The sequence below is a fragment of the Fusarium fujikuroi genome, chromosome FFUJ_chr06, assembly GCF_900079805.1.
Source record: "Fusarium fujikuroi IMI 58289 draft genome, chromosome FFUJ_chr06".
NCBI classification, from domain to species: domain Eukaryota; kingdom Fungi; phylum Ascomycota; class Sordariomycetes; order Hypocreales; family Nectriaceae; genus Fusarium; species Fusarium fujikuroi.
Genome location: NC_036627.1, coordinates 3,562,351 through 3,806,143, shown reverse-complemented (window position 1 = coordinate 3,806,143; position 243,793 = coordinate 3,562,351). Strand labels below are relative to the sequence as shown.

The 243,793-nt window shown below is 45.5% G+C and overlaps 89 protein-coding genes and 3 non-coding genes; 52 read left to right on the top strand and 40 right to left on the bottom strand.

Annotated features, from left to right (window-relative positions):
• Positions 1-492: 492 nt before the first annotated feature.
• Positions 493-3,879, bottom strand: FFUJ_06527 (probable calcium P-type ATPase NCA-3 (Ca2+-transporting ATPase); the record flags this gene model as incomplete). XM_023579862.1 has 5 exons in its annotated part: positions 493-1,101; positions 1,150-1,263; positions 1,311-1,412; positions 1,458-2,495; positions 2,539-3,879. 5 exons carry the CDS (start codon positions 3,877-3,879, stop codon positions 493-495), a joined length of 3,204 nt encoding a protein of 1,067 aa, XP_023432796.1.
• Positions 3,880-4,896: 1,017 nt separating this feature from the next.
• Positions 4,897-6,987, top strand: FFUJ_06526 (uncharacterized protein; the record flags this gene model as incomplete). XM_023579860.1 has 4 exons in its annotated part: positions 4,897-4,938; positions 5,012-5,115; positions 5,199-5,919; positions 5,971-6,987. 4 exons carry the CDS (start codon positions 4,897-4,899, stop codon positions 6,985-6,987), a joined length of 1,884 nt encoding a protein of 627 aa, XP_023432626.1.
• A 345-nt stretch (positions 6,988-7,332) lies between these two features.
• Positions 7,333-7,782, bottom strand: FFUJ_06525 (uncharacterized protein; the record flags this gene model as incomplete). The annotated part of the gene is made up of 1 exon (XM_023579859.1): positions 7,333-7,782. The coding sequence occupies one exon, from the start codon at positions 7,780-7,782 to the stop codon at positions 7,333-7,335; it is 450 nt and encodes a 149-aa protein (XP_023432625.1).
• A 3,283-nt stretch (positions 7,783-11,065) lies between these two features.
• Positions 11,066-13,112, bottom strand: FFUJ_06524 (uncharacterized protein; the record flags this gene model as incomplete). XM_023579858.1 has 2 exons in its annotated part: positions 11,066-12,912; positions 13,019-13,112. The coding sequence occupies 2 exons, from the start codon at positions 13,110-13,112 to the stop codon at positions 11,066-11,068; spliced, it is 1,941 nt and encodes a 646-aa protein (XP_023432624.1).
• An 883-nt stretch (positions 13,113-13,995) lies between these two features.
• On the top strand, positions 13,996-14,574 carry FFUJ_06523 (uncharacterized protein; the record flags this gene model as incomplete). Its single annotated transcript, XM_023579857.1, has 1 exon — positions 13,996-14,574. The coding sequence occupies one exon, from the start codon at positions 13,996-13,998 to the stop codon at positions 14,572-14,574; it is 579 nt and encodes a 192-aa protein (XP_023432623.1).
• Positions 14,575-17,172: 2,598 nt separating this feature from the next.
• On the bottom strand, positions 17,173-19,490 carry FFUJ_06522 (ARG81-Transcription factor involved in arginine metabolism; the record flags this gene model as incomplete). XM_023579856.1 has 3 exons in its annotated part: positions 17,173-18,108; positions 18,178-19,157; positions 19,223-19,490. The coding sequence occupies 3 exons, from the start codon at positions 19,488-19,490 to the stop codon at positions 17,173-17,175; spliced, it is 2,184 nt and encodes a 727-aa protein (XP_023432622.1).
• Positions 19,491-20,313: 823 nt separating this feature from the next.
• FFUJ_06521 (related to general amidase) lies at positions 20,314-22,220 on the top strand (the record flags this gene model as incomplete). XM_023579855.1 has 5 exons in its annotated part: positions 20,314-20,601; positions 20,672-21,055; positions 21,121-21,188; positions 21,246-21,747; positions 21,822-22,220. The coding sequence occupies 5 exons, from the start codon at positions 20,314-20,316 to the stop codon at positions 22,218-22,220; spliced, it is 1,641 nt and encodes a 546-aa protein (XP_023432621.1).
• A 1,240-nt stretch (positions 22,221-23,460) lies between these two features.
• Positions 23,461-25,317, top strand: FFUJ_06520 (related to transporter protein HOL1; the record flags this gene model as incomplete). XM_023579854.1 has 4 exons in its annotated part: positions 23,461-23,793; positions 23,853-24,523; positions 24,591-24,731; positions 24,804-25,317. The coding sequence occupies 4 exons, from the start codon at positions 23,461-23,463 to the stop codon at positions 25,315-25,317; spliced, it is 1,659 nt and encodes a 552-aa protein (XP_023432620.1).
• Positions 25,318-25,782: 465 nt separating this feature from the next.
• FFUJ_06519 (probable L-lactate dehydrogenase (cytochrome)) lies at positions 25,783-27,140 on the bottom strand (the record flags this gene model as incomplete). XM_023579853.1 has 3 exons in its annotated part: positions 25,783-26,495; positions 26,558-26,892; positions 26,995-27,140. 3 exons carry the CDS (start codon positions 27,138-27,140, stop codon positions 25,783-25,785), a joined length of 1,194 nt encoding a protein of 397 aa, XP_023432619.1.
• A 1,064-nt stretch (positions 27,141-28,204) lies between these two features.
• On the top strand, positions 28,205-30,101 carry FFUJ_06518 (related to amine oxidase; the record flags this gene model as incomplete). XM_023579852.1 has 2 exons in its annotated part: positions 28,205-28,951; positions 29,025-30,101. The coding sequence occupies 2 exons, from the start codon at positions 28,205-28,207 to the stop codon at positions 30,099-30,101; spliced, it is 1,824 nt and encodes a 607-aa protein (XP_023432618.1).
• Positions 30,102-30,529: 428 nt separating this feature from the next.
• FFUJ_06517 (related to novobiocin biosynthesis protein novR) lies at positions 30,530-31,582 on the bottom strand (the record flags this gene model as incomplete). XM_023579851.1 has 3 exons in its annotated part: positions 30,530-30,622; positions 30,695-31,211; positions 31,284-31,582. 3 exons carry the CDS (start codon positions 31,580-31,582, stop codon positions 30,530-30,532), a joined length of 909 nt encoding a protein of 302 aa, XP_023432617.1.
• A 772-nt stretch (positions 31,583-32,354) lies between these two features.
• FFUJ_06516 (probable UGA2-succinate semialdehyde dehydrogenase) lies at positions 32,355-34,178 on the top strand (the record flags this gene model as incomplete). XM_023579849.1 has 5 exons in its annotated part: positions 32,355-32,463; positions 32,550-32,919; positions 33,010-33,594; positions 33,661-33,984; positions 34,055-34,178. The coding sequence occupies 5 exons, from the start codon at positions 32,355-32,357 to the stop codon at positions 34,176-34,178; spliced, it is 1,512 nt and encodes a 503-aa protein (XP_023432616.1).
• Positions 34,179-35,653: 1,475 nt separating this feature from the next.
• Positions 35,654-36,877, bottom strand: FFUJ_06515 (related to salicylate hydroxylase; the record flags this gene model as incomplete). Its single annotated transcript, XM_023579848.1, has 1 exon — positions 35,654-36,877. One exon carries the CDS (start codon positions 36,875-36,877, stop codon positions 35,654-35,656), a length of 1,224 nt encoding a protein of 407 aa, XP_023432615.1.
• Positions 36,878-37,701: 824 nt separating this feature from the next.
• On the top strand, positions 37,702-38,379 carry FFUJ_06514 (uncharacterized protein; the record flags this gene model as incomplete). The annotated part of the gene is made up of 1 exon (XM_023579847.1): positions 37,702-38,379. The coding sequence occupies one exon, from the start codon at positions 37,702-37,704 to the stop codon at positions 38,377-38,379; it is 678 nt and encodes a 225-aa protein (XP_023432614.1).
• A 342-nt stretch (positions 38,380-38,721) lies between these two features.
• On the bottom strand, positions 38,722-40,023 carry FFUJ_06513 (uncharacterized protein; the record flags this gene model as incomplete). Its single annotated transcript, XM_023579846.1, has 1 exon — positions 38,722-40,023. One exon carries the CDS (start codon positions 40,021-40,023, stop codon positions 38,722-38,724), a length of 1,302 nt encoding a protein of 433 aa, XP_023432613.1.
• A 510-nt stretch (positions 40,024-40,533) lies between these two features.
• Positions 40,534-41,802, top strand: FFUJ_06512 (uncharacterized protein; the record flags this gene model as incomplete). XM_023579845.1 has 2 exons in its annotated part: positions 40,534-40,558; positions 40,628-41,802. The coding sequence occupies 2 exons, from the start codon at positions 40,534-40,536 to the stop codon at positions 41,800-41,802; spliced, it is 1,200 nt and encodes a 399-aa protein (XP_023432612.1).
• A 204-nt stretch (positions 41,803-42,006) lies between these two features.
• On the bottom strand, positions 42,007-42,865 carry FFUJ_06511 (related to RTM1 protein; the record flags this gene model as incomplete). XM_023579844.1 has 2 exons in its annotated part: positions 42,007-42,668; positions 42,718-42,865. 2 exons carry the CDS (start codon positions 42,863-42,865, stop codon positions 42,007-42,009), a joined length of 810 nt encoding a protein of 269 aa, XP_023432611.1.
• Positions 42,866-44,099: 1,234 nt separating this feature from the next.
• Positions 44,100-47,248, top strand: FFUJ_06510 (related to ankyrin 3; the record flags this gene model as incomplete). XM_023579843.1 has 3 exons in its annotated part: positions 44,100-45,120; positions 45,208-45,810; positions 45,867-47,248. The coding sequence occupies 3 exons, from the start codon at positions 44,100-44,102 to the stop codon at positions 47,246-47,248; spliced, it is 3,006 nt and encodes a 1,001-aa protein (XP_023432610.1).
• Positions 47,249-49,943: 2,695 nt separating this feature from the next.
• FFUJ_06509 (uncharacterized protein) lies at positions 49,944-50,849 on the top strand (the record flags this gene model as incomplete). The annotated part of the gene is made up of 1 exon (XM_023579842.1): positions 49,944-50,849. The coding sequence occupies one exon, from the start codon at positions 49,944-49,946 to the stop codon at positions 50,847-50,849; it is 906 nt and encodes a 301-aa protein (XP_023432609.1).
• Positions 50,850-51,091: 242 nt separating this feature from the next.
• FFUJ_06508 (uncharacterized protein) lies at positions 51,092-52,055 on the bottom strand (the record flags this gene model as incomplete). XM_023579841.1 has 2 exons in its annotated part: positions 51,092-51,170; positions 51,226-52,055. 2 exons carry the CDS (start codon positions 52,053-52,055, stop codon positions 51,092-51,094), a joined length of 909 nt encoding a protein of 302 aa, XP_023432608.1.
• A 306-nt stretch (positions 52,056-52,361) lies between these two features.
• FFUJ_06507 (related to HETEROKARYON incompatibility protein) lies at positions 52,362-55,878 on the bottom strand (the record flags this gene model as incomplete). XM_023579840.1 has 2 exons in its annotated part: positions 52,362-55,307; positions 55,363-55,878. 2 exons carry the CDS (start codon positions 55,876-55,878, stop codon positions 52,362-52,364), a joined length of 3,462 nt encoding a protein of 1,153 aa, XP_023432607.1.
• Positions 55,879-57,463: 1,585 nt separating this feature from the next.
• On the top strand, positions 57,464-58,415 carry FFUJ_06506 (related to 2`-hydroxyisoflavone reductase; the record flags this gene model as incomplete). XM_023579838.1 has 2 exons in its annotated part: positions 57,464-57,496; positions 57,552-58,415. The coding sequence occupies 2 exons, from the start codon at positions 57,464-57,466 to the stop codon at positions 58,413-58,415; spliced, it is 897 nt and encodes a 298-aa protein (XP_023432606.1).
• Positions 58,416-58,715: 300 nt separating this feature from the next.
• FFUJ_06505 (uncharacterized protein) lies at positions 58,716-59,455 on the bottom strand (the record flags this gene model as incomplete). XM_023579837.1 has 2 exons in its annotated part: positions 58,716-58,872; positions 58,965-59,455. The coding sequence occupies 2 exons, from the start codon at positions 59,453-59,455 to the stop codon at positions 58,716-58,718; spliced, it is 648 nt and encodes a 215-aa protein (XP_023432605.1).
• Positions 59,456-61,383: 1,928 nt separating this feature from the next.
• FFUJ_06504 (probable potassium transporter hak-1) lies at positions 61,384-63,750 on the top strand (the record flags this gene model as incomplete). XM_023579836.1 has 4 exons in its annotated part: positions 61,384-61,501; positions 61,564-62,732; positions 62,782-62,833; positions 62,882-63,750. The coding sequence occupies 4 exons, from the start codon at positions 61,384-61,386 to the stop codon at positions 63,748-63,750; spliced, it is 2,208 nt and encodes a 735-aa protein (XP_023432604.1).
• Positions 63,751-64,618: 868 nt separating this feature from the next.
• On the top strand, positions 64,619-66,199 carry FFUJ_06503 (uncharacterized protein; the record flags this gene model as incomplete). XM_023579835.1 has 2 exons in its annotated part: positions 64,619-66,067; positions 66,116-66,199. 2 exons carry the CDS (start codon positions 64,619-64,621, stop codon positions 66,197-66,199), a joined length of 1,533 nt encoding a protein of 510 aa, XP_023432603.1.
• Positions 66,200-67,073: 874 nt separating this feature from the next.
• On the bottom strand, positions 67,074-69,940 carry FFUJ_06502 (related to BRE4-protein involved in endocytosis; the record flags this gene model as incomplete). XM_023579834.1 has 2 exons in its annotated part: positions 67,074-68,278; positions 68,332-69,940. 2 exons carry the CDS (start codon positions 69,938-69,940, stop codon positions 67,074-67,076), a joined length of 2,814 nt encoding a protein of 937 aa, XP_023432602.1.
• A 1,039-nt stretch (positions 69,941-70,979) lies between these two features.
• On the top strand, positions 70,980-72,517 carry FFUJ_06501 (related to monocarboxylate transporter 2; the record flags this gene model as incomplete). XM_023579833.1 has 3 exons in its annotated part: positions 70,980-71,232; positions 71,306-72,277; positions 72,327-72,517. 3 exons carry the CDS (start codon positions 70,980-70,982, stop codon positions 72,515-72,517), a joined length of 1,416 nt encoding a protein of 471 aa, XP_023432601.1.
• Positions 72,518-73,493: 976 nt separating this feature from the next.
• On the top strand, positions 73,494-75,343 carry FFUJ_06500 (flavin depend monooxygenase that catalyses the oxidation of rubrofusarin to 9-hydroxyrubrofusarin; the record flags this gene model as incomplete). XM_023579832.1 has 6 exons in its annotated part: positions 73,494-73,533; positions 73,582-73,710; positions 73,761-73,789; positions 73,845-74,155; positions 74,208-74,334; positions 74,384-75,343. The coding sequence occupies 6 exons, from the start codon at positions 73,494-73,496 to the stop codon at positions 75,341-75,343; spliced, it is 1,596 nt and encodes a 531-aa protein (XP_023432600.1).
• A 525-nt stretch (positions 75,344-75,868) lies between these two features.
• Positions 75,869-76,353, top strand: FFUJ_06499 (related to L-PSP endoribonuclease family protein; the record flags this gene model as incomplete). XM_023579831.1 has 2 exons in its annotated part: positions 75,869-75,980; positions 76,037-76,353. 2 exons carry the CDS (start codon positions 75,869-75,871, stop codon positions 76,351-76,353), a joined length of 429 nt encoding a protein of 142 aa, XP_023432599.1.
• A 333-nt stretch (positions 76,354-76,686) lies between these two features.
• Positions 76,687-78,902, top strand: FFUJ_06498 (related to DNA-directed DNA polymerase; the record flags this gene model as incomplete). XM_023579830.1 has 3 exons in its annotated part: positions 76,687-77,750; positions 77,847-78,564; positions 78,615-78,902. 3 exons carry the CDS (start codon positions 76,687-76,689, stop codon positions 78,900-78,902), a joined length of 2,070 nt encoding a protein of 689 aa, XP_023432598.1.
• A 2,210-nt stretch (positions 78,903-81,112) lies between these two features.
• Positions 81,113-82,566, top strand: FFUJ_06497 (related to transmembrane transporter Liz1p; the record flags this gene model as incomplete). XM_023579829.1 has 5 exons in its annotated part: positions 81,113-81,151; positions 81,203-81,276; positions 81,327-81,536; positions 81,586-81,927; positions 81,978-82,566. 5 exons carry the CDS (start codon positions 81,113-81,115, stop codon positions 82,564-82,566), a joined length of 1,254 nt encoding a protein of 417 aa, XP_023432597.1.
• A 338-nt stretch (positions 82,567-82,904) lies between these two features.
• FFUJ_06496 (uncharacterized protein) lies at positions 82,905-84,438 on the bottom strand (the record flags this gene model as incomplete). XM_023579827.1 has 3 exons in its annotated part: positions 82,905-83,489; positions 83,558-84,156; positions 84,210-84,438. The coding sequence occupies 3 exons, from the start codon at positions 84,436-84,438 to the stop codon at positions 82,905-82,907; spliced, it is 1,413 nt and encodes a 470-aa protein (XP_023432596.1).
• A 677-nt stretch (positions 84,439-85,115) lies between these two features.
• On the top strand, positions 85,116-85,202 carry tRNA. The gene has a single exon. It is a non-coding gene (tRNA).
• Positions 85,203-85,393: 191 nt separating this feature from the next.
• Positions 85,394-86,675, bottom strand: FFUJ_06495 (related to high-affinity iron permease; the record flags this gene model as incomplete). XM_023579826.1 has 4 exons in its annotated part: positions 85,394-85,898; positions 85,956-86,404; positions 86,454-86,578; positions 86,648-86,675. 4 exons carry the CDS (start codon positions 86,673-86,675, stop codon positions 85,394-85,396), a joined length of 1,107 nt encoding a protein of 368 aa, XP_023432595.1.
• Positions 86,676-87,363: 688 nt separating this feature from the next.
• Positions 87,364-89,382, top strand: FFUJ_06494 (related to cell surface ferroxidase; the record flags this gene model as incomplete). XM_023579825.1 has 6 exons in its annotated part: positions 87,364-87,708; positions 87,758-88,252; positions 88,311-88,531; positions 88,597-88,949; positions 88,999-89,299; positions 89,352-89,382. The coding sequence occupies 6 exons, from the start codon at positions 87,364-87,366 to the stop codon at positions 89,380-89,382; spliced, it is 1,746 nt and encodes a 581-aa protein (XP_023432594.1).
• A 944-nt stretch (positions 89,383-90,326) lies between these two features.
• On the bottom strand, positions 90,327-92,273 carry FFUJ_06493 (uncharacterized protein; the record flags this gene model as incomplete). XM_023579824.1 has 3 exons in its annotated part: positions 90,327-91,253; positions 91,305-91,491; positions 91,546-92,273. The coding sequence occupies 3 exons, from the start codon at positions 92,271-92,273 to the stop codon at positions 90,327-90,329; spliced, it is 1,842 nt and encodes a 613-aa protein (XP_023432593.1).
• Positions 92,274-97,497: 5,224 nt separating this feature from the next.
• FFUJ_06492 (uncharacterized protein) lies at positions 97,498-98,196 on the top strand (the record flags this gene model as incomplete). Its single annotated transcript, XM_023579823.1, has 1 exon — positions 97,498-98,196. One exon carries the CDS (start codon positions 97,498-97,500, stop codon positions 98,194-98,196), a length of 699 nt encoding a protein of 232 aa, XP_023432592.1.
• Positions 98,197-99,166: 970 nt separating this feature from the next.
• Positions 99,167-99,552, top strand: FFUJ_06491 (uncharacterized protein; the record flags this gene model as incomplete). XM_023579822.1 has 2 exons in its annotated part: positions 99,167-99,450; positions 99,498-99,552. 2 exons carry the CDS (start codon positions 99,167-99,169, stop codon positions 99,550-99,552), a joined length of 339 nt encoding a protein of 112 aa, XP_023432591.1.
• Positions 99,553-99,802: 250 nt separating this feature from the next.
• Positions 99,803-100,861, top strand: FFUJ_06490 (uncharacterized protein; the record flags this gene model as incomplete). XM_023579821.1 has 2 exons in its annotated part: positions 99,803-99,898; positions 99,956-100,861. 2 exons carry the CDS (start codon positions 99,803-99,805, stop codon positions 100,859-100,861), a joined length of 1,002 nt encoding a protein of 333 aa, XP_023432590.1.
• A 69-nt stretch (positions 100,862-100,930) lies between these two features.
• FFUJ_06489 (uncharacterized protein) lies at positions 100,931-102,502 on the bottom strand (the record flags this gene model as incomplete). The annotated part of the gene is made up of 1 exon (XM_023579820.1): positions 100,931-102,502. One exon carries the CDS (start codon positions 102,500-102,502, stop codon positions 100,931-100,933), a length of 1,572 nt encoding a protein of 523 aa, XP_023432589.1.
• Positions 102,503-103,184: 682 nt separating this feature from the next.
• FFUJ_06488 (uncharacterized protein) lies at positions 103,185-104,192 on the bottom strand (the record flags this gene model as incomplete). XM_023579819.1 has 3 exons in its annotated part: positions 103,185-103,600; positions 103,655-103,928; positions 104,079-104,192. 3 exons carry the CDS (start codon positions 104,190-104,192, stop codon positions 103,185-103,187), a joined length of 804 nt encoding a protein of 267 aa, XP_023432588.1.
• Positions 104,193-104,557: 365 nt separating this feature from the next.
• On the bottom strand, positions 104,558-104,673 carry FFUJ_r3. Its single transcript, XR_002792819.1, has one exon. It is a non-coding gene; the product is annotated as a ribosomal RNA (ribosomal RNA).
• Positions 104,674-104,985: 312 nt separating this feature from the next.
• FFUJ_06487 (probable histidine--tRNA ligase, mitochondrial) lies at positions 104,986-106,479 on the top strand (the record flags this gene model as incomplete). XM_023579818.1 has 2 exons in its annotated part: positions 104,986-105,092; positions 105,162-106,479. 2 exons carry the CDS (start codon positions 104,986-104,988, stop codon positions 106,477-106,479), a joined length of 1,425 nt encoding a protein of 474 aa, XP_023432587.1.
• Positions 106,480-107,285: 806 nt separating this feature from the next.
• FFUJ_06486 (uncharacterized protein) lies at positions 107,286-109,445 on the bottom strand (the record flags this gene model as incomplete). XM_023579816.1 has 4 exons in its annotated part: positions 107,286-107,570; positions 107,627-109,006; positions 109,072-109,340; positions 109,394-109,445. 4 exons carry the CDS (start codon positions 109,443-109,445, stop codon positions 107,286-107,288), a joined length of 1,986 nt encoding a protein of 661 aa, XP_023432586.1.
• A 380-nt stretch (positions 109,446-109,825) lies between these two features.
• Positions 109,826-111,538, top strand: FFUJ_06485 (related to aldehyde dehydrogenase; the record flags this gene model as incomplete). XM_023579815.1 has 4 exons in its annotated part: positions 109,826-110,846; positions 110,897-110,981; positions 111,034-111,092; positions 111,144-111,538. 4 exons carry the CDS (start codon positions 109,826-109,828, stop codon positions 111,536-111,538), a joined length of 1,560 nt encoding a protein of 519 aa, XP_023432585.1.
• Positions 111,539-112,160: 622 nt separating this feature from the next.
• Positions 112,161-113,307, top strand: FFUJ_06484 (related to a retinal short-chain dehydrogenase/reductase; the record flags this gene model as incomplete). XM_023579814.1 has 4 exons in its annotated part: positions 112,161-112,488; positions 112,539-112,614; positions 112,667-112,756; positions 112,809-113,307. 4 exons carry the CDS (start codon positions 112,161-112,163, stop codon positions 113,305-113,307), a joined length of 993 nt encoding a protein of 330 aa, XP_023432584.1.
• Positions 113,308-113,913: 606 nt separating this feature from the next.
• Positions 113,914-116,461, bottom strand: FFUJ_06483 (related to P-type ATPase; the record flags this gene model as incomplete). XM_023579813.1 has 3 exons in its annotated part: positions 113,914-113,983; positions 114,036-115,050; positions 115,105-116,461. 3 exons carry the CDS (start codon positions 116,459-116,461, stop codon positions 113,914-113,916), a joined length of 2,442 nt encoding a protein of 813 aa, XP_023432583.1.
• Positions 116,462-116,708: 247 nt separating this feature from the next.
• Positions 116,709-118,308, bottom strand: FFUJ_06482 (uncharacterized protein; the record flags this gene model as incomplete). XM_023579812.1 has 4 exons in its annotated part: positions 116,709-116,758; positions 116,814-117,402; positions 117,455-117,954; positions 118,011-118,308. 4 exons carry the CDS (start codon positions 118,306-118,308, stop codon positions 116,709-116,711), a joined length of 1,437 nt encoding a protein of 478 aa, XP_023432582.1.
• Positions 118,309-118,677: 369 nt separating this feature from the next.
• FFUJ_06481 (uncharacterized protein) lies at positions 118,678-119,601 on the bottom strand (the record flags this gene model as incomplete). The annotated part of the gene is made up of 1 exon (XM_023579811.1): positions 118,678-119,601. The coding sequence occupies one exon, from the start codon at positions 119,599-119,601 to the stop codon at positions 118,678-118,680; it is 924 nt and encodes a 307-aa protein (XP_023432581.1).
• Positions 119,602-120,115: 514 nt separating this feature from the next.
• On the top strand, positions 120,116-121,857 carry FFUJ_06480 (related to negative acting factor; the record flags this gene model as incomplete). XM_023579810.1 is given in 4 exon segments in its annotated part: positions 120,116-120,128; positions 120,139-120,175; positions 120,278-121,001; positions 121,054-121,857. 4 exon segments carry the CDS (start codon positions 120,116-120,118, stop codon positions 121,855-121,857), a joined length of 1,578 nt encoding a protein of 525 aa, XP_023432891.1.
• A 3,540-nt stretch (positions 121,858-125,397) lies between these two features.
• FFUJ_06479 (uncharacterized protein) lies at positions 125,398-125,805 on the top strand (the record flags this gene model as incomplete). XM_023579809.1 has 2 exons in its annotated part: positions 125,398-125,520; positions 125,572-125,805. 2 exons carry the CDS (start codon positions 125,398-125,400, stop codon positions 125,803-125,805), a joined length of 357 nt encoding a protein of 118 aa, XP_023432580.1.
• A 2,061-nt stretch (positions 125,806-127,866) lies between these two features.
• On the top strand, positions 127,867-128,865 carry FFUJ_06478 (uncharacterized protein; the record flags this gene model as incomplete). Its single annotated transcript, XM_023579808.1, has 1 exon — positions 127,867-128,865. One exon carries the CDS (start codon positions 127,867-127,869, stop codon positions 128,863-128,865), a length of 999 nt encoding a protein of 332 aa, XP_023432579.1.
• A 317-nt stretch (positions 128,866-129,182) lies between these two features.
• FFUJ_06477 (uncharacterized protein) lies at positions 129,183-129,450 on the bottom strand (the record flags this gene model as incomplete). XM_023579807.1 has 2 exons in its annotated part: positions 129,183-129,214; positions 129,264-129,450. The coding sequence occupies 2 exons, from the start codon at positions 129,448-129,450 to the stop codon at positions 129,183-129,185; spliced, it is 219 nt and encodes a 72-aa protein (XP_023432578.1).
• A 31,782-nt stretch (positions 129,451-161,232) lies between these two features.
• Positions 161,233-162,240, top strand: FFUJ_06476 (related to Golgi integral membrane protein; the record flags this gene model as incomplete). XM_023579805.1 has 2 exons in its annotated part: positions 161,233-161,583; positions 161,632-162,240. 2 exons carry the CDS (start codon positions 161,233-161,235, stop codon positions 162,238-162,240), a joined length of 960 nt encoding a protein of 319 aa, XP_023432577.1.
• A 517-nt stretch (positions 162,241-162,757) lies between these two features.
• FFUJ_06475 (related to GDP/GTP exchange factor for Gsp1p/Gsp2p) lies at positions 162,758-164,565 on the bottom strand (the record flags this gene model as incomplete). XM_023579804.1 has 2 exons in its annotated part: positions 162,758-163,023; positions 163,074-164,565. 2 exons carry the CDS (start codon positions 164,563-164,565, stop codon positions 162,758-162,760), a joined length of 1,758 nt encoding a protein of 585 aa, XP_023432576.1.
• Positions 164,566-165,464: 899 nt separating this feature from the next.
• Positions 165,465-165,911, bottom strand: FFUJ_06474 (related to Cu-binding metallothionein; the record flags this gene model as incomplete). XM_023579803.1 has 3 exons in its annotated part: positions 165,465-165,541; positions 165,596-165,793; positions 165,851-165,911. 3 exons carry the CDS (start codon positions 165,909-165,911, stop codon positions 165,465-165,467), a joined length of 336 nt encoding a protein of 111 aa, XP_023432575.1.
• Positions 165,912-167,008: 1,097 nt separating this feature from the next.
• Positions 167,009-167,094, top strand: tRNA. The gene has a single exon. It is a non-coding gene (tRNA).
• A 450-nt stretch (positions 167,095-167,544) lies between these two features.
• Positions 167,545-168,772, top strand: FFUJ_06473 (related to D-amino acid oxidase; the record flags this gene model as incomplete). XM_023579802.1 has 3 exons in its annotated part: positions 167,545-167,597; positions 167,652-168,268; positions 168,315-168,772. The coding sequence occupies 3 exons, from the start codon at positions 167,545-167,547 to the stop codon at positions 168,770-168,772; spliced, it is 1,128 nt and encodes a 375-aa protein (XP_023432574.1).
• A 186-nt stretch (positions 168,773-168,958) lies between these two features.
• Positions 168,959-170,095, bottom strand: FFUJ_06472 (uncharacterized protein; the record flags this gene model as incomplete). XM_023579801.1 has 3 exons in its annotated part: positions 168,959-169,015; positions 169,084-169,644; positions 169,706-170,095. 3 exons carry the CDS (start codon positions 170,093-170,095, stop codon positions 168,959-168,961), a joined length of 1,008 nt encoding a protein of 335 aa, XP_023432573.1.
• A 1,563-nt stretch (positions 170,096-171,658) lies between these two features.
• On the top strand, positions 171,659-172,348 carry FFUJ_06471 (uncharacterized protein; the record flags this gene model as incomplete). The annotated part of the gene is made up of 1 exon (XM_023579800.1): positions 171,659-172,348. The coding sequence occupies one exon, from the start codon at positions 171,659-171,661 to the stop codon at positions 172,346-172,348; it is 690 nt and encodes a 229-aa protein (XP_023432572.1).
• Positions 172,349-173,467: 1,119 nt separating this feature from the next.
• FFUJ_06470 (uncharacterized protein) lies at positions 173,468-174,011 on the top strand (the record flags this gene model as incomplete). XM_023579799.1 has 2 exons in its annotated part: positions 173,468-173,896; positions 173,958-174,011. The coding sequence occupies 2 exons, from the start codon at positions 173,468-173,470 to the stop codon at positions 174,009-174,011; spliced, it is 483 nt and encodes a 160-aa protein (XP_023432571.1).
• Positions 174,012-174,778: 767 nt separating this feature from the next.
• FFUJ_06469 (related to Ras guanine-nucleotide exchange protein Cdc25p) lies at positions 174,779-176,263 on the bottom strand (the record flags this gene model as incomplete). Its single annotated transcript, XM_023579798.1, has 1 exon — positions 174,779-176,263. One exon carries the CDS (start codon positions 176,261-176,263, stop codon positions 174,779-174,781), a length of 1,485 nt encoding a protein of 494 aa, XP_023432570.1.
• A 2,393-nt stretch (positions 176,264-178,656) lies between these two features.
• FFUJ_06468 (uncharacterized protein) lies at positions 178,657-179,625 on the bottom strand (the record flags this gene model as incomplete). Its single annotated transcript, XM_023579797.1, has 1 exon — positions 178,657-179,625. One exon carries the CDS (start codon positions 179,623-179,625, stop codon positions 178,657-178,659), a length of 969 nt encoding a protein of 322 aa, XP_023432569.1.
• Positions 179,626-180,734: 1,109 nt separating this feature from the next.
• On the top strand, positions 180,735-181,109 carry FFUJ_06467 (uncharacterized protein; the record flags this gene model as incomplete). The annotated part of the gene is made up of 1 exon (XM_023579796.1): positions 180,735-181,109. One exon carries the CDS (start codon positions 180,735-180,737, stop codon positions 181,107-181,109), a length of 375 nt encoding a protein of 124 aa, XP_023432568.1.
• Positions 181,110-181,368: 259 nt separating this feature from the next.
• FFUJ_06466 (uncharacterized protein) lies at positions 181,369-182,905 on the bottom strand (the record flags this gene model as incomplete). XM_023579794.1 has 3 exons in its annotated part: positions 181,369-181,913; positions 181,975-182,249; positions 182,301-182,905. 3 exons carry the CDS (start codon positions 182,903-182,905, stop codon positions 181,369-181,371), a joined length of 1,425 nt encoding a protein of 474 aa, XP_023432567.1.
• A 1,314-nt stretch (positions 182,906-184,219) lies between these two features.
• FFUJ_06465 (related to C4-dicarboxylate transport protein mae1) lies at positions 184,220-185,377 on the top strand (the record flags this gene model as incomplete). Its single annotated transcript, XM_023579793.1, has 1 exon — positions 184,220-185,377. The coding sequence occupies one exon, from the start codon at positions 184,220-184,222 to the stop codon at positions 185,375-185,377; it is 1,158 nt and encodes a 385-aa protein (XP_023432566.1).
• A 552-nt stretch (positions 185,378-185,929) lies between these two features.
• On the bottom strand, positions 185,930-187,021 carry FFUJ_06464 (uncharacterized protein; the record flags this gene model as incomplete). The annotated part of the gene is made up of 1 exon (XM_023579792.1): positions 185,930-187,021. One exon carries the CDS (start codon positions 187,019-187,021, stop codon positions 185,930-185,932), a length of 1,092 nt encoding a protein of 363 aa, XP_023432565.1.
• A 1,981-nt stretch (positions 187,022-189,002) lies between these two features.
• Positions 189,003-191,039, top strand: FFUJ_06463 (monooxygenase-like protein; the record flags this gene model as incomplete). XM_023579791.1 has 7 exons in its annotated part: positions 189,003-189,251; positions 189,305-189,570; positions 189,620-189,688; positions 189,740-189,997; positions 190,044-190,489; positions 190,537-190,633; positions 190,682-191,039. 7 exons carry the CDS (start codon positions 189,003-189,005, stop codon positions 191,037-191,039), a joined length of 1,743 nt encoding a protein of 580 aa, XP_023432564.1.
• A 447-nt stretch (positions 191,040-191,486) lies between these two features.
• On the top strand, positions 191,487-192,492 carry FFUJ_06462 (related to aldo-keto reductase YPR1; the record flags this gene model as incomplete). XM_023579790.1 has 3 exons in its annotated part: positions 191,487-191,555; positions 191,607-191,730; positions 191,783-192,492. The coding sequence occupies 3 exons, from the start codon at positions 191,487-191,489 to the stop codon at positions 192,490-192,492; spliced, it is 903 nt and encodes a 300-aa protein (XP_023432563.1).
• Positions 192,493-194,412: 1,920 nt separating this feature from the next.
• Positions 194,413-195,698, top strand: FFUJ_06461 (related to pyridoxine 4-dehydrogenase; the record flags this gene model as incomplete). XM_023579789.1 has 6 exons in its annotated part: positions 194,413-194,571; positions 194,633-194,711; positions 194,778-194,918; positions 194,973-195,086; positions 195,141-195,335; positions 195,403-195,698. 6 exons carry the CDS (start codon positions 194,413-194,415, stop codon positions 195,696-195,698), a joined length of 984 nt encoding a protein of 327 aa, XP_023432562.1.
• Positions 195,699-195,929: 231 nt separating this feature from the next.
• On the bottom strand, positions 195,930-196,799 carry FFUJ_06460 (uncharacterized protein; the record flags this gene model as incomplete). XM_023579788.1 has 2 exons in its annotated part: positions 195,930-196,597; positions 196,664-196,799. 2 exons carry the CDS (start codon positions 196,797-196,799, stop codon positions 195,930-195,932), a joined length of 804 nt encoding a protein of 267 aa, XP_023432561.1.
• Positions 196,800-197,233: 434 nt separating this feature from the next.
• On the top strand, positions 197,234-198,975 carry FFUJ_06459 (related to 6-hydroxy-d-nicotine oxidase; the record flags this gene model as incomplete). XM_023579787.1 has 5 exons in its annotated part: positions 197,234-197,353; positions 197,404-197,874; positions 197,931-198,361; positions 198,415-198,620; positions 198,701-198,975. The coding sequence occupies 5 exons, from the start codon at positions 197,234-197,236 to the stop codon at positions 198,973-198,975; spliced, it is 1,503 nt and encodes a 500-aa protein (XP_023432560.1).
• A 982-nt stretch (positions 198,976-199,957) lies between these two features.
• On the bottom strand, positions 199,958-201,226 carry FFUJ_06458 (uncharacterized protein; the record flags this gene model as incomplete). The annotated part of the gene is made up of 1 exon (XM_023579786.1): positions 199,958-201,226. One exon carries the CDS (start codon positions 201,224-201,226, stop codon positions 199,958-199,960), a length of 1,269 nt encoding a protein of 422 aa, XP_023432559.1.
• A 476-nt stretch (positions 201,227-201,702) lies between these two features.
• On the top strand, positions 201,703-204,124 carry FFUJ_06457 (uncharacterized protein; the record flags this gene model as incomplete). XM_023579785.1 has 7 exons in its annotated part: positions 201,703-202,127; positions 202,689-202,839; positions 202,890-203,155; positions 203,219-203,592; positions 203,644-203,685; positions 203,731-203,888; positions 203,942-204,124. The coding sequence occupies 7 exons, from the start codon at positions 201,703-201,705 to the stop codon at positions 204,122-204,124; spliced, it is 1,599 nt and encodes a 532-aa protein (XP_023432558.1).
• Positions 204,125-204,738: 614 nt separating this feature from the next.
• Positions 204,739-208,813, top strand: FFUJ_06456 (uncharacterized protein; the record flags this gene model as incomplete). XM_023579782.1 has 8 exons in its annotated part: positions 204,739-205,107; positions 205,161-205,353; positions 205,403-205,651; positions 205,702-205,875; positions 205,931-205,955; positions 206,013-206,612; positions 206,672-208,697; positions 208,781-208,813. The coding sequence occupies 8 exons, from the start codon at positions 204,739-204,741 to the stop codon at positions 208,811-208,813; spliced, it is 3,669 nt and encodes a 1,222-aa protein (XP_023432557.1).
• A 95-nt stretch (positions 208,814-208,908) lies between these two features.
• Positions 208,909-209,286, bottom strand: FFUJ_06455 (uncharacterized protein; the record flags this gene model as incomplete). Its single annotated transcript, XM_023579781.1, has 1 exon — positions 208,909-209,286. One exon carries the CDS (start codon positions 209,284-209,286, stop codon positions 208,909-208,911), a length of 378 nt encoding a protein of 125 aa, XP_023432556.1.
• Positions 209,287-210,047: 761 nt separating this feature from the next.
• FFUJ_06454 (uncharacterized protein) lies at positions 210,048-211,259 on the top strand (the record flags this gene model as incomplete). Its single annotated transcript, XM_023579780.1, has 1 exon — positions 210,048-211,259. One exon carries the CDS (start codon positions 210,048-210,050, stop codon positions 211,257-211,259), a length of 1,212 nt encoding a protein of 403 aa, XP_023432555.1.
• Positions 211,260-212,510: 1,251 nt separating this feature from the next.
• FFUJ_06453 (uncharacterized protein) lies at positions 212,511-213,374 on the top strand (the record flags this gene model as incomplete). The annotated part of the gene is made up of 1 exon (XM_023579779.1): positions 212,511-213,374. One exon carries the CDS (start codon positions 212,511-212,513, stop codon positions 213,372-213,374), a length of 864 nt encoding a protein of 287 aa, XP_023432554.1.
• Positions 213,375-213,635: 261 nt separating this feature from the next.
• On the bottom strand, positions 213,636-214,367 carry FFUJ_06452 (uncharacterized protein; the record flags this gene model as incomplete). Its single annotated transcript, XM_023579778.1, has 1 exon — positions 213,636-214,367. One exon carries the CDS (start codon positions 214,365-214,367, stop codon positions 213,636-213,638), a length of 732 nt encoding a protein of 243 aa, XP_023432553.1.
• Positions 214,368-215,595: 1,228 nt separating this feature from the next.
• On the top strand, positions 215,596-217,359 carry FFUJ_06451 (uncharacterized protein; the record flags this gene model as incomplete). XM_023579777.1 has 4 exons in its annotated part: positions 215,596-215,889; positions 215,941-216,261; positions 216,342-216,961; positions 217,008-217,359. The coding sequence occupies 4 exons, from the start codon at positions 215,596-215,598 to the stop codon at positions 217,357-217,359; spliced, it is 1,587 nt and encodes a 528-aa protein (XP_023432552.1).
• An 882-nt stretch (positions 217,360-218,241) lies between these two features.
• FFUJ_06450 (uncharacterized protein) lies at positions 218,242-218,846 on the top strand (the record flags this gene model as incomplete). XM_023579776.1 has 2 exons in its annotated part: positions 218,242-218,532; positions 218,583-218,846. 2 exons carry the CDS (start codon positions 218,242-218,244, stop codon positions 218,844-218,846), a joined length of 555 nt encoding a protein of 184 aa, XP_023432551.1.
• Positions 218,847-219,031: 185 nt separating this feature from the next.
• FFUJ_06449 (related to lipase/esterase) lies at positions 219,032-220,143 on the bottom strand (the record flags this gene model as incomplete). XM_023579775.1 has 2 exons in its annotated part: positions 219,032-219,197; positions 219,248-220,143. The coding sequence occupies 2 exons, from the start codon at positions 220,141-220,143 to the stop codon at positions 219,032-219,034; spliced, it is 1,062 nt and encodes a 353-aa protein (XP_023432550.1).
• Positions 220,144-220,818: 675 nt separating this feature from the next.
• On the top strand, positions 220,819-222,795 carry FFUJ_06448 (uncharacterized protein; the record flags this gene model as incomplete). XM_023579774.1 has 9 exons in its annotated part: positions 220,819-221,040; positions 221,094-221,231; positions 221,281-221,288; positions 221,339-221,475; positions 221,531-221,577; positions 221,639-221,667; positions 221,729-221,762; positions 221,813-221,900; positions 221,951-222,795. 9 exons carry the CDS (start codon positions 220,819-220,821, stop codon positions 222,793-222,795), a joined length of 1,548 nt encoding a protein of 515 aa, XP_023432862.1.
• Positions 222,796-223,556: 761 nt separating this feature from the next.
• On the top strand, positions 223,557-224,041 carry FFUJ_06447 (uncharacterized protein; the record flags this gene model as incomplete). XM_023579773.1 has 3 exons in its annotated part: positions 223,557-223,829; positions 223,881-223,891; positions 223,936-224,041. The coding sequence occupies 3 exons, from the start codon at positions 223,557-223,559 to the stop codon at positions 224,039-224,041; spliced, it is 390 nt and encodes a 129-aa protein (XP_023432861.1).
• Positions 224,042-225,017: 976 nt separating this feature from the next.
• Positions 225,018-226,947, top strand: FFUJ_06446 (uncharacterized protein; the record flags this gene model as incomplete). XM_023579771.1 has 2 exons in its annotated part: positions 225,018-226,163; positions 226,222-226,947. The coding sequence occupies 2 exons, from the start codon at positions 225,018-225,020 to the stop codon at positions 226,945-226,947; spliced, it is 1,872 nt and encodes a 623-aa protein (XP_023432549.1).
• Positions 226,948-227,124: 177 nt separating this feature from the next.
• On the bottom strand, positions 227,125-228,494 carry FFUJ_06445 (uncharacterized protein; the record flags this gene model as incomplete). XM_023579770.1 has 6 exons in its annotated part: positions 227,125-227,516; positions 227,565-227,723; positions 227,786-227,874; positions 227,924-228,129; positions 228,209-228,421; positions 228,471-228,494. The coding sequence occupies 6 exons, from the start codon at positions 228,492-228,494 to the stop codon at positions 227,125-227,127; spliced, it is 1,083 nt and encodes a 360-aa protein (XP_023432548.1).
• A 2,152-nt stretch (positions 228,495-230,646) lies between these two features.
• FFUJ_06444 (probable DHA14-like major facilitator; ABC transporter) lies at positions 230,647-232,720 on the top strand (the record flags this gene model as incomplete). XM_023579769.1 has 9 exons in its annotated part: positions 230,647-230,775; positions 230,839-231,267; positions 231,321-231,362; positions 231,417-231,797; positions 231,845-231,886; positions 231,935-232,094; positions 232,139-232,279; positions 232,351-232,619; positions 232,673-232,720. The coding sequence occupies 9 exons, from the start codon at positions 230,647-230,649 to the stop codon at positions 232,718-232,720; spliced, it is 1,641 nt and encodes a 546-aa protein (XP_023432547.1).
• A 947-nt stretch (positions 232,721-233,667) lies between these two features.
• Positions 233,668-234,316, bottom strand: FFUJ_06443 (uncharacterized protein; the record flags this gene model as incomplete). XM_023579768.1 has 3 exons in its annotated part: positions 233,668-233,808; positions 234,022-234,239; positions 234,292-234,316. 3 exons carry the CDS (start codon positions 234,314-234,316, stop codon positions 233,668-233,670), a joined length of 384 nt encoding a protein of 127 aa, XP_023432546.1.
• A 774-nt stretch (positions 234,317-235,090) lies between these two features.
• On the bottom strand, positions 235,091-236,098 carry FFUJ_06442 (uncharacterized protein; the record flags this gene model as incomplete). XM_023579767.1 has 3 exons in its annotated part: positions 235,091-235,721; positions 235,778-235,860; positions 235,952-236,098. 3 exons carry the CDS (start codon positions 236,096-236,098, stop codon positions 235,091-235,093), a joined length of 861 nt encoding a protein of 286 aa, XP_023432545.1.
• A 788-nt stretch (positions 236,099-236,886) lies between these two features.
• Positions 236,887-239,922, bottom strand: FFUJ_06441 (uncharacterized protein; the record flags this gene model as incomplete). XM_023579766.1 has 7 exons in its annotated part: positions 236,887-237,235; positions 237,281-237,420; positions 237,472-237,512; positions 237,563-237,691; positions 237,743-237,807; positions 237,860-239,603; positions 239,655-239,922. The coding sequence occupies 7 exons, from the start codon at positions 239,920-239,922 to the stop codon at positions 236,887-236,889; spliced, it is 2,736 nt and encodes a 911-aa protein (XP_023432544.1).
• Positions 239,923-240,287: 365 nt separating this feature from the next.
• On the top strand, positions 240,288-242,061 carry FFUJ_06440 (uncharacterized protein; the record flags this gene model as incomplete). XM_023579765.1 has 2 exons in its annotated part: positions 240,288-240,671; positions 240,730-242,061. The coding sequence occupies 2 exons, from the start codon at positions 240,288-240,290 to the stop codon at positions 242,059-242,061; spliced, it is 1,716 nt and encodes a 571-aa protein (XP_023432543.1).
• A 754-nt stretch (positions 242,062-242,815) lies between these two features.
• FFUJ_06439 (related to calcium-independent phospholipase A2) overlaps positions 242,816-243,793 on the top strand; it is a gene marked incomplete at both ends in the record, with an annotated part of 4,301 nt that continues 3,323 nt past the window's right edge. The window contains 3 exons of the mRNA XM_023579764.1: positions 242,816-242,997; positions 243,045-243,661; positions 243,716-243,793. The exon at positions 243,716-243,793 is cut by the window's right edge and continues 301 nt beyond it. Of these exons, the coding sequence (XP_023432542.1) occupies positions 242,816-242,997; positions 243,045-243,661; positions 243,716-243,793 (877 nt within the window).

Genomic DNA, 243,793 nt, shown 5'->3' with positions numbered 1-243,793 from the left:
GGCAGAGGGACTCGGCTTTTTAATTGTTTCAAGCTACTCCGTCTGAGTCAGAGGGCGATGAAACTACATAGGCACCTATGATGCTTGCGTAGTATCTTTTGATGTAACAGTCATGAGGCTCTAACTGATCCTCAGAGGCGAAAGAAAACTCAGGACCTCGATCCTAATTGACAAAAAGACTTGGGTAATTTAGCCTAAGCTTAGGTAAATCTTTACTAAGTTTATTTTGACATCCTTTTCAAAGTCTGTTTTCTTGCCTGCAACCCATGGGTGTTTCTGTCTCAATGACCTGTGGACTGAATAAAGTCATGATGCAATTGAAGCTTGAAAGTTTGTCAATGGAAGTGCTATCGCTATTTGTTCCTCTAATCAACGCCAGACCATCGCCACGAAATTTTCAACATATTGTACCAGGCCTATCCTTTCCTTTTGTTCTTCCCAGTTATCCAATTTTGCCAACCATTCACACAATCTTGCCAACTATCTGCTAACTTAGTTCCTAGGCTCAACAATCATGGGCCCGACGACAGAAGACTTCTCCTTACTCTCCCTCCCCTCCAAAGAACTACTATCCTCCTCATCATCGGCCTTCTTACTCTTCCTAAACAACCTCATAAACCTCGCCCAACCCCTACCCATCCATTTATAAGCCCACACAAAAGGCGGCGCAAAGAAGTAAACAACCTTTGCAAACCACTCATCAGGGAAGATCCTAACTAGCACACCCCACGGCAGACTAAACGCCGCGATGAGGATAGAAATCGCCCACTGCACACCATTCAGACCATCGGTGTCGATGTCAAAGACGCGGCCTCCAATGAAGATAATTCCGATCTGCAGGCCGATCATGATGGCGTTGATGAGGATGAAGAACAGGTTGCGGTGGATGCCGACAAAGACGTTGAACTTGTTGTCGAGACGACGGCAGTTGAGCTCGTTGAAGATCTGCATCCAGACGAACATGTTGAAGATGATGGTGTCGAGCTGGAGCTTTTCGGCGGCGATGGAGGTGTTGTAGCCGAGGATGGAGTCGCCGGCAAAGTAGAGAACCAGGACGACGACGACTTGGAAGATGGACTGGCCGATGATCATTTTCCACATCTGGGGTTGTTAGAGGTGAAGGTGAATGGAAGGTGAGAGGTGACTTACGTTCAGGGTGATGAGGGGGGCGGACTTGGGTTGGGGAGGTCGATCGAGGATGGAGTCAGTGGGAGGGTCGGTGGCTAAGGCGAGAGCAGCCATGGTGTCCATGATGAGGTTGATCTACATAGGTCAGTACAACGAACGACATCTCAGATGGAGTAACTTACCCAGAGAAGCTGAACGGCCTTAAGAATAGGCTCCATCTTATCGTCATACATGGATGTGACAAAGGAAAGCAGAACGGCGGTGATGTTGACGGTGATTTGGAACTTCGCAAGTCAGTACGTATCAAAACTCAAACACATCAAACATACCTGGAGAAACTTCTGCACTGCATCGTTGACAGCTCGTCCCCACTTCAGCGCAGTAATGATGGAAGCAAAGTTATCATCCATAAGAATAATCTCAGACGCCTCCTTCGCAACCTCCGTCCCAGAAATACCCATCGAGAACCCGATATCAGCTGCCTTGAGAGCAGGCGCATCATTAGTACCATCACCAGTCACAGCGACTGTTTCGCCCAAGACCTTGAGGCGCGTGACGAGAACACGCTTGTCGTCGGGTGACGAACGAGCTAGGACCTGAAGACGAGGGATAACCTTGTCAAGCTCCTCCTCGGACAGTTTTCGGAAGTCTGGACCCTCCATGACGATGCCGTCGGTGAAGATACCGCACTCTGTCGCGATGGCTCGTGCTGTGACGAGGTTATCACCCGTGACCATACGTGTTACAACACCAGCGCGTCTGGCATTCTGCACAGCTTGCGGGACACCTTCTCGAACAGGATCTTGAATACCGACGATACCAAGAAGCGTCAGGTCACCCAGGTTCTCAAGATCAGGCATCTCCTCGAAGTCCTTGTACACCAACCCAATAGTACGCAGCGACTTCCTCGCGAAAGCCATGATCGCATCATCAGCAGCCTTGCGATCCAAAGCTTCAACAGCACCAGTAGATGGGTTAACCTCAGTGGAGCAGAAGCTAACCATGATCTCCGAAGCACCCTTGATGAGAACCCTGTATCCAGCTTGGACCTTGATCACGGCCAGCATGTACTTCTTGACAGAGTTGAAGGGCTCGATGAGGACGATTTGTTCGTTCGCTCGTGCTTCGGAGAGGGATTGCATGCCGAGGTGGTCTTTGGCGAGCTGGAGCAGTGCGGTTTCGGTCTTGGAGCCGATGAACGCGGCGTCGCCTTCGTTGGTGCCCTCGAAAGCGGTGGAGTTCACGGCGACGGATTGGGTGATGAGTTTGCGGGTTTCGGGGGGGAGGGTGGTGGCCCAAGTGGGAATGTCGGAGGTGAAGCTCGAGGAACCGAAGCGGCCGGCCGTGACTGTCATTTTATTCGTGGTCTACGATGTTAGTCAAGGTCACAGTCAGGCTAATTGAACTTACCAAAGTTCCTGTCTTGTCGGAGCAGATACAAGTCGCGTTACCCATAGTCTCGCACGCTCTGAGGACACGAACAAGGTTGTTCTCCTTCAAGAGACGTGTCGTCGCAAACGCAAGCGCAAGAGTGACGGCAAGAGGTAAACCCTCGGGCACAGCGACAGCAATGATTGCAATAGCCACGACGAGAAGATCAACAAAAGTAGAAGCCTTCTCCTCAGCTGGTCTATCATCACCAGGAAGAGAAGCACAGAAGCGGAAGAGCAGAATGAAGAACATGAGGAGAGAAGCACCACCACCAAGCTTAGCGATAGCGACGGCAAGACCTTCGAGCTTCTTCTGCAGAGGTGTAGACTCGATGTCTGTTCGGACGGACATCATGATCTTGCCGAAACTACTGTTCACACCGACGGAGGTAACGATAAAAGTGCCCATGCCTTCGAGGACACGAGATCCAGAGATGATGAAAGGGTCAGGTTCCTTAGTGCGCATAGGATCGTCGACAAAGCACTTGGCACCGGGAGTCTTCTTCAATGCATCAGATTCACCGGTGACAGTGGACTCGTCGCACTTGACGTTATGGCCATCGATGAAGATACCATCAGCTGGGATCAAATCACCAGGCTCAAGATTCATAACATCGCCAACAACAACATCAGCGACGTTGACAAGCATCGACTTGCCCGATCTGATAACCTTGACCTCACGATCATCCTTCTTGGTGTTGAGCTTAACAAACGCCTTTTCCTTCTGCCAATCGTTATGCGAAGCAACAACCACAACAATGACAACAGCGCCGAGAATCGCAACACCCTCAACCCAATCAACAGGCGTAGGATCACCAGGTTGATGCGACACACCAAAAGTCTCGTACAGCCCAAGCGCAAGAGAAATAGTACCAGCAACAGTCAGCATGATGAGCACCGCTTCCTGGAACGTAATCCATGCCAATCGCCAGATTGACTTTGGTTTCTTGGCAGGAAGTTGATTGCGACCAAAGACTTTGATGCGAGGACAGTTCTGGTTGTTAAGCTCATCAACGCTAAGACCTGCTTTCAGATCGACGTTGAGGCTACGCGCCAAGCCCGGCAGCCCGCCGAGACCCTTGAGGACATCGAGGGATTTGGGGTCAAGCAATTGGTTCAAGACCTCAGGGCTGTGATTGAAAGGGTTGTTGGGATCGTGGGGGAAGCGCTTCTCGTTGCCAGCATCGAGATATTGGGGGATTTCAGCGGTGTTGATGCTAGGAACAACGGTGGTGTCTCCGGCGGAGGATATGGTGCCTACTTCGCTGATGGAGCGCTGGCGAGGATCCAGTAGGGCTTTTGGGTCAAGATGGCCAGACATGGTAGCTTAGTCCTAGGCCCTTGGCAAATAGTATGATAGAGGAATGAGTGAGCTCCAAACCAGTGAGCTGCGATGGGTGAGTCATGGTGCTTGAGTCCGTGGGGTTTTTCACTTTATATCTAATGTCCATCACCCAGCTAACATCATTTTCCCGCGTCTACGTTTAAAAGCTTAGTTTGAGAAGCTACAGGGGAGCTGTTGTCGGTACCAACAAGAGGTGTACAGTCCCACCAATGGATCAACTCTAAAAGATCTGATAAACGAAACAAGTGCTTATATCATCGGACAACGGAAGTCCGAGATCTTAATGAAGCTAGGATCTGCGCCGGTGAGCAGGGGAGCTCTTTTCCTCAGCCAATGAAACTCAGTGACGCTCGAGGGTGGTGCGTTATGTAATCGGAGACGGAAATCAGAGATTGGAGCTCTGACCACAGCTTGATCTTGTTTCTGCCGCATCTGCACAGCCTCCCTCGACGATACCGCCCAATCAAGCTTATTTAGTGACGGGTATGTGTTGTAATTATCAGATCCCCCCCGCAATATCAGAAATGTCGCTTATTTTTCAGCATTACGTTAAGGAATTGGAAGCGCTGATCCGATCGAACCCAGGTCCAAGGTTTGCCCTTAGGTTACAGCACTTTATGCTACCCTGTAGCTTGGGAGGCCTGCTTTGACAGATCGAGATTTAGGGATTGGGATGAAACGTCGACTCGTCTGGACACTTCAAGCTTATTCTGTCCTTTTCAACCACTTTTGCACTTTCAATTCAGAGACAAGGAGGAAAAGTTCCCCTCTCCGGCCTCAGCGGTAAATGCGCCAGACAATCACTAATGATTTGATCTTGATCCCTGTCTCGCTAACACTGTACTTCACCAGATCCACGTGCCAGCACTAGAACACGTCTAGCACCAACACATCACATTACACTACGTTTTCTGCCCCACGGAAACCCGCCTCTCCGTCAATCTTTCCCCCGTCTCACTTCCGTCTCTCCGATTACATTGCATCCCCCTCGCAATGCCTCCCCGACGAGCCTGCGACACATGCTATAAGCGAAAGGTAATAAAAACATGTTTTGTTTCCCTTACTTCTCTACAATGACATCAGCACTTATAATAACCCTTTGCTATAGATTCAATGCCTGATCAAAACACAAGGTGATCCATGTGACTGGTGCGACAGCCAGGGGCTCACATGCACCTTTGATAGAGTGATTCAGAAGGACCCAAACAAAAGGTGAGCTTGTTTTTTTTTATTACTTACTGTGACAGCCAAGGCTGAACCGTTCCATTGGGTGCTTCAGACTGACCCGCTTTCAGAACTACGTCCGATGTCGTCCAGGAACTATCACGCCGCGTGGAAACGCTCGAGGAGGCGCTTCAAACGGCATTGACGAATAGCACAAGCATGTCCGTTGGAGGCCCCTCACCATGGTCTGAACCAACAAGCCTTCGCTTCGCTTCCTCCCCTATCACTCGCCAGCCGGTGATAAGTCCGATTGGCGTATCGCCTTCAACACGCCCCAAGGCCGTTTACAAACTATGTCGCTGCCACATCGGCACAAACTGGTATTTCAAAGGAATAGGCATTCTATCAGATCGCGGCTGGCAGTGGATCTCGGACGGTGCAGGGGAGCGTGTATTTCTTGAGAACTTTGGCATTTTCGGTAATCCTGCGCCGTCGCTTGGCTCTGTTTCATTTTCTGAAACACCGAGGGTTCTGCCCCCTAGAGCTATCTGCGCGCATGTCGTTGAGTTATTTTTCAAGTCTAAAACAGCCGTCATCTTTCCGTTTTTGGAGAGAGGCCTCTTCGAAGGGACGATGGGGAGGGCTTTTGACGAGGGGGTTGTTGATTTGGGGAGGAGGGCGCCCGCTGAGGCTTGTCTTTGGGCTATGATTGCTCTTGTTGTTAGAACGACTGATGCTCAGCATTTGGGGTTTTCTTTTGAGCCGAGGGATTGTGTGAGTGAGGCGTCGAGATTGTTGGGTATCGTGAGTGGTATTACCAGCTTGGATAGCTTGCAGGGAACTCTTCTTCTGGTAAGTGATGCGATAACGACCAAGTATCGTGAGAGAGGCTGACAAAATCAGTGGGCAAGCTATAAGACACGAGGGTATTGCCGTGAAGCAGCTGTCAGTTTCGCTAGCGCCTGTCGCATGGTATGCGATCTTGGCGGCCATTTCCCTCTATCACGACCAGCAATCTTCCCCCAACACATTCCAACATTCGACGGCCAAACACGGCTTCACATCAGAAGGTTATTCTGGATTTGTTACTGCTACGACAAGGACATGTCTCTCCGAACAGATAAACCGCCACTGCTCACTTCAGATCACTGCGATATAAGTGATGCTGAAGATCAGACGCTATGGTACCACAGCCTTCCGCGGGATACAAACCTCGCGAGAATCAAGGAAAACGCAAGCAACATTCTATGTTCTCCACGAGCGTTCAAGTACACGGAGGGTGAACTTCTCGCGCATGTTCGACAGCTTGACGATGAGCTTGAAGAATGGCGCTTATCAATCAGTGCAAGCTATCGACCGCGGTTATCCATCTCATCAGATTTGGTGTTTGGACTCCCTGCATCTTTGAATGAGAGAGATCGGATGAAAGAAAGGACATATTTCATAAACCTGCAGCTCGACTACCTCTTCACCATCATCAACATCCATACACTGGTTCGAAAATGCGGCGATTTGGAGGAGAATCTTCCAGATGATCTCCACAGCGTAGTCCATTCCAGCGCTGATCTTTCCATCGAAGCAAGTCGGTCCATCTTCCGAATCCTGGATCAGATAGTGGAACTCTGGGAAGAAGACGCATTGTGGATAGTATCGCACTATGCACCCATGGCTGCGATGCCACTCTTCATGAACATCCTGATTCACCCGCTTGGTTCTTCCGCAGATAACGATTTGCATATCTTATCGTCGATAAGCAAGATCACGCGCAAAATTCCTTCTGACAGGCTTCCGATGGAGGAGATTGAGCATATCCAGGAGATTAGTGAGTATGTTATGGAGCTTGTACGATTAAGTCATAGTGCGGCATGGAAAGTCAAACGGGGCGAGAGAGAGCATGATCTTGATATCATTCATACATAGTAGCACAAACAAAGAATACACGATTGAGAAGGTGCTCGATTTTAAGCTGGTACTTGGGATGATTGCCTCACGAACTAGGGCACGTCTTTCACTTGCCTTTATATCAAGCACAAGCGGGTAAGTTTCAGTTTTTAAGTCATATATTCGTGTGATACTATCTGTGATTGCACCTTAAACTAGTTCTTGCCAAGGCCCCAGTATTTCATAGGTGGATTTAACTGATGATCGACCGGATGGTTCCAGCTTGGCAATAACAAATGGGTCTAAGAATGTGTCAGGCTCTGAACAAAGCTTATCCAGAGAAGACGATACTTACTCGACGCTATGTCTCCATTCCACAGGAGCTTACTCCTCACCCATAAGGTGCGACAAGTCCCGAGGACACTTACGTCCACTGCAAATCCACTCCCCAGCAACCTTCTTACAAGAACACTGCCTCTTCTCCAGCCCGCTCTCCTCAGCCGGCAGACTTCTCGGACACTTGGGACCGCCACACAACCACTCATCTCCAACCTTGTGGCACGAACACTGTCTCTTCTCAAGCTTGTTCTCCTCGGGAAGATCGCGGGGACACTTGGGGCCGCCGCAGAGCCACTCGTCGCCGACCTTGTGGCACGAGCACTGGCGAGGGACGAGGTCGCGCTTCACCTTGTCGTAGCACTTTGTGCCGGTGCAGATCCAGTCGTCGCCGACTTTCTTGCAGACGCATGAGCGGGCTTGGATGTCGCTGGGTGAGGAGGGGGCGGCGACGGTGAGGGTTGCGAAGAGGGCGACTGCGAGAGGGAGGAACTTCATTTTTGCGGTTGAAGAGTTGCTCAAGGACAGGATTTTCGTTATTGGTTTGATTGATTGATTCTGAGTTGAGTGGAACTGTATTCAAAGGCTAGAGTCTTGTTCTTTTATACTCGAATCTTCACGATCGACAACACGATATTCCAACTTCCACAGTCAAGGCGATAGCCCGATCAAAAGATCCTAGCAAGATGTATCCAAAATAAGCTTCTTTACACATTTTCGGAAGTCGGTCCAGTGATAAGTCTGGCACTTTTGCTCCCCGAGCTCCTTTCGCCTAGCGTCTAGTCCCAAAATGGCAGGTGAAGCAACGTCAACCCGCCTCTGAATTCACTGTTACCATAGCATTGGCTCTGCAGTTGCTCGTAACCATGGTATTGGAGATGCTCAGCGTCGTATTCAATAAGTATCGACTGATCGAGACTAAGTTGGGGGCTAAATGTGAGGTTATTCATAAGGTTCTTTGTGGTGGGTTGATGGGATTTATGTTGCCAAGGAATCCTTCAGCGGGAAGAGAATGGGGACTAGACGAAAAACTACAGAAGTTCTTCTGCTGACCAAGACTTTGGTTTGAGTCAATTGAGAAGGTAGTATTTGCATCTGACACCTATCAGGTCTGGATGACAGTACGGGGGCAATTTGATCCTCAGCGGCAGATAAGTTCGGACATCAAGTTAAATACTCACAAGTCAAGTAGCAAGCCATCAGTCAATCCAAATAAGATCATGCTCGAGAGGTGATTAGCAATGGACATAACAGTACCTATAAATCTATAGACAAGACTGCTTTCAGAGGTTGAATAATGCGTAAATGCCATAAGCTTTGACTATCAATCAAATGATACACCTAAAGACAAGCTTGATACGCATCTCTATCTACGCGCACGATCCGCATCGTAATACAACCTGCCATACCAAATACGGAAAAGGGTCGATTCGGAAACGCACAACAGTTTCCGCTGACTGACAGGGTTCACAGTGGCGATTGGTTGATTGGCAAAACAGAACGGGCCCTCGGGCTAATACTGATGATCCTGCAGATTGAGAGACAGGGCTTATATCTTTGATACCTTGCAGTCGGCCGCTCCTGTACTGAGCAATGCCGATATCTCTAGATCAGATGACCCTTTTGCCATGTTGTTGAGAGTTGATTCTGATACAAAACAGGGAGGCAATATTGTCGATTAAACATAAGTATCGTGTAATATTGAGGATAGGGGAGGCAAGAAAACTCTAACCCTTGATCCTAAAGGACAAAGAGACTTGGGCATGGCAGAAGCCAATTCCTATCCTCTCACAAATTCAAATTTAAGTTCTCTAATGTGAAGTCTAATATTTACTACTCCTCAAATGAATATCCTCCTGAATACACTGTTCGTTTGTCTAGATGGCCGGCCAAAGAGTCATCATCTAGGCTTTCCTCTTATCAGCCTTATGCTGTAGCAATTGGTCAGACACCTTGCTATAATGTCTAAGTTGTGAGCTAGAAGTGTTATTTGTCGCTGAGACCTGTGGTACTCCGGCCGAGAGAAGATAGTCCTTTTGTCAAGAAATTCCCGCCTCTAATTAGAGCTGTTAGCCACAAGTCCTGAATGCAAGTCATACTAATAATAAAGAGAATGTTTAAACTAACATGTTGTCGACCGTTGATTGCAAACCTTTCGATAGGCTGTATCCACTGCATTTGTGGCATTTACCTGCTGGGCACCTCCCAGGGCCAGGAAGTGGCAGAAAGAATGCATTAAGCCGACAGTTACAGTCCTCACATATCTTTTGCGTGTCTATGGCCTTCCACGGGTCGTCTTCTGGTGGTTCTTGACTGGCACTGAAGGTTGGAGTATAGCGGCGACGGCTAAAGCCGCTAACGCTATTGTCGTCTCTGCTGTCGAGGGGGGAGACATCTAGCATTTCGTTTGCCATCGGTGCAGCTATGGTTACGCTCACCATAGTAGCGAACCAAATTTGTAAGAATCTCATAGTGGGATTTTGTGTAGAATATTTATTAAAGATAGAAAGGGTAGCTTAAGGAGAATATTATAAGAAGGTAGTAATATACCTTTAGATCCTTTTTATATATTACAGCAATTTTAATGCAAATTATTTCCTATTACTGGAAATTATTTAATAATATTAGTAGAAGCAGCCTGTTACGTCATACAGTTTTAAAGTAATAGCATTAATAACGCCGATATCTATATCACTAAGTGGCGACTTGTTAATTCAATGAGTACGGATGGCAAGATGGCGTCTTTCTGGAATTGAAATAAGTCTATAGCAGAGACAAATTCCATCGTACATACCAGAAACTACGGTTGGGTTCCCACCTATTCCTAGACATATGTTACCCATTTGTAAGGAATTTACCTGCCGTCTTAAGATCTATTTATTTCCTATTAATTTACTGTAATCAGCCTAATTAATTAGTTTCACTCTATGCACAACATCACTACAGTCAAGGAAGATTTTACAATCGAGGCATCATATTATTGATTACCGCCTCGGTGAGGGAGTCACTGATAAGCCTGGCCGACCTCAGGCGCTTTTTCTAGCAAGACATTTGTCACCATGCACCATTCGTTGTTGACCACAATATCAACCAAAAGCTCTACCTACAGTTAGCTTTCCAAAGCCCGCCTCAGAGCCTTGATGTGGTTCATGAAGCTCCAACAGAAGGGGCGATTAAGAAAATGGTTCAAAGCTGCACAAATTGAGTCATAATTCATAAGTCACCGAGAGGGTGTCCCAATGGTGAACTTATCGCAAGGGAAATGGCGGAGGAAAGGGGCAGGCTGAAACCTGTAAGGAACTTGTGTGCCGTCGAGCTGCCGGTGTCTCAGGGACAGGCCCACATTGCCGTCTCCCAACGGGTTCGCGACGATTCTGAGAAGTTGGTTGCGCACGTCAATGGGGCTTTGCGATTATGCGATTAGACCCGGTGGTAGGATGCTATCCATAGTCTGAACGCCAAGGGGGGATCTCGGCTTTGCTCGTCGGGGAGCAGGCTTGATAATTTCCGGTATCGGTCCATCCCTGCCTTTCGATCAGGAGCTCAGAACACCAGTCTAATGTTTCCATACTCGCAGAGTCGAGGTAGCTGGTCTTTTCTACTTAACTGGTTGCTATATGAGAAGACGTTTCTTGACCATGGAAATGAATACTGCAACTCTGATATCTTGCGATACTATGGAGGGACGTCATGCTAGCTCCTAGATAGATTAATTATTACCTCTATGGATGAATTATGCTATACTGCTATTTTGTCACTCTATACAAACTCTGTATTCTCATCATAGCTGGCCACTACTCGTGAAAGCATCTCCACTGCTGGTATCAATCTCGACGTAAGAGTTTTCTGGCATCCTCACACCATATGAATACTGCGAGTAAGAGTCGCCAGCTTGCAAACCAACAGTTGGACCATCATCAGCGTCAGTGCTATAGTACACGAACCTTACCAACCCCGGATGATCCTTATACAGGCTAACCGTGAAATGAACGGGCTCAAGATACGCATCATAGTAAGGAACCGTGTTGTACTCGATAGTCAGCGTCTGTCCCCTGGAAGTCTCGAGAACCTCGTATGAGATGCCTGTGTTACAAATGTCGGATATGGTATACATGTCCAGCCAGTATGGGAAGATGGAAACCGGCGGGTAGTACGAAAAGGGCAGCTCGTAATTGCCATTGTAGTAGGTCGTTGGGGCTTCGAGGACTGATAACCAGCCTCCCACACTGACATATAATGTGTCTGAGAAGGAGTCATATATGCCGACTTGGAAAGGGAGTTGAATAGTGTCGTATTCATCACTGTGAAAATCTCCTGAGGGGAATAGAGGTGTAGGGTTTGCGAGGACGGTACTTGGAGGAGGACAGCTAGTGGTGGTGGTGTCCGCTGGGGTCGTTGTGACTGCAGTCGTGGTAGTAACCTCATCAATCGTTGTTGTGCCCTCCTTAGCTGTTGCGCTACTCTCTGTAGAGGCCGCCGTACTTTGTTCAGCCGTTGTAGTAATCTCATCAGTTGTTGTTATGCTTTCTTTGGCTGTTGTAATACTTTCTACAGAAGTCGTAGTGCTGCCCTCGGCAGCACCAGTTGTAGTAGTTGTTGCACCAGTTGTTGCAGTGTTGTCCTCTGATGGAGTAACGATGGCGGTAGTGGTGTCGTCAGATGACGTTGTGAGAGTGGCAGTGCTTTCTTCGGGCGTTGTTGTGCGTAGTCCAGATGTCTCTGTACTACTACCCTCTGATGAAGTAGTCATGATAGTTGTGCTATCCTTGGTCGCCGTACTGCTGTCTTCGGATGAAGCCGTGGCAGAGAGGGAAGTCCCATCAGTCGCTGTAGTGCTATATTCCAATGAACTCCTAGTAGTTATAGCGACGTCGTCAGACTTTGTAGTAGTAGTGACTTCGGATGAAGCTGTAATGGTAGCGGTGCTGTCATCAGAGGTTACAACGCTACTTTCGACCAGGGTAGTAGTATCTTGTATTGTTGTCTTGCTTTCAGAAGAGGTGGTGCTATCGGTAGTCGTTGAAACCCCGTTAGTGGTCGTTGTGCTATCCACAGAGACGGACGAAGCTGTATCCTCAGTCATGGTTGTTTCAACATCCTCAGATGTTAATACCGTGCTCTCCTTGGGGGCAACTGTTGTGCCATCTGTCGATGCAGATGATGTTTCAGCTGAGGTAGTAGTTGCACCAACTGCACTAGTCGTAATTTCAGTCCCAGTTTTTGTCTTTGCGGTAGTTTCAGTGGTGTCGATGGCAGTTGAAGTTCCAGTGGTTTCCTCAACCTTGGTTGTTTGGGTGGTGTCCGCGCTTTCAGTAGTTGAGGAGATAGTAATAGCCGTGGTGCCATCAGCCATAGAACTACTGCCCTCAGCCGCAGTCGTAGCCTCCGTGGCGAGAGTACTTGTTTCGATCACACTTAAAGAAGCGTCAATCTCTATAGATGTCTTGGTGCCGGAAGTGGCCGTGTCAATGGTAATCGCAGTGGTTGTAGCAGGACTTGCGACATTTGTCTCCGAGATAGCCTCGCTCTCTGTCGACGTTGTTTCCAAGACAATCGTCTCAGAGCCTGTAGAGAACGGTGTGGAGATAGATGTTATGAACCCTGTAGTAGTAGCCAAGACACTTGAGCCTAATTGCAATTAGTAAGACAAGTAGTCACCCGACAATGAAGTTATTCCCAGTGGCTTGGCACTACTTGAGTAGTTCAGCCCAGCTCAATATTGGCTTGAACTTACTGGCACGGGAGGGAACCGGTTTACACGGGCTTGCAACGGCTAACTGCGCCACCAACAAGCTCAAAGCCACGAAAGAGATTCCCTTGGAGTGCATGGTGTTTAACGAGAGACTTATAACGAGCGACACTTGTAAAGACCGAGGGGAAATGTATGAAGCACCAGCTTAAAAGCAGATGAAAAAGGAAGAGAAAATAAAGAACAAGACGAGAAGCATCTTCATAGCAATAGAATCCTCACCCTCGCCTGTAATTCTCAGCTCATGATTCTTTTTTTAAATGAGAATCGATAGTCTGTTCAATAGCTTAGAACTAGTGAGTTTAAACTGCTAGAAGCGAGAAAGCAATCTTAAAAGTTAAGCGAGAGACAAGCTTAAATTTTGACAACGTCAAAGTTAGTATATTATTATCTGCAGTGCAGAGGATAGTTCGTGCCGAATCAATCTGCTAAATTTTAATATCGATAAATGAAAAGTATCACGAAATTCATAGGAGCGTGAAGCATCCTTTGATGCTATGAGAAAGCGATCCGTATAGACTGTGGATCTCTTTGACCCCCTGTCAGCGCCGTGCTGGGATCAAGTCGTTTACCTTGTGGCTAGGCGAATCTTTTAAGGGTCCAATATCTTTGGCGGTTCCGACGATACCGAAGTGGACCTCGGAGTAAGAAAAGTCAAGGCAAAAAAGTTGGCTCCTATGTATCTCAAATTACTTGTGCTCCGTAGCTGACCCGGGTTGTTATGCGACGAAGGTTGAGCCCCTACCTTTACCTCATGCTGGGCGGGCTGGGAGTTGATTGGATAGTTAGGTGCCTGAGGCATAAACTGGAACTCCTCAACCTTCGAACTTCCTAAGCGTCTGTAACGTCCTTCACGCCGCATCGATTAGACATCTCTATGTCGAAAGAATATCCTGGACCTTCTAAAAATACTCTGAAGCAAACATCTGGCATCTTTCGATATCACGTTACTATTGCGCAATATGTATGATGGACTCGTTTTCAATGCTCACAACATCGGGTTCATGAGCAGCTATTTCTCAGCAGAGAAAGCCGTCAACATACAACCTATCCAGATTCTTTGGACCACTATCTTAAGCACTTGGTTTCCAGCCCTGGGCGAGAAGGCGTATAAGATTGCCCATAAAGCGCTCGGTTCACCTGATAAGAAAGAAACCGACGCCATCCTTGTAAAAGTTCAGTATGTCTGGGGTGAACCCTCAGGCGGATTTCAAGAGCACGAAATCTTCGTTACTGAATGCAAGAGCTGGGAACACGATACCGATGAGGGCTGGACATTAGCTGCCGATCAACTGAAGGACTACCTGCGGGATAATGATCCCCACGGATCATGGACGATGTTTGGGGCTGTCGCTATCGGAACCAAAGTTCAAATCTATGAATGGAGGGGCGAAAAAACAACAACATCTTTGACGCCAATATACTGGCAATTAGACCTTGGTAGTGCTACGGATCGGTGCACATTTGAGAAAGCTATGGAGAGAGCCAGATCTGGTGGGTGGGATTATGCGCAAATGCATAAACAATTCACTGTAGGTTGATTATGGGGTGGTACAGCTTACATGCCCTTGGCTTGCTTTCGCGATAATACGCGATTCCGAGGCTGGTCAAATAGCTCCTTTAGAAATGGTTTCTACTAGCGTCTATCTTCTTTATCATTGACCCTCGGCTCTTGAGATAGTCATAGGACCAGCCCAGCCGTATGGACAAGATTCACACTACCAGGTCTTCACGTCATCGCGACCCAGAACTCAAAGGAAAGACAAGCAATATTATCAAGCCCCCTTATCCACCCAGAAAGACCTATTAACACACCTATACGTTATATACCGGCTAGCATAACCGAAGTAAAGCAACTGTTACCATACTAAAAACTAGCAGGCATATTATATATTATATCTTAACTATCAAAGAAACTAAGTGAGCTATATTTTTCTGTATCATTATGTTACCAAAGCTCATAAGAGGGTAGGAACTATAGAATCTCTGCTATATACGTACTGTATGCTAAGCAATTAGATAGCCCCTAAACTTGGCTGCAAGATTACAAAGTGATCAGCTGTTTGCATGCAAAGAAAACTAAATGAAAATCGGCGTTTACCTCAACCCTAGCAAGTATCGCTGGGATGGGCATCACAGTTGGTTAGAAGACGGTATGCCGGGAGAACTTCTCTTCGTCTTCTCCTGGCGGAGTCATCTTTCGAAATTCCATGGTTCGGTTATAGCTCATGTTGCATTATAACCCTCCTTAGCGGCTCGATGAGAAGCAAGAAATCCGCGATCAGTGAAGGTTCGTGTGAGCCTTATTCCTGTCGTTCCAGATGCTTACTCTGTCGCAGTATCATCTCATGGAGGATTGTCAACAGTAACACTCACTGGTGTTGGCTATTTCGATGCAAGTTCTTTTTTGGCGAGCAGCGACCATACTATATCATACATTAGCCAAGAATATTATTTGGCATGGCATTGTCTCAACTATTCACCATCGACTGGGACATAGACATTTGCTTTTCACGAATCCTGCTGGCAGCTGTTACTCCGAAAGATTTCCTTGTTAAATTATAGCCAGACTGAGCGGAAACATATCGCAGAACTTCTATTCCAACTTCTATTGTCTGCCGTATGACCGCTTCAAAGTCCTCTACCCAAACCATGACTTTGGTGGTGCCCTGAAATTTTGCAAGTCACCCTTGATTCTGCCTGAGTCCTGGAACCTTATAATGGCCAATCCTAGCACGCTCACCCCTGGTTCCGCAACCCATGCAATCACAGATGTTTCCAAACTGCCTTACGCTATATCTGACTTTCAGGTTTCTGACGATATATTCGCGATGCTTTCACCTGAAATCGTGTATTTAGTAATCGCCATGGCGGAACCAACAGACCTTTACAACTTGCGAAAATCATCAAAGTTTGTATCTAAGTTGATCCTCTTATCAGCTTCATGCTGTAGCAATTGGTCAGGCATTTTGATATAATGTCTAAGTTGCGAGCTAGAAGTGTTATTTACCGCTGAGACATGGGGCTAAGAGCTTGAACCAGCCGAGAGAGCCTAGTATCTAAGCTGACCAGTCCTGACCGTCTCCAGAAGGACTTCTACGAAAGGCATTTTTCAGTCAAGAGAGAGATGGGTTTATTTCCATTCGATCACGAGTTTTGCCTACAATCCAACCCTGAGCTTGGGCAGTTTGTACGGAACCCAACAATAAGAAATTCTCATGGTTATTGTCCCAGTGAGATGTGTGCACAGTCTTTTGGGTATCAATACATCATCTTCGGTCCGAGGAATCTAGGAATTAGGTGGAGGATATCCGTATCGGGCATACGGTTTGACGGGATATATTACATATCCGGTATGAGAGTCTCTGAACAGAGTAACGAGAGCAGCTTGAAAAAGATCTCTCGTGTTGGTCACATCATAACTTGTTCAGAAGTTCAACTACATTTTGGTCCAACCGATCGCTCAACTAAGATAGCGTATGATCGCCCGATGTCCATCGGTTGGTCCCATTTTCTGGATCTCCGCTGGCACTGCAATGTAGCAACTGAAGCAGGGTTCAGGATGTAATTTAGACATCCTTCGATAGATGCCTGCTGTAGGGTGAGAGTGACGTCCCCAGACTGCGGAAAATTCTTTGTTGATCAATCTCGAGCCTTGCCGGGCTGTCACTAGGTATGCCTTACACTAGATGCTGTTATCTGTGAGTATGTCTTGCTTGTCTGGGTAGCACTGGCGTCAATCATTTTCACACTTTAGAGATTCTCGATATGAACTTTTAGAATGCAAAGAAGATGAAAATTGTAGCTGGCCAGTTGGAGCCATCAACGAATTGTTTTCCGCTTTTGGTCTTATGCACCACTTGACAGAAAGCCCCTGACACCTAACTAGTAACCTATGATCTCAGTCTGTCTGATTTCGAAGCAGTCAGGAAGATAGTCGGATATACGGAATCGTTGTCTCACTTTTCCAGCTCGGTTGGCCCAGGAAGCTTTGATGCAGTGTAAATCTAGAATCTCAAAGCGGCGGGCTCCACGCCTGGCGTGGAGCGAGATTACACCGGATAGGTAACTTTTTTCTTGTATTGAGCCACTCAATCGTAGTGCCGCTGCTTGTTCGGAAAACCAATGATCATGTATGGTCAGCTTAGCATCAGCCTCACGCCAGTCTCCTGCACCACCCTCCTCCAATGACTCGTCCCCTTCCCTCCTCCTGGCCCCCTCTTCCAGACCTCTCTCAAAACATCAATCCCACTCCTCACGCTTGCTAATCTATACCCCTCGACCTTCCAATACCACCCTCTGAACCTATCCTGCAGACCCTTCTCGAACGCCTCACTCCCCGCTATAAACGCTGGCCAGTACAAAGGGGCAGAGAAGATGTTCTTCTCGGACTTGATGGCCTCAATGGCTTCTATGGAGGACAGGACGAGGAGGATGTGGGTACGAAGGTAGTTGTGGTGCAGGTGGCGGATGTGTTGCGCAAAGTAGATTATGAGGGCGGAGTGGAAGGCGAGGGTGGTTTTTTGGATGATGAGTGCGCTAGGAGTTGTGTCTAAGTCCGAGGTAGAGGACGAGGCGGGTTCCCAGTCGATGATTTCGGATTCGAGCTGGTCGCATTGGTCGGAAAAGTCAGTTGATGGGCTGTTCGGTTGTTGTTGGCGGGACGTGGTGACTTGGTCGATGAGCTCGGTTGTTCGTGCTAGGAGGATGAGAAGGGCCTGAGGAACACCGTAGACGCATTCATACTCGCCTACTTGCTGGGCCTTTGGGGCAGTGACGTGGTTCAGCACTGACTTGGACTTCCCCGAACCTACGCCTTCATCTTCGACTTTGTCCAGCAGACTGACGGATAGGGCGGTGCCAAAGTCGGCTTCGGGAGAGGGTGGAGATCCATCGTTGTAGTCGCAAGAGTTCCTGCAGGCTGTACTGTCGTAGATGACGCGGAGGTAGAAGTATATGCGGTGGAGGGAGCGAGCTTTGGAGGAATACGTGGACTTGGTGGCTTTGACGTGGTTCATGAAGCGGAAGGCGCCGTCTAAATGGATGCCACAGGTGCTCGTGTCTCCAGACATGACCTATGCCCCCTTGACATTAGTACATGTGACAACATGATTCAGTTCACCCAGCGCGCAAAGGCAACTCACATTGATGGTGATTTGTGACAGCATCGTAGCCAGCAGCTCCTTATACTTGGGCCTCGACTGTGGTGTCGACCCCTCCACCGTTTCCTTCAACAACTTGATCGCCCTGCCCCTAAACCTCACCGCATCCTCCTCCCACCTATCCCCTTCGTTCTCACACCCTCTCTCGCGGTTATCATTCGCCAGGTAGAACGCGCTGATGCTCAGCAGCGCGTTTCGCAACGCCTCTCTGACCTTTGTCGTGGAGCCGTGCAGACTCAGCTGGCCGGCGGACTGTAGGACGCGAGGGAGATGGATTGTCTTCCAGGGTGATTTCTCGTAGGAGATGACGCAGAAGAGGTGGACGACGCGGTGGACGTAGTGGTTTAGGAGGAAGCGTTCGAGGGTGGGCAGGGGGAGGGGCGAGGGGTTGTGGATGATGGTGTTGGAGGTGTCTTTCCACCAAAGTGCGCGGTCGTCTTGTTGTTGAGAATGCTGGGAGGGTGAGGTGTAGTAGTTGAATCTCTCAGGAGGCGCTGTTCTTACTGAAGTAGCGGGACTCTCGGGTGGCCGATCTCCAAGGATCACAGCTGTGTTATCTAGAATGCTATCTTCAAGAGTGATGGCTGAGCTCTCTTGATCTGACGTGAGGATCGCGGAGGCCTCATGTGCATGAAGAAGGGCCCCAAAACCAGTCAGGTTGAATCCAGGGATCGATGCATGTGGAAGATACTCCTCATGACTTGAGTCCGGCTCCCAAGAGTCAGCGAAAGAACTGCTAGATAAAGACGGCAGAGTATCCTCCGAAGGCGGTACCGTAGCGTAGAACGGCAATGTGCCGTCTTCATGGTAGCCTTTTTCAGTATAGGATGGGTCAAAAACGCCGAAGCTGGACAAGAAGAGCTGGTTGTGATGTGACTGATCCTTTTGGCTCTGGAAGCTGTCGATCTGGCTAAAGATATCATCGAGTTCTGATAGCTGAAGGGGAGATTCTGCATTCTCATCTTTGCATCAACAATGGTCAGCCTTCATGATGAAATGTACTCTGTAGACTACCATAGTCGCGTACCGCAAATGACAAGACTTCGCTGAAATCTTTGCTGGCCATGTTCCAAGTCATCCTCAGATCGCCTGCTCCCATCATCACGATATCCATGAGATACAGCTTCCAAAGGCATCCATCGCAGCCTGACCTCGTAGCCCTCACAGCAAAGCTGCTTGAGGCTGCACTGCACACAGCTCGGCCTGGTCTCATCACACTTGACTTTTCGCGCGCGACATGTCCAGCACCCCGCGAAACTCTTGTGACGTCTTTTGCGCAGGGATCCTTGATCCATCGCTCTCCACTCCAGCCTCTCTGGTTCAGACTGCCTGTTACCGAATGGCGAAAGTGCTGCCGACAAGGATATGGATAGTCTCTGTGGATGCTGGCGATGAGCAGACGGGGGGAACTTGAGAGAGGAAGTTCAAGGCGATGGGTTATTGCGGAGTAGAGTAATTGAGAACCACTCCACTGGGGCCCTCCCTACTCAATATGTAGAGGACAAGGTGATAAGCCGACAAGACCCAGAGGCTTCTCCGCATTCATTAACTTAGAATGGATGGACCGCCCTTATCGTCAAATGTTCTCCAGATTGGCTGCTACTGTAATGCAGACGCTTATCGTTAGAAAGAGGGAATTCTGGGGCGCGAGTCAGACTTGCGCTGATAAGTTGTGGAGAACAACGCAGCCCGAAGTTGGGGTGATCTGCCCCCAATCATCCACTGCACTACCTAAGCTACTAAGCCTTCACCAGTAAATCAAGGAAACTATACGAACCAATGAGTACCTATCCGCTATCTACTTCCCGTTACGAGTGGAGGCCGTTGGCCACGATTAGCTCATTCTAGAGCTCTGAAATGGATCCGTATCTGTGGTGATGGGCGCCATCGCATACCCACGGACCATTTAGGTGATGGAGCCAACTGAACTCAATCAACGACAATGATGTGTCCTTCTTGATATTTTGACTTGCATCGTGGCTCAAGACTTTCTTCCTGCTTCTTCTCCTTATTCCTGAATGATAACAAAGATAACGACGACGAGGTCTCCAATCCGCATTAAATACAGGCGCAGCCAATCGTACAATACCACAGCTCAAAGAATAACCCAACTCAATCATGGCTGTTAAGGGGATTCCATTATGGCAGCAAAAGGCCGCCGAGGCAAGAGCCCATCGCGATGCCTCTCTCGCCAAGGTCGAGCCGCCGTTGGAGGGTGTACCAGCTGTCGAACAGCTGCCAAATAACTCTCTGGAGCTGGTGCCTCATGTTCTCACACTGCGGGAGATTGAGATCACAGAGAGCTACACCGTCACCGAGCTGCTCCAGGTTCTTCGGGAGAGGAAGATCTCGGTTGAAGAAGTCACGCGAGCTTTCTTGAGAAGAGCAGCGCTGGCCCAGGCTACGGTATGTTCTGCCAAATCGAAAGTCTATACGAGAATAATGTTATGGAAGCTGACGACGGGGGGAACTCCAGACAAACTGCGTTACTGAGCTCCTCTGGGATCAAGCTATCGCCCGCGCCAAACACCTGGACTCTTTACCCTCCCCCCAAGGTGCCCTCTTTGGCCTGCCTATCTCGACAAAGGAACACCTTGGTATGATAGGCGAAAATGTCACGTCTAACGCCTCCTTCGCTGCCTGGGTCAGTAAGCCCCACGGCTCAAACCTCCTGTTCGACAGCCTGTGGGCCGAGGGCTGCGTCTTCTTCGCCAGGACGACACAGCCGCAGGCAATCATGCATCTAGAGACTGAAAGTAACGTATATGGAAGGACGGTGCACCCGTTCAACAGGGAGTTGACACCTGGAGGAAGTTCGGGAGGAGAGTCGGCGTTACTGGGTATGAGGGGAAGTTTGTTGGTGAGTGAGCTGGCTTTTCGAAGAATCCTTGCCCTTGCATTGTCGTGAGGCTGACTCTCTGGGAGGGTATTGGTGGTGATATTGGTGGCAGCATCCGACTCCCTGCTTCCAATACTGGCATCTACGGGTTCAAGTAAGTCACCTTCCAAATCTGCCTTACTAGGACACCCCCACGGCTGACCATGCCCAGACCTTCAACGAAGAGAATCTCAACTTCTGGCCTTCGAGCCGCCTACCTGGGCCGTGATACCATCGCTGGCTGCCCTGGCCCCATGACAGTAAGCCGCGACGGCCTCGCGCTCCTCATGCGCGTCGCCCTGGCCGCGAAACCCTGGCGTGTAGATCCCCTCCTCACCTTCAAAGACTGGACACCCTACAAGTTCACAGCCCCACCCAAGGTCGCCGTGCAGTGGTGGGATGGCGTGGTGATGCCGCATCCGCCTATGACGAGGGCGCTGAGGGAGGTCGCGGCCGCGTGTAGGAAGGCAGGGATGGAGGTCGTGGATTGGAACTGCGAGGGGTTGGATCACGGCAAGGCTTGGGAGATTGTGTCGGCTTTATATTGGCCGGACGGGGGTAAGGAGATGCTTGATATCTTGGAAGAGACGGGAGAGCCGGCGTTGCCACTCACCAAGCATATTCTCCACGAGCAAGCGTCAGCAAAGAACCGGACATGTACGGAGATGATGGAGGTAAGTGATGCAGTTTCCGCAGAGCGTTGGTTGCTCAGCTGGTCTCTCAGACTAACATTTTGATTTTCACACAGCTTAACCGCGAGCGAGACTCCTACCGCGCCATGTACTGCAAAGCATGGTCCGCCACCGCCACGCCCACCTCCCGCGAGGTCGACGTGATCCTCTGCCCTCCGTCCTTTGGCAGCGCGCCTCCCCACGAGCAATCGCGCTACTGGGGCTACACCTCACAGTGGAACCTCCTGGACTACCCAGGCGCCGTGTTCCCCGTGACCAAGGTTGACCCTGCCGTTGATGTCAAGGACGAGGGGTACCTGCCCAAGAACGACATGGACAGGTTCGTGTGGGAGATGTACGATGGGGAGAAGATGAAGGGGAGCCCGGTGAACTTGCAGGTTGTTGGGAGGAGACAGGAGGAGGAGAAGGTGTTGGCTGCGCTGGAGGAGATTGAGCGTGCTATGGGGCGGAAGTGATGCGAATGGACGAAGGGGGAAAGCATATTGGTAGACTTGGAATTATTTGATCTGTCCTTGGGTATATTTGAGCCGATAACATTGCTGTCGATGGCTACTCGAACTTTGTATTCACAATGCATCTGTCTGACTCGTGCGTAGTGTCTCTCTATGCTAGATCTCTTATCAAGTCGATGGCCAATGGTAGTATCAGTCAAAGAGAACGAATTCATCCATCCATCTCGCCAAGTTCTACAAGTAAGTCCTTTTTGGGTATTGTGCTGTGTCCCGATACGATAAATGCTCCTTGATACCCAAGGTAAGCCGACGCAGGGCCTCTGATCGCGGGATCAGCATCCATGCATCCGTCCAGCGTGCTATCTTTAGGCCCACCACCCCCAGAAATCAGTCAAGCCCTCGGGCTGTTCCGTATCAATTTGATCCAATAAACCCTTCTCCAGAGCCAATAAAACCAATTGCATTATCATCATCTCCCAATGCACCCCGGACTCAACTATACTGGCGCCGCATCCACAGCCATGCGTGGCCCCGGGGAGCAAGAAAACACCAGACCTCGAGATAGGGTGTCAAAATAAACTTAGCAAAGGCTATCCTAAACTTAGGCTAAACATGGGCTAATTTCCCTAAGTCTTTTTGTCACCTAGGACTAGGTCCTGAGTGTTCTTTCCTCCCCTAGCGTGGTTCCTCCGCCCCTGTCAGCCTTTACCAATTGAAGCAAAGCGCCTCTGCTCCTTTTTGCCATTTCCGAAACTACTCTTCGCCAACTTTTACTCCATCCTGTAGACGCGATATACTAGCGCGAAAGCCCCTCATTGCCTTATCCCTGCGATACCGATTGCTGGGCTGATAGGCACTACCATAAGATAGAGAGCGATTAGCTGGCGCCCAGAACTTGCGGGGCAAGACTTGCCCTGAGTCTGGATTGCACTCAAGATACACGGTTGCATGCATACCTGGATAAAGCCTTTCGTAAAGCATATTGCCTATCATTTGGCGGGTGTTTGGTGTGTTCAAGATTCCATTCATGACTTTATCAGCCACATGGAAGTCCACCGCGTAGCCAGTCAACTACATAAACATCCATGAGAGGCCATACTCCTGTCACTTTCAATTGGAGACTGTCTTTGCATCTGGCCTCTCCAGACTCTTTCTCTCACTCTCTCTCACTACCTCACCTCTCTTTTCCTTTCGTACTCTGAGTTAGCAGCTCCTATCAAGTCTGCTCAACGAGTCCGTCACTATGACTGTTGTCCAAGCTGAAAACAGCGCCGATTCGGCTGGCGATAGACTTCCTCCCGGCACCTTCAGGCTCATCGACATAGATGGCAACATGAGAGGCCAGCACGCTGACGGCGAGGGTGAGGATGACATTATCCTGATGCCTCAGCCGTCGCTGGATCCTGAAGATCCCCTCAACTGGACTTTCAGGCGCAAGGTCATACAGACTAGCTGTGTTGTCCTTTACACCATCGTCATCGCCATCCCTTCGAGTGCCGTCTACTCTATCGTTACGCCTCTCAGGAAGGAAACTGATCTGTCGCTTCAGGACATCAACAATGGAACCGGCATCATGGTCAGAATCCCCTGATGAAATCCCTGGCGTCATGAATTCAAACTAACAGACGTGAACAGTTCCTCTTCTACGGCTGGGGTTGTATCTTCTGGCAAGCCATGGCCCTTCAATATGGCAAACGACCCATCTACCTCTTCTCCCTCCTTGCCACCATCGTCATCCTGGCCACGGCCCCCTTGTGCAAGGAGCCAGGTCCCTATCTCGCCAACCGTATCATCCTCGGCTTCTTTGGCTCCCCCGTTGAATCCCTTTGTGAGATTTCCATCGCCGACATCTGGTTCACCCACCAGCGCGGCAAATACATGGCCTGGTACGGCTGGTCGCTCGCCCTCTGCGGCAAGCTCGCGCCCATGTTGAGTGGTTTCATCAACGTTGGTCAGGGCTGGAAGTGGACGCTGTACTGGTGTGCTATCTGGAACGCCATGGGATTCATATACTGCTTCTTCTTGATGGAGGAGACCAATTACGATAGGAAACATGATGAGCTGCCACCCCAGCGGGTTGCTCCTGTAAGCCAGGCATCTACAAAGGAGGGTGACGGTGACGGGGAGAAGACGATGACGCTGGACACGACCTCCTCTGACCTCGGTGAATCTGCTGAGATTCAGTGGCCGCGCAAGACGTACCTCCAAAAGCTCAGCATCAAGGACAACCCTCGTCCCAACCGCATCGTCCAAATCATGATCGCGCCGTTCAAGGGCTTCACTTATCCGGCAGTGGTATACGCTGGGTACGTTACTGCATATACCACGAGTTATCATGTCATGAAAGTGAACTAACAAGAACTCTCTCTCCAGTCTCATGTATGGAGCAAACAGTCTTGTGTGGCAAGGCTTCCAGAATGCCACCATTGGCACCATCTACACCCTTGAGTACGGTTTCTCAACTGCCGGCGTCGCCGCAGCATACTCTGGTGGTGTCATCGGTACTATTGTTGGGTAAGTCTTATACTATGCCGTCTTTCATCTTCGCTCCCTATCTTCATCAGCGCTAACAGACCTTTGCTCCAGTGGCTACTATTGTGGCAAGATTGGTCCTATGCTTACTGTCCGCTTGGCGCGGCGCAACGGCGGCATCTCCGAGCCTGAGCACACCCTCTACCTATTCATCGCGTCCATCTTCCTCGTTCCCGCCGCCATGATCCTCTACGGTCTCGGTGTGACATACAAATGGCACTGGATGGTGCTGGTAATCACACAAGTTTTCATGGCTATGAACGCCGCGCTCTGTGTAGCTGGAGCGCTGAACTACGCCATCGGCAGCTATATGGAGCTGTCCGGCTCCATGGTGACGACGTGTGTGTTGATCCGGAACACCATGTCGTTTGCGACCAACTTTGGAGTCACGCCGTGGTTGAAGGCGACCAATTACATGGTAGTGTACCTTACGGTCGCTGGTATCGGCTTGTTGTGGAATGCGAGCCTGTTCATCATGACGAGGTATGGCAAGGCGATGCGGGAGTGGACGGCGCAGAGGTACTGGAGAGATGTTGAGCGTGCCAGGGCCAAGGGCCTGGGTCACTGAGACTGTGCTGTCTCTGTCAGTGATATGGATGAGGGGTTGTTAGTTTGCATATTATTTCCTCTTAGACGTACTGCTTCGGGGCGTTGTTCGTACTGCCCAAGTAGCAGGAACTTTTCTTTCGCTGAGGCTGCTGGACTTTGAAACAAAGCGTACGGTGTGATTGAATAGATTCCTGTTTGTCAAATAATATTGAAGCATGTTTATGTTAGTGGAGCAGTTGTGACATATCCTCACCTAGTGCTAGTTTGAATATTTGAACCGAGCTCGACGTGATTCGATATTAATGTGGATATAGAGATAACTTTGAATGATGGACAGGTCTGATATCCTTCAGACGTGACTGCCATCCCATCATAAGTTTGCTTAAGTCTCATAGTGTAAGCGAGTTTTAGTATTGAAACCTATTTATCGCCCATTCATTTCATATACTCCGGCATCGTTTCCTTACAGCACCCTCATCTTTCATTACAGCTTTGCAAACCCAAATCCGTCCCTTGCCACAACTCCAAGCCTATCCCTCTTGATGTCCGCCACCTTATTTACCCCAGCCAAAGCCATCGTTCGGCTAAACTCCCTCTCTAGGATGTGTAGTACAGACTCCACACCGTTTTGCCCGGCATAGGCGAGCCCCCAGAGCACCGGTCGACCAATCGACACAAAATCCGCCCCTAATGCCAGCGCCTTAAAGACATCTGCCCCAGTCCTGGTCCCCCCATCCAGAATGACTGGTATTCGGCCTTTGACGGCGTCGACGATTTCAGGTAGAGCCTCGATCGTGGCGCAGGTATTGCTCAGCTGACGTCCGCCATGGTTTGAAACGATGATGGCATCAGCGCCATGCTCGACTGCCAGCGCTGCGTCTTCCCCCGTCATGATGCCCTTGAGGATGATCTTCATCTTGGTCACCCCTCGGAGGAATGACATGGTTTTTGCCCAGGTGAGGCTGGAGCTATGCATCCTAGAGCCAGCGCTAGCAATGAGGTCTGCCGCTTCGGTGGCGGTCCTGGCGTTCATGAGGAGGCGGTTGACGCTGGGGAGTTTCGAGTTGGGATTGGATGGGGTTTCGGTGTTGGGGAGGCTCATGCCTGGGGGGAGGACGACGGCGGTTCGTCGCTCAGCGAGTCTATTGCCTAGGACAGGAGTGTCGACAGTGAGGACCAGGGCTTCGTATGAAGCGGCTTCGCAAGGCGTTAGTCTAAACATCTCATATTTAGGGGGAATACTAGGCAGATTTGATTACCTTCGGCTCGCCTAATCAGATTGACGCTCTTCTTGACGTCCTCGTACAGGTACAACTGCATCCACGGTGGCGGTGCTTGACGCCCAGCATCTCTCATGACTTTTTGCCTGGTGGCCTGGACATCCTCGAGAGAAACGGTCGATTGTGATGACAAGGTCACATTGACGCCCATAGAGGCCGCAGCCCTGGCCACATCAAGCTCTCCCTGGCCACCAGCCAGCTTCTGCATGGCACTAGGAGCTATACTGATGGGAATTGGCGAAGACCAACCGAACAATTTGGTGGCCGTATCGACGCGGGAGACATCGATGAGGACGCGTGGTCTGATCAACAATCTGTAAGGAGTTTAAAAACTTTTTGTTAGCTGAATGTGACTTTGATACGAATGGAACTTCTTTGGTGAGAGCTACGTCTGGTGGTTTAGTGGGTTACCATACCGACTGAATGCATCAACATTGCGACGCAGCGCTTTCTCATCATCCGAGCCAGAAGCATAGAATTCGTATATATGCTGCGGTAGCTTGGCTTTGGCTGCAAGCTCGACTTCGTGGAGTGTCAAAGGTGGTGATGAGGTCGTTGCCATGGCGTCAAGCTGGCTCGACGATACTACAGTACAATGCCTGATGCGTGGGATGAATTCTTCTATAGGCAAGAGGAACGACGCTCAAAAAAGAATATCATCGATTAATTTGTTATTCCAGTCCTAGGTTCGCGACCATCATACGAGCCGAACGAAATCAGGCGAAGGAGATACAGGAGAGAAACGGGAAAGGCCTGGGCAACATGTCCGATGTCGGCTTCCGAACCCGCAGCAGGGACTGGAGTTAGACCGAACGACTCCGACGCATGTCTTCCTATGTTGGTGGGCTGGATTTTCCAATGGCAAGATTAATTGAGCCCAGATTCATTATCATCGCTTCATTGAAAGCTGAATTCTTGAAGCATGCAGATATGAGACCCGCTGGATCTACTAAGGTGTCGTCATTGCTTCGTTGTATCCACCCACATTGGGGAGCCCGGTGCCATTCCTTCGTCCTGATAGCGCCCCGGCGCTGCTTGGAGCAAGAGTTGGCGCCCTTCAAGCACAATGTAGACCTGGTAGGTTAAAGTTGCAGATCTCTATTCCGTATAGGTCCACTCAATACTTCCATAAGGCAGGACCTGGCGATGGGCCACATGTCACCCACACGTACCTGATCCGCAGGCTTGGCTAGGGGAGGAAAGAAAACTCAGGACCTTAGTCCCAAATGACAGAAATACTTAGGTAAACTAGCCTAAGGTTAGGATAACTTTTGCTGAGTTTATTTTGATACCCTATATTGAGGTCCGGTGTTTTCTTGCTCCCCGAGGCTTAGACATATGCAAGCCAAGACCGTCGCCTGGGGCTTCCTTATCGAGAATTGACAGGGGTTCCCTTATCTTGATCCAGTAGATTCTGTGACGCGAAGCTGGTGATATGGATAGCGAGATGGCATGCCGTGCTCACCATCAGAGACACATCCGATGCTCGGCTGGAAACGGACATTCTAGACGAGGCTCTTGATGCGCTCGGTATCCAATATCAGGGCTCGGCACGGCATGCTCAAGTAAACTCATCTCAAGCAAAGCAGACTGTCTGTTCTTCACTCCATGCTATACACCAGAACCATGGGCAACGTCAAGACAGTCGACCTGGAGAACACCTCCGGCGCCTACTTCGCTCCTGGTACTCTCTCCTCAGCTTCGAGAACTCTCCAAGTCTCCGGCCAGGTCGGCAGTGCCAAAGACGGCACCGTCCCAGCCGACTACGAATCCCAGATTCATCTTGCACTCCTCAATCTGCGTAAGATCCTCATCGCAGCAGGCGCGCGCGTCGAGAACATCACCAAGCTTACCGTCTATGTCGTGAACTATGATGCGGCCAACAGGAAGCACACGCGGCACATGCAGAAGTTCCTGAGGGGCCATAGGCCGGCCATGACTCTGGTGCCGGTCGATAAACTGGCTATGCCGCAGTGGCTGTTTGAGATCGATGCGACTGTCGCTCTGCCGCCGGCCGAAGCGTTATCTCGCGCTCCTGCCCTTGCAGCACCCTCGGAAAAGCACGACGTGGTCATCGTGGGAGCCGGTCTTGCGGGCTTGACGGCCGCTCATGAGCTCATCCGCGCTGGCCTCTCGTGTGTCGTTCTGGAAGCTCGTGATCGCGTCGGAGGCAAGACATGGAGCCAGGAGCTTCCCTCTGGCGGTGTCATTGATCTCGGCGCTGCTTGGATTAATGATACGAACCAGAGCAGAATCATTGCCTTGGCCAGGAGATATGGCGCCAATCTCATTGAGCAGAACACCGACGGGTACTGCGTACTTCAGAATGACAAGGCAGAGGTCTCCCTATTTCCTTATGGAGAGATTCCCAAGGTATGCATTCTCCATCCTTTCACTAGAGGTGTACTATATAACAGCCTGCTGACGAGGGTGTCTTTTCTTCAAGTTCGATGAAGAATCACGAAAGAACATCGAGATCATCCGAGACATGGCCGAAAGGGACTGCCAGGCTCTGGATACATGGAACCCGAGAGACACGTCCCTCGATTCCATGACCTTCGAGGCCTATCTTCGGTCCCGAGGAGCCAGCGAAGCGGCACTGGCTACGGGAACGGTTTGGACGCGTGCGATGTTGGGCCAGGACCCCAAAGACATTTCGGCTCTGTACTTTCTCAACTACTGCAAGTCTGGAGGTGGCCTGCTGCAGATGCGGTCTGATCGCAAACATGGCGGGCAGTACTTGCGTGTAAGACAGGGAACACAGCTGTTCGCCAAGGGCCTTGCTTCAAGTCTCCCAGTTGATACGGTGCGTCTCTCAACGCCGGTCAAGTCCATCGTCCAGAACAGCGAGGCTGGCTCCATTCTCGTGCACACCTCGTCAGGAAAAGTCATCTCAGCTCGCAAGGTCATCACGACTGTGCCGGGGCCTGCCCTCAGATCCATCTCCTTCTACCCCGAGCTGCCCCCCGTCAAGCAGCTGTGGGCCGAGTCATTGTCCTACGGATACTACACCAAAGCAATGATGGAGTTCAAGTCGCCGTTCTGGATCGAAGCCGGAATGTGCGGCCTCATCAACTCCTTCAAAGGCCCTGCGGCAGTCGTTCGCGATACTTCGGATCCGCAGAGCAACAAGCATGTCCTCACCTGCTTCATGGCAGCAGACCACGGCCGCGCGTGGGGTGCCCTCCCGAGCCAAGCTGAGAAAGAGGCTGCGCTGCTCAAACAGCTCAAGAGTCTCTACGGCGTCAACAACATCGAGGACTTGTTCGTCTCGCTGACGTACTACGAATGGAGCGGAGATGAGTGGTCTGGCTTTGGATGCCCTTGCACAGCTCTGCCGCCTGGTCTTCTTGACACAGTGGGCGGAGATAGCCTCAGGCAGCCAGCTGGAGACCTGCATTTTGCTGGCACAGAGACGGCTGGCGAGTGGAAGGGGTACATGGAGGGCGCGGTGCGTAGTGGTGAGCGGGCGGCAGGTGAGGTTGTGAAAGACTTGAAGGCAGGTATTGTGTGCCGCCTGTAGAAACCCTCGAATTTAATAAGACTGCGATGGTTTGAAGACGAGACTTGCTCTGTCCTCGGGCCGACTTCTTGCTTACTAACATGAGATTTGGGATAGAGATTGCGAAATCAGAGTGCGGATTGCGATGCCGACGTTGAGGGTTGTGTATTGGATCATGGAGGGGTTGCAGGGAAGGTCTTGGAGGAGAAGCAAATGTGGGCGCTCAAGTTCGATGAAGACGACCCCTATAGATGGATAATATCATAATACAATGGATAAAATCTTCAATATCTAACTTCTTCTAAGCCTTACGCGTTCCCTGACATCGCAGTGTTGCCAGTGCCAGCATAGAGATATATATCTTAGCTGTGATTACAGATCCGGGACGTTATAGATTGACGTGCAAGGCCGCATGTGTGTGTTAAGTTATCTGCCTATCTTATCCTCAATTATGCACAGAATTGTTCTCCCTTGCTCAACTCGCCCCTGGACTTCCAAATCTCATATTCAAAGTCAGGCTGGAACTCGGTGTACAGTGTTTCCTATGGCATATCGTTAGCTTAAATACACTCAATAAAAGTCACGTTCTCTTCAGAATCTGGAACCAAACTTACAGGATCAGCATTCACCCTATGGGTAAACTCGGCCGCCTCATCGCTCACAGTCTTCTTCTCTAACCCGGCCGCCTCGACCATGAGCTGCACCTCGCAGGTCCTCTCCAACGCGGTGAACAAGTATGCAGCCTCATCTACCGTCCCGCCGGTTGTCAGCAGTCCGTGGTTTTGGAGGAAGATGACCCTGCCCTTGTCCCCCAATGACTCGATCAACTTTTTCCCTTCGTCCTTGCTGATCACAACTCCGCCAAAGTCGTCGTAAACTGCTTGAATGCCGTAGAAGAGACAGGCATCCTGGTTGATGATGTCGACAGGTTTTCCAAACACAGACCACGCCTTTCCGAAGCGAGAGTGCATATGACAGGCGGCATGGACGTCAGGGCGGGCTTTGTGGATGGCGCTGTGGATGACAAAGCCCGCGGCATTGACTGCGACTCTGTTGCCGCCAATGACCTGACCCTCTTCGTTGATCCGAACCATGTCGCTGGCCTTAAGCATGCCAAAGTGCTTGCCAAGGCTAATTTGCTCGTATCAGCAAGCTTGAACACCTTCACTAGAAACAACAAGAGTTTGCATGTATTTGACTTACGGGTTGATCCAAAAGGTGTCCGGTTCGATAGGGTCACGGACAGAGATGTGTCCAGCTGTGCCTTCTGTGAACCCCTTTCGGGCAAACACCCTGAATGCGCCGGCCATGTGTTCGAGCTGCCATTGGCGCTTCTTGTACAGGTCGGTGAACTTGGGAATGCCAGGGAACTCGTATCCGCCAGTGGCTAGGGACGCCGGGATAGTACCCGATGTCGCTGTAGTCGCCGAATGCTGAGTCGGAAACAAGGAGACCGCAGCGTCGAGCTTTCGCTCTTCAGTTTGTGTTATGCTTGTAGACATGGCGTTGGCTATTTTGTGCGTATGTCTGTATGTAGGCGAGTGTGTGCCAGGTTTAGGAAAGTAGAGTTGTGCAATGTCTAAGTTCCTCGGCAGAAAGGGCAATATTTTGATGGGGAGAACAAAGATCTCCCTCCCAGAGATGGCGTATCAATATAGTTTCGGCAGCTCTTCAATCACAAAGTCCATCACGGACTTTTACGGAGAGGTCGGAGGGGATGGTACGTATCATGCACAGCATGGATGCGGATACTTGATGATCTTCAATGCCTCTCTCTTTCTAGTAACCACTGGCGGCGCAATGTTTTGTTCCCTACGGGCGGAGATCGAGAGGCTCCGTCCGTAACCCCCTAAACAAATAGGGTTGTTGTTTGCAGCGATCTTTGGCATGTGCTTCCCATTCTCAAGTACGATAAGGGTGGAGTCGGAGGTCTGAGTCGCATTTCCAGGAATCTGACGATTACCTATGATCCCCCACATTTAGAGTTTGGAGAGAGGCAATGGAAGGCGAGGCGTGGATTTCCTATTTCAGCTCCGGGGACCGGAGACCCACTTGAACATTTCGGCAGCGGGGCCTAGGTCCAGAGTCGGCGGGTAATTGGAAGCCAGCCCAATGTACCCAGATATCTCAGGCGCGTGCGTATAGGCCAGATTTCATGGCGACGAGATCCTTCTACGAAGATGATAGTTGTCTCTGTATCTCGTCACTTCTTCTTGAGTCGGTCTCGGAAATTCGAAAGCTCTGGGAATCTCATCGCAACACAGTCCTGTCAATATGGCCAACGCAGTACCCCAGCTGAGAGATCCTTCTCTCTTCATTCAGAAGAACTTCATCAACAATGAGTGGGTAGACTCCATCTCAGGCAAGACTTTCAAGGTTTATGGTACGCAATTATATCCATCGTAACTGTGTTCCTTGTCCCAGGTTGAAAAGCTGTTTTCCCACGGACTGACTGACATCTGACCCCAGACCCTGCGACGGGCTCGACCATCGGCTCATGTCCTGAGTCAACCTCTGAAGATGCGGAGAGGGCCATTCAAGCCGCCTCAGTCGCTCTTCCAGTCTGGAGATCAGCTACAGGACGAGATCGCTCAAGGATTCTGCGACAATGGTACGAGTTGGTTCTGGAGAACAAGGACGACCTGGCGACGCTCATTACGTTGGAGAACGGCAAGTCCAAGGCCGATGCAGCTGGTGAGGTTCTCTTCGCGGCGAGCTTCATCGAGTGGTTTGCCGAGGAGGCGCCACGGATTTATGGCGATGTCATCTCCCACAGCCAGTCGAGCTTCAGGGTCTCTACCTTGAAAGAGCCCATTGGCGTATGCGGCCTCATCACACCGTAGGTTGCCTTTGGTCCCTAATCTCAATCATGGTGTTTCGAACACCAACACATCCTCTCTCCAATCAAGTTACTGACGCTATCGTCTAGATGGAACTTCCCAGCCGCAATGGTTGCTCGGAAACTCGCCCCAGCCCTCGCCGCCGGCTGCACCTCGATTCTAAAACCCGCCTTCGAAACACCCTTCACGGCCAATGCGCTCCTCTCTCTTCTCTCCCGCACCTCACTTCCAGCCGGCGTCGTCAACTCCATCACCGCAGATACTAACACCCCCTCGATCGGCCAAACCCTCTGCTCCTCCGATATTGTTCGCAAAATCTCCTTTACAGGCTCCACCCGCGTAGGCAAGCTTCTCATGAGCCAATCTAGCGGGAACCTAAAGAAGATGAGTCTGGAGCTAGGTGGCAATGCACCCTTTATAGTGTTCGACGATGCAGATCTTGACGTTGCTGTGAAAGCAGCCGTGACGAGCAAGTTCAAGTCTTCGGGTCAGACTTGCGTGTGCTCGAACCGCATCTTTGTACAGAAGGGGGTGTATGATGAGTTTTTGAGGAGGCTGAGGGAGGAAGTCGGGAAGTTCAAGGTTGGGTCTGGGTTTGATGCCAGGACAACGCATGGACCTCTCATCTCTGCGGCGGCCGTTCAAAGACTTGAAGGTCTCGTGAACGAGGCGGTGTAGGGAGGTGCGAAGGTCGAATGTGGCGGTTCGGCTCTCCAGGATCAAGGTAAGATACATCACAGTCGCGCCCACTTTGCTGTTGCTCTCAACATCAGGTTCACTGACCTTATCTGTATCGCAATAGGCTCCAATTTCTTCGCCCCAACGATTCTCAGCAACGTGAAAACCTCCATGCGCGTTGTAGACGAGGAGATCTTCGGCCCCGTAGCCCCAGTCTTCAGCTTCGATGAAGAAGAAGCCATCATCCAGGTCGCCAACAAATGTGATGTCGGCCTGGCCTCTTACATCTTCACACAAGATCTCAACCGAGCAACGAGAGTCACCGAAAAGCTTCAATTCGGCATGGTCGCAGTGAATAGTGGCGTTGTATCTGACGCTGCTGCTCCGTAAGTTACCCATTCCTCTGATCGTCCTCTAGGCGCTGGAATTGAGCAGGAAGCTAATATTATGGTTCAGCTTCGGCGGAGTCAAACATTCTGGTCTTGGTCGTGAGGGAAGCAAGTACGGCATCGAGGATTACCTACAGATCAAGACGGTGGTGCTGGGCAACGTCAATGTGCAGCACCGCGCCCTCTTGTAGGGAATCATGGGCCGTATCACCATGTATCCTGGTAAACATATAGAGAAATCCACAAAGCAATGAAGCTCGGATTCGAAAAGGATCTTCCTATCCTTTTACATGAGTTGTACACATATGCCTTCCAACTCCGGATATCATCTTGCAGCCTTGATCGTAGTATACAGTGCCACCACTCGCAGGCCTTCATCAGCCCACACCGACCAGCCAAATATGGATTGGAATTCCAGTTGCAAACGTCAATAAAATACACTGAAGCACTGCATAAATAATAATCATTCATTGACAGATTGAAACTAAGTTTTGTACAGGGAGTGAGTTGGGATGTCTCTGTAAAGAACTCTGGAGGAAATTGATTATGTTATTGGATCTCAATTCGATGTTACCCTAGTCATTAGCGTTGAAGAGCTAAATTTGGAATGATGATATGCTTTGGAAGTTTTGTAAAAGAATGCTGTATCTTGCAGGGTCCTCTAGCTATTCTCGAGAGCTCTGAAAGCTCTGGGTAATGGATGATGGTGATGATATGTCAACGGCAGTGAAGTTGAGCAACTAACTTAGGGCCATAAAGTAGGCGGGTATATTGATGCCATCTAGCTTTATGGGAGGCTTTGTAAGTTAGTAAAGTGATGTGTAGGTTGTGTGATTATTGAACTTACTGAAGTATCCTTAACACTAACTTTACTGTAGTTTGAAGGAGAAACGATTACAGTTGCCTAATGAGTATTGAATGCCGCATTTATAGCTATGTTCTGGACGGGCGTGAGTTGCGCTATATGCATCCGGAGCGGTCCCATTAGTGAAAACAAAAACACTTATAATAGATTAGAAAAGTCCCCGCAGAGCGAAAAGATTATCCCACTAGCACGAAGTGAGTCAGATTCCCTTTTGTCATGTGTAACGTAAAGACGAGTACCTATAATAGTGTCTGTCTTTACATAGACGTCTCATTCAATGTCCTTGAAGTCCGTATCTTCTGCTTAAGTAAGCTCTAATCAGATAGAGGTGGCGTTATTGATATTGACCATTAGGTGAGCCCCCATATCCCACAGGAAGCCATCGGGCTACCATAGAGAGCCCTCGTTGAGTAAATATGATATGAAGTTTTACTTTTGGCAGCTTTGGGCTTCAATAAGGGTCGGAGCCAGTGAGTTGGTAACCAAAGCGTAAACCGCAGCATGATAGCTGTAAGGAAGGGCATTGTAGGGATACTCTGGTGCAAGCGAACGAATGAATTTAGGAATGGTTAGACCAATGAGCCATGAGAAGGCCTATACGGTAATTGAGGAGAGATTACTTGGTTTATAAGTTTTTGAAAGAATGGGAAAATGTTATAGCTCTAGGATAATATCGAAGTGTAGTAATATTTGCCGTTCAATTACCAGCCTAAAGCTCGCCTTGACCTCAGTTCACAGCAGCAGCCTTTCCATAACACTAATTTGGTCCGATACGCACATCTCCCTCTAAATCACCTCACTTTAATTACCACCAACAAAGCCTCGTACCATCTCATCGAGATCAACCGAATACAGCCAGTCAATATCAAACGGCTTAGTCTCAACATCACCCTGCTTAGGCATCCTCCTCTTGTTGATTTCATTATTCAACTCAATGATCTTATCAACACGATCCTGTCTCCCCTTCTGCCACCTTCCAAGAGCATCACTAAGGCCCTCACTGTTCTTCTCCTTCAACAGGCCAAGAACTCCAGCGAATGTGTATACATCCTCAAAAGCCTGGTTCACACCTTGGCCGGCGGTGGGAGGAATAGCGTGCGCTGCGTCACCGAGAATAGCGACGCGGCCGTGCTTGGCGCTGGAAGCCCATGTCTCAAGCTTGGGGAGGAGATAAAATGGCCACAGATTGACTCTGTTGGGAGAAATCTCTGAGGTTGAGTTTGCGACGATGGCGGGAAAGTCCTCGTTGCCTTCGCGGAGAAAGTCAACGCACCACGTCTTATCAGAATTCATAGCCTTCCAAGCATCACGGCCTGGATCTTCACCAACAAAGACCTTTTGCTTGCCGATGAGAACTTCCGAGCCATCAGCCAACTGCGGTGCAATGACGAAGGCGCCGCGCTTGTCATGCATGAAGGTAGCAGGCAGCTTGTACTCATTGTTCTCCAACTTGAGTTGCTTGGCGGGGACGGCAGCTGTGACGCCGATCATGTTGGTGAACTTTGGTTCGAGGTCTGGATGGAGATACTTCCTCACACGGGAGTGAATACCATCCGCGCCAACAAGAAGACTGGCGGTTTCTTCACACCCATCCGTAAAGCGCCACGTGACGCTATCCTCAGTCTCACTCACTATACTCTCAAACTTTCTCCCATACTCAACCTTGATACCAGCTTCTTTAACAAGATCAAGAAGAATATTAATGAGTTCGAATCGGTAAACGCGAATACCAGAGTATCCGTATTTCTCCTGATTGCCAAACTCAAAGACGTCAACGAGTTTATCATCTTGGGAGTAAAAGTATAAGTCCTGGAATTTGTAGGACTTGGGGAGCATGCGTTCAAAGACACCTAGCTTGTCTAAGGCGCGGAGGGAGTTGGGAGATAGCATGATTGCGCCGCCGATGTCGAGGGGTGCGCTTTGTTGCTCGTAGGCAGTGGCTTGTATGCCTTGTTGGTGCAGAGCGAGGGCTAGGGCGAGACCCGAGAGGCCTGCTCCGATGATCGCGACTTGTGAGGATGACATATTGGTATTGGATAAGGGAAGAAGGTAGACTTGGAGTTGAAGATGTATATAAGATAGTGTTGCTTTGGCTTTCTAAGAGCAGGTAAAGATGGGATGTGAAGCTTGGTATGATTGATGAGTTTCTGATGCATCACCACCTCGCCCATGACCTCCTATATATACACAAGCCCTCAGCCACCCTTCCTCCCAATCCTCCCACCATCCTCTGACCAACTCACCCTCATGCTGCGGTAATTTCCTGGCGGCGTCGGTCTTTTGCCAAAAATCCCTTCATTCTCACACATTCGTGCCGCTCACATCCGTCTCAACCAATCATGGTGACCAAAACCCCTCTTCTATCGGCCGAGTCAATCCATCCGGCCGATATCCTTTCCTTCTCGGCCGGCGAACAGTCAGCACTGCCTCTGCCTTAGGCTAGAACACTCTCTGAATCATTTTCTATAGGCTAGGTCGCTTATTTATGCGCCCGCTGTAATGCTCGGACTCGTTAGTGCTGATTTCTAAGCTGCGGCGCAGTTTTCGCATAGCCGTAATCAACCGCCCGGGCGAGATGTCGGCACCGAAACTCTCGGCCGGGAGGGATGGGAGGGGGATTTGCTATAAAGACTGAGGATGCGACGCGCTATAGGATTTACTCATCGTTCACTCACATACACAATCAACTCCTCCAGCAACTTCCTCAAGCATCTTAAATACATTCAGCATCAGCATCAGGTCTGATACTTCAATCGCCTTCTCACCCTTACTCGCTTGGCATCTGTGATCTACGCAGATTTACCCCACCCAACACCAACTACCGCTTCTCCACCAAAACCACCTTCATAATGCATTTCCTCTTCATTGGCGGAACAGGCCGGAACGGCTCTTTAGCTGTTCAAGAGGCTCTATCCCGTGGTCACACAGTCACTGCCCTCGTCCGCAACACAAATTCCGCTAAACTCCCCTCGCACTCTAAACTCACCCTCGTTCAGGGTACGCCAACTTCAGAATCTGACATTAGCAAGGCTCTTACAACACCTCAACCGCCGCAAGTAGTCATCTCAGCTCTTGCACAGGTCAGAGTCACAGGGTCGCCTTTCGCAGCTCTTCACCCTGATACTACGCCTGATTTTCTAGCTGTGAGCATGCGTGCTCTCCTCGCTGCAATTTCTCAAGCCAATATCTCCCCCAAGATCGTGGTCAATTCAGCTCAAGGCGCTGGATCATCCTGGCGCTCTATGAATCTCCCTGGGAAAATGATCTTCAGCCACGGAAGCATGGGTATTGGTCTGAAGGATCACAACGAGGTTGACCGTCTGGTCAGAGAGAGTGGGCTAAACTTTGTTCTTTCTCGACCTGTTATGCTTGGGGAGGGTGAAGCCCAGCCTGTCAAGGTTTGGCCTGATGATGGAAAGGGCTGTGCTTGGATGCCCAAGATTACTAGGGGGAGTGTTGGGAAGTGGCTTGTTGATGCAGCTGAAAGCAGCGAGTGGGACGGACAATCTCCTGTTCTTAGCAACTAGGACATTTCGAGATGGAAGCTCAAGGTGAATTGGTCGGTTAGACGTTGCTTCTTCATTTTGGGTATATTTCATAACTGGTTTCATGGACCGTTCTTACTCCCAATTTTAGACACTTTATTTTGGCCCTGAAGGCTTTGTCACTTAGTAAATCCACATTATGAAAGTATCCGTCAGGAAGTCAGAGAAATCCAGATCGTGTCAAAATAATTATGAAGATAAACTTAGCAAAAGTATCCTAAACTGAGCAAAGGCATCCTAAAATTTGCCAAGGGTATCTAAACTTAGTCTAAGTCACCTAAGTCTTTTTGTCATTTATTATCAAGGGCATTTAGTACACAATAATTACTCTTCTTTTTCCCTGAAAATCTGTCCTCGGTGATAGCGACTTGGCCTGGTAAACCCAGGCGGCGTCTTCTCCACCAGGCAGACCTCTTCATAGCCCTCACGTTCCTCTGCATCTATAAGCCTCATCCCGGCAAGCTCCTCATTCTTCAGCAACATGGGCCCTTCCCCTATTTTCGCTTTCTCCCACTCTTTCCAGGTCTTGATCTTAAGCTTCTCGTCCGCCACCCAGTCTACATTACAGGATGCAGGTAACCTCGCGTCTGTCTTTGATATCCTCCATGGCCGCCCGGCAGCTAACGCGTAGATCCACTTTTTGTCAGTCATGTACGTCTCGCCATTCAGACGTATATAGACGAGCCTCAACTTCCAATATCGACCTTGCGTGGCCCCCTCAACTACGTATGGGGTAGTGGGGAACGCCCAAGTCGTAGTTCGTCCCTTTCTTATTTGACAGCGTAAGAGTGTCGTGTATATGTGCAGCTTGTAGGAGCTCAACGGCGCCACTGAGTCCAAGACGGTGATATCTGCGTCAGCGGTATCTGGCAGCTCAACTACCAGCTGCAGGGCCCTGATAATCGATTTCCAGATTGACCACTGATCCTGCTGATGTCTTTCTGAACACGCTGACTTCAACTGCGCACCCACGCAAGGAACGTGGAGGCGCTGTATATTCGGAAGAGCAATGGGATGAAAGCAGTTATCCGAGCCCCAAGTGCCAAACATTGCATCGCACAAACAGCTCATATCGACATGCGCGTGCTGCATTCGGGGCAATAGGCGACGCAAATCCTCGCAAAGGTGAGGTTTAGGTCCGTCGAGATCGAAATTGACGTTATCCGAGGTACCCAACGCCAGCTCCAGGCTTGTGCATTTCGGCGGAATACTTCTCAGAAGGGCTGGAACAATCTGCGTTTGGATGGAAGAGAACGAGTCTCGATAATGCCGCGCGAGAGAGAAGGATCCGAGATTGCTCATGCGAGGAATCACAGCCGCCGCTAGCTGAAGGAACGGATCGTGAGTATCACAGTCGAAGCCTCCGGTTATTTCAGGTGGGCAATTTATGTAAAGAGTCAGAGACCGCGTTAGGGAAGAAATAGCCCATCGGTCGTGGCATGCTATGAAAAGATCCAGTTGAGGACCGATAAAGAACACGAGGTCCTTGTAGAGCAAGCGAAGTGCAGCATAGTACAATTCTTTGTTGACGAGCAGACAAGAATGAACGGTAGATCTCTGATTGTCGCATGAACTGATGTTCTCAAACACTTTGGTGAGAAGTTCAGGCGGGAGGGTATTGGCCATTGGATGCGGGTTTATTGTCAGTCATTAGAGTCAAAGACGAAATTGTGGTGTTGAAGTGAAGAAGAATGACAGGATGGGGACTCGGAGGGATTAGTCGTGGAGGATGTGCTGAGCATTCAGGCATCCTCCATTTGTCGCTGTGCTATTGGCAGGAGCGGATGATGGCCCAATCAACAAGGAGTCATATCCACACAGTCAGCTATGCGATTAGAGTCACGTGCCAATATAGGCTTTTTTAAGTTGAATCTACATAATTAAGATCATTGACTGAGTTATCTCTTTAATTATATCTATAACATTAATAAGAATTTTTAGATTCTTATTTTATAATTAAACTTTATTTATATATCCCTTGGCTTACTATTTGCATACCTAAGCTACTTACTAAGCCTTAAAGTACGTCGTGCATTTTGACCTCAAGACTAACTTGGATTAGAATAAATATTTTTAAACCCCTAAACACATATACCTACGTCGCAGCACAACAGACAATTCAGTCGAGTTTCTGCGATGGCGCATGCTATACGCTTCCATCGTAAGTCTCGAACTGGCTGCGCTGGATGTAAGCTACGGCGGGTCAAGGCAAGCTGAATCATCGCCCCAGCCCTGACTGAGAGTCTAAGACTAACATGGCATCATATCAAGTGTGATGAGGCCAAGCCTCAATGTACCGGCTGCGCCCGGCGAGGAGAGGAGTGCTTATATGCCTCTTCGAGCCGCCCAGCGACGGCCCAGAGGCGAGATAGTCCTGCTTCAGATATTACCGCTGCCGTTTCCGAAACGCAAGGGGCCGCTGAGCTACTGTTGGCCACACCGTCTATCGATGAAACGGCCGCAGGGTCTAACTATGGCGCAAAGCATCTTCTCGATCTCCGCATGATGCACCATTATTGCGTCTCCACAGCCGAGAGCTTTGCCGCCGAATTCTCACGGGATGTCGCCTCAATATTGAAGGTCGAGCTTCCACGCCTTGCCTACCAGCATGAGTTTCTCATGGACGCCATCCTCCTCGTGGCCATGGTCCATCTCGGCTGCACGGAACCAGAACTCCTTCAGACCCTTCCCATCTACCTCTACCGAGACCAAGCATTACGCACACTGCGCCAAGCCATTGGCAGCATGACCGACTCAAGCATCGCGGCGGTGAGAGGCGCGTCAGTCTTGCTTGCGACCGTATCTTTCGCCACAGACCGAGTATCTCAGCAGTCCGGTCTATGGCTGACTAATTGGTTAACGCTTGCCCACGGGCGACGGAATATCCAACTACAGCCAATCGTCACAGAGGGCCAGGCGAGGAAGCTACCTGGGGCCAGCTTATACGGGTCCTTCACTGATGTGCCAGAATCAGATCGCATTGCCAGCGGCATTTTACGCGCGATCCAGAGGGATCGAAGCATCCATGGCGACGAGATGTGCCTTGACAATCTCCACAGAGCCGCGACAGAGGTGAGCCGGCTCATCGCAGCATTGGAGTCTCCCCGCGATCAGCTATGGCTTGCAAAGCAGCTCAAAGCGTGGGCCTTCGATGTTGTGGAGCCCAGATTTTTGGAATTGGTCCGGCAAGAGAGGCCATGTGCGTTGGTAATCCTCTCGCACTACTTAGCCGAGTTCAGCCTGCTGCCTCGTACATGGGTGTATGATGGACTTGTCAGCCACGACATGGAGATCATAGCCGAAAAACTGGGCCCGGAGTGGGAGGACTGCATAGTATTGCCAAAGATGGTTTTGTATGTTCAAGGTCGTGAGGCGTTGACCGAGCTGTTGCTGAGCTGTCTATAATGTTTCGCGTGTTGTATTAATGCTTGATCAGTAATAAGTCTATGGAAATAAACGAAAAGGAAAGACAAAAGAAAAACAAAAGAAAAAGCCTTAGACGCTTCCCCTCCCAGCGCATCTCCCTTGACCTGATATTTTAAAAAGTCTATCATGAGCATATGCAGTCTCGCACCCTGTCGCTTTCACCGTTTTGTCTCCAGTTGCCTCTTACATTTCCTCTCCCTCCAGCGAGTTCATATCCTTGGGGGCCCGGATGTATTCTGACGGGTGAAGATAAAGCAGAGCCGCCATGACACCAACCATCAAGAGAGAGTCGCAGATGTAGATATAAGCTTCGCTAGTCATCATGGGCGAGTCGTGATCTCCTGTGAACTCGACGAAGCGGAAAACGGACCGGATGAAGATCAAGGCGCTGGTCAAGAACAGGACGTGCATCACTCCTCTCCATCCTCCTTTGCTGCTACACGCATCTAGCCGAAAGATTGTCGGTGTCGGGTTCGCGTCGAGTCGTCGGTAGAAGAGGGCGGCGGAAACAACGAACAGGCCGAAGAAGATGAGCTGTATGGCCAAGCCGACCAGGATGATGGCCTTGCCCAAGCTAAAGTTGCTCGACAACATGCCCGAACCGGCAATCTGGATAATAAAGGACAAGATGTCTCCGCCGACAAAGATCTTTGTCAGCCAAGTTGGCCGCACCGGAAGGTAGGTCTCCGCGTGAACGAGGACCACCAGTCGGCCTAAGACCATGTATATAGACGCTGCCAAAAGAGCGGGTGCGACGAGGATAGCGAGGGTCTGAATGATGAAGAACGTGAGGTTTTCGAGGTCTCTGCTGCCTAGATAGCGTGTTACATAGCCGACAATCTCGACTGTTGAAATGGTTAGCGGAAGAAGCGAGTGCAGAGGGAGGGGACATACGGGCACCACCAATCACAAGGGGAATAAAGTACCAGGTTCTTCGAGTAAAAAGAAGAACCGCATGCCAAAGAGTAGCAACGGTGAAGAGAAGGAGAAAAATGATGGCAGCCGCAGGGCTAGGGTCGTAAGTCCAGGGGTTGTTGGCCATTGTGAAGAGGTTGAGGGAGGATTGCGCTGCAAAGGGAGAGTTGGGGACGAAAGGCCAAGAAAAGATAGATGAGAATAGAAAAGAAAAAGAAAACTAATCGAACTGTCTGCCTTAAGTATTCAAGCCATTAGGGCAACGGGGGGATATTATATGGATGGTAGAATCGGTGCGACAGGATCTGACTCGCACCTCGCACTCCGCTTATCGTACTTCGCATCTCGCATTTCGCATAGGTGGGTCCAAGAACCACTTATACTGTTAGCCCAGCCTCGGAGGGATCGCACAAGTGGATCTCGGGTAAAAGCGAGGGGCGATCAGTGAAGCGCCAACCCTAGAGGCATAAGTTTCACCTATGGTGGATATCTGTATTACGGGTGGCTATTAATAGGGAGTTTTCGGTTATGAAGATACGAAATGGAAAAGAGGAGACGTTTTAGAAAGATGCCGCTCTGGAAATACCAAAGGCCGCAAGAGACCAAGTTCCGGATTTTAAGTTCACTCTAAAAAACAACGCCCAACTTAGCTCTCATCAGTACCACGCTAAAGGTTCAATCGACGCTCATATAATGTTGAGTTTGGTACTGAGCTCACTAAACGAGACGCCTTTCACCTTCTTATCCTTGTCTTCCCTCCATTTAACATTACTAGCTAAACGGGTATGGAAAGCAGGTTTGGGCAATAATACCAGCTATGCCGATGTAATGTTATAGAACCAAATCTACAAAGATGTACTTTACACGATAAGAGGTTCCGATAATGTCACGCAAACTAAAACTTCCACCGCTTTTTTACCTAGCGCTAGAATTTATCTTTAAACTATACCACCTGTATCGATCTCTGGGATGACTTTTGTCTCAGTGAAGGCAGATAAGTAGCTGATTGCACTATCATGAACGAAACCAGCTTAACAATCTCTAACCTTACCAGCTGAATCCAGGCAACTTTATTTCCACATCCCATCATTTTCGTTCTATGGTTCATCCAACTTCTTTGGTAGCTTCATAGAAAGGAAGATTCAAGCCAGTCTCGTGATCAGAAACCCACCAGTTTTCAGCTGCAGCCTTGTACCTGTCGCGACCAATGAAAGCCAATCCGTATGTCCCCGTGACCGCTTGGCATAAAGCTGACGCGGATTTTCGAACCCCCAAAACCTTCGCGTTTTTAACCTTCCCAAATCATTGACAGATCAGCTTCCGGAGAGCATTCTACGTTAGAAGCTATCTCGCCTCATGCGATGGAGGGAACGCCGAGGCAACATCGGCACTATGGTGAAACGTCAGATGCCCCTCATGAGAGCCAGAAAAATTACCGCCACTGCCCTCGAGATGAGGTTCGCCTCTCATACAATGAGTACACCATCGCTTGGATTTGTGCGCTGCCTATTGAGATGTCTGCAGCCATCACCATGCTGGACCAAACCCATAAGGACCTCCCAGGCCTGGACAATGACATCAATACGTACAAACTCGGGAGCATCGAGAATAAACACAACATCGTCATCGCGTGCCTGCCCAAAAATCACTACGGGACAAATAACGCATCAAATGTGCTGACAAATTTGGTCCGCACGTTTCCATCAATTCGGCTGGGTCTAATGGTTGGGATTGGGGGTGCAGCGCCTGGAGCGGTCGACATAAGACTGGGCGATGTTGTTGTCGGCACATTCGTCACGCAGTATGATTTCGGAAAGACGATAGGCGAGGGCGAAATGTACTCTACTGCCACACCTAGGATTCCTGACCAACTACTCAACACAGCGGTGTCATCGCTCGAAGCCAAACATGAAGGAGGAGTCAAGGAATTCCCGCGCATCCTAAAGGAGAGATTTCAAAGATTAGTCGAGTACGATCGCACTACATTGATCGACAATCTCTTTATTACCTCCTATGATCATGTCGACCCCCAGGCAATTAACTGTGATCAGTGTGACTCCTCCAAAGTTGTGGAACGCGATCCACGAAGCACCAAGGACCCGGTCATACATCACGGTGGTATCGCTTCAGGTAACCAGGTTATGCGAAGTTCGAAGCAACGCGATAGACTTGCGCAGCAACTGAACATTGTTTGTTTTGAGATGGAAGCTGCCGGTCTGATGAATATCCTCCCATGTCTTCCTATTCGAGGAATCTGTGACTACTCAGACTCCCACAAGAACAAGGAATGGCAGAGATATGCTGCTGCCACGGCAGCTGCATACGCAAGAGAGCTGCTTACTGTTCTCGCTTCACAACCTGCTACCAGGCTATCCAGTGCACGTAAGTCCAGGTAGATATTTGCGTTTCATAATGCTCCCTCGTGGACTCTAAGGTATTTATCCATATAACTACTAACATCAACTCAAGGCCATATCCCCTATGGCATTCCTTTCAGTCTCCAAGATATGCCTGTTTCAGATCATTTCATCGACAGACCTGCAGATAGGGCCGCCCTCGAAGATTGCTTGTTACCAAAGCAAGGTGCAAACGCGAGACGGAAACTATTCATTCTTCATGGACTAGGTGGCATTGGCAAAACGCAACTAGCCGTCGACTTCGCTCGTCGCCATAAGACTGCCTTCAGCGCCATATTCTGGTTAGATGGTCGATCAGAGGACCAACTTAGACATAGCCTTGCAAACTGCGCCACTAGAATCCCTGAATTGAATGCATCAAATCAGGGTTCCAAGGATGAGTTGGACGCTGCGGTTATGGCCATGATGACTTGGGTCTCTCGACCGGACAATACGCGCTGGCTGCTCATTTTTGACAATGTTGACCAAGAGCACCAACGAGGTGGTGCATATGGGTCTTACGATCTTAGAAAATATCTCCCAGCTGATCAAGGCTCTATATTGGTGACAACGAGACTATCCCGTCTTCAGCAGCTGGGCGATTCGAAGGAGTTGACCAACGTCGACCACAGTCTTAGTTTGGCTATCATGGAAGAGTGGTATGGAGATAAGCTGGGTAAGAGACTGCGAGCTAATATCTGAAGCACCACATGGTATTGACAAGATCGCCAGATCCCGATTCATCCTCTAAGGAATTGCTCGAATTGCTCGAACTGCTTGAAGGATTGCCACTAGCGCTTGCACAGGCAGGATCTTTCCTACGCGAGACAGGTATCGATATTCCAACATATCTCCAAAACTACCATCTACAATGGGACAGACTTATGTCATCTGAGGATAGTCCCTTGGTAGACTACGAGCATGGAAGTGTTGCCACTACGTGGGCGGTTTCCCTTAATGCAGTCAAGGCTGAGAACGAAGATTCAGTCAATATATTGCGTCTCTGGGCGTTTATTAACAACAAAGACCTGTGGTTTGGACTGTTTGAAGTAGTTACAAACCGTTTATACACAGATCTGTGGCCCGCGTGGCTTTCCAACATAGCACGCGACACCCTCCGGTTCGCGAAAGCCATGGGCCTCCTCCTTCGCTACTCGATGATCCAAGCTCGTGTGGAGCCTAGAGGAAGCTACTCTATACACCCAGTAGTTCATCGATGGGTGCTGAATTTGGAAACAGATGCTCAGCAAAGGAGGGAGTTTGCAAGCCTAGCGCTGTGTCTAGTTGGCCATTCAGTCCCTCATGAGACCTCGACGGCATATTGGACGGTGAACCAAAGGCTACTCCCACACGCCGACTCTTGCTCTTTCTGGATTTGTCAGCCTGAATTTAAGCAGGAACAGAATCCTTTTGAGAGTCTCGCAATAGGCAGTTTGGGTCTACTCTACGACGATCTGGACAAGAGTAGTCAGGCTGAAGAAATGCATGTTCAAGCAATGTGGAGTTTAGAAAAGACATTTGGACGGGAACATGAAACAACACTAGCGATTATGAATAATCTCGCCATCAGCTATGCAAAACTTGGAAAGAACGATGAAGCTCAAGAAATCTTCGATCGAGTACTGCAAGGCAAAGAAAAAGTGTATGGGCATGACCATCCGTCGACTCTACATACAATTAGCAACTTAGCCAGTTTATATACAGGCCAGGGCAAGCTTTCAGAAGCAAAAAAACTATGTATTCGAGCATTGAATGGCATGGAGAGGACGCTTGAGCAGGACGATATTCCAGGTCATCTCCCGCGCGATATCTCGATACTGGAAACTACCTTCACGTTGGGACACATCTACAAAAAGGAATTGCAACTGGCCAAGGCCGAGGAATTATTCAATATGGCATGCATGGGGTACCAGAGGGAACGGGGGAGCGATCATCCGAGGACGCTTGATGCATTTTTTCATCTTGGGCAAGTTCTGTTCTTGCAGGGCAAACTGACCCAAGCAAAAGAGATGATAGTGAAATCAGTGGAAGGATATAAAAAAACACTGGGTCCTGCGAATAAGCAAACTTTAAAGCGCATTTCTTTTTTAGAGGTGTTGTTTGCATCAAGGTAAATAGCTACAAGAGCGAACGATATTGGTTAAACGCACAAGATCGCGAAACGCAGAAGCAGCCAGCACAGAGAGCGCAATCGAAAAAATCTTATAAGTCCTATTTTTGCCGTATTCATACATCCGAATCTCAGCATGAGTATTGAGGAACTATCCATCACCTCGTGACATTAGGATATAAGAATATCCACCATTCGCTAGGGCTTGTGTTATTGTTATGATGGGATGCTCGTTTCTCGGCGAGTTCACGAGACTAGTAACCGCTTACAAGACCCCACGACGAACTCTTGAGTGAACGTCACCGCTTTCTGTCCAGAAAAACGTATGTTCGAGGAAATCTTTTAGGATCTCTGACATCTTCGTTCTTTTTTACAGTGAAAGATAGGAAGGGGCCAGGCTTGAAGTAGTCATAGGTTGTGGCATGTCTCTCACCACGTCCCAGTCCCTCTTCACGTCAGGGAGTTGGTAATTATTTGAGATAGGAAAAAATAAGACTTGGACAGCATAGTCAAACTGGCCTTGATCGGCTCACTTGTTCAAAGAACATCTGCCGTCTTATCTTACGATCTTGCTCAAGCTTGGGCATTGTTTGGGATAGTTGCCTGCCTAGCTCAGAAAGATTTGCAATCTTTCTCAGAGCACGAGCGACGGACATCCATTAAATGCTAAAACGAAAGACTGAAAGGCTAGGAAATTATCTTGATTATAGCTGTTTGTATAACTTTCAACCATCAACGTCTGCGATGTCGGGCCAGCGGATCAGAAAATCTCAGATTTTAAGAGCATGGCCTGAAGTTGGCGCCAAGGCAGTGGCTTTGCCATAGACAATGCTGGAGAGAATTTTCCGGGCGTCTCAATAGATAAAGGGAGTCCCTCTGGCGTTCTTGGGATCAGTGCTAAAGATATCAAGATGAGGGCCGTATCCCTTCAGCGGTACCAGTGAGCTTAAGTTCGTAGTATTTATGAACTATAGACATCGGTCAGTTTCGCGTTGTCTTTTTTTGAATTGCTTCTGAAGACAATTTACCACCGGAAACGAAAACCTCGCTGTCTTTTCCTCCCAGATGTTTTCACTTGGTGAATCGATGTTCTGTATATGTTTAAGCACTTCCGAAGTTCTACAACTTAAGGCGACGTTGGAGCTGAGCTGGACTGGTCAGGGCCTATCAACATTACGAAAGAATGACTTGAATTTGCGGTTACAAACGTCCCAAATATCCCTAGACCTTCGATCTGATCCAGCACTTCTTTGTGCTTCAGCTTTTTGCTATTCGCCGGATTCCTTTGGAGATATGGTTTTCGAATTACCTCTTTATTTTCTTCCTATATTTCTCGAGTGGGCCAGTCCTGAGAATTACTTATCTAAGGATAGTGCGGAATCGTCTCTGAAGGTGCCAGCGACTAGGTCAGTCAAGTGAAGATCGAAGCAATTAAGAACTCGCGGTTTCCCGCCTGTAGAGATGCCAAAGTTCTTTTATGTGCGAGACGCTTACTTGAAGGGGTCGGTGAGGACCAATGCCTCACTTTGCAGATCGCACGGGATCTAGATTGATTGGCTGAGTCCAAAATCTGAAGGCGTGCGGAGTACAGAAGATCAATAAAGATTGCAGCCAATGGAACCAGGGGCTATGATGAAGCCCATTTTAGAATACATTTCAGTCAACATGCATCTCAGCTGTTTTCAAGCCCCTGGCTCCTGAATGCCGACCACGGCGCTTTTTGAGAATACCTAAGTTACTATTCTACCACGACTTGAAACACAAAGATGGAAACTTGGCAGAATAAATACGATAGTTAATTTAGCCACCAACAGTTTAATATACCTACACCATAGCAAAAGAACAGAAAGGGAACGATAACGCTGCACCTAGAAGCAGGAAACCGAACGAACTGTATGGCCATCACAGCATGAAAAGTATAAATGCGAACCGCACCACGCACGCAAATAGGGACTCGGAAATTGCCGAACGGATTGCCACTTGACTTGAAGACGAGATTCAACTATGCTCAAGTCCATTTCCTTTTTCAAAGCTAAAGTCTTACCACTCCTAGATAAGTTGGTGGTAAATAGGGGCTAAAACCCCCGGAATCAGGCGGGCTAAGCTTGGCTAAGTATACCGAGGCGTGCTCACTTTCGGGACCGCGTCGGACCAGAACTAGGACATACCTTATCACAGCACAGAACTCGAGCTAGTAGATGACATTGTAGTACATTCAATCGTATTACGCGCTATATCACATCACACTGTGTCATACCTCAAAAGCTGAGTTGATTCAAAAAGAATTTTGCCCAAGAGGGAATCCCAGGGTGATACTCTAGTTTAGGTTGCCATTGCGTTTGTGAGAAGTGGGCGGGTTACTGGGAAAGACCAAGAAATTGGGGAACTAGAAATCAGAACAAGAGCCAGGGTTTGACTAGAGCTGATGCGGGCTCAGGAGGGGCTGAGGAGGGCTAGTGAGCAGCTGAGCCTATGTGTCGCTTGAGTTTGGTCTCATAATACCGAGAGAGAGAAAGCATACTCCTCGGAAGAGCATTGTGACTGAATCACATTTGCGCGAGTAGAAAGCAATACCGTTGCTTACACCCCCAGATATCGACGGCTTGAAATCCACCGCCAGTTCAGACTGGCTTTTCTGCAAGGGCTTCGACTATAGCACTCCTAGCTTTCTTTGCTTTTCGCCAGAACAGTTAACGTTTATGGCCCATGGTCTCCGTATCATTAGTCATGCCCAAACGGGGGTAGTCCTCGTGAATCTCAGCAGCGACACCGCGAGGTTGGTTATCATCGACATAGCCGTCCGAAACGCTTTCAATTATCCGTACCTGGTTGACCAGCTGTTGGCAATATCCGCCGATCATCTAGCCATCTTAAATCCGGACCAGGCTCTCGATTACCAACGTTTAGCCCTGGAGTTCCAAACTCGCGCTTTGACTACGCTTAACCACGAGGCTCAAGGTATGACGCAAGAGATGGCTGAGAAGGATCTGATTCCACGAATCCTCCATTCTTTCCTCTTGAGCCTCCATGTTCTTTACCTCACGTTTACGAGGGACCGCGACACCTACGACTTGTTCATTCAGAAGTTTGTTAAGGCCGTCCATCTGTCCCGAGGACTTGGGACTCTCGCTGGCCTGAACTACAGCCTTGCCGTTGATTCTCCCCTCGGTCCTCTTTTGGCTATGGTCCATGATGCCGGTATCTCTGAACCCACCGGGACAGAGTGCACTAGGCTTGTCGAGTTCATTGACTCGTCCGACGCTGGCTCTACGACAACTTCCAGCTGCAGAGATGCCGCTCGGAAGCTCCAGTGGGCATTTGACATGCACGCTACCTTGACGGGGGAGCAGCGTGCCCTAACAGCAGTGATGTATCCGGCTCTGCTGACCGAGGAATACATAACTGCTCTGCAGAAATGTCGCCTAGAAGCCCTCGTGACCCTAGCACATTATGGCATCCTTCTCCACCTGTGTCGTCACATTTGGGTCTTTGGTGATGCTGGGGAGTTTCTGATTGGACTTATTGCTCGGCGCCTAGGGCCTTCGTGGCATGAGGCACTGAAATGGCCTTTGGAGGTTGTGGCGTCGGAAGCATGTCAAAGTTGACGATGGATTAATAGGTATACCGCCTGAACTGATTTGATGAGGGTGTTATTTGAGTTGATAGACCCTATAACTAGCTGATTGCCCACATCGCGCGCCTCACACGTTATATGAGCGTAGAGAATTTAAATAGTAACAAAGTATCAGCTGTTGACATAACCTCAAGAGTCCTGTGAATCTTGGTGAGGAGATCCCGGGGTCGTTCCACACAAGATATGTCGCTACAATTTTGACAGGGATAGAAATTACACAACACCGTCAGTCCAATCGTTCTGCCTCGCTTTCAACACTAGCTTTTGGGCGCTCGGTGTGCTGTACTCAACCCTGTTGTCATATCAGCCTTTATCTCGCACAGCGGGTATTTGTCAGATGGTAATACATGTTTTGTCCAGGCAAGTCAACTTCGAGACCGGCGAGACCGAATATTTGCGAAAGTAATGCGCGAAACTGCTCCTGCGGTCCCTCGATGTGCCGCAAAACGGCAAAGTACACCTCTCGTGTCGTGAGTGCATAGTCGCGTTCCAGAGTCGATTCTTCCGTTGCCATACCAGATAATGCAAAGACCTTGTCCCTGAGGTCTGTGCATTGCCAGTCCCGGAAGATTTCGACCAGGGTCTGGAGGCTCGGAACAGGGGTATCGGGGTGTCTCCAGTGAGCTCGCTGCCATACCATGACGGCTGCGGAGCTCTGCATGACCATCAAGTGGTACTCGTGGTGCGCAAGCCAATTAGATTCTTCAATAGTCTTGAGTTTGAGATAGAGTTTCTCTAAGTCGTCCCACGAAAAGCTGAGTGAGCCGCACCAAACGGTGATATCGTTAGCATGGAGGAGTTCTTGTATAATCCACATACGCCTCCAGTAACGTCGATCGCACAGGGCGTGAAGTGCTTTGCCTTCCTGTCTAGACCACAGGGAATGGTACCCTGAACCCCTTGGACGGAGAGGCTTGGAAGCCTGCGCTGCCACGAACCGCATCGCGATGTTGCTATTCTCGTCCTCTTGTCCGAGCCACACATAGACCTTGGCGGCGCTTGTGTAGATTTGCCGCATGAGTCCGACTTGATGTTTACGCTCACGGATATTTGCCTGATCGATGCAGATCGCGTCAATCCAGAGCAAGCTTGGATCAGTGATAACCGAGCGTAGTAGGCGTAAAAAGGACCAAAGACTTTCTCCGATTGCGCGCTCGCCTTTGTCCAAGATCATCATCTTCCGGTCGGCTCTCCCATCACCCCACGTCTATGAAAGCGCGGTATACACAGGCCGCGTTGATAGCTCGACGCAGATGAAAGAGCCCGTGATATTTGAGTTCGTAGCCGCAGGATCCAGTTGGAATAAGCGGATCCGTCGATCTTGTAGGAAAAACTTACGATAGGGTGATGAAGGCTCTTCTCTCGGTAAGCTCGGGCTCAGAATTGAAGCCTTCTTTCTAATGTTCTCGAAAGACTCTATCATTGTTTTCACCATTCTAGCCCTGTTCTAGGCGCCAGGCCGTCCCATAAGATTAATGAGAATTCAGGAACTTAATTCCACGTTCTTCTTTTCAGACTTTTTTGGCGCTACCAGCACTTGAGCTGGATAAACAACAATCTCGTCATCGCCGTCACCATAATCCCCTCCCTTCTTCACAACCAGGGGAAACAACACGATTCTCACTGTTGACTTTTGAGCTTCATACTCCTCATTGGTCAAGTCCGAACTATCACCGCGCTCATTCATCAAAGCAGCGTTGAAAAAGACCAAGCTTGCAAGGTCACCATTCGTATCATACTCGGGCTGCAGAGGTGGAAGCATCATGTATTCTGCCTTTTGACTGCGCATCTCGACTGAAACCTCAACTGCTTCTTTCGTCACCTGCGACAGACTAGAAACAAGCTGACTTTCCAGATTGGAAGGTGGTGGGAGAATGGCGCACAAGGTCTGGAAGATACTTTCGGATACGGCTCTAGCATCATGGTCACGCTGGTTCTGGACACTGTCGCGATTAGACAACAGTGTCAGAGTTGTGGCGCGCCATCTCCGTATGGCCGAAGGAGGTCCGACCAGCTGCTTTTCGAGACTCTTGAGCTTCTGTCTTGTTTCTCGATCCAGGCCGAACAAGTAGCGAGTAAAGACAAACTCCCACAGCATACTCATGGCTACGGATGTAAACACATCGCGACGACGTACTCGATCGCAGAGATACGTATCCACATCTGACCCATCGAGTATGACGTTATCCAGCCTGTCAATGATCTTTTCGTCGCTAATTTCGGATGTCAAGCGAGCAGCGCGCATATCCGAAAACTTTGAAAAACGTAGGATCCACTGTCGAAGATTTGAAAACAGTTCTTGACATCGATGGTCAAAGTAGTCTTCATCTCGGATGTTGAGAAAGTCCTCGTGCTTGGGGGGTGCTAGGATCTGGCGCTGTAGGTCTTGGAAGCTCAGCTCATTTCTCTCAGCCAGCATGCTGACAATAGCTTCGTGGCCGTTCTTGGCGGCTGACGATAGAGGCGTTCGTCCGCGGTTGTCTTTCAAACTTGTATTAACCTTGTTTGTATCAAGAAGCAGCTGAACAACCTTTTCAAACCCTCCCTCTGCCGCCAGTATTAGTGGAGTTCGTCCATCCTTATCAGCTGCGTCAGGGTCGGCCTTGTCAGTACTCAACAACAGCTTCACAATTTTGTCATTGCCGTTTTCCGCGGCGAGAGATATGGCCGTTCTTCTGCACTTGTCTCTAGCCTCCGGATCGACCTTGCCGGTATCGAGAAGAAGCTTAACAACATCGTGATGCTGGTTGTTTGCTGCCCACATAAGCGGTGTTCGTCCGCTTTCGTCTTCAATCTCACTCTCTTCTGCAGCATCCGGAACAATCTTTCCTGTTTGAAGTAGCAGTTGAACAACCCCTACATGCCCGTTCTTCACGGCCCACAGCAAAGATGCTTCTCCGGTCTCAGCACTAGCGCTCAAGTCCACCGCGTCAGTATCAAGAAGCATCCTTACTACTGCCTCGTGACCACCCTCTGCGGCGAGTAAGAGTGGTGTTCGCCTTGTTCGTCTGGTCTCATCGGGCTCTTCCTTGGCATTTGGATCAACCCTTTTCGTGTCAAGAAGAAGCTTAACAATTGTCTCATGTCCTTTGCTGGCTGCCCATAGCAGTGGAGTCCATTCCTTCTCGTCTCTCGTATCTGGATTAACAATTTCGATTCCAAGAAGCAGATTAACAAGAGCCTCGTAGCCATGACCTGATGCCCAAGAGAGCGGGGTTCGACCAGCCTCATTCTTCATGTTCGGGTTAACATTCTCAAGCATAAGTTTAATCGTTAAGTCGTATCCATCCTCAGACGCCCATCTCAGTGGCAACCAACCGCCCTCAAATCCAAGAAGAGCTTCGGTTATCGCTGCAATGTATGCCCCAGTTTTAGTATCACTTCCGGAGTTCGAGGCTGGGTTGGAGTTGTCCACATTTTTCAAAGCCTTCTCAAAGTTTCTCAACGATCTCCGGACATACTTTTCAGCTTCGGCATGTCTTTCAAGATCATGCAATACGAATCCAATATTCGCCAGTATTGCAATAATGTACAGTTTATCTGTCATTGAGCCCTTCTGCATTTCTTTGACCATGAGTTCCTCGTACTTTATTTCTTGATCGCCAAGAGACTCATTTGGTTGCATCTCCCAGTCCCAGACAAGGACAAAGCTGTGTGAGAACCTCGTGACTGACTGTGATATTTCCGACCACTCGATGCCCTTGCCATTTCGAGCAATAGCGTCTGTAGGAGGCACCGAAATCATGACAACGGCCCAGTAAGGATGACATAGTCTGATGATCATGGGCCTTGACGCTCCCTGAAGAAGGCACACGATGTCCCCTGCTTGGATGCTCTTTGCCGAGGCCTGGACTGCCCAAGACGACATTCCGCCAGCCTCAACATATGCATTCTTCCAGGCAATTGTCACTTCCTGACTATCCTCCCAAGCCGGATCTCTTTGGACCGAGGAGACTTCGCCCAGAACTAAGCCCTTTCCATCGATAACAGCCAGCTCCCTGTCGCTCCAAGTCTTCACAGATACCGATTGTGAAAGTACATATTTAACCAGCCTATGAAATACTTGACTCCATGGGATCGTGTAGTCAACATATAGCCCCGCTTCACTGGGATCATCGGAGCTCATACCAAGCAAAGCGTAGACTTTATCGTGGCGTTCGGTAGCCTTTCGGGTATGGTACATCTCAGCCAACTCGCTCAGAGGACGTATGTCGAGTGAAAATCTACTGGATTGTGTTGTAACGTGCCGAGGGCGGAAGATGGCTCCCCGTATGAGATAGGTGACAGATCGAACCAGGGGCTGCAAACTCGGGTAACTTTTATAGGAGAGCTCCATTGCATTTAAGCCCGAGCAAAATGCATATCCATCAATTTCGGTAGAGCCACACTTGATGAGTACATATCGGGCTGCGGCAACCTCTTGTAGGACCTGGATGGACTTGATGAATACCTTTCCTGATGCCGGGTTGGAGTTGGTGGCTTACCCAAATGCGCTGAAACCATGGTCTTTGGAGAAGCTGGAAAATACCTTTTTGATCTTTCCCCTCTGTCGAATTTCGGAGTGCTGCTTCGCGGATGTTATCCAATGCCTGATCGCTGGTAGTTGACGCCGACCCGAGCCAAACAACAACACAGCTGGCTTTAGCATAGATCTCGGCCATTGACTGGACCTGATTTCCTTTCTCTAACGTGTCTCCTTGATTGATGCAAATTGCATCAATCCATATGATACGCTCTAGAGAGCCATGTCGAAGATGCACCAGCGCCGCATGAAGATTTGTTCCCACGAGGAAGTTAAGATAATTCACGACGATAGAAAGAGGCTTTTCTGCAGACCCCCAGACGTATGACAAGGCCTCGTAAGGGTAGGTGCTGTCCGAGTCAGATAGAGCAAAACTGAATAGCTCGCATTGGACTGGGGAGTTCTTGTCCGGGTGCGGGGTTATCCGAAGAAGGCGGATACTACCCTCTGGTAATGGTGAGTACAAATACGGGGCCATGGCCTATCGGGAGCTCAGGTGAGAGACGATGTTTCCCGGTTTATACTTGCTGGGTGTTCGGCGATAATAGCTCAAGATTTGAGGCAGGTGTTTTAGAACAATTGGGCAGTGAGGGGTGATGCCTAATGAAAGCCTGATATATAGCTGAGCTGAACTCCAAATTTCGACATTGCGTAAGCCACGTATCAAATACCGTTAGCTTAAATACAGTTATCTCATAAAAATCTTAAGCAGAGACCACAAAAATCCAGGCCTACAGTCGCGGGGCGCGGAATCATCACGCGCCGAATGAATCCCGCTTCAGGTAATTTGTAGTCAACGGGATTGAGAGCCGCGGTGATGACTTGGACAATAAGGTGCCCTTTGGCGAGAGAAGATTCGGTTAGCTTTGCAACATCGTTGACTCAGATGCTGTCTTCCACTTTGCCCTGGATACCTGAGCACTGCCAGGCTTGCATAGTGTCAGGCATGCGAATAGATGGATTAGATGAACTAAGCGGATACAAGGGGCAATCTGGGAATGATATCAGCAATTGTTCTATGAAGAAAGGCGGCGTTCGCTTATCATTAATAATCTACATGCGACTGTTCAGAGGTTTTAAGTTACGGAGCGGAGTTCCCTACAAGTGTCCAATCTTGGCATGAAATTGGGCTACGAAGCGGACTTCACAGTCGTAATTATAGGAGGGGTGATAATTGGAAGGCTCGTGAGATGGGAAAACTCCTTGTCAAAGCTAAAATTGTTTTAACGTTACCTGATAAGGCGTTAGATGTGTCTCTGAACCACGCTCCTAAGAACTGACCGCACCGCGTTGACAAGCTATCCTTTCTACACAATGCTACACCCTTGACCTACAGTCCGCGTCCAGGCCTCTGCATGATATCTGATCTCGAATAACTCTAACTTCATCCTCATCATGCGTTCTTAAGATGCGCGATAGTATTTTTACCCGAATTTCTAAATAAGAAAGATTTAAATAATATAAATAATATACTTCATAACTATATCTTATTCAAGCTGAAATTAATCATAAAGCCTGTCCTATAAAGTAATGACATTGCATTGGAAATCAGCTTAAGAACCTACTGATGGCGCCTTAGGAATTTGTGGTATTTATTAACGAGGCGGGGACACGGCACCACAGTTCGCCGAGAGTCGCCAGAGCTTGAGAGTTAGCCATCTTGGATATCAGTCAAAGTAAATCACAGTCGCAAATGAAACCAGAGTAGCGAGCGCTGAGATAAAGGCGGAGTGCGCAATGGATCTCGACATGGTTTGCAAGTGGATGTGACGTGCATCACTGACAAATACAAATGGCCACCGGATGCAAAATGCTTCCGTCGACGGATGCATGTCGGGCAATTTACATCCGCTTAACAATAAGAGGCGGACTCACTTAGTAATTAGTCGAGAAAAATCTAGCAATGCATTTCAAATCACCGCAATGGTGCCATGAAAATGTGTATCAATCATGTCACCAAACTCTGATAATACCTCGTGCGCCGCGGCTCGAATTTCACTCTTCTGCTACATCATTCCAACTCGCATCTTCACCCAATACGACCATCCAAGCTCCATACCAAAATGACCTCCTTCCAAAACGTCGCTCTTCTCGGCGTAAGTGAACTCACCTTTATTGTGAACTGCGACCACGTGCTAATCATTTCTAAAGAAAGGCATGCTGGGGACCGCAATTCTTGAGCAGCTGGTCAAGGGCGGCTACGCCGTCACCCTCCTCAGCCGTGATCCCTCCAACATCGAGGGCGTTCCCTCCGATGTCAAAGTAGTCCAAGTCGATTACTCCTCCAAGGAGAGCCTCGTCCAAGCCCTCAAAGGGCAGGATGTCGCGATTGCTACTCTCGGAGGAGCTGCATTGGCTGGGCAGAAGCTTATCATCGACGCCAGCATCGAAGCTGGGGTCAAGCGCTACATCCCATCAGACTTTGGCTCGTTCACCACAGACCTTAAGGCACGAGACCTGCCGGCGATCCAAGTAATGGCAGAGATCCAGGACTATCTGCGCGAAAAGGCCGATTCCGGCGCTCTTGAACACACAATTTTCTCAACCGGTGCCTTCCTGGAATACGTTCTTGAATCTCCCTTGGTAGCCAACCTGAAGAACCATTCGATGGAGCTTTACGACGAGGGAGTGCATAAGTTCAGCTCAACCTCTGTTTCTACCATCGGAAGTGCCATTACCAACGCCCTGAAGGTCCCTGACGCGACAAAAGATCGAAACCTTCTCATCCACGAAGCCGTCTTCACTCAGGCCAAGATTTTAGAGCTGGCAAAGAAGCATAGCCCGCCAGGGACGGACTGGATAGTGACCCAGGTTGATGCCCAGGAAGCGCTGGATCGGGGCATAGAACTGATCAATAGTGATCCCACCAACCCCCATGCTGCGTTCCCCTGGCTGAAAGCTGCAGTTTTAAGTGGTAAGTATCGAGCGGCGTACGACAAAGTTGACAACGAGCTTCTTGGTATCCGTCTCCTCACAGAGGAAGAGATTGAAGAAAAGATTTCCGCTGCTGTTTAACATGATAGGGGGCTAATCAGAACGTTTGGCATGCAATATAACGACCGTCAAGTCTGGGACGAAGATGTTCTGAACAGGAGGGAAATTGCCACCTTTAACTAAAGATCATTTAATGTCAACTAGAAGTGCTACTCTTAACCTATAGCTCTGTCAACTGGATAGTTCAGTTGATGTACCAATCTATTATTTAATTTATCAACGTCACTGGCTGTGTTTAGGTCCCCTGCTCTACACCAAGACCGCATCTGCCCGTTGCAGCTTGGAAGGAACATAGAGGTGATCATAAATGGGGTACAGCATCTAGCTAAGACGAATGTCAAATGCCTTGACGACAGCATGTCCTCCGCTCTTCTTGGTCGCAAAGTTAAAGATACTATATCGAGTACCAGTGAACCAAACCCCTCCCTGCTTCGCAACATGCTCCTGTCCAAGCTTGACAAAGGTCTTTCCGTCTGTGCTATACAGGAAGGTTGAATGATTGGGAGAAACCGTTGAGATTTGGCATCGCAGCCAGATCTTCCCGCCAGAGATAGACTTGCTTGCGATGACCGTTCCTTTTGATGTGGTGACGAGTTGTTTTCAGGGCCCATTTCAGCATTGTCAACCATCTGCAGTGTTGTTGAACTACCATCTTTGGCTATACCGATCCAGCCTACATCATATCTTAGCGACACCAATCCCGCGCGGTCCTCGTCTACCATGGAGGAGTAGTCAAGCTCAATGGTGACGTTGGACCGCGGGCCAAGGATACGGTGCGTCAGTGTGTTCTGGGCCGGGGAGAAATCTTCGGTGATAGTTGCTGTATGTAATACCAGCCCATCAGGTCCAGTAGTCCATTTGTCTTTGTTTGGGTCATGATTCCAGTCAAAGCGAGGTGAGAGGTTGGGTTCTCTGAACTCAAAAGCCCCTTCAACAGGCTCAACATCATGACTTGCTAGTGAGTACTTGTAAGAACTCTTCCAATTACCGTTACTGTCCAGATCGACGTTAGGCCAGTCCTTTTCATCTAGCCACCCGTGAAAGCTGGACTCGGTGGCCATGACCCACCTCATTTCTCTCTTGCAGCACCGACCAAGCTCTTGCAGGGCACACCTGACGTTTCTAATGTAGTCCTGAGAAATTTGAAATGAATGTCGTATTGACAACAGCAGAAGAAAATAACGAGAACGAATTTTGGTGCTCTGACGAAATGAGAATGTGCGGTAAGCTGATTTTCTCGTGATGGCGCATTTCACTAATGATTGAAATCATCGGGACGATCAGCAGTGACTTGATAGAAGGGGAAGGTTATAGTGATTAAAAGCTAAACTCGAACAACAGCTGCATATTTTGACAAGTAAGAAAGAATAAAGTCCCTGCTTTACCTGTTGCAAGTCATCAAGCATCACCAACTCAAACCCTTTTATTCCGCATCCTAACGGCCTGAGGAGCCAATCTCGCACGAGGCTTGCAACGCCACCGGCAGTGGTGGTTCCTGAGGTGGAAAAGGCCGAGCAGGAACAGAGGTACCTGGGCCGCGAGACTGGATGGTGAGAATTCTTGAGATAGGAAGAAGCTCCGAGGTAGCCTAGTGCTCTGTTAGGTTGCACAACAATCCGGCGAGAAGTGTGAACTTAACTATTGGCCTACGGCTGAGTATTTGACGAGGTACTGCGGGTAGACTGAATGCAGGTGTGTAGACAAGAGCGTTTGGAACATTTGCGCGACTACAGAAGTTAGTTCTGGAAGGTAAACAATGAGCTATAACCGAAACATACCAAACTGGGCAAGTGATAGATCGCTCCAGAAGCCATAGGTCAACACAGCGGGGATGGAAGAGATGACCGCATGGCAGAGAGCGAGTCAAGGTATCTTCTTTAAACTCATTGATGCATATGTGACAACTTGGCGCGCTCGCTTGCCCTGCACATCTCGTGACTTGCTTCGATGTATCGATTTGCACGGCTGCTATCTCTCGATAGCAAGTAATCGGCATCAAGTTCAAAGCATCCCGTGTGAGGCATATCTTCCTAGCCCGCTGTGGCACTGGGATATCAAGTTGATAGAGCTCCGGCCTATGACATCCCCGTTTGCAGAGGATAAATGGTGTAATTAGCACAAGGCCAAAAGCGATGATGCCTAGAATGATGAAAATGACCGAAGGTTTATGATGGTCGGCATTGCTTTCTCTGGCAATCAAGGTAGGGACTAGAGGCATACCCGTGAGAGCGGGAAAATCAATGCGTTGAGTGAGTTGCTTGTGTTGGGTGGTGGGATAGCGTGGAGGGCAAAGGCGTCAAGATAAGCCAAGGGGCCATCCACAAAAGCTTGCCTCCTACTGGGACGAATAATCCCTCATACATGCACGGCCAAAGAAGTCATCCGCGGTTAATTATTCTGAGCTGCAAACAAAGGGTCTGGACTGATTGGCGATCCTGATCCTTGTCAGCCTGTCAAGGTCTCAGGAGGGGGAAAATCCCGCGTCAGCATGTGTCTCGCCGAACAGACAGGAGTCAGTTCAAATAAAGAGCCAAGCTTTCAGCTGCTAAGAAAACCGTTTGGCGCATTCTTGGCAATAGTTAATTGTCAGAACAATTTGATAATGCATGTGATAATTGTGATTCGTCCTACTCGAATTAAATACCGTGAAAACATGGCCCCATGATACCCTGAGTCATCGATGCGCCCGCAGCAACTTCATTGCGGGCGCTTCTTCTCCTGCACATGTGAGGGTGAAGTGGTGCCAAATTCCGGTAATGATACCCGTGTTGGTCATAGGCTGAAAAACATCTCTTCTAAATATTACGTTTCTTATCAAAACTGTAATTTGCGATGACCGGGAGAGTTCAAAGAAGCTTAGTCTTCTTTACTGAGGTGCCTAGCAAGAACATACATATTCCATGGAACCTTGGACCTCCTTCTGTGCCCCAAAACTGCACAGTAACATTTCTTCCACCTTGCAAATCTTCTCCCTCTTCTCAGACCCAAAATGGCTCAACCTGAATCCGATGTACATGCCGGCGAAGTATTGGTCGGTATTGACGACGATGAAGAAAAAGCCCGCACCATTGCAGAAAATGATCTGCAAGGCTCACGCAAGCAAGCAAGTAACTTTGATCACATACCATGTGAAGGCGCCGCTGATTTTGATTGCAATAGACATATAGAGGCATGGTACTTCTGTGGCTCAGCTTCCAAGCTACAGGCGTCATCTATGGTGACATCGGTACCTCGCCTCTTTACGTCTACTCGTCCACTTTCTCGGCTCAGCCTTCTTGGAACGACCTCGTCGGCGCTCTCTCGATTATCATATGGTCTCTGACTCTCATCGTCACCGTCAAGTACTGCTTCATCGTTCTCAGTGCCGATGATGATGGGCAGGGAGGGACATTTGCTCTGTACAGTCTCTTGGCGAGATATACAAATATTTCAAGACGAGATCCGAGGGCAATACCCGGTACTCGACTGCAGCGGTTCGAAACCGGTGATCTCAAGACTGGTGGCAGGAGTCTCCGTGAGCTTCTTGAGAAATCTCGGACGATCCAATTCTTCTTGCAATTTATCGGCGTTTTGGGTGTCTCCATGGTTATGGCTGATGGCGTGCTGACCCCAGCTCAGTCTGTCCTAGGAGCTATCCAAGGAATAAAGGTCGCCAATCCACACCTAGGAACCTCTGCCATTGTCGGTATCTCGTGCAGCATACTTGTTGTACTTTTTCTCATCCAGCCATTTGGCACATCCAAGATCGGTACCATGTTTGCTCCAATTGTCGTCATCTGGTTACTGTTCAACCTATGCGCTGGTATCTACAACCTCGCTGTTCACGATTACACTGTCCTCAAGGCATTCAGCCCGCACTTTGCTTTCTCATACCTCGTGCGCAACGGACACGAGGGCTGGAAATCTCTAGGCGGTCTGCTATTGGCCTTTACAGGCGTCGAGGCCTTATTCGCGGACCTAGGAGCATTCAGCAAACGTGCAGTGCAACTTTCGTGGGTGTGCCTGACTTATCCTTGTTTGCTTATCGCATACATAGGACAGGCCGCGTATATATCTCACGACAAGACAGAGCAAGCTTTCACTAACCCCTTCTTTAATACGGTGCCTCCAGGTACTCTGTATTTTAGCTTAGTAATCGCCATCCTCGCAGCCGTTGTTGCTTCGCAAGCCATGATAACTTCGACCTTTCAGCTTCTTACACAAATCATGCGACTCTCATACTTTCCTCACATTAAAGTCATCCATACTAGTCAGACCTTTCACGAGCAGGTCTATATGCCAATGGCAAACTGGCTGCTCATGATCGGTACAGTCATCATCACAGCGGTTTACAACAATGTACGTATTCAATGGCTTGTGGTTTGAGTAATCGCTTACCACTCTATAGACCACTTCCCTTGGCAACGCATATGGTGTCTGCGTTATCACCGTCACTTTTAGTAAGTTGATACCCCACCGCGATACAAATTCCAGCTAAGTTCACGTAGTTACGACGTGCATGGTTTCTCTTGTCGCAACCCTCGTCTGGAGACTTCCTGCATATGTAGTTGTGCCCCTCTGGCTGGTCTTTGCCAGTTTAGATGCTGCCTTTTTATCGTCAGTCTATGAGAAGGTCCCGGAGGGCGCATGGTTCACCCTCCTTCTAGCCTTTATTCTCTCTTGTCTCTTTACCCTGTGGCGTTTCGGGAAAGAGTGCCAGTGGGAAGCAGAGTCTCAAGATCAACTCACACCCCAAGCGCTCTTGTTTCCTACCACTGCCACGAAAGGCCCCGTGGCTTTAGCGTCTACATTTGGTGGAACACCTATCTCTACTGTTCCAGGCCTGGGGATATTCTTCGACAAATCTGGCATCGCCAATACCCTTCCTCCTTCTTTCTTCCAGTTCGTCATCAAGTTCGCCGCGCGACCTGCAGTTGTTGTTCTCTTCAACATGCGCCCCCTCCCGGTACCTACAGTCCCGTTGACTGATCGATATATTATCAGACGTGTCTCTGAGATCGATTCGTGCTATGCTGTTACACTACGCCATGGCTACACAGACAACATTTTATATCCGGGTCTCGCTCAGGATGTTGTTCAACAGATTGCGATTTCCATCGCAAAGGGGCCACGCAATGACATCACAGCTGCCGAGCTAGACATGATGAAATCTGCACGGAACCTTCCAATTGTTTACATCCTTGGTAAAGAGACGATGAAGATCTGTTGGCCAAGTGGTCTATCCCTCAAGTCCCATCTCCGCTCCTGGCTGCTATGGAGTTTTCTTTGGCTTCGAGAAAACTCTCGAGCTAAGCTTGCTGATCTTGACATTGACGCCGACAAGGTCGTCGAGGTTGGATTCATCAAAGAACTGTAGAACCTTACTGATGCAAGGATGCACCTAGCCGTCTTACAGATCATCTATAGCAGGGCAAGTGTGGATGTAGCTTTCTTTTCTTAGTTGGTGCTTATGCTGCTTGGTAAATCAGCTTATGGTACTCCAGGAATGTTTATTCGGGCTAGGACTATTAATTCAGCATAGCAACTGCAATGAAGTCATGAGTGCACCAGTATATGTCAATGTAAACAATAATGATGGCCAGTCGGCGAAGATGCTAAAGTAAAGCTTGTCTTGGCTAAGGTTGGCCGAATGTGGAGAAATACCCCAGATTTCTCCGTCACTCATGCATGGCCATGTTCTATCGGGCCGTTTAAATCACGACGAGCACGATAAACCGGGGATCCTTGGTTGAGGCATTCATACTCCATAGCCTCGGGGCACATCCCGTTGAAGAAATAGTTCGGCTTGGCGGACAGCCCGATACAAACCACAAAGAACTATGTTTCTATTCCGCTAATCTTCGGCGTCAGTACCGACATGATAGCATAACACGACATATGAAGGGGACCGATCGGTGAATACCTACCAAAATAGGCAGTTTTGAACACCTCCATGTCTTCATCTACCGCCGGTCAACACTTTTCTCCCCCGCATTTTTTCTCAAAATTGCCTCGACATTCCGAAATCAGCGGTTCCTTAACCACTCCATCGAATGTGGAGTCAAACCCTGTTCATGACGTTTAGTCTGGGGTCGGTGCTTAAACTTGAAGAATCAAGCAAGTCCCTAGCGCACAATCCTAGCGAAATTACCCCATTCAGCAACTCTAACCACCCCAGGCTCCAAATGCCATGATTTATCACCAGTTCTTGATCGGCAGTCTATAAAGACAACAGTTTCCTCACAATGGACTTGACCGCCTCAGCAGCGCTGAACTACACCATGCCCAATATGTTTTACCAACTCGTCGGCGCTTTCGCCCTCTTCACTGCGCTCCCCTTCGCCCAAGCTGCACCAAATCATGACAAGCAATGCTCGACTTCGCGCACGGAGCACAAACGCAGACTATTCGTGCTCACAGATATAAGCAACGAGCCTGATGATCAGATGAGTCTGGTTAGGTTGCTGACTTATGCCAATGAGATTGATATTCAGGGCATTTCTGTGACGACTTCGACGTGGATGCCTGATAAGATCGACTATGAGTCCGTCGTGGGTGTTTTGGATGGTTACAAGAAGGTTGTGAATAACCTCAACGCCAATGTTCCATCTCACGCGCCTTACCCCTCGTACAAGTATCTTCTTGACAGGGTTCACAAGGGTCATCCTGTTTACGGACGAAAATCACTCAATATGAGTTTGAGCGACGGTGCGAAGGCGCTTGTCAAAGCTGCTGACAAGGCGAGTGTCGATGATCCTCTTACAGTGTCTGTTTGGGGCGGATCTGCGATTCTTGCTGAGGCTCTTCAGCACGTTTCTCGCACCAGAAGCGAAGACGCTGTTGACGCTTTCGTCGAAAAGCTTCGAGTTTACGCCATTTCCGATCAAGATGACACCGGTATCTGGATCCGTCTTCGCTACCCTCAGCTCTTTTACGTTGTCTCTCTGCACGGTTTCAGCGAGTACACTGTTGCAGCATGGAACGGTATTTCGGGTGAGGAGTACCGTAACTTTGACCATGGTGGCCCAGATTCCAGCATTGTCTCTAATGGCTGGCTGGAGAAGAACATCCGACTTGGTCCTCTGGGGTCTCACTATCTCAATTGGTCTTTCATCATGGAGGGAGATACACCCGCTTTTCTTCCTCTTGTTCAAAATGGTCTGGGTGATGTGAACCATCCTGAGTGGGGAAGCTGGGGCGGTCGGTATACTCTCCTGGACCACACGAACCAGTCGCGCGTTTATGCTGATACGAGTGACTACGTGGTTGGTGCCAACGGAAAGGCATTCACCAGCAAGTTTGCAACTATCTGGCGATGGCGCCAGGATTATCAGTTTGACTTTGCTGCCCGCATGAAGTGGACTGTCAACTCCAAGTACTCTGAGAACAACCATCAGCCCGTTGCCATCGTCAACGGCTCTTGTGGCACGGCCCCATTGAAGCTCAAGTACAAGCCTGGCAGCAGCGTTGTTCTCGATGCGTCAAACAGCTGGGATCCTGATGGTGATGAGCTCAAGTATGATTGGTTCCACTACCGCGAGCCTGGTGGTGCTTACGGACGAGGCTTGGAAGGCTTTAACCCTTCGCTCAAGATGAAGCCAATTTTGACGCCCAAGAGCCCGAATGTCAATATCACAAGCATCAAGGATGACGGCAGCATCGTCAAGCTGGAGACTGCTAAGAGTCTGAACGATGTAAGTCAATCCTCATAATTAGGCAAACACATACTGACTTCATTTTAGACAATGCACATTATTCTTGCCCTTCGCGATGCGACAGAGAAGCCTCTGGCTACCTACAGGCGGATTATTCTGGAAGCTAAATAGCCCATAAGAATATGCCGAGTATCATGTAGTAGTACACAAAAACATTAAATTCTTTACGACCAGATTGATTTCGTCGCCTGTCGTTCAACCATTTTTACAGTTAGCTACGAATCACTTGGAAGCGAAGTCCGTCCGAACCTAGTCCTACTGGCCGTGTCTGAGAAGTATGGTCGTGATCACGGGTATGTTGAGAATATTGCTATGAATCTGAACAGTCCCGGACATCCCATCGGCAGCCCACCATGATAGAAGCACCATATGCCGTACGACATGTAAACATCCGCACCGCAACTGAAGAAAAGGCATGCAAGTGATAAATCCCCGAAGAACGCCGTCTGATTCATAGTAATGATCAGTGTAATGGAGAAGCCGGGGCCTTGTGCATCGTAGTCGACCTCACGGCTCTCTCCTACTCCTCTAGGATTTGATCATAGCCGAGTAGCCTTTACAATTCTTGTATATGAGACTCCTGGGCATTCTTGCGCTTCTTAGCCATCAACTCCAGTTGCTTCCTCTTATCCAGACCAAAGTGCATGCTGATATGGTGTGCTCAGGGAGCAAGAAAGAATCAGGCCTTAATATAAGGCGTCAAAATACACTTAGCAAATACAGTTAAAATTATATTAGGTTCACTTAAAGAGGGCCCTTATGGCTTTGTGGCTTAGATAATGGCATTTTATTAGGTCGCTTGGTGTTCTGTTTCAGTTTCGGGTCTGTGTCTGTGTTTGGATATCAAGCTTGCTTAGGTTCTCAAGTTATGTTGTTAGAGATATTCTGTGAAGTGAGAGTTGGTGCATAGACGATAAACAGTCCTTGCTAAGTTCTGTGCTGATTTATATCATTAAAAATATGCTCTTGTGGAGTTCTGTCTCTATTACTGCAAAAGCCGGGTATCCTCATCCAAAACACCGAAAAGACTCCCTATCTCCTTTCCAATCAACCGTAGTTCATCGACAACCTGCCCAGTAACAAGCGCATATGCGTAGAGCAGTGCATAATCTTTCTCCTCTACAAGTAGCTGACTTGATTCACTGCTCTCACCACCCTCGTTGATCAATCTGCGAGGATGTTCCTTTCTGAACTCAAAGATCTTGCTCAACAAGTTCTCGCGTGCCGATACAATGCTTGGTGTAGCGTCTGCAAAAGGGTACTCCAACATCGTTGAGCTGGCAACTACCTGAAAGGCCTGGCAGATATGGTCGCACAGAATAGCGCGCTCACGGGCTGTATACTCAAGTAATGCCCTCTCACCTTCTGTGAGATGACCCTTTCGGCATGCAACGAGACTCATGTTGTAAAAACCATCGAGGATACGCATAGTGCTTTTCAGAACACGACCATAAACTTCCATAGGAAACGGGCCCCGTAGCTCGAACTCTGAAGCGGCGGCAAGTCTCAAACTATCCAGATTCGCGGCGTATCTTTGTAAGGCAGCCTGTTCACCTGACTTGAGATAGCTTTGAGAACCTTCACTGCGAAAAAGAACGGTGAGGGGCCCTCGCTTCCAGATCAGACCCATCTGCAGATGAAGCACTGACAGACTCTCTTTGAACTTTCGGCGGGCTGATATGGGCCATATGAGTCGGCAAACCACCAGGCCCCAAATGATACCTGCTGTAACGGCAATGGCTCGGCGTTTGGCGATCTCCATGATATCAGGTTGACTGAACTGTCCATCCTCCGTCGTATCATTCCCATCCGCCTTCCTCTTAACTCTATATGCGTACAGTGTCGACACATTGTACGCAAGAAGACTGATTCGCCCAAGAGAAGCTTTCCCATGCTGAATCACAAGGTAAAAGTTGATAAAACTCGTCAGCCAGCCAAGAGGAATCAGTGCTAAGGCGTAACCATGACTGATCTTCCAGTTGATCACGGAGAACACAGCTCCGAATATCGTTCCGATGAAACGAGCCAAACTAACGGTGTTGGCAGCTCCAACAGTGAAACTGCACACGATTATAAAGGATAAAAGACCCCATTCACCACGCCATTCGGTGTATAGCTCTCTTGTTTCCTCAAGGAAGGCTAGCATAGCCCATAGAGCAGCTCCAATTCCAACTTTGAGGCCGAACTGAACTAGTCGACGTCAGTGAATGAACACAGCAAATCAAGGAGAGGACCAAACTTACTATCGTCTCGCGCCATCTTCTTGAAAAGCGCAGAGATGTTTCTCCAGAACCAAGCCAGTATCTTATTCAGATCCGGCGCATTATACCACGTCCTCAAATCCACCGGCGCAGGTACTGCAGCTGAACCATCAGGTACACTAACAGACCTCTGCCTCGTTCGCATCAGTGAATCAGCAGCCTCTGCAGACTCAAATAATCTGATCGCTTTATTCCGATCTTCTTCAGCACCTGTCTTCCACCAGAGCAGCCATCTCCAACTCCGACTCTTGCGTATGATCACATACTCGAGATCATCCAGAACATCGAGGTACTGAAGAACGTCCTCGCCGAAGGATTGAAGACTGAAGGTGAAGTGGCCGCACGCTGCAGCGACTTCTTCCAGATTAGCGCGTGTTGATTCGTGAGATGAAGCCATTTGTTCGATTCGATCGTAGAGTCCTTGTAAGGCATCTGATCTGGCTGTGTCAAAGGTACTCAGCGAGTCCATCAAATTGCGCCGTAGATCCTCATCGACGTTAATTTCGTAGCTGGGCGGTTGTCCAAACTGTGGCTCGTGAAGAATTCTGCAAAGATTCTGTCGCACACCTGTCATAGACATATTGATCGATTGGTTAAACTGCTCGAACAGCTGTCGCGCCGTGTTAGGTGAAGCCGTGCCTGATGCTCTTGGACTCAGTGGCTTGGGATGCTTGAGCTGTTCAAGCTGAGTGTTCGTCGCGTTCCTCAAACCACCCAGCGCCTGTGCCAAGGTCTCCATAGATCTCGCAACAGTCCTCTCATGCTCGTAAATCTCTTCATGTCCAAGGAAATAATGCTCAAACTTCGCTTCTCTCATGTCCTTCATCATTTGAGAATAGGATTTCGCATAATGTGTCGATGCTGCTGTAAATCCATCCGACACCAGACCTTCTTCCGATCCACTGAGGAAACTGTTGTTAATCATATATAGCATATCTCCCAGTGGTATCGAGACTCGATTCATCGTTTCTCGCAGTGACGTGCGGGCGCTCGTTCGCCAGAGCAGCAGATTGACTGCTGTCGTAGTCGTGATACCCATGACGAGCATCTTGAATACCTGGAGTACCTTCTCATTAGAGAATACGTTGGACATTACGTGACTTTCTTTGGTCACGACTCCGATTATCGCGAGAGCTGCAAGGGTGCTGCCGACGTTGACGAGAGGGTTCAGCATCCTCTGTTTCACCCAACCCATGAAGCCAAACCCACCACCGATAAACACCACAACAACCAAAACATGCGATAGCGTCACCAAATGCATCGTCGATCCGAAAAAGACCGAAGTAACCATTGACAACAGCGAAACCGCCTCCGCGTAAGCAACCGCCACGACAGCAATGAGGATAGCCTCAATCATCGACCCCACCGACCTCGCAGGGTGAAAATACACCGTAATAGTAGCAACGACATGTTTACCCTCCGGCTTGCCCAGAAAGTTCGCCAAAAACGGTACAAAAGTCGCAAGGCTGGCGATGGTGTAGGCAACAGTGCACTTTAGCACGCCACGGCCATTTGGCGTGTTGAGCCAGAGTTGAGTGCGCGCCAACAAGTCGGAGATGCCATTTCGGATGGTCTCGCTTAGAGGTGGCATGTTGTGAGGCGGTGACTATGGGTTTGTCATGATGTTGATGTTGGTTTTGATGACGAAAAAGCTATGATGCCGTAGTTTCCGTGCTGAGTGGTTTGATGGGGTCATGTGATTGGTCAGATGGTGAGATTTGGGTGGTTGGTTGGTTGGTTCTGAAAACGTCAGATTCGTTTTAGCTTCGACATCCACTCACTCGCGTTTGGGGGCTTGACTATATATCACTATTGAGAGTAATAAACAATGCTATCAGAACAGAATAACTTTCTGGCTCAGCTCTGAATAGCCGACCAACTTATTCCAATTCGACGAAAATTACCTCGTCCAGCTTTTTCCTCTCACTAACGTGCTGGAAGTAACAGCACCTTGAGAATTATTGAAGTATCGACAGATGGTCATCTCTGAACTATGGCTTGACTGCGGCCTATAAGGTTAACCTTTAGGCTGCAAACACAGGTGATGAAGGAGAACACAATATTTTTTTCCCCGATAATGGTCATCTCCGAATCCTTTTCTCAGCATGCTATTTTCCACAGGTACCCATGATTGCAAATGCGGGTTTTAAGTGAGACAAGGCCTCAATAAGTCGACGGGATGAAGCTCAGACGCGGAATAAGTGTGTCGACTCACAACCATTTTAACAAGAATAATTACAAGAGATGTGGCTTGTAGAGATGTTACTGCTGAACTTAGCTTAACTAAACTTAACTTAGAGTAGCTCTGATGAAGAGATTTCCAGACGAACTGAATACAAAATCTTAATATAGCAATGCGTTTATTGTCCCCATCACTAACTCGCTGAATCTTTTTATTATATGTGATTTTGAAGTCAATATCACATGCCTACCACCCAGAGTGAAGAGAAAACATCTTAGCTTTAATGTCTCTCGCTCAGAAATCATTAGCTTTCAAGATGAATTGATCAAACTTCCACTTCCCAAACTCAAGATGAAGGGGGAAATATATATAAACCAGCTGCAAGATCAGTTTTTGGACTTGCACTCGCAACCCGTTTCATATTTGTCACAACACATCATTCACAAAAATGGTCCGTCAACACGATACCGATTCGCTCGATCTGAAAAAGAGCCCCTCACTCGACTTTGAGAGCTCTTTCCCATGTGTTGATGTTTCTTTACAAGACGGGATTGAAGACACCTATCTTCAGGCCATGGATAGGCCCCCATCCATTCGCCCCTTATCTTACCGATCAGGTTCATTCGTCATGGACCATGAGTCAGACTGGCGTGCGTGGCTCTGTGTCTTTGGCTCATTCCTCTTTCTGGTTTGCTCAGCTGGTACGTCTCACATATCCCCGAATCATTCATCACGCTCCCTCCCCTGGCAGATTTGACTAACACCAAACTCCAGGTTTGAACGGCTCCATCGGCACAATCCAGTCATACTTCAGTGACAACCAACTCAAAAACAACACCAACAGCCAAATCGGCTGGATCATCGGTGTATACCTATTCCTCGCCTGCGTTCCCAGTTTCCTCTACGGCTCTCTTCTCGATCGTTACGGCCCTCGACTCCTAAGCGCAATCGGAGGTATTCTCTCGATCGCCACTTTTCTCATAATGGGGCAGTGCAAAACATACTGGCAGTTCATGGTTTGTTTCGGTGTCTTTGGCAGTATCGGCACTGGTATCAACTGCACTGTTGCTATTGGAGTGGTGGGAAAGTTATTCGTTCGTCGACGAGGCTTCGCTATGGGCATTGCTGTTACGGGAGCTTCCCTTGGTGCTACCATCTTTCCAATTATTCTTCACTCGACCTTTGAGCATCTTGGTTGGACTTGGTCAATGAGGATCGTGGCGATAGTTATTGCCTCCTCGACGAGTGTTGGATTCCTTTGTTTTCTGCCCTTCGAACGTCTTGTCTTGGGCACCGACAACTATGACCCGTATGCAAATACAGGTTCCGTATTTGATCTCTCGGCATGGAAGAGCTCCAGCTTCTTTTTCGTGGCTTTCAGCATGCTCCTGATGGAGTTTGTCAACTGTGGCATAGCCGGTCTGCTCCCAGCTATATCAACCAGCGCTGGTTTCACTGCCAAGGACGGATTCATCCTTCTTTCGGTCATAGGCGGAACCTCATGTGTCAGCCGCTTAATCATGGGCCGTTCAAGCGATCGCATTGGAGGAATGAACGCAATGGTCATCACAATGGTGCTCATGGTCGTTCTGATATCCACCATTTTCTTCCCTTTTACTACATCCGGCCGCCCCTTTTTCTACGCATTCGCAGCACTTTGGGGCCTCCTCTCAGGATCTTTCTATACAATGGCTCCAATTTGCGTCGGCAAAACATGCGCTGCCAGGGATTATGCGAGATATTATGGTATGTATCTAACCAGCCGATTTTGAGGACATGACTAACAATTTCTCAGGCTCTACCAACTTGCTTGTAGGAGTGTCGCTTCTTATCGCCAATCCCTTGAGTGCCCTCATGTTGGAGAAGGCGGGCGCAAAGCCTCTGGCGTTCCTCTATCTTGGTGTTACCCTTGCTGCATTGGTGTCGATTGCGGTAGCTCGTGGACTTGTTATGGGGAACTTCCTTGTTCTGATGAGGAAAATTTAGGAGGTGGTCTATTCTTGACTTACGTTTTTTAAATTGGGTAAATGCAATGCACGGTGGATCAGGGGGGAAGTATTTGTATATGGAGCGATTGTTTACGAGTTCTCAGCGAGATATGTTTTTGACACTTGACATCTGTGGTTGAGAGCTTATGTTCGCCAAACAGATCATAGTTTGTACATTCGAGATTGGAAAGCGGTTGTATTTGTATAATATTACATAGCACAAATGCAGAAAGATACATTACTCGGAATCACGATATAATTTAGGGAGCAAAGAAAACTTGGGACCTTGATCCTAAATAATAGTAACACTTGATAACTTGGTACAAGTTTATGATGCATTCATTCAGTTTAGTATACCTTTGCCAAGTTTGCTTTGAAATTCTACATCAAGGTCTGATGTTTCTTGCTCCCCATTGATGATCCGAAGTCGGTCGTCGGATCGACTTCAGGCCGGCTCGTGGGTCATAGCGCACAGTTCACCGTTCAGCTCGGCATCTGCACCAGTAAGAACATTCCATGTTATCTAATCGATCTGATCTCTCTCCAGCATCGCGCATTAGACTCAAGCCATCAAGCTCTTGGTGGCGTGTTTGCGGGATCAATTCCGCTTTACAAGCTCAGGGTACTTACTTTGCTTCCATTCAATTGAGATATGAGATGCTTCACGATACTGGCAAATCGGGGAGATGCCTCAATCATTCACATCCTTGTTCATGTAAAAAATAGCGGGCGTTCTCAAAAACACCAACGGATATTCGGCTGTTAAGGTTAATTGTGACAAGGTACAGAGTTTACCCAGGCTAGTGGTCTAGTCCGGAATGCTCCGTCTTGCTGACTGCCGACCTTGATGGGTCTGTGCTGTCACTGCCCGTCAGCTGAGATGATGCCGGGCCTTCCATGAAAATGAGCATGTATATAAGCTGAGGCGGTCCTCTCCTCGACATCGGGGATGTAGTCTTGAACCCCAAGTGAACATGGATAAGCAGCCTCAAAAGGTCGCTGTCATCGGCCTCGGTGGGTATGCCGGGTATCTCAATTGAGGACGGCACTGACACAACCCAGGCATCGCTGGCCTTGTCGCTGTCAAAAACTTACTCGAAGTCGGTTTCGACGTGACTGGATTTGAGCGCAGTGAGTATGTCGGAGGTCTTTGGCATTACACTGAGCAAGACAAGACATCAGTCTTGCCGAGTAAGCACACCACTCAAAGCCGCACAGAATACGTCGCTGACAAGCCCCAGGTACCATCATCAACATCTCTAAAGAAAGGGTACCTAGCGAACCTCATGCTCTGTATGTCCTGGCAGAAATGCTGACTATTGTAGGCCGCCTTCACAGACTTCCCATACCCAGACTCCACGCCCAGTCATTGCCCGTCCGCCAAAGTGCAAGAGTATATAGAGTCTTATGTAGACCACTTCAACTTTCGCGATAAGCTTCGTTTGGGTGTATCGGTAGAGAAAGTGCGACGCGATGACGCAGGCAATCGCTGGGTGGTAGACATCAAGGGCTCTGAGCCAGAATATTTCGACAAGGTCATCATGGCGACGGGCGGAAACAATCGTCCTCACATTCCCAAGGTCGAGGGCATGGAGCAATTTGAAGGCGACGTTCTACATTCGCGCGCCTTCAAACGGTGTGTCATTATGATCTCTGTTGGCTTGCAAGTTGACTAACGATAGCGATAGACCAGAGCTCTACAAGGGCAAACGCGTGATAGTTGTTGGCGTCTCCAATACCGGCGCAGACACTGCGGCAGCTCTTTGCGGGCATGCCGAAAAGATATGGCTATCTCGCAGCCATGGTGTTATAGTGGTAAGTCGCCCAAGATCAATTGCCCACGTCACGATGCTCATTGTCGCAGATCCCACGGAAGCGCGATGGCATCCCATTCGACCACACCCTCACAGCGCGCACAATGGCCTTTATGGGAACGTTCGAGATCACATTCCCTTCTCTGTACGAAATCATCTTCAACGCGATCTGCAAGAAAATGCAGGACAACGCGTTCAAGATAAGGCCTGAATGGGGTCTTTCTCCTGCAATTTCCGTCCTGCACGCTCTACCCGTCATATCGGACAATCTCATTCCTCTGCTGGAGTCAGGCGACATCACATCAGTCCCGAAAATCAAGCGCGTCACAGGGCCCAGAGAGATTGAGCTAACAGACGGAACGCGTCTGGGTGTTGACACGATCATTTGGTGCACCGGATACGAAGCAGATTTCAGCCTCATGGACCCAAGCATTGATCCCACTCGCAACACAACTCCAAAATGGGCAGAAGCAATCGGATCTCGTGGGAAACCTCTTCCACGACTTTATCAGAACGTGTTTTCGCTCGATTACCCAGATTCGCTGGCCTTCATGGGCAATCTCCTTGTCGCAACAAGCGCATTTCCCATCAGCGATATCTGCACCATGGCCATCGCTCAAATCTGGAAAGGAAACTCTCCCCTCCCCTCAATTGACGAAATGAACCGCGCCACAGATCAGCACCACGAGACAATATGTAAGCTTGCCAATAGAGGCAGCGTGGTGCCTGGTTGGCTGCGACAGTCTGACTGGCTTGCGTGGGCTGACAAGGCAGCTGGGTCCCAAGTGTATGAACATCTCGGGTGGGGATTGAAAGGATGGAAGCTGTGGTGGAATGATCGCGCGCTGTATAGGATGTTGATGGATGGGGTCTTTACGCCGTTTGTGTGGAGGGTTTTTGATGGGGAGGGCAAGAGGAAGAAGTGGGATGGGGCGAGGGAGGCGATTGAGAAGGTGAACGTTGAGTTGGCAGCTGCAAAGGCGAGGAATAAGAACAAGAAGAGTCGGTAGGTAGTCAAGCGTTGCAGCGATAGATAGGGTTGAGCGGGCTGCAGTAGAAGTTTGACGAATATGGTGGAGCGGAAGCCAAGAAGCTAAGATCTGACGAGATAATTTAAGCATAATCACGAATATCCTACCAGGTTCATTATTATCCGAACCGGGCGCTGAATGGTTCCGTTTCTGTTGCATTTGTCATGCCCACGGGCTCTTTGTTACACCGTCTTGGCGAGAAGCTGTGCATGTCCAACAGACCAGTCGTAGGTTGCAGGGTTGAAGATAATCGTCCTCATTGAACCGACCCTTGGTGCATCTTACTCAGATATGGAATGAGGTTAAGCCGAAAAACGTTATGCCAACGTTATGCTCAATGTCATAGATGGAGATCATCCTGCACGCCTTACTGTGCATGATGCGATTGAGGGTAAAGCATGAGTATAAATGACAAGAGTAAGACGTGAGGAATTGGGCACATCATTCACTCCAATTCTAGCGTGCAACAAACATCGTTCATCTGTTTCAATATAATTCGAAAAGATGTCGCAACTCAAGAATTACACTTACGAAGGCGTCGGCGAGTTTCTCACCAACTTCCTCAACTATGCCCAAGCTGTCCGTGTCGGCGATCAACTCCAGCTCAGTGGTCAAGGTTCATCACCACGCCGCTCCAATTGCTTATCCCCAAAAACTAACATACAATCTCAGGCGGCTGCTTCATCAAAGACGGTGACCTCGTCTTCGCAGAGACTCAACTTGAGCAAATTGACCTGGCTTTCGAAAATGTGGACAAGGCGCTAAAGGCAGCTGGTGGAAAGGGCTGGGAGCAGGTCTTCAGAGTGAACTCGTACCACACAGAAATCACACCAGAAGTCGGACAGAGAATGGCAGAGAATTACAAAAAGTGGATGCCGAATCATAAGGTCATTTGGACTCAGATTGGAGTGAGGCAACTTGGTGTTCCGACGATGTACTGTGAGATTGAAGTGTCAGCTTATGATCCGGAGGGGGCAAACAAGGAATAAGCTTCAAAGATGAACAAACACACTTCAGACTACACAGACTACACAAGAAAACAAATTTACTGAGTTATAAATATCAATGGACCATTCGGTCAATTTAGTTTAACCAATGATTAGCGATAGGACGCGCTTTGACTGCCATTGACTTTGTTCATGCTTCTCTAGGGTAGCGCAAACATCAGTGACGCAGCATGCTGACTAACGACTCCGAGATCGGCACTGCCTCGTTTAGGTTTAGTGCGGGTCAACCATTCGCGCACGAAGGATCTTTTTTCCTTTGCGACATCATCGTTCCATCCACCGCACAAAGCACATCTGCATCCCCAACCACACAAAATGCCTCCGCGCAACAACAGGCCGCGCAACTCGCGTCCCGACTCGCGCCCAAGAAACGACCGTCCTCTGCGTCCCGATGCCGACAGCTATCGACCCGGCGACAGGTACGACTTGCCTCCTCGACCGCCCCGCGACAATTATGGCCACTCCGATTCATACCGCCCGCGCGTGCCGCAGGGCGACTTTACCTTTCGCGTAGACAAGCCGGCTGGTATGCCTGATTTCCCGGCTGATTACCGTGGGCCGTCTGATAGGAGAGGGCCGCGTCGTGATGGTGGTCGTGGTGGCCGAGGTCGGGGCAGAGGAGGAAGGAAATGGCAACCTCCACCTCACCCGTCCGAACGCGCTTTGGTATCTGGAGCGACTGCGAACATGCCTGAGGAACGACTTGGTGAAGAAGGCGCTGCCAAATTCCGCGATGTTGATGAGCTATCGGACGACGACGAGCTGGAAATGGATATTTCGTCATCCTCCGAGACAGAAGGACCTTCCAAGAAACGTGCAAAGACAGGAGACGATGGATCCGGCGATGCTGCACCTAAGTGGTCAAATCCCGATCCCTACACTGCCCTCCCATGCCCCGACGAGAGCACCCGCAAGAAGCGGGATATGGTCAAGCTGATCCGAAAAGCGCGCCTAGAAGATCAGTCGGAAAAACTGGCTGCTTCAACCGAAGCCGAAGACTTTATCTCGTTTGACCTGACAGAAGACGAAGAGAGCAGCGAAGAAGAAGAGGAAGCACCGCCGCCTCCCCCGCGCGAACCTCCCCCGCCACCGCCTCCGAACGCGCCCTCCGGACCGAAAGCTGAGACTGCGCGTCTGCCCGAGAAGCCGCGTGCCCCTACTAATGGGACTTTGGATACGTCGCGAAGAAATGATCCGCTGGGATCTCGTAAGCGAACTGCCGATGATGAGATCAAGCCTCCAGATTATGGACAATTGAAGAAGGCTACGACGAAGCCTTCGAAGGGTTCGCTTTTGCCCAGTTGGCAGCCGAAGACAACAGAGGACCCTTGTCCTTGGGATACTGTCGATCACTCTGCTACCATGAACATGCCATTCCGGTAAGTTGAACCACCTTTTCTCCCACCTTTCAGTCATGGATCCGCCTCGTGGCCCAGGCTTTCTCCCCGCTTCTGTACTCTGACTAACGTATACAGATTACACAAGGAGATCATCGACTTCTACGAATACGTCCGACCCCGTGATTTCGAACAGCGAATCCGCGACAACCTCGTCGAGAACCTCCGAAAGGCCATGCGACGCGACGGGAGGAACTTTGCGAGCGCCTCGGTCCACCCCTTCGGTTCCTTCATGTCAGGCCTTTACCTCCCCACCGCAGACATGGATCTGGTGGTCTGTTCCGCAAGCTTCATGCGAGGCGGTCCACCAACGTACCTGTCAGCAAAGAGCTGGCTGTACAAGTTCCAGAAGTTCCTCACCAGCCAACACGTAGCTGACCAACACTCCATCGAGGTTATTGCCCACGCTAGAGTCCCGTTGGTCAAATACGTTGACAAGCAGACTGGTCTCAAGGTTGATGTTTCGTTTGAGAACTTGGGTGGCGTCAACGCCGTCGACACTTTTCTTGAGTGGAAGGCTCAATATCCTGCCATGCCTATCCTGGTAACTGTGATCAAACATTTCCTGCTCATGCGTGGTCTGAATGAACCTGTAAATGGAGGAATTGGTGGTTTCACAGTGATTTGCTTGGTTGTCAGCATGTTGCAGCTTATGCCACAGGTACAAAGTCGAAACCTCATCCCCGAGCATCATCTCGGCGAGATGCTTCTCGAGTTCTTCCACCTCTACGGGCGCGAATTCCGCCACGACACCAACGCCATCTCCCTGACCAGACCAATTGGGTACATCCGAAAGGTACGTCTTGCACCCCTCCCTGCTCTTCTATTCTTTACTGACAATCCCAGTCCGAGGTCCGAAGCCTCACGTACAAGAACTACGACCGCCTCTCCATCATCGACCCCAATAACTCGGGCAACGACATCTCCGGCGGCTCATCCAACACCGTGGCGATCCTCGACCGCTTCAAAGGCGCCTTCCACCTATTACGTGAGAGAATGGACGAGATTGCCCGTGATCCCAACAAAGGCAACATTCTTGAAGTGATTCTTAAAGGCGACTACTCCTCTTTCAGAATGCAGCGAGATTTCCTCCGCCACGTACACGAGAAGCACATCGGACCTTGTTCTTCCTGATCCTACATTCCCTGAACACAATCAAAAAGCCCATATTGATACCCCCAACCGGTGTTGTGCATATTATTTGATGCTGGAGTTTTTTGTGTTCTTTTGCCGGCTATGGATATTTAGACGGGGTGGCTTGGAAGACGTCATGATCTTCGCATTTTTTTTTCTGTTATTCACATTGCATTGTGTATAGTAACGCCGTGATGAAGAGGGGACGGGATGTTTTTTTTGGGGGACTGGCGCAGATTACATTTCCACTGAGAGGCGCTCACGCATCGGCCTAGTGGCCTAGAATTGGACGACGATATTTATTCACCACGACTCGAACTTGATCTACTAACCGATGCAGTGACTTGGCTACTAACATTGACGCAGTGACATGACACACCACTACGCTGACGATACTTGCAGACTTTGTTCTTGAGAGAGCGCGGAATGCACTCGACGTCCTTTCTTCGGTTTATAGCTGTTGAAAAACTCGTTGTTTCTTGGACAACACTTTTTCTCACTGCTTCTCTGCTATATGCAGGGCTGTGGAGAGGATTGAAGATGGTGATGGGGTTAAAGCTGAGATCTGGTGGATGTGAAGGTGTCGAAGGAGAATGAAGGACAGTACCGTCGCTGGGGTCGACTCGGTTGAGGTTGCAATATCAGGACGAGGGCGACGAGTATTTTGCCCGTATGTGTTTTTGGTATTCCTTACCTTTGTGGCCTGGAGGCTGAAGCCTCTTTTGACCCCTCAACCTTATCACACAAATATCAGGACATGGCAGATAGGACTCTGTCCAATACACAGCAGAGAGAAAGGGAACGTCCAACCTTAGATACAAGCGATTCATTTTCTTATTTAGATAGGTATCCTGAGTTTTGTTGTCCAAAGCACAGTAGATCTCAGATGCAGATCCATGCAGCTGTTTAATTAACAGGCAGGGGACTATCGACAGTGGCGTCGCCTTAGCCTCAGACTATTGACTCTAGCTCAGGGCATCAGCGTTCTTAAATCTGCATCTCCCCTGATCGATCCCCCATTTCTTTCCTTCCTCACTTCTTTATCATCCGCGAATCTCAAAATGCCTTCAACAAAGTCCATCGCCGTCGTCGCGACCCTCGCAGCAGGCGTCGCCGCAAGCAACTGCAAACCATCAAAACCCACCACCACCACCTCTGCTCCCACCACAACATCATCATGCCCCGCCTACACGCTCATCTCAGAGCCAACCGAGGACATAAACTGCAACGTACGCGGTGAGCCCAAAGAGGGGCAAAACCAGGTTCTGGAGAGTTTATATCTGGATGATTGCGCGCAGAAATGTAAAGAGTTTGATCTTTTCAACTGTGAGCTTGTTAGCTTTGAGGAGCCGGCTTCGCCAGAGGAGCAGGGAAGTTGTACGCTGTATCCGGATATCGAGATTGTGGAGAGGCCGAGGGGGGGAGAGGTTGTTTATTATGATTCGAGGTGTTTTGCGTGTTATACGAGGGGAGGAAGGGGAGGAGGGAGGAAGTTTAGGGGGAGGATTAGGAGGAGCTAGATGTTTTTTCGCGATGGATCTATGGTGTTTTGGAGGCTGTGCTTTTTTGGTTTGTTGAGGTCGCGTTATTGACTTTTCGGGAGGTTTATCTTCATGAGGTTGGCTCATTATGGTCACATTTTGCCTGCGATCCAGACTTGTTACGGTTCATCCAAGACTCAATAGTGTAGATAATGTATTTTACTTGTTCTCATGAATCTTATCAGATAAGAATGTCTCGATCTTGGCATTGTCTAAAAACAGTAAGCGACGGATCGGCCGTGAACCTTGATGGAACCTCCACTGGAAAAGAATCGGTCCAATAGAACTGGCGACATTATTAAGGTTAATTTTGAACCGCTACACATTTTGGTTTTTCTCTCATTCGTTGGCAATTTTCCAAGATCACGAGAAGTGAGTCTCAGCAACGTTGACTCAGGGATACTGTGGCTAATCGGTGGCTTTAGTGTTTGACTACCTCTGGGGCGATACGAGTAAAGAGGAGAAGAGGCTGATACGAAAACTTGGTGAGTGACTCCAACCTTTCGACGGGACACAACTGAAACTCAGCAGATTTCTTTATTCTTGTAGGCCGCTCATCTCTTAAGCTCATGTTTGATTCTAACGAAACGAGACTTTCTGTTGCTTCAGCTTCTTTTTCAATCATCTTGGTACGTCTCCTCATCGCAGCATCCATGACGTTCTTCTGACATGGGAGTCACAGACAGACAAGCCTTTGCGAATGCATATGTGAGTCCTCCAAAGAAACCTGTGCAATGACTCTGACTGAAGGTGCAATAGGTAGCAGGTCTTAAAGAAGCCCTCGAGCTGAGTGGTAACCAGTACAATGTTCTCCTCTCGATGGCATCAGCAGGGTACGAACTCGCCCAAACAGCAGTCCAGGACCAACTGACGGATTTTGCAGCATGCTTGTCGGCCAAATACCCAGTAGCATAATCATCCACAAGATCCGCCCTCGAATATGGATGTCTTCTATGGTCGTCGTATGGGCAGGCCTCACTATGGCCAGTGCAGCTTGCAAGACATATGCTCAACTCTGCGCCGTTCGCTTCCTGATGGGTCTCGCTGAAGCAAGTACTTATGCTGGCTCAATTTACATCATGGGATCTTGGTAGTAAGTCTCACAACTCCCAAGTTCACGAGCAAAGCTGACAATCTGACAGTAAATCCAACGAAATCGCCAAGCGAACTGCCATGTTCACTGTCGCAGGTCAAGTCGGCAAAATGTTCGCCGGAGCTATGATGGCTGCCATTCACGAGTCAATGGAAGGCCATGCCGGGCTCGAGGGCTGGCAGTGGGTGTTTTTGATAGACGGCATCATCACTTTGCCTGTTGCTATCTTCGGCTTCTTCTTCTTTCCGGATGTACCTGAGTACACGGACGCTTCGTATCTGAGTGATAAGGAACGACAGCTTGCGCTTGATCGACTACCGCCGAAAAAGGAAGATGGTCATGATATACAGGCGTGGAGTCTTGTGAAGAGGGTCATGGGGCATCCTTTGCTGTGAGTAATCTTCATTCTTTGATCTGACCACTTACTAATGAGGTGGGCAGTTATGTCTGCTGCGTCTTCTCGGTCCTCGGTTCCGCACTTCAGTCCTACGTCGTGCAGGGGCTCATGCTTTTGTACCTCAAGTTCCGCAAGGACATTGATGGTTTCACCCAGTCTGAAGTCAACACGCTCCCCATCCCAACTCACGCCGTCGGCATCGTTGCTGAGCTTTCTGTCTCATTCTTCATGGATCGTTATAACCGGAGGATGTCGCTTGGCTTTCTGCTTTGCTCGATCCAGATAATTTGCAGCATCGTACTGCTGGTTCCAGGAATGTCAGTTGCAGGCAATCTCACAGCACTTTACCTCTCAGCCTCAGCTTACGGCATCAATCCCCTGTTGTATGGCTGGTCAAGCAACATCCTGGCTCGGACAGCGGATGATGCTGCTCGAAGTGTGACATTGGCTTCAATGGCAACAAGTGATGGGTTACTGTGGACGTTCTGGGGTATCGTCATGTTCCCGGCTGATCATGCACCTTACTGGCGCAATGGGTACATCGGGATGCTGTGTGTGAGTGCTGCAATGATTGGCTGGCTATTTGTTGTTCGCTGGGTAAGTTTGTCCCCATTACTATCATGCGTGGTCTGATGATATCTAGCTCGATCGTTACACCGCAGAAAAGTATCCTGCTGGAGATCATACAAGCGCCTCGTCTCTGGTAGTGACGGAGGTGAACTACTCCACAATGGATCAAAATAAGGCAGTTTGAGGCTTCACGGAAGAAAGTGTTTGTCTCGAAAGAGTTTTGAGATGGTCTAGGAAGAGAGTCAATCTAGCTCGGACACCATGAATACAACACCGTTTTCCCTCCAACAACCTGGGCTACTGCCATGCCCTTTTGTGCTCATGTCTCAAAATGAAGGAAGAAGCGAAACTGCCATCTTATGATCCGTCCCTCAAGTTTCCATCACTACAATCCATCCTTCTCAAAATAGAGTGAGCTTCTTCTCGAGTTCTTCGACAATCTCCCAAGAGAACTGGAAAGGAGTCTCGGGTCCTTCAGGATTCAGGATCCCGATTTTGTTGCGCTTCTTCAACGGAGAACGACGCATCTTGCATGACTTACAGAGGCGCATTACAGCAGTGTTCTTGGCCTTGCAGGCTTTGCAAACCCACGCGCGGAGGATCTCTTTTGTTTCAACATCAATGATGGGAATGCCTCCGACATTACGCTCAGGTCGACCTTTGAGCTGAGCCATGGATTTCAGATCAGAGAAATTTCCAAAGATAGTAGTTGGTCCCTCGTCAAGCGAAAAGAAGGGGTGACCAGCTTTGGCGTACGTAGCGGCTGAGATAGGGCTCTCCGGGGGATCCTGGCCCGTGACTCGCTTAAAGCTGACACTGTTTAGGATCTGCACATTGATTGTGATTTGGGATGTCTTTTTATATTCGCCCTTGGGCTGCTCGACGATGTTTTGACGGATGAGGCCGCCAGCGGCGATGTTCATCTCTTGCTCTTCAATCATCGAGCTACCACCACGAAGACGGGTAAAAAGATGAAGAAGTGCTCCCTAAGGTTCATATTCAGGTTAGCATCGAAAAGACGCCTTAATCTGGCAAGATGATGAATCAAACATACGTTCTTAAGATTGTAGTCACACAGTCTCAGCTTGTCTTCGAGATAGTTAGCTGACTGAAGCCTGAATTTATGAAGAGAACAGTCCCTACTTTTGAGGTTTTGTGATGCCCAGACCAAGGTTTGGCACACAACATCGACGCCAACCTTTGCTTTAATGAATGACTTCAGTGTTTCGACCCTACTGAAACGCGAGAGAAAATAGTTGGATATTTTGCCGCCGAGCTCTTTGACCATGACGTTGATGTTGTCTTTGGGACCAGAGAGGAGAGGGTCGAGGCGCGTGATGTCAAACTGAATACCTGCGGAGGTCTCTTCACCGTTCATCATCTGGTACTCGATAGAAGTACCAGTCCCAATTGGCATGGCCACAAATTGCTTGACTTGGCCGGGCGCGGTAGCTACGCCATCAATCCACTCCTGATCAGGAACAACAATGTAGTCCTGGATACTCTTCTCTTTCTTCAAGAGCTGTCGCCGACGAAGCTCGGTCGCATTATTTGGAACGTTGGGCTCACCAGAGACGATGTTGACGTTTCCGACGTGGATCCGGATGGCGTAGGTCTTGGTACTCTCAAAGTCGATCCATAAAGCCTCGCGTTCTGTTACATGAAATGTCAGTATTGTTCAATGAGAAGAGCCCCGGAGTACTCACGATACATGGGGATGAACAAGCCGCCTTTCTGCGCCATTGACAGGGGAAGCGTTCTAGCATAGTCTTGGATCTTGAATAGTGGAAAAGCGCCCTGATCCGGTGGGAGGCCGCTGGTGTTTTTGTTGTCAGGGACGCGGATTGTGCGCCTGAAGGTGATAGTCAAGTCATCGAGTGTGACGCCTTCTGACACAGTAACTTTCGGAGTCCACCGGGTCAGTTCTTCAATCATCTTGTCTGCTGCCTTGTCGGAGGATGAAAGGTGAAATGGTGATTGTGTTGGAGGAAGGATTGCTTAAGTGAGCAGAATGAGTTCAAGAAGTTGGTTCGGTGATGTGCTAAAACCACGCTGTGAGAGTGTCTTTTATTGATCAGAGCAGTCAAGTAGCAGTGGTATGAAGGCGAAAGGTGAGAGAATAGATGGAGCGTACAGTAATGAAAGACTTGCGCCCTTTTTAAGGTAGTTATCGTGACAACCCTGGAACTCCCCGGTAGTGAGAGTGAAAGGACATAGCAAGGAGTTTACGAGTAGATGGAGCACAGATTCACCATACTGCGGATTCTGATTAAGTTGATATTATTCTGATGGCCTTTTGTGGTGCAGCATTGATTCACTGACATACCCTGAACTCAGCATTGCGGCATAATGTTATGCACAAGTTGGCAGCGATTGTCACAGCCAGAACATGTTTTACTTGGACTTTGAAAAATATACGAATGCTTGCACTTAGTTCGTAGGCATGCAGCAATTATTGATGAAATACTTGGACTTTCTGTGTAGTGGTCTTTGCTCGCCCAATAAAGTTGGACCAGGCTCTTTGGCATCGTCAGTCTAGTCTCGCTACGGTGCTTTTTTTTTTGGCAAGGATCGTAAATCATACAAGAGACCTTGTCAAATATCAAATACACCGGCCGCGTGGCCTAATGGCTAAGGCGCTAGATTTCGGTCTCTTTCTGAACTCTCTAGAGATTCCAGGTTCGACTCCTGGCGTGGTCGAAACACGATCTTCAGATCTTTCCTTTTGCAAATTTCTATACCTGAAATGGGTCTTTGGGGAACAGACCAAGCCACCTTCTCCAATATTTTATATAGATTCATTCAAAATGACAATTGAAGCTGTCTTTAACCAATTTGTGTTGTATTCCTCAGAAGTACTTTTTTAATAACATTATACTGTGTATGTCGTTTAAATACTACTCACAACTGGCATAGCAGTCTTGTCATCTCCATTCGAAGGCATAAGCTCATTGTCAATGTTGCTCGGCTTCTCGGGGACAGTCTTCTTGCGCAGTCCAAAGCATGTCGTCAGTGGTGTAAAAACGCCAAGGTTACCATATCGCTCCATGTAAGTCATTGAGCAGAAGCAGATAATGACAACGAGCCAATAAACGTTATACGAGACAACAGATCCGATAGTCGCAGAGTTTTGCCAGCCAAGAATGGCGTTGAAGATACCCCAACCGCCACCACCGTTGAGCTCAGCGTTGCAGCAGTTAACGTGCCAGACACTCTTGTGGATGTCGTAAGAACCAGGACCGGAGCCGACTTCTGCTGCATCGCCGCCGATGATGTTGTTCCAGGCGTGGATTTCGAAGGCCCAGACGGCTTTGCTGAAGAGACCAGCGGCGACGAGGTATAAGAAGCCGGTAGAGATGATGAGGAAGATCTGGAGGGATGTAGTGTTTCCTCCTCTGGATAAATTTGTCAGTATTGAGACCATTTTGTAGAGAGTAGAGAAGTCAGCAAACCTGTAGATGATGTATCCAACAACGCAACCGGCAGCAAGACCGCAAATGACAGCCAGAGGAAACGACGAAGCTGGAAGTCCCAAACTGACACCTCCAATATATACAACAGCCTCAAGACCCTCTCTCAGAACCGTGATGAAAGGCAGAATAAACATGACGTGCTTTTCCGACCAGAGCTTGAAACGACTCATGATGCCAGAAGTTGCAATCGCATCCTTCTTATCCAGAGCCTGCATAAGCTTGACACGCCACTTCTCCTGAAGCTTATTAACTCTCAAGAGCGCAGCGCCCATGATTGAGATGATAATGGCTGCAATAAGACTGAAACTTCCCTCCCAGATATCTTCAGTTTTGCTAAAGACGTCTTTGCCGAGGGAGTAGAATGCTCCGATCATGCCGGCGCCGATGCAGAGGCAGATGGCGAGGCCAAGACCTACCCCAATCCATACCTGAGTATTTGTTAGAGTGAAGGAGAGTGAATTTGGAGAGTGGGAGTACCTGTTTGAGCAGGCGTTTGTAGGTTTCTCTATCGCCTTCGCCGCCGACACTCTGCTTCAAGAATGCGAGAAGGACGGAGACGATGATGCTTGTTTCGAGACATTCTCGGAAACAGATGAAGAAGACTATTCGGATGAGAGTTAGACAGCTGGATTTATGCCTAGACATAGCTTTTGGTGTAATTGGTCACATACTGGGAACAGCAAAGACGTTGACTGTCATGATGATATCTTCAGCCAGACAAGGCAATCAAGTGCAAGTTTAAAGATGTACAGATGAGAGATTCACAGATCTTTGGTACGAGAGGATATGCAATGAAGCGAAACAATATATTGATGCGCCCAAACTCGCTTTCACAAGACAGTGGATCCCCCGAATTGACTTTGATCCCCTCGCCCTTAGCGCGCCAGCCTCAGTGCCGACTTTCCCGAGTCAAAGTCATCTGCCTGTAAAAAAGATGGATAAGATAACCTTTGACACTGCGCTAATCACTTTAAGCACTCTGTGCTTCACAGCTGAGTGCCGACTTGCCGAGACTTGGTGTGTCTGACGCCATCTGATTTGACAAGATCGATAAGATAAATTAATCGCGCTCCCGATTATCCGATAGTTATCAATCTAGACTGTGCCATTGTCGAGTTTCATGGGCTGATCCTCGTATCTTGCGCGTGCCGGTTATCCAGAGTTTGCTGCCAAAAAGTAAGGTTACTTGACTCAATTGCAGCTGGAGCTGGGATTTCGGTAGTGTGTGGCTTGCTGAGGAATTGCCGCAGTCTTTATCTGATCGGTTCCCTGCAAAACACTGGATGGCCAAATGTAACTTGAGCCTGTCACCAATTGATTCAGTTCATCTTTCCTCATCAGCACGAGTGTATGCAGTAACGAGACCGATGAACTAGTGACTGCCGCGATGTTTCTCTCACTCTTCGTCTCATCGCTGGCCATCCTCTTTGCTGTACCGACGGCCAGCGCAAAAGATGTGCATTTCGACTGGAATATTACGTGGACGACTGCAAATCCCGATGGATTACAAGCGCGTCCTGTAATCGGCATCAACAACCAATGGCCCCTCCCAGTGATCAACGTCACAAAAGGCGACAGAATCATCGCAAAGGTGACGAATCAATTGGGGAACCAGTCAACTACCATCCACTGGCATGGCATGTATCAAAATGGAACGAATTTCATGGATGGACCTGCTATGGTGACACAATGCAACATCCCTACCGACGCTTCCATCACATACAACTTTACGGTAAGCGTAATTCACTATTCTTGAGTACGACGGGGCTGAATTGTGACAGGTTGACCAAGTTGGCACTTACTGGTATCATTCTCACACAAGATCACAATACCCAGACGGTCTGCGCCAAGCCCTCATCATCCAAGATCCCAAGAATCCATATGAGGGTGAGTATCACGAAGAGCGCGTTATCACGCTCTCAGATTGGTATCACGACGAAATGCCTGTTCTCATGAAACAATTCGTCTCGTACAAGAACCCCACCGGTGCCGAGCCCGTTCCAAACTCAGCACTCATGAACGACACGCAGAACATGACTCTTCCTGTTGAGCCTGGCAAAACCTATCTTCTTCGCTTGGTAAATGTCGGCGCTTTTGCGTCGCAGTACTTCTGGATCGAAGGGCATACTATGAAGATCGTTGAGGTTGATGGCGTCTGGACGAAGCCTGCCGAGACAGACATGATTTACATCGCTAGTGCGCAACGATATGCTGTTTTGGTTACGATGAAGAATGAGACTGGGGCGAATTACCCCATGATGGCCAGTATGGATACGGTAAGTGAACCCTTCTCGACGCTGTAACACTACTGAAGCTGATCATCTGTATTGGTAGTCTTTGTTCGACACTATTCCTGATGGCCTGAACTGGAATGTTACAGGCTGGCTCGAGTACGATACCGACAAGAAGCTTCCCGCAGCTGCCGTCTTGAATGATTTTGAGCCTTACGATGACTTCAAACTTGTCCCCACAGACGGTGAGAAGTTGTTAGAAAAGGCCGATCATACCATCAGTTTGGATCTGACGATGAACAACCTCGGCGACGGCGCGAACTAGTAAGGCAGCCCTTCAAAACTTCATCTCTGACAAAAACTAGTATGTTCATACTGACGTCTTGCAGTGCCTTCTTCAACGATATTTCCTACGTGTCCCCCAAGGTCCCAACGTTATATACTGTACTCTCCGCAGATGAAAACGCAACTAATCCAACCGTTTATGGAACCGACACAAATTCCTTCGTCCTCAAACACGGCGAGATTGTGGAAATCATTCTCAACAACGATGACTCCGGACGACATCCCTTTCATCTCCACGGTCAAAACTTCCAAGTTGTTCATCGCAGCGAAGAAAACGCAGGCCACTACAACGCATCGTGGACGAATATCACATACCCATCTGTCCCGATGCGAAGAGATACGCTTCTCGTGTATCCACAGGGAAACTTTGTCATTCGTTTCCCAGCTACTAATCCAGGTATGTCACCTTCAAACAACAAGTAATAAGGTAGATCTAACTCTGGTAGGTGTCTGGCTCTTCCACTGCCATATTGAATGGCACATGGACACTGGTCTGATCGCAACGATGATTTCTTCACCACTTGAGATGCAAAAGACTTTGACGATTCCACAAGAATTTAAGCGGATTTGCTCGGATCAAGGGATCTCGACTGTTGGCAATGCAGCTGGCAACACTAATGACTATCTGGACTTGAGCGGGCAGAATTTGATGGTGCCTCCTCTCCCGGCTGGATTCACTACGAAAGGCTACGTCGCTATGGTGTTTAGCTGCGTGGCGGGTGTCCTTGGCCTGGCCTCAATCACTTTGTAAGTAATACCCTTCTCTATCAGTGAGACTGATGCTAATGATTCTACATAGGTATGGCTCTGCACCCATTGCAGCCAAGTAAGAGAATATTATACGTGTATCATACAGAAAAGGATTGAAATAATATTTAAGATTTGTTCAACGACATATCGATTTGGGAACTTGCTATGCGCTTCAGCTGCTTACTCCTGGAATTCCCAAGTAACATCCCCCTAACCCTCCCCCCATCCTGTAAGCGCAAACTTTCGACCTGGATATGTATACCTTCCACTTACCACTGAGAAACTGTGATCCTCTTCTCCTTTCATCATCGTGCAAGGATATATCCAGGAAGAGCTCGGGTTTGAAGTCCTCGCATCTGGACCTCAGATTTTGTCAATAAAATGAGTTGCTGATTGAGCCCGCTAAAGGCTGAAGCCCTTCTTTGGCAGATAGCTACGACTTTGCGCGTCTCGAACCTTGGTGCCTTCCAAGATCCTCTTGTCGCCGATGCAGTGAAGATAGTGACGAGCGGATCAACCAAAGGCTCAACTTCGTTGGTGTATGTTACAGGTGTGAAAGTTGAACGCGCAGTTAAATCTCATTGGATGATAAGTTGAGCAAACTGATACACGAGCTAAGAGAGACATACGGCCGCTGGCGTTGAATCAGGTTACCAAATTCAACAAGTGCCAACATAAACTCAAGTTGCGTAAGCTTTTTAATCCCTTGCAAAAGAAGTCCCTTCCCATGACGCACTAGATGAGATATTCTTCACAAACGATCTAATCAAAGCGAGTATTTATGATGTTAAGAAAATTTCCAATACAAAGCTAACAAATGAAACATAATTATGACAAACTAATATCCATATCTTGATCCCATTACACCTCACCATCTTCCCCATCGCAACCATCCAAATGTCAGAACAGTAAGCAGAGATCCATAGAACCGTCTCATAGCCCATGCCGGCGCCAACAAAGGGTCATGCCTCGGAATAGGAATAGGCTGGCTTGGTGGCTTGACTGTCAGCTCCGGCTCCTGGCTTCAGCTGTAGGTCTTCTTGAATGCCTCAACGCGTTTACCCAGATCCTTCACCTGTGCCTCATCAACCTCATCGGCAAAGCAAATCTCCTGATACTCGTTTACCAGCTTAGTCCATCCCTTTTCTCTTCCCCGCGAATTCTCCTTCGCTTTATCAAGGTTATCATTCGCTTGATCGAGGAGGTACTCCTGAGTCTTGGCCTCCCCATCTCTGTCCTCCACCTGCTTCAGCGCCTTCTTGAGTTCCCTTTCGCTCTTGGTGAATTCATCTGATTTCCTCTTAAGAGCACTAGTCTTAGACTCAAGCTCTGTCTTGGTCGTTTCGAGCTCTGCCTTGGTGCTGGTGAGGTCCCTGAGAGCATTGTCACGCTCCGTCTTGGTGCTTTCGTAGTTAGCCTCGGCAGTGGCGAGCAAGGTCTGGAGAGCGTTCTTTGCGATGAGTGACTCGTTAAGCTTGTTTTCAAGATCTCCGTTTTTGGTGATAAGATCACTGTTGGCATCCTTCTGGACCTTGAGCTCAATCTCGAGTTCAATGACCTTACCAACAAGAATAACGATCTCTTCCTGGAGAGAAATTATCTTGTGATCGAGCTTATCTTTGTCATGCTGAGCCTGGTGCAAATCATTCTTAAGACATTTGATCTCAGAGTAAAGCTTCTTGAGGTCTTCCTGCAGCTTGTTGATGACCTCGTGATCGAACTTCTCGTCTTTCTTGATATGCTCGATGCGGTCGTTGAGTTCATTAACCTTCTTTTGGTACTCATCGCCAGCCTTGGCGAGCCTATCGTTGAGCTGCTTGATGGTTGCGTTGGCCTGATTGCGCTGACCTGTGAGGGACGTAATCTCAGTCTCAAGGTTCTTCTTGTCCTTCTTGAGGGTTTCGACGAGGACAGTCTGCTTATGGAAATCGGCATCTAAGGCAGTGAATTTCTGTGGTACGTCAGCAAAGGGGGATCAAGTGAAAGGATTCGGAGCACATACATTCTGGGCCTGGACAGTGAGGTATCCGGCTTGCTCAATGAAGGCAGCTCCGTGCTTGAGTGTCTCGAGGAGAGTCTTGGGGAACGGCATAGGGTCGAGCACGCGGGGGAGGGTAGCCTGAGGCTGAGGGAGGCGGAACTCGACCTCCTTCTTGGTTGGGGGAACCAAGTCGTCAGAGTCGAATGAGCTACATTGATGGTTATCATTGCTGGACTTGAGTAGGACTTGAGGAATCACTTACTGGGCCTTAGGTTCGACCTTAGCCCTGAGGGTCAGTTCGCCGGCTCTGACTTGCTTTCCGCCTTTCTTGATCTCAAGGTCAAGCTTCTCGGTCTTGCGGTTCCAATTGCAGGTGAAGTCATGGACATTGTTGAAGGCGAATTTGGAGAACTTGTCATCTGAACTGATGAACTTCAACGGAGTTCCCTTGAAGGCAGTGGTCTTCTCCTTGCCCGCAGCGTCCTTAGTCCACTGCCACGAGGAGATGACAGGCTTGCCATCTTTGTAGTCCTCGGGGAGGATAAAGATAGCTTGCTCATCGATGGCACTGCCGTGGACAGCAGCACTGTCCTCGATGACAATGCTTCCAGCCCAGATTCGGAGAGCGGCATCGTGGTCAACCTTACCCTCAGGCTTCCACGCGCGGTCCAGAGTGAAAGTCTTCTGGGTACCACGGCCTGACATGTCAACCTTGATCTTGGCATAGTTTTGCTCAGTGGTGATGGCATAGTTGTACTGAGCACCAGAGAGGTTGAAGGAGATGTCAGTGGTTTTGGAAAGCTGCTTCACGTCTGAGACGACGATGGTCTGGAAGAACTTGGACTTTCGGACTCGGTTGTAGTCCTTTGTCCACTGGGTGAAGAGGTAGACGGGGTCATTGGCACGAACGACACCGTTGGGGAAGATGATTGTGAAGGTCTCGTTGTCGGCATACTCAGGCCAGTTGAACTTTCCTTGGTAGATGAACATTGTGAAAAGTAGAATGAGATCTGAGGTTAAAGAAGAGAAGATATGAGATGTAGGAGATGTAGTAAAGAGAAGAAGATGATGTGGATGATGAACCAAATCTGTAGGAGATCAACGCATCTTTATAGACTTTGTCTATTGCTGCATGTGAGTCTGTCCTCACAACGAACTAATAGGTTCCCCCTCAACTCTGGCTGCAGAAAGTATTGATGGCGACTAGGCCGAATACTGATCACATCCCCTCCACCCTTCCGCGTATCATTCCGCATGGCGCTTGTGAAACCATAAAGTTAACCGTGTGGCAAGCTGAACTCCCTTGACCATTCCATGCCCAAGCCAAATCACATCCCCAGCACCACGCAAAGCCCTCGTGGCTAGCTGCGCGGCTTGAAACATTGATCCCCATCGCCAGTCTAGAAGTTCAGCCCTCGCTAACAGTTCCCAAACGCTCTCTCAAGGCTGAGACAGGCGTTTCTTAGACCAAGCTGAGACGAGACCCTGGAGAGGGAGCCCAATGATAAGGGTTCAATAGTGCGCGCCACGTGCAGGTCCAGCTCGCCACGGGCCGTGATAAGCGGCTAGAACGGCCGGGCCCAGACCTCGCCAATCACACAGACTATCTACCAATAAATTGATCACAATGCAGGTCTAGCGATAGTTTGCGGTAATGTTGCCGTTTTGGAGCTGGGGCTTAGACAGGCCGGGCTAGAACGCTGCGGCTGATGTGCGCGGGGAAGACAGATTAGGGATAATGCATGCCAATTGGGGTTTCAGAGGCGCAGCTGAGCTGCAACGCTAGATTAGAAAAGGTTGGACGACACGAATTGCGCGATTGAAGAGACGAGAACTTGAAAGAGTTGAAGCTTCGTGGAGCGATCCTGTGCACGGAGGAGAATTGTGCGATGCTAGAGGAAAACCTTGAAAATACTGGGTGCCCTCCCAAGGTGGGTTCTACGAATAGCTTCACTTAAATCACCATGGTCGGCTCAACGAAACGAAAAGAAGCTACGCGAGAATGCCAATGCTCACAGAAAATTTTATGATTGGACTGCTGTAAGTAGCCCAGAGGCTTGTAGGATCAATTGTTTGTATTTTCCCAAGCATCCCCGATTGCTTCAACCCCTTCTCAGCATCACCACAATCTTCTCAATCCTGATATCTCCGTGCCTGGTTTCGTCCTCGCGTTTATCCTTCATCTCCTTCTCAATTCTTCGTTCCTGATGCGATGACGCTTCCACCAGTGTTCGCCTCAAAGATCAGGCAAAATTTCATTTGAGGCTCCTTCTTCGTCCGTCGCTGGGCATCATCCTCCAGTTGGCTGAGTGCCTTCTCGTTTCGATACACGGGTCGAAAGCTCCGAAGGATTTGTGTCGCCCTGCTGCGGAAATCGTTCGATCGATGAGGCTGAAGAGAGGTACCTGCCGTTCAAAAGACTGATTGTTGCCTGGAGGTGTTGATGCCTTAGGTTGTCCCAGCCATACTCGCGTCTCGACCTCGTACGTGTGCTTGGCTGAGAGATGGGATCTTTTTCTTGCGATTCGGAGAGATTTCTTGTTCAAGAACCTTATCATTTTGTTCTTGTTGATCGTTGCATTGCAGTTCATGTGAAAACCTAGGCTTGGCCCAGCCATGAGGCGCTGGGCTCCAGCATTCACGGCGTCGGTCGTCGTCTTCTTCTTTTCTTTTCTTCTCTTCAGAGGAGACCGTCGCGTTTTGCGCCGACGTAGCCGGCCTGCAAGGCGCTGAGATCAAGAAGTCGGCGGCAGGGTTGTGCGACCTGGGACAACTTGCGCTAACCCCCCAGTTTCGCAGAAGGTAAAGTACGGCACAATTTTTGATTTGCTTTCACTGCTTGCAGTTTTGTCTACTCTCGCTGTTTCTCTGACCAGAGGGGTGTCAGTTGATTCGGTTTGAATCCTTTTTTTTTCATTGCATTCACCGGCTTGCTGGTGGTGTGAAGAAGAAAACTTTGCCTTGTGATGTGAATGATGTGTGTTGTGCCAGCATTCCAAGGTGCCAATCTGTGAAGTGCGAAGTTTGAAGTGTGAAGTGTAATGTGTGATGTGAATGATATGTGATGTGTCAGTGTCGAATCATGTCTGCTGAGGATGAAAATTTGCTGGTGGTGAAGATGGGCTGAACTGTGGGCAAGGAGTGGATGGAGAATTAAATGAAATGAATGAATGTAAGATGAAAATCTCGAACAAGCACAAGAACCAGGAAACGAGCGAGGTGAAAACTTCAGGAGGAATGCAGATGAAGAATTGGAGAGGCGGGAGATGGGGGAGATGCTGTATTTATAGGAAAAATCGATACAAGCTTTATGAGATGAGGGCAAATGTCCTCTGGATCAAACTCTGGCTTTGCGGCTGTCGGTGACTCATTTGAAGGATGATACTTTGCTCCTAGAACTCTGTTGATCAGCAAAGCGCAACGTCAGTGGTTGCAGACAGGATGCTCATGACTTGGACGAAACCTAAGCATCAGGTGGAGGTGCAAGCTTGCGCGTAACTCCAATGATCGGTCGACACTGGATGCCTTACTTTACATTTGAGACCTATTGGATTCCATGGCAGAACTTTGATGGATCGACGCGAGCGACTGATGGCTGACCTGGGGCTTGACAGCTGGCGATACTCGTCGAAAGTTAAAAGCCTATGACAACACAACGAACTTCCTATTAGAGGCTCTTCAATGACAACCTCGCGCCGCCTGTAGCATCAAATTTCTATCTACAGCATCCTCGGCGGTAACAGGCCTCGCGCGTTTTAGTGTCCTTACGACACACCGAGTCATCCTGCGGTCGATCTCGAAGTGCCTTCCATCGACCACCGAACACGACGCCCTCTTCTACTCAGCGAACAAACCAGAAGAGCGGGTGGGAAAATGGTGACACCTGTCGGAGGCTGATGGCAGCTAACAACAGATGAGTCCCATCAAGCACGACCTCTCATCACCTGTAGCATCGGATTTCCATCTACAGTGCCCTCAGCAGTAGCATTCATCTCGTGCTTTATTGCCAACACGACGCATTGCGCCATCCTACGACCGATCCGAAAGCCTCTTCCATCGATCATGGAATACCTACACCACGACGTATTCTCGCTCGGTGGGCAAAGCACAGACGATCTGCTCCTACATCCCTCCATCGACATTAAGTTCCCTATCCGTCACTGAGAGCCGAGTCGAATCTTCGACGACGATGCTGGGAGACTCTCGCTGCTTCTGCCCGCCCATTTTCAAATCTCGGCCGAGTACGACCAACGCAAGCCCGAAACGCCCGTCACGACGCCCTAACTCGATGCGAATTTCGCAATATGTTTTGCTCACCAACAAAAAGAGTCCTTCTTGCATCGTTTGCGAAGCTTCGGGTTAGGACGAACGCCAACGCCGACTGGCCTCGAAGGGCAGTTGATCACGATCAACGCCCAAAGAACCACGAACCGAGTCACACTCCACAATTCCAACTACGTGTGGAGAGCTACATTTTCGATGGTTATAACAGCAACGTAAGCAAAAGATTTATCGGTTCGAGCTCGGCATCCTCCAATCTCTTCCGTTCAAGTCCCCAATTGGCGGTGCTCTGGTAGCCTGCAGCATCGGCAATCAGAGCAATATTATCGACAGAGTTTCGCCGCCCTATGTCCAAGACCCGACCGCGCATTAGACGAAGCAAAGGCCCAAAAGATATAATAGAGAGGCAATGCTTTCACCCATCTCCATCCGTGTTCGACAGTCCGGCCGCAAACTCGTTGTCGCCCCACAAGCTATCCATAAGTAAGTATCCCTGCACCGAGAATTCGTTGTCAAGGCACAGTTGTCCAGAGTTTCGTACTAAGGACATTTCAAACTCATGTCTGGCCGAAGACGTGATATTGATCGTGGACTGCCACATCGGCTCACGTCGCTAACGTTCCAAATAGCGACACACCCTACAATCGGGTACGGGGCGCGATGTGCTGGACGGAGCTGGCAATGGCTCGATATTACACCCAGCCAAGATTCCAGCCGTAGCTGATTGGAAACCATGACGTCAGAAAGACTCAAAATGAGACGTTGATTCTGTCAGGGATCAAGAGCCTTGACGATTACTCAATCAACAGACTGCAGTAGATGTTCCTCGGATAATGTGTTAACATATGTCGAACCTCTGCTCCGGAGACTGGGGTCCTTCGCCCCGCTTGATGCCAGATACGAAGCCATACCCTCTCATCAAGAATCGCTCACCCTGTGGCCCCGCATTAAAGCAAACATCAACTTATCTCATTAGGTTTGAAGCAAGCGATGTAAAACAATTCTATCAATCTCAGTATACAAGGGTGACATCTTGGCGAAAACCGACTCAATCGAAGAAGTAGTTCTGCCAACGGACGGCTGCTCATGATACGGATCCGCATCAATCCCAGCCAGCCTCTTTGAATCTCAATACCAGCAACTGCCGTAAAACCTCACAGCACATCACGCCTGGTTTAGGTCTACAATGCACTACTGCAAGCCTCGCGACAATTCCTATCGAATGACAACTGTTAATTGGGAGTCAAGTCACCTCATCCATGACAGCCAGCCGAATTGAGTTTCACGAGCGGGATAGCAGCCCGTTCCCCGAAACGCGACCTTGTTGGGTACAATTTGGGTCAAGAATGGAGGTCTCAGACCACAAGACATGCCGACATATCCTTGTACTATACGGATCACTAACCCCATTTAGTTAAAGGCCCAAGAAACCTATCTATTAGCCTTTCAAATATCCTACTCCTTGCATTAAGAACTATAAGTCCTTTAGTATACTATTTATTCAAGGCAGTACATAGGCTTCGTATTCAGTAACGGTGGATACAAATTAGCAAGGCTGTGAGATCCGTACCAATTACAAGTTTTCAGGTTTAAGTGCCGAGAAGCGGAATCAAGCGTAACTACTTAAGGTTCGCTAAAGTCAGTGTGAATGACGCCCACTACGAGGATATACGGTCGAACCCATTGATCAATAGTCCTAGCCGGTGTATCCGAAGAGATTTATGAGCTCAGGAAGGCGGACTGAGCTGAAAAAGAACCACATGAATATGCCTGGAAGCACAAGTGTAAGTCTGGAATTGTAAGTCATGGATCTGTATTTAAGAGCCCTTAATTGCCCGTCTGTCTTATCCTTTCATCTTGTCATCATCCCCTTTCTTCTCTCGATTTCCACAACTCTCTTCACCCTACAATAACACTATATCAATAAACCAATATGCTCTTCAAAAGTGCGCTGGTCTCACTATTTACAGCCTGGGCCATCTCAGTAGCTGCAAACCCAGTTGGGGATTCTCTGCCCGACGATGCGCACCTCCCGGATCACCGCCTCTCGCCCGCCGAGGTTCAAGCTTTGAAAGAAGCCCAAATCTATCCTCCAGGTTACGTTCATAAGAGGGTCATCTTTGGAGAGGGCAAAGACGCCATAACTGTTCCCATCGTTGAAGCCGACGTCGATATGCTTCGAGACGACGAAAAGGGTGTCAAGGCACGTTCCCTAGCACCACGGGGCTCCTGCTTCAGTTTTCCTATGTCAGCAAGAGGAAGCTGCATGATCGATTACTGCTGGCGTGATGACAGCGGGGCTATCTACTCGAGAGGTATTACGATAAGGGGTAGTAATGGGCAGTCCAATCCTGCAGCTGTGACAAGCAATGATCCAAACAATCTTTCATTCAACTCTATATTCAACGATGGCTATAATAGCTGGTTCCCGACTGGACATGAATGCTCCAACTCCGACACACAGATTTACACCAACCACCGTGTTTTGCCGGGCCTTACAAATGTGGCCTATGTTGACCATGTCCGATGTGACAACTGCAACTTCAGGAACGTGAACTGCCTCTCGGATTTCCTCAAAAATAACCTAATCGCTTATGCAAACGGCGTTTCATCACAGTCAAGGTGCACATAATCGGCGGCAGATATAACACCATGGTATCAACAATCGTTCAAAAGCCTATAGAAAACCATGTTTTTCTCCTTCGATTGTACTTGTTTAAAACTACTGCTCTATAGGCTAGCTAGATATACTTTACTTTCTTTCTCCAATATGAGCCCTTTTACTTTATATAACTAAGTCCTTACTATATATTAACTTTATTACCCTCTTTACTATACTGGGTGTTGTTGTTAATAATAATTATACTTATATTTATATATATTCAGTAAACCGTTTTCTATTAAATACTAAATTAAGTTAATTATATATGTATAGTTTTCTTTAAGTCTTTAAGTATTATAATTACCTTTATAGTATTCCTACTTATATAATACATTAGCTAGTCTTATTATTCTATAAGAAGTATAACCCAGAAATGAAAACGTTGTATATTCTGTATTTATTTTACCTGAGCATTGTATTCCGATATATGGGACTGGCCGATGCTGGGTAGTTAGGTAGGTTAGCAACGACATCGCGATGTTACCTTAGAATAAAGAAATTTTTAGTTTATAGAGTTTTTCTCCTTGTCTGCCAAAGGGGGGCAAAATATTCAAAATCACATATCAAGTAGCATCTGCCCAATGATACCTTGACTCATCTTGTTGTTTGAAGTGAACCAGTGCGTTGTATAGATTTTGAGCGACCTTGAACCTTTTACCATGGAAAATGTATTGGCCGTTTTAATTCAAGGTTCCTAATAAGTAAGAAATGGCCTCGTACTCGGAAATTCGAGCATCGGACTAAGAGGCCGGATGAACACGTCCTTGAATACCTAGTCAAGATCCCCCGCGTCCCTCAGCTATCAGCGGGGCTGTAAGTGCTTGGTTGGCCTGAAATCATCTGGCCGCTGACCTGGACTTACCCCGCCTTCTTCACTTCGAGAAGAATATCTAGACTTGATAAGCCGCACAAGTTCAATCAACAGCAAACTGTTACCACTATGGCATCTGCTACCCGCTTCAGACTCGTCTTCAACGTGCCCACATCGTCGCTGGCTCAATGTAAAGAGGCCATTTTCGCTGCTGGAGCAGGTCGCTACCCCGGCCCGGGTAACTATACGGAGTGCTGTTGGACTGTTATCGGGACTGGGCAGTTTCGCCCTGGCGATGCAGCCAAGCCGCATCTTGGCGAAGTCGGCAAGCTTGAGCAGGTTGAAGAGGCAAGGGTCGAAACCATTTGTGTGGGTGAAGACGTTGCCAGGAATGCTGTAAAAGCCCTGAAAAAGTACGGGATTTCTAAGCTAAGTCTTAACGTTGCTAATAGCTTCTCAGCGCCCATCCTTATGAAGAACCTTCCTACTCTGTGTACCGACTAGAGGACTTTTGAGATGAAGCAAGACGATACGACGTGTCGACGGAATGGAGGTCACCAAAGACAAGGCAATAGAATTCACTTAAGACACGACGGTTTGCAGTGTAATAAGTATCCACCACAGGCGGATGGAGAAGAAATAAGACCCAATATGAGTAGCCTATATAGCGATTTGGTTGATTACAGGTTCAACCGCCGACCTTGTCTACAATGTGCGTCAGCTGACATACCGAATCGAGCAACTGGTATGTCGTTCAATGTCAGCATGGCTTATCATACCCGAAGATTGCCTCTCGGCTTTCTGTTTTCCTATGATTATTCGAAAATCAAGAATATGTCTCGTAAAACTATTTATAACGTTGTGATTGCTGGCGCAAGTTCATCGCCTTATCTATAAAGCCCATGCTGACGTCTACAGGGCACCGGGCGTCTCGGTCCACCGATCATCAAACACCTCCTCAGAAACGGGTTCAAAGTCAGCGTGCTGACCCGCAATCCATCTCTCGCGAAACTCTCTGCAGACGTCGATGTTATCGGAGCCGATTATTCATCAGCCGAGACTCTATCGCCAAGCCTAGTAGGTCGCGGATTCGATGCCATTGTCATTATCCTCAACCGCCTTGCTTACGATGCCTCGGTGGTTGCGATGCAAGCAGCAGTCAATGCTGGTATTTATCGCGCTATTCCTTCGTTCTTTGGTGTCTCGCTCGATAATCCAGAAATAGCCAATATGCCGTTCATGAAGACCAAGCTACCCGTTCTGAACGACGTCTTGGCCAAGGCTCAGAAGGGCGAGATCACATACACAGGTATAAATACCGGCATGTTTCTCGACTGGGTGCTTGATGAAGACATATTTGTTGGTTTATCTGGCAAGGCACCCAGTCGCGTTGCGGATGGTGGAGACATCCCCATGTCTGCTACGACTCTCGATGATATTGGGAAAGCAACCTCTGCCGTGCTCTTGAAGCCCGAAGAGACTGTCAATAAGTTGTACTATATACATACTGTGGTCATGACACAGAATCAGGTCTTGGGTTATGCCCGTGAGGCTGCTCCAGGGGCGGACTTTGCTGTTGAACAAGTTGATACCAAGGTGATGGTCGAAGCTGCGTGGGAGCGGTACAACGATGGAATACGAGACCGAGTTTCAGTGAGGGACTTTGTTATCAGAGCGAGTTATGGCATGGGGAATGGGTTCTTTCCAAAGACTGACAATGAGTTTCTGGGCATTAGACAGTGGAGCGATGAGGAACTGAAGGAAGAGATATTCAGGCGCGTACAGGCCAAGCCACCTGTGAGTCTCAAGGCTCCGGAAGAGTAGGCCATATCAGGATCATATCGGCGAACGGAAATTTCTCAATACTAATTTCCCAGTAGCAGATTACTTGATCTAATCTTCTTCGGTATCTTCCAGGTCATATAACTGCTCGAAGAGTTTCATGCCATGTCCTCCTGATGCCTTGCTTAGTTCTGACAATCGCTTCCTCAGCGTTGAGTATCGATGCACCTCTGCCGGTTCCTTGTAGTCAATATAGTCTACAAAGGGATTCTGAAATGATGGTTTCTCCGGCTGTAGCTTGCGTTCGCGGAACGAGAGTATCAACAAAGCCATATCATCATGATCAAAACCTGGAAAACATTTTTGTGCAATACCTAGTGCACACTGCACTTCCGCTTTTGTTGTTTTCTTTGTAAATTGCCATGACCACCGAAGTTTCTTAACATAGTTTGTCCACGTAGTTCTCACCTCGGGGTCACGGTTCACATCATGGATATTGAACTCTGGATATAAATCCCACAGTCCAGAATCCTTCAGCTCCCGCAGAGAAAAGGTGCAAGAGCGTCCATCAATGTGAAGTTTGCCCTGAGAAAGGTACTCTCCGTTATCATAGTCCGTTCGGTTCAGTCGAAAGTTGCGAAAGCTATTCTCTTCCTCTAACAACGTGGCATTGCTGAACCAATTGAGTAACCACTTGTCCCTTGCAAACTGCCCTCGTGGGAGCTTTGTTGTATCAACAGCACATATGTAAACGTCCTCTTGCTGTTTGTTCCACCATTGGCAGAACCTGTAGTTTGCATACTGAAAAACAAAAATGAGGGAGCTACTCCATGAAACGAGGTTGTCGGTCAGCCTACTATTAACAAGACCCTTATCCAAGTGATTGTGCAACATTTCTGAAGCCTCTTGATAGTCCATTGAAAACATGTCAATCTTGTGGCGATTCTCGTTGTCGTCCTTGCTAAGTATGGAAGCGATGACGTCTTCACCGTTGATACCCGTGCTATTGTTATCCCATGCTCGAAAAAGGTACCGCGGGGTTTGAGTTGGAGGTTTCGTGACAGAGTCCTCCATGGGTTGAAACAGTGTCGGACCACCGGGGCAGTTGCAGAGCGATCTGGTCCAGAATTTGATCCAATTTTCCCTTCTGTCTTTGCTCTCTGCCCACTTGCTAGTGGCAAGATAATCATCTGGATTAAGCTCACCCGTAGGGCTTGTTGCTTGATGATAACATTCCTCGGCAATCTTCCGTAGAATGCCCTCACTCCCTGATATCCCGATGACTCTCCGTGTAATATTTTCTATCTGTTTCTTAAAATATTCTAGGAGGTCATGTACGGCAAAGGACGTCTCGGCGTCCAAGCAGATGACTTGTCTGACAAGAGCTGGGATTGCAGAGTCGCTAAGCAGTTGTGCAAGTCGAACAAGCTGAAGACCCCTGGTTCGTACGAGGCAAATGGACTCAACGTCTGCTCTGTTTAGTTCACCGTCAGTGTCAAGCAATTTGACGACGGTGTTTGCCTGCTCTGTGAAAGCAACAGCTGTTTCGTCGAAACTGCGCAAGGCTTCGTCGAGAGACTTGCGAGGCCGTCTTCTCATTTTTTTGCCACTGATATTCAGACCATTGACCCTGTTGGAAATATCTTCAATGTTGGCCGTAGCCTGATTTTGGTGGTCGCCCATTGTCAAGGAAGTTGATGAAGGAGGATGGTGGAGGGAATCAAGAGGGTTGAGAAGGGTGACGTCTGTCTTGGTGCGGGGTATATGATACCACATCCATCATGCAGAACGCGTAGAAGCAAAGGAGCCAATTAGAAGACCATTTTCAAGCCCTTTACGATTTGAAATAGAACCTTAGTGCACTCGATTCGCTATATCATCATATACTGTTGTCATCCACGTGAATGACCAACCTGATGATGGAAATCTTTCACCAAAGAGAAAACAGCCAAACTGGGATCTAGGATCAAAAAGGTTTCCTTTATTAAAACCATGTATATCGAATGGGCTTCTTTCCTAGCTTTCTCCGATGACAGATCACCCCGCTAGGCCAGCTTGTAGTCAAATTTATCTTCCGTAAGCTTTAACAGTGCCTTGAACCGACACTCTTCATCAGGTTCAGGGATATGTTTATCGGAAGTATCCCAATGATCGTTTGTATTATCATGTCAGATTCCAGGATCCTAGAGTAGTTACGACTCAGATGACTTACACAACCGAGATGGATGGTGCTTTCGAAAAGTCAATAGAAGCAAGATGGCATCCCATATATCAATCTCTTTCAAAGGGCCCCTAGCAATTTCGCAAGCTTGGTCGAAATCTTCTTCAGTTGTCCGACATTTCTCTCTCCAGTTGGCCCAAAGCTCTAGCACTCGATTCGTCCAAAAACCTTTAGCGTACTGCTCTGCTCTGGATATTCTTTATATAGGCCGGATGATACAAGATCCTGTAGAGAGAAAGTGGACGACCGACCGCCGTGATGGATCACTCCCTGGGAAAGGTACTCCCTGTTATCATACTCTGGATTTTCAAGTCGAAGCCAATTCGACCTCGGGTATGCGGAGGTATCGAGTAACCACATATCTCTTGCAAATTGCCCTTGAGGGACCTTCCTGGTGTTCACAGCACAGATATAAACATTGGAGGCTGGTTTATGGCCGACATGCGACCTCCAAATAGCACGCTGGATCGTGTTCATCAGAGAGCTAGTCCAAGGCACGAGGTTGTCCCCTTGCCCCGTGTTTTTGGACGATTCACTACCATTAAAGCAGTTCTTTCTCTCTAGGTGATTGTATAGTATGGCTGAAGCACTTATATCATCTTATGAAAAGATACCGAGCTTTGGCCCTAGTGCTCCGTACTGGGTAGAACTGTGCTCCGAAGCAAAGACGGCGTCCGAGTTGAGCCCAGAACTTTTCGAGTCGTAGATCTGAAACAAATACCATAGAACATCTTGGAACGACCACGGTAGTGAGGCACTAGAAGGGAGAAAGATCGTTGGGTCCATAGGATATGGGTTCAATAGTTGAGTCCAAAAGTTGTTCCAGACGGTTCTCATCTCGGCCTCTCGCCATCTGTTTAATCCTGATCTCTGGTCAGGGCTAGGTCGCTGATTTGAGAATTGAAGAATTCCAGCAGATCATCGACGCGGCGTCCTCGGGGACCAGTGCGCGAAGTGATGATCTTGACCAGTGATCGATCAATAGCCGCCAGTAACGGTTTGAGCTGATTGTGTGATGCGGTTGACGTTGACGAGTACCTTGAGCATTTCTTCTTCGCTAGCTTTATAGACGACGTCGGGGTCGTTAAACAGAGCTACGAGTCGTGCTCCACGAAGCTGCGCGGATGTGACGGCTTGATTGAAGTCGCTCATGGCATCTTGAAGCTCTGATCAGTGATTGACAGGACTGTCAACGGTAATGCGCAGGGCATTGACGCGGATGTTGATGGGATCAACCGTATCTTCACATTTGGTCCCTATTGCGACCGAGTTGTGAGTGTGCTGAAACCGCGATGCCGAGTCGATGTTCGTTCGGTGTGAGGATGTCGTGATGCAGTATTATTCCTCGCTTCAAACACGGCCGACTAGGCGCCCTTGAGCCAAGCGCGTATCGGCAACTTCCGACGGCATTGACAACAGAACGCCATCTTTCAAGACCTTCCAGTGAAAACAACAGCATTACAGTGTTTAGTGCTCACTTTATATACTTCCAGATAAATATCTTACCGTGGCAAAAAAAACATACAACACCGGGGATTCGCTGGTCGTCACCGACCCAACTACTAATCCGGCGCTTCGAAGCTTGACTCTGGGGGAGCGGACGGGACCCCGTATTCTCTTCGAGCTTTGGTCGTATGTGACATTGTGTGCCGCAAAATCGCATCCAAAAGCAAGGTAAGCGATATAATTTAAGTATATTGTTTTCTCGGAGTTAGAGAAATGTGAAGAACCCCCGATTCCAACAGCATCGTATGAGCAGTCATACCGGTAGCCACACGCGGTGCGCCACAAACCCTTCAGCCACTGTCACGGTTCTGCCTTGCCTGTCGACTTCCCGGGGAGAAGTCATACTCTTTCCAACTCATCTCGACTATAAAGGTCTGCCAATCCCTTTTTTCAGTCAATACATGAATGGCATAGCATCTTTGCATGATCAGCTAGCAACATGCCAGCAAATAACCCCAAACCCCAGCCGCCCCAGTCTGAACTCAAGACGGCAAAGGGCACTCGCGATTGGGTTGGCCGCGATCTTCTACTGCGCGACCACATTTTGTATGTTTGAATCATCTTATACACTTCATCCACCCCGCCGCCTCCGTCACATAATTAATTAAGATTCAGTCAGACAATCAGCGACGTTTTCAAGCGTCATGGCGGCATTCCCTTGGACACGCCCGTCTTCGAGCTCCGGGAGGTCCTGGCTGGGAAGTACGGCGAGGATGCCAAACTCATCTACAATGTCGAAGACCAAGGAGGGGAGCTCTTATCGTTGCGATATGACTTGACGGTTCCATTTGCTCGTTGGTTAGCCATGCACAGCAACGTCAAGCAAATCAAGCGCTACCAGATCGCCAAGGTTTACCGTCGCGATCAGCCTGCCATCTCTCGCGGCAGACTTCGAGAATTTTATCAGTGCGATTTTGACATTGCCGGCGTTTATGACGCTATGATCCCCGATGCTGAGATTCTTCGCATCATTGTCGAAGTGTTCAGAGCTCTCAAGCTCGGCATTGTCATCAAACTGAACCACAGATGCACACTCGACGGCTTGTTCACCGTTGCTGGCGTTCCCCCAGAAAAGATCAGGACCATCAGCTCAGCTGTCGACAAGCTGGACAAGGCCCCGTGGGAAGAGGTTAAGAAAGAAATGGTAGACGAGAAGGGCCTGTCGGAGGAGGTTGCCGACAAAATCGGTGAATATGTCAGGCGCAGTGGCGGCTTGCGTGAAATGATCGAAGCCCTCAAGGGGGACCAAGAGCTATCAGCCAACGAACAAATCCAAATTGGCCTGGCCGACATGGACCTTCTCGCCCGTTACCTCAAAGCAATGGACGCCATCGACAGTGTGTCTTTCGATCTTTCACTCGCACGTGGCCTCGACTATTACACCGGATTGATATACGAAGTCATCACGACTACGTCGGGTCGATCTAATCAAGTCGGCAGTGTTGCCGCCGGCGGGCGCTACGACAATCTTGTGGGCAGGTATGGCAAGCAGCCTGTCCCTTGCGTCGGTCTCTCCTTTGGAGTAGACCGTGTATTTACTATCTTGGACGCTCGACAAAAGAAGAACACCTCAGATCTCAACAGCGAGGCTGATGTGTACGTCATGGCAGCTGGCGGCAAAGGCTTTGATGGTCTGCTAGCTGAACGCATGGAGGTGGCTCGTCAGCTTTGGGACGCAGGCATTAGGGCTGAGTTCCCTGCCAAAATTAAGCCCAAGATGCTTCAACAGTTCAACGCTGCCAAGGAAGTGCCCGTTGCCGTAATTCTCGGTCAAGACGAAATTGAAGCTGGCCAGGTTAGACTGAAGGACGCCCGAGCCGGTGACGGGGAGAGGGTTGAGAAAGATCGAGGGCGACTCGTTTCTAGAGAAAATCTGGTTGAAGAGGTGACAAGTCTTTTATCGAAGATAGCACTAGAAGAAGGTCAAGATTAGAAATGGCGGGAATTTGGAAGTTGCTACAAGATGCGCGAAGGGTCTAAGGCAGATTTGCGCCAGACGGAACAATAGGAAGAATACAAGCATAGAGATTGTCACTTTGGTATATATACTAGTGTACGCGATGAGCATATGAGCCACACAAGTATGTGAGCCCTAAACTTTCACCTCCTTTGACCCTACTGGGAGAAATAATTATAATAATACAATATGGTTCTATCAACACGCCAGCCAACTCAGCCCGCCCCGTCCTGGATTGGATCATTGACCATCTACTGCGTTTCAGTCCATTCAGACTAAGCACATCAAGAGGGACGCTTTCTAGATCATGGCGAAAATTAGGCTATTCTATAAAGTAAACGTAAGACTTAAAGTAAACGTAAGACCTAGACACTAGCCGGGCGCGTAGGATCTAACAAGGTGTAAGCTGGTAAGTTGATGAGGTTTGTGAATTGGGACTCTAATGCGTATTCTCCCATTGGAAAACCGTTTCTTATGAGAGTCAGGTGACAAAGCGGGAGGTTATGGTCTGAACGGACAAGCAATGGTCATTCTGGTGATGCCTACGATATACGGAGCTGGTAAGAGATGGATTGTCAACTCTATATTGGCTAGCTCCTTGGTCGCCTGTCCCTGACAACGGTGACCTTGGCCTCACGAGCCGCAGAAAACTGCTATCCATGAACACAAAGCAAGACCTTGACGGGGCCCTGTATTGTCTCAAAACTTGAGTCGTATGCAACAGTGAACGCTGCAAAATCACCTCAAAACGTTGTCGAGTTATGCAAAATTATGATTCAAGGCTATTGGTCTGAAGTTGGAGAAATATGGATATGAGTCCTCCCCTCGACCAATACTGATATCCTTATAGCCCCATCTTTATCTGCTTTCACTGTCTTCTCAAGGTAACTATACGTCTGACCTGGAGCAAGACGTGAGATTCCAAGATCGAACACGCCGGCATCAGCTGAGGGATAGAGAACCAATTCCAAGTCCTCAGATGTATGAGACCTTGCTTTGGCGATAAGGACTCCAGGATATGGCACTCGTGAAAGAATGGGGCCTCTCAGAGTGGTTTCAGATGGGCCCTATCAGCGTTGTTAGATGAATATTCCATGATCGACGATGGTGATGGGATACATACCTTCTGGACCATCCGATGATATGCCCCTGGTCGGATGATAGCAGCTGTCAACGCCGCTTGGTTCATCAAACACGACGCATTGTCAGGGTCAAGATGTTGAGACCCCGTCGGAGCTGTCTTAACACCCCATGCTTTCTCAAACTTCCTCACACAAGCCTCCTTCAATTCCTCATCGCCATATTCACCTGCAGCAATAGCAAGTTGAGTATACATAGCACACTCATTGGACCGATAATTCCCTGCATCAATCTTATCCGCTCCGACCAGTCCAGTCAGCGAAACCTCTTTCGTCTTGCTGTCAAACTGAACTGTCTCGTTCCGGATGATAGCCCAAAGACGTCGGGAGAAGTTTCTCAACGGACCGCATCCCATCATTATGGCGGCCAAATCTCCGGCTGCACCGCATAGACCGGGAATAGTGAAACCTGTTAGCTCAGACCTTATAGTCAGGACACTACCGCTAGTCTCCGTGAAGTTGGTGTTCAGTGACTCCTCGAATGTTGGCAGTAGAACTTCAGTCGATTTTGTTCCAAACACCCGATCGTATAGAACTGCCCCAGTCATGCCTTGTAGATTGCACATGACATAAATCCAATTTGGCTCACACGAGATGAGGCAGTATGGACTAACAGACCATTGCCGCACGAGTGTTTCCTGAAGGTCATGCAGGCTGTATCTATAGGAATGATTGTCATCAATGTTGAAGACCAGGCTTCCCGGCTTTGTGTATCTCATGTCACCTGTGTTGGCAGTATAGAGCATAACTCCTTGCAGTAGGAACCCCGTAACCATGATATTATCTTTCTTAACTGGATCCCACTCTAGCGAGAACTTGCCAGTTAAACGCTCCCACTTCCAGAAGTTGAGAACTTTCTGAGTCAAAGACCGCTCAATGACTCGTTGAAATGCTTCGTTGATGTAACCGTGGGCGTTAGGGGCGTAAGTGGATTGGTAAAGACCAAGCACGAACATCATTTGGTAGATCTGATATCGAAGAGCTGCAGTTTGATACTGGTCGATAATAGTAAAGCCTGACCAGTCATCGAGACTCTGAAAGGCCTGATCGAACAGGAATTGCAACTTTCTGAGACTCTCAATACTGAGTTCTTCATCCTCCTCACTCTTGGAAGCTGCGGCGACGAGTCTGTCTGCCTCCGCAGCCTGGCGCAGGATGAATTCGTTCCTCGCCGTCCTCTTCTTATAGCCACGTTTTCTCTCAGCTCTTGATGAGAGACTGGCATACAGGAAACCCGCAAAGAGAATACCTGGGGCCCAATACCCAGAGTTCTCCCAGACGGTATCGCCTGTAGTGAAGTAGGCGCCGAGGATAGACAAGCCCCAGACAAAGAGGGGGAATAAGATTGCTCCAGCACCAAACCACTATTGTTCCTAGTCAGTAACACACAGTCTAAAAGTAGCTGAGTAAGTAGATGGGGCTGGCGTACCGCAAAGAGAGCGAGGGGGATGCTAGCCCAAGTCACCACGAACAATATTTCACTGAGTGCATTAGCGCTCGCGAGATATCCAGCCCCGGGGAAGACAAGCCCAAGAGCTGCGGCTCTGTATTTTGGTCCAAGATCAACATAATCCTGGAAGAAGATTCCGAGGGCAGTAAAAGTCAAGGCAACCCAGACACCGAGCGTACGTGCCTGGACGTTCTTACGATGAGGGCCTGAGCCAACGTTTGGGGGGATAAGATCTTTCACATATGGCCCTGCGCGAGTCAGCAACTTCAAGTCTCTATCATGCAGATTGGTGAGCGCATACCTGACGTCCCATAGGGTCGTCCATGTTGGGCACTTGACTTTGATGCGACCATGATTAATGGTGATGGTGAGAGTGTATTCTGGAACTACAGGACTGAGTCGCCGGCACTGTGGCGAAATTTGTCTGTTCAACATTCCTCTCATATGTATCAATCTGGGGTAGTATCCATTACCCCAGACTTTGCGGGGTTGCGATCGTGGGTGATTGTGGGTGATTTGGTCATCCTTTTCTGACTATCCCCTAGCCAGATGGCACATGTGGGGGGTTTGTCAGAATTCTATGACAATTCAGCTTGCAACGGACTATTGTCAACTTTCCGTCGCCAAACAAGGCCATTTTTTCACCCAGTTTCTCTATTCCCCAACATTTCTCTTCTTCTCTTCGACATAGCTTACACGAGTCCCGCCCCACGACCTACTTCCAAACGCTCCGATGTCCAAAGAAATCTCGTCCCCACGGCCCTACACCTCCGAAGCAGAATGTCTTGAGTACCATTCTCAACTATTCAAAACTTTCGCCACCGGAAAGACCAAGAATATCAAATGGCGGAAATGGCAACTGAAGCAAATGTGGTGGATGCTCGTCGACAATGAGAAAGCCATCACGGAAGCACTAGCAGCTGACCTCGGGCGCCACGAGTTCGAGGCCCTGACATCAGATCTCAATGGGCTGAAAACAGACATCCTCGAGCATCTTAACCACGTGGAAGAATGGGCAGCCGATGAGCCAGTGTCCTCAGCTGGATTCCTTATGGGAACGCTGGGGAAAGCACGCATTCGAAAAGAGCCTCTTGGTGTCGTTTTGGTCATCGGGGCTTGGAATTTTCCATTTCTGCTCACTTTGCAGCCTGTTATTGCTGCTATAACTGCCGGTTGCTGTGTCGTCGTGAAGCCGTCCGAGTTATCAGTTGCTTCTCAGAACCTCATGCAAGGTCTTGTAGGGCGGTATCTCGACCCAGAAGCCATTAGGCTCGTCACAGGTGGGCCACAGGAAACAACACGACTTCTCGAACTTAGGTTCAATCACATCTTCTTCACTGGTTCCACAAAGGTTGCGAAATTCGTTGCTGCAGCTGCAGCGAAGCACCTCACCCCGACGGTTTTGGAGCTAGGCGGTCAGGGACCAGCGATAGTGACAGCGAAAGCTGACATCGATCTTGCGGCTAAGCGTATTGCATACGTCAAGTTTCTTAACGCCGGGCAGATCTGTCTCTCGGTCAATCACGTTTTCGTCGATCCGGAGGTTCATGACGCTTTTGTGGAAAGGCTGCATGATTGGACTCGGCAATTCTCTGGTGGAGAGGAGAGTCATATGTGCAAGATTGTCAATCAGCGCAACTTTGAGCGATTGTCAGGCTTGTTGGAGAACACTTCGGGGGGTGTATTTCAAGCTTCTGGAAAAGAAGGGGACAATAGGTTGAGCCCGACTGTCGTTACTGACGTGACCAGAGATGGTAAGCTTCTTGGCTGTCTTAGTGAAGTTCGTGTCTAACAGTCTCGAAAGATTCGCTTCTTAGTGAGGAGTTATTCGGTCCCATTTGTCCTGTTATCAGAGCGACGTGTAAGGATGCGGTTCGCCAGACCAATAGGTAAGTAAACAGTCTTGACCAAGGCAAATCTACTTTCTCTAACACATGGCAGTGGTCCTCATCCTCTCGCAATCTATATCTTCAGTTCAGAGCGGTCAGAGATTGACTATGGTAAGGTTTCTCTGTACTGAGAAACAGAACCCTTGCTAACGCTGCACACAGTTCTGCAAAATACCATCTCAGGTGGCGTCACTATAAACGATGTCCTAATGCACTATGGCGTACCGGGCGCTCCATTCGGTGGTGTAGGTGATTCAGGCCAAGGCTACTATCATGGCAAATACGGCTTCATGGCATTTACACATCAAAGGACCATCTTGGAAATGCCGACTTGGATGGATAAGCTCATGGCGTTTCGATATCCTCCTTTCTACATGAAGAATATGAGCAACTTTGTGGTGAAGAACAACCTGGGCTTCCGACGAGGAGAGACGATGGAGGATCAGGTGGTCGGGGATAGTCGAACATGGGTCTGGGCAGGAATTGGGATCTTGATCGCTTCTGCGATTGGTGTTGCTTCGAAGAACCGAGAGAGTGTTCGTGGAATATTTCCGTAAATTTAGGACAGAGAGTATAGGCCATGATGCATGCGTAGTGAGAACAGAGTCAGTATTTCCTCACCCACCACTATAACGACACCTTGTTCCGACAAAGCATTCCAAGAGCGTGTTTCTTTGTCTACTTTTGAACATGCATTCTTGTGCCTAAGCGATAATCGTCTCTACTACTCAATATCGCAGTCCCTAACCCTGCTGTCGACCATTTTGGTTAGTCATCGTAACTGTCGTGTCAAACACAACGTGTGTCGGAGTTTACGAATTCCTTGCCTAATTTGACATTAGTGCCTTTCCGCATCCAGCACTAAAGCCCGATGCAGGAACTTCCCCAGTCAAGGATCTTGTTGTAATTATGCCTCTCATTCTTTTCTGACTGTACTTTTTATTTTCTGGGTCATGTATATATGACATTACCTATCCTGGTGCCGCTTATGCGTAAACGGGCATGAGATCACCTGCCGAATTCTTCACGTGTCATTAACTAACGGTTTCACGGTAGCACAGTTACTACTCAAGGATCGCCTCTGATCCGTCAATCTGCCTCACCAAGCACCATTTGCATTTTATTTATCTTGACTATACTTTGTTTTATTACCCAGAAGAAAACACCAATTCGGGCACAATGCTTCCTCCTAACGCTACTGACTATGTCTCATCTCTACTCACAGAGGCTCATGAGCTCTCACGGCCATTACTCGATGGACTGTCAACCTCTCCACTCACTATCCCCGTTTCATTGGCGTCTGCACTAGGCCTCGGCTACTTTGCAAACAAAATTCTAGTCAGCAGGGCTTTGAACCACGGCACGAAAGCCTACTTCGATTGGAATAAGGAGATTGTGCTGGTTACTGGTGGATCAGGAGGCATTGGAGGCGAGACTGTGCAGCAGTTGGCCAGCAAGGGTATTCGTGTGGTTGTTCTCGATGTACTTGCTTTGACTTATAAAGCTCGTGAGTTACCTCTCCTCTTGGAAGAGTTGACAGGCACTTATTATGGACAGCATCGAATGTCTACTATTATAAATGCGACCTAACGAATTACGAGCAACTGCAAGAGGTCGCTGGAAGAATCAAGCGGTAGTTTATACCACATGAGTAGATGATGACACTTGCTGACTTTGTCCATTAGAGAGGTCGGGGAACCTACAGTAGTTGTAGCGAATGCTGGTGTCTGTCGTGGAAAGCCTCTGTTGAAGGCCACCAAACAAGATATAGACCTGTTAGTATACAACCATATCCGGCCAAGCAGCTTGGACTAACTCGATATCCAGTACAATCGGAGTCAACACTCTAGGCCTCATCTGGACCATCAAGACCTTCCTCCCCGCGATGGTATCGCACAACCACGGCCATCTTCTCATCGTCGCATCACAAACAGGGTACTTAGCGACCGTCGGCATCACCGACTACGCAGCTAGTAAATCGGCCGCTATCGCAATCTACGAAGGATTACATACCGAGATCAAGCACGTACACAAAGCTACCGCAGTTCGCCTTTCGTGTGTCTCACCGAGCCATGTACAGACCCAGATGTTTACGGGTGTCAAGTCTGTTCCTGGTATGTCGACCATGACTACTGAGTATCTAGCAGATAAGATCTGTGGTATTCTCTTGAGTGGAAGGGGCCAGAACATTATTGTGCCGGCTGCGGCTCGATTGTCACCTTGGGTTCGTGTGTTGCCGGGCTGGGTTCGTGTTCTTCTGCAAGATGCCGCGGCTCCAGCCTTCACGGACTTGAGGCCTCACGATCCGTTCAAACAAACTCAGTAAACAGAGAGTTCACTCTGTACGCAGCCCATTAATCAATAGATTTACTATTATATGAACTCCTTCAGGACGAGAAGAGCTGCTCCGCTATGGCTTGACTGCGGCCTATATGGTTAACCTTTAGGCTGCTCTGCAGTCTACAACTTGCTCCCACCCAGGACTAGGTTCTCTACGGTGATATACGCCCTCAACCAAAAGTCTAAATTGAAATAACAAATCTGGCTCTTATTGTGAGATTTTACCAAGATGCTTGACTAATTGACACACTCAGAAGCTGTTTTCCTTTTGTTAAACAATGCCTTCACCTAAGAAAATAAGTCCTCTCTGCTGAACAAAGCTCTCGGCCATAATTCATAAGTGCAGGTAATGCATTTAGATCACAACTTAGACAATATATCATAGCGTGGACTCCTTAATGCTAAGAGACTTATTAACTGCTAATAATTCTTGGCTTTATATCTACGTGAATCATAAAACCCAGCTTAAATAAATGTAAGAGTAGTACAAGCCAAGTCTTATCATTATCAAACTCTTCTTTATGGCTTGCCTTCCCCGGTGTATTCACAAAGAACCCGCCTACCCGATTTGAGCATTTCAACCCACTTATCCCTAATTCACCCTTGAGCTATTCCATAGCACAACAACACTGCTGAGTCCCATTCCTATACTAGACCAAACGCTATACGATATGTCAGTCTTTGTTGCTCATCATCGAAGTAGTAATAACTTACGGAGAAGGCGGTGTTGTCTCACTAACACCAAGTACACGGAATAAAGATAAGATATTGTAAACAACAGCCCAACAAGTGTTCTGCATCACAATGCGTCTCATACGCCGTGCCAAGAGTATCATCAACGGAATGCGACTCAGCGGAGGAATCTCCGACGGCATCAACGTCGCATCCGCACAGTCAGCATCATCAGACTTCATATCCGAGCCTGCGACACAAATACTAAACGATGCAGATGCAAAGCATAAAATGTCGTTGTGGTTGTCACCCACATAGATAGCCGGTCCGCGCTGAAGAAAGCAGGCTAGAATGCGAGACTTTTCTTCTGGAAGTGCATTGGAGAATACCATGTCTGAATCAATGCCTACTTCGCGAGCGACAGAAGTAGCGGAGACTGCGTTATCCCCAGTAATCATTCCAACAGCCAGATCCATGTCTTTGAGTTGTCGTATGACTTGGTGAGCATGGGAACGAACTGTATCTTGAAGTACAAATACGGCAGCCTGCTTGCCATCAACGGCCAGCACAACAGCCGTTGTAATTCCATTTCTCATTTCCACGGGAATTTGACTGAGATCGATGGAAACTCCGAGGCTCTCGATATACGCACGGCTTCCAATTGCCAACTTCCAAGTGGCGAACACTCCACCGGACTCAGACAACGGCTGAGTGGCTGTCACAAACGCTTGAGCCCCGCGACCAAGTTCGTGGTTGATTTCAGATACCACCAATTTAGGTAAATACTCTTGCTTCTCTCCTATCCTTGATTGACTCTCTTGGAAAAGCGCTCGGGCAACTGGGTGGGTGTTCCCAGCTTCAACTTCTTGTACAACCCTCCACAATATGTCTTGCTTTTGTGATGAATACCACTCCTTAGAGAAGTTCGTATGTGTCACTTTCAGATCTCCATGTGTGAGAGTACCAGTCTTGTCAAAGAGAATAGTTCGAGCTGAGGCAGCGTTTCGCAGTCTTGCGTAAGTAGTCACCAACCGGACTCCAAACTTTGATGCCCGCACTGATCAAACCCATGGTCAGCTGCGTTCCATTCGATTATTGAATGATCACATACCTGTAGCCAGTAGTTTACAAGTTGGAATGCTCAAACTTAGTGAGCATGGGCAAGCAGCTAGTAGCAACGCTGAAGCTCGACCCAGCCCATCGGCCCAGCAGCTGCCCCTGGTGAACACGAGATAAAATGTGAGTATGCTTATTGTAATCAGGATGACTGCACTTGAGAACCATGAAGTAGCACGATGAAGTTGGGGCTCCGAGTTGGCCATTTCCGCCGTCACGATGGACGTGAGGAGTTGACCTAGGCGAGTCGAACGCCCACAGGCTGTTGCCCTACAGACGATCGATCCTTGTTGTACCTGACCTCCCGCATATACAGCATCGCCGTTTTCGACCAGTCTAGGCTCGAAGGAGCCATTGATCCAAGTCTCTATGACTAGAGCCGATTCCGTGCTCTCGACTATTCCATCGCAAGGTATTTGCTCTCCCTGGCTCACAATAACGCGATCGCCCGAAGACAATAATTCAACAGGAATATCAGAATATTCGGCAGCTGTGCTGTATACCCTGGCAATGGTAGGCACAAGATTTGAGAGCGGAGATGCGAAGACCCGGTTTCGCTGGGAGAGGATGGCTTTGAGTAAGCGGCCGCTAAGGACACTTGTAGACAGAATTGGAATGGCCTCCAGGGACTTTGGATCGATGCGATGAAGTCCATTCATTTCAGTCTGTACAGTATCAGTCACAGCTTGTATAAGAGCCAACATGATACCCAGTGATGCAAGAGTTGCCATGTTTGGTCTTCTTCCGTGCCATGCAGAGCGTAAAGCCTCAACATGGAGTTGTAATCCAGATACTAAACTCATTGCAACAGTGAAATACGCAATCAAGTTTATATTATTGTTTTGCGTCGTCCACAGGGCTTTGATGGTGCGTGACGCGAAGAAAAGCACCGAAGCCGCAGTTGCCATAAGAAAGTCTCGTTGATATGAATTAACATGATGTTGCTGGGAGTTTCCGGGCTCTTGAATAATAGATAACAAACTAGCCCAGCTCTGAGATTTAGATGAAGGCAGTGGATTGGCATCATAGTCCGCAGAGCGGATGGTCTCAATGATATTCTCCTCTGTCACAACATCATTGTAGAATTCTACTTGAGCTCGAAGTAAGCCGAGTGAAACAGTGGCCTTCAAGACTCCGGGGACAGACCCGATTATTTCTTCAACATCGGATACACACGACGCGCAGGTTAGGCCATCTAGACTCAAGATGCTGACCTGGGCACCTTTGATGAATTTCGGTCGTTGGGCAGGGCTATGCTCGACATGGCTTTGGCGAGGATAAAGAGTACATAATTTCTCGTGTATGTTGAGAAAGCGGAAGACGATGTAAGCTCCAACAGCACAACAGGCCATGATTGTCGACTTTGGAAGATTGACTGGCAATACTCTCCCGGAACCTGAATGCCCAACTAAAAATAAAGAACGATACATATGCTAATGATACACTATTCCGAGCCCATTCCCACTTAGTTTAGGCGTGACTTGATGCGGCGCACTAAATCTTGCTTGCACTAGGCTGACAAGGATATTTCTGACAATGATATTTCTGACAACGTCTTTTCTGACACGTATTCTTCTGACTAGATCAAGCCACATCACATCACCAGCAGTAAACCATCGCCGAGGGCGCAAGATCGCGTTGCGTAACAGCTAAAGCAAGCCACATGTCAGTGCACAACCTCCAAACTCCGTAATCATCGCTTACCTGTCGAGCAATCCAACTTTGGATATTTCCGCGCAAACTCTTTGCTCAACTTCCACTCACAAAAGTCATCGAGACCCAGAAACTTGGCTACGTCGTTTGCCCGACTGTCCTCCACAGAATTATCCTCTGGACTTGGCGCCACGGCGTTTATCTGACGGTCTAGTTCTTGAAAGATGGCTTCTTCGACTATATCGTGCTCAGAAGAGTACCATTCCCCAACCTCAGGGCCGATCTGGAATAGTGTCCATGATGGATCGGTAAAGTAACTCCTCGCAGAGGATTTTTGATGCTGACGTCGGCGCAGGACTTGATTTTGAAAGATGTCGAGAACATTTACCGCGACGCTGTGGTTAGCGGGTTCTATCACCGAGTGTAAGACAAGGTCTTTGATCAGTTCGTCGAAATCAGTGGTTTCCGCCTCGAGGACGAGTTGATCTCTGATTTCAGGCCAGTTGAACAAATCGATGCCCCAAAAGTGCGTGGGGTTTTTGGACTGGAGGGGCGTTGGCCGGAATGGAAGCGGAACCGAATTTCTTGACTCGATTCCAAGGCGCCAACTGATGACTCTTTCTATATACTTAGCCCCATTCTATTATTCACATTAGCTTACGAGTCATTTTTGGTGGTTCATCTGATCTTACCACTCCATAGGCATACGATTCCAATCCTGCGCAGCGCATAGAGAAGCGCACAGCAGTCTTGATTATCTTTTCGACCATATCGCTATGGTTTCCAGCGTCCCGAAGGTTATCCAGGTGTCGACGACAAGCATCAAGGAGCCTAGACCCAAAGATTGACATTGACGTGATACTGAGCTGATTTGGGACGAACAAAAGGGATCTTGGTGATAAAGACGACATGGCTGGATCTAAGAAGGTATCCCCAGGCTGCATTGTGCTTGGGGTTAATGTCTCGTGCTGTACCTGGCTCGCCGTTGATAGATCCAAAAGAAAGGACGCGTCCTTGAATATGTCCGTATGAGTGACTTGCTCCGGGATGTCCTGGAAAGACTGATTGTTGACCGACGGATTGAGAGCAGGTGGTGTTTCGTGATTGGCTAAATCCATCCTTGGTGCAGATTGCTGCGCTTCCGGGTTTCCAGCATCTCTCCTTCGAAATATAGAATCGAAAACCTCATCATCTAATAGCAGTGTCAGCTACACCCTTGCGAGGCACAAGTGAAAAAGTAAGGCTCACCCGCCGCAGCAGTAGCAGCTTGACCGAAACTGAGTAACTTCTTACGCAGCCTCAGCGAGGCATCTTCCAGCTTCCGGTTCTCAGATATTAACTTTAGATGCGCATCGAGAAGAACAGAGTACCGATCTTGAGGGTCTGAGCCCGTCGCTACCTTCTGCAACAGCTCAATCGTCTCCTCCAGGTTACGGATGTAGGTGATGTTCTTTTCGCGCAGACACTGTTGCGAGATGCGGTTCTGTGCTCTTTTGCGCTCGGATGGGTCAAGGGCGTTGGCAGCCTTTCTCTTGGTTGGAGGCATGACTCTGAATCGATGGAACGAGGTGGTGATAGATCGCTGATAAGATTGTTTTGTGGGGACGGAGCTGGTCTTTATGGTTGCATCAAAAACAAGGGTTACGGGCTTTCGGGGCGCCAGGATCCCCGAGTTCCCCGGATTCCCCTCAGTAGCTTCAAGCTAAACTGACATCTTCCCCACAAACTACGGGTTTTCTCTCTCTTCGGTTATCCTTATCATTTTCTAACTCGAGGATGATAAAATTCTTCCGAGTGGCAATTTATTGTTTTACTCTCCTTGGCCTTGTAAATCATAAATTCGGTCTATCTCAAGTTTAAAATAATATATCTACCAACTACCTTTGATAAAGACAAGTACGAATAGAGTCCACGATCAAGCAAATGTCTGGATGACTTCGTCTCTATGCTTCTCGAGATATTCCGAGAATATGGTCTGGCGGATCGGATATTTCTGCAGCTCCTCAAAGTCGACTTGATATCCAACTTCATTCGCCCACAACTCGGCATAGATCTTCGGGTTCCTCAATGCAGCATCTTTCGCTTCTTGCTCACTATAGAACTCGAGCCCAATTTCTACTCCACTGACTCGGCTCAGCTCCTGCACAATCTGAGCTGGCGTAAGAGACTCGACGCCCAAATCTATCTCATGCTTGTTGTAAGACAGCGGCTCAGTGATTGCTGCTGCCGCAAATTTGCCGACGTCTCTTGGATCAACCACTGTCATCGCAGTCTCGGGTATATATGCCGACAGAAACGTTCTTCTCTGGCCCAATTCGGGAAACATGTAAGACGCCGTCGGCTGATGATAGTTGTTCATGAGAAAAGCCGGCCGCAAAATTGTCCAGTATTTAATGCCGGATTCTCGTACCATAGACTCGATCTGGGCTTTGCTCAGCCAGTACCACGCCAAGGGGTAGTCGGGTCCCCAGTTCGGAAACTCTTCATGCTTTCCTGTCATGGTGACGCTGGAATAGACTAGGCTAGTGACTGTTCCGGATTCAGTAGCAGCGTCGATGATATTCTTTGCATGAACTACCTCCAGGTTGGTGTCAGACAACACCGGCAATACGTTGAGAAAGACGGCAGTGGCTCCTTTGACCGCAGCCTTGAGTGAGGATATGTCATCGAAGCTGCCGGGGAACAACCGCGCGCCGAGGCGCTGGAGCTCGATCGCGGACTTGGAGGAAGGGTCTCTAACAAGTGCGTGAACTTTGACGCCAGCGTTTAGGAGTTCTCGAGCAGTGGCGCCGCCCTGATTGCCAGTTGTGCCAGTGACAAAAGCAATAGTCTGGGACATGATCGGGAAGGAAAAGGTAAAGGTTTGAGCAAACGAAATGGTGAAGTAATTAGCGATCTAATTCTCAAGTGATTGTTTTAGGGTTTTCTCAAGATGTTCTGTTAAAGGAGGACTGGCATAGTTTAAATACTTGGACTCAACAGACCTCTACTGTAGATGATGTCAGCCTAGCCAAAAAAGGAATACACCTCGATGATGTGGATTTCTGACGAGATCCCTGGGGCGATTACAGATACTACGGCACCTACTCGTCAGTGGTCTGAATTCTTGGTAGAAATGACTTCTATTTTCAACTATCACGTTAGATGGCGCGCCGTGGACTTGCGGATGCGTTAAAGGCGGACCTGACTATTCCGTATCCAGTAAACAGCTCGACACGATTTCGAGGCTAGTGCTGTCCTGGTCTAGTGTTGAAGATTACAAAGCATGCGAGACTTCGGGCATCACATAATTACGACGCTACCAGGACAGCGACTCGAGATCATGACGTTTCACAAATGAAGGTGTGAGCAACATGGTCTATTGCGGTAAGCCCAGCAGAGCCTGCTCGGAGTGTCGAGTCAAGAGGAGAAAGGTGTGTATATCACAATCGTCATATTCAAAGAGATCCTAGCGTGTTAACAGATTTGGGGGCGAAGTGCGACTTGTCGAGACCTGCATGTCGTCAATGTTGCAGGGCCGGTTCCAAATGTGATGGGTATCGAGGGGAGGAGTATGTTATTTTTCGAGATCAAACTGCCGAAACTTTGGGCAAGGTGTCAGTCTTTTCAACCGCAAAATTACCTAATGGCAACCAGGATGTTTTGGTAAGACCTAAGCTATCCCAACAGGCCAAAGTCCACCATTCGCAAGATACCTCCAGCCATTATCCTTGGTTCAGACTTGAGGTTACGCCAGAAGACCAAGTCTTACCTTTCTTTTTTCACCACTATGTTTTGCCTGAGTCTGGACGGTCCCCTACTCATCCCGACTGTCACGGCATCATCTACAAACGAGCAACAGAACCTGGATACTTGGCTAATCTCATCAACGCTGTCGGACTGGCCGGTCTAGCGTATTTAAGGAACGCGCCCACGCTCATCAATTTAGCCAGACAATCGTTTTCTCACGCACTTCGCGATATATGCGCTGCACTCATGGACCCCAGTGAAGCATCGTCCGACCAAATGTTAGTCGCTGTAATGCTTCTGGCGTTATACGAAGTAAGCCTTCTATCCCTTCCAGGACAACTCAGGCCAATTAATAACTTGAAACAGACTGTCGCCTTCAATTCTGATGGAGGTTTGAGTCCGTGGAGTAGACATGTTGATGGTGCCATGGCATTGCTACAGCTCCGAGGAGCAGGCCAGCTGCGCAACAGGATCGGCCGGAGCATTTTTCACAACTTGCGCTCTGAAATCGTAAGAGAACCTCAGAAAACCCATGTCAGTTAATCTTCTGACTTTTCAATAGCTTATCAACTGCCTTCAGCGAAGGCTGCCGGTACCAAAAGTCCTCATAGACTTTATGGCCGAGGCTCGCAGTAATGAGACAGAACAAGAAGCGCCCGCGGCTCGTCTAGCAGGAATTGTTGTCAGCGTATGCAACTCTTCATCCGCAGCCGAGGAAGACATCACAGACGAAGGGACTTTGTCTTCCCACGTTTCAAGACTATTGTCGATCGATGCAGATCTCAAGGACTGGGCCCAAACACTCCCAATCGAATATGGGTACAAGACCCGAACCAAACCAAGCGATCTCGATGAAGTGGAAGTGTTCATAGGACGATATGACATATATTCCAGCGTGGAGATTGCCAACATGTGGAACTTGCAGCGCTGTGCGCGTATCATTGTACGTCAAGCACTTGTTGAAACCTTATCGAAATACTTCCCCATCCCGTTTTCGCTATCTTTCTCTGCATCATACAGAGACCTACTCCAGACTTCAACTATAGTCATAAAAGAGACCTCTAGTGATATATGCTGCAGCATTTCATATATCTTGCATGAATTTGACGAGGCAGGTAAATCGAGCGACCTACGGGCGGCTCATGCTGTGCATCTATTATGGCCACTCCATATCGCAGGAACAACACATAATGCCACTGAAGCTTTACGGGATCGGATCATATCAACGATGGAAGACATCAAGGATGCTGCTGGTATTCAAGAGGCAAAGCGTATAGCCTTGGATCTACAGCAACGTGGCTCAGAGTTAAGATGCCAACATAACACCACGAACCAGACGGATCATGATATCTGGAATCAATCATAGAACCAGTTTCAGTAACCTGACATGTTAAGGATAGATCTCGATAAACAACCTGGAGCAAAAAGAAGATGATTAAATTCACGGTGAAACGAGAGGGTAGAACTCTTGATCCACTAGTGTAACTTATCTGACCAACTGTCGACGCTAAACCTCTGTGTTTTTATATTGCCTTCTCGCTACATATCTTGCCATTAATTGTATCTTTCTGACATTTACTGTTTTTCTTAGTTTAGAAGGACTTCCTTTTTCGTTAATATGGTGTGATTAGAATATTAAGTTGCAATTTGGAAGGCAGGAAGTATTCTGATTTCATTCGGCGTGTCACACTCTGTATATCAATAAAGCTCCCACAATGCCAACGGCCACAATCCAGTTCAGCCGTTCACGACCAGGCTGCTGCTCTTGTCATGCATCACACAACACGTATTTACCAGAACAGGACCAAATCAGATCATGTAAGGGGCCACAAATCTAGCAAACACAGAATTCCTTTGTTAGAACATTGCCCGATGGTGTGTGTGGTCAGCCGCCACATACCACTGGAGGGGACGTGTACAAAGAAACAATTTTCAGTGTTCCAACCGCCAGAAGGCCAACATGCAGCCAAGACTACACTTGAAATTTCGTGAATGCCGTGTTCATTATGCTTAAGATTTCTCGGAACTCCGAAGGTGAACAAGGAGGTCCCGATGCAACTTGGTGTGATGCGCTGTTTGCTACCTTTTTCTACGTCAGTGCGGCGAGCCTGGCCAACGAGGTAGTGTTCTGTGCGCAAACAGGGACATGCCTCCATTGATCGCCGATACCGTCAATGGGAGTGGAGTTAAATGCGACCGCGCCAGAAAAAGGGATTTCGTATGTCTCGAGCTTGCTTGATTCTGGTTCTAAGCCTGGTGAAAGCTGCGTAGGGAGAACCTTGTCAACTCCAAAGGGAAGGTAGCAGATCTCATTGCACCAACATCCGGCTTACAAAATGATTATCTTATCTAGCTTGCCCTGCTCTCTATCTCTAGCAAACACTACTCTAATCAGATTCATCTGTATATCGCTTCCCCTTGTGATATCTGGAGATCCAGCGCCAACTCTTCTGAGCCGTGGAATATTCCCACTAAAGTGCGAATTTGCCTCTGCCTCTGTGGTCGTTAAAATCAAGCCGTATGGGCCACAAACTTTGTAGATTGGATCTTTCGACTTCTGTACCCAATGAAGCGGCACAGCAATTAAGTCAGATAACTCGTTGGCATGGTCCATTAGACAAATTATAGGTGGATCATATTTCGGAGGGTCCCATTGCACCTTGATACATAGACGCGAACCTTGCTCAAGAAAGAACGTTCTATTTTTTCTTCATCTACAGTACACGGATGTATCATGATGGTGGATAGGCGGACCCAACCACCGGTTACTTTGCCAAATAGGGTTTTCATTGTTTTCCAAATTGACCTTTGCGTCTCTTACAATTGCGAGATTTTCCGATTCATCTTGATAGTGGTGATGAACTGGGTGGTTCACAGAAGCCTATGACCAATTTGGCGCCGAATAGGAACTGGGTTGCTTTCGCTTTGATTCTTGATTTAGGGCAATCCAGACGAGGTCACATCAGATATTGTCCTTCCATAGCCCTGCTAGATACTCGCTAGTTGACCCCTGCTGGGCAAACTCGACAGACAGTCGGGCAGCTATGACACCCAAGGCTGGGAGCTTATCGCTGTCCATGGTTATGTATCTTTGCGTATATCTTGCAACCATAAAGTTCCAGTCAACCCCGATTGCCGCTCGCCTTGTTCTGTTCCCTCTCTCTTGGGTACATTAAACGGCTGCGGATGGCCGACAGGTTTGGTGTACCCCTCCTGCGCCTCGAAGCACCATTCGCATTCAAAGCACATCTGTGATTGGGCGAAGTGTAGCGTGAGAGGGGAGAGATAACGTTCCTAAAAGGCCCAGCAGTGTGTCGATAGTGGATCTTCGTCAAGGTCGATTATTTCGTGCGGTGCGCCTACAAGGCTATTTGGCATAGGAAAGACTGCAACGTTTGCAGGAGCACCGCCTCCCAGAAAATGAATATCGTTATAGAATTGATTTGATCCAGGTCTCAGAAATCCCTCGGATCAGTTTTTGGACCTGGCAGCCGCTATGGTGAGAGAGGCGTTTCCATAGACGTCACACATTTGAACTGACCTACGAACCCAAGCATCATTAGAATCCTGAATAATGCAGAGACTGTCAATCTACAGTTATGGCATTTCCAGTTCCTGTGCCAGCCCAAACGCATCCTGGAAACCTCTTGGAAAAGCGTCGATCGAAATGGCGCTAAACAACTGCTGGGATGTATTGGTGTTCAGTGTAAGAGGCTGGACCGACCCCCATAAATGACTGAGAGCAGCTTACTTTGTATCTGCAGGTTCAGAGGCTCAGATAGTGACCTTTTTTCTCGTTTCGTCATATTTTGGTAACCTTGTTGGGAATAGCTTGGACACATGTCGATGTCCATGGTGAGATGTCCACTCTAGTAGCCAATGTTGCATAAATCCGAGGCCATCTTCCGATTGTAGTGATGATGGAATCTTTCGTCTCTTAAGCACATCTGATATGGTGTTCTCTATAATCTTTCATGAGTCAATGAAAGGTTATATGCCATATCACTCATCATACTCACCTTGATCAACAGCAAAGCCAATCGCTCCCAAGAGAGCATGTATGCAGAACTCATCTTCCCTATAAGCCACAATTTACATCCTTTCCTCATTCTTCTGACCATATAATGCAAAAATTGTATGACATTACATCTGATGAGCAAGCGGATGTCTGTTCGAACTGATTAAGTTTACTCAAAGTAGGTGTTATTGTATGATAAATAACTCGGCACAGATCGCATGTTGAGGAGCTTTTCTGCAGGTCTTGTAATCCCTCATGAAACGGGATAAGATTTTTCCCTAGAATTTAGCTCAAGAAATCGCGTGACATATAGGTGAACATATTTTTGTACTGAGCAGGTCCCTCGAAGCCACCGTAGTATTTGTCCATTTTACAACTCAAGATATCGACAGATCAGGGCCGGCACAAAGTAAACAAAGCATTTCTCGTAAGGACTGAGACAACTTTCGAATCGATTGGTGGGTGTTTCTAGGAAAACGCCTTAGGATCTAAGTTAGAATGCCTGCTTGTGTCCTCTGAAGGTTTCATCAGGCCACAGCCAATTGAAAGGTTTAATTTCAAGAGTCACGTGCTAAGAGTCTGGACTTATTGCTGGCAAAGACACCTCACAACTTCTGAGTCAATACGTCTGAGGATAACATTTGAGTAGACGTTGAAGTTATAAATTCATCATTCACCCAGGCCCATTGATCTAGTCAAGATGCTACCTAGGTACTAACTGCCCAAGAGGTGCCAACTAAATCAGCCTCGTAGGGCTGACATCAATGATGAATGGTGGGGTTAGGCAACCTTGAACGTGAAAACTATTTTCATCAAACAACTCAATTTCGCAACAATCTCGCCATACAGATCTCTACATTCAACTTAGCCCTCTATCCAATCACAACCATGTCTAGCTCAAAGAAATCAAGTCGAGGAACCTCCGTAGCAAACGAGTTCAACCAAGCCCTTCAGGAAACCCCCGCATTTGAACCAATGCGATACACAGCAAACTATGTAAGGATGGCACAGGTAACATGATCGTCGTCCAGAAACAAAAAGCGTATACTAACACATTGTCAGCTTGAAATGAGTGCCTCTGAGCTTCAAGCTCTCATGGCTGGGCTTAAAGAGGCAGGGAAACTCTTGCCTGAGAATTTTGATCCAGATAAGGAGTCGTGGCCACCGGAGGCAGAAGAGCTTAATCAAAGGATGGAAGAAATGTTGAAGAATTATGATAATCTTGCTGGGTGCTTTAAACAATTTGTGCAAAGTGCACAGGCTGCAGGTGCTATGGGTGTTAAGCGCCAGCAGTGATCTTGTGTAGGAAATATGGCTGGGTTACTGGCGTTGCCAAATTAAGATGATTATCGGGTTTTCTTGAAATTATGTTATCAGATATCTGATTTGAGTGATGGAGTTGCAACAACTCATTACCAAGAACAGACAACAAAACTTTCGTCTGAGCTCTTATAGCGCCCTCCTTGATCTCTCTGGAATACTAACAGAGCCACTGGGAAGAAAGCCTTGCATCTCCGACAAGAATAGGCATCCTGTAAAATTCACAGCACCAACTCCAACCCCACCAACAGTCACCTTCGCCTTCAAGAGCTAGGGGCTCCTATAATTACAGGGCACTTATAGCGCACCTCCACTAATTCCATAAGCTATCTACCAACATATAACGCAGTTCAGGATAGCTATTCCAAAGAAAAGAAAGCCAGTCGCATAAAATAGAAATTAAACTCTATCGTTGATTTAACTTATGCGTTTTTAAGGAAATGTTTCTTATAGACTGCGTCTTGTATTTCTTCAGTTCACCATGTTTGGCCCGGCGAATCAGATCAGCCTGACCAGATAAGGTTGATAAGGAGGATAAGTGATACCTTATCTTATCTTGTCGCGTCCCATCTTCAGATCGAGCCTCTTAAGATGATGGGCCTCGCCTCAGCTGTTTCATCTTAGCCTAGTATTTTAATCTCTCTCAAAACTAAGATCTCATACTCGCTTCGATGTAATTAGCTAGCCTTCACAAACTCTTATCGTTGCTTGTAATACAATTCGCTCTGCTTTTTAATGTTGTTAAAAGACACCGTTTTCAATGTTAGCGGCTCTTGAGTCTCACGGCTGCTGAGTCGGGAGAATGTCAAGTGAACATGTTGCGCGTTTCGGTAGACCCTAGGCTTCCGTTGACCGGAAGGCAGAGCGAAGCACAGATTCACACGGGAGAAGCGTTTCTCAGAGACAAAGAGGCAGAAATGCCGGGTAGAGTAGCCATCGTGTTAGATTGAATCTGGTAGTTGACGGTACCCAGCCTTCCAATCAGATAGATTGAGGTAAGGAGGACAATAAGATCAAAGAGCTAGTCCTTAGCCCAGAGCAACAGTGAGCGACACGCCGAGTAAGTTATATTAGTCAGGCAGCGACGTACTCAATTAACCAAGCCTTGCCAATGACGTTACGGAACGAACATCAATCTCGTGACACTTGCTAATGCAAATATAGGTCCTCATGACACTCGGGGTGAGATGCGACCAGCCGATGGCGCCTGGTGTTGGTTCAGTTCTTCCTGCATGTCCCGGGTCTTTGGGTCTTGGAACCTGAGCTACATCAGGCAGAATTGAGACACTTGAAAGCCTATTCATGTTGGTAGGTCCTTATTCCCTTCCCTTACTCTCCACCCACAATTTCAGGTCTTAGAGATCAGCGAAGTTTGTTCCCAGTTGTTTGTACATGCGTCCGTCCTTTTCATCTGCCAGTCCTAGCTGCATAGACGCCGAGCCAAGTAGCAAACAACGCCTGGACATAGCAGATCAACACTGAAACCTCAAATCTCACCGCGGAATTCCGAGTAGTCGCGAGGACAAAGAGAGAACAGGAATCACTGTGATTCATGACCCTCCCTTCTGGGAATACTTCTTTTTGGGGGCTGATTGAAGGAACAAACTTGCCTTTGTCACCATCGCACATCGCCCCCTCTGCCCTTCCACTAAGCAATAAGGTGGCGTCTTACCAACGCCATCGCGGGCTGTAACCAACAAAGAGTATCATGTTTGCTCGAACCACGCTCTCTCATGTAAAATGAAGATGCTGTTCTTCGGGCAAGTCCGAGATGGACTAAGAGCTCGACAATATGAGTGGCTTGGGCCATCAATAGAGGTCGTTGGCAGCAGTGCAAGAGAACGGCACCGTGAGGTCATCGGAATCGGTCAGGGTCGCTGCTTTGCGTAAGGTATAAATACCCCAAGCTGATCCAACTCCAACAACTGATCACTGCTATCATCAATCGCAAGCTTCACATCGCTCTTCTTCACATCCATCCAACACTTCTTAGCTTAACACCCTTTGCACAAAACATATTACATCACTTCTTACATCATGCCTAAAGGAGATCTCAAGGTCAAGTTCCCTTCAAGTAACTTCACCAAAATGTTCCCTCTCGAGGAGATCGACGACAACTCCTGGATGACCGGCCAGGTCATCATCTCTCGCCAGGCCTCTGAGCCAGATGGACCATGCTGGGGTGATGGTCAAGGTGCCTTCTTCACCATCTCGGAGGCACCGAGCCCAAAGCCCCAAACCCGGCCTCTCTCAGATTCTTGCCCCATCTTCGAAATGTCCAGTGGAAGCGTCACTTCGGGAATGGGAATATTTGAGGTCGGTCACGCCTTTCTGACAATTCATCAGAATATCGGAACTCCTGAGCACGTCACTCTGGAATGGCTGAAGGGAAAGGATCTTTCATTCCAAGTCCCCGAGGTCTACTACCACGGCGTCCACAGTGATCATTATTACCTGGTCTACAGCGCTATGCCCTCCGGACAGAATCTCGTACACGCCTGGGCTGAGAACAAGGATTACGCGACCATGTTGCGATGGACTGACCAGATTGCTGACGCCTGTATTGAGCTATCCAAATGGTCTGGCAGCGCTATCACTGGCGTTGACGGTGGTCTCCTGGTTGATCAGTATCTATACAAACCAACCACGGATTATGCAAGCGTTCATGATCCTGAGAACCTTCGCGAAACCTGTCAGGAAATTCCGCTTGATTGCTCTGAGATCGTTTTTGCCCTCAACAATGTCCATCCGCTTGCTTTCACGGTCAATGAGCAAGGCTTGGTGGGCATCAGCTCCTGGCGTCATGCTGGCTTTGTCCCCAAGGATTGGGTTGGAACCAAGGTCTACTGCAACAGTTGCTTTTATTCAGTCGATGCCTGTCGTGAACTGTGGTCGGAAGCTGATTTCGGTAATTGGGGGCGTCTTATCAAGGAGGCTTTCAAGAATAGAGGCTTCAAGGACTGTTGGCATGACTATTCCAAGTGGAACTCTGACAAGGTGGATGAAGGAGGACGGTATGCCGATGGGGCTGTCTGAGAGTCCCATAATGAGTGTATCTCCGAACTGCTGAAGGGATGTGTGATTTGTCAACAGTGGAGGTTCCTGAACAGTTTACCCTTGAAATCAATCATATTCAGCCATGCGATCTATCTTGGTGTTGAGAGACTTTTAATGTAAATGAATGCCGTGATGTAATCAATGCCCATCAATCTAATACCCTTCCTTGACAGTAATGACAGAATAACTCCGAGCGATCCGTACTTCCGCCCTTGGTAGAGATCAGAAACTTTCTCTCATCTTTGTTGCAAACTTTTTGCTCACGCGGTCTGTGAGCATGTTGACGACTTCTGGCTTCAAGACTTGCCACCGTTTGCATCGCTGGTTCCTAAGACAAGTTAGCACTCTCTCAGCACCTTTCTCTTTGTATAGCTCACCATCTTCATCGTTACCATGAGCTTGGGATACGATGGGGACAACCCAACAGCAGGGTTTTCCTCTTTTGTGTCCCTTGCACATAGATGCGTCAACTGGGTTTTCATGCTGACAATGGGGGCATGTGAACGGAGAGGCGGGATCAGCGCCGTTGAAGTTGAGAGAGAAAAATTGGTTCGGCGCAGCCATGATGAAGATTTTCTGGCGTCTATGAGTAACGTACATATAAGTATTGATGAGTAATGCAGAGAGTAGGTGTGATGGGAACTGTAGGGGATGTTGAGGGTTCTGCGATCCGTCTCTTGTGAGGCGACCGATAACCTCTTATAATGCCAGCACCAGCCTGACATGGGCACGCTGACTACTGCAATTTCTGGGGACCAGCCTCAATCAGCCAGCTAGCTTTCTGCACCTTATTCTAGTAAACGAACGCCAACAAAGAGCTGCCATGAGCTAAGTTGATTACATGCCCTCCACAGCGTCTCATTGCAGGGTGAATGTAGGTCTATTCTCTGGTCTAGATCCTTAGCGATGGTCTTCACCGCAATGCGAAATCAAAACTTTCTTTATTCGGCAGCCAGGCTCAAGTTTGGTCTGCATAAATGGCAGATGACGGCAGGGGTGTTGTCAGGGCTGACGGGGGGAACTTGCTTCTACCCGTCTTCCATGGGCATTCTACGCGCATGCCAGTCTGTGCTCCTGACATACGAGACGTTAGGGGCGGTGTCGACCAGCGCTCGTGGGCAATAGCTTCAGTCGGGCGTTCATGGAGATTCAACACAGTGTTCATGTTGGGCCTGTAGACGGGCATGGTGGAAGCCACGCAGTTGGACAATCAGTTGAGCTTAGTTGGCGTTCAGTAGAAGCCAGTTGTATATGATATATCAGAAAACAAGCGTCAGAGAGACAGGACAGCATCGTATGCGACGGGCGAAAGCAGCAAGTGACGGCAGAGGAACTCTTGCTTCTCGCATGCCAAACCTGCGATTTATCGGTACCATGACATTTGATATGGTACAAAGAAATAAGCTCATCGCCGTCGTCATTCGGTATGTTGGCCAGGCCGTTTATTGCTCCAAAACTTCTGCCCAGAGCGAATGGCCCATCGCAAATTGCTTATTCCCGCTTTGGCCGCCACCATGTTTCTCTCTGCTGGCTATGGTGGGGGCGCATGGCTTGAGTGTAGCCAGCCGCACACTTTTTTTGGCTGATGCAATACCCTGGTAACTTGCTTAACTGGCAAGCCACGTTTACTGAAGCGGCATGTTTGGCCATGAATTTTCGGCCTTTTGACTAAATCATGAGTGACAGTCAATCCATGATGCTGAAGTGCAGGGATGATAGCTCTATGCAGAGCGATTCCCGCTCACTCTGAAGACCAGCCAGATCGGCTGACGGAGAGCTTGATGGGTAGGCTTACTCCTCTCTTTTGCTAGGCAGTATCCAGGGCCAATCGGGAGTTTCCTTGGCACAGGAAGCCAACGTTGTTTGTAGAGGCGGCCCAGTTGAGCGGCGATCAGTTTGATCGCCAGGCACGCCGTCAGAGCTCCCGTAACTCAGGGCTGAATGGGATCCCCATGGTGGGGGTGGGGAAGCTACAGCTCCCCTCATTGCTCTGACAAGTATGGATCTATTCAAGCAGCCCACTTACCTCTCTCAAAAGGTTGGGGAGAAATGTGGGGTCTATTGACAGGTACGGAAGGCCAAATCGATATCTATGCCAAAATTCATCTCTTAGTAGGCCGACCCTATACCATATAGTGCTATAGTTAATATTCCTTATAATTTAATATAAGCAGGGTAAATATAAGTCTAACTAATTATAGCCCCTCACTTAAGAGGGTTATATAGCTTTATGTAACTTTATAATAGTTATTATTAATCTTAAGTTTAGCTTTATTTTTATCCCCTAAATCTATTATACCTTATAAAATAAGAAATCCTTACTTTTAGTATATTATATTTACCTATAATTACCCTTTATAACCTAATATATATCTTATTAAATTTATATGCTTTAGAGCTTTATTTTTATTTTACTTTAAAGTAATTTAAAGTATATTCCCCCCTTAATTTTATATCTAAAGCTAGACTATTAAGGCGCTAGGCTTTAGCTTATATTAACCCTTCCCTTACCTTACCCTTATACCCTTTTATGCCCTTATATTATATTAATTAAGGTTATATAATTAAAGGCTTTATTTTTATATCTTTTTTATTTTTTATTCTTTATATTTTAATATACTATATAAATAACTTAAGGCTAATATTTAATTAAAGGACCTATTTAGATATTATAAAGACCTATATAATTTTATAATATTATGCCTCTCTATAAAACCGTAAAGGCTAAAAGGGAGCGCTTAGCCTATAAAGCCAAAGAAGCCTATCTTGCAGAGGAGGTTAATGTTATAGTGGATAGGTAATAGCTAGGTAGGCACAATAGTATTATATTGACTAAAGCTTAAGGAAGTAGGATTTCTATTTAAGGGGTTTTTGTGATAGACTTAAGGGGGTTCTAAGATTATATAGTAGGAGGCCGGTTAGCCTTATTATTAGGGCGTTATTATAATTATCCCCCCCTTTTTAGGCAGCTGTCTTTAGCTAGGTATAATTATAATAGAGTTATAGAGTTATTAATACCTCTCTGTCCTGTAATTACCTTTTATTGGCTTTTTATAGTAGAGTTAGATATTGTGGTAGTAAAAGGTTATATTTATGGCATTTTTCTTATATAAACTATTAGACTGTTCCCTATAGCCTTACTGAGATACCCTTAAAAATGCATATATATTAGGCCTGTGAATTATAGGCTATGCCTTTAATTCCTTAGGCTTCTGTAGGCTTCTATTTTTACCTTACCTATAGGTATTTAATCCTCTCTTTAATTTAAGCTTCTCTCTCTTTTCTTTTTCTCTTTATCTTATATAACCTTATTAGCTTATATGCCTCTTATCCTTATTTCTTATTTATAGCCTATACCTCTTTTATTTTAGTCTTTAATTAACCTTTTATTCTTTAACTCTGCCTTAACTTCTCTGTATTTCTTGCTATAATATCTAACAGTAAGTATGCCCATTTTCTGTCCTCTGTAGCCTCTGGTTCTAAATTGTAGGTCCCCTATTGACCCCCTAGTTTCGCTATGGCTAAGAATGCGTGCATTTATTATATTTATAAATACTATAATTAGTTAGTAGCTACTTTTGTTAATCTTAAGGTTATATAGGACCTATATTATTTTTATAATATTAAGTGTGTTTTTATTAATTCTAATGCCTTGCGCTATAAGAAGTATAATAAATATAAGTATAGCTGTTACTTATATGTTTCTCCCTTGTTACCTCTTGTTATTAATTTAACTAACTTTCTAGTAGTCCTATAGCTATAATTAAGGGAGATTAGATAGATATTTATTATGCCTTTAAGTTTGTCTGCAATTCTATCCTTTTTGTAGATAAGGATAACCGTCCTTAACTCTATTGCAATACCTATATAGAACTAGCCTATACCTTTTACTGGTTATTAAAATCGTTTTTATACTTAAAGACTACCTACTGCTTGACCTTTTACTTTATTAGTAGAAAGAAGCTGCCTATAAGTCTTCCCCTTATCTTCTAGATTATATTAGCTAATATAGTTATAATGCAGGAAGCTCCCCTTCTATATGCCGAGGCTATCGCGACTTGCCGCTATATCTGCGCCGAAATGTACCTATTTCCCTGAAGCGATATAAGTAGGGAAGTTTAGGCTGCATTTAAGGATTTATAGGTTCTATATTTAGAGGAGAATGACATTAAGTATGCAGCCTAGCAGGTTGCTATTAACGCTTTCTACTGTCTTATATATTTAGGTCTTATTAGTGACCCCTGCAATAACTTTAATATTATTGCCTAAATCCCTGCCTTTAGCTTTATATTAGGTTTAAATCCCTACTGATATCTCTAGGTATTTATTGCGCCTGCCTCTTTAGTCTCTACTAGGGTTAAGGCTATAACTTTACCTCCTGCATACCTTTTGCTCCTAGTGCGACCTTCTGTCTTATCTGGCCCTGCCTTACCTGCAGAGAGTTCTTAGCCTTTTACTGTATTAGTTATGCAACCCTTCTTAACCCCTTAGAAACGTAGCCGGCCTCTCTCTAATAACTTTAGCTCTTAAAGTGCACCTCCTAAATATAGTAATTTATATAGGGCTTGCGCTATAGAGGAAGATAAGTTAGCTTAAGGGGTGGCTTTTTGGTATTATAGTTAATTGGTTTTTAGTGTAGTTATTATAGTCCTATTTAGTAATTTTAGGTTAGAATGGGGGGAGATTTGCCTGTAGTTTGTGGTTATTTGTTTTTCTTAATGGCATCTTTATAGCTTAAGCCTCTTGGCTTTAATTAAAGCTCTTTTCTTAGATATCCTATCTTCCTTAAGGTTATTTCTGCTTATAATTTTAACCTCTTGCCCTTTTACTTTATTTAGGACTTTTCCTATATAGTAATGATTTATAGGGCATTCTTTATATCTATAGCAATAACCTACTAATTATATTTAGCTAGCTATTCTTTCTATTTTATAAGGTAGTGTAATTCCTTATATATCTCCTTTTTATCCTTAATTTATTTGACTTCCTATTAATTATCCTTTTCTTTAAGATCTGGCATTAATAGAGAATTATTATTCTCTTAGCTGTATACTTAATATACTTTAAGGAGGCTTATATAAAAGATATTATATATTCTTATATATTAGTTTAATAGGGCTAGGCAGTATACTTATAGTCTAATACGCTTAATAATCCTAAATAGGCTAATAAATCTTAGGGCTAGCTTTTTTTTCTTTTCTTTAAGCTTTAGGTTCTTAATTAAGAGCATAACCAGTTATCCTTATTTAAAGTTTATTTCTTAGTGCTTTAAGTTAAAGTACTTAGCCTGCCTTTCGGTTGCATTTTGCCAGTATATCGCAAGCTTATTTTATAGCTCTTGTAGCTTTTAAATTCTATACTTGACTTCTGGGACTCCCCCTTCTAAGCTGGTATCCTTAGCAGTAATGTAGAATTTTAGGTTAAAACCTATAAGGGCCCTGTTTAGGGTTACGTTTATTGTGGCGCTAACCCCTAAGTTATAAGCAAACTGGGCCGTTTGTAGGAGTTTCGGCCAGATATTCTAATTATCCTTAATAAAGTAATATAAGTAGTGACTAAGAACTTGGTTTATCCTTTCTATCTGTCTATCAGTTTAGGGGTAAAAGGCTATTAATAGTTTTTACTTAATTTTTAAGTAGTAATATAATTCTAACTAAAATACACTAATAAAGACTAATTCTCTATTTAAGATAATACCTTTTAGGGCTCTAAACTATAGCTTAATCTCCTTATAGAAGAGTTTAGCCAGTTTAAATACAGTAATTTTAGTAGAAATAGGTAGGAATTATATAAACTTTATAAGTCTATTAACTATTATTAAGATTGCATTAACTTACTGACCTTTAAAGAGTACTGGTGGCAGTTCTATAATAAAATCTATAAAGACCTCCTTAAAGGGGTGTAATAGAATTAGTAGGCTTTTAAGCTTTCTGTAAGGTTAATATCTTTTAGATACTATCTCTTGGTAATTGCAGTATATAGATATATACTGTTTTATATCAGTTTCTAGACCTTCTTAATAGAGTTTCCTCTAGATTAGCTTTTAGGTTCTTTTAATACTAAAGTATCCTATAAGGAGGTTATTATAGTATAGTCCTAGTATCTCTTTTTTAAGGTTAGGTTTTAGTAGTATATAAAGCCTATCTTTAAAATAAAGAAGGTTATCCTTTACTTTTTACTCTTAAGATCCTTCTCTATAATTTGCCTTAAATATCTTATCCTTTTGGCTAAGTATTATCTTATCTCTTAACTATATTAATTTAATTATCTTAATTAGGGGCTTTAATATATTATCCTTAAGGGGTCTTTCTTAATATAAGGATTGATTTATAGTCTTATTAGGAATTACTATAGATAATTCTAATATTTCTTAAGACTATATATTTAGACTGGGTTTCTGGCCTATAATATCTGCATTATTTGGCAGTAGGGCTAGGTTATCCTTAATACCTAAAGATATCTTATTTACCTCTAACTTACCTAAGGTTTAAAGTAGACTTACTCCCTCTATAAGCCTCTTACTTAACCTTTTCTTTAGCTTTTAACCTTTTATTATTACTTATACCTTAGCTATCTTATCCCTTAGGGACTTAATTAAGTCTGGCTTTTAGTATTTCTCTCCCTTAACTTTTAGGGGTCTTAAAAGGGCATTAGTAGGATTTATAGATCCCTTTTTATACTTAATTATAAAGTTATAGGTTATTAAATATAAGTATTATTATACTTATTTTCTATTTAGTTTAGTATTCTTTATAAATAATTAAAGGTTTTAATAGTTACTTAAGACCTTTACCTATTTTAGGGAGCCTTTAAGGTAGTGCTGCTAGTATTTAAATGACTTTACTATTACTATTATCTCTTAATTAGAGATACTATATTTTCTTTTAGGGTTATTAAACTTTTATAACTAAAAAGCAATTAGGTAATATCTGCCTTTATTATCTAGTTAGGAAAGGATTCTTGCTATAGTATAATTTAATGCATCTATCTTAATATAAATATATCTCTTAGGGTTAAAATGCCATAAGACTGGGGCCTTTTTAAATTTGGCAATAAGGGCCTGAAATAACTGTTTTTTCTAGTTATTTAGCTTTATACTTCCTGGTTTCCTTCCGTTTTAGCTTCCTTTTATAAAGGCTATAAGGGAAGCAGTAACCTTAAAGTATCTATAGATAAACCGTCTATAGAAGTTATAGAATCCTAAAAATACCTAGATTTCTCTATAGGTAGTAGGTTTAGGCTATTTAAGGATAGTGTAAATCCTTACCAGGTCTATCTTAATACCTTTAGTAGTTAAGATAAAACTAAAAAACTTTACTCTATCTTAATAAAAGGAGCACTTTAAGGGTTTTATATATAATTTAGTATCCTTTATCTATTTTAGGATTTATTTAAGGTACTTAATATACTCTTCTCTTATCTTTAAGAATATTAGGATATTATCTAAATAGATAATATAGATTATATCTATAAGACCCTAAAGGGCCTAATAGATATAATATTGGAATATAGCAGGTATATTAGCTAGTCTAAATGGCATTACTATATACTTAAAATGACTATAATATGTTTAAAAGGCAGTCTTCTATTTATCCCCTTTTTAGATATAAATCCAGTAGTATATATCCTTAATATTAATCTTAGAAAAGTACTTTACCCCTTAGATATAATCTATAATTTCTAAAATTAGGGATAAAAAGTAATAATTCTTAATGGTAATAGCGTTTAAGCTATAGTAATCTATATAAAGATAGAGACCTCTATCCTTTTTAGGGATAAAAAGGATAGGGAATCTAGCTAGGCTTTTAGATAGGTAAATTTATCTGGTTTTTAGGTTCTCCTAGATATACTTTTAGAATTCCTTAAGTTCTGCCTATAAAAGGGGGTAGATAGGGCTATATAGAGGCTCCTTCCCTTTAACTAGGTCAATAATATAGTCTATCTTCTTAAAGTTAGGTATCCCTACTGCCTTATTATAGCTAAAGACCTTAATATAAGCTTTTAATTTATAAGGGATGCCTTTAAGTCAATTAGGTTTCTAGGGTTTCTTGCCAGGAAGTAAGTAAAGTTCCTTAATAATAGTAATAATAAAGATCTTAGCTTTATTATAGGTTTTCTTTAAGAACTGGTAAGGTTTAAGGAGTTTAAGGCCTCTATAGTGCCCCTTAAACTACTATTTCCTTATCTTAAAATCTACTATAATTTAGAGGTCTTTTAAGATAGTAATAGAGAGAAGTATTAGTTTATTTTAGTCCTATTTATTAATACCTATTAGGCTTTATATAGTTTTATATATTTATCCCTAGCAATCTATTAGGGTTAAGATTATTTCCTAGTATTCTATAGTTCTTAGTTAGGTATTATTTACTTCTTAAAGGGAAATATTAGTATCTTTTAGTTATTAGAATCTCTAGGATCTTATAAAGGTTTTACTAATAGTATTTATTTCTGCGCTATAATTAAGGTAAGCCTATACTTTAATAGTCTTATGGCCTTAAGCCTTTACTGTAGTTAAGATCCTCCTTTTAAAGCGGGTTTGGAGTCTATCTTAATTATAGATTGGGGTTATCTTAAGGGTATTAACTAGAAATTGACCTATATCTCTAGTTATATTTAGTTTTTTAATCTCTTTATTTAGTTTATCCTTTTAGGTTTAAGGCAATTTCTTAAATAGTAACCTTTCTTATAATAATTATAGCATTCTATAGAACTTAAGTCTTTTTCTTTTTCTTTTAGGTTAGTAATAGAAAAGTAATTCTAGTTATTTTCCTAGGGTTACTAGTATAAATATAATTTAGGCAGTTTTTAAGGTTAGTAAGGTTTCTTCTTAGGTAGTAGGGAATCTGGCAGGTTTTTTATATATTTATTCTTCTAGTTTAAAGTATCCTAGAGTTATTATGCTAACTGGATAAGTTCTTTTTTAGTTTTAGAGAGACTAATACCTCCCTAAAAGGCTATAGTATCCTAAAGAGTAGGTAAAAGTTTAATATAGTATTAATAAACTCTTATAGCTATATTAAGCTTATAAGGGAGATAATCTTTAATAGAGATAAGATACTTATGGAAGTCTTAGGGGGATTAGCTAGGTTATTATTAGGCGTTTTTTAGTTATATAGTTATAAGTATTTAGTAATTCTCTTTATCTTCTATAAAGGTAAGGGACTATTCTTTAAATATTTCTTAATCTCTCTTTAAGTCTTCTTTTCTTTCTTTTATCTATTTATTTAAATAACCTAACTATATAAGCCTTATATTTAGTGCTATATTATTATAGGTAAATAGGATATAGCTTTTATTAGTATGGTATTATTTCTAGGCGCCCTTAAAGCTTTAGTCTATATTATTTAACTATTTATCTTATTTTTAGAAGGTAGTTAGGTATTTAAGGGTAATAATATTCTTAGCTTTTACTTCTTTATTACTACTAGAAGTAAGGCTATTTTCTAATTAGTATTACTTTAGTAAGGTATTGTTACTTGCTTGCGGTATATCTTTAGCATTAGAGTTAGGTGGTTATATAGGTAGTCTATTCCCTCTTTAGGTTTTAGGGGGGTCTTATAATCTACCTCTATTTTCCTTAAGGCATTACTTTAACTTATTCTGCTGTTATTAAAGGGCAAGCTCTTCTTCTAGCTGCTTAATCCTGACTTCTAGGGCGCTAATATATATAGTATAGGTAGTGTAACTAGCTATATAGGTTGCTATTTAGGAGGATCCTCTATTACTATTTTAGGTAGAGTTACTGCTAATTTCTGGAGGATTTACTAATAGCTTATTAGGTTCTGCGCTAGCTGCAGTAGTTCTTTATAGGTTTACTATTATACCTAGGTAACTTAAGTAAAAGCTTTAGAATTATTATAGTAGATAGGTAATAGCTAGGTAGGCATAATAGTATTATATTAACTAAAGCTTAAGGAAGCAGGATTTCTATTTAAGGGGTTTTTATAATAGACTTAAGGGGGTCCCGAGATCACATAGTAGGAGGCCGGTTAGCCTTATTACCAGGGCGTTGTTACAGTTAAAGCTAAGCGTATTACTATAGAGAAGGCTAAAGCTAAGTATATTACTACTAAAAAAGCTAAAGCTAATTATACTGCTACTAAAAAGGCTAAAAAGAAATATATTGCCTTTAAAAAGAAGCTTAAAGCTAACTATATTACTACTTAAAAGAAGAAGGCTAAAGAAGCCTATATTACTGCTAAGAAGTTTAAAGTAAAGTATACTAAATTAAAGTAGTATTATAATAAGCTTATAGAAATACTTACTTATATTAAAAAAGAAATAAATAATAAAGCTCTTAAAGAGGATTATATTATTAAGAAGAAGTAACTTAAATATTAGCTATATATCCTTAAATATAATAATAATAAAGACTATAAAGCTATAAAGAAAGCTCTATAATATAACTTTAATAACTACACTTTTAAGTATCTAGCTAAAGAGGTTAATAGAATTTCTATCTCTACCTTTAACTATAAGGCTAAATGCCTTTCTGTAAACCTATAGTTAACTATTTAGGTATATATAAATACATTAAAGAATTATTCCTATAAAGGCCTTATATATATAAAGTTTAATAAAAATAAAGTAAGATATTTAATTACTTTCTATTTTATATTATATTATATTAATTTATATAGCTTCTTAAAAAGCCTAACTTACTTTTTTTATATAAAAAGAAAGGTAAAAACCTTAAGGCTAAGTATATATTTAAATTCTTATTATAAAATGCTAATACTATACTTTACTATTTATATAGATTTATAATACCTAAATTATTTCTATATAATAAATATATATCTAATAATAGTACTCTTACCTATTACTATATTATAGCTCTATCTAAAGGCTATGCTAATTGCCTTTAAAACTATTTAAAACTAAACTGCAGCTATATTAGAAATATATACTTATAATGCCTTATATATCTCTATACTGACTTATTTAATAGTAACTCCTAAGAAGTATAAGGCTATATTTAATACTATCTTTATTATTAGTAATAGCAGTAGCTCTTTATTTAATAGTAAAGAGAACCCTATAGATATATTAAAGGATTTTACTAAAAAGGAGTGTTATAGACTCTCTTAATTTTTCTATAAGGTTATTAACTATAAAAAGAAGAAAAAGAAATCTAAAGGTAAAAGTAAGTTTAAGTCTAAAAAGGCAAAAGGCAGTAAATAAGGTATTTTAATTTTATATATAACTATTTAAAATAGTACTAACTTCTTTTAGCTACCTATAATTAGTTTTTAGGTCTTTATTTTTATAAAGATATAGCTTATAGGTTATAAATTATAACTAGCATTATAGATATATAGAGCACTATAGAGTATTACAGGCTACTATAAATAACTATAAGGCATATAAAGCATTATAATACCTAATAGTAAAAGTTTAACATTTTTATTAACTTACTTTATTAATTAATTATATCCTTAAATTATATCTATAATAAATATATATATAGATCTTATAACACCTTATAACACCTTATAGCACCTTATAATTCCTTATTATAAGCAATTTTAAATATTTTTCTTAGTATTACTATTACAACCCCAGCGCTTACATCATATATATACAAGGGACCCACAAATTTACCTAATAAGGATACAACCACCTAAACTAACTATTAAAAGGTATATCTAATAACAGACCAATCCAGTATAGGACCGACCAATATTAAACTAACAGCAGTCTAGGAGCGCATTACGCCAAGACTGATAATAACCTTACTTACAGTTAGCCCTACTAGAAGATACTTTAATATATAGAATACACCTATTTACACTTTTATAAATTCTAGCTTACTAGCTATTAATAAAACTTCTTTATATTAATTAAGCCTAATATATATTAAATCTACTATTAAGAGATATAATACTTTAATAATTACTTAGTATTATGCTCTATATAATCTGCTAATAATAAACCTAATATAGCTTAATTTATCTATAGTTAGAAACTAACTGTTATATATTAATAGCTCTTATTTAGACCATACTGTATTACGCTAAGCAATATAAATGCAATAGCTATATCAGTCTAACCTATTTAATAGTATCTTACTATACCTATTAACCATCCCCCTACTAATTAAATTATAAGAGATAATAATAATAACTTTTCTAAGAAAGAAGATAAAGAAATTACTTAACTTTAACAGTAAGTCACTAATATAACTATTAAAATAGCTAAGCTTTATTAAATACTTATAGAAACTATAAACCTTTAAGCCTAATAAGTAACTAATAATTAAAATAGACTTTAAGAAATGTAAAACCTTATAAATACTATAGCAGCAGGTAAAGATACTAGAGAAATACTTAAGCCTAACCTACTTAAGCTATTTAACAGAACCCCTAATAAATTAACTATATTCTTTACTTAATATAAAGCCTTTATAATTTACTACTTAACTTAATTTAAAAAAGACTTTATTAAAACTATATATATTATAAGATGCCTTAAGGGTATAGCTATATAATAGTTCTAACCTATTATAGAGGACTATACCAGTAAACCTAAATTAAAATAATAACCCTAAATATTTATACTTTATAACAATTTTAGTGCATTTAAAAATGCACTTAAGTAAGCATTTAGAACAATTAATAAAAAAGGATATATAGAATAATACATTAAATCCCTAAGATAAATTAAATTAGCTTTTAAATATACAGTAAAATACTAGCAGCTAGCCTTAAAACTACCTTAAAATTAAGATATCCTTATATCACTCTTCTTTAATAGACTTAAAAAAACCATTTAAGTAGAATTATATAAAATACCCTAACCTAATACCTTAATTAACTATATTAGAATAGCAATAAAAATTAATAATTATTAATACACCTAAAGAACTCAAAATAATAAAAATAACCAAAGACAATAAGGAAATAAACCTTATTATAACATAAACTAAAGAAGATAATAAAATATTAATACCTCCTATAAAATAGAATCTAAATTAATAATAACTATAAGAACTATAGCTAAAGATAAGTTAAAACTTACTTACTAGAACTATAGTAAAAAAGGCTATAAAAAACCTAAATATAAAAACCCTATTAAAACTAACTAAAAGTATAAACTAGCACCTTATATTCCTAAAAGCAAAAAGGTAAATATAATAAAAAGGAATAAAAATAATAATAAACCATAAATAGCTATTTAGACTATTAATATAACTAAAAGAGATAGATATAATAAAACCTAAACACTATCTATCTAAAACCTAATAGGCACTTATATATAAAATCCATTTCTTAGCAAGAAAGAAACTCTTAATAAATACTATCTAAATATCCCTAAGAAATAAAAACCAGTTTTAGGATATATCGCACCAATAATAGAGATCCTATATTAAAGCACCCTAAAAGAAAAGAGAACTAGAATAAATAAAAATAAAAAAAAATTATACTGCAAAAAGAAAGAAGATAAGATAATTTATCTTAAATAGAAACCTATACTGCAATTAAATATATAACCTACTTAAGAAAGAACCATCGCTATAGTTAGAAAAGGAAAAGAAGTTAACCCTAATCTAGATAATAAATTTAATATTAATTTAATTTCTAATAAAGATATAGATAAAGTACTATTATAGATATTCTAGAAGGCAGGAGCCTTCTTTAAAATAGAAAAAGGCATTATTTAATATAATCTTTACTTAGTAGTAAATAATATTCCTATTAGAACTATATTAAAAAGACTAAATCAATACTATAAGGATTTAAACTATATAGAAGCTTTTAGACTTACCTAAGAATTTAAAGCTAGAAAGATTAAAAGAAAGATAGGATAAAACGTTTAGAATATAAAATATATACTATAATTTAATAAATTTAGAAATAAAGTATAGCCTAGTAAAGTAATTAAATATACTAAATTAGCTAAAGAAAGAGTAATTATAGAATAAGATAATACTATCTATATTTAATTATATATAAGAAATAAAGTAAAAGACCTAATAACACCTAAAGAAGAGATTTAAATTAAAGTAGATTCTAGAAGATATATAAATTACCTAAACTACTAGTAAATATCCTAGGTATTATATACCTAATATTACTGCTTATAGCATAGGCAGGAAAAAGAAGTAAATAACTGCTTTTTAGTATAGATTAAAGAACATAAGAAATAAAAACCCTACTTAATTATTAACACTCTAGAATACTAAATTACCAGAAGATATAGAGGGACTTAAGTAGCTAAACTTATAGTATACACTAAAACCTAAAAATAAGCCCTAAATTATATCTAAAATATAAAATAAATTATAAAATAGAGAAACTATATTTAGTAAGAATGGGATAAAGAAGAAGAAAACCTAAATAAAGATATCTATAATGCCATTATAGAAGTAAATAGGCTAAAAAAAGAATAAAATAAAACCCCTAAAACCAGCTAAACAGATAAATTACTATAATTTAATAATAAAGTAAAACAATTAATATAGAAAGTAGATATAGAATTTTAATATAAACTAGCTATATAATATAACTGCCCTAATAATATTAACTGCTATAAAAGCAAATATAGCTATAATTACCTATAGGGAAAAGAAACCTGCTATCTATAATAAAGCATTAAATAAATAAAAGAGTAGAGAAAAACGAACTTCCCTTAAAAGCTCTATAAACTATAGTTAATAAATGACAATAAATATACCTAAACTTAAAAGTTAGAATTAAAGGTAAGTAGCTAAATACACTTATAGATAGTAAAGCCATTATAAACCTTATTTCCCCTAAAATAGTTAATAAGTTAAGGCTACTATAAAGAGATAAGAAAGAACCCTATATAGTATAAAGCGAAAAAGGGAACGCTTATACCTATAAAAACGGAAAAATCACCTAAAAGATTAATTACTTAAAGGTATTTATTAATAAAAGGAACTAAGGTATTAACTTTAATATTATTCCTATATAGAAATACAACTTAATACTTAAATATCTATAACTAATATACTATAACCTATAATTTAACTAAAGAACTGGCTAGGTAATCTATAAAGATTACCCTTTAGATAATAAAAACGATTTAAATAGCAATAATATAAGATCTTAAACTTTAACTAATAAGAGCAGCAAAGAATAAAGTAATAAAGTATTGCCTATTCCAAAAGGAATATAATATAAATTCTATAAAGGCAGAAATAAATGCATTAAATAAACAATAGCAACTCTTAAAGGACAATTTAAGCAACTAGACTAAGATCTTTAAGAAATAAAATAAATTACTAAAAAGGAATTTAATAAATAATTTAAAAATATATCTATAAAGTATTAAATTTATAAAAAACTATTTTAAGAGAAACTAAAGATAAAGTTACCTTAATATATAAACTATAATATTAAAATTGTATTAAAAGATAGTAAGAATTTAAAATTCTTCCTAATCTATAACCTCACCTAATTAGAGCTTAATATACTTAATAAATAGATAAAAGATATATTAAAGAAAGGATATATTAGAACTTTAAAATCCTTAGCTAGATACCTAGTTATATTTATACTAAAACTAAACTTAAATAAACTATAACTTATAGTAGACTACTAATAGCTAAATAAGATTATAAAAAAAGATAGAATGCCATTACCACTTATTACTAAGCTTAAAGACTGACTATTTAATAAAAAATAGTTTATAGCACTTAATCTTAAGTCTACTTATAACCTTATTTAAATTAAAAAGGGCAATAAATAGAAAATAGCCTTTAGAATAAAATATAGATTATTTAAATATCTAGTTATGCCTTTTAGATTAATAAATACACTAGCAGTATTCTAATATATAATTATAAATATACTTTAAGAGTACCTTAATATCTTTATAGTTTGCTACCTAGATAATATCTTTATCTTCTCTAATATAAAAAAAGAGTATATAGAATATATTTATAAGGTCTTAAAAACACTATAAGATACCAATATGCTTATTAAACCTACAAAAAGTCATTTCTATTAGAACTAAATAATATACTTAAGTTATAAAATCTTATATAATAAAATCAAAATAGATAAGCGTAAAATCGCTGTAATAACTAAATAGAAGGCACTTATAATAGTTAAAGAAATATAATCCTTTCTAGGATTTACTAACTATTACTAATAATTTATTAAGAATTTCAGTAAAATTGCTATATTACTTACTAAAATCACTAAAAAAGATAAAACTTTTAAATAAAATAATAAAGCCTAAGAAGCTTTTAAACAGCTTAAGATAGCTATTATAAGCAAACCTATTTTAATTATATTTAACCTAAAACGGTAAGTTAAACTTAAGACTAATACTTCTAACTTTGCCTTAGAAGGATAAATAGGGCAATATAATAATAATAGTATATTATACCCTATTACATTCTATTTTTATAAGATATATAAAGTAGAACTTAATTACCCTATCTATAATAAAGAATTTTTAGTAATTATTAACTGCTTTAAGGAGTTTAAATACTACCTAAAAGGAAGTAAATACTTAATAAAAGTATTTACTAATTATAAAAATATAGCTTATTTTGCAATAATATAGGAACTAAACTGATAATAATTACATTATGCTAAATATCTATATAAATTTGACTTTATTATAGCACACTATAAAGGTACTGATAATAGATATATAGATGCCATTAGTTAATAATACGATTTTAATATAGGAATTATTAAAATAAAATAATAACTACTAGAGATAAATCCTAAAGGAAAATACTAATTTATATAACCTATTAAGATAATAGCAAGATTAACAGCTATAGAAATAATAAATAAGGAATGTGACTTCCTTTGCGAATTTTATTCACATTTATTATATAGATATTAAGAAGTAATAAAAACACTTAAAAGACTATAAGAATAAGGATATAAGGTTAAAAGAAAAGAAGTTAAGAAAGTCATTAAATAATACAACTTATATACCAGAACCAAGGTATAATAATATAAACCTTATAGATAACTATAACCTTTACCGGTAGTATAATAACCTTAGGACTTAATTATAATAGACTTTATTATAAAGCTACTTTTATTAGAAGAACCCTTAACTGGAATCTTTTATAATAGCATTATAGTTATAATTAATCGATTTATAAAATTCTTATATTATATACTATATTAAGAATCTACCAATATAAAATAACTTTCTTATATTTTTTATAGATATATTATTAGTATATACAGACTGCCTAAAGAAATCCTTTTAGATAGAGAAGGTATATTTACAGTAATATTTTGGCAATTACTTATAGATAGACTTGGACTAAACTACCGACTTATAATAGCATTTTGACTATAAGTTAATAGATAAACTAAATAAATAAATTAGGTACTTAAATAATACTTACAGTATTATATTAATTATAAATAGAACGATTAGGTTAAGAAACTATTAATAGCCTAACTTGCCTATAATACTATATATAATAAAAGCATAAAGCTTATACTAGCTTATGCCAATTTTAGGTTTATACTAAATGTATACTATAACGTAAGATAAGAAAAATCTACCAACCTAGCCGCTATTATTAAAAGTGATAATATAAAAAACCTATATAAAGAAATAAAAATAGAACTTAAATTTATTAGAAAATAAATAAAAAACTACTATAACCTAAAATGGTTAAAGGGACTAACCTTTTTAGAGGAAGATATAGTTTACCTAGCCATAAAAAACATTAAAATAGACTAACTAATATATAAATTAGACTATAAATTTATTAGACTTTATAAGGTATTATAAAAAATCTTAGAAAATAACTATAAATTAGATTTACTACTAAAAGTTAGACTTTATTTAATCTTTTATATTTTATTACTTGAATTAGCAGTAGATATAATATAAGTTAAAACTGGCAATAAACTATAAGAAATCTTAAGATTAAAAGTCTATAAAGCAGAAACTATTAGAGATATATGTAAAATTAATAGTTAAAGGGAATATTTAATAAAATAGAAAAACTACCTAGAAAATAAAAACATATAGGAACCACTAAAACACTTAATTAATACCTAAAGACTTCTAAAAAAGTTCTACTAGAATTAAATAAAGGTAAAGTATTAAGGAAATTATCCCTTAACCTAAAAGCAGATTAATTAATATTATTTAGAATATAATTAACTTAAAGGTCCTTTATTAAAGTACTTTTATATATATCTAATATAGATAATAAATTATCTTGCTGCTCTATCTTTTATAAACTTTAATAAGTAGTTTTAAAATATTTCTCTTTTACCTAATTTTAAATTTTATAAATGCAGGATAAATGACTAACAGCTTTAACAAGGCATATTTATAAAGCCGCTATCTCCTTATAAAGCTTAAGAAGATCCTTACTTGCTTGATTTTTATTATTTTCTAATTTCTTTTCTTATTTTATTAATAATATTACTGCAAAATCAGCAAAAAAAAAAAAAAAAAAAAAACAACTAAATTAAAAAAATATAAAATAACTTATATAAAGAAGTAATATAAGTGCTATTATAAGACTTCTTAGCCTGAATATACTTGCTATAATGTAAGGAATCTGCAGATATAAAATATTTTTTACTCTTGCCTGTTTAAAAGTAATAAGTATATAGTATGTTAGCTTTTTTATGCGTAAATTTAATAGAAAGCGTAAGTATTTAAATTTTATAATCTTTTTGAGATATCTATTTAGAGATACAGTTAAATATAGTAAAATATAATAATAAAAGGTTTAAGTTAGGACTTACTAAAAGAAGTATAATATTAATTAAAATAATAGGCCTTAAGGGCAAGACTATTAAAGAGAGGAGATTATATTATAACCCTAGCGCTTATATTATATATATATAAGGGACCTATAAATTTACCTAATAAGGATATAATTACCTAAACTAACTATTAAAAGGTATATTTAATAATAGACTAATTTAGTATAGGACTAACTAATATTAAACTAATAGCAATTTAGGAGTATATTATGCCAGGACTAATAATAACCTTACTTACAGTTGGCCCTACCGGAAAATACTTTAGTATATAGAATATATCTATTTACACTTTTATAGATTCTAGCTTACTAGCTATTAATAAAACTTCTTTATATTAATTAAGCCTAATATATATTAAATCTACTATTAAGAGATATAATACTTTAATAATTGCTTAGTATTATGCCTTATGTAATCTGCTAATAATAAACCTAGCATGGCTTAGTTTATTTACAGTTGGGAACTAACTGTTACAATTACTAGCTATAGTTAGTATAGTATACTTATATACTATATCTTAAGGCTATATACTATAGTATAAGGCTATATATTATTCTTTACAGTCTTATCTTAAGCCCCTTAATATAAATTCATTTTCTTATATTATATTAATCTTTCTTTTAACCTTATAATAAGCTCTAGAGGGCACCTCCCTATTAACCTTAATGCTTTCTGTATTTAAATTAAATAATAGAAGTATTATAACTAAATAACTGCAGATAATATTATATAGCATATTTTAATTAAGTTTAATATTTCTACCTCTTATAAAGTATTATATTAATATCTTTAAACTTAACAGTTAGATTAGACAATATTTAATATTATTACGACCCCAGCGTTTACGTTACAAGGGCCTACAAAAGTCAATTAATAAGAATGCAACTGCCTAAAATTAACTATTAGAAGGAGCATCTAATAATAGACCAATCTAATACAGGACTAACTAATATTAAACTAATAGCAGTCTAGAAGCGCATTGCGCTAAGACTAATAATAACTTTACTTACAGTTAGCTCTACTAAGGATATTTTAGTATATAGAATACATTTATTTACACTTCTATAGATTTAGCTTACTAGCTATTAATAAAACTTCTTTATATTAATTAAGCCTAATATATATTAAATCTACTATTAAGAGATATAATACTTTAATAACTGCTTAGTATTACGCCCTATATAATCTGCTAATAATAAACCTAATATAGCTTAATTTATCTACAGTTAGGAACTAACTGTTATATATTAATAGCTCTTATTTAGACCGTACTGTATTATACTAAGTAATATAAATGTAATAGCTATATCAGTCTAACCTACCTAATAGCATCTTACTGCCCCTATTAACTACCTCCCTACTAATTAAGTTATAAGAAATAATAATAATAATTCTTCTAAGGAAAAAGATAAGAAAGTTACTTAACTTTAACAGTAAGTTACTAATATAACTATTAAAATGGCTAAACTTTATTAGATACTTATAGAAACTATAAACCTTTAAGCCTAATAGGCAATAACTAACTAAAATAGACTTTAAGAAATATAAAACCTTATAAATACTATAGTAGCAGGTAGAGATACTAAAGAAATACTTAAGCCTAACCTGCCTAAGCTATTTAATAGAACCTCTAGCAAACTAGCTACATTCCTTACCCAGTATAAAGCCTTTATAATCTACTATTTAATTTAGTTTAGAAGAGACTCTACTAAAACTATATATATTGCAGGACGCCTTAAGGGTATGGCTGTATAATGGTTCTAACCTATTATAGAAGATTATATTAGTAACCCTAAATTGGAATAATAACCCTAAATATTTATACTTTATAATAACTTTAGTGCATTTAAAAATGCACTTAAATAAGCATTTAGAACAATTAATAAAAAAGGATATACTAAATAATGCATTAAATCCTTAAAATAAATTAAATTAGCTTCTAAATATATAGCAGAATACCAATAACTAGCATTAAAGCTACTATAGGATTAAGATATCTTTATATTACTTTTTTTTAATAGACTTAAAGAAACTGTCTAAGCAGAACTATATAAAATACCTAAACCTAATATCTTAGTTAAGTATATAGGAATGGCAGTAAAAATTAATAATTATTAATACACTTAGAGAACTCGAAATAATAAGTATAACTAGAGATAATAAGGAAATAAACCCGGCTATAATGCGAATTAAGGGAGATAAAGAAATATTAACACCTCTTATAGAACTAAACCTAGATAAATAGTTATAGAAACCACAATTAGAGATAAATTAAAACTTACTTACTAGAATTACAGTAAGAAAGGCCATAAGGACCCTAAATATAAGAACCCTATTAAAACTAACTAGAAATATAAACCAGTACCTTATATTCTAGAAAGTAAGAAGGTAAATACTATTAAAAAAGATAAAGATAAAAATAAACCATAAATGGCTATTTAAACTATTAATATAACTTAATCTAGATATAATAGATTGGAACTACCTAATTCCTTTTATATAAATAACCTATTCCTTAATAAGGAAAAAACACTTAATATATACTATCTTGAAATCCTACTGGAATAGAGACCTATATTTAACTGCCCTATCTTTATCAGAAGAAATAGAACTAAGGAAGAAAAGAAAGAAGCTAAGAGAATTTATAAATAGAAAAAACGATTAGACCCTAGCTATAAGGAATAGAAAAGATAATAAAAGAAAAATAAGGAAAACTAAAGAAATAAAAATAACTAATAATAGAAACCTATATCTAGTTTAAATATATAACCTATATAAGAAAGAACTATTACTATAATTAGGAAAGGAAAAGAAGTTAACCTTAACCTAGATAATGAACTTAATACTGGTTTAATCTCTAATAATAATATAGATAAAGTACTATTATAGATATTCCAGAAAATAGAAATACCCTTTAAAATAGAAGAAAGCATTATCTAATATAACCCCTACTTAGCAGTAGATAATATCCCTATTAAAACCACATTAAGGAGACTAAATTAATACTATAAGGATTTAAACTATATAAAAGCTTCTAGACTTGCTTAAGAATTTAAAGTTAGAAAGATTAAAAGAAAAGTAGGATAAAACGTTTAGAATATAAAATATATACTATAATTTAATAAAATCAGAAATAAAGTATAGCCTAGTAAGGTAATTAGGTATGCTAAATTAGCTAAAGAAAAAGTAATTACAGAATAAGATAATGCTATTTATATTTAATTATATATAAAAGATAAAGTAGAAGATCTAATAATACCTAAAGAAGAGATTTAAATTAAAGCAGACCCTAGAAGGTATATAAACCACCTGAATTACCAGCAGATATCTTAGGTATTATATATATAATATTACTGCCTATAGTATAGGCAGGAAAAGGAAGTAAATAACTGCTTTTTTGATATAAATAAAAGAATATAGAGAATAGAAACCCTACCTAATTATTAATACTTTAGGATATTAGATTACTAAAAGGTATAGAGGGACCTAAGTAGCTAAGCTTATAGTATATACTAAAACTCAAGAATAAGCCTTAAATTATATCTAAAACACTAAATAAATTATAAAATAGAGAAATTATATTTAATAAGAATAAGATAAAAAAGAAGAAAGTCTAGATAAAGATATTCACAATGCCATTATAGAAGTAAATAGGCTAGAGAAAGAATAAAATAATACCCCTAAAACCAGCTAAACTAATAAAGTATTACAGTATAATAATAATACAGAATAATTGGTATAGAAAGCAGAAGCAAAGTTCTAATATAAACTAGCTATATAATATAACTGCCTTAATAATATTAACTGCTATAAAAGCGAATATAGCTATAACTACCTATAGGGAAAAGGAACCTGCTATCTATAATAGAGTGTTAGATAAGCAAAAGAGTAGAGGAAAATAAACTTCCTATAAAAGCTTTATAAACTATAGTTAATAAATAATAATGAATATACTTAAACTTAAAAGTTAGAATTAAGGGCAAGTAGCTAAATGTATTTATAGATAGTAGAGCTATTATAAACCTTATTTTCCCTAAAACGGTTAATAAGTTAAGGCTACTATAGAGAGATAAGAAGAAACCCTATATAATATAAAGCAGAGAAAGAAGCGCTTATACCTATAAAGATAGAAACATTACTTAAGAGATTGATTACTTAAAGGTATTTATTAATAGAAAAAATCAAGGCATTAATTTTAATATTATTTCTACTTAAGAATATAACTTAGTACTTAGATATCTATAGCTAATATATTATAACCTATAATTTAACTAAAGAACTAGCCAGGTAACCTATAAAGATTACCCTTTAGATAATAAAAATAATTTAAATAATAATAATATAAGATTTTAAACTTTAATTAATAAGAGTAGTAAAGAATAGAGTGATAGAGTATTGCCTATTCTAAAAGGAATATAATATAAGTTTTATAAAGGCAGAAATAAATATATTAGATAAATGATAGTAACTCTTAAAGGATAGTTTAAATAACTAGATTAAGATCTTTAAGAGATAAAATAGATTACTAGAAAGGAATCTAATAAACGACTTAAGAATATACCTATAAAGTACTAAATTTACGAAAAACTATTCTAAGAGGAACTAAAAATAAAGTTACCTTAATATATAAATTATAATATTAAAATTATATTAAAAGATAGTAAGAACCTGAAATTCTTTTTAATTTATAACCTTGCCTAATTAGAGCTTAATACGCTTAATAAATAGATAAAAGATATGCTAAAGAAAGGATATATTAGAACTTTGAAATCCTTAGCTGGATATCTAGTTATATTTATATTAAAGCTAAATTTAAATAAATTATAACTTATAGTAGATTACCGATAACTAAATGAGATTATAGAAAAAGATAGAATACTATTATTACTTATTACTAAACTTAAGGACTGCCTATTTAATAAAAAATGGTTTATAGCACTTAATCTTAAGTCTGCCTATAATCTTATTTAAATTAAAGAAGGTAATAAATAGAAGATAGCCTTTAGAATAAAATATAGATTATTTAAATATCTAGTTATGCCTTTTAGATTAATAAATGCACTAGCTGTATTTTAATGCATAATTATAAATGTATTTTAAGAGTACCTTAATATCTTTATAGTTTATTACCTAGATAATATCCTTATTTTCTCTGATATAGAAAAAGAGTATATAGAACATATCTATAAGGTTTTGAAGGCACTATAAGATACTAATATACTTATTAAACCTATAAAAAGTTATTTCTACTAAAATTAAGTAATATACTTAAGTTATAAAATCTTATATAATAAAATTAGAATAGATAAATAAAAAATTACTATAATTACTAAATAGAAAGCACTTATAACAGTTAAAGAAATATAATCCTTCTTAGGATTTACTAATTACTACTAATAATTTATTAAGAACTTTAGTAAAATTACTATATTACTTACTAAAATTACTAAGAAAGATAAGACCTTTAAATAGAATAATAAAGCCTAAAAAGCTTTTAAATAGCTTAAGATGGCTATTATAAGCAAACCAGTTCTAATTATATTTAACCTAAAAAGGTAAATTAAACTTAAGACTAATATTTCTAATTTTATCTTAAGAGGATAAATAGGATAATATAATAATAATAGTATACTATACCCTATTACTTTTTATTTTTATAAGATATATAGAGTAGAACTTAATTACTCTATTTATAATAAAGAATTCTTAATAATTATTAACTGCTTTAAGGAGTTTAGATATTACCTTAAAGGAAGTAAATATCTAGTAAAAGTGTTTATTAATTATAAGAATATAGCTTACTTTATAATAATATAGAAGCTAAACTGATAATAATTACGTTATACTAAATATCTATATAAATTTAACTTTACTATAGCATACTGTAAAGGTACTGATAATAGATATGCGGATGCTATTAGTTAATGATATGACTTTAATATAGGAACTGTTAAGACTAAATAATAACTTCTGGAAAAGAACCTATAAGGGAACTATTAATTTACCTAACCTATTAAAATAATAGTAAGAATAATAGTTATAGAAATAGATAATAAGGAATATAACTTTTTTTGCGAATTTCATTCATATCTACTATATAGATACCAAAGAGTAATAAAAATACTTAAAAGACTATAAGAATAAGGTTATAAGGTTAAAAAGAAAGAAGTCAAGAAAGTCATTAAATAATACAACCTATATGCCAAAACCAAAGCATAACGATATAAACCTTATAGATAACTATAACCCTTACTAATAGTATAATAACCTTAGGACTTAATTATAATAGACTTTATTATAAAGCTACTTTTATTAAAAAAACCCTTAACTGGAATCTTCTATAATAGCATTATGGTTATAGTTAACCGATTTATAAAATTTTTATATTATATTCTATATTAGGAATTTATAGATACAGAATAACTTTCTTATATTTTTTACAGATATATTATTAGTATATATAGACTGCCTAAAGAAATCCTTTTAGATAGAGGAGGCATATTTGCAGTAACATTTTGGCAATTACTTATAGATAGACTTGGATTAAACTATTAACTTATAATAGCATTTAGACTATAAGTTAATAGATAAACTAAATAAATGAACTAAGTACTTGAACAGTACCTATAGTATTATATTAATTATAAATAAAATAATTAGGTTAAAAAACTACTAATAGCCTAACTTGCCTATAATACTATATATAATAAAAGCATAAAGCTTATATTAGTTTATGCTAATTTTAGATTTACACTAAATGTATACTATAATATAAGATAAGAAAAATCTATTAACCTAGCTGCTATTATTAAAAGTGATAATATAAAGAATCTATATAAAGAAATAAAAATAGAATTTGAATTTATTAGAAAATAAATAAAAAACTATTATAACCTAAAAAGGTTAACGGGACTAACCTTCTTGGAGGGAGATATAGTCTATCTAGCTATAAAAAACATTAAAACAGACCGACTAACACATAAACTAGACTATAAATTTATCAGACCTTATAAGATACTATAAAAAATCTCAGAAAATAACTATAAACTGGATTTACTACTAAAAGTTAGACTCTATTTAATCTTTTATATTTTATTACTTAAATTAGCAGTAGATATAATATAAGTTAAAACTGGCAATAAATTATAAGAAATCTTAGGACTAGAAATCTATAAAGCAGAAGCCATTAGAGATATATATAAAATTAATAGCTAAAGAGAATACTTAATAAAATAGAAAAACTACCTAAAAAATGAAAATATATAGGAACTACTAAAATACCTTATTAATATTTAAAGACTCCTAAAGAAGTTTTACTAGAATTAAATAAAGGTAAAGTATTAAGGAAATTATTCCTTAACTTAAAAGCAGACCAGTTAATATTATTTAGAATATAATTAACCTAAAGATCCTCTATTAGAGTACTTTTATATATATCTAATATAGATAATAAATTATCTTGCTGCTCTACCTCTTATAAACCTTAATAAGTAGCTTTAGAATGCTTCTTTTTTACCTAATTCTAAATCTTATAAATGCGAGATAAATGACTAGCAGCTTTAGCAAGATATATTTATAAAGCTGCCATTTCCTTATAAAGTTTAAAAAGATCTTTACTTATTTAATTTTTATTATTTTTTAATTTCTTCTTTTATTTTATTAATAATATTACTATAAAACTTAATAAGGATACTTAATTAGAAAAATATAATAACTTATATAAAAAAGCAATATAAGTACTATTATAAAACTTCTTAGCCTAAATATACTTACTATAATGTAAAGAATCTGCAGATATAAAATATTTTTTATTTTTATTAGTTTAAAAATAATAAGTATATAGCATATTGGCTTTCTTATATATAAATTTAACAGAAAGTGCAAGTATTTAAATTTTATAATCTTTTTAAGATATCTATTTAGAGATACGGTTAGATATAATAAAATATAATAATAAAAGGTTTAAGTTAAGACTTACTAAAAGAAGTATAATATTAATTAAAATAACAGGCCTTAAGGATAAGTCTACCAGAGAGGGAAGATTGTATTATAACCTTAGCATTTATATCATAAGGGCCTATAAAAGTTAATTAATAAGAATACAACTGCCTAAAATTAACTATTAGAAGGAGCATCTAATAACAGACTAATCCAATATAGGACTAACTAATATTAGACTGATAGTAATTTAGAAGCGTATTACACCAGGACTGATAATAACTTTACTTACAGTCGGCCCTATTAAAGATATTTTAGTATATAGAATACATTTATTTACACTTCTATAGATTTAGCTTACTAGCTATTAATAAAACTTCTTTATATTAATTAAGCCTAATATACATTAAATTTACTATTAAGAGATATAATACTTTAATAACCGCTTAGTATTACGCCCTATATAATCTGCCAATAATAAACCTAGCACGGCTTAGTTTATTTACAGTTAGGAACTAACTGTTATAAATATAACCTAGGCCTAAACAGAAAATATTAAGGCATTATAAAATCATATTAAAGAGCTTTTCTTTAAAAATATTCTTAAGGATAAAAATATCCTTTTTTAATTATAAAAAGAAGGCTTTATAATAACTAATAGAAGGCTAATTAAAATATAATAAAGCCTTAGCCTTTTATGGCATTAGACCCCTAAGCAGAAAGAGAAGTAACTTATTAAATTATACTATTTCTTTAAAAATAATACTTTACTAAATACTAAACTACAGTCATTTAGTTAAATATATCTCTATATCTATATTTAGCAAAAATAGCTATCCTTAAGTTAATAGGCACTATATAAAGCATTTTATAACTTTATGCCTATAAATATAACCAATTAATAGAATATAATATAATACCATTAAACTAAATAGATAGTACTTAGGCCTAACTTTATTTAGTTAATTAATGCTTATAATAAGTTAAAGGTATAAGGGATTAAAATATATATATTAATTAATATATACTTATAATATATTATATAGCTATATATTAATATATTAGCCAATATATTATAAAGTATACTTAAGTAATACCTTTATATTTTAAAGAATTAAAAGAGTATACCTCTTATTATCTAATTAAATTATAGTAATAAGACTTTTATAATAGCTAGGGCTTATTTTTACCTTTCGCAAATATAGAGCTCCTTATAGACTACTATAGCTTAATAGATATAATTCTATAATTATTAGATATATAGTAAAAGTATATATAATAAAAAGATTAAAAATTAGTGGCACTAACTTAATAATAGTTAAGTAAGGCATTAGCATATATATATATATATACTAACTGCTTATAGAAGTATTTTAGAAGAATTACAGCTAATAGGCATTTCTCTGCTAATTTTATTCTAGATTGAATTACTATTCTATATCTTTTTATACCAATTATATATATAAAACTCTCTAAATTTATATATATATAGAATTTGCATTATATTTATAAACAGCATAATAGGCCATATATTCTTTCTAGTCAGCCTTAGGTTTTATATTATTAGCCAGAAATCCGCAAAATAAAGAGTTATACTTATCTAATACTATTTAATTAACTATAGCCTCTTAAAAAGCTTTTTAAACATAATAATATTAATCTTAATACATATTTGCCTTAAGATATAATTATAGTATATAAAAAAATTCTTAAAAGGCAGATCTTTCTCTAAAATATCCCTAAAAACCTAAAGCTCTCTATATACTTATATCTATAAGTATAATTAAAAGTATATATACTTAATAAGAAATAGCCAGCTATTAGTCTTCTAGAAATACCTATAGGTAAGATTAATTACATATAGTCTTATTTAGCTATATATAATATTAATATATAGCTACTTAACTAAAAGACTTAAGGTAATATTAATTAGGATAAGATTAATTATAAGATTAAGAGCTAGCCTTATACTATTCCTTAAACCTCTATAATAAGGCCTTTAATTATAAAGGGCGCCTTTTAGCTTTTTCTTAATTTTATTTTTCTTTATTTTCCTTACCCCCTTAATCCTTATTTAATATTATAAATTAAAGAAATACCTTAAATACATCTAAATCTTTATATTATCTCTTTTTTTTACCTTTTATTTTCTTAGCTTTAACTTTAATTTTAATTTTAGCTTTAATATTATTCTCCTTCCTTTTATTTTATATAGGTTCCTTTTTATTCTTTATTTCTCTTTTGATCTTTATTATATACTTTAAAGTAGGTATTTTAGTTTCTGCCTACTTAATTGCCTGCTTATTAGGCCATAAGGTATTACTATCTTCTAAATTATCTTATATATTAAAGTATAAAAGCATAAAGGAAACTAGAGCTTTAGCCTTTATAGAAAGTATAATACTTACTGCCTTAAAAAAGTCCTTTAGCTATAAGGTCTTATAAATAGTATCTCTATATATAATAGGTCTATTTAAATATATATTAATAATATAGCCATTAATAAGCTTTTACTTTATTAATAAGAACTCTTTATAGTAATTTAATATAATAAAATAAACTATTTTATTATAAGATAAAAATATAAAGCCTAATAAGGCTATAATCTTACTTTTAATATTCTTACTTTTAATTCCTTTATTATACTTTAATATAAAAATGCCTAAAATAACTTCCTTAAGGTATCCTAAAGTAATATAAAATATAGCCTTTAATTTAATAATAATTATACTTTTATAGCTTATTACTGCAATACTATACTGCTAGCTTTTAGTAGCTATATTAATAGCATTAATATATATAATAGAGATTAGTTATATTTATTTAGTTTAAATTATTATTAAACTAGGCCTAAGGGGGCTACTTACAGTAAGGTTAATAACTTTAATAGCTTTAATAAATAGTTATTAATAAAATAAGTAAAAACTAGCTTCTTTAAGGGCCTTTAATTTTATATAAAGTTTATTATAGCTATAGCCAGTTTTAAGGCAGAATTTAGTATAATCTATAATAATAAAAGTAAAAGTAAATAGTTTAGCTTTAAATAGTATACTATAGGCTTATATAGGTATATATAAGAGAGAGGGCTATAGCCCTTAATATAGGCCTTAGTCTATAGTACTATATTATAGTAATAATATTTAATATAATAATATTATATTGCCTAGAAGCCTAAAGGGGCCTTTAGTGCTACATTAAGGTGGATAGAGTAAAAAAAATCCCTTAAGATGAATTTTAGTATAGATATTAATTTGGCCTTCTGTAATAGGGGCTATTCCGCTCTCCAGCGAAAGGAGTTTGCATATTTCTGGACCTCAAACGTTCAATAGCAGGAGGCGGAGTTAATTAGTGTCGGCCTTTTCTAAACCGGAAAACCCCGACAGCAACCTCCCAGCTGGAAAAGACATGGGGAGAGCCAAGGAAACGGCTGCGTTGTGTCCCAGATTCAGCCCTAGCTCCGTTGTGAAGAGCTGGGGCGCTGCCAGTGCGTCACCCGTTTGATTGCCGGCATGTGTGACAGGGGGTTTGTTGGGACCCAGCTGCAACACGGTTCCCGATCCCAGAGCAAAGGCAAGCAGCTAAGCTTGAGCTATGGTAAGCCACGTTGAGTTACAACCGTTGTTGCGGTCGCAAGGAATTGGCGGTGACAGATGTCGGAGTTGCCGGTGCGCCCGATGGGCAGGTGAACCTCTTCATTCTTTGATCTGTAATTTTTAATGAGAAAATGAGCTTGGCTCAAGCAATCCACAGCTTTACGCTAACGCGACAGGGCGGAATGGAAGCTAGGGGATTGGTTACAACACTTAATCTCAAAAGTGGTTCACGTTTCTGTCCCCTTGCGGACGACATATCTGGTGCCGCTATTTCGTTTGAGCGACACAGTTGCCGAACCAAACAAACAGGCCTCATTGGCTGAGCGAAAGCAAACTAAAAGCAGCTATCGACACCCGACAAGAGCCTCTGGACCCTGAGCCAAATGAAGTCAGTCAATTCCGTGCCAATAATGTATATTGTCACCCAACACTGATGTTTCGACACTGTGTCGCTCTTGTGAGTAAAGTGCATGACGTATTGCACTTGAAGTACCTGAGATGCAGAGAATTTGATTAGAAGCTGTTCCCCGTAAGCGACAACGATTTCCACGGTCAATGAAGCCACGGGTCGTTGGATTACTGGCATTAAGGACTTCTCCTTTTGCGAGACTAACCCCTGAGATTGAGGTAGCTCTGTTGACAAACTACATCGCTTTCAATCCCACTGAGATGCCTCCTTGAGTTTGGGATTGTGGCGTGGGGATTGGCAGCTCAATTGCACCAGGCTCCGTGAAACACGTCTATCGTGCTTTCTGAAGATTTATTCATTCATTCATTTGGTCAGCCATCTCAACTCCCTGCAGTATAGAAGAGTTACTTGAGTATATTTTTTGTAGTTCAATCTGGTTGCAGAACAGTGATTTTTTTGACGAAGCACGAAGTCGGTCGTTTAGGAACCCCCACAGGCTGCTAGCTCTGCCGCCATGCAACGGCGCGCTTAATAAGGTTCACTACGGAGTAATGCATTTCCCATGATGCATGTCTCACGCCATTGCGCCCCCAGCAGACACAGCAGCCCCTACCGCTACCGGCATCGTGGAACCAGCGGGAGACAGATCTTCATGGCGACTGTGCCGTGCGTGATCCCAACTCCGATCCAAAATCGCACAGACACGTGGAGCTTGGAAGCTTCCATTGAAAACACTGCACTGTTTCCATTCCCCCTTCAAAACGCGACAGACAAAAAATCCCCCATTGGCTGAACCGTCCGCCTGGGATAATCGATAAACGAACAACGTCCAGCGCTGCTTCTGGAATCTTCAACACGGCCTGTACCCCGTCTGTCCAAAACTTTTAACTGGGCAATCCACCGTGACGTATTCTATTGACCTGTTGAGGCTGATGAACGTGACGGAAAAAGGCCTTCTCTTCTTCTTCCACAACAATCGCATTTCTGATATCCGCTTGTACCTGCAAGAACAATACCGTAGGCAGAAATGACTCCGTTGGGATGCAGGCGTAGCAGTTGCGAAAATATTAGGGAATATTTTACTAGTTCATCAACTCGATGTTTCCGCTTACCATACATTTGAAATGATAAATTCAATGTAACTTGGACTTCATTGCGATGGTTTCCTTCCAACTGATGATGATAAATGTGTCCTCGATAAAATTTGACAATGAAGTCTTACCCGATGCCGGATTAGGCAATTCTCACTCACCGTCCTAGAACAGGCTCTTCCCAAGTTCAAGGAATCAGTAAAAAGGCATCAGTATCCTCGCAACACGATCAAGGATGACTCAAGTCTGGAAATCTTTCTAAAAATCGTTTCTCGGCATATTTATGATATTGGAGAAGGTTTCAGGCTCGAAACACCAGCATCAGAGTCCAAAATCTGGCTTCTTCAAAACGGCAGAAACCCATGTACTTAGACTTTTGGTGTGTTTTCTCCAAAGCTTCGGGTACCGATTTCTCTTGTGGCTAAATGCAGCACCGCCACATCAGGCTCCCGCGTCGAGGCACCAGCCTCATCCAAGCTCTCACCTCCAAACTGTCCTCAAGACCGCCTCTCCCAAAAGCCTCCCTACAACCACCAAACCCTCAGTCCCCCCCTTCCCTGCGCAACACCATCGCAATGTCAAACTACTACTCATCGCAACAACCGCAATACCCCGCCGCCGGCGGCCCCAACGCCGCGCAGAACCTGCAGTTCTTCCCCTCCCAGTACACAAACCCAGGCTCCTCGACACCCCAGCAAGCAGCAGCCGCAGGCTACGGATACGGCAACCAGGGCGGCTATGGCGTCGGAGCCCCAGCGCAGAACTTTGCGGCTCCCGCTTTTGGTGCGCAGGGCGTCAGTGGAAGGATGGGCGAGCAGGGCGGGTTGAGGACCGGTTGGGTTGCGGCTTTCTCGTCGGAAGGATATGATGGTGAACCGCCTTTGCTGGAGGAACTGGGCGTTAACTTTGGACATATCCAGGCAAAGGTAAGTTTTCTCCTCAATTGATTGGGTGGTCATGCTGATTTGTTCTAGACGCTCGCTGTGTTGAATCCCTTCCGACGTATCGACTCGCATATCATGGACGATTCCGATCTCGCGGGCCCCCTCATCTTCTTCCTCCTCTTCGGCTTCATTCTCCTCTTCTCAGGCCAAGTCCACTTCGGCTACATCTACGGCCTCGCCGCCCTGGGTTCCATATCCCTCCACCTAATCCTCTCCCTCATGTCGCCCTCCGACGCCAGCGATCCCCAAGTCAACAGCTATCCCCAATACAGCAGCGATCCATCCGCGCCTCAGCAACAACACGACGGTCAGCAGGGCGGCCACTTCTCCGCGACACTGACATACCCCCGCAGCGCGAGCGTCCTCGGATACTGCCTGCTACCGCTCGTGGCGACGAGCTTATTCGGCATCGTGATGAGGATGGATACACCCGTCGGCATTGTCGCGACCACAGCGGCTATTCTCTGGTGTACTTACAGCGCGAGCGGGATGTTCTGCGTCGTGGGACAGATGAAGCGCATGCGAGGACTCGTTGCATATCCCCTTGCGCTGTTCTATGTTGGATTCGGTATCATGGGTATTTTCAGCAGCCGAGGAAGTGGAACGTTCTCCAACGCTGCTGCTAAGCTCAACGCATAAAATTGGTGAACCACACGCTGCATAAATGGTTCCGACACGATGGTGAGTTCTCTGTGCGCGGAAACTCTACGCTGTACATGATGACGCCCTCGCGGCGAAGATACGATGGAGGGGCGGTAGGCGTTCAGATGGCGAGACGCAAGTTACACATACGGGGATATGTTCCCTTGTATTAGAATAATTATTTTTGTATGTTACGATTAAAAAGAAGCAGAGACAGAAAGTTCAGGTTAGCGTTGAGACTTTTAAAAAGCAAGTTTCAGATATGCAAAGACATCGTGACCATCTATATACCACAAACCAGCATGCAAAGGCATCAAAAAAATGTGCATCCTCCTTGATCATGAAAAACGTTGTTTCTTTTTCAACCGCACTCAGAATCCGCCCATCCGATTCATCATGCGTCCGCCGGCGTTAAAGTACAAATGTTGGAAAGCTGCCCCCAGCAGCGTAATTAAAATAGGGCTGATATGGAAAATCCCAGATTCCTCCGTCAATTCATTCCTCGTGTCAAAATCTAAGCGCCGTTGGTCTTGACGCCATTTGTGGGAGCATCGTCAGCGACGCCGAAGAGCACAGAGAATTGACCGCCTGCGCCGGCTCCAATAATCTTCTTGCCGCGGATGGCGGTATTGTCGATGAGAGTGGGAGTGTGAATGTCGTCGATTGTGCCTTGGCCAGTTTGGTAGTTGCTGGAGAAGCCCCATGAGTAGACCTTGCCGTCGGAGGCGATGGCGAAGTTGTTGTCTGTACCGGCGGCGACACCGACGATGTCCTTGGCGTCTGTAAATGTTGGTTAGCAGGTGGATCGAAATTCGGGATGAGTGACTTACCAGGCTGGACAGTAGGCTTGAAGAGAATACGAGCGTTGCCTCGCTCGTCGTAGATGGTGTTGTCCTCAGACAGTTTGTCAAACTCGAAGCCGACTTGGTAACCGTCGACACGACCCCAGGTCAAGAGATCGCCCTTATCGGAGCAAGCAAGTGAGTGGTGCTCGCCACCATCAATCTCAGTAATGTTGTAGTCATCGAGGTATGTAAGCTTAGCAGGTCGAAGGATAACAGCATCATCCTCGCCAGCATTCGACTCAACGCCGATCTCGCCAAAATTGTTAAGACCCCAGCCATAGACCTGGCCGCTCTTGTCAATAGCAAAGCTGTGATACGAACCGCAAGCGATCTTGGCAATCTTGCCGCGAGGTAGACCGACGCCCTGGGGAATAAGGGAGGACATCTTGTTGCGCTCGATGATACGGCGGCCGAGCTGGTTCTGTTGACCGCAGCCCCAGGCGACGACGTTGCCCTTGTGGTCGAGAGCGAGAATATGGTTGGAACCAGCGGAGAGGGACTTGATGTTCTCGAGATCGCGGAGCATGAGGGGGGTGGACTGGACCTTGACGGTCTCTGAGAAGCCGAGGATGCCGTCGCTGGATCGGAAGGTTCCCCAGCCGTAGACTCGACCATCTTCTGTGAGGGCGAAACTGGCGCTGTCACTCGCGACAACCTGGACAAACTTGGTGCCGGGAGCGAAAAACTCGTCGGAAACAGCTGTCGGTGTGCTCTCCATGGGGTTAATACCAGTGTCATCCTCATCTTCCGAGTCAGAATCCTCTGGCTTGTCCATGTCACGAAGACCGCCATCCCAGTTTGTATCTCTACCAAGCGCGCCCTGATCGTTGACACCCCATGTCAAGATCTTGTTATCGTGTGTCAACGCGACAGCGTGCATGCCACCGCAAGAAATCTGGACAACGCCGACGTTGGTGGCGGAGAGGTTATCGTTAAGTCGGGGACGCTTGACGTCAATTGGCTTCTTGTTGTTGACGCGCTTGCTTCCGAGGCCAAGCTCACCGGAGGAACCCTCACCAAAGACGTACACATCGAGGATCTGAGTGGGCGCGTCGTTGAGCTTCTTTCCGATCGCAGGGAACTCGGACTTCTTCTTGGGCTCGGCCTTTGACCCAACAGGACGGCCGGGTTTCTGGGCAGCGGGCTTCTCCTCCACCTCTTCGGTCTTTGCTCGTGTCGTTGTCTTGGCCTTTGGAGCAGCGGCTTTGGTCTTGGGTGCGGGCTTGACAGCGGGCTTCACGACGCGTTCTGTGGTCTTGGACTTCTTTGTCTTACGATCTTCCTCCTGCTGGGGCTCAGACTCTTCCTCGATCGCCTTGCGCTTCTTGGTGGCGCCATTCGTGGCAGCAAGCTCAGCCTTCTTGGCGGCAGCAGCTTTTGTAGTCTTAGTCTCCTTCTTCGCAGCGGCAGCAGCTGTGGTGGCCTTCTTGGGCGCTGCAGTCTTGGGAGCAGCAGCTGCTTTGGCTCGTGGCGCCATCGCGTAGGATTTGTGACGTGATGATAGGTTGTGTGTGACGCGCGACAGTTGTGCTTTTTTGCTCAAAGAAGCAGCTTGATCGGGGAGATTGAAAAAGTGCGAAACTTGATGGAGTGATGTGCGTTGATGATAAGATCAAGCTTGGGAGGAGCGCGACAATGAAGAAAGTGGGTGTGGATTTTTTTGATGAACAATAGGGAACCAGGGAAAAAAAGCTGATCTGACCGCGCTGGGGGCAGTGGCAGTGATCATTTGCGGGCTGGACAGGGGATGATGCCTGGATTAGGTGTCACCGCCCGGGAGCTGTCAGCCAGTTCCAATTGCGCTAGTGGTTTTTCTGCCGGACAAATCTCCCAGTTGCGAGCCAGAACAGCAGAGCTTTCAAAGGCGGTGAATCGAGAGCTGTGCAATTGTTCATCTTATCAGCAGATACGCGATTTACTGTTGGTGGTTGATGAAATGAACGTTCCATCGTTTTGAGCACAGACGCTGCAATAGTAGTTCAATTATACGTCGCAACTTTATTGTCGTCCGATGTTGGAAATGGCACAATTGACATCTGACCTGACAAACTTGGTTTAAACTGCGCGTTCTTAGAATGAACAATTGAACATCGCCTCGACGCGTTTGCTTAGCGGCCAAAACATCCCGATGCGTCTGGCTGGGAACGTATCGTAGTACGGAGTACAGACCCTCACAATTTTTGTTTGTGTCACACAATTGCACGTTTCTATTCGTAGGTTGAATATCTTGAGTGTTGTTCATTTCTGTATTCGTATCTCAGGTATCTATCGTCTCGCCACCCAACCAGTACCATAACCGTTCCCCAACGCCATCCAAATGCAATATTTTATTTTCTACGCCATTAAACCGTATTCATGGTCACCGATATCGTAAATTTACTTCTTGGTAGTGAAGTCGATCTCGTTGGCAGGGTTGAAGCCACCATCAGCAGCCTTCTCGCAAGTGCAGCCACCTAAAACCCCACAATTAGCAAGCAGTCGTCACAGGAACACAAAACGCCACATACCAGCAGGACGAGATCCGCAAGCACAGGTTGAACCAGTAGGTGTGGCGTTCTCGGTAGCGGCGCGGTCGCATGTGCATTCACCGGCGGGACGAGCGCGGCATGAGCATCGAGGACCGTTGACGGTGTTTTCGGAGGCGGCTTTGGAGCATGTGCATTGGAGAGCGGACTTTTGACCGCATGAGCATGTGGCTTTTTGAGCTGTGGTGGTTGTTAGAAGAGTTGTGAATGGTAGGGGGGAGGGATGATGTCACGTACCACAGGCGCACTCGACGTTGTCGCCAGAGCGGCAGCAGGTAGCAGGAGTGTTGACGACCATTTTGAAGGTTTGGAGGTGTTGTTGAGTTGTTGGGTTGGTGATGGTAAGAAAGGAAGTGATTGAATTGTGAGATGCTTGCTTGAGATACCCAATCTTGAAAGCGGCTCTTGGTCTTATTTGTACTTGATCGCCTTCAAAGAGTTCGGCCCACTTTATCCAAAGCTTCACAGTTGCGGACCTGCGAGCTGGTAATCGTATTCGCTGTGATTGGCCAAGAGCTACTGACTCAGCATTTTCAGCCAATGAGCGATTGCTTATTCTTTTTTGCTCGACTGTCGCCTCCCAGAACATGCCATGCTGATACAGGCCATGTCATGCGTCTGTCAGCTAACGAGCTAGACCGACTAAATGAGCCTCAGCATTTTCTCTATGTCCGTGATTGGTTCTCCAAGCCTTGTATTGTCAGCAATGGACAACATTTCTCTGTTGTCTCTGGATAAATGTAAGGCCGTTCATAGAATAGTCTCTTTGGCAATAAATATGCACCCAAGTATTACTGATCATAGCTCAATTGATGTATACAGTGTAAATAACTACCCATAGCTGAATCATCTATCAGTTGTGATCACTCACCGATCAAGACCAGGTCTTTCATCGTCACAAAGCGCCACTTCCGTTGTCAATGCGCTTTACTCCGCGTCGGCTGTCTCCGGTCGGGTTGTTGATGAGGTCCCTGCAAGCCACCGTTGCCAAAACAGAGAACTGATAAAAGAAAATAAGCGCAGGTACCCTGTAAGAAAAGTAACGTGAACTGAGATGGCTTGCAGCTAAACGACACTCCCATAGGCATTAACCGTACCCTGGCGTGGATAGGAGTTTTCTTAATAAGCATTTCAACTACATCTCTCATCCTGATACTGAAGTTATGCTCGATAAATGCTAAGCCATTGTAGTAAATATAAAGCTGTGAATTTAATTAAAATAATATTAAATATCTTATTACTAGTATTTAGTAACTGTTAAGTTTATATAAATACTTTTATATGATAAAAAATTTAATTATAATAATATCTATAGGGTATTTGCATCTATCTCTAACTATCTGTCTCTGTGCACCAGTCATAGGACTCGATTCTGAACGATTAGTCATCGGTCAACGGTCCTATAGTTTAGTGGTAATGACGTCGGATTTTGATACCCTCAAAAGCCTTCCGAAGACCCCGGTTCGAACCCGGGTAGGACCTCGCTTTTTTGTCTTGCCCGGCACATATCATCACTCCCTTATCTCTCAACTTATTGAAGAATGATCAAATTCTACATTTTTTGCATCTATGATAACGTGGTCTTTACGCCACTTGTCGGATAGCAAATACAGATATGCAATGTACGTAACTTGCAGCCGATGTTGGCCGGCCAATTGACTGATCACTACTGCTCTTGCAACGTCACACGGGAATGATGACGATATCTGAATCACTTTAAAATTGATATGAAGGGATACAAGTTAAAGAGTGACAATCTACCTAGTAGTTGCCGTCATTTGTGTCTCTGTCAAATGTCTTTGTCTTGCTTAAGTGATATGTCTCCTGGTTGGATCACTTTAGTGGGGACATTTGATGTTAGCCAACCTCCACTCTCTTGTCCATGAACCTACCATTGTTCCCTGTCCCTTCACATTTCATTTCCAGACACAATGTCAGTTCTTAGCCCATCTGATTTAACCGACTCCACGATTGTGGTCATTGGGTACGCTCTCACCATTAATCCCGGCCTAGGACCCTGCTAACAGCAGCGTTTCAGTGCTGGCATCATCGGTCTTACCAGCGCCCTCAAGATCCAACAACTAATCGCCGACTCACCATCAATATCAGTCCTCCTCGTCGCAAAAGAATGGCCAAATTCAATCCCCGGCGCACCAACGACGCATTCAGCAGACTATGCTTCCATGTGGGCTGGTGCTCACATCCGACCCATCCCCGCTTCTACGCCACAGTTACGTCGTGAAGCCAAGTGGGTGAAACACACTGTCGCTGAGCTTGAGAAACATTGGCAGAGTGAACCTTGGGTTGGGATCAGACGTCTTCCAGGTGTTGAGTATCTTGAGGATCCGTCAACTGCGTACCTGAAGCAAGATGCTCAGAGCTTTGCCAACGAGACTGGACTGCCCGGATATCGGAAGTATGAAACCCATGAACTACCTGAGAATGTAAAGCTGGGGTTTGAGTATGAAACTTATTGTATTCATGCCCCGTTATACACTGCTAGCTTGCTGCGCAAATTTATTGTTCAAGGCGGAAAGACACTGCAGAGGGATTTGAAGAGTGAATGGGAGGCTTTTATCCTCGCACCTAGTGTTAAATTAGTTGTGAATGCGAGTGGAATGGGTTTTGGGGATAAGAAGTGTTTCCCAATCAGAGGTAGGACAGGCGTTCATGACCATAGATAACAGCTGACAAGAACCAGGCCAGACAGTGCTAACCAACCTCACCGCCGCCGACAAAACTATCACAACTCAGAAGAAAGACGGCACCTGGAGCTTTATAATCCCTCGTTCTTTCAATGGAGGAACAGTCATTGGCGGTACCAAAGAAGTCGGAAACTGGCAGCTCGAACCATCAGAGGAAACACGTGCTCAGCTACTGAACGCTGCTCAGTCAATCATACCACAAGCATGCGATAAGAGGCAGACGTTTGAGACGATAAAGGTAATCAAAGATGTTGTTGGAAGAAGACCAGCTCGTGAGGGTGGCATGAGAGTCGAGACCGAAGCTAGGGATACCACATGGGGTATCAAACATGTGATTCATGCCTATGGTGCTGGAGGACGAGGATTTGAATTATCTTGGGGCGTGGCTAGTGAAGTGACTGAACTTGTGAGGGAGATATTGGAATCGAAGTCTATTGCTCGACCTAAGCTTTAGAACTTGACTTGTTAGTGTGAATTGGTATGATCCGGGATGGGAACGATTCGGCTTTTATTAATCTCCATCTCGAAAAGCTAGGGAAACTACTTGGAAATTGCCATGTTATAGGCCATAAGACTCAATACTATAAAAGTTTCTTGACAGGCCATTCAGGGTTAGCTAAGAAGTTCACTCATGTTATTCCTATTCCACAAGTGGCTTCTTTCGCTGGTCATCTTTATATGGCGCAGGCTTGACTACCTAGAGAAATGAATGTTAGAGGCTGATTGAGAGTAGGCAATGAGCATTCGGCTGAACTCAGTACTCACAGCGCGAATCATCTTTTGTGGACTCCCGTCGTTCCCCCATTTGACCATAACTTCTGTTCCGGGTGTTGAGTACTTCACCTCCATGATACAGAGAGAGATCATCTTCTTGAACCAGTAGCTGTAGCAGCGCGAGACGGCACAGCCAATAAGTCTGTCATCATCATAGACACCACTTCCTGTCACGCCTCTCCACTCTCGTGGCATTTCCATAAAGTCCTGCGTCTCGTTGCAGAAGAGAGATGCGTACACATCTGTCACATCCTTGCTGTTCCATTCCAATGTAGCGAGGGCATTTGGAGGGTCGCTGGCTATTTTCTTCAGGGTTTTTTTGCCGATAAAATCATGGTCAAAGTTAACAAGCCACCCCCATCCAAGGTCAAATGGCGTACGATGATGCGCGGATGGATGAGAGCTATAATTACCAAGAACTCCGATATGAAGCACGGCCGGAGAGACTAAACCCGAGGTTCGAAGAAACTGGCGGTATTCAACCATATCGAGGTCATCTCCATGGAACGAAGGGAGGAAATCGAGCCATGGAGTAGGAAACGCCCCTTCCACCTGGACCCGAGTAAGCATCGCAAGTCAATTAAAGAGTCATAAAAAATAAGGGGAAACGAACATGATTCACTGTCTTGGCACGGTAGCCGAGTTGACGAATACCGAACTCAGTCCCATACGACAAAATGGCACGATAGACAGCGTGCGCTTCTTCAGCTGGACCCCAGAGTTCGAAGCCTCGTTCGCCGGATACGCCCGCCCGAAGGCATAGAAAGCTATGCCCATCGATGGACATCTTCTTAGAATGCATGAATTTGAGATCAGTGATCGATGATTTAGTTGCCGCCTCCATCACTGCTACACTGCTGGGGCCCTGAACCTGGAAAAGATACCAATCGTTAGAGACGATATCGACCGTGGCATTGAACTTTCGATTTCCGTGGTGAAACTGATACACCGCCCAGGTGACTCCGGGAACGGAAGTAAAAATGAAGTCATCGTGATCGAGCATCATGAGAACTCCTTCACCAATGATCGTTCCATTGTCTCGGCAAAAGATGGCATGCTTGGCTTAGTTTGGCTGGAAGTTGGGCCATTGGTTCGTGGAGAGATACTCAAAAAACGCCTTGCTGTCCGGACCCCGAACTCTCATCTTGAGGAGGGGGGACCAGTCGCCAATATAACAGGTCTTTTTCCACGACAGGCTCTCGTCAACCCAGTCAGTGAACTCAGACGCCTCGAACGTACTGATGAAGCGTGACCATGTATTGACAGACGGGTCGACAGGGACGTTAGGGGCCACAGGGACGGCATTCTGTTCTCCGTGAAATTTGGATGCGGCTGATTCGGGCATTGTAGGATGCTTAAATGTTATATGAAGTAGAAATAGATATGAGCAGGTTAAAAGCGAACTTGAGTCTTAATTAATGGTGGGAAGGCATCAGAAGCCTTTATATAGAGGTGAACGGCATGTTTGGAAAGTAGTACATTTTGCCTGAAGCCATACGACCGGGGAGTTCGTACGCCATCAGAAATACCCTAGTGGAGTTGCAGTAAGCCGCCGGGCCGCCGTCAAGAGCCCAAAGCAGCGTGGATTTTCATAAAACCGCTATATAACTCTTGTATAATTGGTCAGAGGTAAGACCTATGCGTTTTCAACCAGTTAAAAACCCTATGCTAGACAGCACAAGGACTGGCAATGTTGTAATGGGGTACGGCGAATTTCCGGTACGCGCTCTTTCTTTCTATGGTAATTATGGATTTACGGACTTATGGACCTTTTCAATTGTGCGAAGAATCCCTACTATAGTATTTTAGAGTTCAAAAGATGGAAGATGCTTGCGTAATTGTTGGGGAAGGTTTAAGGGTTTGATCACAAGGCCTATGACAGCCATTCAAAGAGGCTGTGATAGCGGAGTCGCATTTAGCATGCTGCCTCATTGATGAACATAACATTCACGCAGTTTGGCAACCAGCACAATACTTGACTACGCCTTTATGCAGGCTATCACTATTGCTAAATGCGAGGTATGCAACGCGACTCTGTTGCTGGCTCAGAAGGCTTAAAGTAGAGCCGCGTGTTGTGTCATTTCGCTTACCGAGGACTGCAAGGCCTTACGATTTTGCCTGCTAGACTATGCTATGAAACCTCTGAAATCTGTGCAAGACCGGAACCTCAGAGTGAGATATATGCAAGTGCGGATAAGCACTAGAGATAATCGAACATTTTCTGTCCTTACTCCAGTAAAGAAAAATTACAGAATAAAGGTATACTAAACCAATTAAATTACCAAGAAGACCCTGGTCACAACTCGTGACAGTGGTAAAAACGTTTCGGTATCCTTTACCGAGCTTCGGCTGATGTTACTAATTGACCGACTACTTAGTATGGTTATTACCACGAAAAACCGGGGGAATTACTTGGCAGATCGCTCCTAAAACCAACTACATGTCAAGTGCGCCCTTAAGCACGCCGAGGCCGCGATCCTTTGCTCGTAGAATAAATATCTCTTCCCTCGCTAAATATCCTCCGCAAACCCAGCTACTACCACATTACCACACTAAATTCACCAAGATGAACGCCCCCACTGATGAAAACTGGCAACCCAAAGCCATTGTCTTCGATCTCCTCACCGGCCTCTTAAACTCCTGGGATATATGGGACGCATCAACCCCATCCAAAACCCACCAAGACGGCGGCCGCTGGCGTCAGCGCTACCTCGAAATCACCTTTGGCACTGGCTCCTACAAGCCCTACGAAGACCTTGTCAGACAAGCCGCCGCTGAAGTCGGCCTCCCGCCATCAGCACCTGAAGCACTCCTCAAGAACTGGTCTAGCATTAAAGCGTGGGAGGAAGTCCCCTCTGTTCTTCAAGCTTTAAAAGCGCAGGGTTATAAACTTGGCGTTATTACCAATTGTTCGAAGCACTCGGGATATATCGCTATTCGTGGTGTCGAGGAGCAGGCTAGTGTTGGGTTTGAAACACCGTTTACTTTTGATGCTGCTGTTACGGCTGAGGAGAGTGGGTTTTACAAACCTGTTAAGGAAGCATATGACGCTATCCTCCCAAATTTGGGGGTTGGAGCTGAGGATATCCTTTTCGTTGCTGGAAGTGCGGGGGATGTTGAGGGTGCGACAAATGCTGGGATGAAGGTTGTTTGGCATAACAAGATTGGGTTAGCGAAGAAGGGCAATGCGATTCCGTTGAGGCAGAGTAGGACATTGGATGATACTCTGAAGGGGTATTTAGAGAAGTGCGAGTAGTAACTATATAGATTCAATAGACTAATTTTAAAAGAATTTATAAATTAAAAACTAAATCTTTTAGTAATCCCTAAAAACTTAATTATTATAGCCTTTAGTTTTCTTAACTTAAAACTTAATATATAAGTTAAATTTACCTTTTTTTTAGTTAAATAAATTATATAGCCCTAAAAGTAAAAGTATATTACTATTAACAAGCTATATTATTCTATAAGTTACTAGAATTATAAATATAATAAATTAGGCCTCAATTAATTAAAACTTATCACTTGAAGGGAAATAAACGGCTATCACGATATTAGAGATAAACTTAACCTAATTGCTTCTGCAGTAACCAATTGAACCTTGTTAAGCATTATAGCTTAATGGTTTCGGCGCACAAAACCTGTCAGCTAGTCCATTGAGGAATTAAAGTTGCTCATACGTCAAAACCAGTCTTCAAAAGGTCTTCCAATTTCGCCCCAGGACGACGGTCGACCAAGTTATCCATGATATTCTTTCAGTCACCGACGAGATGTGCAACCCCGGCAATTCCAGCATAAGCCGAGTAACTTAGGTCATATCTACACCTATCAGCTAATACGATGTATCTGCTTTTTACTGTAAATGCGGCCTTTGCTTGCGAGGAGGGCTTAGCTGTGTCTGAGGCCACGATATACATAAGAAAGGTCATGGCTTAGGTAGCAGCCTATCAGAGGAGTCGTCGCGGATGAAACGTGCCGTTGAGCAGCCCTCATGTTCCAGCTCCAAGCCACACCACTATTAGCGCGGCTGAGAATCCAATTGAAGGAGCAGATATTTGTCCCCCCCTGCTGTCTCGGATGAGGCATGCCGTTAGTGTGGCTGAGAATCCAATCGATAGGATCGATTTTTGTCACTCCCTGCGTTATCCGTCTGTTATTGAGTCCCAAACAGGCTCGTGCCAAGCCTCATGGCAGGGCAGATTCAGCAGAGTAGTGCACTCAAGACAGGGGATGCAAAGTCAAACGCCAGAAATGAGGTCAAGGCCTACCAGGCTTGGCATTACATAAAGGCACTACTACAAACCGCCGGATCTGCGCTCTGGCGTGGATTTTCCCAACTGATCCTTCGTCTTCCAAACTTGAACATTTACCTACAATGATTGCTTTTCTGCTCTTCTGTGCGGCTCTGGTCGCCGCGGATCTCCCCGTTCCCAACCTAGGACCGCAGCTCAGCGAAGACATCGGCTTTAAAGAAACCCTATTCAACGAGTGTAATGCATTTATCCAGACCTGCGCTCCGACTATCTCTTCCTGCGCGTCTGTGATTTGTAAAGAATGCACCGGCCTTGGACAAAAAGCTCTTAATGCCTGCTGTGCGACAGAGAGCGAGCCGGCGTCCTGTCTTGGGCCTGCCCTGGCTATACCTAACCAAGCTGATGCCTCCACAACTATGTCGGATTCTTGTGCTACGGCATCATCGCAAGCCGCCAGTAGTGCGACCCAAACTCAGGCATCTGCGTCGACCGAGGCGTCTTCCGGGCAAGCAGCGGAGTCGTCTAAGAACGTGGGGCAGATAAATTCACACGTGAGTTGCACCCTCTGATTGAGGTTGTGTCAAGAGAACTGCAAGCTAAGATATAGAACAGGCCGGTCCAAGTCTCGCTGGGTTCATGATGGCGTGGGTATTGTACGTCTTCTAACGGAGATAAGTCTTGTGTGCATTTTAGGCCCCAAAGTAAATGTCTTGGGAGCTCTGATTGTGACACCATATCTACCTAGTCATGTCTGCAATGAGCTACAGTGATAGAATGTCGAAATGTACTATTATCTTAAGCTTGGGTCTACCCACTAAAGTGAGATAGAATGACAGCTCATTTCATATCAGCTGACCAACCAAGTTAAGTGAGAATCCTTTTGTGGATATTTTGTCTTCGCCTAAAATCGCATTGCTGCAGTCCATCGTTTGTGAATTTTGCCTAACGATACGAGATCTCGACTCCGATTGTAGCCAACTTTTCGGACCCGGTTTCCGGCGGAGAAGGAAAACCGTCAGCTTCGGTTTATGTATGCAATGCAGCACCCAAAACAAATGAGGCGCCCATCACGTGCGGTCACGGACTGACAAATGGGAGTGCTCTGAAGTGCAGGGCACCCATAATGAATTGCATTGAAGACTTTAATGATGAGAACTACCCCATCTGCTATGCTGCTGGGGTTATTCGATCACAAGGTGACTATTACCTTTCAGTATAGGTTCTTAGGCTACAGCAACGGAATTACGTTTTCCTATTAACTAGGCTTATTATTTAAGCCTTTTAGGGTGGTATGCAATACAAACATATTATAAAAACAACCAGTTATAGATCAATTAGTAATTTCTACCATTGATATTATTAAAACAAAAATAAGAAGAAAATAAAAGAGAGAAAAGTGGTTAAGAAAAAGAAAGAAAGTCCTTGCCATTACATTAATTCTTCTTAAAAATAGCACGCAAAAATGTTTGACTCTTCCGGAGTGGGACTCCCGACTCAAGAAAGCTACTCCTTTGGTAACATGCCTCGTCGATGCAAGACTGATCTTTACACCACAGCTCAGATGTGCTCTTCTGGATCCACCTCTGCAAATCATCATCTGGTGTGATATCATAAGGTTGTTGATTGCTTGTCAGCACATTGACAATTGACGCAATGCGCGCGTACTTGTCCCAATTGATAACCTTTTCTGACCCTTCCGACTCTTTGGGTGAGACGTCTTGAAAACGTCCGTTGGTAAAGAAGAGCTCGCTGAGGTATGAGCGGAGAACGGGGAGGCATGGACCTGACGAGGTGAGGGTCAAGGCTTGGAGTTTCCTGCGATTACCCGAAGGGTCAACGATCATTCGCAGAGAGCGAAGAGATTCCTTGGCCGGTAGCGATACTGCATTCCATGATGCCCTGAGCCTAGATACAGAGATGTCATCTAAGCCCGAGGTAACAGCCACAAGTCCATCAAAGTTGTTTGACTGGAAGAGATGCTGCGCAACAAGAACCCATTTCTCTATTATAGCGCCGCGACTCTTGGGATCCGGGTCGCTTAGGATACTTTGCCTGACCCAATTGGAGACCCCGTCGGTAAGCTGCATCATAGCAGCTACATTGGGAGCCTCTCTTGACTTTATCCACCTTTCGCCAAGAAGCTCCCTCCTCTCAATAGAACGGAATATTTTCATCTGCTTGACGGTGATCTGGGATGCTAGATGTTTATAACATATGTCAAGAATTGACAACTGGCCGCTTCGGTCGTCAAAGAAGCTGTTTGCCTTCTTGACAGTGACCAGATTTGCATGTTGACATGTGTTGTCGTTCTCATCGACGGGTAAAGGATCGGCTTGTGTTTTGCCCGGTTCCATGATAGGGAGATCTTTAATACGGCGTAGTAAGAATTCGGAGTACATGGGTACTGCAGGATGTATTCGCTGTATTATAAAGTTTTCAAGGGATGCAAGGACACGTTGATCAGTGGTAGGGTCCCAACTCGACTCTAGCCACACTCTGAGTGCACGGCATATCCCAAGATATATGATTTCTTGTTTAGATGCCTTGGCATACTCAGCAGCATTGAAACGCCTGATGAGAGCAGACAGTATCTCCTCTGGGGTACAGAAGAGTTCCGACGTGGCAAAGAATGCTGAGACAAACTGTTCTCTGTGTGACCTTGGCTCACAGTCTGTGAGGCACTTCATCAAGGTGGACAATGAACAACTTGTAATCTCGGTCCTCGCAACGAGCGAGCGACCGGGCACCGAGCAAGGGTCTCGCAAGATCGAGGACTGTACGTTGACGCTGTGGCGAGCCGTGTTGGCTAATGACTCGGACATGTGAGGTATTCGTAGGGGCTGGTAGCTGTGTCGTAACTTCTGTCCTTGTACTACGGGTTGGAGTTCCCGCATTATGTATGGCGGAGGGAGAAGCATGGTGTAATCTGGTGGTGCTGTTGGAGAAGACGTGTCTGGAAAATAGCGATCGAGGCCGGTGAGGTTCTTTGTCAGGTTGGCTTGCACCACATTTATTGTCGAAGAGAAGATGGGGGTGTTCTGACTTTATAGATAGGACAAGCGGAAGGAAACCTGGTGTGTGTAGAATGCGTACTAAATATCAGCTATAAACAAGATTCGACTCCTAGAATTATAAGAAATAAACATAATCTTAAAGACATACCATCAGCTTCATTGTTTTTTCGTGATTAAGCATAATACTTTGATGTTGACTGCTATTGGGTGTAGTGCGGCCGCCGAGGGCCTCAATGTTTATCGTAACCCTCGGAGTAGTGAATCAGAACTTCATCCAGTATTCCTTCATTTTCTCTAGGCCAGGAATGACGTTGGGCGGTTACTTTGGTACATCGCAAAACAAGTATGCTTTGGAACAGGTATGCAAATGCAATGTGATGTCTTTCACGTTCCTGGTCGCCAAAGCTGTCATCGAGGGGTACGACTTGATTTGGCACTCGAGGCGCCTGAAACACTTGTCGATGGAAGATTACCCCCGAGCCTGGTGAAACAAACCTTTCTTTACACGAATGGCTACTGGCAGGTTCGGCTCCCAAGTCCCAGTCGATCCTTGGAAGTATCAGCTGCGTTGAACCGTTGTTGATACTGTAACTATCGACATGTGCTAGGGGCAAGTTCAATTCCTGTTAATAGGTATGTCAGCCGTGGCGATTCAGAGGTTCCATTGGTAAATAGAATGGCTCGAGACAGGATAGCATCCCTAACTCATTGCTAAAGCTTGGTTATCGATCTCGATTGGAGACGGCACAAGCTGGAAATGGACGGAATACCAGTGCAAGGCCCTCTCCCCAATGCGCAATGGTATGGGAAGTTATGCTCTGACTCTACTCAGCTCAGAGGCGAAGGAGACTGCGAGTCTATATCGTCTTTTGGTTGCATTTCTTGGATTCCATGACAATTATTACGTCAATTGCGATCGGACAATCGAGAAGGATCGCTGGCGCGACAAAGTCGTCTGCAGGTCGGTGGTCTCGCGACACAATACGGATGCCGTGAAGCCTGGAGGAAGTCTTGATGGATTACTAGAGTCTCAAGTCTCACAAGTGTCGAAAACTGCCAGAGGGCAGTCAGCTTGCTCGGAGGTCTATTGAACACAGTTTCTGGCATAGAGGTCAGGGGACCACTTACTATAAACAACTTGCACCCTCATCAACCACTATCTTCCTCTTTTTGTTATCTGCAGAGCTAAATCTTCCGAGTCTCTATTCTGATTAGAGGCCGTTATTGTGTGGCGATTCGGGCTGGACACTGGACACGGCGAGAAGAGATTTCGTTTCGGTCGCCTTTCGTGTCATGCAGATCAGAGTCGACATCGAGGGGAAGCTGAAAACCCACCGAAAGAGTTCATTGGCAACGAAGGGGCGCTGGATGTGTTGGTCGCTCGTTCGGGTCGAGAAAGCAGTATTCCGTGCCCCTGGAATATTGGCATGTGAGGAGTGAAGAAGATGAAATGTGATGGCACAGGTCAGAGGAACTGACTCAACATAGCTGACTGCAACCCTCAGCCGGTGGTAACAGCCTGACCAAGACTCGCCGAAGGTTCTGCCAAAAGGAACTGCTGCCATCTGGACGGTCGTATGATCTCCGGAGACGAAATGATTTGTAAAACGCAAAAGGGAATGAATGGAAGATCAGCTCAGTAGGGACTGTGTGTGTCTCAGGGGCCAAGACCGTCCCGCCATAATCATCTCATTCGTTCAAAATGGAAGGATTGCACGTGTGACTTGGCAAATTTTCTGACTGCTGTGCCTTTGCTGACACAGGCATCCCCCTGATACTGACGGCCAACCATCATCTTTGGCGAGGCAGAGACCGCAGTGACTAGCGTCTTCTCCTCCCACCGTACACTTGTTCTTGCTATCATCGTTCTGAGAACTACCGTGGACTGAGGCTTCAACCTTTCAACCTTGGCTTCCTTTTTTAAAAAACAGTTATCTACAATCGTCAATCTTTTAAGGCGATCTAAAAGGTTAAGCGCTTTGACTCTGCCAGTATTTCCGGGACATTGCCAGGGCCTTCCCAGGCAGATGTCTTAGCTTATGGCCCTTGGTCCCAAACAGGAATTCTGAGTACTCCGTAACCGAATGACTCATTTTCATCCTACATATACGGTTAGTTTGGACGGATTCCCTGCTCACGGACAGGAGGGAATTAGCCAATAACTGATAAGGGTTTCTCGCTTATGCAGATGCTTGCGTGTCTTGTCATCTCTGAGAAACGGGTCGGTCTTTGCATAATTTCCAGAGACAGAGAGAAAAAGAGAGAGAGGAGAGAGAGAGAAGAGTTGTGGTTTCGAACTACCATGGATTATCGCCCATCCCCGCATATTGATATCCCCCATTCTGCGTAAGCGAACTACGGATCTGCGCAAGAGCTTGAGTAGCACTCCCGCCATACGGAGCGCCATCCAATCCGTAAATGATACCGTCTATACGCACACCCATGAGCTCCTGAACCAACAGCACTTGATCCACCACCGCCGTCCAACTGAATACTTTGCCGAATTTACCACTAGAAACCTCCTGGCGCAGCTGGGTACATGTCAGATGTGCATCCCCTGACTCTGTGCAATCGCCAAATCCTTCTTTGAGGTTCATCCAGCCATATGAAGCTACACGCTTCTGAACATTGGAAGGCCCCTTGTTGTTAAAGAATTGCTGCAGGGGAGCCGATCTGCCATCTACATTCAGAGCCTCATTAGCAGTGAGGCCGGATTGTAGAAGTCGGTATGCGTTGCCATTCTCATTTCCGTAAAACCCATACAGAACGCGCACACCGCGGGGCTCTAGGATCTGTCTGGCTAGGTCCCTAAGGGCCGCGATTGAACAACCCCATTCTGCCGGTTTGCCAGGATCGCAGGCGTCGGGGTTCTTCAAATCAAGCCATACAAAGGTAATGGCCTTGCCAGCCTGGCGATGAGAAGCAATGTTATCGAACATTTCTTTCGCTCTATTGCCATTGTTGCTTGGCCCATCGTGTGAGACCCACCAGCCATCTTTTCCTTCTGAGAATAAGTCCATCTCTAGGGCGTTGGCACCATCGTTTACAGCGCGTTGAACAGCGTCTATGTCGTTACATCGATGAGCGATAGCATAGAACGGCTTCTTGACAGCTCTTCCATCTAGATCTGGCAGGATATTGTCCAAGTCATCAGTGGTGTTGTGTCTTATAGCGAGACTGCCTTCATGTTCAGGAATGACAAGAGGGTTCGCCAATGTGACGGCGGCGACAGACAGGCTTGACAAGAGATAATGTAGGCTTCGCATCGGGATATGTTTTGGGGGGCAGTTGAAATTAAAGGAAGGAAAAGAAACAGCATAAAGGATTAATGCTATTATTTATATGGCTTTTGGATCATGTGCTGTTAGGCAGTGCTGAAGGATTAAACCAGGCACATTTGGAGTGAAGTAGCTAGTGTCTTGGAAAAGCCTCAAAATAAGTGAGAGTTCTACCATAATCACAAAATAGGATTTAGACCACCTTCCGTAACAGGCTCGATGAAGTTGATCCTTTGATGGAAACTTTCGTAGCGCCTGAATCAGGACAAGGTCCATCCTCAAATGTAACCAATGGGAACGCACATAGCGTACAGCAGCCAGCACCACCAGGACTAGTATTTGAGGACCTGAAGCTTTATAGATTGCGATCTGCACTTGCCAACCAATCTGAGTGCTTTGGATAAGAGAGATTCCCGCATTTTATGCTACACCATGTATACTCATTACTTGTGCTTTGATTCTGGCTGCTGTAGGGTGTAGAGCGGCTGCTGATGGCATCGATGGTGATGACAATTCCTGGGGTAATGGAGTAGATCTTCATCCAGTATTCTTGTGTCTTTGTTAGGGCAGAAATCAATTATTGGGTTATTTTGGCCTAAAAACGAAGATGACGTTGAATGGAGATGTGGATGTCACGGGACATCTTCCACGTTCCTGATCGCGAACACTGTCATCAAGGCGTATAGTCAATGTTCACTCAGCATGACTTGGTTTGGCATTCGGGGCAGGCACCTGAAATACTGCTACAAGTTCGGGATGTAATTTATTATTTTGTTGGTTCAAGCATTCCTTTGTTCTTAGTTTAGGCCAGTTCGGACTTTGGGGCCATTTCTCTGCGTCATCTGTTGGTTGGTGCTGCTGGTCTACCCGATGTGGCTTGAGGCGACTGGTTCGCTAATCCCTGCCAGATGCCTAATCCCGTTTTCATTCTTCAAGTACGAGTCATTTCAACCCCTCACCCTGTCATTCTTGCATTCTATCATCTCCTCCATAGACTTTTCGGATTGACAGACAACTTGCGCAATACGGTCTTTGTATGTGATTCCGATGCCACGTTCTCCTATAACAAACTGACAACATCTTTAGAAAAGTCCACCATGAGCCTCACGGACGAAACTTCACCTGTCGAACAGCTCTTCCTCGACCGCTCGATCCATGATGTTTTAACAAAGAAATGGCCGGCAGTTGAGCCATGGGCTACTATATATGTCGATGCCATTCGAGAGCAAAGATTTGGCGATGCTGTGTGGGCACGGTATCATATAGAAGGAAACGTTGAAAATGGTGTTATTATTAGTCCATCGCCGAGCGATAATATGCCAGTTTTGGACAGTATCAGAGAGGATGCCGAAGAAGCGAAGATGAACGAGCCCGAGTTCTACGCAAAGGCTCTGCAATTTTACGCCAAAGCTAGTCCCTCGGATGGGCACCCTGAGGTTATTAAGATTATATTCGAGGCTGATAAGGCGTAAACTCGTGGTGAGAAGTACGAAGAGGGGAGAAAAACCTGGGTGGAATATGTATAGAAGGATTCTGCCGCTCGAGATTATTTAGGAACCAACTTGTATCTAATGACTATTGTGTAGCTTTCCTTCACGAGACAAAACCTAAGAAAAGTATGTAGTCAAGCGATCATCTATCAACAATTATTCACAGAAGGACTGAAACTCTTGGAGCTGTAATAGGTGGCTGCTATAATAGGCACGATCAAGCTGCTACGGTGGTACTAAACTATCCAGGACTATTTGATACATATCCGGAATCGGACTGTTTCATTGACTCGTTGGCACCATCCTCTCCAGGCCTGAGTAGATCTTCAATCAAACCACCATTATCAAATGAGAGTTGCAGTTCCTCAAAAATAGAGGATGGATCAAAAAAGTCCAAGTCGAAATTAGTTGGCCACGCTTCGCCCTGTCCCTCAAAATGCGGGTTAGCATCCTCACCACTAGGCAACTCAGATATAAGAAGCCGGGGTCCTTCAGCCAGTGCAGATATATCGTTGTTAGCTTCGAGTCGTGGATCTGGACTGCTCAGGCGCCGAATTTGCCTCAGTTCCTGAAAAACCTCCTCGATTAGAGTCCTGACACAGTCACCAGCTCTTCGCCTCAGGTTGTCCTCCACAATGGTCAAGTCTCGGTCTAGCTCCCTCCCCAAAGCTTGCCGAAGACGCTGCGGCACTTCTCTCAACATATACTGTTCACACTGCGCCAGGGATCCCGATTCAGAGTGTCGGCAGGCATCGTCCTTCTGTGGCGTTTGGCTGTAGTCATAGACTAAAAGTGGTTAGCGCTGTAAGGGTTCAGGAAGCCCTCCTGTTGCGCCAGGTAAACTTACATGGAGAGGGGATATCATCATCAAGCACGTGCGGGAATAGAATTTTGAAGACTCGCCTCCACTTCTCGGTCTCTGAGAGCTTTTGGTTAACTCGCTTCCGTGATTTCAGGCTTCTTTCTTGCGTTGCGTCAAAACCCTCAACATATCCCATTTCTCGCAGGGGACATGGTTCATCGGCTCTCTGGTGGTGCGTCAGGCCTTGCTGGTCTGTGAAGGGTTGCCAGCAACGAGCGCAGCGATATTGGGGTTGCTTATGACGCCGATAAAGATGCTCCCTGCCCAAATATTAGAACTGAATGTTAGAAGGGTGATAAGCTTATACCTACTTTACTCGATGGACGTCATTCCAGCCAGGCCCTGGACATGTCCTCCAGTCTCTATACTTCGCCGGATGATACTTAAAGTACGGGCAAGCGTACTTCGGTTTTTCGTGTCCCCTAATGGACATACCGCTGCTCCCCTGATCTCCCCTGTTTCTACCCTCGCCCTCGTCGTCTGTCTCGCAATCGTCCCTTTCCGTTGCTTTTCTCTTCTCATTCCGACAGTTAACAGTGTTAGATGTCTCAGTATGGAGATATGAGCCCGACAGTGCCTCTGATGTCTTCGGCGCGGTTTTTGAATTGTCAGCGGCATTCCTACGCCATGCGTCTAACTTTGGACGCAACCACTGCGTCACAATAAAAACAATCTTTTCAACCATCAGGCTCTTCTGATCATCGACACAAGTATCTGTGATGGAAGAACTTTCATCGCTTTCAGAATTTGGGGAGGAATCTTCGCCAAGTTCTTCCACATTCGCGGACGATGGGCCAGGCTTCAGAGAACACAGTGTGTTGAGATACCCAAGACCGTCCTCAACATTTTCCCCTTTGAACGCCAGTTTAGGCACTCCGATTTCATCCTGGAAAGGAGGCTGATCTTCCCCGCCCATAGTTGGGATTTGTACGTTGTTCGATCTGCGTTTGTTGAAATCTGGTTCTGGAAGCGGATGGTCATAGAATATTTTCAAGTCCTTGCTCTCGTCGGCCCACCGTCGTCGCCTCTGAATCTTCTTTTTGTTTCTCACTCGTTCCATACAGTCTGACCTTTGATGACTCTATATATAGCCTAGCGTTACACAGATGTCGCTGGGATGATTTCGAGGTTCCCTTAACTTACCTTCAAGTCGGAATGCCACGCGGTGCTGTAACCGCAACGACATGAGAACTGCTTACTTACTGCAGTGGGAGGGTTTGATGGCGCGAACGATGACGCGCTAGCTACTGGCATGAATGACGAGGAGGTACCGGAACTCTCCCCCCTAGTTTTTGTGGGCGGGGCCAAAGGAAAACCGCAGGATAGTCCTTCAAGGGTCGGTATAAAAGTTGCTTTTGGTGGCACGGAGCTCATGGGGTTGCAATCTGTGGCTTGGTGGACCGAGCATTTCGATATGTCACCAACTGAGGCCAAAGGTGCTGGGTACTGGTCCATAGGCAGGAACTTGGATTCTGCATCGGGCTCTGTACAGCTTTGAGTGGACGTCATAGTAGTTTGTAGCTGAGCCTGTTTTAATCAAGTAAATATTACGAAGAGCAGTGAAGTCGGTGAACTGATTGTCATACAATGCGGGGCATTGCTTGTATTTGAACCCAATGGACAGCCGAATCAGGTTCTACGCACGGTTGCACGTTGCTAGCCAGTGATAGGCTAGAGAGACCAGAACTCTGCGGCTGAGAGAGACCTCTCTTCGTTTTTCGCATTTGCGCATAACTGGATTGAGCTAGCACTAACGTGACAAATGCCTTGATAATAACGTTCTGTAATTTACTCTTACATATTCCAACAATATCCTAGATTTCGGAAACGAAAATTATTTATGTTCAGTTATCTAATTGTAAATTCATTTAACCATAATACTTTATCATTGGTCACCTGCAGACAGCTATAGTAATGAGGACCAACACTGGTCTTTCGCGCTGCCCGTAGAACCCCAGATTTTTTCATCGCTGGCGAGATTAAGTGGGCGCCGTGGATACTAATTCCAAAAACCCGATTGGCCGAGCAACAAAATCAAGATCTGAAATGCCTCGGCGTCTTGGACCCACAATCCTTGTCTCCCGCGCGTTGGTCCTGCACGGCACGGATATAAATACTGACCTTGACTTCACTTCAGCACACACGCCAAGCTACCCCTCCTAATCTGCCAACTTCCAACACCCCTTTCTCATCCCCCCCATGATTGACCTTCAATTACCGTAGACTCGCCATGCTGCAAGACGAACTCCCCAAATCCGCGACCCAGCCCAACAATCCTGAACCTAAAGATGAACGCGCCGTCTCACTCGTCGATCGCTTTACATGGGGCAACTTTACTTGCACGCAGTCTACAGGCGGTGTGGCCTTGATGCTATCCAAGAGCCCGTATTCATTTCGCGGTTTACATACCATTGGCGTCGTGGTCTTTATCCTCAATCTTGTTCTGTTCATCCTCTTCTGCACAGCAATGATATGTCGGTTTGTTCGGAGACCGGCTAGTTTACTCAAATCCGTGACGAAACCGCCTGAAGCGTACTTTACTGGCTCGCTGTGGCTTTCGATGGCGACGATCATTATGGGCATACAGAGTTTTGGTGTTCCTCACGCTGGGTCTTGGCTTGTCGATACCGTCCGGGTTCTGTTTTGGATTTATGGTGCTATTACGCTGACGTATAACGTTGTCATCTTTGTGGTTATGTTTTCTCTCGCGCCGTTTGCACCTGGTAGCATGAGCTCTCCGATGTTTCTGATGATTTACAACGCTATGCTTACCGGAACTGTCGCGTCGGTAATCGCAGCCGATCAACCTCCATCAGAACGAATACCCATCATAGTTGCTGGAATTGCGTTCGAGGGTCTCGGCTGGATCCTTTGTCTCCTTTTTCTTCCCCACTTTGTCGGCAACCTTCTCGTCAACGGCCTCGGTCCTGTCAATCTCAGACCAGGCCTCTTTATCTCCGTCGGTTCTGCAGGCTATACCATCATAGCCCTGATCGGCTGCGCAAAAGCAATCCCAGATGGGCACGGATACTTTGCGAAACATCCCACCGCAGCAGAGACGCTCAACATTATGGCGTTGTGGGTAGGAATATTTCTCTGGTTATTTACCTTTTGGCTTTTCGCAATTGCCGCGGTTGCGCACGTGCCTATTTTGGTTTCGAAGCTCCGCGGGGATAAGTCTCGGCAGCAGATGAGTTTTGCGCTTCCTTGGTGGGCGATTGTCTTTCCCAATGTTGGGTTCACGATTGCTACGGTGTATATTGGGGAGGAACTAGAATCCAGTGCCATATCATGGGTTGCTACTGTTATGACTATCTTGGTGTTTGTAGCGTGGTTGATGGACATGTATTTGCATATGAAGTCGATATTTCAGAAGCGCATTATGTAGATAGTTGCGGAACATAGAGGATGGAACCCAAGTCAAACGCGTAACTGGCCTTTTTCACTCGACTTGGCCACGTATTTATAGCGAAGTCTGAGATTTTATACGGAATCGTTTCTTGGATCCAAGGTTGAACTTTAGGTATCTTCCTTCCACAAATAACACCCATGCAGGTTTTTCCACCTGAGATAAATATATTGATAGATAAATATATTGATAGTTAAATATGACAAGTAAAAATGACTATTACTTGCCCAGCTCCCATAAAGAGGCTTCGGTGTAATGAATCACCCAATTTCTCATGGTGAAAAGACTGTCATTGCTGTATTGAAACTAGTTAAAGGAACGACTATACAAGTTTCAATTCACAAAAGAGAATGACAGAGTGTGACAGCTGCGCAGAAGACATTAAACAATTCCTGTTTGACAGCTCTCACTTTGTTGAAAAGTGAGAAACCGTCGCGTATCCACCCATCCTGCAATACACTCAGCTCCATCAGGACATCGCCCATCTAGCCTTTGAGCTCAGCGGGGATATCAACACACTTGGGGTGCAGCTCAATGTTTCGCTGGCTCCACCACGGGGTTCTTCGCAGCAATCGAGATCAAATCTCGTCCCTCCACATTCGAGTGAATACCCAAGTAGTACGCCACGTAGACCGTGAAGAAGTGACCGTAGAAGAACTTCTTGAAGAAGTTGTCCTGGTTGAGATCAATGTTGATAAACTCAATGTTCTTGTTCTGCGGAACGTCCTTGCTGCCAAACAGACCCTCAAGAGTCTTGACCTTGTCCTTGGTGTACTGATCTGCGTTGGAGTCAAGGAACGTGATGATAGCTTGCTTCTCAGAGGGGTTGGAGTAAGCCGCAACTTCAGTGTGCGAGAACTCGTGCAGGAGGTTTCGGTGCGTAGGAACCATGGCAATCTCATTGAAGAACATAGTCGTCTGCTTCAGAAGCGTGACGTACCAATCAGCAGTGCTAAGCAGCGCAATACGACTGTTCTTCAACCTCTCAGCAATAGCCTGAGCCTTCTTCAACGTAGCATCGTTGAACTCAGTCTTCAAGAAGTTGACTGAGTCCTGAAGCTCTTTGTGGTAAGAAGAAGGTGTGAGCTTGAGCTTGTGGAAGAGGTCCAGGAAAATGGAGAAGAACTGCTGGACGTGGTAAAGAGGATATTCGCGATCCGCGTGGCGGAGTTTGTACAGGATGATAGAGGTGTTGTGCTCCTCACACAAATGTTGGATCTTTCCACCACCAGAAAGAACAATCAAGTTCTTGTTCCCGGTCATCTCACGCATAGTCTCAAAGAACAAACAAGGCTCAACAGACCAGCCACTGTAGCAGACAATGATAGCCAGCGTAGTGGGGTCCTTCATGACATTGCGGTCAACGAACCAGTCGAGATCATAGTCGTTGATGACCTGAACGTGAAGGGGAATCTTCTCGTTGAGGAAAAAGCCCTTGACGATATCAGAGACGACAGAGGAGCAGCCCATGCCGTAAAAGACAAGACGCTTGAATTGGCCTGATTCGATTCTCTGGCGGAGATCGTTGTTGAGCTTGGAGAGGTCGTATTCATGGCCCCAGAGGATGCTCTCGAAGAGAGGGTTGCCGAGCATGGGCTGGAGACGTTCAAGACGGGGCTGCATTTTTGTGGTTTGGTTCTGAGATGTTGGTTAGAAAGAAGTCGAGATGAAGTACGCTGTGAACTTTTACATACGGAGTTTGATATAGTAATGGAGGTTGAAAGATTGCACCTTGTATGGTGAGAAGACAGTTGAGTAATATTGGATACGATGATGGAATTGTTGTTGATGATAATGAGTAGCTAACCTGGGTCCTAGGGCCCTTTATATACACGTCTTTGATTTTGTTCCCTCATAGAGTAATAGTTCCCTCTCATGGATGGAAAGGAGGCATTTCCTGATCTGTTCGCCGACGTCTATCTCGAGCCATTCCGCCATTACCGCAGTGAAATTGATGCTATCCCAGTGGATCCCATACCACCACAAGAATCATGATCATCAACCTCCCCAAGCTCGTCAACAACTTGAGGACCTTCGGTTGACTGGAGGATGTTGATCCCAGCATCAAGATGCATCCCAACGGCGTCGTACATACCACCGTATCCACAGCTCCAAAATTTCTCATGCTCGAATAGGTGCGCATCTCCGCCTAAGCCGTGTCGTAAGCTTCTCCTCCTTCGGGATGAAGAACCTCGTGATGGCTCTCGCCGTGGAATTCGCATCAATTACCTCCTTGGTTTCGACCCTTGAGGTTCTGCCCACGCTCTTGCTGAGGGGTACAGCTGCCGTGATGGTTACTATCAGGAAAACTCTATTCAACTACCGCGCGGGCATGGCCCGAATAGTTGCCATAATGGGATTATGGAGGGTCTTGTGATGGTTGTTGTGGATGAAAGGAGAATTATCTACCGCCCCCGCCGTGTTTTGAGCCGCAACGCTGATCGCAGGAACAGGCTTTCACCATGATAGCTATCTGTAAGAATCAGATCATTCTCGGTAGATGATCTGCCGGTTAAACTTTCCTCTGAACTACTATCGTTGCTATGGAGGGTATGGTAATGGTTAAAGTCAGATCATTGCGGTTCCGCGTTGCGGGTTTTACGTATGTTTCAGATTATTCATCACTTACAGTCCTATCATGATTTTATGGAATGGCAAGCCGTTAGTAGCTTGCACAGTGACTGCAATGCTCTTTCAGTATTCGTCATTAATCAAAATAACGGGAAACCACGTTTTGTGACCCATCAACTCATCCAAAGACCATGAATGTTCAGGCTGTATCCCCGCTGTTGAATTCCCCCCAGTTGCTGCCATTATGAGCCACTGTGACTAACATAGGATTGTGAACCTTGATATTCTGACATATTCCAAGACAGACTCTTATCTCTCAGCTAATTTCATGACTCAGAATATGACGGATAACATACCAATACGACGTCATGCATACAGACCTACCTATAGCAGTAAGCCAAGATATCGATTCCTCATAAAGATCGACAATCAGTTTCCCCCAGTTTCCCCGGATTCCCCCGCCCAATTTCAAGAAATAGAGACAAGAGGAATTTCCACTCGGCCTAGGTGGAGATAGGCTAGCCTCGGCTCACACTAATGCGAATAATGGGGGGCCGAGCGAGCCGTCCCGCCCCCTGTCAGTGTCGTATCGCTTAGAAATGGCCACGCAATCTGTTCCCCACCAGCTCCTGGCCAGGACCTGTTCTCCGCCGATTATGCAGGTGTTAGTTGTCTAAACTCTATTCTCTCGGATCGAAATCCTTCTGGCTGCAGCTATTTCCTGATGTAGACGTGATATGATGTGTGTTGGCGCGTATTTCGGAGCCGAGGCATTTCGGCCCGCGCCGTTCGCCCGTGACAGAGAATGACGGACAGCTGCACTAAGGACTCGGCTGAACACGGACGTCGCCTTCCTAGCCGTATACGGCATATATCTTGCGCCTCTTACATAGTCAAGTTCATCTCATGCCGTGTAAAATAGGCACGAACTATATAATATCCTGCCTGTTTTGGCTCAGGCTGTCCTAGTATTACAATTTGCGTAACGGCGCCCATCTTACATAATTCTATCTGAAATTGAGATCACGCCAAAATGAGAGTCCAAGCTACCGCGGAAAACAAGGCACAAATTGCGAGAAACTGGGTCCCTCTGCTAGATGAGCCCGCATACAAGCCCCGAAACATACGCATCGTTTGTGTTGGGGCCGGCTTTTCAGGTCTCATGTTAGCCTATGAAGCAAAGTACAACGAATCACTTCAAGGGTTCATCGACCTGACTATTTATGACAAGAACCACGATGTTGGTGGAACGTGGCTTGTTAATCGATATCCTGGTGTGGCAGTGCGTGTTTCCCATACAAAGACGCAGCAGGGATAGTTGACTGACAAACTCAGTGTGATGTTCCAGCGCACATATACACTTTTCCGTTTGAGCCAAATCCAGATTGGTCCAGCTTCTATGCTTCAGGGCCGGAAATCTGGGCCTATATCAAGAGAACTTCAGATAAGTATGGCTTAGCTGAGAATGTCAGATTTCAATCGAAAGTGACAGATGCCATGTGGAATGAGGTTACAGGAAAATGGAATCTGAAGTTATTTCAAGACGGCGAGGAAAAAGAGGACGAATGTGATGTATTGATCGACGGTTCGGGGTTTCTCAAGTATGCTTACAGCGAGTTCAATTAAGCTATCAGAAACTGACGGCGTTAGCAACTGGCATTGGCCTGATATTCCTGGTCTCCATGACTTCAAAGGACATATCGTCCATACTGCAGATTGGTACATCTATCTACTCCCCTTATCGCCGTTTCTCTGACTCTAAAATCTCAGGGACCCTTCTATCAACGTGGCAGGCAAAAAGGTTGCAGTTATCGGAAACGGGTCATCTGGTGTCCAAGTCCTCCCGCACCTGCAAAAGACCGCTGCTCAACTGACAACCTATGTTCGTACGCCAACATGGATATTCGCCAACTATGCCTCAGAACTCACAAAAGACGGCACAAACTTTGCTTTTACAGAAGAGGAAAAGAAGAAGTTTCGGGAAAATACAGCCTCGCTGTGGAAGTTTCGAAAGGAGATCGAAAACAGGTTTGTAGTAGCACTGATATCAAGATTCTTGCTAAGTTTCATACAGCCAAGACAACTTTTGGAACGTCTTCTTTAAAGACACAGCCGCTCAAAAAGCCGCTCTCGAGAATGCATACAACCGTATGCGAGAACGCCTCGGTAATGACAAAGAGCTGTGCGAGAAGCTAATTCCAGATTACGAATACGGATGTCGACGACCAACACCAGGTGATGGTTACCTTGAAGCTCTCCGTCAGGATAACACACGTGTCACTTTTGATCCAATCGTTCAGATCACCGAATCAGGGATTCAAACCACACAAGACTATACTGACTTTGACATTATCGTCTGCGCAACCGGATTTGACGCAAGTTTCCGCCGTTCGTGGACGGTGCAGGGGCGCAATGGTTATCAGCTCCATGAAGCGTGGGGGGAGTCGCCGGAAGCGTACTTTGGGGTTGCAGCGGCGAATATGCCGAATTACTTTATCTTCATTGGACCGAATAGTCCAGGTAAGTGAACTTTAAATTGGTAGGGTTGCATTACTGATAGTCCGCAGTGGGTCATGGTTCGCTTCTAGACAGCGTGTTTTGTGTCGCGAAATGGATATTGAAGTGGTGTAGGAAGATTGCAACCGAAGATATCAAGTATACTCCGTATGCCGAGTCTACATGATATGATCGGCTAAACTGACATTACAACAGGTCAGTCTGTGTCAGCCAGAAGGCTCTGGATGATTACAACGTCTACCTGCAAGAACTGCTGAAGCGGATGGTGTGGACTGGGTCATGTAGAAGCTGGTACAAGAATCGAAAGAAAGAAGGACACGTCACGGCAGTTTACGGTGGAAGCCGCCATCATTTTAGAGGTAAAGTGTACCCTCACTTCCTGTCTGCGTCTAGATTCACGCTTACTAATATGGGAACACTTCTGTTAGAAATCCTCGAGACCTTTAGAACTGAGGATTTTGAAATTGAGTATAGATCAGTCAACAGGTTCCGATTCATGGGTACCGGGAGGACTTTGAGGGAGTCAAGAGGAGAGTACTATGTGCTAAATTAAGATGATGGTTGGTCCAATAGTTAGTGTAGATAGTCGAAGGAACTTCTAAGTGTGGAGACAGAACTCGTGTTACACGAGCCATCCATCTTTGGTGATTCGTAATTGCCGACAGTAACTTAAGTGATATATCAGATTGTGACCCAAATGACGTGACATGCAGCATGCGTTGTATCCAAGGCCACGCCTAGACACGTACACAATTCTTCCCGGCCTTTCGGTCCTAGAGATTGTGATATGTCACTCCTGGAGGTGGACCATCACTCGAACCGAGGCCTCTGCTTGCGGGGAGGCGGAGGATGATGATATCGGTAGTTGAACGGACGAACGGACGGAGATAGTTGATCGACAGAGGATATATACACTGTATTTTATTACTTTTGATGTCACACCACCTCCCAGAAACAACGAGAAACTGCCCAGCGCCAACCGAGCTTTGACGACTGCACTATGAATTCCACCAATACTACTTTGGCTCTACCCACCATCAAGCTTAACGATGGAAACGAAATTCCAATGGTCAGCTATGTCTAATTATTATGTACTCTACCTGGAGTTAACGTGAAATAGATAGCGTACGGTCTAGGAACTGCAAACTTCAAGAAGGGAGGGAGAACCGATTACGACGAGAACGCGTTCAACTATACGTTGAATGCAATAAAGAGTGGGTTCTATCACCTCGACGGTGCTTCATGTATGTTTTTCCAATAGTCTGTTCACTCGTGCCTCCTCTCATATGTTTCTAGCATACGGGAACGAGGAGGAGCTCGGGGCAGCTATCAGAGCATCCGGCGTTCCGCGGGAAAAGCTCTATGTTGTCACCAAGCTCAACGGCTGGAAGAAGCACGACGTACAGAACGCTTTTGATACCTCGTTGAAGAAACTTAGGCTTGATTATGTGGATTTGTACCTCATCCACGCACCGTTCTTCGCGGAGAAGCCTGAAGATTTACAGGAAGCTTGGGCTACCCTCGAACTCATCAAAGAGTCTGGAAAGGCTAAGTCCATCGGCGTGTCTAACTTCATACAAGAGCATCTTGAGACCATCCTCGCCACAGCCAAAATCCCACCAGCAATCAACCAAATCGAGTACCATCCCTATCTACAGCATGGTAATCTCATAGAGTACCATCGCAAGAAAAACATAGCTATATCGGCATATGCGCCTTTAACGGCTATTATACGCGCAAGGCCAGGTCCTGTAGACGCTCTTTATGAGAACTTGGCCAAGAAGTATGGTGTCACTGAAGGGGATATTGCGTTGCGCTGGTGTATTGATCAGGATATTGTGGTTATCACAACGAGCTCGAGCGAGGAGAGGCTAAAGAGTTATATGAGGAATGTGTGGAGCTTCAAGCTGACGTCTGAGGAGATTGAGGGTATTGCGATGATGGGGAAGCAGAAGCACTTCAGGGCGTTTCAGAAGCAGTGGATTGCAGAGGGAGATTGGCGATAGATCAATGGAGCTTATTGCAGTTCATAAGCCATGAAACCATTAAAATGGAATTACCATATATCTGAAACTAGACGAAAATGCTATATCGAAACACCTATATCACCTCAAGCTTCTAGAGTCTGTTGTTGGCCCCTCATACTGGACAAGATCCCATGATTGTTAGTAAACCAAACTCGCATTTCTTATCCGGACATAGCTACGGCTGCAATGGCCTTTCTGCCTTTCCTCGTTACGGTGCCAGCTGGAAGGAGCAGTTGGCAAGTCTAAGAGCGGTTTTGGTCTTTTGTTGACATTGTCCTGGCATGCTTTAGCTCACCCATTCCTGCGATCCACCAGAGCCTCAAGTCGTCTTCACTAAGCAACACAGCAGCGATCTCCGATTCTACGTTAGCACAACCTGGCCTAGCAACAATACTGACACATGCCATTTCAGTGATCCAGCATCTTCCTTCGAAGCGGACCGCCATCTGAACAAAAATTTCCTTTGTGATCCATCAAAGCCTTGTGCTAGTAGATGGGCTGGCTAGAGCTGCAACGGAAGAGGTCGATGAAGCACTCAAGGCATCAGTGCCTCCAGCCCAGAGTCTAGAGATATTCCCCCGCATGTCTCCATCCTCAACATACTCCCCTGAGATGCGGCCCGCTTGAGTAAACCAGAATAGATCGGTGATGTTGTCGTTAATCGCGGCACTGCTGAGCGTACTCGGTGTCTTCGCTCAAGGACTCATCTCTCCATAGACCAAATCGGTAGACTCCGTTCATTTAGGGGGATCGGCGATATATCTTGCCTTGATTAGACGACCTTTCGGATCAACCCACTTGTAAATGGAAATTCCTCGATCTTGACCCACTGGGATTGCTGATCGGCTGTTTGTTGGGATGAGGTCTCTAAATCCCATCGTGGAGCATCGATGGAACTATAGGGGGTTATACAGTAAACATCTTGGTGACTGGCACATATTGACACACATGAAAAGCTTCAAACTATACCAAGTGCCGTATTTGGATCTTCAATGGACAGCAAGTTGTGAGTGGAGCGATATCTCCGCGAACTGTAGAGACTTTATGTATCTTTACAAGTTGGAAATTGCGAAACCCGAACGCATTAGTGTTCCGGCATTTATACTTCAGGAGGTTATTTCCTTTTCGTAGCATAGACCGACAAGCGCATGAAGGTGGTGAAGACCGTGAGTGGAATCGATTTAGGGACGCTATATTCACAAGGGCTTGGAAACTATGATGAAGATTTGTTCCCGAATTTCGGGAGCTAGCTCAAATACGCAGACATACAGCCCAGACAAGAAACTTCAGGCGCCAAGCTTAATCTAGATCAGACTACGGCAGAGGTATCGCCAGATATGCCGGTATTCTACCAAGGAATATGCAGTTACCACCAAACACGTCATAGCCACGTCAAGACGGCATCAAACTGGTATCTACGACTCGCTTACGATTTCTACAGCAGCTTGTACGGCCTAAAAATTGAGCACATGTATGACAACTCAATTCATGCATCTGTTTGCCGCGAGGAACGATGTTACATGTTGCCATATCCCACCCGTTCAAGACCCCACTCTCTGCTCTAATGCACGCGGCTGACAAGCGCGTCAGGCTTGGTAGGATCTGGAAAAGAGGCTCAAGCCTACTACTGTAACCGGTTAGGGGAAGTCTTTCTTCCTTTCTGTCTGCAGGCTCGATGATTTGTTCGGCCCGTATCCATGGGAAGTGGAGCCCATGGAATCGATACGCGCTAACGATTACTTTGGTAAGAGCGTGAAGCCGCATACATCCTGCCGCTGATCTGGACAGGTATAAAACCAAGGCGGTTGTGGTAGGCAGGATTCTCCTTGTTCATTTCCTACTTGAAATTTTTCATTCCCTCGCAGAGAACGAAGTATCTCTAACCGCACACAACTCAAGATGGTCAACACACTGCCATTCGGCGACAAGCAAATCCCAGTGCCTGGCTTCGGGGCTATGGGTTTGAATTCAGCCATGGGCAGCGATCTTGACCTCGAACAGGCTGAGCCAGTCCTTATGAAAGCGGTGGAGCTTGGCTGTACGTTCTGGGATACTGCTGTATGTATATTACTGAATGACGGCTGGTGAAGGTATTGTTGCTGATTGCTGCGGGCCCCAGGTCGCTTACAAGAACGGCGCAAATGAAAAGTTGCTTGGTGACTTCATCAAGAAGCACAACGTTCGCGAAAAACTCTTTAGTGAGCATAATAGTGTCCTAGTACTGTATTAAGCGTGGTTGCTGACGAGAGGTTGCGGTATAGTAGCGTCGAAATGCGGATTTGACGTGTTCTCGCCTCAGCGAACCGTGACCAACTCAGCAGCTCATATCAAGGAATACATTGAAGGGACAATCGAGAGACTTGGTTTCACTCCGGATCTGTACTATCTGCACAGAATTGACCCCAGTACGTTGAAACACTACATCTATGCTTATTTCCATCAGCGCTAACAATATCGAGATACGCCACTCGAGGAGTCCATTGGTGCTCTCGATGAACTGCGCCGTGCTGGAAAGACCAAATACATTGGCCTATCCGAATGTTCTGCGGCGACCTTGCGCAAAGCTCATTCAGGTGCGTATACATAGTGCAGTGCCAGCAAAGTTTAGTAGTACTAATACATTCAAGTCGCCAAGATCGATGCCGTCCAGGCCGAGTACTCTGCCTTCGAAACGATACACGAAACAAACGGTCTTATCGAGACAGCTAAAGAATTGGGGATAGCTTTTGTAGCATTCAGTCCTCTAGGACACGGCTGGCTTGTAGATGAGTTTGATTATAAGTCTCCGGACGACTTTGCCCCTAATGATTTCCGCCGCACCGGTAGGCTACCTTATTCACAAGCGAGCTGAAGCATCATCGAACGGAAGGCTAAGGTTTAAAATAACAGTCCCAAAGTTTCAAGGTCAGAATTTCTATCATAATAAGGCAATTGTGAATAAGATGAAGAACCTAGCTACACAGAAGGGCTGCACAGTTGCGCAGATTGCACTGGCATGGGTAGCAGCGCAGGGGCTTATCACCATCCCAGGCACGACGAAAGTTTCGCGTTTGGAAGAAAACTGGGCATCTCGGGCCGTCGTCTTGACGGAAGAAGAGGAAAAGGCAGTGCGCAAGATTGTAAACGGTACTAAGCCGATCGGGGAGAGGTTCGCTGCCAATATGCAACAATTGGTGGGTCATTAGATTCATAGCGGCTCATTGATAATCATGCCTCACTTTGGTTATCTTGACGGTTTTCCAAGATCTAAGTTGAGTTTTCTTAATTTTAGGCATTAGAATACAAGCGAAACGCAGTCCAAATCCAAAACCTATCTGTGGGCTTACGAAGCTTTGCCATCATTGTGACCTAAACAGAGGACGCTCGCCTCTTCAAGAGCGCCACATATTGGTAGACCGGAAGAGGTCGAAGCAGCCTTAAATGATCCAGCCCCATGATCGACCAAACTCTGCCGTGACTTCCCATCCGCTAGGGTCCCACGGTTCGCGCCAGACGATCACCCCAGGGCCTTGGCCGTGACCACGCCCCGTAAAGGCACGACATAGACCCTCCTCGTCATAGGAGTCAACTCTTCGCTCAAGTATGTTGTTGCGGAGCTGAGCTACGGGGAGCAGATCTATCCAAGGATGGTGCTCTGTGCGATATTGAAGACGGGTCGGCCGAAGACCATGAGGCAAAGTCTCCGTGTTGAGATTTATGCTATCGGGCCAAGGCCCAGCAACGACGAATAGTGAGCAGGCATCATCGTGCATGTGATCAGCAGAAAGGCCAAAAACGTCTGCATTCAGAATTAACGCACGAGAAAAATTGAACTGAGATAGGCTGGAGAGCATATTAAACCTGACCATCCCAGTTCTTCTGTCGTGGCTCACAATCGTCTCGAATACACGAATTATGGCTTGATTGTCCCACGAATGCAACTGAAGTATGCTGACTTTGTCTATGAGCATCTTGAGGTCTATTTCGTGATTCAGGACAGCGCTGATCAAGGCCGGGATGGTTGCTACATTAAGGTGGGCGGGCGTGGGCACGGCTGTCGAGGGGTCGAGAGCGGAAGGCGACGGTTTCTGCCGTTGACGAGCACCTACGAGGCAAATGTTAGCGCAGCTGGATACCTCACAGGACCGCTTGTAGATGGCGACGAGCTTACGGTGGGACCGCTGATTGATGCGATTTTGAATCTTTTTCCGTTTCACCGAATCGGCTACACCGGACCAATTATCCTTATCGCCGATGACACCGGATTGCAGGAGGAGCCGGTGATCAAGGCTGGTGAGTTCAGGCATAATTGATCGAAATGGCTGGGGGATATGGAGTAGTACTGGGTAAGTTGCGTCAAAGTCGAAGTAAGTGTGCGATTATATGCAGAAGGATGGCAGAAGGACTAGACTAGGCTGAGAGAATTCAGGCCGATAAAGCGATTAACTGTAAGTAGTAATTCATAATGAAGATTCATGCACCTGTCACCAGCTTGCATTAGTTCCAACGCTAGACTTGCCTTGGCTCATTAGTCTAAAGTTTCGGCAAAGGCTCAGCGTAGTAAGAAAAGCTCCACGACGGTGACAATCTCCTCAGTAAAGAACTCTTGGCAGACGATCCTGAACGCGCGGCAAAAGTCGACCCCTGACTGTATGAAGACACGATTCATATAAAACAAGAACTAGAATATTGTTTTGTGGAATGTGGTTCTCAGGAGCTTATCACTGACAGCAGAAGTAAAATGAAGTTTACAGTTCTATACCTAGTCGGCCAATTCTTCACATTGACGAATACCATAGACACGGGGGTCAATAATAGCAGATTGCTTCCCCAGCGAGATGGAACAAACTGCGAAAAAGCCGTACGCATTGCATCATAACAGTGTACAGATCTTCCAACTAACCGGAGTAGTGTGCGACTTTAGCCTCCGAATTCCCAGGCAGACTCCATTATCACGACGATGATCCCGACTTCACAATCTGGGACCAGAAACAATTAGAGACCGCTTATACCTGTCGCGTCCAGCCTGCATCTGCCACCGAGGTCTCCAGAGTCTTGCAGGTCCTTGTGCACAACTGGTGCAGATTCGCGGTCAAATGCGGCGGCCACTCGCGATTTCCGGACGACTCAGTCTCCGTCGGTGGTGTTACCATCGACCTTGGCTTGATCAACAGTACCGTCGTCTCAGGTGACGCAACAACAGCTCGCGTGGGCGGCGGGTCCCTCAGCCGCCAGGTCTTTGCTGCTCTTGATCCGTATGGTTTGGCATACATTGGTGGAAGAGTTGGCCAAGTTGGCATTGGGGGTTTCACTCTTGGTGGAGGTACCTCAGTTCTCGCTGGAAAACATGGATGGGCACTGGATCATGTCCTTGAGTACGAGGTGAGAGAATCTGTTGCTTTGCTTGTCGTGATATGGAAGCGCTGACCCCCAGAAAGGTTGTTCTACCGAATGCCACGATTGTGACGGCATCCCAACATTTGCATCCCGATTTATACTATACTCTTAGAGGCGGCGGTAACAACTACGGAATCGTAACATCGTTCAACATCACCGTGTTTCCCCAGAGTCCTGTGTATACCGGTTCGCGTACCTTTAGCGATGACCAGACGGGTCGAGTACTTGAAGAGGCAGAGAGACTCTTTGCAGTCCAGGACTCTGAAGACACCGCGGTAGGTCTGGAGTACCGGTATACCTATACCGCACAGAGTGGCTGGAGTATCTCAACTACCCAAAGATACGGGGAGCCAATGCTGTACCCTCCAGTATTTGATAGCCTGAACAGCATCCCGGCATTGGGGAATCTCACCGGGGGCATAAACAGTATTGCCAATAGCACGAGTTCGCAACAAAGATTAGGGATAACAAGGTAAGAAAGCTCCATTGTTTTGTTGTTTCGAGCGACTAAAGACAAAACAACAGAAATGTCTTCAGCACTATAACGCACTATCCATCTATAGACTTGAGCAAGAAGGGCCTTGATATCGTCAAGAGCCTTGTGGAGGGAAGAGGCTTGACTAGTTTGAATCCACAGCTGATCACATATTCCATACCTGCCGCGACAATGGCAATGTCCAAGGCAAGAGGCGGCAACGCTCTCGGCCTTGACGTGGAGGGACATCTTATCAGTAAGGCATTACCCCCCAACCTTGGTTTACTCCAGGCCATCACCTTGCAATGATGTGAAAATGAGCTGACGATGAATTAGTCAATCTATTCTCCTTGAGCTGGACCGACAGCGCAATGGATAATGCCGCGTATGCATTGGCAAATGACTTTACTGCAGACTTTCAAAAAGCTGCCAAGAATCTTAGCGTCTTTCATCCATTCATCTACATTAATTATGCGAACCAGGGACAAGACGTTTTCGCGAGCTACGGTGAGGAAAACCATAGGAGATTGATCGAGGTGCAGAGGGCGTTGGACCCCGAGGGTGTCTTTACATCTTCGGGGCTTTGGACTGGGTTTTTCAAGATTCGATGATCCGCTGTACCTGTACGTACACAACTCGTTGTTTCCAGCCTAAATCTTTGGGTTGCGTAATTGGTAATAATTCCATGTGTTGGATCCTGAGAGTGGTTGGAACTCGTAGTCTTTCGAGGATCCAAGGGGCTCAGCCAAGAATGACACATTTGAGGATTTCTTGTTGCCTTTGATATTGAGGTATATTATAGAGCCCAAAATCCTGGTCGAGCTAGTGTTAATAGGAATGGAAAAGAATGTCCCCAGGCGTACAGCTCGATTCTTCTTCGGTGGTCGTAGGATGATGATTTTGGTCTTGATTTCGATATTCCCAACACTGAATGACAGATACTCTTTCCAATCTTGTAAATTAACTGCGAGGAATACGGATGAGAAGTAGTAAGTACCACTAGCTCGTGATGCTTTCCGGATTATAAATCCAACTTGCGAGCTAGGTTTTGTGTTAAGGCCTTGCTTCTGTTGTCTTGTGCCTATAGAGGTCAACAGTATATCCAAAGATCGCACTTGGTTTTAGTCACCAGCAAGGTGTTCAGTAATTTGATCAACATTCTCGATCTTCTATGGGACGAAAAGCATTCCACAGCTGTCCTGAATAAGTACACAGCTAACGTTGAGTTTCAAAGTCTTGGTCTTTGATCCAATGCTTGCTGATCCAGCGAGTTTGACTTTTTCGGAAGGCAGACCGATATCCCTTACCTGAACGGAGATTTGATCGATTCTGCCTTTTAGATCATCATGAAAGGCCAATTCTCTAGTGAACTGGTTCAAGACTCCGAGGTGAGTGAGAATAGTTGTATTTCGGATAATTAAGTTTCCCGTAGACTGCTAGATAACGACTTGCGATACATCCAGCTCTGGCCAGAGGAGGTTGAGGCCAGCATTCACCATAGTAGTGAGTGCACTAGAGAGTAAGAGATTAATGGTTTGTTGAGAGTTGCCAATGATGTGATATAGAATATCACCGAGTGTTTTTTTGACTGCATTATCCTATGGATCTGTCTTTATGCTTCGTGAGGTACTTCATACTTCTCTTCCGTCCATAGTCCTTTTCATTAGTCTCTATGACGGCCAACTTCTCCATTTCCTGTTCCTCATCGTCATCCACCTCAGGAGCCATCTCCTTCTTTGGTTCTCTCAACTTGAGGGGGTCTCTTGGCTTTGTAGCTGACCGTTTTTTGACATCAGCCATCTCCTCCACAACATTGTTATCACCATCCCCTCGACTGATACTGCGAAGCGACTTGGCAGTCTTGGTGACATTCAGATCGCAGTTCAGATAGCCAGCCCCCTCTCTGCTTCGATTCCAGGCCTCAAATCCAAGAATGTACAAGAAACTATCCATGATGCGGTCTTCCCACTGGATGGGATCGAAAGCAGCCTTGGAAGAGAATACTTGTGCCGCAACTAAGGCTTTCATGCATTGAGATATCTCTTTCTGGATTGCCTCATTCGTGCTTGGTAATTTGCCGTCATGAGCTTCGATGTACGACTGGAAGCGCGAAAGATAGCTGTGGAATGCTATAGGGACCCAGTACTTATAACCATCTTCAGAGACGAAGTCTTCACGAAAGGATTCCATGGCTCCGAGAAACCACAGAATGGAAAGGATAGCATCGATGACATCCTGCCAGTCTCTGTTCAGATGTCTCCACCGCGATGGATCTATCTCACGTTCTTTAGGTGGGTTTGTTTGCGGCAGCGTTGCCAATCGTAACAGTACATCCACCTCTCCGATTGCGATGAGTCCCTTGATGCCCGTGATCCGTTCAGTGCCGCTGAATACATATGAGTTCGTTGATGTCCATCGCGTGATCTGCATCGCAACTGGTCGCAGCTGTTCTCTCCCCTTTACAGCTCGACTGAGCGGTACGCTATGAATCGCATCGAGAACTGTGTCTGAGAAAAGCTTTGAGTCTGAGGTAATATCTCTCGGCCGAGAAGTCTGAGCTTCGCCCGCAGCTACTACTTTAGCGGCCAGTGTTTTGGCGAAACGGCGGACGTGGGGAACCCATTCTTCCCGTGATTCGCGTGGCACAATGATAAGTGGTTCACGATTGCCGTGTTCTGCTGCGAAGGATTGATAAGAGCGTTTGTACCATTGGTCTTGACGTTGAGAGTGAGTGGCGACCACTTGAAAATGCTGCGACAATAGAGCCTTAAGCTCGTCGGGGATAGCTTCAAATCCCTCCATGATCAGTTTTCGGTAGCTGGTATTGCTGAGATGAGTTGTTTTCAATTGTGCGAGGTCCATTCTGCTTACGAGTGGTTCCTCTCTTTTTTATAGCGTGTTGGTCATGGCTGCTCAGCCACGCCGCTTGACTCATCTGACAAGAAACCCGTGTTAAAGCTTTAAATAGATCCGCTAGCGCCTACCACTCTAGGATTCTTAGCGCGAGCCAGGATAAACGGTTTACAGATATATGATCAACAACTAAATATTAAATTGAGCGGAGCATATCAGCATCTTGAATTATTTCTTCCCTGGCTGTGAAATAGAGCACCTCTATCCATCCAAGACTCTGTCATTGCTCTATTCTAAGCACGCGACAATACCAAGTCCCTTTCCGTCGATCGCCGCCTGCATTCCGTTGATGCAATGGCCCTTGTTACGCAAGTTTCAAATAACGAGGATGTAACCAGCCGTGCTACATATAATGTCTGTCTGATTCCCTCTCATCGTGGATAAACTCATCTTTCAATCTCATTCGCAAAGTGCTAGTGAAAAAGATGTCGTTTGGATACGGTGTCGGCGACGTTATCGCCGTGCTAGGCCTCTTCGAGCGTATTGCCATCGAGCTGCGAAATTACAAGGACGCACCTCTGCAATTCCAACAACTCCGTGCCGAACTAGATCTACTGCGGGGTACCTTGAAGCGTGTCTTGTCCCTGAAGCCGGAGGGTGATGCGGAGTGCGAAACTTTGGAGCAGATCAGAGCCATCGCTATCTACTGTGTTCAACCTTTACAGTCCGTGGCTGACAAGATGAGAAGCAAAGAAAGCAGTTTGGGTCACTTCAGAACAACCAGAAGTCTTGTTAGTATTGGGACAAGACTTCACTGGTCTATGATTGATCAAACCGATGTCGAGGGACTCAGAAAGGTTCTTCTGTCCCAGATGACCGCCATCAACACACTGTTGAGTATTCAGCAACCGTGAGCTTCCTAGGAAATTTCAGACCTGTTCCCGAACGATTGACTTAGAGATAGGGCTCGGATCCAGCGGCTTGTACTACAAATGAAGGTTAGCGAGAATCACCAGACGTTGTTGATCGAAAAGCATACAAACGCCATAGCGGGACAAGCGTCCAATATCCTGAGTATTAGATCCAAAACCCAAAGTACAATCGACGCTTTGGCATTGCAGGCCAGTGTGAAGGCGGAAATTCATTCGAAGCAGGCAGATGAGATCAACCAAAGCTTGACCTCTATTGAACAAAACATGCGTCATATGACGCTGAAATGTGAATAAGGCACGACTGTTGTCCGTCGTCAGGCCATCTTCATTTCCCGGCAAGTTCAAAACTTGTTTCATCTTATGCAAGACATGAAGAAACTTTTCAATTTGTACATACCCCTCTTACAGAGTTTTGCTCTTTGGCTAACTGACTCGTGGTCTTGCAAACTGCTCGAAAAGAATGCTGCAAGCGATAAGCCGTAACACGTGGGTTCCTACTGACAGGAACACGAAACCAACCTATGCTAACAAGAATCCAGGCGCATGCTACTTGATATACGTGGGCAAATGAAACGTATGATACGCGCCATTAAAGCCATACCACTTCATCTCACGCTCGACATTGTCCAGCTAGACGATGTCCATGGAGAGAGCTGGGCCCTGCCACTACAGGCGTGTAGGACCTGTGAAGTAAGTTAAACTGGCCTCAACAACTGAGAAGCAGTGATTAATAGTCAAAGTCCTTTAGAGAAATTCTCTTGTTCGTTGTGTATGCAAACAAAAGACCCGGAGCGAACTACATCACACAGAATCTCTCCGCGGTGACGCAAGCGAAGACTGGCAAGGGAGTCGACCAAGAGACGTGGGAGGCCATGATAAAACCAGGCTTTCATATCGAACAGGCGGTAATACTCAAGGGTTCCCACTCTTCCAAGAGATGCCTGAACCCAAAGTGTGCCGGGATGCTTCAGGATGAAGTCCTCGAGTTCGAAGACCGCCAAGTTTGGTGAGCGACATAATCTATGAAATTCGCAGTTATAGGCATTCTACTGATCAGAGAATTGGACAGCAATCTTTGTTCCCGGTCTTCAAAGACAGCTTTCACAACGACGCCATTAATCGGCCTATGCAATGAGGCTCCCTACTCGCACCACCCAGTGGAGCGATTCACAAGTCGAACTAATACCAAGGGAAGTTTCGGCCCCCAGCTACCTCCCATATCTATGGATGAGCAAATAGGAACTTTTCTAAGGGGTAAGCTCTTGCAACCTGCAGAGCCTATACAAGATATTGAGCAAGCCTATCGGCGACTGGGCGAAGACCCTAATCACGCCATGGCAAACGCATATGTCGGCCTTGCAATGCTTCTTGCAATAGGGGAAACTAGATCTGTCGATCAAATTGATATTGCAAGAAATCATCTAGAAGTTGCTGTTGAATCAGGTAATAAGACTCAATACACTTCTTACAGCCCGACGTTCTAAGACTTTTTAGATAGCTCGACCCCCGAGAACTGGTACCTGCTAAGTCGGGCATGTATGAAAGCAGAAGAGTACGAAAGGGCCTAACAATGCCTACAAGCCGCGATATATCAAGAAAGCCGATGTCCATCGTTCTGGATCACACTTGGGATTCTATACTTCAATATCGGTCAAAGTAGAGATTGCCTCGACGCCCTGACCAAAGCCGTAGAGCTAAATGCTCATATCTGGGAGCCTTGGTATAACCTCGGCGTGTTGGTACGTCTTTTCTTGTCTTGAACAAACATTATGTATTCTAACACTAGCTGCAGTATGACAGTTGCAATGGCCAGCATTCAGATGCCGCTGATGCCTTTTATAAATGTCTCGAGCGGAACCCAGAGCTGTGTAATGTCCGGGCACGACTCGAAGCTCAACAAGCCTACGCTGGGGATATAAATGATGAGTTTCTAGGTGATACGTTGATTCACGAAGGTCGACTCACCACTGGATGATTGGCATGGATAGTAGAGGAAATTCGCGGCGCAGATTCTGTGTCTGAATCTTGTAAATTCCGCTTCAAATGCTATATATATTTCGGTCTTCCTTGGAAATCAGTGGTTTTGACAAGTTTGGCTTCATCGATACAGACGCTGCATGAACATGCTTGTCTCACAGCAGCGAATAGTCCACATCACCCAAGACGCCGAAATGCTGGTCCTGCAGGGCATCGACCAGTGAGAAAAGCTCTTGTGCCATTGTTCTACAAAATCTATGAAATGCCCTTCTTGTATGGTACATGCAATAGCCTACAAAGCAGGTACAATATAAGCATAAAAAAGACATTCGACCTCACTTTTTTTTTTCTCAAAGGAAAAGACGAGCCGTTGAGTCAAGCCGCATTTCAGTGGCTTCAGCTAAGGCACAAAACTGGTGGTGGCTGAGTCTTGAAAACGCCTTCCCGCTGAATTGCCCAATCATACCACGGATGCAAGCGCGATGATGGTGGCTGCCGCAGACTGCACGTGAGGCCTCTCTCTGATCAGGCTGTGAAGTCAGACCTCCTCCTTGCCCATTCCTCTCCGTGCATCAACAGAATATTAAATGCTTCGCACGCAACATTGGAGCCATGGAACTTTCCCGACCCGCGGGCGCACAAATCGTTGCCGCTTCTCGATCTCGCGCTGGCAAGGATGCTTCAGCCGCACCTGTCGAGGAGCTTGAGGGAACTGTCGCGGGGTTTCAAGCCATCTTGACCGACGACGACCGCAAGAAGTTGCAGCAGCTCAAAACTACGTCGCACGACTCGCAAAGCATCATCGCTTTTACGGCCGAGTTGGATCTTCTAGACAAGAACAGGCGAGGGAAGAGTGTCGCCTCGAGACTGGCTTCATTCTTGCAGACGATTGAGCAATTCACGCCCATAGTCGACACGTACATCCAATCGAATCCTGATATCGCAGCACTAATTTGGGGCTCGATCAAGCTTACATTCATGGTAGGAAGGATACGACGTCTACGTACCGCTGACTGACAATACTATCGTGATAGTTTCTGGCCAACTTCGCATCCTACTTCCAATCATTTGTAGAGCTCCTCCACGGGTTCGGTTCACTGTGCACGCGATTCGCCCAGTACCAAGTGATTTTTAATGAATCCTCACGTCTGAGGAGATCCGTTTGCGAGTTTCACACTTCAGTTATTACTTGCTGCCAGCAGATTGTCTTGGCAATTCGGCGACCCTGTACGTATGATGGAGGGGTTGGTGAAGGGACGCGCTAATTCCGTTTTAGTGAAGAATCAGCTTCTAAAGGCAATCACACAATCATTCCAGTCCGAACTCCGAAGCTACGTAGAAGACATCAGGGCGAAAGCAGAGGAGGTACAGGGCGATATTCAATTGGTCAAGGCTCAGTGTGACCGCGAGGAACAGCAACTACAGACGACAGAGCGAAAAGAGGCTACAGACCATCGGAAACGCTTTAGAGCTTGGGCTGCCGAAATGGAAATCTTTCAAGCGCAGCGAAGACGAGATGCATTAGGTTGGGCATGAATGCTCCTTGCCGAGAGTCAAACTAACTCGCAATTATAGAACAAAGACGGCGTCGCCTTCTTGAGGACTTATCGTCATTCAACTTCACTTCGGCCTTCAACAGCACACGAAACAAGCGCCATATAGGCACGGCCAAATGGGTCTTTGACACTCCGGAATTTCAGCAATGGGTCAAATTCAATGGACCTCCCGTTCTTCATATCACTGGCAAAAGTGAGTCATCTGCTACTCACAAGAGCGAAAGACTGTAGCTGACTACTGTATCAAGTTGGGTCTGGTAAAACAGTCTTGTCGTGAGTAGTTACCCTCCAGGTGCTCAGACCCACAAATCTTACCATTACCGACCCCAGGTCCTCGATCGTTGAGAAACTGTCGCAGATCCGGCCACCCCAACAATTCGTGTCGTTCTTCTTTGCCCGATTTGATGATCCGCTTAGCCTCTACGCTGAGACAATCATACGTTCCTGTATTCAACAGTTAGTATCAGCCATCGACATGGACACTCTTGACCCAAAGGTCGTTTCTGCACTTGACGAACAGCTCTCTCAAGCCAAGCTAGCTCTGTTCTCCTTCGAATTTCTTTCAGATCTCTATTTGTCTGCGGCCAAAGCCATCAAACAATGGTTTATAGTCATTGATGGCTTGGATGAGTGTAGCACTGATCAACAGTCCAAGCTGCTAAAGTTCTTCCAAGGAATTATTTCCAGGAATGATACAACGAGCAACATAAGCGTTGTCTTCGCCTCTCGAGAGACATGCACCAACACAATCAGAAGCATTTTTCCCCAGTCGCAACGACTGGTTACAGGCCTAGAAAGTACTAGCGTCGACATCGATTCATATGTTGACGACATCATTATTAACAAATTGTCAACTGGCGAACTGGTTGTTAGTGACCCCAGGCTATTGAAAGAGATTCTGACAACAATTGCTTCCAAGGAGCAGGGAATGTGAGTATCCTTCAGCTAATTCAAAACTGACAGAACTAATGATTTTACTTTGCGGTTAGGTTCTTGTGGGCCTTTTTTGTGATTGAAGATATATGCTCTGGGAAGACTGACAACGAGATTCGCCAAGCGCTTCAAAATATCCCCGGTGACCTTCCGGCGACTTTTGACCGTGCGCTTAGTCGCATTGTTCAAAAGCGCAATCAGGACACCGCCAAGAAGGCCTTCATGTGGACAAACGCAACATTACAGCCATTGACCTTGTCACAACTCCGCGAAGCACTATCCATCAAGCCTGGCCAACATACTCTGCGACAGGAGGATCTTATCAGCGGAATAGAACGATTACCTACTTGGTGTGAGAACTTGATTTATGTGGAGGAAACAGACAACACAGTTCGCTTCAGCCATCATTCCATTCAGGAGTTTCTCTTGGCGTCAGATTCAGGTGAACATGAGGCCCTCCACATTGACCCTGACCAGTGCGATAAGCTTGCCGGCGAGGTCTGTATCACTTATGTCAATCTCGACAACTTCCAAACGACGCTAGCAGAGAGGAAAAGGGAACCGCAGACCCCATCCGCCCTGAAGATCGACCCAAGTGGAATAGCCGAGCAGACGATACAGTCCGCCATTCAAGGTGGTGTTGGAACCCGTGTCGGTCGCCTAGCTCGCCAATTTGTCAAGACATCAAACACAAAAAAAGCCTCAACACAGCGCGAATTTTCCCTGAGCTCTCCTATGCCAGTTACTGGTAAAGCCCAAGGAACCACAGACTACCCCTTTCTCGAATATGCGTCGGCGAACTGGTTCAAGCATACCAAATACATCAGCAAAACGGAGCCAGAGATCTGGAGGCTCTTCGGTCAACTGGTCCAAAAGCCCGCTCAGCACTCGCAAGACGAGCCTTGGCATAGTGCGGAATGGAAGAAAGAAGCCATAGCGGGATTTACAAATCATTACGATCCAATATCAGAACGTTACTTCCATGCGATGAAGACAGTGTGCATTGGCACGTTCCATGAGTCAGACAACGAGACAGATGCCGGGCCAAACTTCTCTAAGCTCTGCCTTGCTTTCGATTACGCTGAGCGGAATGGCTACTACGCGCTCGCATGCCGATCCTTCCAGTTGTTATTAGAATATTCTTTGATGGAACCAGAGCTAGAAGAGGTCATTTGCATTCTATCTGTGAACAAGAATTACGAGACCTGTCAAAACGGTTGTGCAGGGTTGATAACGACACGTCTCAATCATGGTCAACTTATCACAGAGCTCAGGAAAGCGATCGCCGAAGGGATTCCATACTTCCCACCACTACCAGATTACGGGTCACATCCTCTATGTCACTGCGCAGACCAGCCTCCTCATGAGTTGAAACTGGATATTTGCCAGGTGTTGAAATCAGGCTACAACCCAGCGATTCAACGGCACTTGCGGCCTTTCGCTATTGTAGCAGAAGCATTAGGGAATGAGGGACATCAGAATATTCCTAGCATCTTGGTTTTGAGCAAAACATGCAATGAAGAAGAGCCTAATGCTTTATTAAACGCCACAAACATTCATGGGATGCATTTGATTGATATACTCACCCAAGGGCTTCTATCAACTGAAAACTTGGGCAACAACATGGTCGCATTTACCGTCGGCAGATTTGTGGGGTATGGCACTGCACCAACCCGACCCCAATACCAGCAACGAAAACCATTGGCCTCGTTGCCTGATTCGGCAGTTAATACCATCCTTCTTCTAAATTCTTTGGATACATTGTACCCCTCTAGTGAAATTCCTGAACTTCCAGGCTCTAAAGAGCTTATAGATTTACACGGCGAGACTATCACAGCGATGTTTCGAAGAGTCGTTATCCCTAAACTAAGGTCGACTTATATGGCATCGTATATGGTTCAGTGTCTTTTTGGGGACTTCCTGAATTCTGATCTTCAACACATTGCCCATGCTCACGAGGACTCATTTAGAGAAGCTGTGTGGAATAATAATTGGGACATTGCGGCAGCTCTACTGAGCATTCAGCCGACTTTCCTTGATAAGTTCACTGGCCGCGGCTACTTCACCTCTATCAGAGAAGCTGTGCGCTGTCCCAACTGCTGGCGATGCACCCAAAATGTGGTCAGGCAGCTAACTTCCGGCGAACTGCATCGGTACTTTTTTAGGTTATGTGCGAACCATGTCAGCGTTTTCAATAAGATTCCTGGTGCACTTGGAGGTATATATAATGTTGACAAGGGCACTTTGCTGTGCCCGGGATACAGTACAGATGCGTTGCCGAAACGAGATGAAATTATGCATTTCCCCTTATTACATCCTTCACCTGCTTCGTCCTCTCAGAATCTGTCTGATCTCCCGTATTAACAGTCCCCTCCTTCTCCACCATCATAATCACAGCATTCTCCGCCACAGGCTTATGCGTGACTCCCTTTGGCACAACATACATATCCCCCTCCTTCATAACAACAGGCTCTTTGTCTTGGATCTCAATCGTCAATTTTCCCGAGAGTAGATAAAAGAGCTCTTCAGAGTCGGGATGAGCGTGCCAGATAAATGAACCGTCGATCTTGGCGACTTTGACGTGATGGTCGTTGACTGATGCGATGAGACGTGGGGACCATTTTTCGATGAATGAGGAGAGGATTTCGGGGACAGAGGTTGTTTGAGACATGGTTTCGGAGTTGAGGATGTAAGCGGTTGAGACGTGTTGTTTTCAGTCGAGACTTTTGGCTTAGAGCTTCAATCAGAATTGAGAGAGAACTTGGTGGTTTGAGTTTGGTGAGATAATAAAAAGTGTATTTGGTGATTGGCGACTTATATAAGGCTGAGCTTATGGGGATGGTCCCCACTATGTCGTTTGCAAGGCGCAAGGGCGTGAGATTTGTGGATGGGAGGAGGGTCTCGCTAATTTTGGCTTACAATCCGCACTTTGCTATTGGTTCATCCTAACTTGAGGCTCAATCGCGACAGCTTTGACATTCTCTCTGAGTCCATATGTTCATTACACTTTCTCAGCAATCTACTGTTATTTCGATTAATCTCACAAAGGTGACGCCTTATATACCAAAACCACTCTGTTACCTGTGTCGAAGCCGTGGTCTAGTGGTATCTGTCCTAGAACCTATAAACCTTCTCTCATTCCGCACCTAGAAATCTTCACCCATTAGGCTGCTCTTCGATTTTTGCCGTTCACGAGTTCGAACACTTCTTCAGCAAAAGTCCCTTTATTCCGAATGTGTTACTTCGAGCGTACTAAGGCTTATATCTCCAAAGCCATCGCGAGTCTCTCCTCAATTCTATATTTATACGATTAAGACTTTAGCTGTTCTCATATACTTCATAAGCATAAAGTTTATTAAATAAAATTATATAACAGGCGCCGTCGCAGATTTCTAAAAACTTGTTTTCCTTCTTCTTACATATTTGGCCAGCATGGTGCGTCACCAGCAACTTGAGCGCGATCCAGCAACGCGAAACCTCTTCAAGAAAAGGATCACGACACTGAAAGGGTTTCGCCAAATTTTCGAACACTCATATCTTCTCGCACTCGATACAGAACATGTTGCGATCACAAGTGAAAGAGATCGTGTTCTCCATCAAGTTGGACTGGCGTTCACCAAGACACTAAAGTCTAGACATCCTGCATGTCCAGGGCGGGAACCTGGACTGATTAAACCAAGGCGACGACTTCGTTACTTCTTCGAGGATAATAACATGGAAGGACTCACTTTGAATGTCAACACGAGTAAGGAGCTTGGAGATGATGTCCTTCGCGTCGGTCGTCGCGTTGGTGGTCGTGTTGGTGGTCGTGTTGGTTATCTCAAAGGAATGCCTACTCGTCGCCCCCATCGCTTTGGCGTGGAAAAGTCCCTCGATATTGAGGATGTGGAGCCTTTCATCGAAGACTTCCTCCAGGAGTTACCCAAGGACAAACATCTGGTACTCATCGGCTTCGGGATGGAAGCAGAGTGGACTTACCTTTCGACAAACTCTCCAGCTGCCATACCTTTTTTCTCAGCCTGGATAGATCTTCGCGACATCGTGGTAGACATCGCCTCCTCATCGACTGTCTGTTCCCCAAGTCTGTTTACTCTTATAAAACTCTTTGGCTACTTTTGGCAAGATGTCAAGCCAGGGAGAGCCTCAGCCGACAATGCTGGCGACGATGTCGTCACAATCTTGGCACTGGCGCATGCTCTCCTTGATGAGAAGAACCACGAAATGCTCCGATTCGAGCAGGAATGCTTCAGAATATCTTGTTCAGGCAGAATTGGGTCTTTCTATGATGCCTCCAAATGTTTCATTGCAACCGTCAGAACCGAAGGAAACCTCCCGCTCAGACTTTCTTCAAGATTCAAGCTTGCGCGGCAATTTTTCGATTTTCATCCGATGGGCACTGCGCTAATGTCTAGTGAGATGGGGTTAGTGGCTTTTCGGAGCCAAGATGGTGTCGATCGTTTTATTGGCTGTGTAGATGGGATGGTGCTACATACTGGCGAGACCCTTTCAGCTCAACGATATATCCATGCCAACCCAAATACGCCAGAGGACGAGAAGTTGAAAGAAGAGAAATGTATGATGAGAAGGATAAAAAAGGAAGCATGCGAAGAAGAAGTGGTGGAGTTGGGGGATCTTTTTTCCTGATTTCCCATTATGTTGGTTGTCACAGTTCAGTCAGAAACAAGAATATTGATTGATGTTACGCTCTGTTGTTTCATTAATGTCTAGTTTTATATTTGTAAGCTCACATCACTACTTCTATATCACACTAACCTCTAGTTTTCATTTCCCAGTACTGAGATAGACGGAGCTATTGTCTCTCAGTATTTGCATCGTGGATAGTGACGCATGAAGCTGTTCCATCGTGATCATCTTCACTCTTAGTGGGGTATGTGCTAAGCTTTAGTGCCCCTAGCGTCAGGAGACAATTGGGCCGCTGATCGCCACGAGCTTGCCATACCCTAAAGCATCGAATTTGCCCGGACATCCATCCAATACTTCAAACTTAGGTTACAAAACGGCCATAGAAGTTGACATATTATTGAGACTGAACTCCGACAATTAATTGCCCGTTTTAAAATTATCTCCATTATTGAGGACGAAAGCCCAGTGCTGATTGAAGGTTGAGGAAACAATATTCCAACCAAAAATGGGTGAGAGTGACTCGATGGGCCCACAATGGGTTCAGCATCGGTAATCTTTGCTGCTGTCTGAATTTCTGTCAATTTAATTCCACCACAGTAACACGCCGCCATCGCTGGTGTCTGATGGAGCTCTATGCCATGTTATTACAGACGTGTTTTGTTGTTGGTTGTTCCCTGCGTTGGCAGGATATTTCAGGTAAGAAAATGCCTTATTGGCCTGGACTAGCCAACTTCAGCAAGGCCCCATTATTTTCGCGATAAGAACCTCAGCGCGTCGCTAAATGCGACAACCTTATCGCATCCCCGGAACATAACGGACCGTAGCTCCCATGTTCCACTAAACGACTTTAGTAAGGACATGTTTGGTTTGACGTTAAGACACGACGGCATAACGGAGGTCTCTGATCCGATAACTATTTTTATGAGGCTATTGGGCATTTTTCAACCTGAGCTGAGCTTGTGAACGCCACTTAATTTCTCATCCAAGGTAAACTCAGGGGAAACGGCGCCTAGCGGAGGGCGGCGTTGGGGCTGGCCCGCAAAAGAAACGAGCCAAAATTCAATAGTCTCCTCCTAGCTTCATGCGCTTGGAAATTTCCATCATAGCTGCCGATCCTTTATTATTGCGATGCGCAATGTTTATAAACCCAAACGCGCTGTATTTTGTGATGCATTCTGTTTCTTCTTCAGTCATCTTTTAGACCAGTCACTCTTTTAACAAGATATCTTCGATATCACCACGTTCGCTACAATGATCTTCCCCAACTTCGCTGCCGGCCTTGTTGCCGCTCTTTCTATCTCTGGTGTAAACGCTGGTCTTTGCCGTCCTAGCTCGCAGACCAGCGTGGTGGTTTCGTCTGGTAGCACTACGGCTAAGACTGCATCTGAGACTTCAGCCACGCAGACCGTTGTTGGTACCACTACCACCAGTGTCGAGACCTCCGAGACCACCACCAGTGTTGAGACTGGTGCTGAGACGACCACGAGCGTTGAGTCTGGATCTGAGACCACTTCCCTACCAATTGTCTCTGACACCACCACCGCTGAGACATCCTTGGCTACTACTACTGCCCTCACCACCTCTGGTATCGATATCACTACCGACGTGACCACCTTTATCACCTTCACCGCCACCGACACAACCACTTCTGAGCTGGCGACAACCTCTGCTTTCGTCCCTGCCGATCTCTTCCCCTGCGTCACCAACGAAGACTGCAATGCTTTCGTTCAGCTCTGCGATGCCGTCCGCTGCGGCTGCATCAACCGCAACTGCGAGCAACTCACAGGCACCACCACTGCCGAGCCTACAACCACCGCAGCTGTCGACGAGGAAACAACCACTGCCGCTGAGGCCACTACAACTGCCGCCGTCGAGGAGAACACAACCACCGCCCCGGTTGAGGAGCCTGCTACAACCACTCAACCCGAGGAAGTCGCCACTACTCAACCTCCTGCTCGTCGACGTGCCGTTGCTGTCCCTGTTCCCGAGGGTGCGCACTACTGCGATGTTACTGAGGATTGTGGCGAGAAGACCGACATTGATGGATACAGCTGCGAGGTCTTTGGATGCACTTGTCTTGAGAACTCTTGCGTTGCTGAGGTGCCCAACCTCTGACGGATGAGGGTAGCTAGCCCGATGTACATTACTTAATTGTGGACGATATACGTCAAACATGAATACCTTTCTTACCCCTTTGGCGCAATAGTGAGATGCTATTATTAGACATGGCTGCCCATTAATATCATCGGATAGGTTCAATTTCTAGTGCATTGAGATGTTGATAATTGATTATTTGACCAGCTTTTGCTTGCTTTCACTGTGTGTACAGGGGTGCTTCTAATTTCATAACCCGGCTTGATTCTATATGCTAGCTGGCTATACAAACAATGGCAACTTGATGTTTTGTGCCTTCATGATATCGTGGCACTCTCTTGCCAACCCCCTTCCCTCAGAAGATAAAAAGTTCTCATCAAAACTGACCTCCAAAAACGACTTCTTCCAATGCTGCCAATGCTCGAACATGGTGGCCGAGATATCGTATCTCTTATCACGCCGACCTCTCACTCCTCTCTCGAAATACTTGATCTGATTCGAATCTAGTGTTTCCGCCAGTTTGGATCCTGCAGTCTGCAACCAACCGTAAATCTCATGGATAACGAACTCGAGGTCTTCGTTCTGTACACAAACAAGGTTGATCGTGTTGTACGCCCAAAACTCCGTTATTCCTGGAATCCCGCGGAGATACATCTTTGCTTCCACCATCCCTGCTCTTCTGTAGTATTTCTTATCTGCTGAGAAACCTTCACCGCTACGCTCGTAACAATCACACCTAAGCGATTCGTAGCAGGATTGCCACATATTGTGAAATGCAGGCAGCTCACACAAGGAGTTGCTGGGCTGTGGATCCGTCACCCACCAGGGCCTACTATTCCTTGATGGCAGAGATTGAATCGCGACGAGGAGATCAACTATCATGTCGCAGTCGTCATCGAAGTGTAGGAGAGTTAAGGCAAGAAGCTGCCAAAGTTCATTACGGCGCCTCACATCTCCTGGGTGTTGGTGCGATAAACCGGCAGTGATAGCTCGGGCGGCCGACTCGGCGCTCATCGTTTTGTTGAGATAGTTGCAGAGGGCTAGACTTTCATCGAGTTCGTGGGTGCTCCTGAGATTTATCTGACAATCGGATGACAAGTTTTCAATTCGCCTGGAGTCCCCTTTTAGTACTTGTTATTTTGAGTTGAGAGACCCGAAAGCTAATGCTTGCACCGCGCACCTTGCCTCGCCCTGCCTATCAAGGTTGGGCCTGATTCTAGAAACAATCCATTCATCTCGGAAAGACATGCCCAGCCCAAGCGGTAACATCTTTGTGTCTGATGAAAGGCCTGGGTGAGGGTCTAGCTTAAGGGCAGGCGCTTCGTGTCAAACGACCCAACAATCTTGATAACGAATGTTGGTGGCTAGGGAGTTATTTCTGCTGCGCCTCCAATCTGCGGAGAGGCCACTCGCGTCACGTGACCATATACTGATGCTATGGTCACATAATGCCTAAGAATCGCATTGTATAGCAGCTGTATTCACATAGTTGAAGAAAGCTCTTTCACACTCAAATGATATTGGAAATAATGATATGATCCCTAAATTGGACTCTTACGGATTGGCAGTCAGTCTCACGGCACTGCCATCGACCCCGCAAGCCAGCGTAGCCAGCCCTACCGGTATTTCATCGAGTCTCCCTTGCGAAGTTGGGGGCCATGCGACCTCGCTGTAATGTCTCGCGTGAGAAAGTGGTGTAACACCACTGAAACATTTTATTCGCTGCAAGAAGCCTCTTTCATCAGAATACTGTGTGGTTGGCTATCATTATGCAGTCAGCCATATCCATGATCCAATCGTTCAGCCGCATCAGCTCATAATCCGAAGCCCTTGTCCCGCAGTTTGTGTGTCTTCCGTGGCTTCCTTGGGGGCTATGCTGGTGTCCCTTTGGCCTCAGATCAAGCTAAGACCTGAGGAGGGTTGAATGGTTCTAAAAATACTACCATATCTAGCATCTGCACACCACAAATCAAAAAATTCTCTTTTTATAATTGATCTCCCGAACTATGAATATTCGCTCAGCCGCAGAGCCTACCTTAGCTGACAAGCCATCCTGCAAGCCTCATCACACCGTCAAGGACTTTCGGTATGAAGTGACACGAGCTGCCGATGAGCTGTACCACCAGCTCCCGTCATGCTCCGCCACGTCAGCTATTCGCCATGAAGCTTACGAGTTCATAAATGCCCCAGCTCTTGCCTTATCTTGCTCTCCGTACGTATTAGTTACTCTACAGCGATTGCCATGTCTCTCAACACTCCCGCTGCAGGGCAATCTGCCCCAGTGAACAACCCGGAGGCTGTTGCGTACCAAGAGCGTGATGCGTTATACAACTACTCAACTGGTGTTGTTGATGTTCCACAGGGCTACAAGTATCGCCAGTATCGCATTTTCGGTTTCACGCTGCCTTGGTATGCGTCGCCCAAGATTCAATTGGGTATGGTTGCTTTTGTGTGTTTTATGTGCCCTGGTATGTTTAATGCGCTCAATGGGATGGGTGGAGGAGGGCTCAAGGACACCAAGCTTGTGAATGATATGGTGAGTGGCCATCACTGACTGGCGTCATCATTTACTAAACAACTATCGCAGAATACCGCCCTATACAGCACCTTTGCTGTTGTCGGCTTCTTTGGAGGCACGTTCGTCAACAGGCTTGGTGTCAAGTTGACACTGGCCTTTGGTGGTATTGGCTATGGCATCTACACCATTAGCATCCTGCTCTATACGCACTACGAAAACGACGTCAAGGCTTTCAACATCGTTGCAGGCGTGCTCCTTGGTGTATGCGCAGCTATGCTTTGGACCGCCCAAGGAACTATCATGATCTCGTATCCCCATGAACATCAGAAGGGTCATTACTTCGCTTGGTTCTGGGGAATTTTCAACTTGGGAGCCGTCATCGGAAGCCTTGTAAGTTTCTTTCTCGGCCTCTTTGTCTCGTGTATCCACTCTTCAACCAAGTGGCATGTCGAGGCTGACAAACTCTGTAGATTCCCTTGGGTGGCAACATCAACACTGAAAGCAATCAAGATGTTAGCGACGGCACATACATCGGCTTCATCGTATTAATGTTCTTCGGTGCCGCATTAGCCCTCCTTCTCTGCAACGCAAATGATATCATCAGAAAAGACGGATCATATGTGATTCTGATGAAAAACCCAACATGGCAAAGCGAGTTCTACGGGTTGTACGAAACCATTCGCTATGAACCATTCGTTATCTTCTTATTTCCCATGTTTTTCTCATCTAACTGGTTCTATGTATATCAGCAAAATGTCGTCAATGGTGCATACTTCTCAACGAGGACCAAGGCGTTGAATAGCCTCCTGTACTGGCTGGCGCAGATCGCAGCTGCGACCATATGGGGGTACCTTTTGGATTTGGAATATCTTCGTCGATCTGTAAGAGCCAAGATTGCATTGATTGTTCTTTTTATCATGACTTTCGTTGTCTGGGGAGGAGGTTTTGTTCACCAGAGAACATATACACGAGAGATGTCGCAGGCCGAGGGCTTTGACACGGATTGGAGGGACGACGGGTATGTTGGGCCCATGTTCCTTTACATCTTCTACGGCTTTTATGATGCAGCTTGGCAAGCTACTGTTTATTGGTAAGTCCATCGTTCTCATCTGGCTTATGGAAACTAAATGGTCAAGGTTCATGGGCGCTCTCTCAAACTCAGGCCGTCGCTGCGCAAACTACATCGGCTTCTATAAGGGCATTCAATCAGCCGGCGCAGCCATCTCCAATAATCTAGACGCAAGAAAAGTATCATTTGAGGCACAATTTATCAGCAACTGGGTGCTCTTAGCTGCCTCGTTGATTATCGCATCACCGGTCATCTTTCTCAAGATCCGAGATCATGTCGGTTTGGAGCAGGATCTTGAAGGGACAGATGAGACTATGGCAGATGTTGCACCGCATGTAGTCGCCAACTCGGGTCATGCTGGGGACAATTTTGAAAGTAAGGAATCGAGACGAAGAGTTCCTGGATTTACTGCAGTCTAACTGTCATTTCAGTGGAACTCGATGAGTTTGATGTATCTACGAAACTATTACGTCGATGGTGATACAGTAGTAGTTCGTGATGGGGATATGATTATAATTGCTCGGATACCCTTTTGAGATTTGTTATGTTTTGAGGCGGATAGTGGTAAACTGTATAAGAATTGGGGATGTCAGACGAAATGAGAGATCTGGTCAATCGAGTTATTTTGTGCCAATGACATTGCACAGGATGTATCTCGTTTCTCCCGTCTAACGTCATCATATTGGGCGGCCACTCTCGACAGCCTCAAACACGAGCCCATGCCCGCCACACTTTATTCCTTTGTAACAGCATATCCGAAATCTTGTGCGACAAACAAAACTTGCCACAATCTCGATGCCATCAATTACGTGTCCTCTTATGCATCATCTCCCGCCAAGGCCTCCTTATCTTAACACGCACTCCATATCATTTCAAATACGAATAAATCTGCCCGAAGAAACTCGGCTTCCGAATGTCAATAATCTTATCTCACAGGTCATATTATGCACGAGTCCGTTGCGGATCATGCCCAATTTGGTATGTCTGCTTACGCCGCGTCTTCCTATAGGCTCTCGCTGTCTCGCTTTTCGCTCCGCGACAACTCGCGAGATGATGATCTTTAGTGCTGATGACCCTACGGAATTTGAAAAATTTGTGGTATTTGGAAAAAGGCCTTCCGAAAGACAGAAGCAAAGTCAGAGATGTGGGCAAGATTGACGATGTTGAGGCCGCGTCATTGGGAGTGCCAAGACTGCGAGGAGAGATATATAATGCCTTGATAGGAAGACATCTTGAGCTCATTACTCTACGCACTTTGAGTCCTGGTAGAACTCCTTTACCTGATATTATCGCTATTCAAGATGAAAGTCTCTAATCTTTTGTTGTCTCTTCTCCCTCTGACAGCAGCTGCATCAAGCATTCCCCAAACTCGCACAGTTTCTGCTCTTGAACCAGCCTCATCCGCCGAATGCTGCCCCTTCACTTACAAACCGACATGTACCAAGAATCTCGAACGAGTTTATCACATCAAGCTCTTCTACAACCGAAAGGAAGGCATTACGCCTGAGCAGTTCAACGCCTACTGGGCCAACAACCATACCAAGACTGCTGGAGACTTTCACTTACGTTTTGGGGTTTACAAGTACTCGCAGGTGAGCAATTCAAATCTTCAACTACTTACATAAGCTAAACCCTTTGGTAGTACCACTCTACCCCTGAACTTCGAGACATTCTTCGCGTCCCCGGTGCAGCTCCAGTGCTAGAGTTCGATGGCGCTGCAGAATTCTGGGTTCCAACTATGGAGACGTTCCAGGCTATGGGATCTGATCCATTCTACAGAGATGTGATTACTCCTGATGAGAACAACTTCATTGATCACTCCTCCATGAGGATGATTGTTGGTTTCGACTATATCATGGTGGATAACCAAAACGCTGTCACGGAGCATGGAAGAACCTTTCAATAGAATATGGACAAGAGATGATAGTGCTCATGAAATAGAGGCGAGAAGAAGGACGGGATATCGGACTTAGATAATACCTTGCTAGTACAGCCCCAAAACGAAAACGCATACTTCACACAGATAGACAAAATCGTCAAATTCTATGTATATACAATATGATGTGTTATTCGCGAACGTATTCTGCATATTCACTCTAGCTTGATCTCAAACTTTCCTGAAGGCTCGGGCTTCGAGAGCGCCCACTTGATTCCATCCTCCATGACCTTGTCCCACCTCTTGCTCTCAGTCAATTGGTCTCCGAAGCGGCGGAAGCCGTGAGGTAGACCATTGAAAACATGTACGTTCGTGGGTGTCCTGTAAATTCAGTCAGAATTGATAATGGGGTCGCTTGTTTCACGACTTACCCTGCCTCAACAAGCTTCTGTCCATAGAAGAGAGCTTCGTCTCTCAAGGGATCCAAGCCACAAATACCCAGCGTCGAAGGCGGCATGTTCTTGAGCTGCTCAACAGTTGCAAGTCCAACATTGAAGCATACGTCTTTCGGGTCCGGATTTTGAATCTTCAATAGCCCAGTAAACTTATCGAGCGCTGCCTTGTTGATCAACGGAGCATCCGCATTCTGAACATATGAAGACAAAGAAGGTTCCCTCATCTGCTCCATGATAGGTGCGTAGCAATCGGGATGAACAAGAGCAGGAATCATCAACACCTGACCAGCGAGCTTCGGTCGTGAAAGAGCATCAGGAGCGATATTCTGACGAAGCGTCAAGGAGGCTGCTAGTTGGGCACCAGCTGAGATTCCACCGACAACGACTTGGCTAGGAACTCCGAGAAGTTCGTCAATGTGATCATGAACCCAGTGAAATGCGTCGACGACGTCTTCCCATGCTGTGGGATAAGCATAATCCGGGGCATGACGATAGTTGAGATTGACGACCGTGATATTGGCCATGACTGCGATGCGAGTGCAGATAGCATCTTCAGATGGAATGTTTCCAAAGACATAACCGCCGCCGTGGAGATGGATGTAGACAGGAAGACGAGAGCCCTCTTCGGCAGAAGCAGGTCTGTAGGTTCGAACCTCAAGAGGAAAGCCGTCTCTTGAAGTGACGGTGTAATCTTTCATGTGAATAGGGTAGTCTTTGAGTTTCTCCATCTCGCTCTGGGCCAGTTGTTCTCGGTACATGTTCGTGAGGCGCTGCATCTCCTTCAGGTCAAGATGGCCTGGAATAGGCGGCCTGCTATCCGTGACGGCTAGCCATTCTGCTGTTGCATGTCCATATTGAGTGAAGTCAGCCATGATGAATATCCTCTGGTCGGTGCGATCAAGTTAGGGCGTTAAAACAAAATTTGCTAAGATATCAAGCAAGATATTGGCAGTTTAGGAATTTTGAAGCTATCGTGGGAAATGCCGAGGAAGAAGTCGTCGCATGATGTCCGCGGGTCTAAAGTTGTCGCCGAACCCCTCAACTTCGCCGAACTCGGTATAAGTGACTGCCGAAGCATCCACATAAATCGGTGAGAAGTCCGGGAACTCATAAAATCATGAATTTTTAACATCGTGATGATTTCTCGCTAGAAGCGAAAAGCTTTACCTCAATTTATTGATTCTTGACAAGTCGACTATCGTCGTAAGTATGTGGCTTGAGCATTCGGCAGTTCAATTCATAACTAAGAGGAACTCAACTCTATTAAGCGCGCCAATCACGATAGCTTTACACAAAGTCAACCAAGAATCAAACCAACTACGTCACGATATTCACTGTTTACAAAAGGCCCGACAACGTCTCAACGTTACATAGGATCAGGGTCAAATGCAACTTTCCCCCGCATATTAAACCAATACCGAACAAGATCTGCATGAACTTCCGGGGCCGTCGGAGATGAATACAAACTTTAAAGCTTCCTTGGTTTCCTCTCATAAAATGAAGGTTTCCTCCTTTTCCATCTTGGTTTGGTCAAGAACAGCGCAACGATGAAATTCCTCACCGCTGTGACTGGTGCGATAGCTCTTCTGCAGAGCGCTGATGCAGCCACTTGGAAGGATTACGAGCCGCAGAGTCGCACGCCGAGCTCCTGTCCTGATTATGTCGACTATTCGCAGAAACCGCACAAGCCGCTTTCGTCTGGCAAGTTGAAGCTGCCGTTTATGAGGCCAAGTGAAGAATGCAGGACTTTCAAGAGCCCAGCTGTTGAGGTGCGTCCACAAATACCTTGAAATGAGATCCCTCATGGCTGACTTGATTTTAGAAAGTCATCAGCGACATCAAGAAGCGCGTCAAGAATCCTGACCTGGCGCGTCTGTTTGAGAATACGTTCCCATCGACACTCGACACGACGGTCAAGTATTTCGATGCGAAGAAAAATCTAGCTTTTATTGTTACTGGTGTAGGTCTTTCGACTTTTCCTTGAGAATGTTGGCTAATATAATGCCTAGGATATCACGTATGCATCAACGTTCGTTTCATGGGAATCCACTAACAAAGAGTGAAAAGTGCACAATGGCTACGCGATACGGGCAATCAATTTGCCCATCTGTACAAGCTTCTGCCCCAAGATAAAAACTTGAAGGCCCTCGTCAAGGCTATCATCAATACTGAGGCGAGATACATTTCTGAGTACCCGTATTGCGGTATGTGCCATTCTATTTGACCACAAGAGACTATGAGCTAATTGAGAGCGCCAAGGCTCCTTCCAACCACCGCCCGAGAGTGGTCTGAGCCCTTCAGTCAATGTATGAACCCTGAGGAGATGTTATATCATAACTGATCTGGCAATATTAACGCGGTGAATAGGACTATGCTACACTTGTTACTGTCAACCCGTATGTTTTGCCCAAGGCCCTATGTTCTTCCTGAACTCAAACTAACATCAGCGGTTCATAGACCAGTCGACAATCAAACAGTGTTCGAGTGCAAGGTATGTCATCGCTCTGACATGCTACCATACCATTGGCTAACTACTTTCAGTACGAACTTGACTCTCTGGCTGGCTTCCTCAAGATCGCACGATCATACTATGATAACACCAAAGATGCTTCTTTCATCAACGACAATTGTACGTTAACGAATTCATGGTGTTTTCACTAACTTACTGATATACGACAGTCAAATCTGCCATGAAGCAAATCCTCCGAGTCATTGATGAACAATCTCAAAGCACATGGGCCGAAGATTGGTCTTACATCAGCTACTACAACTGGACAGGCCAAGCAGGATCACTCTCTCCCCCAGTACCCAATAGCGGAAATGGTGAACCGAAGCTAGCCAATGGTCTCGTTGGCTGCAGCCATCGTCCTTCAGATGACCTATCAGTCTTCAACTACATCACTTCCGACAATGCCATGATGTCAGTTGAGCTCGATAACGTTGCCAATGTATTGGACAAAGTGGGAGGTCAAAAGGGCCTCTCTACAACGCTGCGTGGCCATGCCGAGACGATTCGACAAGCTGTTTGGAACCACACTCTCACTGCGAATGGTATTTTCGCTTACGAGACCAATGGATATGGCGGCCAGTACATTATGGATGATGCCAACGTCCCTAGCCTCGTATCCCTGCCATATCTAGGCTTTCTCAAGCGCGACGATCCTACATACAAGAAGACCAAGTCTACTCTTTTCTCACGAGCGAACCCTTATTACGCTGTTGGAAAGAAGTTCAGTGGAATTGGTGGACCGCACGCGAATGCGACTAACCCATGGCCTATGGCACATGTCTCAGCTATCTATGGAACAGATGATGACAATGAGATCACTGAGCGACTCAATATGATCATGGAGAATACTGCAGGTCTAGGGTTGATCCACGAGAGTGTGAATATTTACAACTCGTCTGTTTTTACACGACCGTGGTTTGCTTGGGCCAATAGCTATTTTGCCGAAATGGTCCTGGATTTGGCCGAGAGAAAGCCTGGGTTGATTTTCAAGGATGATAAGCCATATGTCATTTAGAACTCATCACCTAGGAACATGACAGATTACTCTTGATGCGTGCTCAAAAAAGAGTAACTATTCACAATCTTCCCCCTAAAAGTCTTGTCTTGTTCCAGTATCGAGTATCGAGAAGATTTCAATAAGCCGAAATGGTACTACATTGTTGAAAATTATTTACTAATTTAACCTTAAGCAAAGAGTTAATCTCAAATTTGTGGAGGTAGCAACAAAGGTCCACGTGCATAGTCAGTTTGGATATCATTGCAGACGGATATTGAAGTATGAGTGAGGCTCAGCAGTGGCCATATGCAAGATAACACAACGCAGAACATTACTAACAGCTTACACGGCCTTTTATTGGGCTCCATTCGCAACAATAACTGCTTTGTCAGAGTGGACCCATATTGATAGCGAATGGGATTAGTGAAAGGAAGCCAATAGGGTGCGACTATCCACGAGGCGGCCGACCGAACGGTAACAGTGGCCAAAGAGTTAACCCAGCTGGCATCGCTTAAGCTATTCTAGAGCAGTCGACGGGGACAAAGGAAAGTACCTCTTTCTCAAAAAGGATGGTGCGGACGGTGCGGAAGAAATGCACCTTCGAATATGCGCGAGCATGCAGTGAAAACTCGTATTGGTGGAAAGGATATCAAGTTCCTTCACCGACAACCCGATCTACCATATTTCCTCAATTATAAAACCATCTGAATATACCGTCATCCCACAAGAACTCAAGCCTCTCAAGACTCAACTTCAAAGTCCCCACCGATTCCTACACAATGCAGCTCATTAACTTCTACGCCCTCACAGTCTTGGCCACCTCGGCCCTGGCTGCAGACTGTTTCGGCAACGGTAACAAGGACGTAGGAAAGTTCATCACAGCTTATTGGGATGCTCGTGAGAGAATGTGTAGTAACTCAGGCTGTACTTACCAGGAGGCTTGTACCACCTCGGGATCTTTTACTGTCAAGGGTCTTGGTGTTGACACTATCCTGAATGTTGAGATCAAGCGCAAGAACACTGGTGGTAAGAAGGGTTTCAAGGACTGCTGGGTACGTATTCCAAGCTTACATGGTAGACTATGCTAATTGGTGCTGTGACAGGATGCTACAGAGTATGTGATTCGATATTTAGTTCTGACTCGTCTAATTCTTCTAGGGACATCATCAACCAGTGCCCCAAGGGTGGCTCGAAGCAGCTGAGTGGATCGTGGGAGGCCAATGGTCAGCTGTACACGGTCAATGGATATTTCTCGTTCAACTGAGAGCAGATATTTGCACGAGCCTTGAACAGCTCTCGTGACCAGCTTGAATCTCTCCACTAAGCGGCTCTGGGGAATGCGACACAGGAGGAATTTATGCCGTTTGGAGTAAATCTCAGCAAGATGTTTTGTCTCAATAAACGAATCCTATAAACAAGGCTTCCTTTTGATAATTCTTTCCTGGGGGTGATTGAATTATGCATTGCCGGTGAAATCACCAAGACAGACTGTCAGTCTTCCCCGGTGAACGCGTAAGTGGGGGAATGGTCAGTACAAGTTTTATGTCTTGCGTACAAATTCTTTGATTTGAGATTCATGCTTTCTACTGAAACATCGCGATCGTGACGGAGATATTTCGCATGCTCAACCGGGTGAACTCAGCTTTCATACCAACATTTATTTTTAGTTGTTTTTATTGATGTCGCTTATAAATGGAGTTTTGCTGTGACGGAGGAAAAACAAGCATAAAGCCAAGACAGACGGCGCGCACGGCCCCTGCAGTGGTATCGATAAGAGCTCTGGTCCGCAAGTTGCTCCTCCCATCTTCATGTTGGTTCCTGTTTGTTTGTTGCATGTCGTGATCTGGTTCTTCTTGCATTTCCCCTTACCAGCCATTCTCCCTCATTGCTTGGCTGCTCGACCTAGATGCGCGTATTGTCCTAGTTTGTCTGCGTACCCCGAGACCGATAGATCATATGCCATGATCAGGCCATCCTCACCCGGCCGTTCTCCCTTGACGGCCCGTCACGCATGCGAGATTTGCAGGCAAGTCAAGCCAAGACAAGCCCGTCCCCGCATCGATATGCACTGTGTACCTTTTTCGAAAGTTGAACTGACGACTAGGTTCGACGAGCAGAGAGCGAAAGGTCCGGTGTGATAGGGCTTTGCCAAAATGCAGGTTTGTTCTGTCTGTCCCATACAAGCCCAGACCAGTTTCAGTCCGTCAACGTATGTTGCACACTGGAATAAAGGTGACTAGATGCAACGTGAAGCTGAAGCTTTGGCCTATGTCCCGCAAAGACGATGCGACCGGCTCAATCAACCTTGCGGGTACAGCCCGATTTCTCAGCGTCGTACTCGCGATGAACAGCTGCAGGAGCTCCAGGAGCGATTGGCCAAGACCGAAGCTCAGCTCGCTCTCGAGATCCCGCGAACAAGGACAGGTTCCATGGCCTCACATTTGCAGCCCCCATCGGCCACTACTGCGCCCGTCTTGCCATCACGTTGGCCTGATGCCCTTGGCTCTATTACTCCGGACACCAACACCCAGTACCATCTCGCGACTACAGCATCATCACACGTTTCCACTGTCCCCGGATCTGTAGGTCCGTCAACTGGCCGTAACCCCATGGACCTAGACAGCCACCGAAACATGGGCACGGCTATCGATCTACCGACTAACAGCTCACCCATGCTAGATATTGACCTGTTTAATCCAGGAGCCGACTCCAACATAGCCTTCGACTGGTGCAACCCGCTTACAGCCCTGGAACCACTGGACAACATACTCCTCACTCGCCTATCGCCACGGTCTCTGGCTCACAGCGGCACCGAGGAGGAAATCTCGCACGCGGAACTAAATGCACTGCACAAGTACTACTTTGAATCCATTTACTTCTCCTTTCCCTTCTTGAACCAAGATCGCTTTGCGGCAGAATCGATGAGAGACGGGCTTGCTATAAGTGCCCTCAATTACGCAGTTGCACTCGCTGGATGCGCTCACTCATCCTCTTCCCAGAACAAAGAGTCTGCTTGCTATGTATTAGCAAGGAACTATGCAGAGAAGTGCGAAAGAGATGACCAGTTGAACGACCTCAATTTGTTGCAGGCTCTACTCTTTATCGGAAGATATGAGGCTATGGCTGGGAAGCTCGAAAGGAGCTGGATGACACTGGGACGTGCTGTGATGCTATCCAGGCTTCTTGGACTGCCGTACATGGATAAACGAAATGAAGAAGATGGATTTCAAGACTCTCAAAACCATGACGGCTCCGGCCTGAGCCTGCCTGAAACGACCGATCAGGTTCTTCTAGAGGAACGAAGAAGGACCTTCTGGGCTTTGTACATATTACTTAGTTACATCAAGACACGTACCGGATGGCAATACATGCTCGGCGACATAAAGGTGAGATAACCCTATCAACTTTCTTGGAGCGCTTCGGCACGAAACTCAAACTATCCAGAAATTTTACATCGACCTCCCATCACCAGGGTTACTGAGATCCGGCCTATTCACGCTCAAGATGCCCTATCTCTCAGACATAGACTTGGAACCCAGCACCGAGATCTCATCCTATGCAGGTTGCGTCCTAATGGTAGAGCTAGCCCTACGCTGCTTTGACCACGGCCAAAGGCGGACTTCAGAGGGTTTCTGGGACGGCTACTGCGATCTTGTGAAAAGGACGGATGTGCTTTTTGGTATGCTGAAACAACACCTGAATGCTACGTCTATCCGAGAGGACCCCGTTGCCTTCAGTCTGTATCTGAACCTCCGCGCAACCGAGATCTTTTCCCATGAGTCAGCTATTACTCGCAGCGAAGAACAAGGCCTGCCACCGCTGATGACGACTGAAAGTCAACGTCGTGCCACTGCAGCTGCTTTTCAGATATCAACTGCAGTGCATCTCAATCTTCCCTCTCCTGGGAAGACCGAAAGCGACATTATTATGCTGCAAGCCATTTTCATCGCGTGGCCGCTTACCATGGCCTTGAAAGCATTTCATCGCGAGCTGGTGAAGGGTGGTGACCGCGACGGTATGAACGGTGTTGTCGCATCGTCAAGATTGCTGTTTGCCGCTCTGGATCATATTGAGGAGTCAGGCGGACACTGGCATCGTAGCGTCTCACACGCTGAGGAGAGACTCCAGGAATGGGAAGAAAAGAATAGCTTCAACTCCTTAACGTTATGATGATGAACTATGGATCTCATAAAAGTCCTGACCTATGATAAGTTCATGTTATGCAGGGGGTTAGGTATTGGATTCGCAGCCACAGTGATACGTCAATCGCTGGTAAAAGTCGCTTGGAGACGAAGGGCTTGTTGGCTCAGCTTTTACATATATTACCTCTATGGTTCTATTTCTCTATTACACACTTTCTATTCGATGTACTGTACTATACTCTGGCTGCCCATTTACACTGTTAGTAATAGTCTCCCTGGACACTGTTACATTTTGCGACAGTGTTATCCCGTTTATGTTGTTCAGCTCCGTCTCGCTGCCAGCTATACTTTCTGGACTCATGGTCTCGGCGTGCCTCTGATGGTTCTTTCCTGTTCCCTGCCAGTAGACCCCTGTTCCGCCATTAAAAGTTCCTGGTTTCCGGGAACGATTCGGTGGTATTGCTTGGACTCCTGATTGGTCTTCGCTCGTGAGTAACGTCGTAGATTTCAGGTTGATGAGCTTTCGCAGGAGGGGCCGAACTGCTGTAAGAGCGACGACTATGACAGAGATACAGATCTCAGCAGTTGCCCAAATGTCTAAGAGTATGTTAGATATGGGTTTGAGGGGAGGTTGAGAGAACTGACATATAGATATGGCATTGTCAACGTAGACCATGGTTATAAATCTACCAACGCTGACAGCGATTGTAATGACGCCCAGGCTGAAAACGATAGCTAGTCCGATCTTTTTACGTGTTGAAGTCATCTTGAGGGTGGCCAGTAATGGGATCGGATATGCTACGTCTAACTGAGGGTCAGATATCGGGATTTGAAAGGTTAACTGGGTTACGAAAGTTGAGACTTACTCAGCACCTCGGATATAAAGTTCATAGACCACAGAAGCCGCATAAGTGTCATGGATGTGAAGGATGTGCACTCTTGTTCTCCTTTTGCCCTGAATATCCCGTCAGCGGTACCCTAGAGTTTTCCGAATTGTTACTGACCAGTTGACCGAAGGATCAGGACCGCACCAGAACCAGTCGCAGAAGAAAGTGATGACCGCAAAAGAGGCCGTAATGCCAGCTAGACAATAGAGCGCAATGCGCATTTTTGGTTGCGAGATTGGCACAAGGTTAAAATAGAAGGCGATGATGCTGAATTTTGGAAAGTATATGCCTGTGTCGAACAAATGATTTGTCGCAAATCGGACCTAAATCATCAGATGGGATTAGTATGCACGATCACTGGAGCGGAGAAACATCAAGATTATACTTGCACTGGTTGCTCACCTTTCGAATAGCGACATTATCTATTGTGAAATTATCCATCGCATCCATGGAGTAAGTAATAGTGTCGCAAATCAGTAAACCCTGGCAGGACAATAAGCCAGCAATGAGCCAGTAGTCAGCGGAGAACAATCGCGCTTTTCTCATGACTACGCGGACATAAATGCGGCAGGCGACTGATGTGTAGGCGAGGGCCATGAAGGACCACTCAAAGCCCTGAAAGATCAGCATTCTCCTATTGTAAAACCGAAATGTCAATACATACCATAACAGCCCTACTGGATATCATACTGGCGATATCCCGTACAAGGGAGTCGGTCGTTTGGGAGAGAAACTATACAGAAAATACCGTCACATCACGAATCAGAAAATCAAGAAAAGAGGAAAAGGGACCCCGGTAAGCCAGCGAGGGGCACACAGCGACCGCTTATTATAGCGACCGCTATCAGAGCCTAGAGTCTGGTGCTAGCACATCATGGCGCACGCTACGCCACCACTGTAAGCAGGAATAGAGTTACCCGGCCCCCAATCATGGAATGCCCAACCTGCATTCGAGCGAATATTCCCCACTATAACCGCGGGCGCAGATTACGCCAAGCAACGAGTGTCAAAGCGTAGACACCATCGAAGACAATGCCTTTCTTCGTTTGAACAACATGTCACTTCTACGACTCGTGTACTATCGATTGCAGATAAAAAGGATGTTTTAGTTGGCGACTGCAGGCGAGACACGGAGGGTTGGACCATATCAAATGCCGATACAGAAACATCTTTCTATGATGCCTTGACGCATCAACGGGCGAAATCCAGGCACCGCTAAAGTCAAAGCAGAGTCTTAGTTACAGTGGTGCGACCTCCTTAAATCCGGCCGTCCACTAATCGCTTCGGGGACTGCCACACAGTCACACTACTTGTCGATCGCACGAGTCAAGAAATGTCAAGCAAAGTGTGCCGCTTGTGGATGCCAAGCTCCTCTATTGAACTGGCGCAAGCCACAGTGCTGTGATTGACCCAGGCCTTCCGAGTCCAGGGACTGGGAATTCATAGTGGCTTACGGAGCATTTAGTTAGTGCTCTATTTATTTCCATGACCCTTTTGTCGCCGGAAATGAAGACCATCCTGTGATTTAAGCTTTTTGGTGGTACTTCGCATTCCGTGCGCCGTCGTCATGTATTTAAGATATACACATAGACTGTCCGTAATGAGCGCATGAGCTTCCCATGTGACTTTTCCTTCAAATTAGCTGTCAACGCTTTCCATAGATACTCTTTTGAAGCTGCCAACTCAGCAGCCATCTTAAGGTACAACAAGAAGCATCTGTGGCAATTTTTACTCGAACCTGAGGAGCTTTTACCATGAGAGCTAAAGAATTGTTGGTCACCATCTCCGAAGCATATTTCTCGAACTCGCTCAGTCTAATAATTTTAGCAAGGCTACACAGGGGACTGCGCACCTTGAAGAAGTGGAGGTTCTGGCTTTTTGACGATTTGACTATGAAGCTATTTGCAAGTAATATCCTCCAGGCTCTATAGTACGGCAGCTTCGGAAGCATTGCAACGTATATGCTTGATCTCCAACAGGACTGGTATGTCGCCTGCTAACAACTGATTGCGTCTGTTGAACGTCCTGGCCACGGATTTCCATTCTCAAGAACACCTTAGGTCTTGAGCTACAGCACTGTAAGCAATTATCTGAGCCTAGTCTCGGATGTCTTACATGGCTGCTAGTATTTGCATGATGCGACTTACTTAGTCTCGATGCTGTAATGGTCATCTGGGGAAACTGATGCAGCCTGACATGAACATCTCTGAAAATAAAAGCAATAATATCTTGAATATGTTCTGACTTTTAATGAAGCCGAGCCATAGCTTCTCTAACCATGGAGAGCCGACTGTCTGCCGAGGAGACTCGTTTTCCTCACAGAGAATCGCCAATAAGCTAGGGCAGACCCCTGAGACACAAGACACTCCTTTCCTTCGGCTTTCTCAAGGGTCTTGATACCTACCTACCCTAGGACATCATTGAGCGAGAAACGTGGTGGGTGATGCTCCATAATCTCCCAGGACTAAGCCTGGAACCTATTCGCATTTTCCATTGGAATGTTCACCTGTTTCGCAAGTTGTAATACACTGCCATCCCCTTATTTCACTCCTTAAGCCCTTTGAATGCAACAGCCGAGTCAAACCAATCAGTAGCCGCCCTCGGTGCTGAACGGACTAGCGTAGAGAGTGGAGTTATCTTCTGGCCAATTGCAGGTCTTATACTGCTTGGCAGGACGGCCCCACCGTGTCCGTGTCCGCCCCATGTCCGTCCCTGATCTTGTATATCTCACTGCAAGCCTTCAACGTGACAAAAGTCTTCCCCTTTCGTATCAGATGATGAAATCGCATTACCATTCTTAATTCAAATCGTACCAAGATCCTCTCTGAATTCACACGATAATGAGTGATCAAATTTCCGAGAAACCTGCGGATGCAGCACCCGGAAGCCCGCATACTCCCGGCGACCTCGCTGATAATGGCGACACATATCTCAGTGAGACCGAAAAGCGTCGTATTCAGGGTTGGAGAGTGAGTTATTCCAAAAACCTTGGCCTTCCACGCTTTGTCGCTAACATTGGTTGCTTGGTTTAGTGGGCTGTTTCCTATTCAGCAATGCTGTCTACAACGCTCCTCTTTGCTATCGACAATACCATCGTTGCAAACATCCAGCCTAGTATCATCAACGACTTTGGCCATCTCGAGCTTATGTCATGGATCGGTACGGGTTTCGCTCTCGGCACCATGTTTATTCTACTCTGGGGCAAAGTATACGGCGTCTTCAACATCAAATGGGTCTACATCTTCAACATCTTCCTTTTCGAGGCCGGGAGTGCTGTATGCGGTGCTGCACCTAACATCCAAGCACTCGTAATAGGCCGTGTCATCGCTGGTGTCGGTGGTTCTGGAATGTATTCTGGCACCTTGACATATGTATCGGTTCTTACCAACGAGCAAGAGAAGCCAGCATACCTTGCTGGAAGCACTGTTGTGTGGGGCATTGGTAGTGTTCTTGGCCCTGTAGTAAGTCCCCTCTCCCGTCTCGTCAATGACTCTAGACTGATCATTCCCGGTAGGTTGGCGGCGCATTCGCAACAAGTAGTGCGACCTGGAGATGGGTATGTAATTTTCCTCCTTTCTCTCATTCGAAACGTACTGACTCAATACCCTAGGGATTCTACATCAATCTCCCCATCGGCGCTGTTTTTGCCCCTGCGTACTTCCTTCTATTCCCCTGTACCGATCCCAACCCTACCAAAACTCTCGCTGAAAAGCTCCGCCTCGTCGATTGGATCAACGCAGTCATCTTCCTGGCGGGATCTGCTTGCCTGACCGTTGCGCTGACCTTCGGCGGTGTCGTCTACTCACTTAAATCAGGGACCATCATTGCACTCTGGACTGTCACCGGCGTTCTTCTGGCGGCTTTCATAGTCCTGCTTAAAATACATCCTCTAGTCTCCAAAGAAAACCGCCTGTATCCCCTGCACTTTTTCAAGAAGTGGATTCTTATCAACATGCAGCTCCAAGTCTTTTTATCTTCAGGCATCATCTTAGTAAGTTGCATAGTATTGAGAGGAATACGTTGACTAACCATGTCCAGGCCATGACTTACTTCGTCCCGTTGTACTTTCAGTTCATCAAGGTAAGGGTTCTGACTGCGTCATGAGGTATTCGTAACTGACATCTTCAGGGCGATGGAGCGCTCGAAGCTGGCGTTCGTTTACTTCCTTTGATCATGTTTATGGTTGCTGTCTCAATGTTGAACGGCTTCTTGATGCCAAAATACGGACTGATTCCTGTTTGGTACATTGGAGGTAGTGCTTTTGCACTCATCGGTAGTGCTCTAATGTGTAAGTTGCTCATTATTCTGGTAGTCTGTTCTAACGCCCTCCAGATACCATTGATGAAACCACATCTAACGGCAAGGTATACGGCTACAACGTGCTTGTCGGGGCCGGAGCGGGATGCTATATCGTCGCTGGGTTCGCCATCATGCAGTCACTGGTTCCCACCAGCGAAATTGCCAATGCAGTTGGTGCCATGACAATTTGCAAGTATCCCCTGGCAAATCATTCGGCGTTGTCTCCAGCTGATCTTTGACTCTAGCCCAGGATCTCGGAATGGTACTCTTTCTAGCTATCAGTGGCAGCCTGTTCCACAACGTCGCCGTTGACAAAGTGGGCAATGCTCTGCCAACCGCCTCCCAAACTGAGATTGGAAACTTGATTGCGGGCACCAGCAGCGCCGTGTTCAAAGCCCTTTCTGAGGAAGAAAAGGCCGTGGTTATCCCAGAAATCGCAAGTGCTATGAAGGCCATATGGGCTTTTTTCATGGCGGCCGCTGCGCTTAGTTTCGTGTGCGCTTGCCCACTAGTTGTAGGTCTCTCATCTCATAAATATGTCGATTAATTAATACTTACCAAACTTAGAACGCTAAGCTTGATGGAAAGAAGATAGAACCAACTGCGTTAGCCTAAAGGGTGGTGAGACCTTTTGGAGCGCCATAGATGGAGAACATTGCTTGAACATCCATTACATTTGCGTGTCTAGGAATTTTATTATTTGGTGGATGCTTAATCTTTCATGTAGCTTGACTATGATCTTTTAGCAACAGTCACACAGCAGAACAAACATCCGTTGCAATAAGAGATGATTTACAATCTTGAATGAACCCCAATTACTTGCCTAGATTTGGCTGTTCCCTAAATATGCTGCCGAGTAAGAGAGTCCATTTGTTAGAATAGTTGCTACTTGTGAAATCCGGACATGAAAACGTCACAAGGTCCTGCAAGCGCGTTCAATCAACGTCCTACATGGAAAACTCGTGATAACACCCGTTCATGGCAGATCAGTCGTTAGTACTCCCGCTAGTGGTGGTGAGTGGTTCGGCATCAACTTGAATTCGATTATTGCCTCATATTTGAGACAAATATTCTGAGCTCAGTAAACCTTTCAAACTCGTGTTGTTGAGTTCAACAAAACCTGACCTGTCCCTTCCAAAGCCAAACATATGATACCCAGAGGCGCCAAGATGAAACAGCCATATAGCCGACCCTATAGCAGCCAAGATCGCAATTACATGCGGGAAAGCAACTTCGAATCTACCATTCCAATTATTCCAATCCATTCCTGTCTTCTTCTTCTTCTTCTTCGCCGCCTTGCCTTTCATTTAATACTCCTTCTCAGCCTCAATCGTGTCTTGCCAACCTAGGATCTCTCTTCTCTCTTCAAACGCGACAAAGTTCAGTTTAGTTGCTGTAACACACAGACCTGCAATTTTCTGCGCTAGCGTATCGAGTCCTATGACCGGCGTCAGCCATCGCTGGAGGACATATGCCTTCCATCCGTCGTAAGCTTGCTGCCTCGTCAAGGCACCCCCAGCTTTGACTATCGACCGAGCACACTCTACTCGTGTGTCTTGGTGCTAATGGCGCATGGCATCGTGTAACTCTACGTCACTGGGCTTTTTGTTTGGGTGCTTCGCCAGTAAAGTATGCAGCGTATTCGCGATTACGACGGCATCTTCCATCGCTGTGTTGCCCCCAAGGGCCGAGTTAGGGGTGACCTAGTCAAGTTAGCCACGTCAAGACGCCGGTGAAGTGTCGTTCATGGGACCGCGGACCTTGTGAACAGCGTTTCCAGCCAGAGGAATTCAGCTTAGAGTCCAATGCTCCTGAACCCCCCCTTGAAGTGATATCATTTGTGCTTTCAGACGTCGCTTCTACAATTCCTCAACTACGACTGTATCTGTGACAGGACGCTCAGATATCTTACTTACAAGCGCCTCCATATCGGCCTCAGTATAACGTCGGCGCGTGGGCCACGTACACTGCTGGTCTTCGGGGAGCTTGATGTGGTCAATGATGGAAGTCCAATCTGGTTGGCAGAGGAGGAGAAAAGAGTACTTATGATTGGAGGTGATTTCCACGTCGTAAGCACCAATACCGGGGACTGGTGAGCTTGCTATGACAAAAGCATTGTATTGAGTGACCATAGCTTAGGACTGTGAGCAACAGATAACGGCAGAGATAAGGCCACACACACTCACCTCTCTTCTCATCAGCTGTGATCATTTCAGGGCATAGAGCATTGTCTTTTCTCCACGTGATCTCGTGGACCTTGGAATGGACGCCACCAGAGTCAAATAGCTGTACATACTTCTGCTCTGCCGTAGCAAGGTACGCTTACGTGACTCGAGCTTGCCATTTCATGATGCGGTGGCGATGCCGGTGACAGCCTTTTGATGCTGCTTCAGCGCTTCTAAACTTTGCGCCGGCATGGTTGGGCCTCGATGGGAGCAAAACTTATCAAGGATCTCTGCTCTCTTTCAAGTAACCCCCATCCTTATTCTTGGCTTCTATTACTGCCTTGAATCAATTGGCTCTCAAGGGCCTGTCACACCAATGTCATTAAGAGAGGCCAAATGGTGGATCATTGCAGTTATACACATAAGACAATGGTTATATGATGGAAATCTATTTCTCACTGGCTCTTGCCATATCAACCAGTCATGCCAGTGGCAGGATTAAATAACCCAGGCCTCACAAATATAAATGAAGTATTATTGTGTTATTACGAGGGCCGATCCAATTTCTGTCCGTGTCTTCAACATCTTCATACACTTTGATTATATATATAAAGCAACTCCTGTTAACTGAGGACCACCTTCCGATGTTTATTGCAATCTCCGACCTTATCATTATTTCTTTTTCTTTCTAGAGAATATTTTTACCTTGATTGCACAAGCAGGACCAGGGCGCTCTTCCACAAGTTTCGATGTAAACTCCTTGTCCGACGACCTCTTCTGTGGGAGTGGTTGCAACTCGTACTTGGCTGAGATAACGCCCTCAATTTTGCCATTCGGCTCGTAGCATCGTCTGGAAAGGATCATCTGGACCACTGTAGGTGTATTTTCCATTTTTGGCATCGGGGGCAGTACTGAAAGACTCGTTGCTGAACAGGCAGACGGTGTAGTAGCCAGTGGTGAAACCAAACTTGATATAGAGAGCTTTAGTGTAAGATGAAAGTTTCTCAGTATTAGGTTTAATGATGAACTGAGTACTCGAACCCTTGGTGTTCTTGCCGGTGATTTGGAAAGAGAAACCTGCGTCCTTGGGTATCTCGGTTGGAGTAATGGCACACTCGAGTGCAGTCGAAGGAGGATCATCGATCTTCTCGAGCCAGCCATTGTATCCCCTCATATTGTCAACAAACTTCTCACCAGGGGTCTTCTCGGGTTCTGGTCTGCCATAAACCAAGGAGAAAAACGAAATAATCAAACCAACCACCAGAATAACTTGTCCAATGACGGGGATGAAGGCACACGTAGAGAACAAGCCAATAATCCCAACGATCACAGCAGCCACCAGAATAGCAATATATTCAGTCGCTAATCCTCTGCCAGCTCCGGAGAGCTTATCCCATTGGTTGCACAAATCCCAAATTATGAACGCGATAACAACAATACTTATAGCGACGCTAAGGAAGCGTATGTCTCTTGATGAGAGTGGGAGCCTTCTTCTCATTTATCATACCAAGTAGTCTCTCTTGATGCGTTCTTGTTTCCACCTTTAGCGAGGTCCTCGAGGTTGGAGTCGTAAACGTTGGACTCAAAGCTCTATATCGTTGGCCTTTCCAAGGGCATACGTCGGCAGCTTCCTACCGCTTGTCTGATTTATCCGCTAACACTGCGTCATCAGTTCCCTTACATTATTAACTTCAGTTCTCAGGAGAAAATGAGTGAGGATGTCGAAAATTCCCTTCGTTACATCCGTCGTGGCTCGTCCTATCTGGGCTACGCTCATGTCTTTGCCTCCCATGACAATACTGTAGATGCTGAATCCAATGAGGCTCATCTAAGGTCGAAGTTCGTTAAGACCGAGGCATATCAGTCGGGTAATGGTTTGAGACCTCGCGGGTTATCGTCAGCCTGTAAGCGTACGCTGATAAGCGCCGAGGCATAGGTCTAGACACATGTAAAGCTGGAACTACGTATAGCTGAAAAATATGTGGGGACCTTGCGAGGTCTACAAATTTTCTTAAATGTAGGAAAGGATTGTTTGTGACTGGTCGTTGGAAGCCCGAGTTCAACTTATTGCCAATTGAGCGGAAATATAGCTATTCTGGTCAGGATTGTGTCTTAGCAAGTCGAAAAAACTGTTTATTCCTACGTCAATATCATATTCACAGAACTATATAAGTCTTGGCATCTGGCTGTATCGTCTATGGAAAAGTAGGCTTAGGACCACATTCTAGTTTTGAATAGCCTAGATCATCTTCTTTCCAATAATAATACAACCATTAAATACTAGAACAAGCAGAATATATACTGACATACCGTGTTCTTATTTGTTACCTGTGGTTGCAGCCTAAAGGTTAACCTTATAGGTCGCATTCATCTCCATAGATACTGACATACAAACACTATTCTTGGCATGGAGATTGAATTCAACGTAAAAATTTGGACTTTTGCCTCAAGGAATCTTGTAAGCAATAACACGGCAGTCAACGAGTGGCCTCTGTTTCCGAACTGGCGAGAATATTGAGTTCCATTCGGCAAACCTGTGACTTGCAATTGAGATTTTTTGGCTGAGTGCTTAAATCAGCAGAGAGAACTTTGACAAAGTTATTACTTCCTTCTCAATCACATCTCATCTTCTTCTTCTCCTTCTGACCTGATCTCATGGTCTTTCTTCATCCAGCAAGCTTCCACTGCGGAAGTGACAGTGTCCCAGTCTGCATCCACAACGCGTCCTACAAATAAGACTTTGACGTAGTGTTCAACGGTCGTAAGTTTTGCATAACATACTCGATTTCGCCGACTTATTTTCTCGCCGTCCTCGTGTATATGAACACGAATAGGCGGAAACCCCGGTGTGGGCTCCCCTTGTAAAAGTTGTGGTGGGGGACACCCTGATTCATGAACGATTCCATGACTTTGAGGATCAACTGCTTTCTTTTTTAATGCTTTCCCGCCATATGTTGTAATTGGCCTGTTTCGTCAGCTATTGTCTTTCGTTCGCAACAGTTTCACTAACACGCATGTGCAATGACCTCTGTCATTGGCGACAACAATGAAGCGACGAAAGTGGATCATGATACATTCACCATACCGATCACGATATATTGTTTCATCGCTGTCATCGCGGGCAGGCTCAGGCCAGAGAATTTTAAATACCTGCAAGAAATACGTCAGGGACGAAGAACATGCTTATGCTTCAATACATACCTCGCCAGGCTGGAACTTCCACGAAGGAGCTATTCGGTAACCTGTTGCGATATTAGGCTTTGTGGGTTGGTAATGGGTTTTCCAGGCTTACGGGCATCCAACGTCTCATCGTACTCTGGAGCCTCTGTCGTCTCATGAGTGACGTCCGGTGGCAGTTCAATGGACTCCGTCATATGTTGTGTATTCCTTAGGTCCGATGCCGTTTCAACTTCGGCATGCACTTTGTGGTGCGTAAGCCTTCCTGTATAAAAGCATTATCTCAATGACTTACATAACGTTGTTAAAATGCTTTGGCACTCTCCGATTTTGGTGAAGCCAGTGGTGAAGGAAATGGATCTCAGGTGTGTTAGCAGTAGTTTAATCAACGAATATGCGGGACTTGGCTCACTCTTGAAGTACCTGGAGTATTCCGTTAAGAATGTCATGCACGGTTCCTAGTCCACCCACTGCTTCAGCGACGAGCGTGATCTGTCTCTGTTGGTCTTCCAAACTGTACTCATGAATCTTATCAAGCTCCATCCTGGCTGCATCAAGAAATATCTGCAGGTCCCTCAGTATCTCCGTCAAACGATCTCCGGCTGTTGGGGTCACGTGAACTTTCCAGTCACATTCCAAGAGCTGTTTTGTGATTGATAAACATCTCCCAGCATCATTCGAGGCTAGTTCGAATGCAAACTTAGCGTGGCCACCTAGAGTTAGGCCGATTGCGATGAGATCGGACTTTATTGCCATAAAGAACATTGCATCATATTGCAACATTCTAAGTATCTCCTTCATCTCAGGGGGATAAGATAGATTTTCAGTGGGCTTCAACTGAGTGCCTGACACATCTTCTTCCTTTTCTTCGTCTTCTCCCTCTGCTTCATCTTCTTCATCTTCCTCATCTTCAAACTGTTCTGGTGTCGATGAATCGTCAGGGTCAATATTGAACAATTTGGAGAATTGACTCTCGTCCATGTTCTTCTCGTCACTGGATATAGTCCTCGGTAGAGCAAATAATGCAATTCGCTCAAGATGGTTTGCTAGATGATTGGTCAGACCCTTGGGAAATGGCTGCTCTTCGAAACATATGGGGCAGCTATCACGGTCATCCACGCGGCCCAGTCTAGAGACGTTGGCGAAGTCCTCAAGTTGTTCACCTGAGAGATCTCTATCATGCTCTAATAACAGATGTCGCTGAAAACTTTCAGATGTCGCATACAAGATGTCGGGGTGATCGCGGCATCGCCAACTGGATCGATGCAAAGCTTCTTCGTGGTCCACCCACGCTTTTCTCGACTGATAAACGTCTTTGGCAGAATTGCATGCTTCATACGTGCATACATAAGGTCTCAAGTCTTGGAGTACATGCGATTTCCAGCTTTTTCCTCTCCCTTCCTTTGGGGGGCAAACAACCCAACAGTAAGGGCAAGTAAACGAGTCTCCATTCATTGCCTCCGCGGGAGGTTTGGGAACCTCAATTCCCTTTCCGTCGGCATCGAGGGCAGTCGAGGCGAGTGATATTATGGTTTCTCTCTCCGTTCTGTCATCTAAGGCGGGATCATACGGTGTCGCATTGGTTTCAGAGAGGTGGCTTTGTTCCGCAACCGCGGGAGGGATTTCAAGCCGCTGGATTTGTGGGAGTCCTTCTTGCACTTGAGCCTCTGATGCTGAGGGCCTTTCTCTGACATGTGTCCGATGCACAGTTAAAATTTGAACACCAAGCTTTCTAGCATGCTTTTCCCAATACCGAAATTGTTTCCGACGCAAGACATTGGATGTTGCAAGTCTCTCAAGGAGAAAGTCGGATGATTCAACACCTTGAGCCCTTTCTTGACGCATAGTTATAAAGATTTCAGTCAGGTGCCTCGAGTCGAACTCATAAAGCGTATCGAACAGGTCGATTCCAGTGTCGTTGTCCACTGCTTGGATCAAGCTGGCCCTGGTAGAACTGGGGCGAACACCAGAGTTGCGAATTTTGTACGATAATCGGTACAGGTTGTTTAGTATGTCAGTGATACTTGTGACTCTCATAGATAACTCTGTTGTTGGGAAGTACTCGTTGCTTGCGTCATCGTCGGATTCTTCGCTTATATCTGAGGGCATAGATTCCTCATCAAATGGAAGCCGTTCTCCCGATATGACAGCGGTCGCTACATTGACCTTAGCTGCCCATCTCCTTCATCTCGGTTGATTAAGCTTACACTCTTCCAATGCTATGTCAAGCTGTTGGAGAAGTTTCGAGACGTTTTCTTGCATGACAGCCGACTCTCTCAATCTGTAATCAAGCGAAGAATAGCCTGTCTGCAAAGCACCCAGATTCCCACACCAAACTCTGAACTTTCCAAGCTGTATCTCAATTGTCGAGGGCGGCATCTGCTGAAGAAATCGAGGCGCAGTACCTCTGAGGCTTGACAAAAGATACTGGAAGCCATTGATACATGATCGACTTAGGCTTAGGACTGTACTCATCGTGGCGATCAAGTGGTCTCAGTTACACTGCCTTATGGCCAGCAGATGGAAATGCGCCAGCTCAGAAAGAAAATGGTGCCATGTTCAAGACACTCCAGTTCCGATATAGCATAAGTTGTTACCCCGCTTCGGACAATCTCTGCTCAAAATCCCTCGATATGCGTAAGCGATATCAGTTTTCATCTTGGATGCTCAGCTGTCACGGCAAGGGCGCTCATGATTGGTAGCCTGATTCTCAGTATGCAGGCTGGCCAAAAGGCCGAGGACTTGATCTGATCATCCAAAGGCGGGGTATTATGAATTTTCCTCTTCTTATTCTGTCTGTATCCAACTGAAGCTTGACAACATTATACGCAGCGAGCTCGATGTCGGGGTTTGAGATCGCTGGCATTGTTCTAGGGTCCATCCCTCTCCTCATCTCAGCGACAGAGCACTATCGCAACAGCCTCGATCGCGCAACTGCTTTCCGCAAATGGAAGGACGTACTAAACTCGGCTTTGCGGGAATTCTGGTATCAGCACTCGTCTTTCGAGTCGAGTTTGAGGATCATTCTCAAGGATGTGGCTAGCCCACCCGAAATAGAGGAGATGATTGGAGATCCTCACCATGAACTCTGGAAGTCACGAGACCTGTCCCAGGCCTTACAGGAGAGGCTCAAAAACTCATACCGACCTTATATATATGTCATCGAGGATATGCGTGCGTATATGAAAAGGCTAGCTACCCATTTAGATATAGATCGTGATGCTGTGAGTAATTTCGACAGGAGCTAAATAGTACGTGTATTGACCTAAAATATCATTATAGGGAACTGCGGATGATCTTGAGGCCATTATAAAAGCAAACGAGAGATTGCCTTCTGCTGGGGGCCTTATAACCTTTGAGTTCAAGCGTGCCGTCAAATTAACCATGAAAAGAAAAGAGGTCCAGAAACTCCTTGATGATATGAAAGCATCTAACAACCGCCTGGACGAGCTCAGAGCCAAGTCAGAGGCTCTGAGTAACAACAGCATAACCCCAAGTACTGCTGAAAAGTTGGGATTCAGCTCGTCACTGCAGCAGATTCAAAACTATGCAACCATGTTGCATCAAACTCTAGGAAAAGCATGGTCCTGTTCATCTCATGCTTCCCACGAAATTCGTCTACTGTTGGAAGACAGAGTCGTACGTCGCAAGGAACTAAAATCTCTCAAGAAGGTGAAACCGCCAAGCCAACCACTTTCTTTCACGATCACTCATAAATCGCCAACGAGCTGTGCACTTTGGAAGTCCGCCAAAATAGAGATTATTGATTCAGACCGGGAAGCTGATAAAGAAAACAAAACAGTACGATTCAAAGAATCAGACACCCGGAGATTCGGTCAGGGCCAGCAAAGCATTAACATCCGAAGTATTCATGGTTTAACAGTGGTTGGAGGCCTTTGCACCGCCTTTCGCTGTTACAACAGGTTTGGCTTTGGACTTGACGACCAGGGTGTACTTTATGAGACCTATCAGGCCGAAATCAAACCTGTCTGTTGCGCGGATAATCTGATCAGCCTTCAGGAACTCCTCTTGGCACGTTCTGATAAGAAATGCATCATCCCTTTGACAGACCAGCAGCGGTATCGACTATCGATTATTCTGACTTCATCATTTCTTCAACTGTATTCAACTCCCTGGCTCAACAAATACTGGAACCAACGCACAATACTCTTCTCTTCAACCTTGAAGGATGATCAGCTTGAGGTTGACCTTGGGCACCCTTTCATCGCAGAGAGCTACGGGAGTTCTCCATGTCAAAACACCACCTCAATGGAAGCGAAGGAAGTTGCAGATGATAGCGCAAATCTTCTGATGTTGGCCAAGATTCTTCTTCAGATCAAGTTCCATGATCGAGCGAGTTCCATCAGCAATAAGGAAAGAGCATCGGATCCAACAACTTTCGACCGAGTCCGGGAGTCTCAACTCCTTAATCAGTGGGTATTTCAGGAGAGGGAGAACTTATCCCTGGGGCACCAGAATGCCATTAAGTTCTGCATAGACTCTTCTAATAGAACTGATGCTGATCTTTGGGATCTAAAGTTTCGGCAAATAGTTCTGGACAAGGTGATAGTGCCTTTGGTTGATGAACTAAATTACATGCAAGGGGTCACGTAACTTAGACGCCAAGAGATGAGAATGTACACATGCATATTCTGGCTTAGAGTATTGTTTATAAGTCCTTTAATTTGATTCTAGAGCGAGTGGATGACCAAAATGGTACTGAGGAGGTCAGACTATGTCCATGACTTGATGATGCTTACCAGGAGCACACTTTGAGACCGAGAGCCTGATTCAATACATGAGCAAAGTACAGTGGGGGCCACTTTGTTGAACGAATGAGAGTGAGATAGACTGCGCAGGCCCCACCCGCTATACCCCTTTCAGTCGAGAAGGCTGCCACCCACTTGCATGAGCACCTGAAGGACTCTAAGCATCAGATGGAAGGTGGCAGGCAGTAAACAAGGACAAAAGAAAGAATTCTCTTCATCAATCTAAGCCATCATGGGGCGTGATTGCTGTCGTCAATCTCATATCCTTATCTCTGTCTGGCAAGCCTTTTCTTGGTTGAGCTTCTAAAACTACCAGCTACAGTACAGTCGTCCAATGACGCCACAGCGATAAATCTGCCTTGTGTCAAGGTGGCGCTTGGCTAAGGATGACTACAGGATGCAGGTGAGCAAGACACCATTGAAAATGTACCTCACTTGTTTTCAGCTGACCTTTTGGGGGGCTGCACATAAACCAAAGCAGCCACCTGGTGCCCCTCAATCGAAACCTCGTCACTTTCAGTTCGCTTTTCTGCTTTTTGTCGTATTTTAGCCTGGGTCCTTTTGAGACACTGCTCTATTTTCTTCTTGTAAATGTCGTGATGGCGAGACCGCGAGAAGGCTCGTCTGTTTCTTTCACCTCTGACTCAGAGCCTGAGGATGAGGACCTGATAGGGTTTTTCGAGGGAATCACCCAATCGTGTGTAGATGCTAACTTTTCAGACGGAGATGAATCGACTTCTGCTTCGGCGTATATATCCTGGCGGATGCCTTCAAATGAGTTGTCGGTTTTACTTAGCTTTTGGTCTCTCCTTCTCTAACATAGCTTAGCATCGAGGGACAAGCTCTGAAGCTCCAAATATCATCTCGATGCCGCATCTGCAACCGTCGGGGTCGAGCTGGAGAGCTTGTCTTCTGCACTGGATGTGGCAATTCCAAACGACCAGCACATAGAGCATGTTTAGCGAGGGATCGACAACATGTTATGAGTCCTCGGCGAAGACTTAGCGTGGGCGACGAAGAGTGCAAAGAGGTTGATTATAGCGACTATGTCTTCACCAGATACCTCCTCCAACCACCTGCGCCCAATCTAAAACTACAATTACATACCAAGGATGCTACATGTGCATGGATCGGAGTTCCCTCCCTACAACGGTTTGAAAAACCACAGATCCACGTTTGGCCTCGCCTTCAAGATCTTCTCCAAATGTCGCGAAACACCAAGCCGGGCCAGTATCCCAAGCTTGTCTCGTTTATTGGCGAGACAGGTTCGGGGAAAAGCACTCTAATTCGAACGATGATCCAAATGGCTCGACCTGATCACCCCGAAGGAGAGTCTGTTCCTGTGCCTGGGTCTCCAAGTGATCGGTTTGCTTCCACGAGTAGTGATATCCACGCCTACAGCGATCCACTCACCCTCTCGACAAATTATCCAATAGTCTATGCCGGTAAGCTTTGAAGTTTCCTCAAATAACCTACCAATCGGCTGACGTTTTCGATAGACTGCGAAGGCTTTGTTGGCTCCGATAAGCCCATTGCGCAAGAGATTATTGCTGCTCTTTCACAACCAAATTGGCTAT